The following is a 288,358-nucleotide window of genomic DNA, read 5'->3' on the forward strand; positions in this document are numbered from 1 at the left end:
GAGGGAGAGCACTAGCAATGCTTTACTATAGAGTACACATAGACATGAGCAGGGGGAGGAGAGGGGAGGGGTAACAGGGGTGACATCACTGTCTCTCTCCATGTGAGCAGCCTCTTTTACATAATAAAGAAAAGATGATTTTATAAAAATTAATGAATTAATTGACTGGATAAAGGCTGAGAAGGAATTCTGTGAGCTGCTCTAACAGGTAGTGGTGGCAGAAAAAGTGACAGAGACCTGATGACAAAATGGGACACCTTGGAAAACTGGTGCATCACTACCCAGATGACAGTAACTAACAGTCCAGCCGGTTTGAGACGAGAGGCTTTGTTGATGGCACAGGAGGAGCAGGATCCCATAAACTCCCGAACATCTTTGACCAGGTCTGGCCAGTAGTAGTGGGAGATAAGGGCCATGGAACGTTGCACCCCTGGGTGGCCAGCCACACGTGAAGAATTTCCCCAAGACAGAATACTCCAATTCCAGAGAGCTGGTCTAACATATGTCTTGCCGGGAGGTAGCTGCCGAAGATCTACCAGAGCTGCAACAACAAGCTCGTCAGGAGAGATGATAGGCAGAGGAGCTGGTTCTTCACCAACAACATCCGAAGCACGGAACAGAGCATCAACCTTGACATTCTAGTCTGCAGGACGGAAATGAATCAGCAGGTTGAAGCGAGAGAAAAACAGTGACCAACGGTTTTGCCTATGATTCAGGCGCTGGGCTGTCTGGAGGTACAGTAAATTCTTGTGGTCAGTGTACACACAAACGGGATGGAGAGCACCCTCCAGTAGATACCGCCATTCTTCCAGAGCAAGTTTGATGGCTAACAGTTCTCTGTCACCGATCGAATAATTTCTCTCTGCAGGAGAAAAAGTCTTGGAAAAGAATCCACATGGAGCTCCTATGGAGGATGCATCCACCTCGAGATGAAAGGGTTTGTCTGTGTCTGGCCTAGTGGGCACAGGAGACGAGGCAAAAGTGGACTTCAACCTGGAGAAGGCCTCTTCAGCTGCAGGAGGCCAGGCACGTGGATAGGCACCATTCTTGGTGAGTGCCACGATGGAAGACACCAAAGTGGAGATATGCGGAATAAACTGCCGATAATAGTTCGCAAAGCCCAGGAACCTCTGTATGGTATGTAGCCGAGAATGGAAGGCTGCATTGGTGAAACTTTTTTCCAACTTGTTGTATAGACGGTTGGCACAGAGTTGGCCAAGAACTTGACGTACGTGTGCCTGGTGGGACTCCAGGTCTGGGGAAAACACCAAGATGTCATCTAGGTAAACCACGACTTACATATAGAGACGGTCCCGGAAAACGTCATTCACATACTCCTGAAAGACAGAAGGGGCATTACACAGTTCAAAAGGCATCACCAAATATTCAAAGTGGCCATCATGGGTGTTAAACGCCGGATCCAAAGGAGATTATAAGCAACATGGAGATCGAGCTTGGAACCGCCCAAGTGATCAAAGAGTTGTGTAATCAACGGCAGGGGATAGCGGTTTTTAACTGTGACCTTGTTCAGCCCGCTATAGTCAGGGAGCCATCCTTCTTGGTGACAGCTGGAGAGGTGGACTTGCGTATGAAACCCCTTTGCAGGTTCTCCTTGATGTACTTGGACATGGAAGCCATCTCGGGGACAGAAAGAGTATAGACACGGCCTCTGGGAGGAGAGGCACTTGGTAGGAGATCCACAGGGCAATCATGGAACAATGTGATGGCAAAGTCTCTGCTTGTTTTTTGGAAAAAACATCCGCAAATTCCCGGTTACAACCTGGCAGACCCTCCAGAGATTTGGGAGACACAGAGTAAGTCAGAACAGGTAGTGGTGCCACCATGCAACCTGAGTGGCATTCAGGGCCCCAAAGCAGGATCTCGCCAGTTTTCCAGTTAAGGACCGGGGCATGGAGTTGCAGCCATGGAAGACCATGGCAGGACATAGAAGACCAGTCTTTCTTTGTGTAGGGCTCCAATTTGAAGATGGATAGTCTTAGTGCGCTACCGGACTGAATCGGAGAGAAGCTGTCCGCTGACTGAAGAGATAACAAGGGGTTGCTTGAGGGGAACTACTGAAATGTGATACTGGGAGACCAGAGTGGCATCTACAAAGTTCCCTGTGGAACCAGAGTTCTAGAATGCTGAGACTTGCTGTGGAGCGCTGGAATAGTCAGGCGTGGAAAAGCTGAATTCACACCTAGGGATGTTTCTCCCAGATGCCCTAGGTGCTGGCTTTTCTTGGATGTTGAGGACGGACTGGACAATGAGGTGTCTGGGACTGGCAAAGAACAGGCAGAGGTTTTCTAGACAACATCTGGAACGTTCCCTAGCCGTGAGTCGGGCTCTGTCAACCTGCCCTTGCTCCACTGCAGACTGTGCGGCCGGACGCTGGAGGGCTTTTGGAAAACCGGAGCCAAGCCAGGCAAACGTGGAAGCCGAACTTGAGGTTGCTTGTGATGCAACTCTTCAGCATGCTCTATGAACCGCACATCTATCCAAGTGGCAAGGGTGATGAGACCACTCAGAGTAGCCATCAGGTCACGGGCGGCCAGTGCATCTTATGGGAATACAGTCCCTTTTTGAAGGTTGCTGACAAGGCCGTGCCATTCCGGGAGAGCTCGGAAGCAAGAGTGCGGAACTTGACAGCATATTCCCCCATAGATGAGTCTCCTTGGCGCAGGTTCGGCAGCACCGTTTCAGCGGAATTCAGCCAGAAAAGTAGTATGGGTAGCCGTGATGGATCGTTACTGTCCCATAAAGGGGTAGCCCTGGCCAGGGCTTTCCTGGAGAGAAGGCTGAGGATGAATGCCACCTTGGAGTGTTCGGTGACAAACTGAGATGGCATCAGCTCTATGTGCAGTGTGCACTGTGTAATGAATCCCCTGCACAGTTTGGGTTCACCATCATATTTATCAGGCATAGAAAGTCTGAGCCTTGGTTCTGCTGCCGGTGGACAAGCCGGGATGACTGGAGGAGTCGCAGGGTTAGTCGCTGGAACCTGGAAGGAGTAGACAAAAGAACCTGATGCTGGTGCTGGGAGTCAAGCAGCTGTTGAAGTGCAGCAGCGATTTGGCCTAGTAGTTCTCCTTGAGGAGCAATCTGTTGAGACTGCTGGGTGACAATGCTGGAAAGATCAACCAGTAATGGACGTGACACCTTGGCAGGGTCCATGGCCAGATCTTACTGTCAGGGTTCAAGTTTTGTGGACCCTCTGGACCACCAAGGGGAGATGGTACTAGCCGACACTTGGGACCGGAGTCTCAGTGGCACCTGGTCTTCTCCAGAGCCCGCCACAAAGTGGGATGGTCTTGCTGTGGAGGGGTGCCACCAGGTCGTTCCACAGGTGCGACTAGCCCGCGGTGGCAGCCAAGGTATATATGCAGGACACAGTCCGAGCCCAGGGTGACATCTGGAGAACAGCGCAGGAACACTGGAACTCACAGCAGAAACACGAGGAACATCAGGAACACGGAACAGGAACGCAGGAACAGACAGGAGCATGGGAACAGGAACGCGGGAACAGACTGGATCATGGGAACTGGATCACGGGAACACAGGAGCAGGAACTGGAACACAGGAACACTGGAAACACAGAGGGGCTTTCACTTCACAGGATATGGCTTGCAGATCCAGCGAAAGATACCAGGAAGTGGTCAATCACCTTTAAATCTCCAAGTGCCCAAGCACGCACCCTAGGGGCGGGGAGGCGCAGGGGCTAGGCATAATTAGTAATTACTTTTTTCATTCAGATTTGGCCTGGTAAATATATTAGACATGGCATAGCTGAAGGTTTGAGTTAAGGGGCTGCACTTAACAAGACTCTTAAGGGGCAGTACAACCAATAACCAATAGTACTTTCATATACTTACTCACCATCACAATGTTTTGAGGAGAACTGTGAGTGATGCAGTGTTATAGGGGACATATGTGGATATTGCAATGTTAGAGGAAGATCAATGAATAACGAACTGTTATTGGGGAACTCGCGGTAATGCATTGTTTTGGAAGCATCCATAGATAATGCAGTGTTACGGAGGATCTGTGAATATTCCACTCTCCTGGTGAAATCTGCAGGTAATGAACTGTCACAGGGGATCTGCCCCCAGATCTCTGCTTGCTAGATAATTGAACTGCAATTATTGGAACAAAGTTCTTTAACATACTAGACAACAGTGGGTGGTGAACCTCAGAATGCTCAAGTCTCCATTTTTGTGAAGTTCTCTTTTGAATGGTCCATGGTCTATCCTGCTCAATGTGCAATTTGGATTGAGATAGAGTGGTGTTCATTGACTCCCTGGTAGAGGCTAGTGAATGGCTGCATATGAATCTCATAACTGAACAAAGTTCTTCAACATACAAGATAACAGTGGGAAGTGAAGCTCAAAATGCTCAAGTCTCCATTTTCGTGAATTTCTCCAGACTTTTACAGTGGGTATGTGAGGTAACAATGTGTTATACTTAGACATATTTTTCTTTTTCATGGTATATGAAGGACCCATTTGTTACATCTCTGCCTGCACTATTCTTTGTCTGTAGAGTACGAATGACGATGCGCTGATAGTGTCAGTTTGTTTCATTTTGCGTTTGCCTAGTCTCACCACTGGTGTTTTCAATCTCGTGGCAACCACGATTGATATGCACCAAACCTGTCTGTTTACTGAAGACTCTGCTCCGGTTCATTAATACTTAACCTGCTGTGATTGACAGAATCTCTCCCCACCCCCATAGCCCATCCTGTCGGACTATGGATTCTCATATATGGTCTTGTGGATCAGTATTATTTACATGCTATAGTCTTGTATTTGGCTAGCTGTGTTATTCTGTCATTCTATAATCTGGCATCTTTGACCCTTTGCTTATATGCTTTACTTAGCTTTTGCCTGGTTATTTTCTACAGCTTTGTCCTCGGCCCTAGGTTTTGACCCGTATTTGGTGACTATCTCTCTATTTGTATTGTCGTGTCTCTGTGTTTTCACCTTGGAGCATGTAGGGAACATTGACTAGTTGTCTACCTACTGCCTAGGATAGGCAAGGCAAGTACGGAGTGATAGTTGGAAAAGGGCCTACTGTCTCTGTCTGTGTCTCCAGTCCATTCCCTGACCCTGCATAATACCACCACTGACTTGCATCCTAACATCTGAATATACTTGTTTACATTTTGGAGATCCTTTTGTTCTATTTTAATGTGTATGCTGCCAAATACCCTATTTTTCAGTGTATCCATCTTGGATCTTCTTTTGTGTGAACAATTTTTTATGTATATCTAATGAATGTTTATATTTTAAATATCGACGATTGGCAATGTCACACAGTTTTTTCCTTTTTTGGTACATACCTGAACAGCTCTCTGTTTCTTTTCAGGCTCACTGTAATAGTCATATTTTGGGAATTCAAACAGAGGTCCTAAAATCATATCTCCACGGTTGCCATATGCCATATGGAGGTTTATGCAGAAGGCTATGCTTCTTTGTATGACACTTTGGAACTGAACTGCATGTGGCAGGAGCTGTATACAACTATATACGTCACACATGACACATCAGGTACACCTGGTTAGCTTCTGTAATAGAGTGACACTCAAACATGTGGCTCCTTTTTTGCTTTTACAATCTCTGTGTAGCATACTCCACCAAATTTGTCTAGGAGTTGCTGTCTGTATCTATTTTACAACTGCCAACAATGCTGTTCAGATTCCTGTCTGCAGTTCGGGAACTGTAACCCATAGTTCCTTGCTTTACTTGGTCTTGGTCTCCTCTTTATACTTGTTTCATAAAAATGTACATCTTCCTTAATTCTGCCCCCCCACTTCATACTTTACAGTAGGATAACACTTTTGCATGCTGATATTTTGTGGCCTGTTTTGTACCAGCAGCCACACCTACACGATCCCCCTTGGGCAACTCTAGTCTCTGTTCGAAATGGCCCTCTCTTCATTAAGGTAACACTGGCTACCCGGACCCTGTCTCTCCACTGGTCCTGCCAAAACTGTTGGCTGCTGGCCACCCTTTTTAGCCTTACTACTGAACTGGGGTGCATTTACTTCTACCAATTTACGCTGGATTCATAGCCGGGCAGGCATACATCTAGCACCATGGTGAGGAGGAGGGGTGACCACTCCCCTCTCCATAGCGACCCATAGTGGCCAGCGCCATAACAAAAGGAAAGATAGGACATGTCCTTTCTTTTTCCCATCTACGGAGCGGTACGGTGCCGCATGTGTGTCCCTATTGCTGGCCAATAGGGACGTATGTACAGCTGCAAGCTTGCGGCTTTACATACATCCTCCCATGGTCATGTGAGGATACTGCCAGTTGTTAAACTGTCACTTTATCACAATCTCTGAGAAACCTCCCAAAGACCTTGAAGACCTTTTACCTCATTAAATAGTAGTAGACCATAGCTCATTTTCAAAATGTATATAATTAAGCATTTGAAAGCCTTACCTCTATTTTACAGAACCAGATGCTATGCCTGGAGCCAATACCTGACAGAGTGAGCGCAGCATGCATCAGTGCACAGTGAGGCTTCCATCCTCAGAGCTTGGGGCAGGTTCAGGGGGAGACTTTCTGTTCATTTGTGTTTTACTTGTGAGTTTCCAATTCATTTGTTGCTTAATTTGCAGTTAAAACTGTTCTCCAGAATTTGAAAAGCACAGTTTTTGTCCACAGGTTGTGTTTGGCATTTCACCTACCCACTCACTTCAATACAATAATATTAACATAGTCTGTGGAGAAAATCGTGCAGATCTGCAGACTTTCTGCACTTCAAATTCATGCTTAGAACTTATAACACTTCCCTCCGGCTCGCCAAACAGGTCTATTTCACTGATCTAGTATCCTCTCTCTCTAACAATCCAAAAAGGCTCGTCGATACTCTTCGTTCCTTATTAACACCAAAAGGTTAGGCCACCTGTTACAAACCTTGGGGCTGAAGATCTGGCTACCTACTTAATAGATAAAATTGACTGCATTCGCCAGTAAATAATATCCCAATCCACTAACTCCATGAGTCTCCTTCCCTCTGATACTTCCCCCTGTTCGCTCTCTTGCTTTGAGTAAGTCAGAGAGGATGAAGTGTCCAGACTCCTCTCCTCTGCTCGCCCCACTACCTGCGCTAATGACCCATCCCCTCACATCTTGTACAGTCTCTCTCCCCAGGGGTCAGTTCTCACCTCACTAAAATTTTCAACCTCTCTCCTCTGGTGTTTATCCCTCTTCCTTCAAGCTTAGTTCTGTGGTCATCCCATTACTAAAGAAAGCTATCCTGGACCCATCCAGTACTGCTAACTACCAACCAGTCTCAAATCTCCCTTTCATCTCCAAACTCCTAGAACGACTGGTCTATTGTCAAATAACCCGTTATGTCTGAGCTAACTCCCTTCTTGTTTCCCTACAATCTGGTTTCCCCTCTATGTATTCCACTGAAACTGCTATTTCTAAAGTCTCCAATGATCTCCTCACTGGTAAATCCAAAGGGCACAATTCTCTGCTCGTTCTTATGGATCTCTCTGCAGTGTTTGATACTGTGGACCACCAGCTCCTCCTAAGGAGGCTTCACTCCATTGAAATGAAGGACAATGCACTCTTCTGGTTTTCTTCCTATCTCTCTAATAGCAACTTTAGTGTCTCCTTCTCTGGATCTGTCTCTTCTCCTCTTCCTCTCACTGCTGGGGTTCCTCAGGGCTCAGTCCTAGGTCCTCTTCTCTTTTCCCTGCCCCCATTGAACAAACCATCATCATATTTGGTTTCTAGTATCATCTTTATGCTGATGATACCGAGCTATATAAATCTGCACGTAATAACACCCCTGCCTTACTGCAGATCACCACCAGTAACTGTCACTCTACTGTCTCTAAAATCATATCCTCTCTCTTCTTGAAACTTAATGCTGCCAAAATGGAACTTCTTGTCATTCCACCATCTACTAACCGACCTAAACCTGATCTCTCCATTTCTGTCTGAGATATCATCTTAACCCTGAGGGAGCTGGCCTGCTGTCATAGGGTTGTGTTAGAACGCACTTTAGTTGGATTTTGGAAATTTTGGGGATTTGCGCAGCTGTGACAGCTATTTAGAAGGGGATTGTGTTGCACGCGATCGGATTTTTGCACAATCGGCTTTCATGCGACAGAAATTGGAGGGTGGGCCGTCGGACGATCCGACTGATTGAATGGCAGCTGTGTATTTGGGTTTAGGTAGCTGAACCAAACTTCGGTTGACATGTTTGGCTAAACCCATCTGGGTCCATTCATCTTTCCTTTTATGTTCATAAAATTAAAATATTCCAAATGCAACCTCCATTTTGTTTTCAGTTCTGTGAAAGAGGACCTTTCATCATCTCCTATAATTGCTGAGATATTATTCCCGGTATATGACCATTTTAATCCTCTTCAATTTCAGAGAGGAGGTGCTGGAGTGGAATAGTGGACATGTGTTTTTCTAATCTGACACTGAAAGTCCATGCCTGAACGTCGCTCTATCCGCAGTTGGCAGAATACATGGCGTTTATTTGTGTGTGAACTGTGGCTTAATTCTTATGTTTGGATCAACTGAGCCACACCCTGATCCTTGCATTTCTGTCCTTCCCAGCAAGGGTTACTGTCTGATGAACAGTTCCCCAGTGTATTGGAGGCATGTCCGGGATCGGCCTTATATACCTGCCTACTCCCATCAGACCTTGCTGGTTAGTTTGAGTCTTGTCTTCCCTGTGTTTCTAGTTCAGTTTTACCTGTCTCCGTTTGTCTGCCTGTATCTGTACCTGACCTGTGTATAATCTGCCTGATCTTGATTTTGACCTGACCTGTGTAAATCCCGCCTGTACCTGTATCTTGACCTGACCTGTGTATATCTGCCTGAAGACCTGTCTATATCTGTTGTTTTTTTTTTTCCTGTCTCAGTCCTGTGTTTGTATTCTGTGCACCAGTGTGAACACTGGTCTATTCCTGTATTCCAGTTACCTGTTCAGTCTTGTCACAGGGTGAGTTCGTCAACCACTTACCTAGTCTGACAGCTAGCACCAAGCCTGGTTGTGGTTGTGCATTTGCTGGACAGGTGCTGACAGACACTGCCTGTCATCTCTGAATGGACAGTGTCAGAGAAGCTGCTGTGCACTTGCACAGTATGATCTCTTTATGCATATCCAGAGATCACACAGTCTGCTGCTACCTGGAAAGCATGCTGAAGAAGAGCAAGAGATAGATGCAGATGATGAGGTAATAAAGGAGCCATGTATAGGCAAGGAAATCTCTCTACTATATAACATGGTAGTTGCCAAGGTGGCTACCACTATACAGGGTTAGGAAAAAGGTTGTCACTGTGAAAAATCCCACAAAATACACATTTGAGTGAATAAAAAATAAAAATGTGTGTCAAATATTTTTCAAAAATCTATCCGAAGTTACCAAACCTGGCCAGATTTGGATTCCCTAGGAAAAATTTAATTGATTTGACCTATTGTATATATACAATCGAGTATAAGCCGACCCAAATACAAGCCAAAGCCCTTAATTTTACCACAAAATAATTGGGAAAATGTACTGACTTGAGTGTAAGCCGAGGGTGGGAAATGCAGCTGTTATTCAATAATAAAATAGAAACCAAATAACAAAAGGCAGGGGAATGCCAACACTTGTAAAGATAAAAATGTACACTTTTTTAGTAAATATACAGAAGACATAAAATACATCTATCCAATAAAATCAGAAAGTGGAAAAATGACTACTGCATGTGATTTCATGTGATTACTGATCACATGCAGTAGTCATTTTTCCATTTTCTGATTTTATTGGATAGATGTATATATATATCTTCCGTATATTTACTAATAACTTTTACATTTTTATCTTTACAAGTGTTGGCATTCCCCTGCCTTTTGTTATTTGGTTAATAGTCTCATTAGGGATATCAGCACAATTAGTGCATTAGACTAGTGCATTGGTTATATGTTGTTGTAATTCTTTCTTTTTACTCTCTAATACAATGTCCAGTAGTCTCCCCTCATGAATGAAATGTCCACAGCAGCCTCTACAATTAATAAAATGTCCAGCAGAGTGCCCCATTAACCGGTTGAGGACCGGGCCCTTTCCTGTTTTTTCATGTCCATTTTTCACTCCCCATCTTCAAAAATCTATAACTTTTTTATTTTTACATGTACAGAGCTGTGTGACATCTTGTTTTCTGCGTAACAAATTGCACTTCATAGTGATGGTATTAAATATTCCATGCCATGTACTCGGAAGCAGGAAAAAAATTCCAAATGCAGTGAAAATGGTGAAAAAACGCATTTGCACGATTTTCTTCTGGGCTTGGTTGGATATTACGGCTTTCAATGAGCGCCCCAAATGACATGTCTACTTTATTCTTTGGGTTGGTACGATTACGGGGATACCAAATTTGTATAGGTTTTATAATGTTTTCATACATTTACAAAAATGAAAACCTCCTGTACAAATTTTTTTAATTTTGCCATCTTCTGGCGCTAATAACTTTTTTATACTTTGGTGTAAGGAGCTGTGGGTGGTGTCATTTTTTGCGACATTTGATAATATTTTCAACTATATCATTTTTAGGACTGTATGATCACTTTTTATAGATTTTTTAAAATATTTTTCAAAATGGCAAAAAAGTGCCATTTTCGACTTTGGTCGCTATTTTCCGTTACGGGGTTAAACGCATTGAAAAACCGTTAATATATTTTGATAGATCGGGGGTTTTCGGACGCGTCGACACCTAATGTGTTTATGATTTTTACTGTTTATTTACACTCACCGGCCACTTTATTAGGTACACCTGTCCAACTGCTCGTTTACACTTAATTTCTAATCAGCCAATCACATGGCGGCAACTCAGTGCATTTAGGCATGTAGACATGGTCAAGACAATCTCCTGCAGTTCAAACCGAGCATCAGTATGGGGAAGAAAGGTGATTTGAGTGCCTTTGAACGTGGCATGGTTGTTGGTGCCAGAAGGGCTGGTCTGAGTATTTCAGAAACTGCTGAATCTACTGGGATTTTCACGCACAACCATCTCTAGGGTTTACAGAGAATGGTCCGAAAAAGAAAAACATCCAGTGAGCGGCAGTTCTGTGGGCGGAAATGCTTTGTTGATGCCAGAGGTCAGAGGAGAATGGGCAGACTGGTTCGAGCTGATAGAAAGGCAACAGTGACTCAAATCACCACCCGCTACAACCAAGGTAGGCAGAAGAGCATCTCTGAACGCACAGTGCGTCGAACTTTGAGGCAGATGGGCTACAGCAGCAGAAGACCACACCGGGTGCCACTCCTTTCAGCTAAGAACAGGAAACTGAGGCTACAATTTGCACAAGCTCATCGAAATTGGACAGTAGAAGATTGGAAAAACGTTGCCTGGTCTGATGAGTCTCGATTTCTGCTGCGACATTCGGATGGTAGGATCAGAATTTGGCGTCAACAACATGAAAGCATGGATCCATCCTGCCTTGTATCAACGGTTCAGGCTGGTGGTGGTGGTGTCATGGTGTGGGGAATATTTTCTTGGCACTCTTTGGGCCCCTTGGTACTAATTGAGCATCGTTGCAATGCCACAGCCTACCTGAGTATTGTTGCTGACCATGTCCATCCCTTTATGACCACAATGTACCCAACATCTGATGGCTACTTTCAGCAGGATAATGCGCCATGTCATAAAGCTGGAATAATCTCAGACTGGTTTTTTGAACATAACAATGAGTTCACTGTACTCAAATGGCCTCCACAGTCACCAGATCTCAATCCAATAGAGCATCTTTGGGATGTGGTGGAACGGGAGATTCGCATCGTGGATGTGCAGCCGACAAATCTGCGGCAACTGTGTGATGCCATCATGTCAATATGGACCAAAATCTCTGAGGAATGCTTCCAGCATCTTGTTGAATCTATGCCACGAAGAATTGGGGCAGTTCTGAAGGCAAAAGGGGGCCCAACTAACATGGTGTAGCTAATAAAGTGGCCGGTGAGTGTATATTTATGTCAGTTCTAGGGAAAGGGGGGTGATTTGAATTTTTAGGTTCTTTTATTACAATTTTTTTTTTTTACTTTTTTTTATTTTTATTTTCACTATTTTTCAGACTCCCTCGGGTACTTTAACGCTAGGTTGTCTGATCGATCCTATCATATACTGCCATACTACAGTATGGCAGTATATGGGGATTTTCCTCCTGATTCATTACAATGTGCTATCAGCGCATTGTAATGAAGGGGTTAAAACGAAATAGCCTACCATGGAGATGGATCGACCCTCCCCGATGACCTCATGGGGAGCAACGATCCAAGGCAAGATGGCGGGGCCCATGCGTCGCCATCTTTTTGAGGCTGCCGGCAGCGTTCGCTGTGACAACAATATGCTGTGACAAAAATATGCAGCAAAGACTTACCGGCTATAGAGAGGGCTCAGCCCGTGAGCCCTCTCCATGCAGCGGGACACGACCACCTCCGTGAATACACGGCGGGCGGTCGTGAATCAGTTAATTAAATGTCCAGCAGAGAGCCCCCATTAATATAATGTCCCACAGAGCGCCCCCATTAATATGTCCCACAGAGCGCCCCCATTAATATAATGTCCCACAGAGCGCCCCCATTAATATAATATCCAGCAGAGTGCCCCAATTAATATAATGTGCAATCGGCCACCACGCAAACTATAATGTAAGCAGACGGCGACACTGCCGCGTCATGGTTTCTGTGCTGGCAGATCTCATAGATGCGCATCTAGAGAACACCGGGGGTCAGCACTGGCGTTGACCCTGAATGGCCATTCCTAGAGAACATGCTATAGAAATGCACGTTACTAGATGGCTACTGCTATAGAACATGCAGGTTGCCAAAGTGGATACTTCTATAGAACATGCTTGTTGCCTATGTGGCTACTTGTACATAACATGCTTATTATTGTTATATAACATGTTCATTACCTCAGTGGTTACCACTATAGAACATGCTCTTTGTCTAGGTGGCTCTTGCTATATATCATGCCTGTTGCAGTCAGTGAGTTTAACCCCTTAAGGACGCAGCCATTTTACAGCTTAAGGCTCAGTCCCATTTTTTGGATTCTGACATGCGTCTCTTTATATGGTTATAACTTTTGAACACTTTTACTTATCAAAGCGATTCTGAGACTGTTTTTTCCCCACATGTTGTACTTCATTTTAGTGGTAAATTTTGGCTGATAAGTTTTGCGTTTATTTACAAAAAAAGGGAAAAAATGATGAATTTTTAGAAAAATTTGCCATTTTCGAAATTCAAAATCACCGCGTTTTCAGGCAGATCGATTTACCACCTAAATAACTTTCCGAATAACATTTCCAATTTGTCTACTTTACATTTTCATAATTTTTGAAATGTTTGGATAATTTATTTTGACGTCACCCGGCCTACAAATCGAATAGCGATTTTCCGTATTTTCAGAATTGACTATTTTGGGGATAAATACTGTTTGAAATAAAATTTTACATATTTAGCATCAAAAACCCCCTATATAACCAACCCATTTTCAAATCTGCATCCCACAAACTATCAGAAACAGCATTTACAAAGATTGTTAACCCCTTGAAATCTTCATAGTAATTGAATCAAAATGGCGGTGAAATTTAGAATGGTCAAATTTTGTCGGTTATACGTTCATTTAGCCCTAAAATTTACACATTTCCAAAAGATAAAAGGAGAAAACCAACCATAAAATTTGTTCTACAATTTCTCCTGAGTGCAGCGACCCCCCCACATGTTGCCGTTACTTGTGTTATGGGGGCGCAGCGAGGCGCAGAAGGGAAGGAGCAACCTGCAGCTGCCAGGATTTTAGTTTTCTCATTGCCCCCTTTTGAAGGCTATAAAATTTTCGCTTTTCCGTTATTTGGGTCATGTGACAGCATTTTTTTGGCGCAATGAGATGCTTTTTCCAGTGTTACCATTTTGGGGTTGGTATCACCTATTGTTGAAAATTTAGGAACTTTTTTTGAGGTCATGAGTAGAAAAGCATCAATTCTGTACCGGATTTTTTACTTTCTTTTTTTTTCGTGTTCACCGTATATCCTAATAATCTTGTTATCTTTATTCTATGGGTCGATACGATTACGGGGATACCAGGCATGAATATTTTTTCTTATGTTTTACTAAATTTGCCAAATAAAACCCTAATGTGGGGAAAAATCTATCATTTTTGCATCGCCGTCTTCCAAGTGGCATAACATTGTTACGTTTTTGGCTACGGAGCTGGTTGATGGCTTGTTTTTTGCGGGACATGTTGTTCTTTGCAGCAGTATCATTCTGGAGTACATATGTTTTGTTGATCACTTTTTATAGCATTTTTAGTGGGATATAATAGGTAAAAATCATAATTTTTGGCGGGTTTTTAACGTTTTTTTTACGGCGTTCATCATATGGGTTCAATAGTTATTTAGTTTTATTCTATGGATTGTTACGGACGCGGTGATACTATATATGTGGGGTTTGTCTTATGATTTAGTCTTTTTTGAGCGTTATATGTCTCTTTATATGTTTTGGGGCTTATGGGCATTTTTTGTGATTTATAAAGTTATTTTTTATTGAAAAACATTTTTTTTTTTACATTTTTTACTTGATCCACCATGGGATATGAACAAGCAATCATCTGATTGCTTGTTCATCATAATACTCAGCAATACTGATGTATTGCAGGGTATTAGCAGTGGCAGCCTATGCAGATGCACAGGCTGACACTTTGCCTTTAAGATGACGTCACAGACGCCATCTTAAAGGCACTGCCTTCAGGCTTCTCTGGGGTCCCGATCGGACCCCAGAGGTGCCATAGCAGCGATCATCCCCCCCGAAAACGGCACGGGGGGGGGGGGGCGATCGTGGGGTAAAGACCCCCGGAAGGCATGTTAAATGCCGCGGTCGCGTTGACCGCGGCATTTGACCGGTTAAACGCCCGCGATCGGAGCCCACTCCGACCGCGGGTGTTAGCCGGGGATGTCAACGGTAGATTACCGTTGAAACCCCGCGGCTAACGATGCCGATTCGACTGCTATGCAGCGCTGAACCGGCATCGTCTCTGCGCAGTAGCTGTACTGCGCTGAGCGCTATTTGCGGGACTCAGCACAGTACAGCTACGGCGCAGAGCACTAAGGGGTTAAGAGACAAAAAGTGGGCACATAGGGCATAAGTTATGCCATCGAGTCTAAGTTATGCCATCGAGGGTAGAGAATAGAGGGAGGAGCAGGTATGAGGGTGATGGGCTTTTAGAATTTTTTTAACCTGAAATGCCACAAGGATGCGGGACACAGGACCAATGAGATATACTGAAACTTTAATATAAATTTTCTTTTTATCTTAAACCGTTTGGGAATGTGCTTAGCATTGGCTATGAGGGCATGAGGGAGACTAAAGCCAAACCCCTGGTAACAGGTTCCCTTTAAATCAGCACCTCGAAGAGAACAGAAAACTACTACAGTCCATGTGTTACACTGAAGTAGTTTTTACATTAAAAATGTGATCTCCCACCCCCTGGGGTGAGAAAAAATACAGGGTCAACTTTAGTATCATTGGATAGATTTTTAAGAAATATTTGTCACATTTATTGTGTTTTTCGATCTGATGTGTATTTCTCGAGATATCCTTATCTTGGAACAATTTTTTACTCATTTACATTTTAAGCGATTAGGGAGACCTCTATCAATGAAAATGACTTGAATCATAGATCAACAATAACATTTTTCTTTAGAAACTCAAATTTGCTATAAAAAATGGTGTTTCTCATTTAAGATTTTAAAGTTGACCCCTGCCCAACCTCCAGAGGGTTTCAAAAATATTTGACACGCATATTTTTAGTTTTTCGATCCAATGTATTTCATAAGATATTCCACTGTCTCAACCTTTTTGTTACAGCCCACAGCTGCTATATAACATGCTGTTTTCCTAGGTGGCTACATCTACTTAACATGCATGTTGCCTAGGTGGATACTGCTATAGGACATACAATTTGCCTAGATGGCTCCAGCTAGAGAACATGCTTAGTGGCTACTGCTATAGATCATGCAAGTTGCGAAGGTAGAGAACATGCTCATTGCCTAGGTGGCTATTGCTACAGAACATGCAGGTTGGCTAGGTGATTACAGCTATAGAACATGTTATTGGCTTAAATGGCTACTCCTAGAGAACATGCTTGATGCCTTGGTGGCTACTACTAAAGAACATGAAGGTTGCCTAAGGTTGCTATAGAAATGCAGGTTACTAGATGGCTACTTCTATAGATCATGCAGGTTGCCTAAGTGGCAACTGCTATATATAACATGCTTGATGACCAGGGGCTACTGATATAGAACATAATCATTGCCCGGGTTGCTACTGCTATAGAGCATGCAGGTTGCCTAGGTGACTATTGCTATATAACATGCTCATTGCCTCAGTGGCTGCCACTATAGAACACGCTATTGCCGAGGTAGCTGTTGCTACCTGTATATATCATGCTCCTTGTCTAAGTGGCTACTGCTTTAGAACATGCTCATTGCTTAAATGGCTACTGCTATATAACATGCTTGTTGCCTAGGAGGCTACTGCTACAGAACATTCTCATTGCCTAGGTGGCGCTTGCTATATATCATTCTTAGGCCCCTTCCACACTAGCGAGTGTGATGCGATGAACTCGCATCACACTCGCAACGCAAGCTGCCGGGAACGCACGGCCCGAACGCTGCACCGCGGGAGTGAACTCAGCATGTCAGTTCACTCCCGCGGTGCAGCGTTCGGGCCGTGCGTTCCCGGCAGCTTGCGTTGCGAGTGTGATGCGAGTTCATCGCATCACACTCGCTAGTGTGGAAGGGGCCTTATTGTCTATGGTTAATAAATATGTCCCCCAATGATTGCTGTGAATAATTTGCTTGTTACATAGGGAGTTCTATGTTTACCACTACTCCTTCTCTTCTCTTCGCGTGCGCTACTGCAAGATCTGTTCTGTATGCGGAGCGATGCTGACAGGAGCAGGGAATGCGCAGCAGCAGCAAACAGAGTGATAGATAAGAATTATATGGTGCACTTACACAGCAGCTTCTCTGCCACTGCTTGACAGTGTCAGAGAAGAATAGTATAACACACACCCTCCACTCCAGAACCTCCTCTCTAACAGTGTAGAGGATTACAGTCATCATATACTGGAACTGATATCTCAGCAACCGTAAGAGTTAAGGAACATTCACGCGGCCGTCTGGGGGAATGTTTATGTGTGCGCAAATTCACGGGCCAAATATACATCCCCACAGACGGCAATGGCGGCCTGGCGTCAGTACGCATGCTCTATCTTTCCCCGTATGTGCGGGCATGCGCCGCTGTTCTCTATGGGGGGGAGGAGTCACCTCCTCCTCTCCATCGCACAGCGGTATGCCCACCCGGCTGCGGCTGGGCGAGCATAGGGCTGTGTGAATGTACCCTTAGAGAGAAAATTCAAAGTGTTCTTGCAGAATGGTATTTCCAGCATGTGAGGTGGTAAACCTTTTGCCGAAACCACAATGTAATTGTAAAATGTGGTGTGATTAAGGCTATATAGAAAGGGCTCATAGGCTGTGCTCTCTACTTACAGGGCAGGTATCTGCTGTATAGAACAAATAACCACTATTATCTGCCATGATGCTGGTGTTTTTCATGTCAGTCAAGAGCTTCTCTGAGATTTCAAGACCTGTCATTTGGTGATATCTATTACAACCAGAGTAGAAGAAACATATATTACATGATTTTACTGCAATTCTCATTTTCTTGCATCTTCTCAGGAGAATAGAGCTGTATGGTAAATGAAGTGTTTGAAGGTTAATAGTCTGCTATGAAATTGGTAGGGTGCAGCAGAAAGTACAATAACCTTTGCAGAGCAATTGCCACAGATTTGGGATACTTGTGTTGATGGTTTGTGTTATTGCAGTAGCTTTTTCTATATTATAACAACATGAATAAGGCAAAGAATATCAACCCCGACAGAGACAAAGACACATTACACTTTAATCTTGCTATTTATCCTCTTTAATAGTATACATGTGAGGTGAAGGTTTTGCTGGCGCAGGAACAGAAAGACGTGAGGACACAGCAGAAGATGTGAGGTTACAAGGTGGGTTATGAAGGGCCCGGTTCTAGTGCCCCCTTCCCCCCGGTTCATAAGAAAGGTTAAAAAGTGCACCATATATTGCCCATATTATATAAGTGTGCAGAGATGTCAACATGACACCTGTTAACTCAGTTGTTCACATTACTTTCGCTCTTTATGCATAAAAACCCTTCTGTTCTGTTATTTCTTCCATTCAAACATCTCACTCATTCACCTATTCAAGAAATATGTATATATACGTATATATATTTAACATTTTCTGGTATTCAGTTAGTCTACGTTTACTAGCCAGAATGTCTCTATAACTACCTTTTACTATTCACTGTCCTTTTTCATCTTCAGATCGGCTCCTTCTTTCCTTTTTTTGGCACATATGGTAGCACAGTCTGGGTGCTCTTGTCACACACAGTCTGCGTGCTACAGCTCCTTGTTCCCCTCTTGACTCCAGCCATTCCTCCTTTACTGCTTCGTATAACATTACAAGGGACAGGAGGCCTAGGAGGTTCTCGAGGAGTGTCTTGGCCATAGGGGGGATCTTCACTGTCATCACAGCATAATGCATGGTATAGAACTTTATCACTAAATCTTACTCGGTCTCTGGAGCCAGGGGTCCTTGTTGGTAGGGGCTTCTGCGGTGGGACAGGAGCTTCTTCACTTGAGGAGTCTGGACCATTAGGGGTAGCCCCACCATTTAGTAACCTAAAGTCAGGAGGGCGGTCTGAGCCATCTCCAGAGTCAGAAGGGGTGGAGGCTTCTAGAAAAGAACAGAATTCCCAGCTGTCTGAACTCAGGAAATCTAGGGGTCCCAGATCACAGAGAGGACCCCCTTTTTCACTGCTTGATGTGCTACTAACAGTTCCTGGGGTCCAGTCATCAGCATCCAGCTCAAACTCAAAGTCTGAAGTAAGTCTGTCTATCTGCTCCACCACCTAAAACAGATAAGTATTATATTACATAGTTGTTTATAAAGTAATAGCGTTACAATAAAGCTTCCCACTCGACATCTTAGGAATGACATTTAGCATGGACTAAATTATTGCATAATAATTGGTCAACTATAGCTAACAGCTAATTTGTTAGGAGTTGAACAGTAGTAAGCTGGTATCTCTTTTGCTAAGTAACAGGAGTTTTGTATATTTTAGTTGTGTCCCTTTTATAACAAGGAGAAATATTAACATTCTTGCACACATTTCCTATCATTCAGGTTCCAGACTTATAGGTTCCTACAATGTGGAACTATGTGTAAAGTTTTATATTCTAAAATTGTTCAGCATGAATGAATGAATGTATTCTTTATAGCTCATCTGCGTGTGCATACTTAGCAGTCAAGCTCGTATCTTCTGCTGATCTTAAAATATAAGAAGTGTCATTTCCATGGAAACCATCCATATATATGGGCCAAGTCAAATGCTAGTCTTCCTGTCACTGAAAGTAAACAATTGCGTTTTCAAACCAATATGTTGCAGCAGAAGGAAGAGTGAGAATATGATGGCTATTATTAGTCCTGACATCATACTAGTTCATGCAATTCAGTAAAATGTCAGGTTTACAAGTACAATTATACACGTGTGCATGTTCTGTTTCATAAGTCATTTTGTGTCTGGAGAGCTGCTGTTAACTTGCACAATCAAAAAGGATATCCAATCCCCCTCTCTTTTAATCTTTACTGATGAGAAAGTTTCCTCCATGCTGTGAAGCTCACATCTCACCCAATTCAGTTATATCTTATCCCCAACCTCACCACTGTGCTCATCCCAGCTCTAACTCTAACAGATCTACTGGCAATGTTCCATCTTTCTTTAAACATGCAACTGACGCACCCATCCTAAACAAGCCATCTCTAGACCCAACTACTTTGCTGAATTATCTCCCTATTTCACTTCTCCCATTTGCTTCAAAACTCCTGGAGCAGCATGTCCACCTAGAACTATCTTCCTACCTTTCATACAACTTGCTCCATGACAAACTACAATTTGGTTTTTGACCCAATCACTCCACTAAGACTGCCCTCACAAAAGTCTCCAATGACCTACTGTCAGCCAAGGCAAAACATCACTTTTCTCTCCTCCTTCTTCACTTTGCTTTTGACACCGTTGACCATTCTCTCCTGCTACAGATGCTATGTTCTCTTGGCATCACCAACCTGGCCCTCTCCTGGATCTCCTCATACCTCTCCAACCAGACATCCAGTGTCTACCACTCTCACACCATCTCTTCACCTCGCCCCCCACTCTGTTCGCGTCCCTTAAGGTTCTGTCCTGACACCCCTACTCTTCACCCTCTACACTTCTGGCCTGGGACACCTAATTAAAGAGGACATTTCACCACCTCACACATGGGGAGATGAGCGAACCATTATGTAGGGGCTGCTACACAGATTCAGGGACACTTTGAGTTTTCTTTCAGCCCCCACAGTTGCAGAGATATCAGTCCCGGTATCAGACCATTATAATCTGTGTTTGGTCAGAGAGGAGGTGCTGGAGAAGAAGAGGGTGTATGTGTTATGCTAGCCTTCTCTCTTACTGTCCAATCAGTGGCAGGCAATGTCAGACAAAACTTCTATGCACAGTAGTGAGCTGTGATTTTCTTTCTATGCTCATCTAAAGGCTATGCTCACACACATAACAATCTGTTGACAATACATTTATACTGTGTTCACATAGTCCCAATGGGGCTCATTTACTAAGGGTCCGTGGACCGCACAAACGTCGTATATTCCAACGATTTTGGATTTGCACCGCATTTAAAAGGGTATTGTGTCACATGCGATCGGATTTTGGCGCAATCGCGCCGGCTTTCATGAGAAACAAATAGGTGGGCAGATTCTGACAAACCACGAGATTTAACTTAAAAATTGTGTCGCAAGCCTTTGAAACGTCAATTTGAAAATAGATGCAAACTCACATGCGATGTTACCGTAAAAGCAATGTAAACACAAAACGTTATGTAAAAGTGTTTACAGTAGATTTACACAAACATGACGTTTACATGGCTTTTGCATCGCATTTACGTAGCATTTTCGTTTTACGTTGCGATTACATAGTGTTGATGCACCATTTAGCTTACACAGCATTTGTGGTGTGTTTTTTTCATGTTTACCCGTACCCTTATGTTGCATTTGCATCATGTTTATGTTTATGTGGTGTTTGCGTTGTGCTTGAGTTCGGATTATGCTTACGCTTAAGTGGTGTTTGCTTCGCACTTAAGCAGAATTTGCATTTATGTTGCATTGCATTGTGTTTACACTTGCGCGTCCCTGTTTTGTGTTTACGTACTTTTTGCATTTATGTCGCATTTGCGTTTATGTTATGTTTACACTTACAAACACTTACGTGTTTGTGTTTATGTTGCGGTTGCAACGCATTTACACTTATATTTACATTCCCTTTGCGGTTATGTCGTGTTTGTAATGCATTTACAACACATTGGGGGTCATTTACTAAGGACCCAAATCGCGTTTTTACGGCGGGTTACCCGAATTTTTCAGTTTTGAGCTGATTTTCCCTGAATTGCCCCAGGTTTTTGGCGCACGCGATCGGATTGTGGCGCATCGGCGCCGGCGTGCACGTGATGGAAATGGGGGGGCGTGACCGAACGAAAACCCGACGGATTCGGAGAAACCGCCGCATTTAAAAAAAAAAAGAAAAGTGTCGCTGAACACGCGCTTACCTGTACCCAGGACCGGGTAAGTAAATCTGCCCCATTCTCTAATTCATTGTGCAGATGATAACAGTAAACTTTGTAATATACTTTATTAAAGAAATATGTTTTTGTGTCCTTCTTTTCCCTTTGTCTTTCTCCCTTATTTAAGCAGTTTATGTAAATCAGCTTTCTGTCCTGTATATCACTGACAGCTGAAAGATAAAGGAACCTGATATTGTCCCCAATGGCATAAACTTGCAGAAAGTCTTTGAATACTTTAAAGGGAGATTGGGTGGTAGGTGGATCAATGGGACGTGAGGATAGCCCTTTTAAGGGCTAATCCTCACGTCCCCACACTTTTTGATAACTTTTATTACACATATATTCAAATTTACTTATGCGGCTACTGGGGCATGGAGTAGCCTCATCTGAGGTTACACGAGGTGGCTACTCCACGCCCCGGTAGCCACTTTACCCCTCCTACTCACCCATCTTCGGCGCGCAGCTCCGCGCCCTCGTCCGGCGATCCTGCCGCCTGCGCATGCGCAGAAGAGCAGGCCCGCGCCTGCGCGGTCACTGCTCCGAAACAGGCGCGGGCCTGCTCTTCTGCGCATGCGTAGCTGCGCGCCGAAGATGGGTGAGTAGGAGGGGTAAAGTGGCTAGCGGGGCGTGGAGTAGCCGCCTCGTGTAACCTCAGATGCGGCTACACCACGCCCCAGTAGCCGCATAAGTAAATTTGAATATATGTGTAATAAAAGTTATCAAAAAGTGTGGGGACGTGAGGATTAGCCCTTAAAAGGGCTATCCTCACGTCCCATTGATCCACCTACCACCCAATCTACCTTTATAGGTAGATTTGTGGTGGTAGGTTTCCTTTAAAGGAAATCTACCATCAAAGTCCAGCATGATAATCTAGGGGCACTGACTCATAGAGGAACCTTGACTGTGATAATCTTATATTTGTTGTCCATGACCTTCTTTCTTCTAAAACCAACTTTTAAAATTATGGAAATAAACCTGAAAGGCTACTGGGAAGGTTCAGCAGTCAAAGGCTGTTAAACTGTCTTATCTTCCCTCTCCACTCTGCACTACCCACCCTCTGCCTGATGCAATTTCACTGAAACAGCACACTGTAAAAACCTGTGAATATGCAGCAGCGTCGGACTGGCCCAGCGGAGTACCGGAGAAACCTCCGGTGGGCCCCGAGTCCCGACACTGAAACAAAGTCTTTGATCAGGCGCTGGCGGACACTGTTTCCGCCAGCACCAGGTCACAGCGTACTGCCGATGCGCACTGCCGGCATCTGTGAGCACGCAAGGCAGTCTGCAGGTCGCGGTGTACTGCCGCACGCGGTCATCCTCAGCGACAGCATCAGTGTGTACGCGCTGTCGGCATAAGCGTCCACGTCATCAGTATGCGCGCCGCTGTTGTCAATGTGTGCGACAGCGCATCATTGTGCTCCCAGCCGGCATCGTTCTGCGCGATGCACAACTGCTGAAAGTGCGTAGGTGGCAGACTGGACTAACGGAGAGGGACAGTCAGCAGCCTTTGATGAGGAGGTAGGTGTAAGGAGCCCTGTAATATAAGCTGCAGGGGGCGGGGGCCCTGTATTTGATGCTGCGGGGGGGCCAGGTTCCTGTATTGGATGCTGTGGAGGGAGGGGAGCCCTGTATTGGATGCTGTGGGGGGGAGGAGGGCCCTGTATTGGATGCTGTGGGGGGAGGAGGGCCCTGTATTGGATGCTGTGGGGGGGGGGGGAGGGCCCTGTATTGGATGCTGTGGGGGTAGGGAGGCCCTGTATTGGATGCTGTGGGCTACAGGCACAGTACACAGCCATACATGGAGCTACAGCTGCAGTACACAGCCATACATGGAGCTACAGCCGCATTACACAGCCATACATGGAGCTACAGCCGCAGTACACAGCCATACATGGAGCTACAGCCGCAGTACACAGCCATACATGGAGCTACATCCGCAGTACACAGCCATACATGGAGCTACATCTGCAGTACACAGCCATACATGGAGCTACATCCGCAGTACACAGCCATACATGGAGCTACAGCCGCAGTACACAGCCATACATGGAGCTACAGCCGCAGTACACAGCCATACATGGAGCTACAGCCACAGTACACAGCTATACATGGAGCTACAGCCGCAGTACACAGCCATACATGGAGCTACAGCCGCAGTACACAGCCATACATGGAGCTACAGCCGCAGTACACAGCCATACATGGAGCTACAGCCGCAGTACACAGCCATACAGCCGCAGTACACAGCCATACACAGAGCTACAGCCATAGTACACAGCCATACATGGAGCTACAGATGCAGTACACAGCCATACAGCCGCAGTACACAGCCATACATGGAGCTACAGCCACAGTGCACAGCCATACATGGAGCTACAGCCACAGTGCACAGCCATACATGGAGCTACAGCAGCAGTACACAGCCATACATGGAGCTACAGGAGCAGTACACAGCCATACATGGAGCGACAGCCGCAGTACACAGCCGTACATGGAGCTACAGGAGCAGTACACAGCCATACATGGAGCTACAGGAGCAGTACACAGCCATACATGGAGCGACAGCCACCGTACACAGCCATACATGGAGCTACAGTAGCAGTACACAGCATGGAGCACCATTCAAGCTTGAGAGTTGCAGCTGTCACTCTAAAGTTATGTAGCACTACATAAAGTCTCATTAAAGGAAATCTACCACCAAGATAAAGGATTGTGAACCAAGCACACTGACATACTGGTGTGTGCCCCCTCTGGCAGAAGCTTCTATTTTTGTATCTTCGTATGCCTTTGTTTTTAAGAAAAAGAGGTTTTAAAAATTATGCAGATGAGCCTTCAGGGCTCCAAGCTCCATTGACATTTATATAGTCTAGAGCCCCTGAGGCTCATTTGCATAATTTGGGAAACCTTTTTATTGTTAAAACAAGGTCCTAAGAAGCTAAAAGAATTGGCGATCCTGCCTTTTGCTTTGTGCAGCGCTGTGTAATCTGTAGGCGCTATATAAATAAAGAATTATTTATTATTACTACAACATATTTATAATCCAGATTCCTACATCGTGAGCCTGGATGATACCTGGTGCAGTATAAATCTGCTCATCTTCGTTTACGCTGTCTAATGTTAAATGCTGCTGATAAATCTGCCCCAACGTGTTTTCGGTTCTTTCTATTTACATGAAAGGTGGGCCCCAAAAAAGATTTTCTCTGGTGGGCCCAAGGTACTCCAGTCCGACACTGATATGCAGCATGGAGGGGTTCTTGTAACCCAAGTCATCATTCTGTTTTATTAGCATAATTTTAAAAGTTGATTTTAGAAGGAAGGAGGCTATAGATGACAAATGCAAGAAGATTACCACATAGCCTGGATCTATGAGTAAGTGCCCCTGGTTTATCATGCTTGACTTTGATGGTAGATTTCTTTTAATTCTTATGAAAGATGACACCATTAAGGGAAATATAATCTAGGTATGAAAATAGTTAATCAGAGACTTTTGGATGCACTGCTCACTGCAGGAGAGATAACAGAAACAAGGCACCAAGAAGTTGCCTTCCTCTAAGAAATATATTACAAAATTTACTTGCTATATTAATTTCTTCAATAAAAAAAATAGCTTTGAGGTTCAACCAGAAGGTTGTGGAAGCTGTAACCAACCTTCTAGAGTTTTTCTGGCATGGAGTGGCGCTTCATCACTCAAAAAGTTGCCTCTTTCCTAGAGCCCAAACTTGGCCTGGGGGAAGTAATGAGCCTCAACGGTAGTTCCTGTAGTTCCTGGAGGAAGGGCCCAGTCAACCCAGGCCAAATCAGGGCTGCAGAAGCAAAGCTACTTTTCGAGAGACTCGGTCTTGGCAGACAAGGTGTCAAGTCAGATAAGGCTTCCAAGTCAGATAAGGCTTCCTAAGTCACCCCTAAGTCACCATTGTTATTATAATATATCTGGCATTGTATGTGTATCTGGCATTATGTTCATACATGTTCAACACAAAAATAATGAATAAAGAACTGATATGATGAATTCCTGACATAACAATATTTTACCATCCACTTACCTCTCTCAGTTCTTTGGCCACTTCCTTGAGATCCCGTAAGATTCCTTCTAGCTGACCAATTACTGCCCGGACTCTCCCTCGAATTCTCTCTCTCTCCCCAGCTCTGCAGCTGCGTCCCCCTTGCTCCGTGGTCTTCCCCACCCCCCGAGAGCACATGATTCAGAGAGAGGCCTCCAGCCTCCTCTACAGCTTCTCTCCTTTGGGGGGAGCTCTGCATCTTAACGTCTAACCCCCCTCTTGCCCTGCACCCCCTCCCTTTACCCAGCCAAGCACACTACTCCCCAGCCTCCTTCTCAGGAGGGCTAAAATATGTCAGATGAAATGTTATGGCATTGGTAGATTAGGTTCACTCTGATAAGAGAAAAGCGAGGACAGGCAAAAATTGGAATATTTCAGTGCAGGTTTTGAAGATTCAAGGAGGCAGGGTTGTGCAGGTCATGGATATCTGAAGGGCTGCTACCTGTAAATATAAAATATAAGGTAAGAGTTACATTTTTATTGCAATGTATAGATTAATTAAAATGACAGCATTGCAACTGACACAAAATAGAAAGAACTAAAAATAAATTAATTGTGAAACATTGTGTGAACCCCTTACGGAAACATCCACAGGAACAAAACGCTGCCTACAGCATATAATAGGGACTACAATATAAGTATCCAATAAACAATTCCTAGAAGGGTGTATATACCTCTTGTGTTATTACTTAAAGAACAGTGGAGCAGAGGATTAGCTCTAAAAACAAGGAAAACTTGAGCTCAGATCTCAGCAAAAATATAATATTAATTTTTGTGTTAATCTTTGCAGATGAAAATGGATGTTTCATAAAGAAAAACAGATTCCATATTCTCTTTATTTATAGATATTATTATTTATGGATATATATTTATAAACAAGATCAAAGATGCTAATAAAAAAGAGCTGATCCTGTGCAAGAAGACTTGGCCAGTCCATATATTATTATGTTATACTTGGTGCTTTCATTGCAAGCCATAACCTATTTGAGAAGTATTAGTCTTCTCTGGCAGCACTGGCAATTACCCAAACCTAGGAGCACTGAATACACATCCCTCAGGCAAGGGACATGAAACCAGCCAGCCTGTGACGTAGGCATAAGGAGCAAGCGAAAACACAGAGGGGGCGTTTATTCACTGCTCCATGGATGGAGCACTTGAGATTAATTTGTATATATTTGAAAGTGTTTTTTACAAAAAGGAGAGAAATTAGAAAAGATTCTGCATTGGGGTGGCCTGAAAAATCTATAGGTGGGAGCTACTTTAGCAAGTACGATCAAGACAGTAGATTTTCTTTAATGTCCTCGATTTTTGTATTTCTAATAATAAAATATGTACCATGTAAAATCTGTATTTTTAAGCAAAAATAAGCAATACAGCATATTCATTCACATCTGCCAGATGTACAATACTAATAATTTAAAACAGCATTGGCTTAGGCTGATTTTTTAACTATGAATATAACCTTTGTCACATTAGTTGGCCTTGAATAAATGTTTATTTCTGTTTGGTTTAACTGAAAGAAAGATGATTTATCAAGGACCCAGTAAACAGCTTCTATTTATTTTGATATGTAGGAAGACAATTTACTACATTAAAAAAATCATTTTGCATATTAAAGGGGTTACGCCACCATAGCACAAGGACATACTTCATCTAAGTGCATTGTAAACAATAATTTCAGCAGTTACATTTACTTCAAGGGGTATTCCCACATAGACAAGTTTCTTAAATATACTCAGGAAAACAAAATAACACATTCTCTAATTCACTGTTATTAACAAATGCTTTTCTGTCTCATGGTGCATGAGCTGAGGTCCTCTCTCCCTCTAACCCCTCCCCCTTCATTCCAGGATGGAACTCACAAACACTCATTTCCTGCCAGCAAATAACACATCCTGAGGAGAGAGAAGCAACAAGCTTCTATCCGGGAGGGAGGCACAGTAGATCTCATAGTGTGAGAACAGATATGTAGCAGCGCTGACAGTGTGTAATAGGCATCTCATGGATCTCATCATCTCATCTCTGATCTGTGTTATCTCTCTTTCTATGTGTCAGATACTAGTGCAATGTTCAGAAGCTAAATGAAACTGTATATAAACCTGTACCCTGATAATTTAACCACATTTTCAGCTCACATAACTAGATGGATCATAAAGTGTCTGCTTAGAGAGTCCCCTCCCACACCCTGGAATTTTGCACTGACCAACCTAGGGAGCGATAGGAAGTAATACAGCAATAAAACTGAGTTAAATTGTAAAGTAAGGGGTAAAAATGATATTTATTGAAGTAAATATCACTTAGGGATTGAGATTTGAGAATTGTCTTTTGTGGGAAAACCCCTTCAAAAATATGCAGCCTTCGTGAGTGAACTTGTTTTGAATTGATTCCTGACTCCCCATGCTAGTAGCTTCGTCATCCTGTGTTCCTTATTATCTGGCGGAATCTGCGCAGAAAGATTCAGTTTCTGCTTGTCAGTATACTGCTACTCCTGGAGATTCCTCTGCTATCCCATAGACCAGTGGTGGCGAACCTATGGCACTGGTGCCAGAGGCGGCACTCGGAGCCCTCTCTGTGGGCACCCAGGCCATCGCCCCAGCATGAAGTTCACCAGACAGGACTCAAAGAATCTGCCTGCAGAAGCTTCCTACAATTATAGATGAATTTTCCCTCCTCTTTTCACTTGTGTTGGTGTCTTTAGGAGTCTGAACGATTGAAAGTTCAGAGAGAACAAGGAGAAATAAATTACTGCTTCAGTTGCTGTGCTGGCACTTTGCAGTAAATAAGTGGCTTTTGGTTGAAATTTGGGCACTCAGGCTATAAAAGGTTCGCCATCACTGCCATAGACCCTTCGAACACTGAAGGAGGACAGCTGACACATTGCAGCCAACAGGAGTGAGAGAGAGGGAGGGGCAGAATTATTAGCTTTGTAACAAAGTGCAGGCTGTGAACTGCATTGCAAGTGCTAACACCAGGCTTCAGGAAAGTATCCACAGGTCAGCAACATGTGAGTGTCTACCTAGCTAATTATCTCTTACTATTTTTTTCCATATCTATTAAATATCTATCTTTTTACCCATTATCAATCTGACTCATATCTATCTATCGATCTATCTAAAATAAAGAAAACGGCAGAACTTCATTCAAGTGAAAAAAAAAAAGTGTTTATTCCATCCTATGCAACGTTTCAGCTGTATCACAGCTGAAACGTTACAAAGGTTGGAATAAACAGCGGGTTTTTTTTTTCACTTGAATGGAGTGCTACCGTTTTCTTTATTTTACTTTTGGACTCTTTTGATGAGAGCACCCTAATCTTCACTTTTTTTCATAAAAGGTTGTGCTGCTGTTTTTTTTAATTTTTTTTGCTATCTCATTTCTTTCTGTTTCATATCTTTCTATCTATCTGTCATGTACCCCACGCACCGGAGTCTGAACACGGGGTGCACCTACTCTATGGAGTCCCAGAATTTAGCCCTTAAGCTCTGCCCACTTCCACAAAATGGCGTCCTAATGCTAAATTTAGTGAATAGAGTCCTCAGAACTGAATAAGGCCATGTGACTGTTTCACTAATTTAAAGCCGGTGGGTTTTTGACCCCCACACATGGCTGTCATGTCACTGTAAGGGGGAGTTTCTCATATCCCCATTCCCTTCAGAGAGGTACTGGCTGAGCCTGGGGTTTTATTAAAACCCCATCACTTTTTATTGGAAGATGGCACAACCCATCATCCCATACCAAACTTAGGGTGTCCAGGCCTAAACTTAGGGGTGTTCTGCAATTGGCTGGGTTCCCCTGTAGGTAGGTTTTTGATACTTGGGCCATGAAGCTATGTAGGTCCTATAACTCTCCCCATTAACTGGGAACCCATAATTATGAATTATGCCCCAGTTATGGACAGCTATGGTAGTTCTTTGTTTGGTTCCAAAGATTTCGGAGGGAAAGTAACACACAGTCTGCTATTCCTTTGATCTCTCCTTCTCCTTGATGAGCTAACTGAGGTGTGAATTTTTACACTTGGGGTTGAGAAGCTTTCACCTAATGAGCTTCCTCCCTGTGAGAGTTCTGCGAGAGAAATCATTTAGAACCATTTTTTAAACACAATTTTATTAGGCTTTGTTTGCCAGAAAGTTAACATTTTTAAGGGGTGGCCTTGGATTTTGCCTTCAATCATATAAGGAACACACTGGTGCAAAAATGTCGTTTTCATTCTCTACAATCACAGCATACAGTTAAAGCACATTTAACAGTTTGTGCACAGTTTCTCCATATAATAAGATCCTTTGTTCTTGGGCATAGCAGGTGGAAGTAAACAAACCCAAATGATCAGCTGAACGTTGGTGACGAACCTGTGTTATCTTAGGGTACTGCCCCTTCTTCAGACATGACCAGTGATCCCACCACCTCCATACAATACAATATGTTATAATCTATAAAATATATATAATATTTAAAAACAATTCATAGTGGAATACATAAGATCTGGTTAGGAGGAGATGTGCGGCTGCTTACATATTTTATTTATATACAGGGTGTAGGAAAAATGGTCAGAATATCTTGTGAAATACATATGGGATCGAAAAACGAAAAATATATGTGTCAAATATTTTTCAAATGTCTATCCAATGATGCCAAATTCAGCCCCCTACCCTCACCCCCGGGGGCGGGGTTAACTTTAAAATCTTTAAAGGGAACTCCCTTTTTTTATTGCAGATTCGGATTCCCTGGGAAAAAGTGCATTGATTCAATCCACAGTTCAAGTCAATTTCATTGTCAGATAGTGCTGTAATCGTCGAGAATTTTTTAAAATATATAATAATGTTCAAAATTGGGGATAACTCGAAAAATACACATCAGGGTGAAAAACAAAAGAGGAGAAGGGGTGTAGAAAGGGCGATGCCCCATTTCTCATCTGTCAGTGAGTCTAGCTCAGCCTCTCAGCAAGACAGATGCGGGTAGACAATAACTCACAGTAAAAACGTGAGATAAGGGCTCTGCCAGGGACTTCTAAAAGGAGGGGGCATGGGAAAGGGGTTATTCATCAACCATTCTCATGGGAACTGGGTATTTATGACATGGCGGAGTTGGAAATATGATAGGTGGAAGGAGTTAGGCAAGTCTAAGGACTCGTTCAACTGTTGGAATGAATAATAATAATTCCTTTATTTATATAGCGCACACAGATTACCCACAGATTACTCTGCATGCTGTCCTCGCAGATGTTTCCCATACAAAAACAGCCCCCTGGTCCTCCAACTAGACACACTGAGGAAGCCTCAGAGAGATGAGGTGTTCCACAGGGGAGTGAACCTGTTAAAGCCCGTAGTGTCGTGAAGAGAGTATATTCTTGTTCACAACAGGAGGAGCTGGCGTAACAGGAGGGATGTTCCTCTAATTCTCCTGTCACACCAAATAGAAAGTGCGAGGTGAAGAGGGGGTCAATAAGGAGTGCCGTGGTAAGCGTCTTTTCAAGGTGAAACATCCAGTAGAAATAGGCTGTGAGCAGCCCAATAATACAATCAGGAAGCCCAAACCCTCTCTCCTCCAAGGGAGCAAATGGGTGGTCACCCTAGCCCTCTTACCTCCCCAGAAAAAAAAACATTCCTATGCAGCTGTTGGAAGAAATTACACAAGACATAGATAGGGGAATGTAATAGGACATAAAGGATTTTTGGTAGGAGGATCATCTAAATCAGGTTCACAGGGGCAGGGAAAGAGAGGTGCAGTGTTGACCGTGCTCCAGTACAAACAGACTGCATGACCCACACCAAATAGGTGATCTTTGAGGTGACTTGGATGGGCAAAGCAACGGCTTCTGAAGTGGGGGCAAAAAGGACCAACCCTGAATGGAGCCAAACTCTGTAATTACCCTGAGTACTGAACTCAGCAAGGTCCTGAGTCCTCCAGGAAGAGTAGGGTGTGTACATGCTAACTGTCTCCACCACCCCCAATGTCAATCCCTGATCCCCAGATGAATGTTGGAGTTTCTCAGCAAGCGAAAGGAAGAGAGAGAAGGTACCCCTTGTACCTTTTATCAAAGAGAATTGTAAGGAGGAGAACTCCATAACCATGACAGGGGCCATAGGAGAGTTATATAATAGGGGGCGCAAGTTATGAATTCCCCAGGAACCCCAAATTTCTCCAACCCCAACCACAAATGGGGCCACCCCACGAAAGCCTTGGCTGTGTCCATTGAAACCAAGACCCTTGATCCAACATTGTCGTGGACAGCTTGGAGATTTTGGAAGAGTCTGCGCAAGTTACGGGAAATGGACTTCCTGGTTTGTAGCTATTTAGGTCTGGATTAATTATTGGATTACATATGGATTTAAAAGCCATATGTCATGAGAAATATATAAAATTTGTCAAAAATAGGACTCCAAATAGTTTTGTTGCTACCAGACCTATTACATTTAAAAGAGTATATAAATAATTTTATAAATGCATCATGCATAGTTTTAACTTCATAAACAGGCGGCGAATCCCATGAACACATTATCCATAGATCACATGGTAAAAGGACTAGTGTGTGCGAACTGGCAGCGTACATAGAGGTGTCTCTGGCCGTCTGCAAGGAGCTGCGGGCAGAAGAAAAACCTGGAGCCACGGGGAGAAGAGGAGCATCGGAGGTGAGTATATAGTTTTTTTTATTATTATGGGGGCTGAGCTGAGCAGGAGACATAATTATGGGGGCTGGGCTGTGCAAGGCACATAACTATGGGGCCTGGGCTGGGCAAGGCACATGACTATGGGGGCTGGGCTGGGCACAGCTCATCACTATGGGGGCTTGGCTGGGCAAGGCACATGACTATGGGGGCTGGGCAAGGAACATCACTATGGGGGCTGGGCAAGGCACATGACTACGGGGCAGGGCACATCACTATGGGGTCTGGGCATGTCACTATGGGGGCTGGGCAAGGCACATCAATATGGGGGCTGGTCACAATAATGGTGGCTTGGGACATCACTATGTGGTGAGTGTTTTTGAGGGGGCTCTGCTGTGGACATTTTTTAATGAGGGAGGCTGCTGGAAATTTCATTAAGCAGCTGCATTTCCCAAGTCAATATATATACTCAAGTCAATAAGATTACCGGTTTATTTTGTGGTAAAATTAGGTGCCTTGGATTATACTCAGGTTGACTCATACTCAGGTATATGTGGGATAAAAAGGGTGCTACAGAAAAAGGAGCACTATGAGGGGGGGGGGGGGCTACAAAAAAGGGAAAATGTTAATGGAAAGAGCTAAATAAAAAAGAGCACTTCTTTTTTCTCTCCCCATGTCGGTTTAGTCTATTCTATCCCTTAATTTATTTTGTTTTTTGTCTGGTACCAGCACTCCACCCCATTTGACCCAGATGTTTTTAAATTGGCAGGAGACTGCATATAGTGGCCGCCTACTTCCTCTTAGCCAGTATCCGAGACCACATGGAACTGTGAGTATTCACCAACTGGATCTTGGTCCCTGCTTGTGCTGTTCTGCGGCGGCGGTGGATGCCATGTGATGCAGCACACAATAGCCCAGGGACACACTAAAACGGGGTCACCTTAAAGTGGTTAGTGGGCTTATATTGATTCCGACTTTCTATAGCTATAAGCTTGTATATACAGTCTGTAGTGCAAACAATTTCTATTGAGAAAATATAATAAGCTGGAACTCACCAATTCTTCTTTTATGTATAAAATGTTTTATTTAATTACATTCCTTTAAAATACGATACAGGAGAGAGGGAGCAGAGCTGGATCACATTTCAGGGACAATTTGTTTTGCACTATACAACGCGCTTCTTTATGCCTATATCACTCGGTATCCTTTATTATAATGAGTTCACAGAGTGGTATTGCTAAGCAACAAAGGTATACAACAATTTAAAAACATATTATTGGTTAAAAGCAGAAGAGAGGGTGGAGCCCTCTCCATGGCCGAGCCCTCTCCATAGCCGGTAAGTCTTTGCTGCATATTGCAGCAAAGGCTTACCAGTAACACCCGCCAATCGGTGCCAGCACCGATCACGGGTGTCCTCTTGCTGATCGCCGTTTTAACCCTTTCATTACAATGTGCTATCAGAACATTGTAATGAATGAGGAGTAAAATCCCCATATGCTGCCATACTGTAGTATGGCAATATATGGTAGGATCGATCAGACAACCTAGGGTTAAAGTACCCAAGGGAGTCTGAAAAATAGTAAAAATACAAAAAAGTAAAAAAAAAATTATAATAAAAAAACCCTAAATATTCAAATCACTCCCTTTCCCTAGAACTGATATAAATATAAATAAACTGTAAAAATCATAAACACATTAGGTATCGCCGCGGCCAAAAATGCCCGATCAAAATATAATAACGGTTTTTCACTGCGTTTAACCCCGTAATGGAAAATCGCGCCCAAAGTAAAAAATGGCACTTTTTTGTCATTTAAAAAAAAAAGAAAAAATTATATAAAAAGTGATCAAAAGGTCATACAGTCCTAAAAATAAAATAATTGAAAACAACATCAAAAGTCGCAAAACATGACACCACCCACAGCTCCGTACAACGAAGTATGAAAAAGTTATTAGCGCCAGAAGATGGCAAAATAAAAAAAAAAATTGTACATGAGGTTTTAATTTTTGTAAATGTATGAAAACATTATAAAACCTATACAAATTTGTTATCCCCGTGATCACACCAACCCAAAGAATAAAGTAAACCATGTAATTTGGGTCGTGAAGTGAAAGCCGTAAAATCCAAGCCCACAAGAAAACGGTGCAAATGCGTTTTTTCACCATTTTCACTGCATTTGGAATTTTTTTCCCGCTTCCCAGTACACGGCAGGGAATATTCAATGTCACCACTATGAAGTGCAATTTGTTACGCAGAAAACAAGCCGTCACACAGCTTTTTACGTTTAAAAATAAAAAAGTTATAGATTTTTGAAGGTGGGGAGTGAAAAATGGAAATTAAAAAACAGGAAATGGCATGGTCCTGAACCGGTTAAAAGAAGAATTGCTGAGTGCCAGCTCATTCTATTTTCTCTATATAAATTATATGTCTGCTTCTGTCTCCATTTTCTTTACGCTCTTACCTATAATGCATCTCTGGGGATTTGCCCCACCTTTTCCCCTATCCGTCTGATAATTTCCCCAGACTTGCCTTCTTCCACAAATTTGTTCACAAATTTTTTATCTAGTTTTTCTCCTATTCTTCATTTGTACTATGTGCCCTAATTAATTGCTCTTCCTTTTCAACAAATTGGGGCTTATTTACTAAGGATCCACGGATCGCATTTCCGTCGGGTTTTCCGAGGTTTTTTGGGATCGCGCTGCTGGGACAGGTATTAAGTAGGCGATTGTGTCACACACAATAGGATTAGGTCGCAATTGCGCTGGCTTTCATGCGACACAAATCGGGGGACGGGCTGTCAGACGATCCGCCGGATTCGGACAAACCGCAGGATTTAACTTAAAAATTGTGTCGCAAGCCATGCACTTACATACACTGGGAGGAAGATGGTGAACTCCAGCGGACCTGATCAGGGAAGCAACAAATTCAGCAAATCAGGAGCACGATCTTCTTGAATCGCGGCACAGTGCATTGTCGTCGGACAATGCACTTTCGGGAAATCCTCTGGACCGGGTAAGTAAATGTGCCCCATTATGTTGATCATTTGGTTTAGAGAACAAGGTTTTGACGACTGTTCCATTTTCTCATTTGTTTACTCCAATGAGCTTATCACACTAATTCAGGAACTGTACCCATTCTTAAAATCCATCTTCAGATCTCCATATCTAGCCTAAGATTTGACAAGATGACTGTGTCTATGGCTGGAAAGGGTGCAAATCTTCAAAAAAAAGCCATGTATAACTTTGCAAAACTTGGTGCTACAGGAGACGCCATATAAGTCCCCTGTAACCAGGGGCATTGCCATGTCAAGAGATCTAGGTCATGGACCCTAGGTTTATTGGCCGAGGCCCTGACCTATTGGATGTCCCCTGCCAGCGGTTAATTCATCCTGTTGTACAGATTGCTTACCCCATTCTCACCTCTATCTGTTTTGGAGCACCGTGCCATCAGCGCAATACTCCACTGCAGAGCAGAGGCAGCAGTATACCACGGCTGAGTATAGCAGGAGACATCATTCTTCCTGCTTCAAGCAGCTCATTACATCAGAAGTTCTGCATTGTAATATCTGTGGTAGTAGTGTGTTCCTTGTATGATTGAGAGACCCCTTTCCCATACTATTCAAGATTCACAACGTCAGATCCATGTTATCCATATGCATTTTGCCTTGCCCTTCAAACCATACATCCCAACCCTCACCATCTGCTGTCATGTTCAACTCAAACCCATTTTCTGAATCCACTCTTACATTAATCTTAAGTGATCCAAATATGATTGTACATGACCTCATCATTCACATGTCTTCAGCATTTCTGGCTTTACTGACTAAATAAATTGAAGTCCTCGATGGGAGACCATTAAGTAAAATGTTTTAAAGACATTAAAGACTGTCCACGACCTGTCACCTCCATACTTCTCTGTTCTTATCTCCTCATATTTATTGTCATGTTATTTAGGCTCCTTTCAAGATTTTCTTCGTTGTCTGAGTTTCAAAAAGCTGTGTGACATGACAAGGTATATAAGCCAAAGCAGTAAACCTCTTCCCTTGTGCTGACAGCTGTTTTGGAGCAAAGAGTAATGGTTGGCTATGTGTATACAGATTCTTAGCAAGTGGACAGTCAGTTCTAGAGGTCTATGTTGGAAGAGAGTAGAATGGACAAACTTAAGGATCTGACTGACTTTGACAAAGGCCAAATGGAAATAACGGCTAGATAACTGCGTCCACACTTCTTGTGTGGAGTTTACAGGATGTACCCACCAAAAGTGGTCCAATGAAGGATACAGAATACAGTAGTTTTAATCCACCAAAGCTATGGAGGCTCATATGCCATGATTGTGCTACTTGTTTTTTGAATGGAAAAAAGGAAAACCAATAGCATCTTATTGGCAATCATGTTCACTAATACAAAAGAGGAGAAAAGGCTAGGATCTGGTCAAATCCCACAAATGATAGAGAGGTTTCTAGCACATGTCTAACACACCATCACTCATTTCCACTGCAAAAAGCACCTAATTAGGCATATGAGCATCAGAATTGGACACTGGAGCAATGAAAATAGCGACTTGGTCTGGTGAATCATGTTTTGCTTTACAAAATGTGAATGCCTCATGCATGTGTGCCTTCGAAGAGAAAGCACCAAGGTGCACTATAGAACAAAGTCAAGTCACCTGTATGAGTATGATCCACTGGGATGTTCTCATGCAATCTCTATCCCGTTTACCACAGTATGCCTTTATTGGTCTTGTTGAGTCAATGCCCTTGTGGCATAAGTGGGAACTACACAATATTGGGCAGATACAAAAGATAAAAAGGGCTTTCGCCACTCCAAAAGAATCCATGGGAATGTGATTCTTTATTGACTTCTACATATGCATCAGAGATGGATAAACAAGAAAAAGATTGATGCTTTTCGATGCTACTGTGTCTTAGTCATGATCTAAGACCCCCTAGTGTTAAAACGCGTTGATCTTTTTCATGTTTTATTCATCTATAATGCAAATGTAGAAGTCAACAAAGAATCACTTTTTAATGGATTCCCTTGGATTCTTTTGGAGTGCCCTTTTTTTTGCTTTTGTTTGGTTGTTTGGTGGAGGATTTAGCTGTGTGCAGCACCACACAGAACAATATCCTGGAGGATTACAAGAGTGATGGGTGAGTGGACTGTCTATCCTTTTTACAATATTGGGAAGATGGTTTTTAATGTTTCTAGCAGTGTGACCATGCCAATGAGAGTGATGACACTTTTCTGTTGGTTCAAAACTCTGATGTTTTTGTAAGTTATAATATATACTACTAACATTAAGCAATATATATTATTATTTCAGTCCAATGACATTTTAGAAGATCCACAGTAGAATTAAAGGAGTAGTGCACTGACATTTGGCTGGAATAACATCTTAGCCCTTTTAAAGTGAATGATATAGAGTCGATGTACCAAACAGTCCTTGTAGAGTCTAGAATGCAGGTAAATCGATTTTATAGTTTTTAGCAAAAACAAGAAACAGAAATATGTATTCAAAGAAATGGACACATAAAAGATACATACAATAGCAGAAGAGAAAATGGGGTTCAGTAGACTATAGCAGGGAACTAGCGCAGTAAGGACACGGCTTCAGTGGCTAAAATAGATATTTAGATTAATATTAAGACTAGAAACCTAAGTATTAATCAATGTCACTGTAATTGTGCCATTATCGCTATGCATGTGCTTACAACTTATGCAGGTCTTTGAACAAGTGGGTACCTTTCGGCTGTCACAGTATAAAACTCATGCAGTATAACAGTACACACAGACATACAGTAGTAGGAAAATAACAAGGTTTATATGGTAATCTTTGACCTAATATTCTCCAACAACAGCTACTTTTCCAGTAGAGAGATCTGACACCCACTAATAGGGCGGTATATATTCAACAATAAAGTATTGTTACGCCTGACTCCTTCACATTCATGGCCTTATGTTCTCCTGTAATTCAGATTACAAGCAAAAGTGTCTATTATTGTAGAATAAAAATAACACCTTTCACCCCCTACAAGTTGTAAGACTAAATCCAAATAGAAATTTGTCATTCCTGCTCCATTAGGCCTGTAGCTGTTCAGGGTGACACAGTAGCAGAAAAGTACTAACACTGGAAACCATTAAAAAATGGTTGGGAGGTATTCCTGATCGAACCCCATCAGTGTTCCAATTTGGTTGCAATCTAAGGAATACAGTTTCTCTTTAAGATCACAAAACATTCAATCAAAAACTCTATTTTTCTTTATCACATTGCTTGTGTATATCCCTCACCACTAGCAAATGCATTGGGATGTTATCCAACAACTCTCAGGTAAGTTTGGCTTGAACCCATTCAGACTCGAAAAAACCATGGCATGCCTGTGAACAGATTGCTTATGTCCTTAGGCAAGTGCAGCCAGCAATGGAAGTTGTATAAAAAATAGTGAGCAATGCTGGCTTTAATTCATATAGGTTAATTTACTATATATTCTATTATAAATTGAAATTTTTTTAAAATTGTTGCAAAACCCTTTTATGTAACAAGTAAGGGCGCATCTATGAGCTAGATGAAATAAAATAAGGCTCCTATGATGTAAAATAAATAACTAGAGATTGATAAGAAGAAACAATTTTTCAATATCTACATAAGAAATACTAAATGCTAGCAAATACAGAATATGTTGCCCCAAAATTATTTGTCCTGGTGTATGTCCAATCCTAATTTGACTTTATACAGGGCGAGTGTTGTATTTCTATGGAGAGATTATTAATAGAAATAGGAGGACCTACTGGAGAGAGGTTAAGTTGAGCATGCATGACCTCATAACAATTACAGGGGGCATGCCAAATTATTGTCAGAATATTGCAATTATTATCATTCATCTGGATCTTTATAGTCTCTTCCCCTTTATTGACTTGTTTGTTCTATGATTTCCTTTCTGTCTTCACCCATACTGTACTCTTTGCTTTTTCCTCTACTCCTCCCCCAGTCCTCCATCTCCTTCTCTCCTTCACATTTTTCCAGAAGTACGCGAAGCAGATCGAAGCATCGACTTACCTGGTCATTGAGATGGGTTATAGGACTATGCTTGTCGAATACAAAAGACAAAGACTCTCCCGTGTTTTATTGTTCAGTTCTGATGATTGAATAACGACATCCAGGAAACCCCAGTGTTCCACACAATCCAGAGCAGGGAGCTCTCCCTCCCAATGATCCTCAAAGGCCACCAGATGAAGAAATGTTTCCAAATCCTGATCCCATATATAACAGTAGGGATTATTTACAGGGGCTCTGATGAGTGAAGAGCAGCTCTTTTAACCTATATCGATAGATATAATATTAGTGATATCATATGCATTTCCTTCTCCCCCATCATTTCTCTATATCTTAGTGTCTTACCCTTGCCTGGGAAATAGTTTAATCTGTGTATGCTCTTTATACCCTTTATCTATCTATTACCACATTTTTCCTTTGGGTTTTCTCCTTTCCTGCTTATCACAGTCATGTATATTTTGGCTGCAATAGCTTTACTGTATGTATGTTCTCATTTCCTCTTCCTCTGCGTCCCTACCCTCTCCATATTAATTCCATCTTTCCGGGAGTCCTACCTTCCAGTCTCCAATTTAATATCTTCCTCACCGTGTGGTTTTGGAAGGCTCAGTGATCCCTCTATTCAGCATTTGCCTTGGTAGACGGCAGCAGACACACGGCTCAGGCCTCATCTCTCCCTTTCTGGTCCTGATGCTGTAACACAGCTGATCCAGTGCTGGATGCTTCAGTCCTCTGCGACATTCCTTCTTCTTTACCCTTCTCCTCTTCACAATTTTCTTTGCTGGCCTGTGGGAGGGGACACTCTCACTCTCCTCTTTCTATCATGGGGGATGCACAGCTATCATTTGCTGTGTATCTGGATTCCCCCTTGTCAAGCACAGTGGCCAGAGCGTGCGCCCCAGCTCTGCCTGAGAAAAAGAGGAGGGGGGTGGGAGGAAGTGATGGAGGAGGGAAAGATGCTAAACATTGTTTGGTGGGGACCAGCAGAATATTGCTTCAGTACCAAAATTCTCATAGTTTTCCACACTGCACTCTAAAGCATTCCCTTAACTATTGCCTTGCTAGCAATGTGCTATGTCCTTCTCCCAGAACTGTTGTGTAGGGCACTACTGCATTAACCCCTCCCATGCCAGAGAACTGCAGTATATTTATATTCCTTTTCACATCAATAGTCAAGCCATGTAGCCTTACGTTGTATTTGGTTACCCCTTTCCCTACCACTGCAGATCATTACAATTTAACACAATAAAAACATATCTGGTCCTTAACAGTTTGTAATAACGTGAAACCTACATTAGCGGAACACTATAAGGGACTTGTGTGTAGTTGTATATACTCATCTCTCTCTTTCTCTCTCTCTATATACTTATCAACTTTGAAATTGCTACACCATGTCTTGTGATATTATTGTGTGATGCCTCCTATTTATCACACATAACTTAGAGACATTAGTGTATCCATACAGTAGATCACAATGTACATAGACCAAGATGTTCAATAATGCATGTCCCAGTGTTTGGGAGAGCAAAGCAAACTGGAATGACAGCAAAAGGTGCAGAGAAAAACCTCTGCATGGAAGGATCTTAGATTAGGAGAATGGAGGGATTCGGGTTTCTCTTTTCTCAGTTCTTAGGGGTTTATTTTGTTTCTCCCACTCCAGTCCTTTATACATCACAGGAGTAACTTACAACCTTCACAGATACTTATATATATATATATATATATATATATATAAAAGACTTTACTAATGACATATGTGATAAAGAACAAAAAATACAAGAAAATAGAAAACACAATCACACACATAGGCCTCCTATCTTGCCCCATCCTGGATCCCCAGTAATGTGTGTGTGTATATAAAATTTATGTTCCAACTCTATACCAGCTCCTGGATGTAACCTGATAGCAGGAGTCACATCCAGTACCTGACCATATACATGTACATATAGAGACTCCTCCAATAAACATGCAAGGCACAGTTTCACATGTAAATGGGAAATATAGTTACACTAATATATACGCACTTACTGGAGACAGTGGGGCTCATTTACTAAGGGCTCCGTGGCCACACTTTCGTCGGGTTTCCCAACTTTTACCGTTTTGCTGAGAATTTCGCCAGGATTTTGGTGCTCGCAATCGGATTGTGTCACATCGGCGCCGGCTTTCACGCGACAGAAATCGGGGGCCGTGGCTGTTGGAAAACCCGACGGATTCGGAAAAACCACGGAATTTAAAAAACTAATTGTGTCGCAAAATCAATCACTCACATGCACCAGGAACAGGTTGGTGAACTCCGGCGGACCTCGGCGCAGCAGAGACACCTGGTGGACATCGGATGCACGACCTTAGTGAATCACCGGAAGACCCTAATCCTCGTCGGAGAATGCGCCGCTGGATCGCGACAGGACCGGGTAAGTAAATGACCCCCATTGTTCCAGATATGTTATTGTGTTTGCACCAGTTTTTTGCACATGTATTTATTATGTGTTTGCGCCACAATTTTATCACGGTTGCATTTTGTCTGACACATTAGAATCTGTGCACTTTAAGGGCGTGGTAGTGTGTGTTCCTATGTGTGTGTCTATAATCTGACAAAATTGTGTTCCATGCTGTAAATTGAAAGTGCACCAATAAAAAAAGGTGTGCAACTGTGTGCACATACTGGGGCTTATTTACTCAGGGTCGCAGATCGCACTTTCATCAGACTCTTCACGGTTTTCGTGATTTGCGCAGCGTTGACAGGTATTTAACAGAGGTTTGCACAGGGATTGTGTCGCACATGATCGGATTTTGGCGCAGCTGCGCTGGCCTAAAGCAACAGAAATCGGGGGTGTGAACTCCAGAAAGCCTGAGCAGGGAAGTGACACATGCAGGATATCGGGCGCACGATCTTAGTAAATTGCAGCAGAGTGCATTATCAGTGGACAATGCACTTTGGGTGAACTCCGTTGGACATGTAAGTAAATGTGCCCCACTGTGTGCACATACTGAATACAGAGCAGATTTACTTAAATTGTGTAACACCATTAAATAATGTGGCGCAAAGTGCATATTATTGAGGCAAAGTGAGGTTGCACCAGTTTTCATATATTTGGCCCATTTAGTAATGTATATATAGTAAAACACATAACAACTGGAATATCTATATGTAGCAGCATAAATCTTACTGTAATAAAATTACTCTTATATAGTTATATACATACACAGAAAGCACATACATTTTAACCTGGTTCCCTTGGGTAAGTGCTGTTCATCCAGTGGGGTCATTAAGAAGAGAAAGCGCTTCCCAGCTTCACCTAAATATCCATGTGGAAAGCCCCTGCTTATTCCCACAACTCCAACCTGAGACCCTATTGCATGCAGGGAGAGAATCTTACATCTGGCTTATGATGGCTTCTTCCTGAACTTCCCGAACATTAGAATGCTAATGACCAAATGATCTCTGTACACACTGACATCTCACTTAAGAATTTTTAACAAAATGCTATCACTATATACTACATCCATTTGCCCTGCATTTTATATGTAATCATAAAGCAGAGTGTTCAATAGGAGAACAATGTTCTCCTATAACAGTGATACATTCTGTATTGCAAGTGAAAATAGATGTCACATACCAATCATCAAACAGTGTGCACAATTTTAGTTGCCCCTAGACAAAACCCTGTAACTTCTGACTTAAGGTCGGTGAAGCCATTTTGGATTTCTGTGTTATGGCCTTGGAGTTGAGTTTTTTTCTCTCTGTTCCTGCACTTTAGCCCCCCCCCCTCCCTGCAGTCCAGGACGGAGCTCACACTCCCCCTGCCGGCAGCAGCATGAGGAGAACTACAAGCTACAGGAAGATAAGTTCTCTATATCTGGGAAGGTACAGCAGGAAGGCCCAACATATCTAGTGTGTTGTGGAATAGCAAAGATGTAGGAGAGCTGACTTTCATTGTGTGCAATAGACATCTCATGGATCTCATTATCTCTGATCTGTCTCATCTTTTTCTGTCAGATATTAATACAATGTTCAGAAACCAGTTGAAAGTGTATATAAACCATGCACCCTGATATTCTAACTACATTGTCAGCTCACAGAACTAGATGGATCATACTGGGGCAGATTTTTTTTACCCGGTCCTGTCGTGATCCCGCGGTGCGTTGTTCGACGAGGATTTGGGTTTGCCGTGATTCACTAATATCGTGCGCCCGAGCTCCTGCATCCGTTGCTTCCACGCCGAGTTAACTTTTTTTTTTCCCGGTGCTTGTAAGTGCTTGTCTTGTGACACAATTCTAAATGTTAAATCCTGCGCGTTGTCCGAATCCGTCGGGTTGTCTGATGGCTCGCCCCCCCCCCCCATTTCTGTTGTGTGCAAGCCGCCGCCAAAGCGCCAAAATCCGATCGCGTGCGCCAAAATCCTGGGGCAATTTGGCGCAAAACAGAAATCGTCAGGAAACCCGACGAAAAGGTACAATAGCAGCTTGGCCTTAAATTAATTTGGTTTTGATACTCATGATACAGCCCATTCTACAAAATGCCAGGCCACATGTTAGGAAGTAAGTACTCTTCTTATGGAGACATTGCCAATTAAGGCCGCCTTGTAGCCGTGTGGAGACTTATAGCCATTGATGTTCCACTAGGGGATTTTCGGAAACATGGAAATATCTCAGCAAGCCCCCTGTAATATATAGCCAGCCCCCTGTAGTATATAGCCAGCCATTTGCCTGTAGTATATAGCCAGCCATCCCCGTTACGCGACAGGGCTGCTGGAGCAATCACATGATTGTGTAAGGCCTAACTGTGTAAAAAACATGAAGAAATGCCCCTAATATAAAGACAGATACCTGCAATCTTTCATAAGCAGGAATTATTATATCAGGCCATGCATCTTTTATTTATGGTTTTAACGATACTATTTGGTTTTCATTCTTACTATTAACCCCTAATGACTGCTGTATCAGGTTTTTACAGTGGTCATTAAGGTCACTGCATCAGAAGAAGTTTGCAGGACATCAGGTGTCAGCATTGGGCTGTGTTATCACAGCCCAGCCCCTGCACTAACACCCAGGAACGAAAAAGTTTTAATTCCGGGGATTTAACCTTTAGACACTAAGCTAGTGCAAATTAAGGGTTAATATCAGGTTTACAAGGGTATTAATAGATTTTCCCTTGGGGCCTGACCCTAGAGAAAATTGCTGTGAAAATCCACAGCATTCTGTACAAACTTGCACACAATAGGGAATGACTGGTGTGATTATCCTGCTGTAAGATCTTAGCCATTGAGCAAGCATCAGAAGGCGTCATATGATGGAGCAATAGTCTGGTTTCTTTTGCGTTTTTGTACCACACTTTTGCTGTGGCATGGGAATGGAGACTTTGCTTTGCAAGATCTGCTTCAAAAAAGTGACATGCGGAAGATCACCAATATACAGCAAAAGTCGCTTACCTTACATGGATACATTGGTGATACACATCGGGGCAAATTTACTTACCCGGTCCATTCGCGTTCCAGCGGCGGCTTCTCCGCTCTGGATTCGGGTCCGGCCGGGATTTAATAAGGTAGTTCTTCCGCCGTCCACCAGGTGGCGCTGCTGCGCTGAAAGTAAACTCATCGCGCCGGAATGCACCGAGCTGGACCAGGTGAAGGTAAGCGGTCCTTATGCGACACATTTTCGGATTTTAAATGCGGCGGTTTTTCCGAATACGTCGGGTTTTCGTTCGGCCACGCCCCCCGATTTCCGTCGCGCGCATGCCAGCGCCGATGCGCCACAATCCGATCGCGTGCGCCAAAATCCCGGGGCAATTTAAGTACAAGCGGCGCAAAACGGAAATATTCGGGTAACACGTCGGGAAAACGCGAATCGGGCCCTTAATAAATGACCCCCATCATGTCTAGAAGACACCTAAGCTACTGGATTCCCTGGGTCAAAAAGTCCAGGAGATTGACTGAATGTAGATAGAACTGAGTAGTACAGTGGAGAGCAGAAACATCAGTTCCTTGTTTCACTACAAAGGGCAGGAGACACAGTGACCTCACTACATCCCATCTCCTGCTTCAAGCAGCTCAGCACAAGAGCCATAATAAGCCCCAAAGAGGCTAGCGAAGGGGCGGAGGACTGTGGGGGAGATGTGTCACGTCCGTACCCTCCTATGTGGCGCGGTGTCCCCCTTTCGTACTCACCTTTTCAGGCTCCTGGCTCTGCTCGGGCCGCATGGCTCGTTCCTTCCAGGCCGCACGCTCCCGCCCATGGGGGGACTCTTTCCTTCTGCTCCCAGGACCAGAGCGGTGAGAAGTCTGAGACGCCCCTTCCATGCTCTGCACCTAGCCATCAAGGTGGCATCCCTGGCGGATCAGGTTTTTGAGAGAGTAGCCACAGAAGGTTCAGGTTGGCTGTGCACCCTCCTGCAGCGCTGGGCTGCAGGGTCGGTTCCCCCACAAGAAATCCATCCACTACCTCCCACAGCTCCTGTGCCAGTTGCCACCCCTGCAGCCGGCCCGCCACCCTGTCTCTGCCTGCTACCCAGTGCTCCTCACCTTTGCTAAGTTCCCCTCGTCCTGCTAGGCTGCGCAGCATTTCCGGTGCTGGGCCCAGGGAGCAACTGGCACTGAGGATGACCCATGGGAAAGATCCGGCCGCCCGACCACCTGAGCCCTGGATTGCTGGCTCCATGCAGGAAATGCGCACGGCCCAGAAGTTGCCCATACCACGTGGGCCTTCTTCTCACCACCAGTGTCCAGAACAGCAAGGGGACCATCCCTGTCGCTACCCACGGTAAGCGACACTCCCCTGGGTGAAGCTTCTGCCTCCCCTCCACCCCACCCCCCGGCTCATCATCGTCGCAAGCACCAGTCACTTGGCTCCTGCAGCCCCAGGACTATTCCCGTCCCCCCTCCCCCAACACCATGTCAGGCACCGGCCACAGAAAATCCAGTCCCATCCCATCCTCCTTCCCACCCCCCATCCATGCTTTCCAGCCCAGGCCAGCTTACAGCCCCATGTCATTAGGCAGGTCCCCTTTCCTTCTCCTCTCCTACTCATCTGAAGCCACTCTCCATACTATGGATGTGGCAGAAACCAAGTTGCCTGCTGAGGCCCGCAGGCACCGGAGTCGTAGATCCCCCTTCTGGCACAAGCAGAATGGACTCTTAGAGGTCATACCACAGGTGGGCTGCAGATACTGGTACTGAGCTCTCTTCACCAGGTTGCAGCTGCAAACATTGCAGGCGCTACACCAGCCCCTTTTGATCTAGTTCAAGTGGCGCACTTGCACAGCCGCTCCCACCACCAAGATTTCCCTCAAAGCCACCGCGATTCCCCACATCGTCTGTCCAAACAATCCAGATGGGCTTCAGCTCACTGACCAACCTAGCACGGACCCTCGCACAGCAGTTTGGACAGAAGGTGGTCTTCACATAGTCAAGCAACATCCTTCCAGAGGTCATCCTCTCAAGTCGCCCAAGAACAACGTCAAGCTTCACGTCGCAGATCCAATGCTAAGGACCAGCTGCAATCCCTTCATCACAGTGTGGCTGCCACCGTTCATACCCAATCTCCACGCTGCAGACTAGCTGAACAAGACAAGCCGCAGTCTTCAAATCATGACCTGTCAGCCCCACTAGCGAAGACGTCAGTGGGTGAATTCAGTGGCCTCCCCTCAGGGTTGGCCATTACCTCCTCACACAACACCTCAGATGTCATCACTTCTGTCACGGTTACACCCACGATCCTCGGTACGGATTGAGGGTGTACCCGTGCCTGCTGCCGCGGTCCCCGCTTCCCCAGCTCTCACTTACCTCTCCTGGCTCTGGCCTGCACTCTTGCTCCCAGCGTGTAGGCCGCATGCTGTTTCCATGCAGTCGCGTGCTCCTGCCACTAGAGGGGGCAAGCGCAGACTTCTCCCAGCCTTAAAGGGCCAGCGTCCTCCTTATTGGCTCTGGCATTCCAGGCTCGGCTATATAGCCTGGCGACTCCCAGCATCCCCTGCCGGATCTTCAGCTCATTCTTCTGAGGAGAAAGCCTTCTTGAGCGTTTCCATACACCTCTGAGTTCCCGTGTTCCCGGTTTCCTGTGTTCCGTGTTGTTCCCCTGTTCTGTGGTTCCTGTGGCGGTCCTGGCATCCTGTGGCGGTCCTGGTATCCTGTGGCACTCCGGTACTCCTGCCTGCCTTCCTGTGGTCCAGCCTGCCTGCCTTCCCGTGGTCCTGCCTGCCTTCCCGTGGTCCTGCCTGCCTGCCTTCCCATGGTCCTGCCTGCCTTCCCGTGGTCCTGCCTGCCTTCCCGTGGTCCTGCCTGCCTGCCCGTGGTCCTGCCTGCCTGCCTGTGGTCCTGCCTGCCTGTGGTCCTGCCTGCCTTCCCGTGGTCCTGCCTGCCTGCCTTCCCGTGGTCCTGCCTGCCTGCCCGTGGTCCTGCCTACCCGTGGTCCTGCCTGCCATCCGTGGTCCCCTTGTCCCTACCTTGGCTGCCACCGTGGGCCTAGTCGCACCCGTGGAGCGACCTGGTGACTCCCCGCCGCAGCAAGTCCATCCCGCTTTGCGGCGGGCTCTGGCGAAGACCAGGAGTTCACTTAGACTCCGCTCCCGGGTGTGGCTAAGGTTGTTATCTCCCGCGGTGGTCCAGGGAGTCCACTTACTTAGTCCTAAGGAACTAATCCCCATAGACTGTGACAGTAAGATCCGGCCATGGACTCCGCCAAGGTCATGATCTCTGCCAAAGCCATGGACAGTGTCAAGGATCCATACCTACTTCTGGGTGACCTTCCCAGCACTATTGCCCAGCAGGCCCAAGAGATTGCTACGCAAAAAAACCCTTGGATAAACTCGCTGCCACCCTGCGGTTTATTACCTCCCAGCAGCAGGCTCATATGACTCCTCCTGTTGTTTCTGTCCCACAGCCATGTTTTTTGGCAGCGAACTCTGGATCAGATTTTTTGATGCCAAACAAATTTGATGGCAACCCCAATTTTTGCAGGAGTTTTGTCGTCCAGTGCTCGTTATACATCAAGCTGACGTCCTCCCAGTCCACCCCCGAACGCACTAAGTTGGCATGTGTTTTTTCTTTGCTCACTGGAGAGGCGCTGGACTGGGCTACTCCTCAATGGGATAGTGGTGACCTGGACATGGTTACTCATACCAAGTTCCTGGCAAAAATCCAGTCCAGATTTGAACCACCTCAAGTTCGATCACCTCATCTGTCCTGCATGGTTCCAGGGTCTCCAGTGTCTCCGCAGCTTCCCAGAGCTGCTCCAGCGGCGCCCAAGCCTCCGCAGCTTCCCAGAGCTGCACCAGCAGCGCCCAAGCCTCCGCAGCTTCCCAGAACTGCTCCCATGGCTCCGCAGCTTCCCAGAGCTGCTCCAGTGGCTCCGCAGCTTCCCGTAGCTGCTCCAGTGGCTCCGCAGCTTCCCGTAGCTGCTCCCGTGGCTCCGCAGCTTCCCAGAGCTGCTCCCGTGGCTCCGCAGCTTCCCAGAGCTGCTCCCGTGGCTCCGCAGCTTCGCGTAGCTGCTCCCGTGACTCCGCAGCTTCCCGTAGCTGCTCCAGTGGCGCCCCACTCCAGTGGAGCTTGCCACGGCTGCTCCAGTGGCGCCCCAGACTCCGCAGCTTGCCACGGCTGCTCCAGTGGCGCCCCAGACTCCGCAGCTTTCCACGGCTGCTCCAGTGGCGACCCAGACTCCACAGCTTGCCACGGCTGCTCCAGTGGCGCCCCAGACTCCACAGCTTGCCACGGCTGCTCCAGTGGCGCCCCAGACTCCGCAGCTTGCCACGGCTGCTCCAGTGGCGCCCCAGACTCCGCAGCTTGCCACGGCTGCTCCAGTGGCGTCCCAGACTCCGCAGCTTGCCACGGCTGCTCCAGAGACTCTGCAGCTTGCCAGTGCTGCCCAAGTGGCGCCCCAGACTCCGCAGCTTGCCACGGCTGCTCCAGAGACTCCGCAGCTTGCCACGGCTGCTCTGGCCTCCCCTGAGGCTGCTCCGGTGTGCCTAGAGCTGACCCAGCCTGCTTCCCAAGTCTTCCTGGTGCCTTCTCTCCTCCTAAGGTGTCTCATCACCAAGAAGAATTGGAGGAGGCGAAGGAAGAAGAACAGCGGGCTGAAGAAGAAGAGAAGAGGGGCCCTAGAGGGGGCGCGCACAGACTTCTCCCAGCCTTAAGGGCCAGCGTCCTCCTTATTGGCTCTGGCATTCCAGGCTCGGCTATATAGCCTGGCGACTCCCAGCATCCCCTGCCGGATCTTCAGCTCATTCTTCTGAGGAGAAAGCCTTCTTGAGCGTTTCCATACGCCTCTGAGTTCCCGTGTTCCCGGTTTCCTGTGTTCCGTGTTGTTCCCCTGTTCTGTGGTTCCTGTGGCGGTCCTGGCATCCTGTGGCGGTCCTGGTATCCTGTGGCACTCCGGTACTCCTGCCTGCCTTCCTGTGGTCCTGCCTGTCTGCCTTCCCGTGGTCCTGCCTGCGATTCCAGGTTGCTTGCATTCTTTGTTTGCTTAGCATAATATTCTGCTAAGTATAATAATATTCTGAGAAGTATGAAACTGCAGTTTGACATTGCAGTTAGACAGGGCAGGAGACAGGTAAGATGGCAGAGAAAAATGAACAATTATGTTTGTCTAAAAATGTTTTCCATTTTCTCCCTGTTTGCCATGGTCGTTTTACTTGCCTACCGTCCATCTATTCCACCAGTAACAACTATCCATATCAATGCCTCCCTTCTTCACTCTCCTTTCTTTACCACTCACACACTCTATACGTTATGTAACCAGACTAACTTATCACAGTCTTCTGCTGTGAAGCAAGAAATAACTTCTTATAAATCTCTGCAGCATCTTTTGTCTCTTTTCTTTCTCCTTCTGCTTGCTGCAGGGGACATCTCGCCTAACCCAGGTCCACCTTCTGCTTATTTTAACCCTTCACACAGAAACCCTGCTAACCTTATAAAGATTCAGTGTATCCCCTCTTCTCCTCCTCCACCCGTAACCCCTTTTAAATGTGCCCTATGGAACGCCCGCTCTGTGTGTAATAAACTAGAATCATTTCATGACCTCTTTCTTTCTAAGTCTTTTGACATGCTTGCCATTACGGAAACATGGATCCAGCAGGATGACTCCGCCTCCGTTGCAGCATTGTCTTATGGCGGTTTACACTTTTCGCACTGTTCCAGACCTGAGAATAGGCAGGGAGGTGGGGTAGGCATACTCCTCTCTCCACAATGCACTTTCCAGGTCATTCCTCCTGTACCTTCCCTTACTTTCCCATCTTTTGAGGTCCACACCCTCAGACTTTTCCGCCCATTCTCTCTTCGTGTGGCTGTAGTATACCGTCCTCCTGGCTCACCCTATCAGTTTCTTGACCACTTTGCCTCTTGGCTCTCTCACTTTTTATCCTGTGACATTCCAACCATCATCATGGGAGACTTCAACATCCCTGTTAACACTCCCATTTCCCCTCCTGCCTCTCAGCTCTTAGCACTAACTACTTCTCTAGGTCTTTCACAACTCTGCGATTCCCCCACTCATAGTGAGGGAAACATCCTCGATTTGGTCTTCTCTCGACCATCTTCAATATCTGATTTTACCAATTCCTCCTTTCCACTTTCAGACCATAATCTCCTTTCTTTTACTCTCAATAATCCTTCTCATTCTCAGAATCCTTCCACCCATCACTCATACCGGAACCCACGTGCAATAGATACTCATAAACTCACAGAAAACTTACAGTCTGCACTGTCCCCCATCTCCTCTTTCACCTGTCCAAACCTGGCTACTAACCACTATAATCACACTGTCAGAAGCGCCCTAGATGAGATGGCACCACTCACTATCCGAAATTTTCAACACACACGCAGGCAACCTTGGCACACTGAACAAACTCGTTTCCTTCGGCAGTGCTCCAGGATTGCTGAACGTCTGTGGAGAAAATCGCGCCCTTCACCTTGCTAAACAGGTCTATTTTACTAATCTCATATCTTCTCTCTCTAACAACCCCAAAAGGCTCTTTGATACCCTTCACTCCTTACTAACACCAAAGGTGCAGCCACCTGTCACAGACCTTGGGGCTGAAGATCTGGCCGCCTATTTTAAGGATAAAATTGATTGTATCCGCCAGGAAATAATTGCTCAATCCACTCACCCCTCCAATCCCCTTCCCTCCCATACCTTATCTTGTTCACTCTCTTCCTTTGAGCCAGTCACAGAGGAAGAAGTGTCCCGGCTCCTTTCCTCTGCTCGCCCCACTACCTGCATCAGTGACCCCATCCCCTCACATCTGGTACAGTCTCTCTCCCCAGCAGTCACTTCTCACCTAACTAAAATTTTCAATCTCTCTCTCTCTTCTGGTGTCGTCCCCTCTTCTTTCAAGCATGCTATTGTTAACCCTTTACTAAAGAAACCTTCACTGGACCCATCCAATGCTACTAACTACCGACCAGTTTCTAACCTCCCTTTCATCTCCAAACTTCTGGAACGCTTGGTCTATTCTCGAGTAACCCGCTATCTCTCAGCTAACTCCCTCCTTGACCCCCTACAATCTGGTTTCCGCTCTATGTATTCCACTGAAACTGCTCTTTCTAAAGTCTCCAATGATCTCCTCACTGCAAAATCCAAAGGTGACTATTCTCTCCTCATTCTCCTGGATCTATCGGCAGCATTCGATACTGTGGACCACCAGCTCCTCCTTAGGATGCTTCACTCTCTTGGTTTTCTTCCTATCTCTCTGACCGCACTTTCAGTGTCTCCTTTTCTGGATCTTTCTCTTCTCATCTTCCTCTCAGTCTCGGGGTTCCTCAGGGATCAGTCCTAGGTCCTCTTCTCTTCTCTCTCTATACTGCCCCCATTGGACAAACCATCAGCAGATTTGGTTTCCAGTATCATCTTTATGCTGATGACACCCAGCTATATACTTCTGCACGTAACATCACCCCTGCCTTAATCCAGAACACTAGTGACTGTCTCTCTGCTGTCTCTAACATCATGTCCTCTCTCTTCTTGAAACTTAATCTTTCTAAGACTGAACTTCTTGTCTTTCCACCATCTACTAACCTAACCACCCCTGATCTCTCCATCTCGGTCTGTGGGATCACTATAGCACCGAGGCAGCAGGCCCGCTGTCTTGGGGTTGTGCTGGACTCTGACCTCTCCTTTTTACCATATATTCAATCTCTTGCTCGCTCTTGCCGGATGCATCTCAGAAACATCTCCAGAATCCGTCCGTTTCTGACATTTGAAACTTCTAAAATGCTAATTGTTGCACTTATTCACTCTCGACTAGACTACTGTAACTCCCTACTAATTGGTCTTCCACTCTCTAAACTCTCTCCTCTTCAATCTATTCTTAATGCAGCAGCCAGGCTCGTCTTTCAGGCCAAACGCTACACAGATGCCTCCAGTTTGTGCCAATCACTGCACTGGCTGCCCGTCTCCTTCCGTATTCACTTTAAAATAATAACCCTCATCCACAAATCTCTGAATAATGCTGCACCTCCCTATCTCTCTTCTCTCATCTCAGTCTATCGCCCTTCCCGTGCTCTTCGATCTGCCAGTGACATTAGATTAATCTCTACCTTAATTCGAACCTCCCATGCACGTCTCCAGGACTTCTCCCGAGTTGCACCAATTCTCTGGAATGCCCTTCCCCAGACTCTGAGACTAATACCCACCCTCCAAAGCTTCAAACGTGCTCTTAAAACCCATCTCTTTAGGCAAGCCTATCACACTCGCTAACTGCATGAAATGTCAACTCTCCCTTTACTAATCCATCCTATGTACTATCCTATCTGTTATCGGGCAAACAGCAGATATATACCAAGCTCCAGGCTTCTCTGCAGTCTTTTTCACCTAGGACCCTGTAAATAAGATGGCGGCTGATGGCTGGTTCAAGCAGCAACATCGTTGTTTAGTAAATTATTCATTAAATTATTTTATATTGTTCCCTTATAAAGAATGGCTGGACCATTATACAACCTCTTGTGTCACCCCCTTATCCTCATAGTCTGTAAGCTCTTGTGAGCAGGGCCATCACTCCTATTGTTCCATATGACTGTTTGTTCTTTGTAGTGTAATATAGTTGTATATGTCCCCTATGATTTGTAAAGCGCTACGTAATTTGATGGCGCTATATAAATAAAGATTATTATTATTATTATTATTCCCGTGGTCCTGCCTGCCTGCCTTCCTGTGGTCCTGCCTGCCTTCCCGTGGTCCTGCCTGCCTTCCCGTGGTCCTGCCTGCCTTCCCGTGGTCCTGCCTGCCTTCCCGTGGTCCTGCCTGCCTGCCTTCCCGTGGTCCTGCCTGCCTTCCCGTGGTCCTGCCTGCCTGCCTTCCCGTGGTCCTGCCTGCCTGCCTTCCCGTGGTCCTGCCTGCCTTCCCATGGTCCTGCCTGCCTGCCTTCCCATGGTCCTGCCTGCCTGCCTTCCCGTGGTCCTGCCTGCCATCCGTGGTCCCCTTGTCCCTACCTTGGCTGCCACCGTGGGCCTTGTCGCACCCGTGCAGCGACCTGGTGACTCCCCGCCGCAGCAAGTCCATCCCGCTTTGCGGCGGGCTCTGGCGAAGACCAGGAGTTCACTTAGACTCCGCTCCCGGGTGTGGCTAAGGTTGTTATCTCCCGCGGTGGTTCAGGGAGTCCACTTACTTAGTCCTAAGGGACTAATCCCCATAGACTGTGACAACTTCCACACAATTAGAAGGTAGTCAGGATATTTCTGGGGGGGTTAATGAACCTATCTAGTACAGGTCAAGGTACCACGTTTACGGATTCCATGTTTTGTGGCATGGCACCCCTAGGTACATATGTCGCAGAGGATACAAAGGAAAAAATTAGGGAGGGTGAGTATGTAGACATATGGCTATGACTAAGGACTGTGAACAGTCCAAAAGACGTCAGAAAGGGTCTGAGAAGAAGGCTAAAGTTTCCAAAACATTTAAAATTTGGCTGCAGGCGTTTGCGGTTATGGGTTCAATTATAACGCAAAAGTCTCCAGCCTCTGCCCCAGACCTCTTTGTATACAAGGACACTATGTTAAATGTGGAGGTATGACGAAGAGTTTTGTCGGCACCTTCAACTCAACCCACACATCCGTTGGGTTCAAAAGCTACTGATGTGGATCCAGTTAATCCTTGCACAGCGCTCCCAAAGCTCTTTTCCTGTGTCTACCGCAGGGTCGGCTCAACAGCGGGCCTCTGCGGTGCACAAACCCACCAGAGCATGTTGGCTGTATAATGAGGGCCACTGTAGATTTTTTGCTTTGTGCAAATTTAGGCACGAGTGATCCATCTGCGGTGGCAACCATTCTGCCCTCAGATGCTTCAAACGCAACAAACAGGGCCCTAACCCCCCCCCCCCCCCAATCCAAGAACACCAGTGAAAGCCAACATGCGAAGTCGCTGTCTAGGGCTATACCAAAAGAATCGGGAGGCAAACCTTCTTGAAGATGGTTTTTGTTTCGGTTTTTACATCCACTATCAACCCTCCCCGGTCATGTTAAAATGTAGCAACCTTATTTCGGTCAAGGAAAACCCATCATTGGTGCTCGAGAAAGTTAAAAAAGAAGTTTCATTGGGCAGTATGGCCGGCCCCTTTCAGGAACCTCCTTTTCCCAATCTCTGGATTTCCCCTCTAGACTTATTTCCCAAAAAAGAACCCGGAAAATTTTGATTAATACACATTTATCATTTCCGAAAGGTTCATCCGTTAACGATGCCATATCAAAGGAGGACGCGGCTGTTATGTATGTCCTTTGACAGGGCAGTTGACTTGGTTCAACAATCCAGCCCAGGCACCTGGTTAGCTAAATCGGACATTGAAGCCACGTTTAGGTTGCTTCCTGTACACCCAAATTACTTCCATCTTCTAGGCTGTTCTTGAGAGGGTAGCTATTTCTATAACATGTGCCTCCCCATGGGTTGCTCCATCTTGTGCTATTACTTTGAAGTTTTCAGTATGTTTTTGGAGTGACTTGTGGGGTACAAGACAGGTATTTATTCTATGACACACTGCCTGGATGACGTTTTGTTTGTCGGTCAGGGGGACTCTGTGTTCCTATCTTCTCCAGTCTTTCACCTCCCTGATGGGGTTTATTGGAGTGCCTGGACCGTCGGTCCAGTTAAAAAATTGTCCTTTCTGGGGATTGAGTTAGATACCAGGAAATTGGTTGGTTTTTGAGCAAAAAGAAAGCCACTTCGCAACAGTTTCAGGTCCTACTGGGCCTGTTAAACTTTTCGTGTGGCTAATCCCCACGGGGCGGGCTTTTTCCCGCCGCCTCTCCTTGGCTACTAAAGGCACCACACACCCTACTCATTTCATTAGGATAACCAAACCCCTGAAGGAGGACTTTGGCAAGTATTCCATCAGGAATTTAATGGCTCAGGCATCCTACAGGAGCCAGAGACCTACAATCATTCCTTGTCCCTAACTGTTTCAGCCAGGGATGGCTTTTCTACCATCTACGTCTCAAGCTGGTGTAGTGATTCTTAGCCCTCCTCTTGGCTCCATTCCGGTTTCATAAACAACCCCACCCTGTTGAAGCTCCTCCCATTAGTTGCAGTGGTCGAACTATGGGGCCCCTCCTTAGCAGATAACAGAATACGTTCATGGGTGGATGACATCTCTGTAGTACGGGGGGTTAATAGTCTTTCATCTTTATATCCTATACTGGCGGTTATTCGGCACCTGGTACTTTGCTGTCTGCAGTATAACATCTGGTTATGTCCCTGAATCTTTGTACAACATGGCTAACGCCCAGTCTTGTTCCTGGTATCAGATTTTCAGAGATCTACACGGCTCAGCAGACGAACCCGGGATAGGATGCTCCCAGTATTTATGGAATGTGGCCGTGAACAGCTAGTGGGTCTGATAAGGAATTCAATCTCCGCTTCGACATGGCGGAAATATGCTCCCTCTTGGGAACAATGGTTGGCTTTCTCTGGCGGTTCCATACTTCGGATAAATCAGTGATTCTACTTCATTCTTTAGATTGGTTAGCACAATTAAAATGCCAAGGGGCTTCATTCCACGAAGCTAAGTCTAATTTAGCTGCCCTATCCTTTATGTTAAAGCTACATGACCTCCCGGATATCACCAAAACATTCCTCATTAAACAGTCATTAAACGTGGTTGGAAACGTGAGAACTCTTCACATGATTCGCGTAAGCTGGTTTTCTTCCTCTTGTTTAACCGCATTATCCCTATTTTGGACATAGTATGTAGGGACGCCTTTGAGGCGTCACTATTTAAAGCAAACTTTTCCATCGCCTTTTTCGCTGCCCTGCCCTAAACACCGCGGCTTGTCACCATCAGATGTCCTTACTAAACCTTCCGTTATTAACCTAAGGGTGCGTCGTTCCAAAACAGACGTGTTCTGTAGAGGCACCTGGTTAACCATTCATCCCTCAGGTGTCTTTGATCTTTAATTAATCCCTCTCAACTCTGTCTGGTGGTAATAATTTACTTTTACACGAATCAGGGATCCCACTCACCCGTTATCAATTCAACTCCGTTTTCAAAAAATCCCTACTCTACCTGGGCCTTAAGGAGTTTGGTACCCACAACGGCACACTCTTGCGGGATCAGTGATGATGCCATAAAAAAGGTAGGCAGATGGAAGTCGGACTGTTTTAATCCTATATTCACCCAGATCTTGACCCTCTGGTATAATGTTCACTGTTCTTGTTCTTAGTTTCCCTTCAGTTACATTTGTTAATTTGCAACTCGAAGCTCAGGTCCACTGGCGCGGTGTAAGCAGATAAGCAGAAGCCAACAAGACCGGGCAGTGATAATTGTACACGCAGGGGGTAAAGGCCTGGGTCGCATTAAAGTCAGTGAGCTAATCTCCCTTTTACCACGTTTTTTAAGTCAGTGTCCCTGGCGAGGTCGGAGATCATTCCTCGTTGGCATTGGAGAGGGGCGAGGGAGCACAGTGTAATAGAGAGAGCTTGGAAAATCCTCATAATCAGGATTTCCAAGCATGTGGTGTCCCTGGGAGGAGCAGTCTTTGGTTACTGGCGAGTATTGACGTTGAGGCTCTGTACTCATCAATACCGCATGATGAAGGTATCAGGGCTGTGACTGACTTCCTAAGATCAAGAGGCCGCCCTTAGGGCATCCCTTAGGGACAGTACATGCGCCTGCGGTGGAACTGTTCGTCTGAGTCTTTATGCAAGGCTCAGGCGAATGACTTACTGGCGCACTTTAGAAGCAAAGGGTACCCTGACCATAACCAGCGCTCAGCCTATCAGTATGCTTTGAGCCAGGATCGTAATCAATTATTTACCCCACAAGCTAAAGAGGAGCCACCCCATGAACCTCTCAGGGCCATTATGACATTCATTAAGGGTACTGAGGAAGTGTCAGCACCAGACCAGCAACAGCGCAACCACAACCAGGCTTGGCACTAGCTGTCAGACTAGATAAGTGGTGGCAAACTCACCCTGCGACGTCCCTACGGGCTAAGGCCCTGCCTAAAGCAGATAAACCGTCCTGGTAAGGGCGAACTCATTGGGGGTCATTTATTAAGGGCCCGATTCGCGTTTTCCCGACGTGTTACCCGAATATTTCCGTTTTGCGCCGCTTGTACTTAAATTGCCCCGGGATTTTGGCGCACGCGATCGGATTGTGGCGCATCGGCGCTGGCATGCGCGCGACGGAAATCGGGGGGCGTGGCCGAACGAAAACCCGACGTATTCGGAAAAACCGCCGCATTTAAAAACCGAAAATGTGTCGCATAAGGACCGCTTACCTTCACCTGGTCCAGCTCGGTGCATTCCGGCGCGATGAGTTTACTTTCAGCGCAGCAGCGCCACCTGGTGGACGGCGGAAGAACTACCTTATTAAATCCCGGCCGGACCCGAATCCAGAGCGGAGAAGCCGCCGCTGGAACGCGAATGGACCGGGTAAGTAAATTTGCCCCATTGTAAGGGAACCTAACTGAGGGTCCATGAGCAACCCTACAAGATGACAGGGAAATCTTACTTCGTCTGGCAGCTTCTGGATGGTGGAGCGGACAGGTAACTGGAATACAGGAATAGACCAGTGTTCACACTGGTGCACAGAATACTAACACAGGACTGAGACAGGGAAAGTGGGATAACACTAGGAGATAAACGATACTAAGGGACAAACAACAGATACAGGAAGACAGGCGGATTATATAGAGGTCAGGTCAAGATCAAGCAGGATATATACAGGTCAGGTCCAGATCAAGCAGGTTATATACAGGTCAGTTACATAAACCAAAAACAATATGTCATACATAAATAAATACTGTAGACTATCTAATAATTTGAATAATCACATAAAATACCAAAAGAAGAAGCAAAAGAGGAAAAGAAACACAAGGCTACAAAATGAGTAATGGAAAAGTGATAATCTTTATTACATATCAAAAAACATAAAAACTATATAAAAATAAAAGATAAATGCATCACAGGACGAGATACATAATGCACACCAGGTAATAGGTCCTGATAAAGTAAAGTATCAAAAGAGTAGTACAGATAATAAGTAATATAAAGTCACAAAAGCACATATAATATAGCCAGAGGTGATAGACCATAGACACTAGTATACGTATACATGTTTACAAAAAGCAATAAGGTGAGAGGTGTACCATGGCTACCAACAGGCGTACGTCCAACGTGACAAGAGACATAACATGATCAGTGATAGGTAAGTAAAAAAAAGTGGCGAAAATAACGTTGGAGAGACAATGACAGGACAGACTCAGACTATTACCTGGCGTGCAACCCCATTGCGCGTTTCAAACGCAGCAGGTCTTTGTCAAGCCCAACAGACGAGTTGGGGAACATTTGAGCAATATTAGACACTACAAGGATACCCCTCGACGGCAGTCGGCAGAATGCTGTAAGGTTCATGGGGATTGACCTAGTGGTCACGCATCAAAGAGGAGGTGACTGGGACATAACGATCCTCAAGAGAGAGGAAAAGTGGATTTTTGACCTTCATACAGTTACACCTATAAATGATGCAATTGTCAATAGTTGTTTTATATAGTGCTATTCTCATTCTCGCCAGCATTATACTTGTACATATGGTTTGATTTTGAATCTCTAAATTCCTCTTCTTTCCTGTCTCTTTTGTCCTTACTGATTAGTTTTTGACTCCTTTCAAACACCTGTCTAAATTGACTGTCCCTTGTGTCTACACGCAACCTAGTGGTCATTTTGGAATCCATGTTTGGGACTGTGTCCTTTCTTTATAATTTACATGTGGCATCTTACGTCTCCACTTAGAGTGGCACTTATTGCAGCATCATCCGCTGACTTACACATATTGTCAGTGGAGATGCTCTCAGGATACTTACCTAGGGCAGCTAAGAATTAGAGATACACCCCTGTATCATCATCTTATGTCACGGAACAACATTTCTAGGCCCACTTCCAGTCTGACGCCATTTGCATTCTAAGTGTTGGAATCCAGATGGATTGCAGGTGACGCGAACCGGAAGTGAGTTTGTATCAAAATGTATTCCCCTCCTACAGAAGGAGGTGGTCTCAATGCTTGACAGGAGTGTTCCTAATTACCCACCAATGGCTGCTCGGTGGGCGGATCACTCCATCAGGCATGGCACACTATTTAACATGGCCACTCATCCTACACGGTACTGCCTTGCGATCGGTAAACCATACACCACTGTGTTGATGCCCTGGGATAGTCAGACCACTGTCTTAGTCCTAGTTCACAGCAGGCAGTCAGATCACAGATTAAGGAATCCCCTGATGATGGAGGCAAGGCCCTGCCTCTAGAAACGTGTTGGGATTATACCTGGATTTAGAGAGGGACCTTAGTGTTCCTGCTCTTTTAGTGACCGGGTCAGTAGTGCACCTAACAGGGTGAGTACTGGGACTGTCCTTGTCAGGACAGGAGTTATTGGGGTGATAGGGCACAGCTCTGCAGTAAAGGGCGTACTAGGCCTTCTGATCATGCGTCCTTGTGCTCCTATTCCGAGAGGACCCCTGCTACCTGTTCATTCCGTGTAAACATCATTATTACTTATCTATTAAGTTATGTTTTACATTTGTTTCCACACCCAATTTTGAAATGTGTACAAGATTTTTGGTTTTGGTGGTCGCAGCCCTTTAGTCCTAGATCAGTATCTGTTGGACTGAACATTGGGACGTGTTCACATAAATTGTCTCAGAGCTACAATGCCAGCACATACCATGGTCAGGTATGGCACTGTTTTTGGAATGCAGCCATGTTTTTCAACCTCCAGACAACCCCTTTAATGCATCGATCAGAGACATCTGCAGTGTGAGGACACAATCTTGGAATCTAATTACTTATCTATATTAGAAACAACCAATTACCAAACAGGATGCATAGAAGGTGAACTTACATTACAGTCCATGAAGGCAAATTTATTTTAACTTGCAAAGTATAAAACCTACTTTAGCATGTTGCATTTATTAAATATGAGATTTCTTGACAACCCCTTTGTTCATTGGTAAATTACTGGTATTTTATACTTCAAGCTCAAGATTTGTACTCTCATTATATTCACAAAGATGTATTGCCATCCTCCTATTCTGAAAGGTTGGAAAACATCATCCTAAATATATTCTCCTAGAAGTACTGAGAAATAAAATATAAAATACAATGTTATTTCACTGGAGCACTATCATTTATTTTGTCAGATATTTTTCAAGCTGAAATACTATAGAAAGCAAATCATATATGTGTCTTATAATGTGAACTTATGCAACCTTATGCTGTCATTCTCACTGAAGTGATAGAAACTGTGATAAAAAGTGGCATATCCTGGATCATCTCTGGATCTGCAAGCACAAAGAGAAGTATTTGTTTTGTTTTGTGAAATACACTCACCGGCCACTTTATTAGGTACACCATGTTAGTAACGGGTTGGACCCCCTTTTGCCTTCAGAACTGCCTCAATTCTTCGTGGCATAGATTCAACAAGGTGCTGGAAGCATTCCTCAGAGATTTTGGTCCATATTGACATGATGGCATCACACAGTTGCCTCAGATTTGTCGGCTGCACATCCATGATGCGAATCTCCCGTTCCACCACATCCCAAAGATGCTCTATTGGATTGAGATCTGGTGACTGTGGATGCCATTTGAATACAGTGAACTCATTGTCATGTTCAAGAAACCAGTCTGAGATGATTCCAGCTTTATGACATGGCGCATTATCCTGCTGGAAGTAGCCATCAGATGTTGGGTACATTGTGGTCATAAAGGGATGGACATGGTCAGCAACAATACTCAGGTAGGCTGTGGCGTTGCAACGATGCTCAATTGGTACCAAGGGGCCCAAAGAGTGCCAAGAAAATATTCCCCACACCATGACACCACCACCACCAGCCTGAACCGTTGATACAAGGCAGGATGGATCCATGCTTTCATGTTGTTGACGCCAAATTCTGACCCTACCATCCGAATGTCGCAGCAGAAATCGAGACTCATCAGACCAGGCAACGTTTTTCCAATCTTCTACTTTCCAATTTCGATGAGCTTGTGCATATTGTAGCCTCAGTTTCCTGTTCTTAGCTGAAAGGAGTGGCACCCGGTGTGGTCTTCTGCTGCTGTAGCCCATCTGCCTCAAAGTTCGACGTACTGTGCGTTCAGAGAGGCTCTTCTGCCTACTTTGGTTGTAACGGGTGGCGATTTGAGTCACTGTTGCCTTTCTATCAGCTCAAACCAGTCTGCCCATTCTCCTCTGACCTCTGGCATCAACAAGGCATTTCCGCCCACAGAACTGCCGCTCACTGGATGTTTTTTCTTTTTCAGACCATTCTCTGTAAACCCTAGAGATGGTTGTGCGTGAAAATCCCAGTAGATCAGCAGTTTCTGAAATACTCAGACTAGCCCTTCTGGCACCAACAACCATGCCAAGTTCAAAGGCACTCAAATCACCTTTCTTCCACATACTGATGCTCGGTTTGAACTGCAGGAGATTGTCTTGACCATGTCTACATGCCTAAATGCACTGAGTTGCCGCCATATGATTGGCTGATTAGAAATTAAGTGTTAACGAGCAGTTGGACAGGTGGACCTAATAAAGTGGCCGGTGAGTGTATATGCCATAGTTACTATGTATGTGAATGTTTTGCTGTAAGCAATATTGCCCTCTTATTCTCCATCATGTTAGTGCTAAAAAACATCAAGTCATGTGTTGAAATAGTCCAACACATTTCCATAAGCAGTATTAGGGCATTAAGAAATTGGTAGATTAAGGGTGTCGCTGACTTGAGACGCCCTTTTTAAAGAGAACCTTTCACTACCTCACTTATATGCTGAGAATATCTGACATTATAATCTGTGTTTGGTCAGAGAGGAGGAGCTGGGGCAGGAGCTGGGGGCGTGTGTTATGCTACTCTTCTCACACTGTCAGCTGTGAGATGTAATTTCTCTATATGCGTCTAAAGGCTATGTTCACACACATTCTAATATTCTGTTGAGATTGCGTTTACACAGTGTTTACAAAAATGAATTGTTATACGCATTGGTAAACACGCATGCAATGTAAACGGAAACACTATGGGGGTCATTTACTAAGGGCCCGAATCGCGTTTTCCCGACGTGTTACCCGAATATTTCCGATTTGCGCCGATTGTACCTGAATTGCCCCGGGATTGTGTCGCACGCGATCGGATTGTGGCGCATCGGCGCCGGCATGCGCGCGACGGAAATCGGGGGGCGTGGCCGAACGAAAACCCGACGTATTCGGAAAAACCGCCGCATTTAAAACCCGAAAAAGTGTCGCTTGGTGACCGCTTACCTTCACCTGGTCCGAGGTGGTGCATTCCGGCGCGTGGAGATGATTTTCAGCGCAGCAGCGCCACCTGGTGGACGGCGGAGGAACTACCTTCATGAATCCCGGCCGGACCCGAATCCAGAGCAGAGAACGCGCCGCTGGATCGCGAATGGGCCGGGTAAGTAAATTTGCCCCTATGTAAACATAAGTGCAAGCGAGATATCAACGCATAGACCACATAAGCATAAACGCGATGCAAACAAGACAAATGAAAATGGCATGTAAAAGTAAGTGTAAATGCAAAAGTGATGGCACGGAAATGTAAATGGGCCGTAAACACAAGCTCCATTTACATAAGAAAAAACACATGTCAAACTCGACATAAACGCAAATGCTATGTAAGCATAAACGTGACGCAAAGGGAAAAACCACATAAGCTTAAACATGACGCAAATTCAAAATAAACAGAAAATCTGCATATGCGTAAACCCGCCACAAATGGTGCGTGTGCATGAACCCAAACATAAATATGAGACAAACGGCACATAGGCGGAAGTGAGCCACAAATGCAGTGAAATGCAAACACTGTGTAAATGTAACGCAAATGCAGCATAAGCGTAAAACGTGACATAATTGCAGCGGAAACATGATGCAAACACCTTGTTAGCGTAAACGTGATGCAAACACTGCGTAAGCATAAATGTGACGCTAAAGTCTCATACACATAAATGTGTCACAAGCACTGCATAAGCGTTAAAGTGGAGCAAACTCCACATAAGCGCAAACATGAAGCAAACGGCACGTAAACGTGAGCCAGACACCTTGTAAGCATAAATGTGAGAAACGCAAATGTGCAAAGTGTAAACATGACGCAAACACTGTGTGAGCATAAATGTGACGCAAAAGCCTCGTAAGCATGAACGTGTTGCAAACGCTGCATAAGCATAAACACGACGCAAATGCTGTGTAAGCATTAAATGTGGTGCAAATGCTGCGTAAGCATAAACGTGATGCAAACGCTGCGCAAGCGGTAAAGTGGCGCAAATGCCTCGTAATCGTAAACGTGATGGGCAGGCAGTGCACACGGAGATGTCGCGGTCCTGGCGCCGGTCTGAAGAAAGAAGAGGCACTGCAGACGGAGCTGTCACGGATCTGCTTCAAACAAGAAGATGGAAGCGGAACTGCCAGGGCCGTCGTAATGGTGAGTACTGAGTTTATTTTTTTAACGGGCTGGCAGGCTATATACTTCTGGGAGCTGGCTGTATACTACAGAGGTCTGGCAGGCTATATACTACTGGGGGCTGGCTGTATACTACAGGGAACTGGCTGTATACTATATGGGGGTAGGCAGGCTATATACTACTCGGGGCTGGCTATATACTACTGTGGGGCTGGCTGGCTATATACTACTGGGGGCTGGCAGGCTATATACTACTGGTGGATGGCTATATACAACAGGGGGCTGGCTGGCTATATACTACAGGGGGCTGACAGGCTGTATACTACTGGGAGCTGGCTATATACTACTGGGCAGTGACGGGCAGGCAGTGCACACAGAGATGTCGCAGTCCTGGCGCAGGTCTGAAGAAAGAAGAGGCACTGCAGACGGAGCTGTCACGGAACTGCTTCAAACAAGAAGATGGAAGCGGAACTGCCAGGGCCGTCGTAATGGTGAGTACTGAGTTTATTTTTTTTTACGGGCTGGCAGGCTATATACTACTGGGAGCTGGCTGTATACTACAGAGGTCTGGCAGGCTATATACTACTGGGGGGTGGTTGTATACTACAGATGGCTGGCTGTATACTACAGGGAACTGGCTGTATACTATATGGGGGTATGCGGGCTATATACTACTGGGGGCTGGGAGGATATATACTACTGGGGACTGGCTATATACTACTGTGGGGCTGGCTGGCCATATACTACTGGGGGCTGGCAGGCTATATACTACTGGGGGATGGCTATATACAACAGGGGGCTGGTTGGCTATATACTACAGGGGGCTGACAGGCTGTATACTACTGGGGGCTGGCTATATACTACTGGGGGCTACCTGGCTAAATACTACTGGGGGCTTTCTGGCTATATACTGGGGAGGCTGTGACCAATGCATTTCCCACCCTCGGGTTATACTCGAGTCAATAGGTTTTTCCAGTTTTTTGTGTTAAAATTAGGGCTTTCGGCTTATTCTCGGGTTGGCTTATACTCGAGTATATATGGTAAACCTTCTGTAGTAGCCTGTAATCCCACTGACCTGCTTCTTGTTTACAGGCTGTGGCCACCTTTTTATGGCTTCAATTTTATTTACCTGAGGTTTAACAAGATCACAATCAATTACATAACTGGGTACTTGGCCTTTTCCAGACCTTCTGGGCTTTGCTGTGAAGCCTGCCGCACACAGTGAATAAATAACGGCTTGTACTCTAAATAGATGTGACTCCCAGTCTGGATTTTGGATGATTATGTCATCCAGATATGCCACCGCAAATTGCCTGTGGAGTCTTAACATTTTATCCATTACTCTTTGGAAAATTCCTTGTGCAACATCCGCAAAGAGTTTGTATGTTCAATCTGTGTTTGTGTGGGTTTCCTCCACAAACCGTGGCAAGCACTGTGTAATCTGTGAGTGCTATATAAATAAAGGAATTGTTATTATATAACGGGCATTTCCAAGTCTGTCAATATGTTCGCCCACCTGTGGCATGGGGTATGCATCAAACTTAGACTTGTATGCATCACTACAAAACCTCCAACTGGCATCTGGTTTTGGGATCAACACTATGGGGCTTGACCATTGGCTATGGGACTTTTCGATTACCCCAAGCTCTAGCATTTTCATCACCTCCTCAAAAATAACCCCTCTTCTTGCTTCCGGTATTTTGTAGGGCTTCAGCTTAACCTTTTCAGCAGATTCAGTAATGATGTCATGTTTAGTGTGGTGTGACCTGGGATATCAGAGAAGAAATCCCTATTGTGGGAAAGAAGCCCCTTCACTTCTAGTGCATAGCTTTTGTGGTGGACAGGCTAGTGTCAGTCGATCCTGCCAAGGCTTAATAAAATTGACATGGTAAACTTGCTCAGGCTTCCTCCTACCTGGCTGGCAGATATTATACTTCACCTCATTTATATTTTCTTTCACCTAAAATGAACCTCGCCATTTTGACCAGAACTCGAACACATGGTACGAAAATACATACTCGGGCACTGTGGTTATATACCCTTTGTTGTGCCTCCTGCGCCTGGGCCATATGTTCTTTTACAATAAGCATTACAGGTGAGATTCAGTTCTGCATATGGGCTGCATGTTCAATGACACTTCTATATGGGGTAGCTGCCCTTTCCCAGGTTTCTTTCATTATCTTTTAATTGATCTGCAGCAAACTGATCTTTCCTTATTTTAAAATCAGGCAAACGTCACTATGGGAGTCTCCTTTCTCTGGACTTTTCTGATTCTCTTCTAATACATCACTATGGTCAGTGTCCTTAGCGTTCCCAGCCAGAAAAAGGAAACATTACTGCAGTATCAGCAGCCTCCCTTATCAGCATGTACCTTTCAGTATCAGGCTTTAGGTCATCACCTGCAGGCTTGGCATTAGAAAGTTTGTGTAACCATAACTGCCAGAAATGTGGGAAATCCCATCCAATGATGACATCATACATTAACTAGAGCACAAAAACCAACCAGAACTCTTACTGCCCAAACCTAGTATTTTTGCAGACCTCAGCAGTGTGATGTTTAGGGATGTCACCATGTATACAGGTTACATAAACGGTTTTTGCCTGACATTTTCTAGAATTAACAAAGTCAGTTCTTACTAGGGTGATCAGACTGCCTGAGTCTAACAATGCAGGTCCCGTTAGTCATACCAGATAGTCCTGGAAATCTCCGCTGTGGGGAGAGGGTGCAGTTTCTTGAGCTCCCCATCTTGTCAGCATTTTTGTGATCTCCATGGCTCACCCATTGTCTCACAGAAATGTTAAGGGAGTATTGGTCCACATCTGAGGGCCTTTACGATCACCAGCTACAACCACTTCTTAGGTTAGGTGAATGAGGTTGTACATATGTAAACGTGAATGTTTGTCCATGTTACAGTCCCAGTTCTGCACATGTTGTGCCCAGACAGAGACAGTAACCCCGAGAAGAGTTAGGATCTCCTTTCGGAGCTTATCATAGTCCATAGCATCTTGATTGTCCAGACCAAAATAGGCTTTATGGGGTTCACCTGTAAGGAAAGGTGCCAAATGTCCTGCCCACTGTTCCTTTGGCCATCCCTCTCGTTCAGCAGTTCTTTCAAATGTGATCAGGTTGGCTTCCACGTCATCTGCCACTGTCATCTTCTGGAGCAAAATGGCTAGCCCTTGTGGAGGTGTGACTAGCCTCAGCATTAAATGGGAACCGTCCAGCAACCCTGGTGAGTTTCTGCATAATGTCTTTTAGGGTCTCCCGGTCTTTTCTTTTCTCCTCCTGGGTAGCCTGCAGTTGGGCCTTCAGTCTTCGCCTTTTTTTCCACCAGCACTGTTTGCTGCACTCTGGCCGCCTCCTGCTGCACTCTGGTAGCCTCCTGTTGAGCAGCAACAGCTTGCAACATAGCCTTGACCACGTCCTCCATTTTTAAGCATGCAGAAAGTCAGTCTTTGGTGTCCTGCAAACAACAGGATGCTTAGCTGTCTCGTGCCCAAATTTGTGCCTAAAGCTTCCTTCACCAATTGTAAGGGGACTAGGTAGTGTTGAAGTTGTCTTCTGGGGTAGCCTCTTGATGTATTGGGCTGCACAAAAGAATCGACGGGGCTATCATACGCTGGTGCACGAGCGCCGGCGTATGATAAATAGCCCCAATAAGTCTGTGTGACACAAAAAAATAACAGTCTACACACTATTCTTCCACCCAAAAAGAAGCTAATAATATTTCAGGATTCAGGGGCTCCACTTTTAATTTTGCCCCAAAACACTTGTTGCTTAAAACTGGTCATCACTCTCTAAATGCACGAGTTACCTACTGTAAATGTTCATATCAGATTAAGTTGCATGTTGGCATTTGTCCTGCGGAAGATGTCCTTGACCGGCTTGAGTCTGACATATCTGCATATTCAGGATGGTTCTGTGTTCTGTAACCTTGCTTAGAGAGATGAATCATTCTAGATGTATAATGTGATATAACTGTACATTGTAATGCACTAATTAATCATATTGTCATTTAACGCTTTGGAGGAAGGTGAACTATTGAACTATTGTACAGAAAGATACAGGGAGATATTCGACATTCATTCCTAAGGTTTGTCTTAGCTTCTGAAACATGAGGAGCATTTCTTATGTCTTATTTCAGATTTAGCAAAATTATTCTTACTATATAATTGTCCTTTCAGTTTATGGCAAGGGGTCACAGGTGTCTGATGCTCATCGATCAGATATTGATCACTGAGGGTGTGGTAAATGAGGGAGTTTAAATGCAATACAAATGCCACATGTGACTGTACCCTTATCCTTATCCATGGCAATAAATTTTTTTTGAAGAACTCCTTTGAGGCTTCTATAAACATAAGATGACAAAGTCCTCATTGGATTTTGCGCAATTTACCTAACCATATAATGTCCATGGGGTCTCTAGACTCTCCTCTATTAGTATTTATTGTTTTATTGCAATGAACAAAGTCTTGTCCTCTTTCCCCTTGTTTTGTGGGGTACAATTTGGAATATTAGTATTAATTGGGGTAAACTGGATTTTATCAGCCTAATTAATTTGTTCTTGGTATGTAAGCCACTGTCAGGGGAGTCTGGCAGTAGCTCTATCTATTCAGTACACATCCATTTTTCGATAAACATACCTGTTAGGCTGCATTCACATGCAGTGGCCCCTCCTCCCTACATAGGAAACAGCGGCGCACGGCCATACACCAGGGAAAAGATAGAGCATGTTCTATCTTTTCCTGGTGTGCGGTGCGAAACGGTGCCACACATGTGTGCCACCGTACCGCCGCTGTGTCGCCATTGCCGTCTATGGGGACGTATATGCAGCCGCAGATTTGTGGCCGCATGTACGTCCCCGCAGATGGCAGTGTGAACGAACCCTTAGACAAACAATCATAACTTCCTGCCTTTATACTGAGTCATACATGATACATAACGCTATAGAGATAAAGGCATGCAGAGTCTGTATTAACCCCTTAACGCTGAAGCCACTTTTCACCTTCCTGACACGGCCCTGTGTCACTATAAGTGGTTATAACTTTGGAACGCTTTGACATATCCAAGTGATTTTGAAATTGTTTTCTCGTGACACATCGTACTTCATGTTAGTTACACAATTTTGGTGGTATGTTTTGCATTTATTTATGAGAAAATCAGATATTTGGTGAAAATTTGGAAAAATTCTCAATTTTCGAAATTCAAAATGTTCTACTTTTTCCAGACATGAGTCATAACACCAGAAAATGTAATAACTAACATTCACCAAATGTCTACTTTATACCTCCGTGGATTTTTATACAAACCATCATTTTTGTAAGCTGTTATGGGGCTTTGAACGTTAGGTGCGATTTTTCACATTTTCATAAAAAAGCAAGATCCTGCTATTGAGGGACCCTCTCAGGTTTGAAGTCACTTTGAGAGGTCTAAATAAAAGTAAAACCCCATAAATTACCCCATTATAGAAACTACACCCCTCAATGTACGTAAAACAACTTTTATAAAGTTTGTTAACCCTTTAATTGGTTTACAGGGGTTAAAACAAAATCGGATGCAATTTTGAAATTTTTTTTTTTTTACTAAATTAACCGGTTAAGGACCGGGCCCTTTCCCGTTTTTTCATTTCCATTTTTCACCTTCAAAAATCTATAACTTTTTTATTTTTACACGTAAAAAGCTATGTGATGGCTCGTTTTTTGCGTAACAAATTGCACTTCATAGTGATGGTATTAAATATTCCATGCCATGTATTGGGAAGCGGGAAAAAAATTCCAAATGCAGTGAAAATGGTGAAAAAACGCATTTGTGTCGTATTCTTGTGGGCTTGGATATTACGTCTTTCACTTCACGCCACAAATGACGCATCTAATTTATTCTTTGGGTCAGTACGATTACAGGGATACCAAATTTGTATAGGTTTTATAATGTTTTCATACATTTACAAAAATTAAAACCTCATGAACAAAATTTTTTTTTTATTTTGCCGTCTTCTTGTGCTTATAACTTCTAGGACTGTACAACCTTTTGATCACTTTTTATAGAATTTTAAATTTTAAAATGGCAAAAAAGTGCCAGTTTTGACTTTGGACGCGATTTTCCGTTACGGGGTTAAACGCAGTGAAAAACTGTTATTATATTTTGATAGATCAGGCATTTTCGGACGCGGCGATACCTAATGTGTTTATGATTTTTACTATTTATTTATATTTATATCAGTTCTAGGGAAAGGGGGGTGATTTGAATTTTTAGGTTTTTTTATTATAATTTTTTTTTTTTACCTTTTTTTTCATTTTTATTTTTACTATTTTTCAGACTCCCTAGGGTACTTTAACCCTAGGTTGTCTGATCGATCCTACCATATACTGCCATACTACAGTATGGCAGTATATGGGGATTTTACTCCTCATACATTACAATGTGCTGATAGCACATTGTAATGAATGGGTTAACCCGAAGTAGCTTCGGGTCTTCGTGAGACCCGAAGCTACCATGGCAACGGATCGCCGCTCCCCGATGACGTCACGGGGAGCGGCGATCCTCGGAAAGATGGCGGCGCCCATGCGCCGCCATCAGTTTGAAGCCGCCGGCAGCTTTGCCGGCGGCGTTCTGCAAGAAAGCACCCGCGATCGGTGCCGGCACCGATCGCGGGTGTTACCGGTAAGCCTTTGCTGCAATATGCAGCAGAGACTTACCGGCTGTGGAGAGGGCTCGGCCCGCGAGCCCTCTCCATGCATCGGAACGCGACCGCCGCCGTGAATACACGGCGGGCGGTCGCGAACCGTTTAATGTGTTTTTCATAAAATGTAGAAATTCTCAGTGGATAAAATACCAAAACGCTCCACAAAATTTGATACCCAATCTCTCGTGTATAATAATACCCCATATGTGGTGGTAACCTGCTGTATGGGCACACGCCAGGGCATCGAAGGGAAGCTGCGCCATTCAGAGCAGATTATGCATTGTCACTTTTTATTGGCTATACAATCTTTATTTTTTTGGCAATTTGGACACATAAAGGCTTATTTTTTGCGACATGAGATGCACTTTACAAATACTTCATTTTAGTGGGCCTGTAGCTTTTTGATGAGATTTTATTAACTCTTTAATGTATGGAGGAAAAGAAAATTGTCAATTTTGGGGGGGTTTTTTGTATATTTTGGGGGTCGTACACCGTACACTAAAAATACAATAATATTTTTATTCTGTTCCAACAAGAAAGATCAGAAAAAGGGGGGAATAGGGAACCAGGAATGATCAATAATGCATGATATTGGATCCCTTTAATCATGGCCAAAGTGGCCCCCCTCGTGTGGTCTACGCATGAGGCTAGAGTCCTCAAACATAATATACATGAATGGTATCCCTCAAAGCAAAGACCATGAGGGAAAGGAGGAACACATTACTACAGGAGGTAAGGATGTATAAAAGTTTTTTTATTACAATCAATGATAAAATTGAAAATAAACAAAGAAAACACATAGACAGAGTACATACGGTGCGGTAAGTCACAGGGAAGAACGGGATGACTGCCTGCCCCAGTCATCCCAGCCAGAAGAACATCCTATATCCATCTACAATCGGTAAGGACTAGTGTTATTTTAGGGCAGACCCACACACTGGTGTTACATGGCTCGATATGCTAAATTTGTGTAGCTTAAGATTTCAGTGGTTTCCCCATTACACACGGTCCTCCTAGGTTCTGTACAACATTGTACAGTTTTATGTTCTAATACTGCCTTGGGCTCTGTATGCCGTTCTTCCCTGTGACTTACCGCACCGTATGTACTCTGTCTATGTGTTTTCTTTGTTTATTTTCAATTTTATCATTGATTGTAAATAAAAAAACTTTTATACATCCTTACCTCCTGTAGTAATGTGTTCCTCCTTTCCCTCATGGTCTTTGCTTTGAGGGATACCATTCATGAATATTTTTATTCTCTAGATCACTACGATTACGGTGATACCTCATTTATATATATTTTACAGGAAAAAAACTAATATAAAGAAAATCTCATTTGTTTTTGCATCGCCATCTTTTCGGAGATATAACTTTAATATTTTTTGGTTGACAGTGCTAGTTTAGGGCTTATTTTTTACGTGTTGAGTTGTCCTTTTCAGTGGTATCATTTTGGTGGCCATAACTTTTTTTTGATCACTTTTTGGAACATTTTTGTGAAGGTATTTTATGAAAATTTACATTTTGGTGAGTTTTTCGCATTTTGTTTTTACGGTGTTCACCGTACGGGTCCAATAATGTTTCTGACTTATTGTACAGATTGTTACGGACGCGGCGATACCAAATATGTGGGGTATTTTGGTGATTTTCAGGTTTTATCACTTTATTAGATGTGTATAGGGAATGTTTGTGTTTAGGGGACTTTAACTTTAATTAATTCTTTTAATTCAAAAGTGTGTTTATTTAGTGTTTTTTACTCTTTTTCTTTACTTTTACAGGTTAGCTTGAACAAGTGATCCACTGATCACTTGTTCAAGCTATTCTTCACCTAATACAGTGTAATACAGATGCTGCGCATGCTCCGTGTGTCACAGCCGGGTCCTGCCAGAAGGCAGGACCCTGCTCCTGGAAGGAGGAACGCGCAGCCCCGGGCACTGTTCAGGAGCTGGCGCCAGAAGCTTGACGTACTATTACTGCATTTTGTGGGAACGCACCTCTCGCCATGCAGTAATAGTACGTCAAATGTCGGGAAGGGGTTAAATTAGATCTTACTCCATAACATGCCAAATTGTGGAGTAAATTCTTTTCAGAACACACAGAAATAAAGAGGCATTCCCATTTCAGCAAATAAATTTTATTGTTTGCATTAAGGAAAGTTATATAATTTTCCAATAAACCTTCTGTATCAATTTCTCATTGTTTTCTAGATCTCTGATTGCTGTCATTCTTTAGAAAGCTTCTATGTTTACTTCTAGTGGCCAGGATTCTGACCATGGTCACACAAGTGCACGGCTCGTTATATTGAATAAGATTATTCTCATTTAGCTCTAAAATGGACACAAAAATCATTCTGTGTGTTGTCTGCACATCGATGTAACACATGAGCATTATACAGTGCCATCTGCATGATGTGCACAGCCAGCTTCTTGTACCACACCATCGACTTCCACATGGCGTTATATGGCTGAAACACCTGGTCCAACAAGTCCACCCCTCCCATGTACCTATTGTAATCTAATATACAGCAAAGCTTGGGGGTTTCTGTACTGGTACCTCATACTGGGACAGGGGTGGTGGTGTGCTCATGTATTGTGGTTAATACAAGGACCTCTCTCTTGTCCCTGTACTTAACACACAATACTGATTTGCTGCATAGTGCCCGACATTCGTGCCTTCTAAGCTTTTCCCCTAGCAGCAGCTTTGAGAGACCTCTCTGATTCCTTCCAACAGTGCCGCAGTTTGTCTGGAAGCGAGGCACTTGAACAGCGAAGTGCTGGTATAAAAATTGTCCAGGTAAAGGTGGTAGCCCTGGTCCAGTAGTCGGTGCACCAAATTCCACACTATCTTCCCTGTAACACCCAGGGAGGTGTGGCATTCTGGGGGCACTAATTTGGAGTCCTTACCTTCATATATCCTGAACTTATAAGTATTCCCTGAGGCACTCCCACACAGCTTATACATCTTCACAACATACCTTGCCCTCTTATTGGGCAGGTACTGGTGGAAGTGAAGTTTCCCTTTGAAATGTACCAGGGACTCGTCTATCAATAGATGCCTCTCTGGAATATACACTTCCATAAATCGGGCATTTAGTCTAACATGGGCCGGACCTTATACAATCTATCATAACTGAGGTCATCTCTGGGTGGGCACTGTGAATTGTCGGCAAAATGCATAAACTTCTCGGGGTTTCCTCAGAGTCGTTTTTGAGGATGTGGTGGACAAATAAAATGGACACTCGTCCCCACTAGCAGTCTCTGTAACGGAGGTCATATAATCATATACCTCCAAGTCAGTGTATGTCTTCTGGGACATGATGGGGGGTGACAGTACACAACCGACACAGAACAGCACCTACTGTTCCTCACAATGCCTACCCCTCTACACAACTCCTACTCCTCCACACAATGCCTACTCCTCCACAGAACTCCTACTCCTCCAAAGAACTCCTACTCCTCCACGCTACTACTCCTCCTCCACAAAACACCTACTCCTCCACAGAATGCCTACCCCTCCACACTACTCCTCCTCCTCCACAGAACGCCTTATTACTTCATGCTACAACTACTCCACCACGCTACAACTCCTCCTCCACGCTACTACTACTACTCTTAAAGAGTAGTAATTAAAATAGTGGTTGTGGGGGGATAGGGAAAACGGACAATGGGGCTTATTAAGAATTTCACAAGAAAAACATTGGTCTGCTTGGGTTTAACATAACTTTATTCTTTCATGAGTTATGTACAAGTTTATGACCACTTATAAAATGTGTTTGAAGTGCTGGATTGTCAATTCGACCCTCTTCTCCCACTCTTCACTCACTGATAGCACAGGCTTCCAGTATCCGTTGTTTCAGATCTCGTATCTTCACAGTATAGACAATTACCTTCAGATAAAATTAATGGGGTCAGATCGAGAGACCTTGGTAGCCATTCAACTGGCCCACGATGGTCAATACACTTTTCAGGGAACTGTTCATGTGGGAATTCTTGGACCTTTGGGGTCATCTGAAGTCAGTTGTCTATGCTGTGAAGATACAAGATGTGCAGTATCTGAAACAACCGATACTGGAAGCCTGTGCTAGCATTTCTACAGTGTTGCAGAAGCACATCATTGTTTTTTGTCAAATTCTTAATAAGTTTGATGTGTTACATGACCCACTTCCCATTGGAAAAAAAGAAGTTGGATCCATAATGGCTAACTTTAAAATGGCCAACATATAGGCATGGGGGTAGTTGCGAATAGGGTCCTCTACCTCTCAGGATCCATCTGGTGAGCCTGTGCAACTCACCCAAGGGATAATGCAGGGAGATCTCAGGTAATCTGCAGCTGTAGCCTCTGCCTAGAAAGGCAATAGTTAAATGGGTGTAAGATGTTATCCAATCAGTTGGCTGTATTGTAAATTGGAGTGTGATTGGAGAGGTGCTACCACGTGACCAGGGGGAGTATAAAACCCCTGTGCGGTGGGAGCACAGGCCTCTTACCACAGGGTCTCTTAGCACATGTACAGAGTGAAGAGAGATAAGAGTGTGGAGAACACCTTCAGTGCTACCACAGAAACCAATCCCAGGAACTGAGGTAGGAGACTCTAATCCAGAGCTACAACTTTCACAGTGTGGACACAGCTCTATCTCCATTATCCCAGCCTGCATCTACTACCAGGCTGGTGCTTTATTACTGAGGACCACTCTCCACGACCACTCCAGTACCAGAATCTGCTGTTGACCGTTTAGGCCTGTTGCCTTCTACCTGTTGTTCAATAAAGAACCGTGAGTTGATTTGCACAATGTTGCCTCTGTCTGATCCCTGGATACGGCTGTCTACCACCAGGGGCTTCCCCATCCATTAACCAGGGACCTATCTTGCAGACACTCAGGGGTTGCCCCAGGGAGAACCAGTATATCAGCCTCTCCCTCCATATTTCTTACACACACCACCTGCTGGAGACCTGCCAGGCTGTAGGACAGCCCTCTGGTCCCCATACCAAGCACCATGACACTAGCGTGCCTAGGCCGCAACCGCCAGCCACTCCGATATTCTGGGCCCCGGCTGCCTCCAGGCCACAAGAAAAGGCTAGGCCCTGGTGGAGGATATCACAGCTGCCATGGTCAACACCCACCTTGAAATATTTCCCCCCTCCATACACTAATGTGCTACAAATAGGAAGCTGATTTCACCAACCATTCCCATTTTATTTAGGTGTATCCATATAAATGGCCCACCCTGCATTTTACAAAAATTAAAATAACTTGCTAATGGTTATCTTTCACAAGTTAACGGCGCCCTCCAAAGCATCCAACCCAAAATGATGGTAAGCAACAATTAACGGTAAATACCAAGAGTTAGAGGCAGCTCTTAAAACTCCTGTTGTGAGACCCTTGAAGTTAAAATACAACTGATCTCAGTTAAGGTGAATTGATCAGTAAGCGGGTACATTAACCAAGAGAATATCACGAATGTAGAGAAGAAAAATGCAAGGACAATCACAGATGACGACAAAACGTCTTTATTCAGGCCAGCAAGATACAGAGATGAGGCGGTATGTATCTGGCTAAATTACTTTCAGAGACAAAGATATATAAGTGTCACAATGCAGTCCAATTGTAGCCATAATGCAGACAAATACTTTTTCACAAAAATTGATTTTTATATAAATATTAAGTGTCTGATAACCAGACATGAGGATTCTCCATGAGGAAAAACCATTGTTAGTACAATATTATTCTGCATTCAGACTAACATATGGAGGTTGCAGGTCCGGCCACAAGTTTGCAGCCATATATACATCCCCCATAGATGGCAATGGTTGCACAGAGCGATACAGTGCTGCACACATGTGGCTCCATACCACTCCGTACATGGGGAAAAGATAGGACATGTCCTATGTTTCCCTGTGTGCATGGGCCGTTTGCCGCATGGGCATACATTTGTCTAAATGCAGCCTTATACTGTATGGAAATCAGGTTTACAGGTCGCTGTGCTCAGAAAAGCCACTTGGTGGCAGTGGTGCTAAAGAAGCAATAGTATAATCAGGACTGGAACGACCAGGTAATTACCAAGAAAGGCGCAATGAAATGACATGGCAATATTGTCAGGATTAGCCAAGGATTACAAGTACCGTATATACTCGAGTATAACCAGACCCGAGTACAAGCCGAGACCCCTAATTTTACCACCAAAAAGTGGGAAAACCTATTGACTCAAGTATAAGCCGAGGGTGGGAAATGCATTGGTCACAGTCTCCCAGTATATAGCCAGCCCCCTGTAGTGTATAGCCAGCCAGCCCCCATTAGTATATAGCCACTCAGCCCCCTGTAGCATACAGCCAGCCTGCTCCCAGTAGTATACAGCCAGCCAGCCCCCTGAAGTATACAGCCAGCCTGCCCCCTGTAGTATACAGCCAGCCCAGCCTGTCCCCAGTAGTATACAGCCAGCCAGCCCCCTGAAGTATACAGCCAGCCAGCCCCCAGTAGTATACAGCCAGCCCCCAGTAGTATACAGCCAGCACCAGTAGTATACAGCAAGCCCACCCAGCACATAAAAAAACCCAAAAATTTTTGCCCGTTCTAACCAAAATATAATAACGGTATTTCATTGCATTTAACCCCATAACAGAAAATTGCACCCAAAGTTGAAAATGGCACTTTTTTGCTTTAATTTTTCATGGCATGGAATAATAAATACCACCACTATGAAGTGCAATGTGTTACACAGGAAAAAAAAGCCATCACACAGCTCTGTACGTGTAAAAATAAAAAAGTTATCGATTTTTGATTGGGGGGAGTGAAAAATGAAAAAGCAAAAAAGGGTGAGGTCCTGAAAGGGTTAACTGCAATGTGTGACCGCACCCTCAATGTGAATATTTCAGACATTTTAGCTATACAAAACAGCAGATGTGCAACGTGTGACTGCACCCTAAGACCCCAATATTAAATGTAGTCTACTAGCAGTTTTGACTATAAAAAGCTGCAAACAGTGTTAGTTAGCAGCTCTGAAGGCCTCTGTAACCATATATTTGAGTGTGTTGTTTGATTTATATTTCAGGATTGTAGCTAGTCTTGGAGCCATTCCCTCCATCTGATGTGGTGCATTGCATTGCTATCCAGAAGTCTGCTACTGCTCTTACTCAGAGCAGAGGAAAGGGGCTTTGTTGTGTTCAGTAAAGAGATGTTACACAGCAATGCACCACAGCAGAGGGAGGGGATTATTAGGGATTATCAGAGATGAGCGAGCACTAAAATGCTTGGGTGCTCGTTATTCGAGGCAAACTTTTCCCGATGCTCGAGTGCTCGTCTCGAATAACGAACCCCAGTGAAGTCAATGGGAGACTCGAGCATTTTTCAAGGGGACCAAGGGTCTGCACAGGGAAGCTTGGCCAAACACCTGGAAACCTCAGAAAATGATGGAAACACCACGGAAATGGACAGGAAACAGCAAGGGCAGCATGCATGGATGCCTCTGAGGCTGCTTAATCGCACAATTATGCCAAAATTATTGGCAACAGCATGGCGATGACAGAGTGACCGAATGAGGCTAGATGGCATCTAAAACATCCAATAATTGACCCTGACACTATAGAAGACAGCATGCAGAGGCAGCGGCAGCAGCGGCAGAGAGTGGCATGGCGACATACCCCAAATGGACTCAGGCTTCAAACCAATGGGTGGCAGAGAGGAACCAAAGGAGGTGAGCAAGAAGCGCTGAAATGATTTCCTATGTGAACAAAAGGCTGACGGTATATTTAGTCGATAACACAACATGGTGGCGACATAGTGACCAAGTTCCATAACGTATCAGGAGAAACACCCGAAAAATGAGCCTGACACAGCTCGTTTGATAAGGGGACGACATGTGGAGGCAGCCATGGAGATGACTTCCATGATTAAGAGTGACAGTATGGGGCATCCATGTTTGCGCTGCTATGATTGCAACTTCAGGTCTCCAGCATGGCGGCGACAGATGCGCCGAGTTCCATTATGTATCTGGTGAAACACCCGAAAATTCTGCCTGACATAGCTCGTTTGATAAGGGGACGATGTATGGAGAAAGTAAAGTAGTAGTAGATTAAAGGTGCTGAAGTTAAAACTATGTTAGTTGGATCTTGGGATGGAGCTGGCGGTCCCCTGCCAGGCGAGCTTTCTCCAGTCCAAGCCCCTGCCTCTCGGCTCCTCCCCACCCAAAATGGGCCTGGGGGCCAGAAGCGTTTACTTAGAAAAAATTATAATTTTCAAAGCAGGCGGGGGCTACAAATAGCACTTCTAAGAACCTTTTGTATAAGATCAAGTGTAGTGCTGTTCTTATAAGTAATTGGCTTGGTTATGGCGGGTAAGGGGAATGTAAACAGATGCGCAAGAAGCGCTGAAATAATATCAGTAAATGATAAAAGTTTGCCAGTATATTTTGTGGATAACACAGCAGGGTGACGACAAAGTTAACAAGTTTGATGTGGAAGCCACGAAAACAACCCAAAATTCTGCCTGACAAAGCTCGTTTGCTAAGGGGACGATGTATGGAGGCAGCTATATGGACGACTTTGGGAGGCAGCTATGGAGATGATGTGTGGAGGTAGCAATGGAGACAACGTGTGGAGGCAGCTATAAAGACGACGTGTGGAGGCTGCTATGGAGACAATTAAATTTGGATAGTGCCTGTATGTGGCAGTACAAAAAAGTTTTCAAACCAGAGGAGCGGGTAGGTGGTCCTCCAGAAAAATTAAATAGATTGAGTGCCTGTATGTGGCAGTCCAAAAAAGTTTTCAAACCAGAGGACCGGGTAGGTGGCCCTCCAGAAAAATTAAATACATAGAGTACTATAGCTAGAGCCAGTTGGCCCTGGCAAAAAATAGCCAGTTTCCTCTGCTTTAGTGTAGAAAGAGGAGGAGAAGGAGGAAAATGAGGAGGAGGAGTGCATACATTATTCAGGTTGAGCTTCTTTCACCTGGTGGAGAATGGAAATCCTGAGAAATCCAGGCTTTATTCATCTTGATAAGCATCAGCCTGTCAGTCGACAGGCGTGTACGCTTATCGCTGATGATGCCACCAGCGGCACTGAAAACCCGCTCAGACAACATGTTAGCGGCAGGGCAGGCAAGAACCTCCAAGGCGTACAGCGCCAGTTTGTGCCACATGTCCAGCTTAGAAATCCAGTAGTTGTAGGGAGCTGTGTGATCATTTAGGACGATGGTATGGTCATTTACGTACTCCCTCACCATCTTTCTGTAAAGATCAGCATTACTCTGCCGAGACTGGGGACAGGTGACAGTGTCTTGCTGGGGTGACATAAAACTGGCAAAGGCCTTGTAAAGCGTACCCCTGCCAGTGCTGGACAAGCTGCCTGCTCGCCTACTCTCCCTCGCTACTTGTCCAGCAGAAGTACGCCCTCTGCCGCTAGCGCTGTCAGAAGGGAAATACTGTTTCAGCTTGTGCACCAGGGCCTGCTGGTATTCATGTATTCTCACACTCCAGGGATGAGAGTGGAAAGATTTCACTTGTACCGTGGGTCCAGGAGAGTGAATACCCAGTAATCGGTGCTGGAATAAATTCTTTGAATGCGAGGGTCACGGGATAGGCAGCCTAGCATGAAATCTGCCATATGCGCCAGAGTCCTAACTCACAAGAATTCACTCCCCTCACTGGCTTGACTGTCCATTTCCTCCTCCTCCAACACCTCTTCTTCTGTCCATACACGCTGAACAGTGAAGGACTGAGCAATGCTCCCCTCTTCTCTCTCGCCAACATTCTCCTCCTCTTCCTCCTCCGATATGCGCTGAGAAACAGACCTGAGGGTGCTTTGGCTATCAACAAGGGAATCTTCTTCCCCCGTCTCTTGTGATGAGCGCAAAGCTTCTGACTTCATGCTGACCAGAGAGTTTTTCAACAGGCCAAGCAGCGGGATGGTGAGGCTGATGATGGCGGCATCGCCACTGACCATCTGTGTTGACTCCTCAAAGTTACTCAGCACCTGACAGATATCAGACATCCACGTCCACTCCTCATTGTAGACTTTAGGAAGCTGACTGAACTGACTACCAGTTCTGGTGGAAGTTGACATCTGGCAGTCTACAATCGCTCTGCGCTGCTGGTAAACTCTGGATAACATGGTCAGTGTTGAATTCCACCTCGTGGGCACGTCGCACAACAGTCGGTGAGCGGGCAGTTGGAGGCGGCGCTGCGCTGCCCTGAGAGTGGCAGCATCTGTGCTGGACTTCCTGAAATGCGCACAGATGCGGCGCACCTTCGTGAGCAAATCAGACAGATTGGGGTATGTCTTGAGGAAACGCTGAACTATCAGATTTAACACATGGGCCAGGCATGGCACATGTGTCAGTCTGTCGAGTTGCAGAGCCGCCACCAGGTTACGGCCGTTGTCACACACAACCATGCCTGGCTTCAGGTTCAGCGGTGCCAGCCACAGATCAGTCTGCGCCGTGATGCCCTGTAATTGCTCTTGGGTGGTGTGCCTTTTATCGCCTAGGCTCAGCAGTTTGAGCACCGCCTGCTGTCACTTAGCGACGGCACTGCTGCTGTGCCAAGAGCTACCGACTGATGGCGCCATGCCCACGGATGGTAATTCGGAGGAGGAGGTGGAGGAGGGGTGAGAGGAGGAGGAGGCATAGTTGGCCTGAGAGACCTGGACCAAGGTAGGCCCCGCAATCCTCGGCGTCGGCAATATATGAGCAGCCCCAGGGTCAGACTCGGTCCCAGCCTCCACCAAGTAGACCCAATGTGCCGTCAGCGATATATATAGTGGCCAGTTGCAGAAAGGAAGGTGCGGCACTCTCCAGTACAGTACATCAGTTGCTTTATTTGGTGCAGGTGCAGGTACAGGACGCCGACATGCGGCAAGGCAACGGGCCGTTTCGCGCTACCAAGCGCTTTCTCAAGCCTCTGACGTCACTTCCTCGGGGCGTGCTAAATTTATGCATAGCCCGGGGGAAGTTGCCATAGTAATTGACAACAAAGTTACAATATGTGAGATAGTGTGTCTGGATATACAACAAAGCCGTAAGAGTATCCAGACTAGAAGTGACATTTTTAAAATAAGATACTAATACAAGCGAGGGGAAGCTTATAGAGTAATACATAAAGACAAAAAGGAACATGAAAAGCAGTAACGAAACCAATTGATTAATTATCACAAAAGACACAGGCTTAAGAAGTTACAGAAACACACTAAGATCATTGCGATCGTTTAATCCTAATGCGCCCAATGCGTTACATTTAAGGATCCATCTGGCTTCGCGCCGTAAAAGATCTTTCTGGCGGTCTCCCCCTCTGGGATTCACCCGTACCCTTTCAATACCGGAGAAACGCAAGGGGGAGGGATCGTTCGCATGATACTTCCTAATGTGTTCAATAAGTCTTGGGCATCCATTCCCTGATGATATAGAGTTTAAATGTTCTCTGACTCTAATAAAAAGACTTCTAATTGTTTTACCAATGTAAAATCTGTTACATGAGCAAAATAGAACATAGACCACGAAAGAGGTTCTGCATGTAATAAAGTCTTTGACGTCTATATGGATGCCCCCCAGTTGCAAGGTCTTGGCTTGAATATTAATTTTACAGAAGTTACAGTGTCCGCATTTGAAGTTTCCTTTTGGGATTCCTTCACTGAGCCAATTATGTCTAGAGACGGAGTATCTACTCCGGACAAGCTCAGTTTTTAGAGTGGGACAGCGTCTGAATGTGACCAAAGGTCTAGAGGACACAAGCTCTGCCAATTTTGTTTCCTGACGCAATATGTTCCAGTGTCTATTGATGGCTCCGCGGATAATGTTTTCGTTGGAGCTAAAATCAAAGGAGAAGGCAAACCTTCTATCATTCTTTAACTTTTTAGTTTTGACACTCGGGAAGAGATTGCGCTGGGGAACCTTTACGGCCTTCTCTAGTGCCTTTTGTACGGTCTCTCTTGGGTACCCCCGTTCAATGAATCGTGTAGCCAACTCATCCGCCTGGCGGTGAAAGTTCGAGATCTCACTGTTTAGCCTTCTAAGGCAGAGGAATTGGCTATACGGAACGCTGGACTTAGTGTGTGCCGGGTGAAAGCTTTTAAAGTGCAGAAGCGAGTTCGTCGCTGTGGGTTTTCTGTACCCTTCTGTGGCTAAATAGCCATTTTTCGCTGTCACCCGAACATCTAAAAAGTCCAGTGACTCACCCCCAAAGTTAGCTGTGAACTTCATATTCATGTCGTTGGAAGTATTTAAATAGTGGACAAACCCGGAGAACTCCTCCTCCGAGCCGTCCCATATCATGAAGACATCATCCACATAACGCAAGAATAGACGGATATGCTTGGCGAAGGGGTTGCAGAGAGAGTAGATAAAGCGGGACTCAAATACGGCCAAAAAAATGTTGGCCAAAGTGCAGGCGACAGGAGTGCCCATCGCCGTACCCACTCTCTGCGCAAACCACCTATCGCCGAACATAAAGGCGTTGTGGGATAAAATAAACTCTAAAGCTTCGCAGACAAAGGAGATGTAGCCTGCATCCTTACCCGCACCCTCCAGGACCCGGCGGACGGCGTCTACCCCAAGGTCCTGGGGGATGCGGGTGTACAGGCTTTCTACATCAATAGATGTGAGGCTGAAAGTATCTTGCCACAAAAAATCTCCTATCGCAGTCAAAAAGGAGGTCGTGTCTTTCAAGTAAGACGGGATGTCGGGTAAGAGGGGTCGTAGTAGCCAGTCCACATACTGAGATATGGGTTCAGTCACTGATCCGATACCGGCCACGATCGGACGGCCAAGACCTTGCAACTGGGGGGCATCCATATAGACGTCAAAGACTTTATTACATGCAGAACCTCTTTCGTGGTCTATGTTCTATTTTGCTCATGTAACAGATTTTACATTGGTAAAACAATTAGAAGTCTTTTTATTAGAGTCAGAGAACATTTAAACTCTATATCATCAGGGAATGGATGCCCAAGACTTATTGAACACATTAGGAAGTATCATGCGAACGATCCCTCCCCCTTGCGTTTCTCCGGTATTGAAAGGGTACGGGTGAATCCCAGAGGGGGAGACCGCCAGAAAGATCTTTTACGGCGCGAAGCCAGATGGATCCTTAAATGTAACGCATTGGGCGCATTAGGATTAAACGATCGCAATGATCTTAGTGTGTTTCTGTAACTTCTTAAGCCTGTGTCTTTTGTGATAATTAATCAATTGGTTTCGTTACTGCTTTTCATGTTCCTTTTTGTCTTTATGTATTACTCTATAAGCTTCCCCTCGCTTGTATTAGTATCTTATTTTAAAAATGTCACTTCTAGTCTGGATACTCTTACGGCTTTGTTGTATATCCAGACACACTATCTCACATATTGTAACTTTGTTGTCAATTACTATGGCAACTTCCCCCGGGCTATGCATAAATTTAGCACGCCCCGAGGAAGTGACGTCAGAGGCTTGAGAAAGCGCTTGGTAGCGCGAAACGGCCCGTTGCCTTGCCGCATGTCGGCGTCCTGTACCTGCACCTGCACCAAATAAAGCAACTGATGTACTGTACTGGAGAGTGCCGCACCTTCCTTTCTGCAACTGCTCGCATAGTGACCCGGATCTACGCTCGTGCTGAGCACCCCAGAGGTACCAACACACACCACTGATGTTTTTTGCCTAAAACCATCCTGCTGTTCTGACATAAGAGGGGGTAGTGCCGGTCTTTACTTTTTTCTCTCTCTTAGCCACATTTGATATATATAGTGGCCCTGCCACGTGTCCGTGGTCAGATGGACCTTGTCAGAAACGGCGTTGGTCAGGGCACGGATGATGTTGTCTGACACGTGCTGGTGCAGGGCTGGGACGGCACATCGGCGGCTGGGGACCGAATACCGAGGGGCGGCGGCCGCCATGAGGTTGTGAAAGGCCTCGGTTTCTACCAGCCTATAGGGCAGCATCTCCAGGCTAAGTAATTTGGAGATGTGGACATTGAGGGCTTGGGCGTGTGAGTGGGTTGCACTGTACTTCCTCTTGCGCTCCAGCGTCTGGGGTATGGCGAGCTGAACGCTGTGCATGGACATTGGTGGATGCTGTGGAGGATCGTGGAGGCGAAGGTGTGGTTTTCGCACGGGAGGTGTTTGGGCCGCGGGGTGACTAGCAGAGGCAGCAGATGACACAGGGGAAGGAGCAGTGATGTGCCCGGCCGGAGGTGAACGGCCTTGGTTCCATTGAGTGAGGTGTTTAGCATTCATATGCCTGCGCATACTGGTGGTGGTTAAGCTGGTAGTGGTGGAACCCCTGCTGATCCTGGTGTGGCACAGGTTGCACACCACAGTCCGTCGGTCATCCGGTGTCTCTTTAAAGAACCTCCAGACTTCCGAAAATCTAGCCCTCGCCACAGGAGCTTCACTACGTGAAACATTTGGCGCTGATGCACCAGCTCTGGCCCTGCCTCTCCGTTTGGCCCCACCACTGCCTTTTACAATCTGTTCTCGTCGAGGACTCGCCTCCGTCTCAGAAGCACTGTGTTCACCCGGCCTATCAACCCAGCTTGGGTCTGTCACCTCATCATCCTCCGATCCCTCAGTCTGCTCCCCCCTCGGACTTCCTGCCCTGACAACAACTTCACCACTGTCTGACAACCGTGTCTCCTCATCGTCGGACACCTCTTTACACACTTCTTCCACTACGTCAACAATGTCATCATCACCCACAGAATGCAACCGGTGGAAAACCTGGCATCGGAAAAGAGCTCAGCAGCAACCGGACAGGTGGTTTGTGACTCTGGGAAGGGTCCAGAAAACAGTTCCTCAGAGTATGCCGGTTCAAATGCCAAATTTTCCTGGGAGGGGGCAGACTGGGGGGAAGGAGGCTGAGGTGGAGGAGCTGGAGGAGTGCTGATTTCGGTGACATAGGTGGACTGCGTGGAAGACTGACTGGTGGAAAAATGGCTAGAAGCATTGTCCGCAATCCACGACATCACCTGTTCGCACTGTTCTGGCCTCAACAGTTCTCTACCACGAGTCCTAGTAACTTGAGACATGAACCTAGGGAGTGTAGCTCTGCGGCGTTCCCCTGCTTCTTCATCAGCAGGTGGTGTCTCACCCCGCCCAGGACCACAGCCTCTGACCCCTGCAGTAGTTGGACGCCCACGCCCTCGTCCTCTACCCCTAGCCCTCGGGTTCAACATTTTCAAAACTGTAAAATTTTCTTTGTGGTTTTTTTGTGTTTTTGTTTTTTTAACAAAACAATGCTATCCTATTGCTATGGCTAGTTTCTAACCTACACTGACAGCACACAACAGCATTTTGTGCTGTGCCTGATGACTTTTAGTTTTGAAAAAAAAAAAGAAAAGAAAAAGCAGACTGTGCTTAATTTAATCAAACCCCTAATAAATTGTCCCACTTAGGTGTTTGAGATGGATGTGTGTCACTAAGAGCTAAACAGAATGTTTGCAAGTCTCCCTGCAAATTCATCACAATATGGTACTAGCTGCACTACTAGTGCCAGCAAGGCCAGCCACAAGCAAATCAACCAAAAATAAAATATATAACGCTATTGTAGCCCTAAGAAAGCCAGTTGGGTTCTTGTATGCCTAGTTTCTAACCTACACTGACAGCACACAACTGGATTTTGTGGTGTGCCTGTCACTTTAAGTTTTCAAAAAAAAAAAAAAAAAATCGGCAGACTGTGCCTAATTTCATCAAACCCCTAATAAATTGTCCCACTTAGGTGTTTGAGATGGATATGCATGTCACTAAGAGCTAAATACAACGTTCCCAAGTCTCCCTGCAAATTCGTCACAATATGGTACTAGCTGCACTACTAGTGCCAGCAAGCCCAGCCACAAGCAAAAAAAAAAAAAAAATAACGCTATTCTAACCCTAACAAGGGCTGTTCTTGTAGACTCACTCCTGCCTAACAGTAAGCTAATATAACACCCTAACGCTATCCCGGCAGCAGCAGCAGATCTCTCCCTAACGGCATCCAGACAGAGAATAATGCGAGCAACGCAGGCACCGGCTAGTCTATTCCAGGGTCACCTGATCAGGCCAGCCAACCACTGCTATCGACGTGTAAGGGTACCACATCATGCCGGTTGGAGTGCAGAGTCTCCTGGCTTGTGATTGGCTGTTTCTGGCCGCCAAAAATCAAAACGGCGGGAAATGCCATTTTCTCGAGCTGGCGAAGTATTCGTCCAAGCAACGAGCAGTTACGAGTACGCTAACCTACACTGACAGCACACAACAGCATCAAGCTCGGACGAGTGTGTTCGCTCATCTCTAGTGATTATTATAATTATTTAAATGTAAAGATTATAGAACACCACCGTTTGATGAAATTCCCCCAGTCCAGCTACAATTCTGTAAATTAAATGCATTTAGCACAGGCCTGCTGATACCAACAACACACACACGAAGGTATGGTTATACAGTTCTCTAGGACTGCCGTCAGCAGTTATGTTCTGACAAGACTACTGGTAAACCTCTTTTAAGGGGTTAATGATACATTGTTCTATTGTGTTTGGTTAAGATTTAACAATTTCGAAACTCTTCATCCTTTCATGAATTGTTATAGGTATCATTAAGGAATAGAAATATGACTTTAGGTTCAGAACACATGCCCTCATCTATGCTGTGTTCTGGATGTGAGTAATCTTAAGGAAACATGTGAAGAAAGTAAACTGCATAGTAGACATTTCTGCACAGTATAACTATAGTTCTATAATATAATCTCAAGTCTTGCTGTAAATCTGTTACAGTATAACAGCTCTTTACCTCTCCTCTCTCTTCTCAGTTTATTGCTTAACCCCTGCCAGTGATCTTAGATTATTCTGTCACCAGGGACCTCATTTTCACTAAAGACGGGTTGCAGAAGCATCTGCAGTGCAAATCTGCCTTTCTGCCTTTTCTAAGCATTTGCATTACAATATAATTGTGTGTTATTACTTACTCTTGCACCCTGACAAAATCCTGGGGTAGTCACAAGGGCTGGAATTTGGTTTGGATGCATTTCAAAAAACATGTTTCAAACTTGCTCTTAAAAACCATCTCTTTAGGCAAGCCTATCACACTCACTAACTGCATGAAGTTTTAACTCTCTTTACTAACCCATCCTGTGTATTATTCCTGTGTGTTATCCAGCAACACATTGACCTTGGATTTTGTATATAAGATGATGGCTGATGGCTGGTTCAAGCAACAGCATCTTTATTTATTAAATTATTTTACTCTGTTCCCTTACAAAGAATGGTTAGACCACTATTCAAGCTTATACCTCCTGTGTCACCCCCTCATCCTCATAGACTGTAAGTTCTTGTGAGCAGGGCCCTTACTCCTATTGATCCATATGACTGTTTGTACTCTGTAATGTAGTATTTCATTTGTATACGTCCCCTGTGAGACATAAAGCGCTACAGAATATGATGGTCTATATAAATAAAGATTATTATTATTATAATCATTTAATGCTAGGTAGTAGCCTTCAAGTTCCTTTATCATGGTATTAGTGATGTGACAATAAGTAGCAGAGCAGGCTAACAACCCAGAACAAGGGCAATATCTGAAGCACCATGGCCAGAGGGTAACCACAGACTGCCAGGTGAATTTGACAGTGGAGAAAGTTTCTTTATTAATCACTCTCAGCTTCAACTGGCAGCTGCCAAATAACTGTACAGTTATAGACAGGATAAACTCACTTGTGATTTTTAGTTGGAGATAGGTTTTGATGGCTTATACTATGCGGATTTTAAAAATGCCATTTTCAGCATTCTGAATCGTTTAAGTGGTTTATATAAGTTTAATTCACATTACCTGGCTCCCTGCCAGCAGTGTGGTGAGTCCTGAGTAGAGAGGTGGGGGTGGGAGGTTGTCGGGCAGCAGCAGCTCCCTCCCCACTTCCTGTCATGTGTATTGAGCAGGCAGGGAAGGGGGAAGTGTGTGTGTGGAGGAGAGGAAGACTGCAGCTGCCCCACCGCATGCTGCTGGCAGGGAGCCAGGCAATGTAAATCAAACTATTATTAAGTACTGAAATGATTCAGAATGCTGACAAATGCATTTTTAAAATGAGCTAGCATAGGCTATTGCAGTGATGGCGAACCTACGGCACGGGTGCCAGAGGTGGCACTCGGAGCCCTCTTTTTGGGCACCCAAGCCATCAACATAGAACTCAAAGAATCATCCTGCAGTCCCAGGAGACTCAAGAAATGATGCTCTCAGTGCTATTTTAAAGAAACACATTCTTGATTACTTGGGACTGCAGGAAGAGGAAGACGATGTGGAAAAGGGAGGATTATCTTTCGAGTTCCTCTAGGCCCCACATTTCTTCCTGCACAGGGGGACCATAGCGAGATGCTACAACATCAAAATTTGCCCTTATTCTTTCAACTGTTTTGTTGGCCAATAAGATTGAACAGTTAGCAATAAATTACTACTTAAATTTCCGTGCTGACACTTTGCAATAAATAAGTGTGTTTTGGTTGTAGTTTGGGCACCCGGTCTCTAAAAGGTTCGCCATCACTGGGCTATTGGAACCTGTCAGCTAAAAAACACATTCCTGGTGACAGGTTTCCTTTCAATCAGCTCCAGCTACAAAAACAAAACAAATTGCTGTAGCACAGAATAACCATGAAACTGATTTATTGCAGGGCATTGTGACAAAGATTATGGGAGTATTGTGACAGGTTCATATAGAGGACACTTGGCTGGAGATATTTTGTGGACACATTGGCTGGTTAGGATCATTCTGCTAAAAGAAATTTTGAACAACATTGTTATTTACCTTTAGCAACCCCTGACAATATTTCACTAAAAGTATAAGAAATTGCTCTACCTTCTTAGTAGTAAATGATAACGGAGATACCTTTGCCTATTAGGACTGCCTGCTGAATATTCATCCACACCATCTCCCATAAATCAGAATGATCCTCAAAGTGGAACTACTTGCATGTTATATGACATCAGTGATGACTAATCAATGACTTCCAGAGCATTCATAGTATGCATATGGAATTTCACAAGTACAACCAGAGAGAGTCCCTACGCAAGAACAAAAGAGGGTCTTCAGCTGCTAATCTCTTGACACATGCAGTATGTCATATCTGTTGACTTTACTCATAACTCATCCTCATCCTATTGACAGCCCAGCGTGTCATAGTATATAGGAGGGGAGATTGTGTCACACGCAATCGTGTGATGGAAATCGGGGGGGCGTGCTGTCAGACGATCCAATTGATTCATACTGAGCGTGGGATTTAAAGGGAACGTGTCACCAGGAGACCCATTTTTAGCACTCCCCCAGTCCCCACAGAGCATAGTACATACACTGCCAAAGTGTTTTTGTATAAAAAAATAGGTTTTACAGAAAAAAGATATGTTATATTGTACCTTTCATTAGCATCTGCTGTGTGACTAGGCAGTTGCCAAATGGGAGGATCTGGAAAGGAGCAGTTCCCCCCCACCCTTGGGGAACAGCTACTCCCTGTGACCTTTTCAAATATATGAAAACACCCATCACTTGTCTTAGCGACGTCCCCTGCTCCTCTACAGCCAATCCCGAGTGTGGGGAGTTATTCATATATTTGAAAAGGCCCAAGGGTGGGGGGGAAACTGCTCCTTTCCAGCCCCTCCCATTGGGCAACTGCCTAGTCACACAGCAGATGCTAATGAAAGGTACAATATTACATATCTTTTTTTCTGTAAAACCAATTTTTTATACAAAAACACTTTGGCAGTGTATGTACTATGCTCTGTGGGACTGGGGGAGTGCTAAAAATGGGTCTCCAGGTGACAGGTTCCCTTTAAGATTCAAATTGTTTCGCAAGACAATGCACTTACATGCACCAGGAAGAAGATTGTGAGCTCCGGCAGACCTGAACACATGCAGGATATCGGGCGTACGATCTTAGTGAATCGCGCCGGAGCGCATGATCGTCGGACACTCGGTACCTGGTGAACTCCATCGACCGAGTAAGTAAATGTGCCCCTTGTAGAGATGAGCGAGCACTAAAATGCTCGGGTGCTCGTTATTCGAGATGAACTTTTCCCGATGCTCGAGTGCTCGTCTCGAATAACGAACCCCGTTGAAGTCAATGGGAGACTCGAGCATTTTCCACACCTGGAAACCTCAGAAAATGATGGAAACACCACGGAAATGGACAGGAAACAGCAGGGGCAGCATGCATGGATGCCTCTGAGGCTGCTTAATCGCACCATTATGCCAAAATTATGGGCAACAGCATGGCGATGACAGAGTGACTGAATGAGGCTAGATAGCATCTAAAACATCCAATAATTGACCCTGACACTATAGAAGACGGCATGCAGAGGCAGCGGCAGCAGGCTAGAGAGGGGCATGGCGACATACCCCAAATGGACGCAGGCTTCAAACCAATTAAAAAAATTCCTTTTGGCGAGGATAACGTGTAGCACTGTATGTATCAGTATTTTGCCTGGTTAAGGCGGCAGAGAGGAACCAAAGAAGGTTAGCAAGAAACGCTGAAATTATTTCCTATGTGAACAAAAGGTTGATGGTATATTTAGTCGATAACACAGCATGGTGGCGACATAGTGACCAAGTTCCATAACGTATCTTGCTGAAACACCCGAAAAATTAGCCTGACACAGCTCGTTTGATAAGGGGACGACATGTGGAGGCAGCCATGGAGACGACTTCCATGATTAAGAGCGATAGTATGGGTCATCCATATTGCGCTGCTATGATTGCAACTTCAGGTCTCCAGCATGGCGGCGTCAGATGCGCCAAGTTCCATTATGTATCTGGTGAAACATCTGAAAATTCTGCCTGACACAGCTCGTTTGATGAGGGGATGATGTTCTGTATTCCCTCTCGCGCTCCAGCGTCTGGGGTATAGACAGTTGAAAGTTGCGCATGGAGACATTGGTGGACGCTGTGGAGGATCGTGGAGGCGAAATGAACAAGAAACAGCAGGGGCAGTATGCATGGATGCCTCTGAGGCTGCCTAATCTTGGGATGGAGCTGGCGGTCCACTGCCAGGCGAGCTTTCGCCTGTCCAAGCCCCTGCCTCTGGGCTCCTCCCCACCCCAAATTGGCCTGGGGCCCAGAAGCGTTTACTTTGAAAAAATTATAATTTTCAAAGCAGGCGGGGGCTACAAACAGCACTTCTAAGAACCTTTTGTATAAGACCAAGTGTAGTACTGTTCTTATAAGTAATTGGCCTGGTTATGGCGGGGGAGGGGAATGTAAACAGATGCACAAGAAGCGCTGAAATAATATCGGTCAATGATAAAAGATTGGCAGTATATTTTTTGGAAAAACACAGCAGGGTGGCGACAAAGTTAACAAGTTTGATGTGGAAGCCATGAAAACAACCCAAAATTCTGCCTGACACAGCTCGTTTGCTAAGGGGACGATGTATGGAGGCAGCTATATGGAGGACTTTGGGAGGCAGCTATGGAGATGATGTGTGGAGGTAGCAATGGATACAACGTGTGGAGGCAGCTATAAAGACGACGTGTGGAGGCTGCTATGAAGACAATTAAATTTGGATAGTGCATGTATGTGGCAGTCCAAAAAAGTTTTCAAACCAGAGGACCGGGTAGGTGGCCCTCCAGAAAAATTAAATACATAGAGTACTATAGCTAGAGCCAGTTGGCCCTGGCAAAAAATAACCAGTTTCCTCTGCTTTAGTGTACAAAGAGGAGGAGAAGGAGGAAAATGAGGAGGAGGTGTGCATACATTATTCAGGTTAAGCTTCTTTCACCTGGTGGAGAATGGGAATCCTGAGAAATCCAGGCTTTATTCATCTTGATAAGCGTCAGCCTGTCAGTCGACAGGTGTGTACGCTTAACGGTGATGATGCCACCAGCTGCACTGTAAACCCGCTCAGCCAACACGCTAGCGGCAGGGCAGGCAAGAACCTCCAAGGCGTACAGCGCCTGTTCGTGCCACATGTCCAGCTTTGAAACCCAGTAGTTGTAGGGAGCTGTGTGATCATTAAGGACGATGGTATGGTCAGCTACGTACTCCCTCACCATCTTTCTGTAAAGATCGGCCCTACTCTGCCGAGACAGGTGACAGTGTCTTGCTGGGGTGACATAAAACTGGCAAAGGACTTGTAAAGCGTACCCCTGCCAGTGCTGGACAAGCTGCCTGCTCGCCTACTCTCCCTCGCTACATGTCCCGCAGAAGTACACCCTCTGCCGCTAGCGCTGTCAGAAGGGAAATACTGTTTCAGCTTGTGCACCAGGGCCTGCTGGTATTCATGCATTCTCACACTCCTTTCCTCTCCAGGGATGAGAGTGGAAAGGTTTTGCTTGTACCGTGGGTCCAGGAGAGTGAATACCCAGTAATCGGTGCTGGAATAAATTCTTTGAACGCGAGGGTCACGGGATAGGCAGTCTAGCATGAAATCTGCCATATGCGCCAGAGTCCCAACGCGCAAGAATTCACTCCCCTCACAGGCCTGACTGTCCATTTCCTCCTCCTCCAACTCCTCTTCTGTTGCCCATACATGCTGAACAGTTAAGGACTGAGCAATGCTCCCCTCTTCTGTCTCGCCAACATTCTCCTCCTCTTCCTCCTCATCCTCCTCCACCTCCTCCGATATGCGCTGAGAAACAGACCTGAGGGTGCTTTGGTTATCAACAAGGGAATCTTCTTCCCCGTCTCTTGTGACGAGCGCAAAGCTTCCGACTTCATGCTGACCAGAGAGTTTTTCAACAGGCCAAGCAGCGGGATGGTGAGGCTGATGATGGCGGCATCGCCACTGACCATCTGTATTGACTCCTCAAAGTTACTCAGCACCTGACAGATATCAGACATCCACGTCCACTCCTCATTGTAGACTTGAGGAAGCTGACTAACCTGACTACCAGTTCTGGTGGAAGTTGACATCTGGCAGTATACAATCGCTCTGCGCTGCTTGTAAACTCTGAATAACATGGTTAATGTTGAATTCCACCTTGTGGGCACGTAGCACAACAGTCGGTGAGCGGGTAGTTGGAGGCGGCGCTGCGCTGCCCTGAGAGTGGCAGCATCTGTGCTGGACTTCCTGAAATGCGCACAGATGCGGCGCACCTTCGTGAGCAAATCACACAGATTGCCGTATGTCTTGTGGAACTGCTGAACTATGAGATTTAACACATGGGCCAGGCATGGCACATGTGTCAGTTTGCCGAGTTGCAGAGCTGCCACCAGGTTACGGCCGTTGTCACACACAACCATGCCACAGGTTCAGCGGTGCCAGCCACAGATCAGTCTGCACCATGATGCCCTGTAATAGCTCTTGGGCGGTGTGCCTTTTATCGCCTAGGCTCAGCAGTTTGAGCACCACCTCGCCTAGCGACGGCACTGCTGCTGTGCCTAGCGCTACCGACTGATGGCACCATGCCCACGGATGGTAATTCGGAGGAGGAGGTGGAGGAGGGGTGGGAGGAGGAGGAGGCATAGTAGGCCTGAGAGACCTGGACCGAGGTAGGCCCTGCAATCCTCGGCGTCGGCAGTATATGACCAGCCCCAGGGTCAGACTCGGTCCCAGCCTCCACCAAGTTAACCCAATGTGCCGTCAGCGATATATAGTGGCCCTGCCCGGCAGCACTCGTCCACGTGTCCGTGGTCAGGTGGACCTTGTCAGAAGCGGCATTAGTCAGGGCACGGATGATGTTGTCTGACATAAGCTGGTGCAGGGCTGGGACGGCACATCGGGAAAAGAAGTGGCGGCTGGGGACTGAATATCAAGGGCCGCCAACGCCATGAGGTTGCGAAAGGCCTCGGTCTCTACCAGACTATAGGGCAGCATCTCCAGACTGAGTAATTTGGACATGTGGACATTGAGGGCTTGGGAGTGTGGGTGGGTTGCACTGTATTTCCTCTTGCGCTCCAGCGTCTGGGGTATAGATAGCTGGACGCTGCACATGGAGACATTGGTGGATGCTGTGGAGGATCGTGGAGGCGAAGGTGTGGTTTGGGCCGGGGTCCTGGGCAGGGGGCTGACTAGCAGAGGCAGCAGATGACACAGGGGAAGGAGCAGTGGTGTGCCCGGCCGGAGGTTAACGGCCTCGGTTCCATTGAGTGGGGTGTTTAGCATTCATATGCCTGCGCATACTGGTGGTGGTTAAGCTGGTTAAGTGGAACCCCTGCTGATCCTGGTGTGGCACAGGTTGCACACCACAGTCCGTCGGTCATCTGGTGTTTCTTTAAAGAACCTCCAGACTTCCGAAAATCTAGCCCTCACCACGGGAGCTTCACTATGTGAAACATTTGGCGCTGATGCACCAGCTCTGGCCCTGCCTCTCCGTCTGGCCCCACCACTGCCTCTTCCAACCTGTTCTCGTCGAGGACTCGCCTTCGTCTCAGAAGCACTGTGTTCACCCGGCCTATCAACCCAGCTTGGGTCTGTCACCTCATCATCCTCCGATCCCTCAGTCTGCTCCCCCCTCGGACTTCCTGCCCTGACAACAACTTCACCACTGTCTGACAACCGTGTCTCCTCATCGTCCGACACCTCTGTACACACTTCTTCCACTACGTCAACAATGTCATCATCACCCACAGACTGCGACCGGTGGAAAACCTGGGCAACGGGAAAGAGCTCAGCAGCAACCGGACAAGTGGTTTGTGACTCTGGGAAGGGTCCAGAAAACAGTTCCTCAGAGTATGCCGGCTCAGAGTGCTTGGTAGCTTTTGCGATTATTTGCCCCGATCCGCCACCTTCACGCCATTGGGGCGTGAAGGGGCGTGAAGGGGGGGGGGGGCGGCGCAGCCGGCCGAGAGGAGGGCGCGGCCGGACGGGAGTGGGACGGCGCGGGGCGTTACTGTCCCTGCGCCTGCGCACTTGCTGCTACCGGCGCGAGTGTTCAGGCATGGAAACAGTAACGCCCTGTGCCGACCAACTCCTGGCTGGTCCGCTTGGCAGTCCAGAAAAACCAATGATAAATAATACCCTATGTCTGTTTTTGAAGCTCTTCTGCCATTGAGATTGATTAAAGTGGCTTTGGCCCCTTAATAAATGTTTGTTTGCTCTAATTGCTGCATGGGATTTTTTTTCAAAAAGTCCCAAAAAATTCTCAAAATGCATAAAAATTCCCAGCACATACACCAGCAAGGGACTGGGGTATTTATGAGTTTTTTTATTGGACTTTTTGCAAAACTCCCTAGTCATGAATATGTTTTTGCATGGTGTTGCAAATAGCCTTGTGAGACTTTTTAGTAGCGAGTTGTCTCAAAAAACCTTAATGCGACTTTTTTGAGACTTTTTTTACACCAAAAAATCCTGGAAATACCGCCTTTGTTTGGGGTTTTGCAAATTCTGTGCATCACAGTTCTAGTTATCAATATCCTATGCAGTAGAATCCTCAGCAGTATAAGGACATATCTGACTCCTACAGTTGTAATGGCTGTAAGGGCTGAATGCATTGTTCTCCCAGGGGATCGAATTCCAGGCACAAGTTAAGAAAAATAATTAAAGAGAGATTTTGCTGGCCGGGAATGCTTGAAATGCTTTTGTTGGTTTACGTTGGCCCAAACTTGGATTTATATAATTTTTTTTAAATAGTTGTCATAACATAATGAGATGCATGCTATCAATTATGAGATAATAGCATTGTTAAACATGTCCCTTCTTAATGACACTCAGCTATTTGATCTGTGGCAATGACTGGATGGAAATGGCATTGAAAGAGTTATCCTGGTAACATTCCTCACATTACCTCATTCCAGCTGTTTCCAGACCCCAGGGCAAAGCTCAGGAAAGCAAGAGAGGAGGGGCAGACTGTATGTGAGGGGTCCCTTTGCCAGCCTGCTAACCACTCCTTGTTCTGTTAACCTATTGATAGACACAAGTTGTTCAGATGTAGTGAAATGCTGCAGGTTCTGATAACTGGAGATATGTAATATAAAGTACTATCCTTGATGGAAGCCATTTTTGTGAATTATTATCATCATTCCCATTTGTCTGACAACAGATCAAAATATACAAATTAGTTATAATTTATTATCTCTAAAATACAGAAAAAATATCTGGACAACTTTTGGGTTGTAAGAATGGTGTCTACCAAGCTGTCCAAGAATGGACGCCTGGTGAACTTGATAGCCCTCTTTGTTCATAGTTACTAATAGATGGATATTTCATGAAAAAGTAAATGAATTCTATGATGTAAATGATAGAATTAGTTGTAGTAGTACATCCCTTCCTCATTACCACCTTATGCCTTTCTGCCCCACCTGTTGGTTGCCTAGACAGACAAGAAAAATTGCGCCCCTCACACCCCCATACACGGCCAAATTAGGGCCGCTCCTAACGGGGAAAAATGAAATCTAAGTGGTGAATTGCTATGGAATCGTTTTCAATAAGGCCTCCCAGCTTATGGCTTAAAATAGGAAAATATGTCCCTCCAGTGAAAATACCTGCAACCACAATGACTAGGATGCACATATAAATATTTACCGGCAATGAATAAACAGCACATAATAATATCCTGCACTTATGTCGCGAAACGCGGGCACATCCGGACTTACCTCTCCACGAGCCTGCTTCCCGACTAGGTCCCATCTGCCAAGGCCAAGCACTCCTGCTCCTTGGGCCTGCGCGCGCTCTCTCTCCCAGCCTTAAAGGGCCGGCTTCCTCCTGATTGGCGCTGGCTAATCCGGCTCACCCTTTATAATCCGGCACCTTTCCTTCCTGGCCATATCTTCAGCATTCCAAGGAACTTCCAAGGTTTCCACACCTCGCTTCCCACAGCAGTTCCTGTTGAAGTGATTGCCCACCAGCCTTTCTAGAAGCTGCTTCCAGACACCCGGCCCTGAAAGACATTATAACATTTGTGTGCCTCCCAACAGGACCCTCACTGCCCATGACACACCTGATTATAAGAGGGAGCCTCCTGTCTAATGGCATACATTTTAGTAGGGTTAGAGTATACTTGCTTAAACAACTGTCCTTAGCTGCCAAATCACCAATACTGTACACATGTAACTAATAAGGACACCTGAAACAATTTTGTTTATTTGCATTTGGTAATGTACGTATATTACAACACACAAAGCTACATTTTCTCACACAGTAAACATAAATTAAATAATTAAGATTGAGTGTATCTGAGAAAGAGGAATTACAAGAGGGAGTGGCAGGGTGTAACTACAGGGGTAGCAGCCATAGAAGCTGCTAAGGAGCCCACAGTGTCAGGGGGCCCGGCATCTGGGTTATTTTATATGAATATGCTCTATGTGTGTATTAGTGATATGTATATGCTCTAAATGTGTATACATATGTGATGTGTATATGATGCATGGGTGTATATGGTACTGTATGTATGTGTGTATATGCCATATGTATGTTTATATGGTATGTATACACTGTATATTTTTTAAGGGGTAAGTTCACTATGGGGCCCTGCCTCTCCTAGTTATTTTAATGTGGCATAACAAGAATACAAAGGACCCCAACACGAATTTCCGATTGGGGCCCCATAAACGTAAACCCTTGCTGCCGCACTTCATCCCACACATTATACTTCAGAATAGGCATATGCCAAATATACGCTCCACGCATACACTATCTATGCATTACCCAAATATATAAACACAGCACTATATATACTCTACATACATACACCATATATATGAAACACACACTATGGGGCTCATCTACTAAGGGTCCAAGGAGTGCATTTTGCGACGAATTTCCCTGGGATTTTGGCGTATGCGAACGTATTTTGGCGCATTGACGCCGGCTTGCATGCAACAGTAATCGGGGGGCGGGCCATCGGACAACCGGACGGATTCGGACAACACGCGGGATCTAACATTTAGAAATGTGTCGCAAGACACGCACTTACAAGCACCAGGAAGAATCAGGTGAACTCAGGCTGACCTCAGCGCAGAAGCGATGGATGCAGGAACTCGGGCGCACGATCTTGTGAATATACATCACATAGATAAATATGAGCAATTAATACATCACACACATAAATATATACCAGTTGGGATTATACTGCACATTACTATATAGTAGCAAATATAGTGCTGCCATCAGTAAGAATTAGATATCACTTACTGTATGAATCAGTCACAGTTATTCCCTTCTACCTCTGTGCTTGCCTGATCCATCCTGGTCTTCATCCCGGTGGACAATTCTTCACTCGGTTAGAGAACTACAGGACACTGTGTCCCCTCACCCAATATATAGGTAGCCAGCAGACTGCATCCCGCCACAATATATAGGTAGCTAGCACTGCAGCCTCCCTCCCCCCACACTATACAGGTAGCCAGCACACTGCAGCCCCTCCCTCCACAGTATATGGGTAGCCAGCACACTGCAGCCTCCCTCCCCTCCAGTATATAGGTAGCCAGCAAACTGCAGCCCCCTTCCCACTCCTGTATATAGGTAGCCAGCACACTGCAGCCCTCCTTCCCTATACAATATATAGGTAGCCAGCACACTGCACCCCCTCTACCCTCACAGTATATAGGTAGCTGGCACACTGCAGCCCTCCCTACAGTATATAGGTAGCCATCACACTGTAACCTCTCTCCCTCAACAGTATAGGTAGCCAGCACGCTTTAACCACTCCTTCCCATTATACAGGTAGCTAGAACACTTCAGCCCACTCCTCCCCCCCCCCCCACAGTACATAGGTAGCCAACACACTGGAGAAACCCACCCCCCACAGTATATAGGTAGCCAGCATACTGCAGCACCCTCTCCCCACTATATAGGTAGCTAGCACACGGCAGCCCCCCTCCAGTATAGAGGTAGATGGCAAACTGCAGCCCTCCTTCCCCCACAGTATATAGGTAGCCAACACAGTGCTCCCTCCACCCAGTATATAGGTAGCCAGCACACTGCACCCCCAACAGTATATAGGTAGCTTTCACACTGCCCCAGCACATAAATAAACTCAGTACACACCTTCCTGGTGCTCCACACACTGGTAGCCAGAACACTGCAGCTCCCCCTCCTAACCATAGTATATAGGTAGCCAGCACATTGCAGAACCACTCCCCCTACAGTATATAGGTAGCCTGCACACAGTGCAGCCCCTCTACCACAGTACATAGGTAGCCAGCACACTGCAGCAACAGCTCCCCAGTATATAGGTAGCCAGCACACTGCAGCCCACCTCCAGTATATAGATAGCCAGAACACTGCAGCTCCCACTACAGTATTTAGGTAGCCAGCACACTGCAGCCACCCTCCCACCACAGTATATAGGTAGCCAGCAATCTGCAGCTCCCCCCTACAGTATATAAGTAGCCAGCACAGTGCAGCTCTCCCTCCCCTCCACAGTATAAAAGTAGCCAACACACTGCAACCCTCCCCACAGTATATAGGTAGCCAGCATACTGCAGCCCCCTCCCCCCACAGCATATAGGTAGCCAGCCGACTTCAGCCCCCCTACCCAAAGTATATAAGTAGCCAGTACACTGCAGCCCCCCTGACCTAGTATATAGGTAGCCAACACACTGAACCCCCTATAGCATATAGGTAGCCAGCACAATGCAACCCCCTTAAGTATATAAGTAGCTATTACACTGCCCTAGCACATTAATAAATAAACTCAGTACTCATCTTCCAGGCGCTCTACATGGCTCCTCTTTTATCTTCAGCAGTAGCAAGACCCAGCTCTATGCACTCGGCCTGGCGTGCACATTATGACAGAAATTCACCTAATAAACCACTATAAGTTGTTTTACAGTAGTATAGCAGTATAAAAGAACCTCTACCCCTACAGTATATAGGTAGCCAGCACACTGCAGCCCCCACCCAGTATATAGCTAGCCAGCACACTTAATTTGATAAAAGTCGCCTGTAGAGAGTCGCCTGCACTACAATAGAAAAGCGTGGGCTTATCCATGCATCTTTAAACATACATGAGATCTGGATAAAGTGTGTAGATACTTGGAAATCCAAAGGATTTAGAACCCCTCATGGCTTCCTGTGAACAGTAACATTGATCTACCAGTTGTATATCCCAGGGCAAATAATGGGTGATCCCAGGTCCCTAAGGGGAAATCTAAACTATGAAAAGGAGTTTTCAAAGCTTGTTTTCATTGGTACACATTAATGGATTCATCCATCAATCAAGACATTACCATCTTTGTCTATATGGGGTAGTCTTTACTTCGCATATGGTTTAGTTGATTTTACGAGTTTTCCCCTAACTAATTTTTTCTCTCATGTTTGTTGTTTGAGCGTCTGGTGTTTTTTTATTTCTATGCTCAATACAGTTTTTTTTTTATTGAGTTGATAATTGAATTTGGTCCAAGTACTTTTATAACAAAACGTTATTTATCAATAAGTGAATAGATGTTGTACTATAGGACGTCTCATTGGATACATAGCCGGCTACTGTACAAATTGAGCAATAAAGTATAAGGGGAAAGAGGTGGTTTAGGGGCACACAGGGGGGAAACCCAGAAAGCAACATTTTTATGACAACATTGCTTTAAATGTAGTGTGTGAGGAGGGTATTAATGGTTGCGGATGCACCTGAGCCATGAAATCACTTTGGTCCAAGGACTTTTGTAGCTATACAGGCTGTATTAGATCTTATTATATTGTACAATGCAGTCTGTAAGTGGGCATAAGGCAATTTTAGTAGCTATTTTTTCTATTTTAATTGGGCAAGTTGCAGTAATTAAAGGGGTATTCCTATCTGTGCATGGACATTTAATTTAATTCATCTTTCAAATACATACATTTCTTCAACTGGATGTTATTAAAAAAATTACCTCTGTGTAGATAATTTCTCATAAATGTAGCCATGTTGTCCCTTGGAAACAAGATAGCTTCCTTGGATACAACCAACCCCACACCCTGGAATATTGAGCCCTGCCTGACCACCTCGATTTAGCATTCGTTATTATGAGGGCTGTGAGACATGCAGTAACTCCTTGACATTTCATATGAAAAACTATTTTGTGCAATCCCTACTGCAGATGTGGTCGTATCCAAGGACAACAATCTAATTTCTAAGGTACAACATGAATGCTTTAATGCGAAATTATATTCACATAGGAACATTTTTTTTAATAACATCCAAATGAAGAAATGTATGTACATAAATCCTTGCCTGGCTTAGGTGTCACAGTAGGGTTCAATTCCAAATAACTGAAGACATTTTTCTTTAGCTTTGTATTCAGGTTCAGGTTATAAAAGTAGATATAGCAATGACAGATGGTTATTTTTGTTTTTTTCATTTCACTCCTCCAACCCGCATGCCACTTTGGGTGTGTTGGGGAGCAGACCGGAGCCTCTTAGTAAATATGGGCTCTAGGGAGAATTAAAATGCCAGTTTTAATAAATTCCCCAAACCTTATTATTCTATGGTTTACTTATAAAGGCAAAATGTTTTTTCCATGATCAAGATTTTTCCCCTTTTCACTGCAGTCTGTTTGGCTTTCAGTATGGCTCTCAGGTCAAACTAATGCTGCAGGTGTGCAAAATGGGGCAGCTAAGGGGGACTTGCAATACCCTGCTCTGGTATGGGTGACCCACTAAGATCTGATTTTTGTTGGCTACCTCTATAAGGCACTGCTATATTACATTCTGCTTTTATCATATTATCTTCTTCTAGCAAAACTAAATTCACGGTTTGTACATTTTAACTTATGTACATTGTTATATTGGCCAGCAACTTGAGTTGTGTTACCTGTTGCTCACAAAGGTCCCTGGAAATGAAATGTCTTGATTTAACCATTCTTTAACCCAATCTACACTTAACCTGCAAATCATCCTTCACCATACAGTCTGAAATCTGATAGCATAAGCTGCTGTGTCATTTCATTGAAGCTGAGAGCATCAAACCACTTTTTTCTAATGTATCTTTTAGTCTGTTGTGATGGTATACTGTCCTCTTACACGTTAGCACAGTGTGTAATCTGACATGTAGCTAAACCTCCATGTCCTCTTAAAGAGAACCCGTCATGCAAAATAACCCCCCTAAACGAAATATATTATCATAAACTGCCATTAGAGAGCATTGCCTCTATCCCTTCATTGTCCCTCTACATGCCTGTAAACCTAAGCAATGAGGTCCTAAAGCTGTATGCAAATGACCTGTGAAATGTCCAATGAAGCATTAGCATATTGAAGCTGTCCACTCTATTCATGAGTGGGAGGCACAGCCACACCCCCAGTGCTTGACTGACAGCCTGTATAATGATGTGAGCCTGTATAATGATGTGCTTCCTGGTGCTGGTGGCCACACCCCCTGCAGCCTGTGTGCGCATGTGTGTGTGTGTAGGAGAGATACAGCAGCTCCAGGCAGCCATGTTACAGCAGAACATGTCAGATTCATGTGTAGCTGATGTCAGTGTCTCTCACCTGTATATTAGGAGGATGCAGCATGTCAGCAGATGCAGCACACACACTAGCAATGCTTTACTATACATTACACACAGACATGAGCAGGGGGAGGAGAGGGGAGGGGTAACAGGGGTGACATCACTGCCTCTGACCATGTGACCAGCCTCCTTTACTTGATAAAGAATAGATGATTTTACAATGATTAATGTATGAAATAACTAGATAAAGGCTGGGATGGATCCTTGTGAGCTGCTCCAACAGGTAGAGGTGACAGGACAAGTGACACAGACCTTTAAGACAGGTCTGGTGACAGGTCAGGTGACAGGTGTCCTTTAAGAAAAGACTGTAGAAAAACTGTAAATCTTCTCTTCATTGATGGTAGACAGGAAAAGGTGAAACTATAGGATGAATAACAGTGGTATACAAAATCTGTCATTCACAACAACATGAGGTAATACATCACTCATACTAAAGCTACAGACGTGTCAGCATATACATAGATAATTTGCTCACCAACTATGCTGGAACAGGCTGTTTGTAATGAACTTGCGGTACAAACAAGTCATATGAAGTGGCACCTCACACTGACAGACACGTGGAAAGATGGCTGCTGTTATTACAGTAATAAGAAATACCCACAATGCCTCAGGACATTTCCCATAAAGCTTAGAGGATTTCCCATAGTCCATTGAAAAACTACAAGCTAGGAAATGCACTAAACCACCAGTAGATGGTGCTGTTACCAACATTACACTGCAGACGGAAACCTAAGCAGCTGGATTTCTGCAGAGGACAGAACAGATGGTGTCAAAATTATGACACATGACATCATCTATTTCAATTGTAAGGTATCTGATTGTTATTAACAGCCGCGTTCATTTTACACAAAACTGTCCAACCTAATCTCAGAACTCCAGCAACTAGACTCTTGTCTCTCAGAAGACCCACTTTGTAAATTTGAGCGTACATTCTCATGATAATGGTGTCACATGGTAAAGTTAGTAGAGGTAGGCTGCACACTTGCTTCCTTCAGATCTCTACAATGAGACTAATTCACTGTCACTAGAAGCTGAGCTGCACATTCTCCTCCTACACTGTGATCAATTCACTGTAGAGGGAGGAGGAATGTAATGGGTTACAGGAGGTAGCCTTTACACTCTTCTTCTTTGGATCTCTAAACTTGGACCAGTTCTGTGTATAGTGAGGGAGAATGGATTAGGTTGCAAGGGTCAGGCCGTCCACTCGCCTCCCTAATATATACCAGAACCTCTGAACCAGTCATGGAGATTTGATTGGGCTACAGCAGGTAGTCTGCACACTCTCATCCTTCAGCTCTCAGGACCAGTTTGGGACTAGCACTCTGTAAAGTCAGGGGGAATGGATTGGGTTGGAGAATTTAATTACAACTCAATCAAAAGAGAACAGCCTATATTACTGGCCAAAGACAAAGCACCTCCTTTAACCCTCTCCATTGTAGTCTCTACATTGTGTGCAGTACAGTAAAGTCTGGATAATAGGGGGAGAGCTGCACTTCACAGTACTGATGAGGGAAAGTTAGGGAAGGGGGCAGTGAGGAAGGAAAGGAGGGCGGAGAGAGGGGAAAGTGAGGGAGAGGGGGATAAACAGGAAGTTATAGGAGAAATGGATACAGAGAAAGGATGGAATGACGGAGGAGACAGATAAGGAGAAGGACAGGAGGACCTGGACAGGCAGCAAGGATCAGCAAGTCACTGCAGACATGAACATTATAACGGAACCTGGAGAACAAAGAATGTGACTATTAACCCCTCCTATGCTGGAGAGCTTTGGCAGCGCCTTGCTGGGACCTGCACAGTTTCCCCTGACTGCACCATCCTTTTGCTGACCTGCTGATCAGTCACTAGTCTGCATGACAAGAACCTGCAGCTTAGCATCACTAATTTCTTCTGCTTTATTTCTCATCTGATTCCTCAGATTTTTTCAGAACATTTTTTTTCAATTCACCGTCTTTCCAGCCAGAAACTCCTGTGACCGGTGTGTGCGCTTTCCAACATGTGTGTATTCATGTGAACGTTGACGAAAAACTGTTCTCATTTCACCTGTCTGGCTTGGCACCATACTATCACATTCCTCAGTCTATCACTGAAGAGAGGACACTAACATGGCTTTGCTAGCTCAACTATGTATATGTCTGTCAGGTCTGTCCTTGTGCCTGGGTCAAGATGGGGCAGGCTGGGGACAAATGATTCAGTGGGAAGAAAGTGGAAGACGCTATCGGCTGCTGAATTCAGGGTCTGAATACCAAGCTGCCGGAGAAGGCACAGGAGGAACTAGAGTTGTTCTGGATGGAGGTCGAAGTGGCGTGGATCTCCGCCGACAGGCACCCACCTTACCACGCACTGGATCCCAAACAGTCAGGGGCAATACACGACACCCATTTGGGTTTGGACAAGTGCCAGATAATTGGCAAGGGGGTGGTGAAACAGCCAGCTCAAGTCGCTTTATTCCTTCCGCAGGGGCTGGTGTTGCAAGAGGAAGCAGTAGTAGAGTCCGCCAATCATCTTCCCAGAATTCTGTAGGGCAATCCTTTGTCCCAAGACCGCAGCCTCCATTTGTACCTCAACCTGAATTTTACCCTCAGACATATGAAGAAAGCTATGGCTATTCAAGAGGTGGAGGTGGCTATGCTGCACAACCTCCTTGGGGTGGAGGTTATGAAGATTTCTATGAGGAGCCTTCTCCACCTTTTGCACAACCACCATATTTTGCTCCCCCTGTTTTGCCCCCTCGACAGACAGCTCCAGCTCCAGCTAATCCAGCTGCACCACAGGATGGACTTGACAGGCGCTTTGCCCACAGTCTTTTTAGGGGAAGTGATATCCCTGTAGAAAGTGATCCAGTACAATCATCTGTACCAGTTGGAGGTGGTGATGCAAGGCAACCCCCATATGGTGGAGGAAGTCAGGGAGAGGCCTTCTATGGGGCACAAAGACCTGATTATTTCCAGCCACAAAGCCGTGTGGCTAGTGCTCCTAGCAATGGAGGCGAAACACAGACTGGGCAACAAGGAAGAGCCACTGTTGGGAGTGTTTTTCGTGGTGCGCAGAGTGGTAGAGGTGAGTTCAACTTAACTCTATTAGCCCAGTACTAGACCAAATCTTGTCTAAGAATGGACATAATGTATAAGTAGGCTTGGTTATGAAGGTGTTTTATATAACCCAGGGAAATAGATGTCTCATTGACATTTTCTGCATAATGGCCATTTAAAGCGGATGTTGGTTTAAACACATCGCATTTTTATGGGAACTGTTTAATACACCATATCCCTTGTGGCAGCACCTTTAGGGGTATTGAACATTTATTGCATAATTCCCAGATTTTAGCTGAACAGTGTGATGAAAAAAGTGAGATACCATATGATCTGTGTATTGTTTTCTGACCCTTCAAGTGCTTCATTTCCTTTGATAATGACACTTGGAAATTCTATTTTCTGTTCTAGGGCTTCCTGATTTGGTTCCGGATCCAAACTATATTCAGGCTGCGACCTATGTCCAACGAGCTCATCTATACTCCCTTCGCTGTGCAGCAGAAGAACAATGCCTCTCTAGGTTTGCACCATCAACAATACATATATCTTTCCTATATACATGAAGTGGTTGTGGTTCTTAGAAAAGACTTGATTACAAAAAACTAAGGAAACTAGCAGGAAGGCCTGCTTCTGTAACATTGTTCTTGTGCTGCCCGTTAATGATAAGCCACATCTAATTAGTTCACCCCTCCCCCCCAGCAACACATCCATAGAAAAGATTTATAGTAAAAAAGAGCTTGTGCTGATTTCTTAAAATTATAGAGATACAATGATTTATCAATCTGTTTATAACAGAATTCTGTTGTAATTTGTGGCAAGAGTGTGGTAATGTTATGTACATTCTCGCATAACCCTCTGCCGGCGCTGTATACCTTAAGGGGGACTGGCAGGTCTTGCATAGAATTATGTTACTCATGAGCTGGGCCTGGGAGTCCCTGTCCAGCCCTGCTCCATACCCTGTAATTCCCACTTGGCATGGAGATGGCAGTGGGGTGGGGGGTTGATCCCTAAGAATTTTCTTCATGTCTTGTATGCTAGAGATCTAGTGTACAATGCATGATAAATGTCCCCCACAGACTGTAGTAGATGGGATATTACTAGGTTTATTGCTTAGTAAGATTCTCCCAGACAAAGTATCTACAGGAATGGCCAATAGGTGTTCTCCAGCCATATTTAAGGGGTTGCCTTGTAAAAAAATACTAACTGGATTCTAACTGCTCCCCACTCTTTTGCTGCTCTATTACCAATCGTATTGGTCATTGGCTGAACCTTTCCCTGCATTTTCTGTGGCGCCATAAGAGTTGATGGTAATTGAGTGGTGGATGAGCTGGAAGCGGCTAAAAACAATCCATTATTTAAGTGACCCCTGTAAAGCTTCTTTATGTAGAGCTTATTTTACTGAACAAATTGGTGACCTCAGTGGTGTTGAAAGATCTCCAATTCAGCCAGTGATTGTTTGCAGCTGTTGTGTCAATACAATAATGTGGAGCTGGGTAAAAAGAGACCAGCAGGGGCATTGGAAAGCACTAACTGTTCCCATAAACCTTGCAGCTTTACTATCCACAGCAATGTGCATGTTGTAGAAAGTGTGATAAAGAGTCAGATTTAACATGAAAAAGTAGAGAACTTACTTCAAGCATCAGATCATCCATTTCATAATACACATTTTGGTTACAGTCATTACCTTGAACTTTTAGCAAAATCTAGAAAAGTGATGCAAATGCTGTAGAAAATACAGATAAGAGAATGACATGCCCTTTGCACATTTAAGGACTTCATGTTGCAATGGCCATGACCCTGTAGTTACTAAATGGTATTTACTCTTTATTATGTGTGTATAATGCCTGTTGCCAAAATCCACTTTACATGTTTGATCTGTAAGGTCAGTGCTTTCCCCTAAGGAAACAGACTTTGGGAACAAAAATGGTATTGGAATTATATAAGGGATAAAGGGATTGACCAGGAATAGTAAAAACCCCTTTTGTGTAGCATTCATTCTATTTATATGCCTGTAACACATATACCGTAAATTCCATTTTAAAGATCATCTGTGAACATTTAACAAGTTGCAGTTTCCTTACAATATATCCTATTTATTTCAGTTGCATTGACCCATTGAGCTGTTTGTCGGGACATTTTTATTAGGTGGTAAAGAATGTTGCTTAGGGGTAGCTGTCACTTAATCTACAATGCTTAAAGTCCATCAGCATTCTGATTTTCATAGTTACAATTGTCGCAGTGTGTAAAGTCTCAGTGTGACTAAGTTAGTCAAGTATTCTGTAGTGATATGTCTTTATATAGTATGATCAGCCACTTAAGTGTTTCTTATATGTTAGAATCCTGTCAAGACCTTTGGTAGCTGATATAAAGATTTGTATTAGGAATTGTTCCTTACAAATGTTTAATTCCATGACATTTTGTAGCAACTGCACCCCCTCCATTTCTCTAATTAACGATGGCCTCAGCTGCCAGAGCCATCATATTCAAACTTTTATAATGTGTTTATTAAGATAAACACTTTTAAGGTAACCATATTATTCAGATGAATGTTGGCTAAGTGTGTTGGATTTTCACGAGCTCGATTTTTTTGCTCTCATTAGAGATTAGCCAAGTGGTGGCTGGCAGCAGCCTACTCTAGTTTTCTCTAAAGAGAGCAGACTTTGTATGGGTTTGTAGGAATAAATATTTGCTGAATGAGAGTTTAAGGCGCACCATCAATAAATGCCTGCTAAAATGTCTAGGTTCATATATAAGGCGCACATGACATGAATACCCTTTACATATCAATGCACCATTCCAACTGTAAGGTTACATTCACACTGCCGTATGGGGAAATGTACTGTATATACGTCCCCCATAGATGGCAATGGGCGTACTGCACCGTACCATTCCGTAGCTGGGAGAAAGATAGGACATGTCCTATTTTTCCCCATAGCACGGCGCAATGCACCATACATCGCTATGGAGAGGGGCAGGGGTGAGCAGCGCTCAATGCCTCCTCCTCTCCCCAGCACCGACTTGTGCGTGTTGCCTAAAGATGTAACTTCTCAGATGACAAATCAACCTTGTTTTAAGATTTTAGCTCTAAAGCCTGCAAAAGTGTGACTGTAGCCCTAGACTAGTCACATCAGCTCTAATTCAGTAATACTATAAGAAAACCATTGTGATTATCTACAAAGTAATGTTTTATGCAGAATATCTGTAAATAAAACTGTAAAATATTCATAGTTACATTTAGTATTGCTGAACTATGTAGTTAAACTGTGATTTTAGTAAAAAAAAATGGCTCATAATTGTAACCCTAAAATCAGTATTTTTTTAGGATGTTCGTATTGGATGCATTCAAGATTTTCTGTCCAGATTTGCATAATAAAAATCCACAATGCTTAAGCCGGTCACATGTGCATGTTCTGTGAAATAGAGTATGTACCATGTGTTGGACATATTTTTCATACTGAATATTGTGGAATGACCTAAACTATGTGATTCTAGTCCCTATTTTTTATTACAAGACAGTAGTCTTTCAGGGAGACTATGATGCTGGGAGTCTGGCTCCCTGCACAATGTTAAAGGACACCTGTCATAGTAATGCATTGATAGTGTCTGTGCTTTATCTGCTGACATGTTCTCCCTCCTAATACACATGTGTGAGACACAGACATCAGCTACACAAGTACCTGAAATGTTCTGCTATAACATGGCTGCCCGGAGCTGTTGTATCTCTCCTATGCAGGGGGCGCCAGAACCAGGAAGCACATGGAGGAGCCATAACACCATTATACGTCACACCATTATACAGGCTGTCAGTCATGTGTATAGGAGTATCTCCTACACAAACAGGCTGCAGGGGGCATGGCCGCCAGGACCTGGAAGCACATGGAGGAGCCATTACACATCACACAATTATACAGGATGTCAGTCAAGCACTGGGGGGTGTGGCTGTGCCTCCCACTCATGAATAACCTGGACAGATTTAATATGATAATGACTCATTGGACATCTCACAGTTCATTTGCATACAGCTTTAGGACCTCATTGCTTAAGTTAACAGGCATGTAGAGGGACAATGAAGGGATAGAGGCAATGCTAATGGCAGTTTATGAAAATATATTTAGATTAGGGGGTTAATTTGCCTGACGGGCTCTCTTTAAGTCTGTGAAATACAGTTGACATGCAATTTGTAAATTAAACTTACAGTACAATGTACATAAAGTTTTAACAAATGTTATGCTCATGTTGTGACAAAAAATTGCATGTCAAGTCTTCCTGTGGATTTTCACAGTGGATATCATTATTTGCAATATATAGTGAAATATGTGTCTAAACTCATGAAAAAACTATCTACATGTAATGCATAGGGGGTTGAACACATATTTGTTTACTAGGATATGGACTTTTGTTTAGCATTTGGCTTGCAATTAACACATGTACTTGCTTAGTTACATTTTTCCTTTTTAGGTAAAGGAATTGGACTAGAAAATGCTAGGAGAAATTATAAAAAGCCTATGGGAATATTTGTGTGTCATTTCAGACTACATGGCTGAGGCAGCTCACAAAAGTTGGGTTTCTAACAAAATTCAATACAGATACGGAGAGTTTACACCACATTCTTTTAGGTCTAAATAACAATTCCAAATGCTTTTTTGCTCTTTCACTTGCCAAGGGACCCTGTAATTTTTACATGCTTAGCTCACTGAAACGAATACCAAATGTAATGAAAGTTTATGGTTTATATTGTGTGCTAATGTATTATAACCATTATTGAAAGTAGGTTGGCTCTTTGTGTAGACACTATTAACTAATCTATGGTGGATCAATGGCAATACTGTACACTGAACTTAAAGGGGTTGTAAAACTTGGTTGCTTTCTTCCAAAAACGCTTCCTCTCCTGACTATGAGCAGTGTTTGGTATTTCATCAAAAACTCCATCCAAAACTTGATCGGCACAAACCATGGGTAGGTGTGGTGCTGTTATTGGAAGAGATCATCCACTTTCTTTGACCTCTGTGCAACCCATTTAGTGTGGGAATATTGGGGGAGGATTACCAAGCCAAATATGAAATAATTCCCTGGCACATGTGCTTCACATCACTTTTAAACACACTCAAAAAAGGGGAATGAGAGGCGTGGCAACTATGTAGAACAAAGGTTTGATAGTAAAATTGTATAAACTTAGGCAAAAGTTTTTTAAAAAAATGTATTAAATATACAATCCATCATCAACCACCTTGATGTTTTTGGTAGACTTTCTGGTTGTTTGATCTAAGTTTTGCTGTCCAAATATGAGACTGGATTATTATTCTGTGTGAAAGCTATCGATGCCATTGACAGCTTAGGCTGTTCTCAGAGAATGTCCCGGACTGCTCTGTTCTGTGCAGTGGTCACATGAGGTTATTGCAGATCAGCTTCCAGTTAATTGAATATGCATAGTTTGTGCATAGTCTTTCAACAAGTTGCGCTCATTTAGGTAAACAGAACATTTAAAAAGTACATAAAAACTTTAGATTATAATCATTTTTGCTGTTCATAACTCCTATTTTCTTTATCCTCTCTTCTTAGCTCTGCGTATGCAGCAGATGCTTCAGATTATGATGTTAGAGTTCTGCTTCGCTTCCCACAAAGAGTGAAGAACCAAGGAACTGCAGATTTCTTGCCTACACGACCTCGCCAGGCATGGGAGTGGCACAGCTGTCATCAGTGAGTACTCATAGATTGGTAGCTTCTGGGGGGTCACATATGGTGCTTGTATTGCGCTTACAAACACAGTTACAGCTTTCCCCAGTGCTCACGCACCTGCTAGCCCCTGCCCTTATATGCCGAAAATGGGAGGAAAATGCTGCAAACTTCTGGTGATGGGGAGATTTATGTTCCTTTCTGCCAGCAAATGGGAGAAGAAATGATTGATCTCTCCCAATGAATGTAAAAGACAAAGATGTCAAAACATGGACAACAATGGATCTCGAGAGAACTTCATTGACTATAACTGGTCTGTTGTCCATTATGGTCACCTTTATTTTTCTATAAATAAAAGTTTTGTATGCATCCTAATAGAACCTCCGACCCAGGTGTGAGGATAGCCTCACATGTCAAGCAGATTATATCCTGTTTAACTATAGGACAAAAATTACCGGTAATCACTGATATTTTAAATGATCTAAAAGACCAGAAAAAAATGATTAAGTAATATGCAGTATGTTACATTAATGAAAAATATCACAGTGTAAATGAAACATTAAACCAGTGGTTGGATAGGAACCATAGCTGTTCAATGGTGCCATTGTATCGGGAATTATAGGGTTATCCAGCTGCTTGAAATTTTTAAGCAAGAGATCAATATTGTTTAAAATATCAAACAGGGTGTAACAGTCATATGAAATGCCATTGCTGGAAGTAGGGATTAGAGCTCAGTAAGGGGAATGACTCTCAAGGGACTAGAAAGCATCTTTAAAGGGAACCTGTCATCATAAATTGGCCTGTTCAATTTGCAGTGGAACAGCTTCTAGATGATGTTTCTTTCATGGCCCAGCTTGGTGGCTTCATCCAGAAAATCAACTTCGAAATAGGATGTAAGTTAGATAAAGTCAGGGAGGAGGAGAGTTTAACACTGACGTCAAATTCTCATTTTCTCTGAACACTTCCTCCCATGCAATTGACATTAGGAGATCTGATCATTGATGTCCCTGGGTGCAGGACCATCAATTACAGTGAAGGGGGTGTTCCAAGGCATGGAGAGCTTGACTTCAGTGTTAAAATCTCAGCCTCCTTGACTTCATAAAACCAATTTACATCTCACTTCAAAGTTGATTTTCTGGATGATGCCACTGCATCAGGCCATGAAAGAAACATCATCTAGAAGCTACTCAGATACTTTACAACATACTGGTAGTGGTTTGTTAGGCCAATTTCTGATGACAGGTTCCCTTTAAAGTCCCATAGTAAAACTGGGTAGGCGATGCTAATTATGGCTACTCTTTGTGATTGGAGTTATTAAATTATAAACAAGAATATTAATTTCATTAATCTTTGAAATAATTTTGAGTTTTGTTGTGTATTATAAGACATCTTTTGAACAATGCAGTTTGTAGGTAAGGTCTTTATAATTGAGTGATTTTCAGTATATAGTATTAGAGTTAAAGAGTACGGGTTTTTATAAATACTTATCCTCCATTCACTGTACTGCAGGAACACCTTTACTTAAAATGGGCTTTATGTAGAATTGATGTCATTCTTAATAGAAAGGCATGAATACAGTGACAGTTAGGTGTCTGTACACAATACGTCCCTGTCACATCAATGTGGTCTGTCCCTCTCTGTGAGGTTACACTCTACTGAGGTAGGAAATGGTGACTCACAGTTGTTGATGTCTTCATACATTTCTAGATGGAATATTAGAGGAATACAGGCAGTCCCCGGGTTACATACAAGATAGGGTCTGTAGGTTTGTTCTTAAGTTGAATTTGTATGTAAGTCGGAACTGTATATTTTATCATGGTAATCCCAGACAGAACTTTTTTGGTCTCTGTGACAATTGGATTTTAAAAATGTTGGATTGTCATAAGAATCAATATTAACACTAAAGCTTCATTACAGACACCTCTGATAACTGTTACAGCTGTTTATTGTAGCCTAGGACTAAAGTACAATAAATTACCAATATCCAGTGGTCCGTTTGTAACAAGGGGTCGTATGTAAGTCGAGTGTTCTTAAGTAGGGGACCACCTGTAATACAAGGGTAACTAAAAGACAAGTGTTCTACATGACTTACTTTATGAGAAGTATTGGGAGAGCTGACTCTCCTTCTTCAGTCATAATATAACATAACGTTAATTAGTTTAACAGAAGAAGACTGACCTTTGAATTCTCCCTTCCAGACACTATCATAGTATGGATGAATTCAGTCATTATGATTTGTTGGATGCCACCACAGGACGGAAAGTGGCAGAGGGACACAAGGCCAGTTTCTGTTTAGAGGATACCACATGTGACTTCGGTAACCTCAAAAGATATGCATGCACCTCTCATACTCAGGTGAGACACTATGGGGGGTGGGGGGGGGGGCATTCATTAATAGTGTTGCAGGGTCCGTTATTGTGCTGGGATGTTAGCTTTTGGTGCAAGGGCTTAATGAATTTGCCAACCCAAAACGCTCTATACTGACTACACATTCATGAATGTGAAATAGAACTTGGTAGACTAGCTTTTAGCTTGTCTAATTGTGTGCCAAAAATTGCACCAAAAAAAAGGGTCAGGAACTGAGAAGCGCAGGAAAAATGTTGGGATTTCCAAGCTGCGCCAAAATTGAGTGACCAAAAAAAAAGTTGTGTCAGAAAAGGAGCAAAATTGTGGTGCTGACACTTCATAAGTCTGGCGCACAAGACGCAGCAAAGCGCTGCTGAAAAACAGTTGCAAAGCCAGCAATACATGTCCCCCTCTGTAATGCGTTTCTAGGTTCTAAATATAGTAAATATCACAGAAAATAAGACTAAATATAAGGCAGATACAAAGGCAAGCACAATGTTAAATAATGGATGTGACACATATGTAAAATATAGTCAATGACACCTACCATCCACCTACACCTACTCTCATGGCGTTCATTTCTGTCTGACGTTACAAAAGCAATAACTTTTTTATTTTTCAGTTTGCAGAGATGCATGAAGGCTTGTTTTCTCTGGAACAAATTGTTATTTTTAGTGGCGCCATTTAATATTCCATACAATATTCTGAAAAGCTGGAAAAAATTACAAGATATTTGCTGCATTTTCTTGTGGGCTCTGATTTTACTGCTTTCACTGTGCGCTCCAAATGACACCTCCCCTTTATTCTTTGGGTTGGTGCGATCATAGGGAAACCAAATTTAGGTTTGTAAGGTTTTCTTATGTTTTAGTAGATTTAAAAAAACTTAAAATCTTTTGTACAAAAAAAATTATTTTGCCAAATTCTGAGGCCAATACATTTTTGGTATAGTGCATATATGGAACTATGTAAGGTGTCCCTTACACCTTAATTTTACTGTTGATCTTTAATAGCCATCCACAGGATATTAGAGATCAGTATCCATGACAGGCCTACAAGTCTCTATGAGACAACAGATAGACCGGTGCCTTTCGATGATGTCACAAGGGGAAAGGGGCGACGTTTGGGTTTATCCCTGGCACTTAACAGGTTGCTAGAAGCTACAGGTGGGTGTCAGCTGTGTTTTACAAATGACAGTCGCTGTGTATGGAGAGCGCTAAGCCTGAGAGCTCTCTCTCCATGCATCCCCCACAGCACCACATTATAGTGTGTTGTGGTTCGCAAAAAACTTAAAGGGTTTGAAAAATATGGCTTCTTTACCTGACCATGGATAGTGCGTGGTGTTGAAACTAAGTTCTATTAAAGGGGTATTATGGGAATATGAATATCTGATTACCAGAGAATTTCTTTTCATTTTATAAATGATAGAATTGACAGTAAGGTAACAATTTGCTCTTTCTTTTAGGGTCTAAGTCCTGGCTGTTATGACACATACAATGCAGACATTGACTGTCAATGGATTGATATAACAGAAGTAAAACCAGGAAACTATATACTCAAGGTAGGTTGTGTTGCTGTAGGTTCCCAAAGTGTCTATTCTCACAGAGTGTGCAGTTTTTGCAGATTTTGCATTGTGGCCAAGCAGCTTCAAATAATGTAACATATGATACTCAATATGCTCTTGTCTCATACTGTAGGTAGTAGTCAATCCCAAATACCTTGTTTTGGAATCTGATTTCACCAATAATGTGGTGCGGTGTAACATCCACTATACTGGAAGATACGCATCAGCAACTAACTGCCGAATCACACAGTAAGAAGCCCCTACAGTGTTATTTCTACTCTACCTCTTTTACAGCCAAATTCATTTTATCTATGTCTTTGTATTCCAATATCTACATCTACAACAGTCATTCACTCACCCCCTGTGTATCTGCATCTTTATGTCATTTCATTTCTTTTCTGCTTATGTGAAACTTATTTTACAGGAAACTGTCAGGTTGTATGTACAGTGCTATCTGCTATCAGTAGATTATAGGAAGAGTGGAGAAAAATTATATACAGTTTTGAATATTATTAATTGAAATATTTGCTTACAAAATTAATGCCACAAAATGATAAACCTTTTTGGGGGTTTTTTGCCATTCTTTTCATGGGGGAGAATGGTTTGCTTTAGCAGCCAACCTGCAGTAATGCCTAGGACTAGACAAACATTGATTCTGAGCATCAACCCCTAAGAAGCCATGCTTATGTCAGGAAACTAGAATTTTAGAAGAATTCTCAGGAAACAAAAGCTGCGACCAAATTGAGTTATAACAGTCTTTTTTGTTATTACTTTCTATAAGGCATTAATAGTTTGTAATGATTGATGTATAACTATCCCAATATGATGCCATTACACACTATGACAAGTGTCCAAAAGTGTACAAAAACCAGGCCTGTAACAGCTACATTGATAAAAGACTAGGGCTCTTGTGATGATGGGGGTAAAGCAGACTGGTCATGACGTGGTTAAGCAAACCATGATTAAATAACAGAAACATTGTATTCTTACATCCTTACAACGCATAATAAAAAGTATTCTGTCTAGACACAATATGACAGTGTTAGTCATTGAGAAATATGTTCATAAGGTGAACATACATATTAGAATAGGAAAACTCGCTTATTTTGGCAGCAAAAGCCGTCCATCTATTACATTTGGAGATATCCCAACCAGAGATTTTGGAAGAAACAACAGGCAGCTGAATTTCTACAGGCCTGTTCATTTCAGATTCAGACCTCATTCTCCTCTCCCTAAGAACACAAGCACACTTGGCCAAAGGGAGGGTGCATGTCTATTGGTGGGTGGTAGATCCTTGAAAACTATCTAAAGTGTATGGTCCCCTTGAAAACTAGAAATGCCTTTCATTTTGCATGTGTTTTATCAGTAAATTAACTCATTTACTCAATGAACTCATCATAGTTATTATATAGGATTCTTAATGTGCTTCTACTATTGAGTGTGGTTGTAACCCTTCTGTTTTCTGTCACTTTGTACTGTCTTTTCCTCTGCCTTCTGTCACTATTTACATGTATCTTATAGTAATTATTTTTTTTCTATTTAAGGTTCTGAGAAAAATTCTCAAGGAACGGGCAACTCTCCCACCTTTCCCTGTCTTGATAAGCACACTAGCAATTGTATTATTACTTGTGTGAAATCCTCTCACTTTATACCCATTAAATAAATTTTATTATTGCCCTCTACACCATTCTTTGAGTAGAAATGTGTTTCTTCACGTCATAAATTGTACAAAGCATTTGAGGCTGGTTTTCTATTGTGTTATTTTGTGTTATAAAGTGTCCTCTATCACACTGTTCCACTGGGTTCATAAAGGAAGGAGTATGCTCAAATTTTAGAGTACTGTGCAGAAGTAATGTGCTTATGTTCACTAAGACCAGATGTTGTCTACAAGTATTGTCACTGTGTGTCCCAGTGTTTTTTCATAACTTCATATACCTGGCATGTGTTATAAAAATGCACAACACCAGGACATTAGTCCAGATACACTTTGGTTTACAAATTTATTTCCGTTTGAATGAGACTCAAACTATGTCCAGATGTGTAAAGAATGGAGGTAACCCTCTTCATCCTAGCTCTGGAGGTAGGATTGGTTTACTGCATAGATATGATTTAAATATCAATGATGGGAATATGCTCTATAACTTATCATCACCTAGAAATCAACAGATATGGATGATACAAAACTCTTACCTGGTATAGCCCTGGAGTGGGCTTTCCCTCAGAGTTATGCAATTATGGATTTATTCCTATTATTTATTTCTTACAAAGTTCTATTTTGTATGAATGCATACAGCAAATATCAACATTTTCAATAATGTGAATTTAGAATAATTTTATTCCTTTATGGAGAAATTATAAATTGTAAGTATTATTCTTTATAGGGTATCCTAATATCCTCTTTAGCATAAAATCTCATACTATACCGCCATGCACCACTTTTCTTATTGTATAGATGCATTGCATATTTAGGTTACTGTCCATATTGTAAGTGGGCCACTACAGATAGCAGAGACAGTATAGTTGTAGCCCCTGCCATGTATCGTATAGTTCCAGTTTAATAGATATGCAGTATGCGACTAGTGAGGCATAAACTTATTGACTATAGTATATTATTCTATACACTACAATTTCAGTTGATTCCATTATCGTATGTTTAAGATTTTGTTATTTTTAAAGTGTAGCCTAGCTCTCTTTGTGAGTGCCAAGACCTGTTAGAAGATGTCACAAGTTAATTTTCAAATAGATTTTTCATTTAGTACTTTTAGTAATTTTACTTGAACTTATCAAATGCAGCTTTGCTGAGAGGATTATTTATTCCATAAGTACAAACACACCCAAACCGTGTGATCTGGTTATTTAATACAGGATTGTTGGCTGGCAGCATCACAAGCAGCGGATTGCTGTTTTACATCTAATATTAATTGACACACATGTTAAATATTATACATGGAATATATATTGAAGATTTAGCTGTGTGATGCATAGTAAAGAGCAGAGGAGTTTTACTCAATTGTCAAGCTTATATTTCTGTACCTGGAAGTTGGTCCTTATTGAGGTAAGATCTGACCAGGTGAGCTGAAAATAGGATGAGTGCAAGATAATGTTATTTTATGACTTGATATCTTTAGCCAGTGTGAACATTAGATGTAAGTATTCTACATTATATTACATTGTCTGTTGTAGGAAATTATTAAGGGTACATACACACAATGTATGTTTGCACTGGCCATAGCCCCAGCGATCACACAGCTGCACACTGGAGAGAAGGAGGGATAAGTGCTGCTCACCCCTCCCTGTCCTATACATATCCTATATTTCGTTATGCACGGTCACGGTGCAGTGTGACGTGTGCTCACTTCCCAGTTACCAGGCGCCAAAGACATCAATGGGGACCAACATGTCGCCGCAAATAGTGCGGTACCCCATATGTTTGTGTATATGAGCCCTAATGATGAAGGACATTAAAATTTGGACACAAGTACATATTAATCAGTCACAACATTTACAGAGTAAGAAATCAGAGTCAGGTGTCAGTCTTGGATATAAAATACACAATTATATGATCTTTGACTTCTGAACATGTTCTTAAAATGACACTATATACACTACTGTACTTAACTAAAATGATGTGATAATGTGACTTGTGATACCAAAAGCAGTTCTGACTGGTCAGAGCATTGATTGACTTTGGAACTTGTCTTAGAGTATCTGGCTTCTATACATTAGCAGAAAATTCATATAAGTCTATAGACTTTGGATAACAGGGTATACACAGGCTGTGCAATATAAACATTGCTAACCAGCAAGTCGTAGATGCTGAACAGCTAAACCATACTGATATAAAGTATGAGATCCACAACTATAGGAAAGTTGTAACAATGGTCACAACTTCAGACTAAAGTGCTCAGGCATGTGACATTTGTGACACTTGGATAAGAAGAAAGAAGTAAAACTGGCACTCACCGATTAAAAATCCAAAACTTTATTTCAACACGGTTAAAACAACATCGTTGCAGAAGGGCATGATTAAGCGCTTCTGAAGCGCGAAACGGACCGTCGCCTTCTGTGGGCTCCTGCAGCTTTTTACTTCCCTCCTGCAACGATGTTGTTTTAACCGTGTTGGAATAAAGTTTTGGATTTTTAATCGGTGAGTGTCAGCTTTACTTCTTTCTTCTCATTTGAGTGTTTACCTGCACTCCTATTGACATTTTAAGTTAGAGCACCGCCCCATCACCCAACAAGTTGGCACCCCAATGAAGTTTTGCGCAATGTGTATTATTGCTATTAGTGGTTAAAGGTCGCCAAAGTGTAGTGCCCTCCATCTGTTCTTCTTTTTTGCAAGTTGTGACACTTGGATCTGTTTAATACTATGTAATCTTCCATACTAGGATATGGGATAATGTATTTTTTGAGACTAGTTTAATTCACAAAGTAAGAAATCAGAGTCAGGTGTCAGTCTTGGATATAAAATACACAATTATATGATCTTTGACTTCTGAACATGTTCTTAAAATGACACTATATACACTACAGGCGGTCCCCTACTTAAGAACACTTAACTTACATACGACCCCTAGTTACAAACGGACCTCTGGATATTGGTAATTTATTGTACTTTAGTCCTAGGCTACAATGATCAGCTGTAACAGTTATCAAATGTGTCTGTAATGAAGCTTTATTGTTAATATTGATTCTTATGACAACCCAACATTTTTTAAATCCAATTGTCACAGAGACCAAAAAAGTTCTGGCTGGGATTACAATGATAAAATATACAGTTCTGACTTACATACAAATTCAACTTAAGAACAAACCTACAGACCCTGTCTTGTATGTAACCCGGGGACTGCCTGTACTTAACTAAAATGATGTGATAATGTGACTTGTGATACCAAAAGCAGTTCTGACTGGTCAGAGCATTGATTGACTTTGGAACTTGTCTTAGAGTATCTGGCTTCTATACATTAGCAGAAAATTCATATAAGTCTATAGACTTTGGATAACAGGGTATACACAGGCTGTGCAATATAAACATTGCTAACCAGCAAGTCGTAGATGCTGAACAGCTAAACCATACTGATATAAAGTATGAGATCCACAACTATAGGAAAGTTGTAACAATGGTCACAACTTCAGACTAAAGTGCTCAGGCATGTGACATTTGTGACACTTGGATGAGAAGAAAGAAGTAAAGCTGGCACTCACCGATTAAAAATCCAAAACTTTATTTCAACACGGTTAAAACAACATTGTTGCAGAAGGGCATGATTAAGCGCTTCTGAAGCGCGAAACGGACCGTCGCCTTCTGTGGGCTCCTGCAGCTTTTTACTTCCCTCCTGCAACGATGTTGTTTTAACCGTGTTGGAATAAAGTTTTGGATTTTTAATCGGTGAGTGCCAGCTTTACTTCTTTCTTCTCATTTGAGTGTTTACCTGCACTCCTATGGACATTTTAAGTTAGAGCACCGCCCCATCACCCAACAAGTTGGCACCCCAATGATGTTTTGCGCAATGTGTATTATTGCTATTAGTGGTTACAGGTCGCCAAAGTGTAGTGCCCTCCATCTGTTCTTCTTTTTTGCAAGTTGTGACACTTGGATCTGTTTAATACTATGTAATCTTCCATACTAGGATATGGGATAATGTATTTTTTGAGACTAGTTTAATTCACAAACTAGTAAATAGACCACCTTAGCATTTAAGTTCTCATAGGCAAGTCTGAAATGGTGTGCAGGCCTGCTAAAGCAGTGGCAGAGCATCTGAACACCAGGACTGGAATGAAGAGGTGGTTTTATTGGTTTTATTACATGACAAATACATCTGTGCTGTCTGTGTAGGACACTGGCATACACCTTTATTTATATCCATTCCACTCTCTGGAATCTGTGGATGCCTGTGTTTCCATGATGTTTCCCCCATATATGTCAGGCGACTGTTGGATCCACCTTTCATTCAGTATCCCTGACATGTTCTTTAATGCACCTCTGGAATTCGATCATTTTTTTGCCTGTGTATTACATCCGGCAGACTCATATCACTGGGTACACTATGCCCACATTGTTCAGCATTTTGTCTGTTTTTTGTACTAGTTTTAAGACTTTTTTGTCTCAGTGAAGACAAAAAAAGTCTTAAAAAGTAGTACAAGAAACCAGACACAGTGGTGATAAAGCACCCCAAGTCCTTTTTACGTTGTGTTCCTGTTTTTACTCCCCTCATCCAAAAAGCCATAACTTTTTTATTTTTCAGTTTACAAAGATGTGTGAAATCTTGTTATCTGTGGGACAAATTGTACTTTTAAGTGGCGCCATTTAATTTGTCATGCAATGTACCGTAAAGTTGGAAGAAATTCCAAGTGTAGTGAAATTGACAAAAAAACACATTTTCTTGTAGGCCCTGTTTTTTTGTTTGCTCCAAATGACGCATTCCATTTTGGGAAGGAATGGTTATAGGGATATCTAATTTATGTAGGTTTTATTAAGTTTTGGTAGAGTTAAAAACAATTAAAACCCTTTAAATTTTTCCAAATTTTGAGGCAAATAACTATTTCACATTTTGATGTACAAACCTATGTAAGGTGTAATTTTTTCCCATGCTGGCATTTTAATGTATATAATTTTGGGACCTATATGACCATTTGATGATTCAAATATTTATGGATGGAAAAATGGGGGAAAAGTGTTGAATCGGACACTGGGGCGGTATTTTACGTTATCGTGTTCATGGCTGTGGCAACACCTAGCATGTGCACGATTGTTACTGTTTATTTACTTTTAGATGTGTTCTAAAGAAAGGGGGAGGGGTGATTTAAACTTTTCCTTTTTTTAATATATTTTTTGATGTTATTTCAGACCTAAGGTACTTTAGTGGGTCCTGGTTATAGCAGGCTATTAGAGATCAGTATCCATGGCAGGCCTGTGAGTCTCTGAGACTTAGGCTGCCATGGCAAATGATCTGGGTACATTGTGGTCATAAAGGGATGGACATGGTCAGCAACAATACTCAGGTAGGCTGTGGCGTTGCAACGATGCTCAATTGGTACCAAGGGGCCCAAAGAGTGCCAAGAAAATATTCCCCACACCATGACACCACCACCACCAGCCCTAACCGTTGATACAAGGCAGGATGGATCCATGCTTTCATGTTGTTGACGCCAATTCCGACCCTACCATCTAAATGTCGCAGCAGAAATCGAGACTCATCAGACCAGGCAACGTTTTTTCCAATCTTCTACTGTCCAATTTCGATGAGCTTGTGCAAATTGTAGCCTCAGTTTCCTGTTCTTAGCTGAAAGGAGTGTCACCCGGTGTGGTCTTCTGCTGCTGAAGCCCATCTGCCTCAAAGTTCGACGTACTGTGCATTCAGAGATGCTCTTCTGCCTACCTTGGTTGTAACGGGTGGCGATTTGAGTCACTGTTGCCTTTCTATCAGCTCAAACCAGTCTGCCCATTCTCTGGCATCAACAAGGCATTTCCGTGTACAGAACTGCCGCTCACTGGATGTTTTTTCTTTTTCGGACCATTCTCTGTAAACCCTAGAGATGGTTGTGCGTGAAAATCCCAGTAGATCAGCAGTTTCTGAAATACTCAGACCAGCCCTTCTAGCACCAACAACCATGCCACGTTCAAAGGCACTCAAATCACCTTTCTTCCCCATACTGATGCTCGGTTTGAACTGCAGGAGATTGTCTTGACCATGTCTACATGCCTAAATGCACTGAGTTGCCGCCATGTGATTGGCTGATTAGAAGTTAAGTGTTAACGAGCAGTTGGACAGGTGTACCTAATAAAGTGGCCGGTGAGTGTATTTATATAGCTCCTAAGATGTATTGCACCTTTATCGTTGAACATGTTGCATGACAGAACTTTATTCCACAGTACAGCCTGTATTATTTTTTTAAGCCGTATTCACGCATAAACATCTGTGGTGAAGTGAAAGATAGAAGTTATTGGGAACTAAGAGCAGCAATTCATTAACCCAACAGGTCATGGAGAACTAACCATCATATATAGAGCCTGCAGAAGTATACAGGCAGTCCCCAGGTTATGTACACAATGGGGGTCATTTACTAAGGGCCTGATTCGCGTTTTCCCGACGTGTTACCCGAATATTTCCGATTTGCGCCGACTTTCCCTGTATTGCCCCGGGATTTTGGCGCACCCGATCGGATTTTGCCGCATCGGCGCTGGCATGCACGTGACGGAAATCGGGGGGCGTGGCTGAGCGAAAACCTGACGGATTCGGAAATACAGCCGCATTTAAAACAAAAAAAGTGTTGCTTGGGACGCGCTTACCTTCACTTGGTCCGGCCCAGTGAATTCCAGTGCGAAATGATGCTTTTCAGCGCAGCAGCACCACCTGGTGGACGGCGGAGGAACTGGAACTACCTTAGTGAATCCCGGCCTGACCCGAATCCACCGCAGAGAATGCGCCGCTGGATCGCGAACGGACCGGGTAAGTAAATCTGCCCCAATAGGTTCATTAGGTTAATTCTTAAGTTGAATTTGTATGGAAGTTGGAACTATATATTTTAGAATTGTATATCCAGACATTTATTTGTGTCCCAGTGACAATTGGATTTTCAAAATATTTTGTTATAATGGGATCATGGATTGTCAATAAATCTTTATTAGAGACACCTTACAGCTGATCAGTGCAGCCTGGGACTAAAGTAAACTATTTAGAGAGGTTCACTAAAAATTTCGGGTGTCCTTAAGTAGTGGATCCCCTGTTGTGTAGATTTTTAAATGTCAGAGCAACCCAAGCTTGGATCAATACAGAATTTGCTATTTAGTGTTGTTTTAACCCAGAACAAATTCACAGTGCTTAACATAAGCAGTAGGAATTGTTTTTTTTAACTGAAGTAGTGCCTGTGAGCACAGCGTGCTTAAAGTCCTATATTTTTTCAGGCTTTTAACATTATTCCATTAATATAAGAATATAGGATGACAGATGTCTATCTACTCACATAATACCTACAATAGATAGATATGAGACTGGCAGGATTTTACAGGGTGTTGCAAAATTTAGGGTTAACTTTCACCATGCATTAAGGTGTACTTTAAGCATGATTGAAGGTAGAAAAGGACACACTTTGTTAAGGACAGGCATATACCTGCTTCTGCAGTTAGGGGCAAGTATTCAAAATCATGGCCCAAGCACCAATAAAACCACTTATAAAACCATACAGTGATAATACTGAGATTGGATGACAATTCTACAGAGACACGCCACAAAATTCATTCATGAATGTTTCTACTCCTGGAAATGTATGGCTAAATATTTACTATGCATACATTTGGAAGGGGAAAAGCGGTGTATAGGTTGGTGTAAGAGTAAGGAAGGTGCTGGTCTCAATATAGAAGCTTGGAGGATATGAACAAAATGAAGGAGCAATTGATTGGGATGATGAGAAGGGTTCATTCATTTTTAATATCGGCTGTCCTTACAGTAATATTTCAATACCCTGTACTAATGGAAAAATCACTGAAACAGATTGACAACAGGAAAATGTTAATTGCTGTTTTGGGTTAAGTTGCCTTAGCAAATACGATGTGGTATAATAGAAGCAAAGATTTCATCTATGGCTCATAGGGGTAGGATATTATTAAAGGGTTTCCATTGAGTTAAGATTCCCTTTATCTTCCTCTCTTATTGTAGTGATGCATCTATCCATCCCATCTTGTCTGAAAGAATGAATTGGAAAGAGAGGGATTCAAAGTTATCCAGTCTTGGAGGATTTAGTTGGATTTTTATGCCACCAGTGATATGTAAAAAATAATTATGGTAGCAGCTCTTGGTAGTGTTTTATGGGTATATGGTAGTCTAAAGACGGTCAATCCTGTATTGCTTACACCTGTGGGTTCAATTGGCTCCTAATGGTTCTAGTTATATTAGCCTAAACAATTAGTTTCAATGGGCAGCCACCGAAACAGGTATAGAAGTGTTAGAGCTGCTGGCGAATCAGAACAGTTGGGTCATGCAACCAAAAAAGAGTCACCTCTACAATAGCTTAGTCAAGGAGAGATATGTGCCCTGAGTATGGTATCAATTGTCATGTCTGCATAAAACAATGATGATATTCAATGAGTTCTCTAAAACCTTTGGTCATGGATTTTGGAACAGAGGACAACCACTTAAGCCAGCCAGTGCTTTGGTTGCATTCACATGGTCTCGATAAATGATGCAGCATTCATAGCCAAAAGCAGGTGTGTATCTTAATGGGTGAGAACAAATAATTGAGAGGTGCTCCTCCTCCTTTTTTTCACTCTACTCCTGGTTTGGACATTAAAAACTGAATCTGAAAACCTTAACATGTGGATGCACCCTTATGGCAATGCACCCTTATCTAATCTAAAGTACAACACAAGAATCCATGGAGGACTATTTTCTCAAATAAAATAGACAATGCTTTGGCAAAGTAAGTTTAAGCTTTAATGTGTGACAGGTCCACTACTATGCGAAATGAGCTTACGTTATATATAGACAGATGTTTAGAGAGTCTAATCGACTTTCAACTTCAGCTGTGAGAGTACCTGTAATGCCAGCTTTGTACTACATATGCACAGTGAAGCCGAGATACTGTCCCGGCTTCACTTCTCGCAACACAAAAGCAGACGCCAATGCAGTCAATTTTGGACCATAAATCACGTGTAGGTGGTCTAGGGTCCCAAATTGACATGACAGGTATACTTTAACATACTCAACACTTAAAAACATCTTTATTTATAGAATGCCAATAATAATAATAAATTAGCCATCAGGTAAAACAGTTGGAATGAAGTCCCTGCTCACAAAAGCTTACAAATCCATGAGGTAAAAGTTCTTGTACAATGATCCAGCCATTATTTATTGACATAATAAATGCTGCATCAACCAGCCACCATTCTGTATCTATATTAACAGAATTCAAAGTATATTAGAATGCAGTGTAGCCTGTATAAGGCCATTAGATCTGAAGGGAAAGCACAGAGAGGAGGGTTAAACTGAGAAAATGTATGCTATATTTGTAAAGAGATGTTTTTTTAAGGCAAACTTTGGAAGTTGTGTATACCGGTAAGTCTAATTTATACAATGCTATTGTATGGCTGGCTCTTCTTTAGTGGTGTGTTCCTATTTATTTCTTCAGACAATGATTTTTGTTTTTAAGAAGAGGTGAATAGATGAAACACTACAATAAGAGAAGAAGATAAAGGGATTATTAATTTGATGGAAACCCTTCATTAATATCCTACCTCTATGAACCAGAAATTAAATTATTGCTTCTAATATACCAATATAATATACTACATACTATACATTCTAATCTACCAGCCAATCAACATTTTCTGCCTCAATCTGTTTTAATGATTTTCCCATTAGGACAGGTCATTGAAATATTATTGTATGGAGAACCAACTGCTCCCTCATTTTGTTCATGTCCTCCAAGCTACTATAGTAGCGTGCAAATGAGAGTTGGGAGGCAAAAGCAAAACGCCAAGACAGTTGGTCTGCTGCCTCAGTGTAATGGTGAGATCCAGAATGAAATTGGGATGTCAGATTTGGGTGAGTTAGTAGATGACTGAATGACCAAAGTTCTGCTTTGGAAAGATTAAGCCTCAGACAGACAGAAGACAAACAGTAATTTTAGAGACAGTGGGAAGAACGCTAGTTTTAGTAACATGGGAATAATATTACATGAAGAAGCTTATAGTTGAGTATCATTAGCATAAAGATGGTGCTGAAATCCAAACTTACTGATGGTTTGTCCAATGGTGGCAGGTTGTGTTTCTAGGAGTGGAAAAATCAATAGTAAAGGAGAGAAGTTAAATTTTTGGCTAAAAGTAGGAAAGATAAATAAAGTAAAATTTGATACTGAAAAGTGTTGGATAAAGACCAAATCAAAAATGCTTCCCTCATTGTGAGTGGGTGGATAAAAATGTTGTGAAAATCCATAAGAGGTGGTTAGTGATAGAAACTGAGAGACCGAATTGAAGATGAGTGTGTTAATAGTGATACTAAAGTTACCCATAATCGTCTGAATCTCAAAGGATAGAAAATGGGGGGGGGGCTAAGAAGCAAAGTGGTCCAGAAACAGATTGGTTGAGCCAAGAAGACAGTAGACAACAAACACCTGCAAGAAGAATGGATGGATAGGTCTGATGTGGTTTGGAGTTCAAAGGAAGAAAGGTACTGGGGGACTGCCTATCCCTTCCAGTTATATTTTGGCTTAATGTAGAAGGAGAGGGATTGTAAAAATTACAGTAACTTAGGGAACCATTTCCAATCGGTTAGCCCTACAAGGGAAGATGGTGAACCGTCCCAACATTGTAATGTGTCTGTATTGTGTGGAGCTATGTTTTAATTAGCTCCTTTAAGGGTGGTGTCCTTCCAAATTATACATGTGATTCAATAGCCTTGGGAGAGATCATTTCAAAATTCCTCTATATTTGATTTAGTAAATGCTGGCTTTTTCCATGAGCTATGTTGTTTCACTGGCAATACAAGTATTTACTAAAACAGACTTGTCAGGTACGGTTGTAGCTCTTATAAATCCAATGACTCCCATGTGACATTTTATTTTTCAACTCGGTGTGGCCAGACTACCACATAGGGGCTCAGTTACTAAGGGTCGCGTGCAGACTTTTGTCGGACTGTGCAACGTTTTTGGGGCTTAAATGGCTTGCACAGGTTTTCAAGAAGTGTGTGCCCTGGGATTATGGCGCATGCAACCCTTTTTGTGCGGCAGCCGGGCTGGCCTCTGTGCGACACAAACTAGGGGAGGTGCCATCAGATGGTCCGACTGATTTAGACGCGCGATTTAACAAGCTCAAGCCCAAGCACTTAGATGCACCAAGCACAAAAGATGGTGAACTCTGTTGGACCTGAACGGGGAAGCGACAAATTCATGATATCTGGTGCACGATCTTAGTGAATCGCCGCACGGTGCATTATAGTCGGACAATGCACTTTCTGTGAACTCCAGTGATCCTGTAAGTTAATGTGCCCCAATGGCTTCTCCTAGAATTTGCGGATTTTCTTGGTAGCTTTATTTTTGCAGCCATCCCTAACCTCTACAGAAACACATGAAATTTTAGACTCCATCTCTTAAATGATAGTTTACTGATATTTTGCGACTATTGTGTATTAGAAATGACAATATTGATATTTATAGTCAGTGAGAAGAAACATTTTTTCAAGAATAAAATGTCAAAATATAATCCAAAGTGATCCACTGCTTCATAACAATGTGTGTATTGTATTGAAAAGTAAATCTTTATATTGTATTTGTGGATGATAGTATAGTATTCTTACACAGTGGTCTTATACTGTGGTCACAGCCTCAAAACCAACTCTCTTATTGTAAATTAACCAACAATGTACAATATGGGCAAATTGTAAAATATACAATGAAATGGATATTTGGCCTGGATCCATCTACAGTATATAAACTGAAAATTGAGTCACCTCTGAATACATGTTCCATACAAATAAATAGTTATATTTACAGCATTCATATGCAAAATCTAACTGAAGACATAGTCAGCCTCCCCCTACCCCTTTTTGCTTTTGTACACCATCATGAGGACAGTTAATCAGATAGCACCAAGGACAGAGGTACATTGAGATGCTTATATATCAAGTTATTAGGAGGAACCTTGAACCAACATGTCATAATTCATAACTGATTGCATAAAGCGGACTTCATAAAGATAAGTCCTAGAGAAATTTTTCATTTTACATGTAAGTTTGGTCAGTAAATCTAATGATAGGTAGAGAAGGGAGGTGACATGCCTTGTTCACATTATTCTGTTTACTCCTCATGTACTCATTTTACATGATTTTCTTATCTGCTCTTTCGACGCACATGTAGACAGCGACCTTGTTTCTCAAGCTTTTGTGTAAGAAAGAGTTTAGGAAAGGATTAGGAAAGAGAGATGTGCTGTAGGAGGTCATACACAGAAAGGAATTTCAATAATGTGTTTAATTGAAGCTACAGAGCCAAGAGGAGGAGCAAAGCAGGGTCACAGATAGTCAGTTTCAGGGCTGAGGTACCAGGGGAAAGATATTCTGGCAACTGCATGTGAAATAGTTCCAATTTTCATGTATATGTGAAGATGTAAAACGCAATTCATTAATGGCTTCCCAGTTGATAGAATACATTTGCATGTTACTTAATCCCTTAACCCAGTGGTCTGCAAAATTCCTAAGTTTTTAGTGAATGAAAGTTACTATGAACACTTAACATAGTACACATTTCCCCATTTACAGATTAAAATCTGTGATTATTATTATTAAAAAAGTTTCTTCTTGATCAATAGATGGAAAGCATCTTTTTAAGATATAGATATGCCCAGTGGATCTCAAGGGTCCTTCTCAGGCTACACAATACACTGCTACAGTATGTACAGTTCCCGGGTTTATATACAAGATAGGTTCTTTAGGTGTATTCTTAAGTTGAATTTTTATGTAAGTCAGAACAGGTAGACTTTATCATTATTGCTCCAGCCAAAGTTTTCTTTTGTCGCTGTGACAAATGAATTTTTCAGAATGTTGTGTTTTCTTGGGGACAAGGATTATCAATAAAACACAGACACCTTAAAGCTGATCATTGCAGATAGCTTCACCGGAGGTCACAGTGGGCAGAGTGGTCCATCTTTAAATAGGGGTCATTAGTAAGTCGGGGACCACCTGTATTTTTGTTAATAACATTAAATTAGAGAATGTGTCAATTTGACAACCTGAGGATATTTAAGCATTTTGTTTTTATCAAATAGTCTTGTTAGAAGAAACCTACAAAAATCTTGTATGCAACCTGGGGACTGCTTGTTTATGATTTTGGGAAAATATGCAAAGTTTTCCAGGATGGGATAAGGATCACCACACCTCTTTTAGCCACCTCCAGCTCCTGAGGTGCATTCCACCAATGTCTATGAGGTGAAAGAGGTACTGGGTATGAAGTCAGTCAGAGGGAAGCCGTTATTTCTTGTTGACTGGAAGGGGTTCAGGGCGGAGGAGAGGTCAGAGCCCGAGGACAACATCCTGGATCATGCTTTTCTACAAAGGTTCCTCCAGTCTAAAAAGAGAGGGAGGCCGAAGGGGTGGGTTACTGTCATGGGTGCCCCTGCAACCTATATTCCGGGTCAAAGGTGCACCCGTGTATCTCCGTGTGCTCCTGAATGTCACTCACCTGTCCCAGCTCCAGCGACGGTCCCCACGATGCCCGCACCCATGTCGCATTCCCATGTCCTAGGGTGTGCGCGCACCGGCTCTGTAAAATTAAAAGGGCCAGCCCGCCAATAATTGTTGCTGGTCAGCTGTCTGCCCTGAGAAATTCCAGACCCTTCCTGTGTCCACTGTCGGATCTTTGTGGTTCCATGCCTGAGAGAAAGTTGTATTCCAAGCCTCTGCGATTATCCTGATTTCACGTTGTGACCTCGATACTGTTCCTGACTCCGATCCTGTGCTGCCTGTCCTGACCTACCACTACGTTCCCGACTCTGATCCTGTGCTGCCTGTCTCGACCTTCTGCCTGTCCCCGAACCACGGGTTTGTCTTAAGTGTTTGGACTACGCCTTGGCCGCCACTGTGGACAAAGTCATGCCTGTGGAATGACCTGGCAGTACCACGTTGCAACAAGTCCAACCTGCTGTGTGGCGAGCTCTGGTGAAAACCGGGTACCACTTAGACTCCCAGGTGTTGGTTTACGTCATCGTCCGCAGTGGTACATAGGGTCCACTACCACCATCCTGACAGTCTTTTTAGTTTATGTGACAATAGGACAGAATAGGATAGGATAGATAGAAGCTCCTTGTGATCAGTTGGAACCACTATTGTACAGCCATAACTTTTCCTCGCTGTGAAGAACCATGTTATACATAACAGATGTTAACAGATCTTTACTGGCTGAGTTTGGGCATTGGAAAGGTCGCCTCGGAATGATGGCCCCTATAAATAAATAGTAAAATAGTACAGTTGAAACATGAAAATATGCTATGGTTTATGGAAGATGAGAAAATCTTCAAATGAACTTGTCAAATAAAATGTTCCTTTATGTTTATCTGTTTAGGCTTGCCACCCATCTCCTAGTTTATGCAATGTTAATGTTACTTTCACCTTGTCCAGTACAGCTACTTACTCTCTGTCGGTTTTAAAGAAAACTGGATCCATGAAGTGGGCTCTTCCCACTATTCTTTAATAAAGCTTTCATACTGGGTTCAACATGTGTTTCATAGTTACAGTTTCTATAATATACATTTTATGGAATTCCATTAAGCCAAGTTAATTTCTAGGGTCTACATCTGGATGCAATTCCAGAGACATTCGCTTAATGTATGTTGCAATGGTTAACAGTCCCACACCCCTGTACCATGACATAATCACTGGATATGATCACAGTACAATGGTATTTTATATACTCAAACATTTAACAAAATAGGAACAGATACTAACACTTAAGTTCTGTGTATGTGGGAAATTCTTAAGATGAAATACTTCCAAGGCAAATATTTAAGACATGAAACTATGCCTGTTTCTGGGAATGACTCAATGGCACTAAAATATATGGCTTGCAGATTAAATTCTAACATTAATAGGCCACATATACAGGCTGTTAATAAAACGGTATTCAGCTTAATCATTGTACTATGTAAAAAAGATAGGTCATCAGTATTAGTACTGGTCACTCAGGCACTCACCATTAAGTTGATTCCATAATTAAAGGGAACCAGTCCCAGGCAAATCGCTATTTAACCACAAAAGTACCTTATATGGCCAGTTGTCTGTGTGCTGGACATGTCTTTATAAAGTGCCAATGCTGCCTGCACCCAGTAAAATAAGCTTATATCCACGGTCCGCTTCTAGTCAGGGGGGTGGGGTTCCGGGCACAGAGTCAAGCAAGTACCGGCCCTCACGAGCCTTCTAATCTCCCTGTAATCTCCGCCTCATCTTAATTCTCACACAGACGTGAGAATGTAGATGAGACTGCAGCAGGACAGGGAGTTGACAGGAAGCCAGGAGGCAGGGCCTGCTGCAGCTACAAGAATATAAGGAGGCGCTGTTATGTAAAGATGCGTCAGTGAGGGTCAGCGCCTGCTTGACTGCTGTGTCCCACCCCCTTGACTAGAAGCGGACCGTGGATATAATTTAATTTTTCTGGCTGCAGGCAGCATTGGCACTTTACAAAGACATGTCCAGCACATAGGCAAGTGGCCTTATACGGTACTTTTTGTGGTTTTACAGTGATTCGCCCGGTGACAGGTTCCCTTCAAGGTGATCTGTACTTATATCTTCCCGAAACACATCAGCTGAATACTTGATGGTAGCATTTATGCCTTTTAAATGAACCTATAAAAATTAAGTTTTAAGCCACAGTGCTGGGATAATTTATATGAGAGTGGAATAAGCTAAGAATTGAAAGAGAGTGGAGCTGCAGCTCCTGAGAATGACTAGTATACAGAGAAGATTATCTGACTGCCAGGGGCTGCCTGAATCAGTTGAATCAGTTGTGAAGGTCCAGAGTGTGATTCCGAATGAATAGGCAATCAAACCCCTTAACGACCATGCCCTTTTTCATTTTTTAGTTTTTATTTTTCACTCCCCACTATCAAAAATCAATAACTTTTTCATTTTTCCATGTAAAGAGCTGTGTGTTTGGCTTGTTTTCTGCGTAACAAATTGCACTTCATAGTGACATTATTTAATATTCCATGCCGTGTACTGGGAAGCGGGAAAGAAAATTCCAAATGCAGTAAAATTGGTAAAAAAAATTCATTTTCACCATTTTCTTGTGGGCTTGGATTTTAGGTTGCTGAGAGTTTGTGGGCCTAAATCCTCATTCCATTTATGTGAGTAAGTCCTGTATGAAAGCGACTGAATAGTACATTTAGGCTGCATTCTGGTGTATATCAACCCTGGCTGGACTTTAGGGGGACAAGAATTCCTGCTCTTTCATGGGAGATCAGTGCCCCCACCCATGAAGGATGTATTAAGGAAACGGTAGTTTTTTTTCCATAATAAGAAATCACTTTTTTTAGCAAAAAACTCATAATACACATACTCTATTATAAATAAAATCTAGAGCCACCTGTGCATATACTTTCAACCCGATATGCATCTCCCTTCTAGCATCTTTACCTTGTATTTTTTATGTTTTCTACAGCTCACATCCCCTATGACTGACAGACAACATGTTGCTATCTCGAAGGCTTCTTATTCTTCCTGCTTCCTCTGGGCTGCTGAACTATCACTCAGTGGCGAGTGAAGGCTCTGCAGTGGCCACTTACCAGACGTCAGCTACTCCTTTGCCTTATGACCAACTTCCTGGTGACTGGAAGAAAAGATGGAGGGGCTTGTACCACTTCTGGAGGAAGGATGGATTTCATAACATTCACCATCTCATGGTGGAAAATTACAAACGCTTTGGACCTATATACAGGTATGAGAAATAGATACAAGCTATAGGCATTTCACTATAAACAGGTTAATAGAATATAACCATATACTGGGGTGTATTACTGATACTTTTATACAGAATATAACAGCGGCAGAAATTTTGTCACCATAAAAAAAATTCTGAAGTTTAAATAATTTTAGTTTTTATGATTTGAAAATAAATAAATGTACACAAATATTAGGTATTGATGTGTCTGTAAGAACCCCCAACTTGTAAATTATAGGTCACCAAACCAAGTAAATGCTGTAAAAAATACATGCATATATGTATACAGTGGATAAAATAAGTATTTGGCACACTGCCGATTTTGCCAGATTTCCCAACTACAAAGAATGGAGAGATCTCTAATAAATATCATAGGTACATTTAAAGTGTGATAGAGAGAATTTAAAAAAAAATCCAGAAAATCATATTATATTATTTCTAGTTTTTCTACATTGTTCATTAGACATCTACTACCAGATTACTGGTGTTAGGGTACATTCACATGCACGTCTGCAGGGATGTATGTGTGGCCGCAAACTTGCAGCCCCATATACATCCCCATAGATGCTAATGGCGGCCCAGCGGCGGTATGGTGCCACACATGGGGAACGCGGTGCCGTACATGGGGAAAAGATAGAGCTTGCAGCGCTGTTTTGTATGGAGAGTGGAGGGGTCACCCCTCCTCCTCTGCAGAGTGCTGCTGCATGCATGCATGTGTGTGAATACACCCTGTCCTCTTATGCATGCTTGTTACCCGTAGGAGATGATGCTAAGAAAATGACTTTAAAAAATATGTAAATGAGCCTGAGGAGCTCAGGTTCACATCACCAGAGTGCCTCATGGCTCTGTCGCTCTACAATTATGCACGCCTCCCGGCTGCTTAGTATTCACCCTTTCATCCCGGTGACCGAAAGTTATAGTTTGTAAAAGGCATCGATGAAAAAATAGTTTGGGAATTAATGTGGAAAATAGGTGCGAAGATAAAGGCTTAAGAAGCTCCTCCTACTCTGGAATATGTTACCTGTATAAAAGACATAGGTTGGGTATAATATGTCAAATGCTTGTGTTCTTACACAGGGAGACTCTGGGAACATATGACAGTGTTTACATTCAGCATCCAGAAGACGCTGCTGCATTATTTCAGGTGGAAGGAATTCATCCTGAACGCCTTCGAGTTCAGCCATGGTACGAGTATCATGATTATCGTAATAAAAGATATGGAGTGCTACTAAAGTAAGTTCTTATAAGACTTTTTCTTCATGACTATATTCCGTGCACCACTAGTACATAATATATTACATAATATAATTATTAGCGGTAGAAACATTAAAATTTCTTGTGAAATCTTATGTTAGCATGTGAGTCATCAAATTTATGTCAATCACCTACCTAAAAATTTACTCCATATGCCACCATTGTGTATTTACTTTGATGACAAATTTGGAGGTTATTTCACAACTACCCAAGATCTGGCAAGTAAACTATATTAAAGGGGTATTCTGGGAATATGAACATCTGCTACAAAATCCCATAATGCTGTTAATAAGTGAATACAACAAAGCTTTCGCAATGCCCAATAGTCAGAAAATGGAGCTTAACCCTAGAATGCATGACCATCAAAATCTACACTTTTACATACCTGGGGCCTTTTAGGCCCGTGTGCAAATGACATGGAATAACTCAAATAAAAATACTTTTTAAAGTTTATTTGAAAAATGCAAAGTAAGGATGCATTCCTACTAGCACTGGTGTCTGCCGGGAGGGGATCTGTACTGGATCTGACCACCTGGTGTCCCCAGCTAAGGCTGGTAGAATCCGGGCATTCCAGCAGCCTTAACTGGAGTTACCAAGAGATCATATCCATAATGGATCACCTCCTGGCAGACACCAGCACTAGTGAAAATGCATCCTAAGAATAATTCAAAACATTTTGTGCAAAAAATAACAATAAAGCAACTGAACGGGCTTAAAACGCCCAATATACTCATTCGATATAACTCTTTATAATAACGTTTTTTTGTCTGAGGGCGCGTTCACACGTTGCGTTTTGACTTGCGTTTTCATTGCGTTTGAAACGCATATACAACAGCTGAGGAGGGGTGATTTGCCTAATTACATCACTGTTAACATTCCCGTTTACAAAGCGCATTGTAAACGCGATGTAAACACATGTGTTAACAACGCGTTAACGCATGTGTTTTATTAACACATGCGTTAACATTGCATTTACAAACATAAACGGTAATGTAATTGGGCAAATCACCTCTCATCAGCTGTTGTATATTCGTTTAAAATGCAATGAAAAGGCAACCAAAACGCAACGTGTGAACGCGCACCAAAAAGGAGATATATATATATATATATATATATATATATAATAACATTTGCAGTAAACATGCTTAAAACATGCACTAAACATGATGCTACTAATGACCGCAACATCTTTCACATGTTATCTGTAATTCAACATCTGGAAGATGAAATTGTAGTATTTTACACAGGACTGTCTATCAAAAATGATTGCTTTGATTTCTTGGTCAGTCAAACCCCTGGATGTAGACTGTGCCATTGTAACCTTAGAAGTCAGTAAAGTATAATGAAAAAAATGATTACAATAAGGGTTGTAGACTCTTTGTTAGTGTCTGTGCAGCCCCCTCCTCTCACCTTCAGCAGGTCACCACTTTCTTTTAGGCGAAGTGGAAATCTTTGGATTTTTGGAGCTCAGAGTTTCTTTTTCAAGAAACAAGAAAGCTGACTCCTTCCTCCTTCCTGTTCAGGAACTATGATGATGTCAGAGACGCATGACATCATGAGGTAGCCTCCTTCCCAAGATCACATGACCATGTAGTCAGGCACAATCCACAACAGCAGAGTCATAAACACTAAGGCTACATTCACACGACCGTATGGGGGAAGTATATACAGCCGATATACGTCCCCCACAGACGGCAATGGGTGCACAGCGCCCTACGTGCGGCACCATACCTCTCCATACCCGGGAAAAAGATAGGACCTGTCCTATCTTTACCCGTAATACGGCGCCGTGCGCCATGTATCCCTATGGAGAGGGGCGGGGGTGAGCTGTGCTCACCTCCTCCTCCTCTCCCCGCACGCTGCTATTGCCCGCTACGGTACGGCGGGCAACGGCAGTGTGAATGCAGCCTAAGTCACAGTTTTCTCCAGCAACAGAAAAGACAAAAAGACTTAGGATCACATGTAAACCTAGTACGGGCCTAAAAGGCCCCAGGTATGTAAATATGGGGTATTCACAAAAAAGAGTTATTATACCGAAATGCCTGTAATATAAAAATATATGAACAACTGGAAATGACTAACAACTATATAACTGAGGAATACCTAGATTTTCAGAATTCTAACTAAAGTAATCTTGCAGTAAAAAGAAAAAAACTAACAGAGCGGGCCTGCGAGGCCCCAGGTATGCATTCTAGGGTTAAATACTTTACTTTTATGAGTCACAAAATGTTATGGGATTTCTAAATCAGCCCCCTGTAGTATATAGCCATCCTGACCCCCTGTAGTATATAGCCAGCCCCATGTAGTATATAGCCATCCTGCCCCCATGTAGTATATAGCCATCCTGCCCCCTGTAGTATATAGCCAGCCAGCCCCATGTGGTATGTACATATCCTGCCCCCATGGGGACACTTACCACAGTCATGGTTCCTGGACCTATGAGTAAGTGCCCCTGGTTTATTTATGCTTGATTTTGAAGGAAGATTTTCTTTAAAGGACATCTACCACCGGGATGACAGATTGTAAAACAAGCAGACTTACATGCTGGTGTGTGCTTCATCTAGCAGGTTCTGCTTTTTTAGCTTCTCAAGGAATTTTTTTTACAAAAAAAAAAGGTTTTAAAAACTATGCAAACGAACATGAGGGGCTCAAGACTCCATCAACGTCTATGGAGCCCAGAGCCCTTTAGGCTCATCTGAAATATTTACTCTTGTAATGCAATATAGGAATGTACACCATAGGAACAGATTTGAAGAATAACATATTTATTTAATAGCTATTTCTCAACTTCAAGTAAACGTGACAATCAGTTTATTTATAAAGAACAATATAAAAATATGTAGCTTCAATCCCAAGAGGATCCTCTGGATACAGAACTAATTAATAGAACCACAGGACAAGATAAGGCAATCATTATAATGATTATGTGAGACACTGAAGGGGTTAACTGTGGATGGGCGGTATGTTTCCCCTAGGTTTTGCTACTATGCAAGGCCTTAGTGCTGAGGTTGGGTGTCCAGCACCTTGGACACAGGTGATGGGAGCAGCCCAATCAGTCTTTTTTTTAAACCGCTCAGCAGAGCTGGAAGTGTGGTCTCTCTCTCTGGAAGGAGGCTGGAGAGCACGCAGCCCTGACCTCTGTGCCTGGAGCAGCCAAGTGATTTTGTATAGTGGTGAGTTAGTGAACAGCTGTATAGTTAGCACCCTGACGGGTAGGATTTTTTGTTTATTTAATGCCTGAATGTAAAGGCTGTTTTATTTTGCTGCTACAATAAACGCAGGCGAGACCTGTTTTGGACTGTACCTTGGTGTCACTGTCTTGAACTGCATCACAGCACCCCGCTACCACGGTCTCTACTGGGCCAAATCTCCCACATATGGTGGAGGATGCGGGCAGTTCAAAAGACACACACCTGAAAGGCTCGCTACATCCTGCAACATTGCATGGCCTGGGTGAAAGCAGCAGGCAAATTGCAGGATAAAGCCAAGATGGAGGACTTTATTAAAGCCATGCTCCAGCAGCAGGAGGAGAGGTCCCGCCAGCAGCAGGAAGAATCCCAGGCTAATCGACAGCTGCAGCAAGCCATGTTCCAGCAGCAGGAGGAGAGGTCCCGCCAGCAGCAGGAAGAGTCCCAGGCTAATCGACAGCTGCAGCAAGCCATGCTCCAGCAGCAGGAGGAGAGGTCCCGCCAACAGCAAGCCATGCTCCAGCAGCAGGAGGAGAGCTCCCGACAGCAGCAAGCCATGCTCCAGCAACAGCAGGCAGAGTCCCGAGCCATGCTACAGCAACAGCAGAAAGAGTCCTGAGCCATGTTCCAGCTGATGATGGAAAAGTTTTCTGGCGTTATGGCAGCACCGCAAGCGACGACTACTGAGGGGTCCCATACTGGTTTGCAAGGGTACCCGGTTGTCCAGCATTCCGCACGGGCTGCAGTGCAGAAGGCTTTACAAAAGATGATGGCGACCGACGACGTGGAGGCTTATCTCACTGTGTTCAAGCGAGTAGCTGAGCGAGAGGAGTTACCAGCTGAGCAGTGGGCAGATGTCCTGGCGCCGTTCCTGACAGGCGAATCGCAGAAGGCCTACTACGACCTGAGTGAAACAGAGGCCCGTGAGTACCCCCAGCTAAAGGCGGAGATTCTGGCTCGTCTTGGGGTCACCGTTCAAGTTCGTTCCAGCCGGGTCCACCAGTGGGCGGCATACTCTGAAAAACTACCCCCGCGCTCCCAAATGCATGACCTGATCCATCTTGTCCGGAAGTGGCTACAACCCGATGACTGCACCCCAGCACAGATGGTCGAGAGAGTGGTTCTTGACAAGTTCACCCGTTCTCTGCCCTCTCGACTCCAGCGGTGGGTTGGACAGGCCGGTCCCACAAATGCTGAGGAACTCGTGTTCCTAGTAGAGAGATATCGGGCTACGGAGGATCTTCTACTTATCCCTCCCACACGAAGCAGTGCCAGTGACAGGGTCACCAAACCATCTGGTAGGACTGCTACTGCAGGAAAAGGGAAACAGGTCAGGTTGGGAGGGGGTACACTGGGGGGCTTGGATACACAGAAACCCAGTGAGGCTCGTGACAGAGGTCATAGCCGTATCCAGTGCTGGCGATGCCATGAAATGGGCCATATTGCTGCCAACTGTCCCCTGTCAGTGGAGCCAATGGACTGCAACCAGACCCGGCGAATGTCACTGTTTGCCCGGCCGGTTCTGGCTGCCGAGTCAGTCACGGATGCAGAACCCCAAGTGTGTATGGTCACTATCGGTGGTCACACGGTGGAAGCCTTGCTAGACTCAGGGAGTCTGGTTACCCTGGTGCGGGAAACTTTGGTTGATCCTGGACTGTACAGTGGGCGTAAAGTGGGCGTGTTGTGTATACATGGGGACACTCGCGAATATCCCACTGCTGTCATCAACCTACATACACCTTGTGGTACTATTACCCATGAAGTGGGGGTGGTGGGGACCCTGTTTCATGAGGCTATTATCGGCAGAGACTTACTGGTGTTTTGGGACCTCTGGAGACGAAGACCCACCTCAGGTGCTGTTGCAGATAATGGACGTCAGGTATGTCCGGCCTTGGCCCCTGAACCCTTTGAGGCCGATGTACCCACACCAGCAGTAGGGGTAACCCCATGTGATGAATTCTCTCCCCTAGAGGTCCTAGCTGGTGAGGTCGAGGGCCACGAGGAGGTGGCCGACATGCCGGACCTTGAGTTTTCCCGTGAGAATTTTGGGGCTGCACAGCTACAGGACCCTACCTTGTTTAAAGCACGGGAGAATGTTAAGGTGATAAATGGGGTACTCCAAATACCAGGGGCTGACAAAATATACCCCCGAATAGTGATTGTTGGGGAGCTGTTGTACAGGGTCGACCAGATACGGGGTGAGGAGGTTGAGCAACTTGTAGTACCCCAATCTCACCGTAGGCTGGTGCTAGAGTTGGCACACAAACATGTGCTGGGAGGGCACTTAGGTGCTGAGAAGACCCGGGAGAGGATCCTGCAGAGATTTTTCTGGCCCGGGGTGTGGGAGGAGGTAAACCGGTATTGTAGCTCCTGCCCTGAGTGTCAACTTACTGCCCCGGTGTCCCACTTCAGGAGTCCTTTGGTCCCGCTACCAATCATAGAGGTGCCATTTGAACGGATTGCAATGGATCTGGTTGGCCCCATAGTCAAATCCTCAAGGGGGCACCAATACATCCTGGTTATCCTGGACTACGCTACGCGGTATCCCGAGGCGATTCCATTAAGGAACACCTCCTCCAAAAATATTGCTAGGGAGCTGTTCCAGGTATTCTCACGCACAGGCCTCCCCAAGGAAATCTTGACTGACCAGGGTACCCCATTCATGTCTAGGGTAATGAAGGAGATGTGTAAGTTACTGCAGGTTAAACAGCTCCGCACCTCTGTGTATCATCCTCAGACAGATGGCCTAGTCGAGAGGTTTAACAAGACCTTGAAGGGGATGTTAAAGAGGGTGGTCAGCAAGGATGGGAAGGACTGGGATTGTTTGTTGCCCTATTTGATGTTTGCCATACGTGAAGTTCCCCAGTCCTCCACGGGTTTCTCACCCTTTGAGCTGTTATATGGCCGTTCCCCACGTGGGCTTTTGGATATAGCCAAGGAGACCTGGGAACAGGAGAGGACCCCCCACCGTAGTGTGATAGAACACGTCTCCCTTATGCAGGACCGCATAGCGGCGGTAATGCCCCTTGTAAAGGAGCACATGACAAGGGCACAAGAGGCCCAGTCTAGGGTCTACAATAGGTCAGCCAGACTCAGGACCTTTAATCCAGGAGACAGAGTGCTAGTTCTGGTGCCCACCGTTGAGAGCAAGTTCTTGGCAAAATGGCAAGGACCATATGAGGTCATGGAGAAAGTAGGGGAGGTTACCTACAAGGTATCTCAGCCGGGGAGGAGGAAACCCGAACAGATATACCACGTGAACCTCCTAAAGCCATGGAGGGAAAGAGAGTCCCTGATGGCCGTGGGAGTAGAAAAAGCGTCTGTCCCCAAGAAGGGGACACCGGAGGTAGGTGTACCCGATGCCAAGGTGCCTGAAGTACGGATCTCGGAGTCCCTCTCCAGGGCCCAGATTCAGGAAGCAAAGGAGTTTGTGCTCCGAAATGTGGATGTGTTCTCTAAGTTACCGGGACGTACTTCAGTCATCAAGCATGATATCATAACCGAACCCCACATCCGGGTACACCAAAAACCCTACCGGGTCCCTGAAGCGCGCCGGCTTGCCATATCCGAAGAAGTCAGGCAGATGTTAGACCTGGGGGTTATCGAGGAGTCTAAAAGTGACTGGTCGAGTCCTATTGTGTTGATTCCCAAACCTGATGGTTCCCTACGGTTCTGCAATGACTTTAGGAAGTTGAACGAGGTGTCCAAATTTGATTCTTATCCCATGCCCAGGGTTGACGAGTTGATAGAACGACTTGGACAGGCTAGATTCTTCTCCACCCTTGACCTGACGAAAGGGTATTGGCAGGTACCCCTTACTGACAGGGCCAAAGAGAAGACCGCTTTTGTTACTCCTGATGGGCTTTTTCAGTACGTGGTACTCCCCTTTGGGCTACATGGGGCTCCCGCCACATTCCAGAGGTTAATGGATCTCGTCCTAAAACCTCACCGGAGATATGCCTCGGCCTACCTGGATGACATCATAGTTTATAGTAACGATTGGGAGAGTCACCTGGCCAAGGTGCTAGCAGTGGTAGACTCCCTGAGGGCAGCAGGGTTGACAGCGAACCCCCAAAAATGTGCACTGGGTCTGGAAGAGGCCCGTTACCTGGAGTACCGTATTGGGCGAGGTGTCATCAAACCCCAAGTAAATAAAGTGGAGGCGATCCAGCAGTGGCCACGACCTATGAGCAAGAAGCAAGTGAGGGCTTTCCTAGGCATAGTGGGCTATTATTGCCGATTTATCCCCGATTTTGCTACCATAGCGGCACCCCTGACTGACCTGACCAAGGGTAGCAGGGCGGTGATGGTAAAGTGGAGTGAAGAGGCTGAGGGGGCGTTTCAGCGACTTAAGACGGTTTTGTGCGAGGGACCGGTACTGATCACCCCTAACTTCACCAAGACTTTTATTGTGCAGACTGACGCTTCTGACGTGGGCTTAGGGGCTGTCTTGTCCCAAGTAGTGGAGGGTGAGGAACATCCTGTGACATTCCTGAGCCGCAAGCTCACACCCCCTGAGAAGAACTATAGCATAGTTGAGAGGGAGTGCTTGGCGATAAAATGGGCTCTGGAATCCTTGAGGTATTACTTGATAGGGCGACAGTTTACACTGGTGACCGATCACTCTCCCCTCACCTGGATGAGTCAGGCCAAAGAGAGGAACGCCAGGGTCACAAGGTGGTTCCTAATGTTGCAGAATTTCAAATTCACGGTAGAACATCGAGCAGGAAAGCTGCATGGGAATGCCGATGCCCTGTCTCGTACCCATTGTCTGATGGCCAAAAGTGTTCGCCCCCACAGGGTCAAACAGAGGGGGAGGGTATGTGAGACACTGAAGGGGTTAACTGTGGATGGGCGGTATGTTTCCCCTAGGTTTTGCTACTATGCAAGGCCTTAGTGCTCAGGTTGGGTGTCCAGCACCTTGGACACAGGTGATGGGAGCAGCCCAATCAGTCTTTTTTTTAAACCGCTCAGCAGAGCTGGAAGTGTGGTCTCTCTCTCTGGAAGGAGGCTGGAGAGCACGCAGCCCTGACCTCTGTGCCTGGAGCAGCCAAGTGATTTTGTATAGTGGTGAGTTAGTGAACAGCTGTATAGTTAGCACCCTGACGGGTAGGATTTTTTGTTTATTTAATGCCTGAATGTAAAGGCTGTTTTATTTTGCTGCTACAATAAACGCAGGCGAGACCTGTTTTGGACTGTACCTTGGTGTCACTGTCTTGAACTGCATCACAGCACCCCGCTACCACGGTCTCTACTGGGCCAAATCTCCCACAATTAATATTGATTTCTTTGACACCATTAATTCCATGTTGCTGTATATTTGAAAACACTCAACTGTTATTTCAGATGATTTTTGATATTGTAAGTGGGGGGTTGGGGGTGTTGTGAACATTTTCCAATATACTACATTAAATAATTCCGCTTGGCTTCTAAAGCAACAGGCTGCAATGTGCCCCTTAGTAACAATATTACTTCCACAAATCTTTCTACCAGATTGAAAACGGGTCTCTCTCTCCTCTGCTGTTTGTTACACAGCTATGAGTGTTAACCCTTTCTGCTCTCTCGCGGGCTGTAGTATGCTATGAGCATAATTTTCATAGATCAGAAGGGGATTATCTCATCTCAGAGCTGTTTAAACAAACACAGGGAGGTTCGATGTGAGCTCATGCAGACTCCATAGACACACACTATACAGGATGGAATACACATTTTTATGAGAGGGAGTATCTTTTATTTTTTTATGAACTAAGCTGAATTTGTTAAAAATGTTCACCACATTTTCTCACACACAATATAAAAAATGTTCTCAAATGACAGTTACACTTTACACTTATCCGGCTGTTCTCCCCTGATGCCTGGGCTGTGGCTTATTGAAGTGAGAGTAGTATAACCTGACTTTAGTGCACATTTGCTGGCCTCATTGAATCTAGACAAGTTGTATTGTTTTTTGTTTATTTTTAACCAAGCCTTCGGATATCACTAATATGGAACATAAGGACCTTAGGGTAATTAAGTGTCATAAATCAATCTGATGGGTTCCCTTTAACATAAGCATCTTTCACCATTTCCCTCTTTATTTCTTGGTAGTTTAGTAGCATTGAGGGGCGTAACTACAGGAGTAGCAGACATAGCAGATGCTATGGAGCCCACAGTGTCACGGGGCTCTTGCGTATTGGGTGTGTATATGCTGTATGTCTTTATATGGTATGGTATGTATGTGTGCATTTGCTGTATGTGTATATATATATGTGATGTGTATATGCTGTATGTCTGTGTGTATTCTGAGTGGGTATACAGGCAGTCCCCTGGTTACGTACAAGATTCTGTAGGTTTGTTCTTAAGTATAATTTGTGTGTAAGTCTGTCTATGGTACTGTATGTATTTGTGTACATGCTGTATACAGTATATATCTATACTGTATGTATATTTATGCTGTATGTGTTTGTATATACAGGCGGTCCCCTACTTAAGAACACTCGACTTACATACGACCCCTAGTTACAAACGGACCACTGGATATTGGTAATTTACTGTGCTTAAGTCCTAGGCTACAATAAACAGCTGTGACAGTTATCACAGGTGTCTGTTATGAAGCTTTAATGTTAATCCTGGCTCTTATGACAACCCAACATTTTTAAAATCCAATTGTCACAGAGGCCAAAAAAGTTCTGTCTGGGGTTACAATGATAAAATATACAGTTCTGACTTACATACAAATTCAACTTAAGAACAAACCTACAGACCCTATCTTGTATGTAACCCAGGGACTGCCTGTATGAGTATAAATGTGTGTAATTGTAACCCACGTTTGTGAGTGTACAAATATGTATATTCAACATCCCCCACCAGGGCCTAGACTTTTCTTGTGGGCCTGGAGGCAGCCGGGGCCCAGAATACTGGAGGGCTGTCCTAAAGCCTGGCAAGTCTTCAGCAGGTGGTGTGTGCAAGAAATATGGAGGGAGAGGCTGATGTACTGGTTTCTCCCTGGGGCAACCCCTGGAGTATATTGCCATCCTGCCCACCCTGTAGAAAATAGCCAGCCAACCCCATGTAGTATATAGCCATCCTGCCCCTGTAGTATATATCCATCCTGCCCACCCTGTAGCAAATAGCCAGACGCATGTAGTATATAGCCAGCCAGCCCCATGTATATAGGCATCCTGCCCCCATGTGGTATATAGCCAGCCAATCCCATGCAGTATATAGTCATCCTGCCCCATGTAGTATATAGCCATCCTGCCCCATGTAGTATATAGCCATCCTGTCCCCCTGTATTATATATAGCCAGCCTGCCCCTTGTAATTTATATCCATCCTGCCCCTCTGTAGTATATAGCCAGCCCCATATAGTATATAGCCATCCTGCCCCCTGTAGTATATTGTCAGCCCCATGTAGTATATAGCCATTTAGGCCCCATGTAGTATATAGTCAGCCTCCCCCCTGTAGTTTATAGCCATCCTACCCCCCTGTATTATATAGCCAGCCCCATGTAGCATATAGCCATTCAGCCCCCCTGTAGTATATAGCTATCCTGCCCCCCTGTAGTATATAGCCATCCAGCCCCATGTAGTATATAGCCATCCTGACCCCCTGTAGTATATTGCCAGCCCCATGTAGTATATAGCCATACTGCCTCCATGTAGTATATAGCCATCCTGCCCCCCTGTATTATATGGCCAGCCTGCCCCCCTTGTATTATATGGCCAGCCTGTCCCCCATAGTATATAGCAAGCCTGCCCCCTGTAGTTTATAGCCAGCCAGCCCCATGTAGTAAGCACCTATCCTGCCACCATGGGGACGATTACCACAGTCATGGTTCCTGGACCTATGAGTAAGTGCCCCTGGTTTATTCATGCTTGATTTTGAAGGCAGATTTCCTGTAAAGGACATCTACCACCAGGATGACAGATTGTAAACCAAGCAGACTTACATGCTGGTGTGTGCTTCCTCTAGCAGGATCTGTTTTTTTTAGCTTCTCAAGCTTTTTAAAAACTATGCAAACGAGCATGGGGGGCTCCAGGCTCCATGAATGTCTATGGAGCCCAGAGCCCTTCAGGCTCATCTGAAAAACTTTTTAAACCCTTTTTCCATAAAAACAAGATCCTAAGAAGCTAAAAGAAGGGCAGATCCCCAGATATCCTGGTAATAGATGTTATTTACTCTTGTAATGCAATATAGGAACGTACATCATAGCAACAGATTTGAAGAATAACATATTTATTTAATAGCTATTTCTCAACTTCAAGTAAACGTGACAATCAGTTTATTTATAAAGAACAATATAAAAATATGTAGCTTCAATCCCAAGAGGATCCTCTGGATACAGAACTAATTAATAGAACCACAGGACAAGATAAGGCAATCATTATAATGATTAATATTGATTTCTTTGACACCATTAATTCCATGTTGCTGTATATTTGAAAACACTCAACTGTTATTTCAGATGATTTTTGATATTGTAAGTGGGGGGTTGGGGGTGTTGTGAACATTTTCTAATATACTACATTAAATAATTCCGCTTGGCTTCTAAAGCAACAGGCTGCAATGTGCCCCTTAGTAACAATATTACTTCTACAAATCTTTCTACCAGATTGAAAACGGGTCTCTCTCTCCTCTGCTGTTTGTTACACAGCTATGAGTGTTTACCCTTTCTGCTCTCTCGCGGGCTGGAATACAGGATGGAATACACATCTTTATGAGAGGGAGTAGCTTTTATTTTTTTTATGAACTAAGCTGAATTTGTTAAAAATGTTCACCACATTTTCCCACACACAATATAAAAAATTTTCTCAAATGACAGTTACACTTTACACTTATCCAGGGGCCTTCGGATATCACTAATGGACCTGAGGGTGATTAAGTGTCATAAATCAATCTGATGGGTTCCCTTTAACATAAGCATCTTTCACCATTTCCCTCTTTATTTCTTGGTAGTTCAGTAGCATTGAGGGGCGTAACTACAGGAGTAGCAGACATAGCAGATACTATGTGGCCCATAGTGTCACGGGGCCCTTGCATCTGGCGTATTGGTTGTGTATATGCTGTGTGTCTTTATATGGTATGGTATGTATGTGTGCATTTGCTGTATGTGTATATATATGTGATGTGTTTATGCTGTATGTCTGTGTGTATTCTGAGTGGGTATACATGCATTCCCCAGGTTACGTACAAGATTCTGTAGGTTTGTTCTACCACCATTCTGTAGGTTTGTTCTGTAGGGCACCTACCACCACAAATCTACCTATAAAGGTAGATCGGGTGGTAGGTGGATCAATGGGACGTGAGGATAGCCCTTTTAAGGGCTAATCCTCACGTCCCCGCAATTTTTTGGTAACTTTTATCTAACGTTTATGCGCCTGTGCAGCCCCGGCTTCGGAGCACTGACCGCGCAGGTGCGGGCCTGCTGTTCTGCGCATGCGCAGACTGCAGGATCGTCGGATGAGGGTGCGCAGCTACCAGCAGCTGCGCGCCGAAGATGGTAAGTAGGAGGAGAAAAGAGGCTACCGGGGCGTGGAGTAGCCGCCTTGTGTAACCTCAGATGCGGCTACTCCACGCCCCAGTAGCTGCATAATAAAATTAGCATAAACGTTAGATAAAAGTTACCAAAAAATTGCGGGGACGTGAGGATTAGCCCTTAAAAGGGCTATCCTCACGTCCCATTGATCCACCTACCACCCGATCTACCTTTATAGGTAGATTTGTGGTGGTAGGTTCCCTTTAAGTATAATTTGTGTGTAAGTCTGTATATGGTACTGTATGTATTTGTGTACATGCTGTATATATATCTATACTGTATGTATATTTATGCTGTATGTGTTTGTATATATGTGTATAAATGTGTGTAATTGTAACCCACGTTTGTGAGTATACAAATATGCATATTCAACATCCCCCACCAGGGCCTAGCCTTTTCTTGTGGGCCTGGAGGCAGCCGGGGCCCAGAATACTGGAGGGCTGTCCTAAAGCCTGGCAAGTCTTCAGCAGGTGGTGTGTGCAAGAAATATGGAGGGAGAGGCTGATGTACTGGTTTCTCTCTGGTGCAACCCCTGAGTGTCTGCAGGATGAGTCCCTTGGTAATGGATGGTGAAGCCCGTGGTGGTGACCAGTGGCGTAACTAGGAAAGGCAGGGCCCCATAGCAGACTTCTGAACGGGGCCCCCTTCCCCTTAAAGAGGACCTGTCACCCTGTAAAACGGCACTAGGAGCCGTTACTAAAGTAAGCAGCTCCTAGTGCTAAAACAGACGCCGCAGTGTTACCCTGCTAGCGTTATCTGAAACCTCCGATAACGCTAACAACGCCCCACTCACTCCATAGGCCGGTGGTGACTGTCGCATGTCATGGAGTCACCACTGAACACCCACCCACATGACTCAGGCTCCAGAAGTTGTATAGAGATAGATAACTTTTCTAAAAGTGATTTCTCAAAAACAAACCAGCAGATTTCTTTAAATACATGTGTTGTGTATAATGGGACCTACAGCAGCTGCCATTAACCTGATATGTGATATACTACAGACAGGTTACTTTTAAAATACATTTACAGTCACAAAATATTGCAGCCTTTTAGTAGGATAGATTATGTATGAGAGGTGGAAAGGTGCGTGACACCTGGCACCACCGCTGATCAGAGGAGAGCAGCTTCACACAGGTTTACTACACACCGGGCAGCGACAGAAATAAACTGCACTGCCCATTGTGTAGTGGTGGTTAAGGGCAACTGCAGGGGTCACATCCTCGTTACTAATCGATACTACAGAAAGGCTGATAATATTCTGCAACTGGAAAACTCCATTAAACTTTACTTCAAAATGTACCGTATTTTAAGTTTGTGGCAGAGCACGTCGGATATATGCATGATATATTTTTTTATTTATACAGGAACCTTTATATCTTGATACATGTAGATCTGTGAACTCATATACATATATTTATAACCCGCATATATATACAGTTATACACTGTTACAAATACATGTTATACTCATACACACATTTACTCAAATATACCGTATATGCTCATGTATAAGCCGAGTTTTTCAGCACAAAAAATGTGCTGAAAAACGTCCCCTCGGCTTATACATGAGTCAATACATAACATGCATACTTAAAAAATATTCAAAAAATAATAAACATATATACTCACCCTCCGGTGGCCCCGACGTGCAGCGCTGCTCCCCCGATGTCCGCGCGGCTCGTCTTCAGGCTTCCGCGCCCGCCGCCATTGTTTTTCTCCCAGGCGGCGCCTAGTATGACGTCAGCAGCGGCGCGTCATACTAGGCGCCGCCTGGGAGAAAACAATGGCGGCACCCTGCAGAAGAAAGAGGACCCGCGTGGACATCGGAGGAGCAGCGCAGCACATCGGGGCCACCGGAGGGTGAGTATATACGTTTGTTTATTTTTTTTAATGCCGGGCTTGCTGTATATTACTGGGGGCAAGCTGTATACTACTGGGGGCAAGCTGTATACTACTGGGGGCAGTGCTGTATACTACTGCGGGCTGTGCTGTATACTACTGGGGGCAGTGCTGTATATTACTGGGGGCAAGCTGTATACTACTGCGGGCTGTATACTACTGGGGGCAGTGCTGTATATTACTGGGGGCAAGCTGTATACTACTGGGGGCTGTGCTGTATACTACTGCGGGCTGTGCTGTATACTACTGGGGGCAAGCTGTATACTACTGGGGGCAGTGCTGTATACTACTGGGGGCAGTGCTGTATACTACTGGGGGCAGTGCTGTATACTACTGGGGGCAGTGCTGTATACTACTGGGGGCAGTGCTGTATACTACTGGGGGCAGGCTGTATACTACTGGGGGCAGTGTGTATACTACTGGGGGCAGTGTGTATACTACTGGGGGCAGTGTGTATACTACTGGGGGCAAGCTGTATACTACTGGGGGCAAGCGCTGTATACTACTGGGGGCAAGCTGTATACTACTGGGGGCAAGCTGTATACTACTGGGGACTGGCTGTATACTACTGGGGGCAGGCTGGCTATATACTGGGGGCAGGCTGGCTATATACTGGGGGCAGGCTGGCTATATATTGGGGGGGGGTCTGTGACCAATGCATTTCCCACCCTCGGCTTATACTCGAGTCAATAGGTTTTCCCAGTTTTTGATGGTAAAATTAGGGGTCTCGGCTTATACTGGGGTCGGCTTATACTCGAGTATATACGGTATACATGTGTGTATAATATTATACACTATAATATCAGTTGTATACATGTAAACTCATATATACTCATGCAAAAAGTCATTTACAATCACATTATATACATTATAAGCACAGTATATATATATATATATCAGCAAAAAAAGGCAGCACTCCGAGATTTGTGGAAATCAGAAAAACATACTCATTTATTCACACATGTGTCAAGGCATATATATATATTATACACACATTTATACATTAAACACAGTATACACATATATGCATTATACACATAGCATACACTCATATGCATTATACACACAGCATACACTTATATATTGTCACAGTCTATGGGGAATAGTCCCTTAGGACTAAGTGAGTGGACTCCCTGGACCACCGCGGGAGATAACAACCTTAGCCGCACCCGGGAGCGGAGTCTAAGTGAACTCCTGGTCTTCGCCAGAGCCCGCCGCAAAGCAGGATGGTCTTGCTGCGGCGGGAGTCACCAGGTCGCTCCACGGGTGCGACTAGGCCCACGGTGGCAGCCAAGGTAGGGACACGGGGACCACGGGAAGGCAGGCAGGCAGGACCACGGGAAGGCAGGCAGGCAGGACCACGGGAAGGCAGGCAGGCAGGACCACGGGAAGGCAGGCAGGCAGGACCACGGGAAGGCAGGCAGGCAGGACCACGGGAAGGCAGGCAGGCAGGACCACGGGAAGGCAGGCAGGCAGGACCACGGGAAGGCAGGCAGGCAGGACCACGGGAAGGCAGGCAGGCAGGACCACGGGAAGGCAGGCAGGACCACGGGAAGGCAGGCAGCCAGGACCACGGGAAGGCAGGCAGCCAGGACCACGGGAAGGCAGGCAGGCAGGACCACGGGATGCCACAGAACAGGGGAACAACACGGAACACAGGAAACCGGGAATCGCAGAATACACAGAGGCGTCTGGAAACGCTCGGGAACACGGGAACTCAGAGGCGTCTGGAAACGCTCAAGAAGGCTTTCTCCTCAGTAGAATGAGCTGAAGATCCGGCAGGGGATGCTGGGAGTCGCCAGGCTATATAGCCGAGCCTGGAATGCCAGAGCCAATAAGGAGGACACTGGCCCTTTAAGGCTGGGAGAAGTCCGCGCGCGCTCCCTCTAGTGGCAGGAGCATGCGACTGCATGGAAGCAGCATGCGGCCTACACGCTGGGAGCAAGAGTGCAGGCCGGAGCCTGGAGAGGTAAGTGAGAGCTGGGGGAGCGGGGACCGCGGCAGCAGGCACGGGTACACCCTCAATCCGTACCGAGGATCGCGGGTGTAACCGTGACAGTACCCCTCCCCTTAGGGCCCCTCTTCTCTTCTTCAGCCCGCTGTCCTTCTTTCTTCGCCTCCTCCAATTCTTCTTGGTGGTGAGACACCTTAGGAGGAGAGAAGGTACCGGAAAGACTTGGGAAGCAGGCTGGGTCGGCTCTATGCACACCGGAGCAGCCTCAGGGGTGGCCAGAGCAGCCGTGGCAAGCTGCGGAGTCTCTGGAGCAGCCGTGGCAAGCTGCGGAGTCTGGGACGCCACTGAAGCAGCAGTGGCAAGCTGCGGAGTCTGGGGCGCCACTTGGGCAGCACTGGCAAGCTGCAGAGTCTCTGGAGCAGCCGTGGCAAGCTGCAGAGTCTGGGGCGCCACTGGAGCAGCCGTGGCAAGCTGCAGAGTCTGGGGCGCCACTGGAGCAGCCGTGGCAAGCTGCAGAGTCTGGGGCGCCACTGGAGCAGCCGTGGCAAGCTGCAGAGTCTGGGGCGCCACTGGAGCAGCCGTGGCAAGCTGCAGAGTCTGGGGCGCCACTGGAGCAGCCGTGGCAAGCTGCAGAGTCTGGGGCGCCACTGGAGCAGCCGTGGCAAGCTGCAGAGTCTGGGGCGCCACTGGAGCAGCTGCGGGGAGCTGCGGAGCCACTGGTGCAGCTGCGGGGAGCTGCGGAGCCACTGGTGCAGCTGCGGGGAGCTGCGGAGCCACTGGTGCAGCTGCGGGGAGCTGCGGAGCCACTGGTGCAGCTGCGGGGAGCTGCGGAGCCACTGGTGCAGCTGCGGGGAGCTGCGGAGCCACTGGTGCAGCTGCGGGGAGCTGCGGAGCCACTGGTGCAGCTGCGGGGAGCTGCGGAGCCACTGGTGCAGCTGCGGGGAGCTGCGGAGCCACTGGTGCAGCTGCGGGGAGCTGCGGAGCCACTGGTGCAGCTGCGGGGAGCTGCGGAGCCACTGGTGCAGCTGCGGGGAGCTGCGGAGCCACTGGTGCAGCTGCGGGGAGCTGCGGAGCCACTGGTGCAGCTGCGGGGAGCTGCGGAGCCACTGGTGCAGCTGCGGGGAGCTGCGGAGCCACTGGTGCAGCTGCGGGGAGCTGCGGAGCCACTGGTGCAGCTGCGGGGAGCTGCGGAGCCACTGGTGCAGCTGCGGGGAGCTGCGGAGCCACGGGAGCAGCTCTGGGAAGCTGCGGAGCCACGGGAGCAGCTGCGGGGAGCTGCAGAGCCACGGGAGCAGCTCTGGGAAGCTGCGGAGCCACGGGAGCAGCTCTGGGAAGCTGCAGAGCCACGGGAGCAGCTCTGGGAAGCTGCAGAGCCACGGGAGCAGCTGCGGGGAGCTGCGGAGCCACGGGAGCAGCTCTGGGAAGCTGCGGAGCCACGGGAGTAGCTCTCGGAAGCTGCGGAGCCACGGGAGCAGCTATGGGAAGCTGCGGAGCCACCGGAGCAGCTATGGGAAGCTGCGGAGCCACCGGAGCAGCTATGGGAAGCTGCGGAGCCACGGGAGCAGCTCTGGGAAGCTGCGGAGCCACGGGAGCAGCTCTGGGAAGCTGCGGAGCCACGGGAGCAGCTCTGGGAAGCTGCGGAGCCACGGGAGCAGCTATGGGAAGCTGCGGAGCCACCGGAGCAGCTATGGGAAGCTGCGGAGCCACCGGAGCAACTCTGGGAAGCTGCGGAGCCACCGGAGCAGCTATGGGAAGCTGCGGAGACACTGGGGCCACCGGAACCACGCAGGACAGATGAGGTGGTAGAACTTGAGGTGGTTCAAACTTGGACTTGATTTTTGCCAGGAACTTGGTATGGGTAACCATGTCCGGGTGACCACTATCCCATAGAGGAGTAGCCCAGTTCAGCGCCTCACCAGTGAGCAAAGAAAAAACACATGCCAACTTAGTGCGTTCGGGGGTGGACTGGGAGGACGTCAGCTTGATGTACAACGAGCACTGGACGACAAAACTCCTGCAAAAATTGGGGTTGCCATCAAATTTGTTTGGCATCAAAAAATCTGATCCAGAGTTTGCTACTGAAAAACATGGCTGGGGGACAGAAACAACAGGAGGAGTCACAGGAGCCTGCTGCTGGGAGGCAATAATCCGCAGGGTGGCAGCAAGTTTATCCAAGAGTTCTTTTTGCGCAGCAATCTCTTGGGGCTGCTGGGCAATAGTGCTGGGAAAGTCACCCAGAAGCTGGTACGGATCCTTGACACTGTTCATGGCTTTGGCAGAGATCATGACCTTGGCGGAGTCCATGGCCGGATCTTACTGTCACAGTCTATGGGGAATAGTCCCTTAGGACTAAGTGAGTGGACTCCCTGGACCACCGCGGGAGATAACAACCTTAGCCGCACCCGGGAGCGGAGTCTAAGTGAACTCCTGGTCTTCGCCAGAGCCCGCCGCAAAGCAGGATGGTCTTGCTGCGGCGGGAGTCACCAGGTCGCTCCACGGGTGCGACTAGGCCCACGGTGGCAGCCAAGGTAGGGACACGGGGACCACGGGAAGGCAGGCAGGCAGGACCACGGGAAGGCAGGCAGGCAGGACCACGGGAAGGCAGGCAGGCAGGACCACGGGAAGGCAGGCAGGCAGGACCACGGGAAGGCAGGCAGGACCACGGGAAGGCAGGCAGGCAGGACCACGGGAAGGCAGGCAGGCAGGACCACGGGAAGGCAGGCAGGCAGGACCACGGGAAGGCAGGCAGGACGGACCACGGGAAGGCAGGCAGGCAGGACCACGGGAAGGCAGGCAGGACCACGGGAAGGCAGGCAGCCAGGACCACGGGAAGGCAGGCAGCCAGGACCACGGGAAGGCAGGCAGCCAGGACCACGGGAAGGCAGGCAGCCAGGACCACGGGAAGGCAGGCAGCCAGGACCACGGGAAGGCAGGCAGGCAGGACCACGGGATGCCACAGAACAGGGGAACAACACGGAACACAGGAAACCGGGAATCGCAGAATACACAGAGGCGTCTGGAAACGCTCAAGAAGGCTTTCTCCTCAGTAGAATGAGCTGAAGATCCGGCAGGGGATGCTGGGAGTCGCCAGGCTATATAGCCGAGCCTGGAATGCCAGAGCCAATAAGGAGGACACTGGCCCTTTAAGGCTGGGAGAAGTCCGCGCGCGCTCCCTCTAGTGGCAGGAGCATGCGACTGCATGGAAGCAGCATGCGGCCTACACGCTGGGAGCAAGAGTGCAGGCCGGAGCCTGGAGAGGTAAGTGAGAGCTGGGGGAGCGGGGACCGCGGCAGCAGGCACGGGTACACCCTCAATCCGTACCGAGGATCGCGGGTGTAACCGTGACATATATGCACCACACACAGTATACACACAGTATACACTCATATATGCACCACACACAGTATACACATTATACACTCACATATGCACCATACACACATTTTACACATTATACACTCACAGATGCACCATACACACAGTATACACTCACAGATGCACCATACACACAGTATACACTCATATATGCACCATACACACAGTATACACATTATACACTCACAGATGCACCATACACACAGTATACACATTATACACTCACAGATGCACCATACACACAGTATACACATTATACACTCACAGATGCACCATACACACAGTATACACATCATACACTCACAGATGCACCATACACACAGTATACACTCATATATGCACCATACACACAGTATACACTCATATATGCACCATACACACAGTATACACATCATACACTCACAGATGCACCATACACACAGTATACACTCATATATGCACTATACACACAGTATACACTCATATATGCACCATACACACAGTATACACTCATATATGCACCATACACACAGTATACACATTATACACTCATATATGCACCATACACACAGTATACACATTATACACTCACAGATGCACCATACACACAGTATACACTCACAGATGCACCATACACACAGTATACACATTATACACTCACAGATGCACCATACACACAGTATACACTCACAGATGCACCATACACACAGTATACACTCACAGATGCACCATACACACAGTATACACTCACAGATGCACCATACAAACAGTATACACTCACAGATGCACCATACACACAGTATACACTCATATATGCACTATACACACAGTATACACATTATACACTCACAGATGCACCATACACACAGTATACACTCATATATGCACTATACACACAGTATACACTCATATATGCACTATACACACAGTATACACTCATATATGCACCGTACACACAGTATACACTCATATATGCACCATACACACAGTATACACATTATACACTCACAGATGCACCATACACACAGTATACACTCATATATGCACTATACACACAGTATACACATTATACACTCACAGATGCACTATACACACAGTATACACTCATATATGCACTATACACACAGTATACACTCATATATGCACCATACACACAGTATACACATTATACACTCACAGATGCACCATACACACAGTATACACACAGTATACACATTATACACTCACATATGCACCATACACACAGTATACACTCATATATGCACTATACACACAGTATACACACAGTATAAACATTATACACTCACAGATGCACTATACACACAGTATACACTCATATATGCACTATACACACAGTATACACTCATATATGCACCATACACACAGTATACACATTATACACTCACAGATGCACCATACACACAGTATACACACAGTATACACATTATACACTCACAGATGCACTATACACACAGTATACACATTATACACTCACATATGCACCATACACACAGTATACACATTATACACTCACAGATGCACTATACACACAGTATACACTCATATATGCACTATACACACAGTATACACATTATACACTCACATATGCACCATACACACAGTATACACATTATACACTCACATATGCACCATACACACAGTATACACTCATATACGCACCATACACACAAATTATATACTCAGATATACATTAAAGGAAACCTACCACTTAGTATGGCAGGGGTAAGCTGTAAGTACCGAGCACCAGCTCAGGGTGAGCTGGTGCCGGTACTTACTTTCGTTAGTGTTAAAACCGCGGTATCGCGGTTTTAACACTTTTTAAACTTTAGGGCAGAAGACACTTCGGCGCTGCGTGCGCACGATCGTGCGCGCGCCTCCATAGGAAATAGCGGAGATGTTGCGCGCGCACGGTCGCGCGCAGCGCCGAAGCCCCTTCTGCCCTAAAGTTTAAAAAGTGTTAAAACCGCGATACCGCGGTTTTAACACTAACGAAAGTAAGTACCGGCACCAGCTCACCCTGAGCTGGTGCTCGGTACTTACAGCTTACCCCTGCCATACTAAGTGGTAGGTTTCCTTTAAAAAACGAATTACATGCACATTATCCCTTTATTACACTCATATATACACAACCTACACTGATTTATATACACTTCCAGGACAGGGTGAGAAGGCCACAGGGATATAACTGCAGCTGGGTGACACAATGTTATCTGAAGTGTCTTCTCCAGCTGCTGCTCTTCTCTGCCCCTCCCCCCTCCCGGCATTTCTCCTCAGAGCAGCAGCTCACATTATACAGTGCTATACTATGAGAGATGTGCTGTGCAAGCAGGTGTTACTGCACAGCACTTTCTCCATTATATATAGTTTGTGTGGCAGGTCGGATCCGGGCCCCCTAAGAGGCGGGGCCCCGTAGCAGCTGCTACGTCTGCTACCACAGTAGTTACGCCACTGGTGGTGACAACTGTATCCAGGGATCAGATAGAGGCAGCATTGTAGAAAACAACTCACGGTTCTTTATTGAACCTCAAACAGCAGGCACCGGGCCAAACACGTTTAACATTGGATTCTGGTACTGAAGTGGTCATGGAGAGTGATCTGCAGGAATGGTACACCTGCCTATACGTTGACAGGGGTAATGCATATATATTGGGGGGAAGGAGGGCTCCATTCAGAAGTCTGCTATTTGGCCCTGCCATCTCCTGTGGTGATTATTCAATTGTGGAGCAGGAATTTTGAAGTACCTCAACTCTGGGGCAGTACGTCAGTGGGGTTGAAATAAGATGAGCACAGTGGGCTCTGCTGCATGAGCAGCAATACAATCTTGATGTGGAGGATTTGGAAAGAGCACATGTCCTAGAACATTACACACAGATCATGCAGTGAGCTCCCTTATATTAACTCTTTCAGAGCTTACTGCAAGAGACTCAGGTGCAGGCAACCAATCTACGCTTGAGCCTAAGGGTGATGCCACATGTAACGTTTTTGGACCGTTTTAAAGCATGCATTTTCAGTCCGTTTAAAAACGCATGCATTTTTAAACGTTTACCATGCGTTTGGCTGCTTTGAACCTGTTTATCTTCATTTCTAGAAGAATAGGCAACTGTGAAACAGATTAAAACCAGCCAAACACATGGTAAACATTCAAAAACGCATGACCCTTAGCAGGACTCATACAAATTCAAATAAAAAAAAAAATTAACCATGTGTGGCACTTACTCACACACAGTGCACATGATATTCCCACTCAGGCAGCAGGTGGCATCATAGGGCAACAATTAGTAAAATCCACTTGTGGGTCATTAAAAGAGTACACACAGCCTAGCATCCACCCTGACACACGTTTTAGTAAGAAAGATCTTTCTGAGGAGCCGGGCTGGACAGGAATCTCCACATTTTCTTTAGACCAGGATCTAACAATATGCAGATAATGACATTCAAGGCCCTCATGGACATCTAGAGAGGCATTCAACCAAGGCATCTAAAATAACATAAGGTGGTGGGAATGAGAACATATGTACTATATGAGGTATAGGTTATTTGTATTATGTATATTTTTATTTTCCATCAATTCCCTTTCCATGCATCACTGGAGCTGTATGGATGAAGTATTATCAATAAGTATATATTTTTTTAATTGGATAATCTTAGAGAAGCAGAATAGAATATTTAATTGCCTTGAAAAAATATCTAATAGTATATCTGAATTTTTCAAAATCTCACTTCACACCACTGAGTGTCACTGTTTCTTTCAGTATTTCTTCATGCTCTCCGTTTCCAACCAGAATACCTTCATGGTAAATCAAAAGTTAGGAAACCGAACATCCTTAACGCATTGAAATCAGCCCAAACACAAACTGATAACACCGTGGGTCCAAAGCTTGCTGTTTGTTACCTTCTGTCTGAAGAAACACTAACCTTCTGTCTAAAGAAACACTATTCATTAACAATTGTACGCAAGATACCTACTTTATAATGTTTGCAATTTGTGTCTCTGTTCAGGGTCGGACTGGCCCACCAAAGGGCCGGTGGATCCTTCGGTAGGTCCCTGTTACCCCCACTACCGCAGGGGCCCCCATACCTATCTGGTGCACTCAGAGCCCTTTTTGTGGGCACCCGGGCCATCGCCCCAGCACACCTGACAGGACTCAAAGAATCTTCCTGCAGTTCCAAGCAAATTAAAAGATGCTGCTTTCAGGCATATATTAAAGTGATACTTACTTCGCTAATTTAGGAAGTGGGACAAGGGACGAATTATCTTTGGAGGACCTCCTGCTGGCCCCACGATTCTCTGTGTACACTGAAGGGACACTGGAAAGAAGCTAAAATGATGCAAATTTTCCAGCTTGTCCTCAGGAGGCCAATATGATCGAACATTGTTGAAGACCAGGGAGCAATAAGTTACTGCTTTCATTTTTGGTTGGCACCTCGCGATAAATAAGGGGGTTCTGGGTTGCAGTTTGGACACTCGGCCGCTAAAAGGTTCGCCATCACTGATCTAGACTATTTCTATAATGTCATTGTCTAGTCTTCTTATGTGGTGCAGAGAACATAAGGAGAAGGTGAAGGTTTATAGTTAGTTATTCTTATTGGTAAGTTAGTGCTAAGCACAATGCAGCCATGGTGAACTCCTGGGAAATAATGAATATTTCTAGGCAGCGGTATGGTGGGCCCCCAAAATTAATTTCTCTGGTGGACCCCAGGCACCCCAGTCCGACCCTGTCTCTGCTTGTGTCTCTGTTAATACATGTGCAATTTCCAATCATTTCTGGAAAATAAATCAATGCAACACTACAGCAAATCAAAATGCTGACTATATGCCTAGATTCCTTGAGGAGCTCAGTTTTCCAAATGGTGCACTCTCTAGGAAAGTTACGCTATAATGGCACTGAAGGGGATGTGAAAAAAAGCTTCATAGCATTCAGAAAACTGTTTGCACATACAGAAGTTTATATCAACAATATTTAACATGCTTTTACCCTGGATAGCATGTGTATGTTTCTTAAACACAAACAAGGAAGACCAAAATGACATATTTAAACTTATGTCATCTGCGTAACAATTTCTGGGGAGAACCCCTGGTGTTAAAATGCTTACTAGAAAGCTTTAACATCTTTGATGGGTGTTGCAACACCCTTGCCAATGTGCAGGCAGTGAAGTGTTTGCGAATAAGCCCCCTTGATTGTGTCAATACAAAATCTCTTTACATAATTTAACCCCTTAAGGACTCAGGGTTTTTTCGCTCATTTCTCGCTCCCAACCTTCAAAAATCCATAACTTTTTCATTTTTACGTGTACAGACCTGTGTGAGGGCTTATTTTGTGCGTAACAAATTTTATTTTCCCGTAATGTTATTTATTTTAACATGCCATGTACTGCGAACCTGAAAACAAATTCCAAATGTGGAAAAACTGAAAGAACGTCACGTTCTTGTGGGCTCAGTTTTTTCGACTTTGTGCACTCAAAATAACACCTCAGCTTTATTCTTTGGTTCGGTGCGATCGCGGTGATACCAAATTTATACAGGTTTTATTGTGTTTTAATACATTTTCAAAAATGAAAAAAATGTTTTGCCATCTTCTGACGCTAATAACTTTTTCATACTTTGGGGTACGGAGCTGTGTGAGGTGTCATTTTTTGCGAAATGAGCCAACGTTTTCATTGCTACCATTTTGAGGTCTGTGCGACATTTTGATAAATTTTTATTCCATTCTATTTTACATTATGATGTAAAAAGGTGTAAAAGTCGCATTTCGGACATTTGGGCCCCATTTCCCGTCCCCGAGGTCACCACCGGCCGTAACCGTTTTTATATTTTGATAGATCGGGCATTTTGGGACGCGTCTGTGATTTTTACTGTTTATTATGCCGTCTTTTAAATGCCGCCGGCCACTTTGCCGGCGGCAATGAAAGGGTTAATAGCCGCGGTTATTAGCGGTGGGGGTTTGCTGCAATATGCAACAACCCCCACCCTTGTATGAAAAGGACTCAGCCCGTGAGCCCTCTTCATACATTCCCTGTACCTCTGCGCCGTAGAGCTATGGCGCAGAGCGTTAAGGGGTTTAAGGAAAGGAAAGACACATTATAAAAAAACATGATTATACATCACTTTACATAATTTCCTCAAGCACTATTCTATAATCATAATACATTTAAACCCTTTATCCTTTATCATAATGCAATATGTGCATATTATCTTGGACTTATTGTCATATTGACTTATATTATTTTAACCCTTTATGTTCCATTTCCCCCGCTACTTCCTCCCTTCTCCAATGTAGCCATTGTGTAAGAGAGGGATTAGAGTCACCCATCCATCTTAGGGCAATAGCTTTCCTAGCTAAGAATAGTGTTTCTCGCAAAAAAACTTTCTCATGATGTGTCCAGAGTTCATCATCTACAACACCAAAAAGACATACCAGTGGGGTTTTTGGAACAGGTTTATTCGCAACTTGGGATAATACACTCACTACCGAGGTCCAAAAGGTTTCTATACATGGACAAGCCCAGTACATATGCCAAAAATCAGCGGGGGTGTGTGAGCATCTTAAGCATTGAGGAGATGCAAGTCTTCCCATTTTAAACAATCTCAGGGGGGTTAGATAGCTCTGGTGTATTATGTACAACTGGGTGAGTTTATTATTAACAGCTGGAGAAACATATAGATGGGATTCCAAAACCTCTTTAAGTAACTCGTCATCTAATTCTGGAATAAGACTCTTCCATTTTTGGATCACTGGAAGTTGCGTCTTAGTGGCTTTGCTATCAATAAGGTGAGAATATATGGTAGAAATTATTCCTCCTGGGCCTTGAGATCTTACGACTCCAATAAGTGGGTATGAGGAAATAGTAACAAGGGGACTGGGGAACTGCGTCTGTACTGCGTGTCAAATGCAGATATTCATAAAAATGTGTCCTCTGTAGCTGAAATTTATCTCTCAGTTGGTCAAAAGAGATGAAAACATTATTCTCATAGAGCGTTCCTAAAGTACAGACTCCTATGGAGCTCCACCATTCTTTGTCAGGAAGTTGTTGTAGCTGTGGTAAGCCATCATTATGCCAGAGAGGAGTTTCCGATGGTGTACTAGTACTAGGGCAAATCAGGGTGGTTTCCTTCCATACAATTCTGGCCACTTTGTGTATAGGTAAAAGTTTCTTCGCAGGATTTCCCTCTGCTAAGAGCGACCACAGGCTTAGTAGATTTAAACAATCTGTCAGCTTTTTCTCTGGGTATGAAAGCGGTGTGTGAGATAGCCATGGTCCCAAAAATCTAAGTTGTCCTGCAAGATAGTATAGAAAAATATTAGGAAGAGCCATCCCTGCTTGGTCCTTGGGTCTTGTAGTTTCGCTAGCTGCAGCTTTGATCTGGAGGAGCCCCAGATAAAGGTAATTATCATGGAATCTAAGGTTCTAAAAAAGTGTTTAGGAATAGGGTAGAAAATGTGTTCAAGTACATAGAGACACTTTGGTAGCACTACCATTTTGACAAGGTTTATTCTGCCTCACAAGGGAAGGGATGCCCAGGTTTTAAATTTATCTCTAAAATAGCCTAGCAAAGGAAAAACGTTGGCATCTAGGGATGTTTTTGGGTGTTTGGGCAATATGATACCAAGATATTTGAATTTGTCTGCGACTATGAGGTCTGATATCATTACTGAGGAGTCATTATTCCTGTCTGGGGATAGGTACATTAAGCACGATTTGCTCCAGTTGATCTGGAGGCCGGAGAAGGTCCCAAATTCATTTATGAGATCCATGGCTCTGGGGAGGGATCTATCAGGGTGTGTCATGAAGAGGATCTTCATGCGGTATCCCTGTGTATATTGTATCTAGACGGATTTTAATGGCTAGCGGCTCCATAGCTAGAGCAAAGAGGAGCGGGGAAAGGGGGCACCCCTGTCTAGTTCCCCATTCAAGGGAAAATGGTGTAGATAGCAAACCATTTACTGGCACTGAGACTTGTGGCTTTCGATAAATAATGGATACCCATTTCCTAAACACTGGGCCAAACTTGAATTTCTGAAGTACTGCCTGCAAATAACTCCATTCATCCGAATCGAAGGCCTTGGCCGCATCTAGTGAGGCCAGGGCCCAGTCTTCTTTCTGCTCTGCGCCTACTTGAAGAATTATCTGTGACCTGTGTAGGTTATCTGATGTTGATCTGCCCGACATAAATCCGGCCTGGTCCGTATGTATCAGGGCAGTGATGACTTTATTCAATCTACAGGCCATTATCTTGGTTAGGATTTTATAGTCAATATTCAACAAAGAAATGGGCCTATAAGAGCCACATTCCTTCGGATTCTTATCCGGTTTAAGGATAACCACTATATTAGCCCTATAAAAAGACTCAGGAAGGATATCTTTCTTGAATGAGGTTTGGAGCATTTGCAGCATTGGGGGTAACAGTAACTCTTGGTATTGGATCCACATTTCTAACGGGAGACCGTCAGGTCCCGAAGCCTTACCCCTAGCCATTAATTTTAAAGCCTCTTGTAGTTCTTCAATTGTGAAAGGGGCCTCAAGCAAATCCCTTTGCTCCTGGCTGAGACCTGGACAGTCAATAGTGTCTAGGTAGGCGTCAATCTCAGACAAAGAGGAATTTATCTGTTTAGAGTAGAGTGTGCTATAGAATTCTGCAAAAGCCGCTAGAATCTCATCATTAGAGGTAATAGCATCTCCAGAGGGAGAAGCTAGTTGTAGGACAGTGGGTGAAGCTGTGTTCTGGTGTATTAGCTGAGCTAGCAGACTACTAGACTGATTTCCTAATTCAAAATATTTCTGGTGTGCAAAAAAGGTTCTCCTTTTATCCTTTTCATATAGGCATTGTAAATATTGTCTGCCAGTGGTGAGCCATCTTTCTTTGTTAGATTCAGTGGGATTTTCAGTATTTGGGATTTTCGAGCCAGGGGGGTCTGAGAATCTAAAGGTTCCTGCATGGGGTCATTTCTATGCTTGTCTAGGAAGATATCATGCAGAGCGTTAAAATCGCCCATGCATATCAAGGTAGCATGTGGGAACTGAGATGCAAAACAGGCTGCTTCATGCAGCACGGTTAGGGGGGAGGAGGGAGGATTGTATATACCAAGGATGACATGTTGACCGCAGTTTACCCAAGCTTGAAGAAATAAGTATCTGCCTTCGGGGTCCCTTTTCACTAGACCTGGTTCCCATCGGACTGATCGGTGAACTAGAATCGAGACTCCTCCAGAGTGGGACGTATGTGTTGAATGTTGAGCCCATTGTACCCAGGGTTTCTGGAGTAGTCTCACGTTCTCTTGGGTTAGATGGGTCTCTTGGAGACATATGATAGAAGGTAAGTGACTCTGAATATATGACATTACAATGTTTCGCTTACGATTGTCTCCCAGTCCTCTCACATTCCATGATATTAATTTGAGAGCCATAGTACCAAAGCCTTATGATAACCGTAAATACAAAAGCTGAAATCCCAATCTAATACTCTTGCTTATAACTTGCTCAACAGGAGCAACTCTGTAACGCTCTATCAGAGCAACCAACAACAGTTGATCTAAACCGCAGACCAACTGCTCAGAAATAGTACGGGGTAGCCTGCGCTTAAGATGAAATCAAATAGCGCAAGCTAACACTCCCGGGCAGAGCTTCATCTTATGATACTTATAAAGCATAGACCATAGAAAATTTTAAATATAACATATCAATTTCTCTCCGGGGTCGGAGGGCACCAGACATAAGTATTGGTTTTATACATTTCACTCCCGTGTGGGAGACACTTATATAAGTGGAACATATATATATATATATATATATATATATATATATATATTAGTTTAGGTCCAAATGTGAACCCTTTGGCCGCATTATATTGTCCACCTAGGAGCGAACCACGCCATTTTGGTTAGTGAAGAAACATATAATAACGGACAACACGCCTCCTGGTGTTCAACCAGTTGTCTGCCTCTGTTGGCGAGTTGAAAAACATGACACGGTCTTCATGCACTACACGTAGGCGAGCCGGGAAAGCCATAGAATAAGGGATTTGTAGCTCACGGAGTCTTTTCTTCACTCCTAAAAACGTGGCTCGTGATTTTTGAAGGGCTGCAGAAAAGTCAGGGTACATAGCCACATTGCTGCTCTGATATGAAATGGTACCTGCATGCCTGGCAGCTCCCAAGATGGCGTCTCTGTCCTTGCTACACAGTATGCGCACCAGCATAGGGCGCGGAGGAGCTCCAGGTGGAGGAGGTCTGGCAGGGACTTGGTGCGCCCTTTCAACGGCGTATAACGATGAAACAGATAATTGTGGTAGCACCTCTTTAATCCACTTCTCCATGAATGTGATGGGGTCCGCTCCCTCTGGTAAGCCCAGTATTCTGATGTTATTTCGCCGTAGGCGATTTTCCAAGTTGTCCGACTTCTGGGCCCACATTTCAGCCGCTTTCTCTAGTGATACAAGTTGGGCTTGCACTGGAACGTTGTCGTCCTCTATTTGTGATATGCGCTCTTCCGTATCTTTCACCCGGTCTCTTAGCTTTTGCATGTCTTGTCTGAGAAGACCATCATCCACTCGTATCTCTTCGATTTTGGTGGTCAACGATACCGTGGAGTGTTGTATAGCAGCTAGAAGTTGAGCAGAAACTTCTTTAAGCGTAGGTTCTGGCGTGTCGTCCTGAGCAGCTGCATCATCAGACTCTGATGTTGTTTGTTCTAGCTGCGCATATGGTGGTGCCATTGTGGGGCCCTGATCTTGCAAACCCCTTGAGCCTCTCAGCAGCGGCGGAATTTCGGGCTTTGCTCATGGCACTCGACCTGCGACCAGAGGAACGTCTGACCCGGGAGTAAGGTATGTTTGCGGTCTATATTTCAGCAGGATTATATTGATAAAGCTCTCTCGGTGGCGCAGCTCTCCTCAGATGCGTCCGCTCATTCTGGAAGTCAAGCCACGCCCCCCAATACCACATGTTCTTATACTTATCATAACCCCTATTACTACCCTTCATATTTACCAATCCCTCAGCCAAAATTGTTCTATTGACTGTCCTCTTCCACATCATAACTGAAGGGCCCTCTTTTGGCATCTACTTTTTGATTATGAAAAAGCTTGCTAATGATTATGAATTTCTTTATAATGAAGCCCTGATTGTTATATATGTATGATCACTTTCCAGTAACCCCAAAATACAGCCTAAAAAGTACACAATAGGCCTATATCCAAGTACTTAGATATCTCAGCAATAACCTACCCAAAACCATATGGATATCATTGGCTTTCTCCAATCCACACTTATAGCAACTGTAGACCTTTGTACTGAATCTAGATAACAATTTAGGTGAATAATAAATTCTATGTAATGTGAATAATTGACACAACCTTTGGGCTGGTATCTTAATTACCTTATTCACATCCCTAATTATGTCTGTCCACTGGGAGTCATTCAACACCCCTACCACATCCATCCATTTACTCATAATTCTAGTTTTGTTGTTTCTAATCTCACATACTGGCCAAGACCGGAGCAAGAATTTATTTTTGAACCTAGTTCCCATCGTGGCTTTCAGAGCCACTAGAAGCGGAGGAAGGGAACGGATAACCCTATTCAATTCTTCTATTGTTTGCCACCAGTGGGAAAGCTACACATAAGCAGACCAAATTTCTCCTGTAGTCCGCAGAAAGATTTAAATGACCCATTATCCAGGAGCTGGTGGACATATTTAATCTCTTTCCCTATCCATTTTGAGTATTTAATTTCTGGGACTCACCATCTCCTATTTCCCCATACTGGAGTAATCAAATTAAGTTATCCTCTGTAATTCTCTCCAAATTTCTGACATTAATTTTAGTGTTGGAGTGTCTGACCCCATTTTAGTAGACCTCCATCATGTGTGTTGGAATCAGCACACAAGTAGGAGAAAAAATGCTACAGAGAGCCTTTAGCTTTACAAGACAATAATTATCTTTTTACAAAGAAATACATTTACTATACCAAAAAAAAACCTAGTGGTGGGGTCAAAATGAATAAAAACCCTATTGGAACCTGACTTCTAAGCATGTTATTCCCTATCTTGTAGATAGAGAATTATGTTAGATCTTGGCGCTTTAGAGTTACAAACGTTGTCCGAAGAGCTTTACATTTAATAATAGCTTTTTAGAAAACCCAGTTGCTATACAGTCATGGTCATGAGAATGACACAAATATTATATTTTCACACGATCTGTTTTGTATGTGTGTTTGTCAGATGTTTTTATCACATACAGAAATACAAGTGCAATCATATTATTAGTAACAAAAGCTTTTATTGGCAGTTAGAATGAGTTACTGCAGCAAGTCAATATTTGCAGTGTTGCCCCTTCTTCTTCAGGACCTCTGCAATTCTCCCTGGCAGCTCTCAATCAACTTCTGGACCAAATCCTGACTGATAGCAGTCCATTCCTGCACAATCAATGCTTGCGTTTTGTCATAATTTGTTGGTTTTTGTTTGTCCAACCGTCTCTTGATGATTGACCACAAGTTCTCAAGGGGATTAAGATCCGGGGAGTTTCCAGGCCATGGACCCAAAATCTCTATGTTTTGTGCCCTGAGCCATTTAGTTATCACCTTTGCTTTATGGCAAGGTGCTCCATCATGCTGGAAAAGGCATTGTTCATCACCAAACTGCTCTTGGAAGGTTGGGAGAAGTTGCTCTTGGAGGACATTCTGGTACCATTCTCTATTCATGGATGTGTTTTTAGGCAAGACTGTGAGAGAGCCGATTCCCTTGGCTGTTTTAATGGAGCAATCACTTAAATGATGTTAGCAGGCCTTCAATGAAGTTGAAATGTGTTTTGGGGAAAAAGTTCATTTTCTAGGCAAATATTGACTTTGCAATTAATTGCTGTTAAGCTGTTCACTCTTTATAACATTCTGGAGTATATGCAAATTGCCATTATAAAACCTGATGCAGTAGACTTTGTAAAAATTAACATTTGTATCATTCTCAAAACTTATGGACATGACTGTACACATGGAGGATATACTTATTATTATTGTTTTTTAGGAGTGGAGAAGAATGGCGCTGCCAAAGACTATTACTGAATCGGGAAGTCTTCTCTGTGGCAGGAATGAATCGTTTCCTGCCCCTACTGGACAGTGTTGTACAAGACTTTGTTTGTAGAGTTTACACTCAAGTGGAAAGAAGTGGTCAAGGAAAGTGGACAACTGACCTGACCAATGAGCTCTTCCGATTTGCTTTGGAGTGTAAGTTTCGATTTGTCCTGTACTCATGCCAATCATTTATTAAAGATATTGGGTACATTATAGACTATATTCAATGGTCACAATACCTAGATCTTTAGAGGTTTAACAAATGAGGAGTAAGGATAGCCATACATATAAGAGAGCTCTGTGCAGAAACATGATATCAAGTACATCTGACAATAGATTATCTCATAACAAAAGGATTGTGTAATCCGAAATCCATCAGCCCAATCTCTCTCTGTCCCAACACTTGCCTCTATACACATTAGATGGTTGTCCAGTACCACCGCAATTGGCAGGCTGGGACGAAACTAGTCTTATTTGTATTGTAAGCTTTAGATTAGCATAAGGAAAAGGATCCTGGCTCTTACTAATTCTTTAGAGTTTTTATTTTATTCTGTAACATATATGATATCATACAGTTGGTCAGTCCAAAGACTTTTTCAACTGCTGGAAAAAGGGCCAAAAAAACATAGCATAAGTGCAAAGTGGTGGTATCTTTACCATATCACTTGATATCTTTCCCCTACACATGCATCACCCTAAACAGCCATCAGGATTCTGTGGTTTCCTAAGTCTGAATTAATAGTAATGTGGGAGGTCAAAGGTCCAGGCATCTATGTTACACTAAAATGAAACCAGTTAGTATCACTAAAACTACTATTCCAAAAATATTACAACATTTTGAAGACTTGCTACTGCCTGTCAACATTGGAAGTAAATTAGGAAGACTTGTGGTTTACTTTGTATTATAGTAAATATAGTACATTCAGCTGGTCAGAGCATTGATAGTAATCCCAGAGAAGCAAAGAATTTCTAGGGCCTTGTCTCACAGTCTGGCTGAGACCCTGAATGCCTCATTGATCCCTTCTATGTCATGATGGCTGTTAAATCTGTCTATCTCTGTCTGAGATCTATTGCCATACATGCAGAAAAGATTGTGCTGTACTAGTCTCCAGCAAATCTGCATGTTTAAAGATGAAAACCGCAGATGATATCCCTGGTAATCATTCCCAGCATATTACAAATAGTCATATGAAACAGATGTTGTGAAACTAAAGTGTTCCGGGCCTTAAAGGGGCAGTATCAGCATAAGAAAGTTCTGCAGGCTTTCTTCCTGAAATAACGTTGAACCTGTCCGTGAGTTGTGTCTGGTATTTCAGTTCAGTTCTAACTACATCAGATACAGAAAAATCCTCTTCCTTAGGGTGCGCTGGAGTGGAGGTGACCCCTCCCCCTACCATAGAGAAAAGCGACGCACGGCCCGCACATACGAGGAAAGATAGAGCATGCTCGATCTTTTCCCCGTGTGAGGCGCGGATCAGTGCCACACATCCCCACAGAAGGCCATCTGAATGTACCCTTAGTATTATTATTAAATGTCCGTTACTGTTTTTGCAGCAGTTTTTTTGCTCTAAAAGGAAGGGTCTTGAAATAAAAACTTTCCATTTATTTAAATATTCTAAAATGAGACAAATGTAGCAATGGATTTCAAAGACCCACTCGTTTCACTATGTTGTGTTAACCATGGTCTGTGAGAGAGAATGTGAAATCAAAGGTGTTAGTGGTAGGCAGGGGTGCAGCAGCCATTAGGCTACTTGAGATTCTTGCCTCAGGCAGCGCCATCTGGAGCAAGAATGGGGCAGCATCAGGAGAGCAGTCACCTGCTACAAACTAGAACTCGACACATAAAAAAGCGCTTCTTCACAGCTGTCCGCATGGGTGTGAGACACTGCATGAAGAACCCATGTGCTAAAAAAAACGTATATAATACTACTGGTGGCAGTGGTAGGGGGGGTGTAATCTATAGCTCGCCCCAGGCAGCAGAGCATTAAGGTTCACCCCTGGTGGTAGGCATAATGTAGCAGACACCCATTTGTATGGAGAGGGCTCAGCCCGATACAGTGGTATAATATTTTGTTGCGCTCATTAAATTATAAACATGGTATAAGTAACAAAGTTCATCGAGTAAGTTGTAAAGGTACAACTGCAAGGCCAGGGTTTTATAGCAGTAAATGTAAATGTCTGTCACAGTGACACGTTTGTTGTTATTTGGTGGTAGCACATTCAAAGAGAAATATTTGAATAATAATCTGCAGTGTTTCATGTAAATTTGTTTTTCCTACAGCTGTTTGCTATGTGCTTTATGGGCAACGCCTTGGTCTCCTGCAAGATTACATAAACCCTGAATCTCAAAAATGTATAGACTCTGTTACTGTCATGTTCCACACTACCATCCCCATGATTTACATCCCCCCAAGCCTCCTGAGGTTAGTCAACTCCTCCATTTGGAAAGATCATGTGAAAGCCTGGGATGCTATCTTTAACCATGGTAAGTTAATGTAATATAGCCAATTATGTTTTCTGTGCCCTTAATATATCCACACAATCTCAAATATTTGTAGTTTGAGTAATCTCATCAAGATAAAATGTTTCTTTCAGTACAAACACTTTTCCATGACCTGTGGATATGGGATGAACCCTCACTTTATTTTAAAACAACTTAGACAAGAGAAAAACAGGGTGTCTGGAAAAAATACATAACCACAAAACTTAATGGGTCAAAATGGCCACAGCTTTATTTGAATCACTGGAATAAAACAATCAGAGGAGGAGTCAGGTGACATGCTAGGGGTGGGATTAACCAATACTCCAATCCACAGCTGCCTGACAGCACCGAGCCAGACAGCAATAAAGAGGGGGGGCACGCTCTGGCTTGCCATTCTAGCAGAGCCGGTACACTTTAAGGCAGTGATGGCAAATCTTTTAGACACCCAGTGCCCAAACTACAACCAAAACCCACACATTTTTCACAAAGTGGCAATGCGACTAGTAAGCGACCGCCCGCCGTGTATTCTCGGCGGCGGCCGGGTTCCGCTGCATGGAGAGGGCTCACGGGCTGAGCCCTCTCCATAGCCGGTAAGTCCTTGCTGCATATTGCAGCAAAGACTTACCGGTAACACCCGCAATCAGTGCTAGTGTTATCGCGGGTGCAATCGCGGGTGTTATAAAAATATAGAAAAATCTATAAAAAAGTGATCAAAAGGTCGTACAGTCCTAAAAATGATATCATTGAAAATATTATCAAATGTTGCAAAAAAATGACACCACCCACAGCTCCGTACAACAAAGTATAAAAAAGTTATTAGCGCCATAAATTTGGTATCCCCGTAATCGTACCAACCCAAAGAATAAAGTAGGCATGTCATTTGGGGCGCTCAGTGAAAGCTGTAATATCCAAACCCACAAGAAAATGGCGCAAATGCGTTTTTTCACCATTTTCACTGCCTTTGGAATTTTTTCCCCGCTTCCCAGTACACTGCATGAAATATTCAATACCATCACTATGAAGTGCAATTTGTTACGTAGAAAACAAGCCATCACACGGCTCTTTACGTGTAAAAATAAAAAAGTTATAGATTTTTGAAAGTGGAGAGTGAAAAATGGAAATGAAAAAACAGGAAACCGGCCCTTTAACCAGTTAAAATGTATAGGCACCTGAGGACACCAATACAGTAGAAAGAAGGAGAAGTAGTTTGGATTATCATTGTAGCTTCCTTCTACAATGGCAGCCTGGGACTGCAGGGGGTGTGAGTCCTGTCTGGCAAACTCTGCCCTGGGTTGATGGCAAGCGTGCCCATTTAGAGGGCTCTGAGTGCCACCTCTGGCACCCGTGCCATAGGTTCGCCACCACTGCTTTAAGGGCACCAATAACCCTAGTGAAGATTATCCCTTGTGTGCTTTACCACTGTGCCCGCCCCTGGCTGCTTTTACCATTAACAAACCCTTGAGGCTGGCCACTTCCAAAGCTCAGGCTGTTCACCACCATGAGGTTTTACATCCTCTATAAGTTAAATAATTCCACCAATAACTTGCCTGCACCTTTCACCTGACTCCTCCACCGCCAAATAAATATATGCATATATATATATATATATATATATATATATATATATATATATATATATATATATATTTTTCCCCCTCATTTTTATTTCTTTATTTTTTTCTGTTTAGATATTTTTTAAATAAAAAATTTTAATTAAAAAAAGCCAGGAACATAACATTGAGAAATTTTAATCTCCAAGCAGAAATGTTAAATATGGGCAACCTCTGACTCACAAAGCGCTCAGGAGAGCGCTCAGGAGAGGTAAAAACCCCTGTGGAGGAAACCTCTAGGGAACCACAGCTGAAGAATTGCCCTACCGTTGGGCTTAGGAGGATATCCCAACTTCATCTCATCAACTGTCAATTAAGAAATTTACATGAGTCAAAGTTCAACAAATAACAGACAATCATTTTCATAGCATTATACATGTAATTGGTAAATAACCAGTTGTAAATTACTGATCGAACAGGGTGGGTGGGAGGGACATGTTTCTTTCTGCTCTTCTAGGGAGAGAAAAAGATACAGGTTAGGAAGTGACATCTACTCCTGAGTCCCTCCCTCCTCACATTACTACACTATACAGTACCTACTCTGTTTTTTTTAAAGTGGACCATCATCTTACATCAATACTATCACATAAAATTCAGGTGTTATAGGTCCCCCCTTACCACCGGGGGCGTAACTTGGGGGGTGCAGAGGGTGCGGTCGCTCCCGGGCCCAAGAGGCTTAGGGGGTCCATAAGGTTTCACTTTCCCATATGAGAAGACTAGTACTATAAACCATTCATTAAAGTTGGGGACCTGGCACAGACTTTGCACTTGGGCCCATCAGCTTGAAGTTACGCCACTGCTTACCACCGTCATGTTCCCCCTTCGCCTATGGCTCCGGAGTATGATAATGACACTAAACAATCTGACATTCATACATGCATTTTTCATTGTCTGATTCTTCTTTACAGAAGCTTGTTTTGAACACAGAAAGAAATGGTTCTCTCTCTATATAAAATACTTACATAGAAGATACAAAATACAACAGGTAAAATAGGTAGAATATCACTAAACTAATTACCATAATAAAACAATGTTAAGCATTACATTTATTACACCTATTTATCACATCTATTACTAAAGGTTTCTGTGCTATCCTACTTTACTCTTAAAAACGAAATTCTGACCCTTTATTTTACTGGCACACAGTACTAGCCGATGGAGATGTAGAAGAAGGAATAGATGGAAAGCAACATGTATGTGTTTTCCCCTTCTAAGGTACAGGTATATATAGCTATATCGCCATATACCTGTATACTGCGCATGTAAAGAAAACATTATTATGAGGGTATTAGGCTCATAAAATCACTCTCTCTAGTAAAAGGTAAGCTTGTGGCTGACTCCACTGTATTGCTCCCTTTGATACCAGGATTCCCGATTTTAAATCTGAAACATTATGGCCCACATTTATCAAAGTGTCTGCGCCAGTTTTGTGTCGCGGCTGTGTCCGACAAGACAGAAAAAATGTGCACCAAAAGTGGCGTGTTAGTACTTAGTTTATGCTGCAGAATTAAGTACTAAGTGCACCAAGAAAAAAAATGCTGCATTCTGTCTGAGGAGTTCAGGGGGTGCCAGATTCATGAGGAACATTCACAACAATACATGAATCTGCTAGAAAAGTGGGGTAACAGTATGGAATAATAAATTCGTCACACATCTAAAGAATACTAATGTTTTGAAAATAAGAAAAGAGATGTGTATGGGTGACACGAAATAAGCTTTATTGGTATAACATTTAAAACACACTTAAAAACCCAAAAATTGGGTGCATATCATAAAAACTCCCCAAAATAACCACATAGACAAAATAGATGACAGAGTAAGCCACAACAGATAGTATTAAAGTAATTAGTGGTCTTAGAAGATGCACAGAAATACCTAGGACCAAGGGTCAAAGAGGTTTTTTCACACAGAGGGTAAATATTATAAACATGAGGTCCAATGCAAATAGAGTATAAACAAATAAGGTGCAACACTACATTACCATGTGAATAGATCTGGTCTGGGGAGGAATAGATGCCCCACGCGTATCGCCCGGCTCGCGGGCTTCGTCAGGGGAAGTATTTGTTTATACTCTATTCATCTATTTTGTCTATGTGGTTATTTTGGGGAGTTTTTGTGATATGCACCCAATGTTAGGGTTTTTAAGTGTGTTTTAAATGTTATACCAATAAAGCTTATTTCGTGTCATCCATACTTATCTCTTTTCTTATTTTCAATACATTAATACATGAATCTGGAGCTCTCTGCACAGTTTACACTGTTTGTATTTCATGTGGACCATTGGCTGATGCAGTGTGAGAGTACTGAGAGGAGAATCTGTCCCACACAGAAGGGAGGGGGAGAAATGCCTCCAGTGTTAGAGAAAAGCTTACTGTAGGAACAAGAAACTTAAGAATGATGTTGAAATGTTTAATGGAATGTTTAGGAAACAGATTACATTGAAAACAGATATAATTTACAAACAAATTTTGTTGCCAGGCAAAATTTCACCAATCTTTTCCTAAAACACATATAAAAAAATAAATAAAACATAAAACACAGGCATTCCAAAGTCAAAAAATGCTAAATTGCTTCTTTAACCAATGATTGACATCTCTCAAAGAAATAAAATGTAGAAAAAAATGGGAGCACTAGTACACATAGCCATATCCTAAGTGTACTGAGAATCGTAATTGTATAAAGATCTCAATAGATTTTTCTCTATAATGACACATTGCATGGAAACCGCAAATGTCTGGAAATCTTCCAAATGCCTTAATGCTTCTTTAACTGGGGTGATTTCATTTACATATTCACCTATTGTACCCCCAGTGGTTTCACATAAACATGTCACTGGTATTTTTCATAAATGAAATGCCCCCTCATTTGTTATCATATTTACAGTGCCCTCCTAATTAATTTATATACATACACAGCCCTACTGAGTCGCTCTTGTAAGTGCCCCATAGCAAACTTCTGAATAGGGCCCCTTAAAAAAATGTCATTAAAAATACACCATATATGCATACAGCATGTACACACATACATACCCATAAACACCCATGAATCATACACACATATGCATATACATTTAGAGCATATACACATCACAAATACACACCTACAGCATATTTACATCCAATATCCCAGATGCTGGGGTACACCTCTGATCATCACCCACTTTTGTAAAACAACACTGTTGTGCTTTGACCTATTGTAAGGCATTTTCCTACACCGTATTTTTCGGACTATAAGGCGCACCGGATTGTGAGGCGCACCATCAATAAATCCCTGCTAAAACATCTAGGTTCATATATAAGGTACATCGGATTATAAGGATGAATGACCAGCAGGTGGCAGACCTGTGCACTGTTCAAGGCAGCTGTCTGTAAGTACGGTTCATATATAAGGCGCCCTTAAAGCGAAAAATATGGTAATAATAATAATAAATAATAATAATAATTTCTTTATTTATATAGCGCACACAGAGTATGCAGCACTACACAGAGCTTGTCAAATCAGTCCCCGTCCCCAATGGGGTTCACAATCTAATAAACCTACCAGTATGTTTTGGAGTGGTGGAGGAAACCGGAGCAGCCGGAGGAGACCCACACAAACACTATGTTTTTCAAACAATAAAACCTTGTTGAAATTAAAACAGCCCTGTGTGTCATTTCTAAAAATCTAATATTAATGCCAAGTCCACTTATGCACAATTGAAAATGTTGTCTCTCACAGCTGATCGCTGCATACAAGGTATCCTGAGATCCTCAAGGCATCATTCAGACGATACATTTTCAGGAGTCCTTTCCAGTCTTCTTTTTCAGAATCAGCTTCCACTTGAGGACATTAAAGCTAGCGTTACAGAACTGATGGTAGGAGGCGTGGACACGGTGAGAAATTGAATGAAAACTGATTGTTTTCTATAAAATAATAATGTTTCTGTTATGGAATGTGGATGATGACTTATTCCCTTTTTATTGTCTCATTGATAACCCCAATGACAGATGCATCAATAAACTGTTGCACTGTTACCCTGACAAAAGAAATAAAATGATCTGATTGTATTTTATATCATACACATTGATCCGTTAGTGTCCATTCAATGAGGTGGTCCACTTTCTGCAAATAATTGACATTGTTTGTGTAAGTAAAAGTTATACAATTTTCCAATATTCATCACGGTTTTCTAGATCTCTGCTTGCTGTCTTGCTATAGGAAGCTTCTTTGTTTAGTTTCAGTGGTTAGAAATCTGTCCGTGGTCATGTGATGTCACACAGGTGCACGGCTGGTTATAACACACAGCTCTGATTACTCTCTGTGATACTAATGACCCGTGCACCTGTGTGACATCACATGACCATGGACAGATTTCTATCCACTGGAGGTAAACATGAAGCTGAACTGAAGCTCTCTATCTAGAAAATTGTGGCGAATTGATAGAGAAAGTATATAGGAAGTATAACTTCTTACTACACAAACCATATCAATTATTTGTGGACAACCCCTTTAATGCTATTAAATATGAATAGAATGTTTATTTCATATATTCACATTACTGAATATGTGTTTCTCCAATCCATTGCCTTTTACATTTCTGCAAGTTTTTTTTACCAAGTTTCCAAAAAGGCACTTAAAGGGATATTCCCATTTCAGCAAATAAATATTATTGTTTGTATAATGAAAGGATCTAAAAAAACACCCCAAGGAATTGATGCAGAAAGTATTTTGGAAAATTGCATAACTGGATAACTTTACCTTACACAAATCACTTGCTGAACGTGGACAACCCCTTTAATATTTCATGCTGTGTACTGGGAAACTGGAAAAAAAATCCACACACTGTAAAATTGATGAAAAAATGTACTTGTTCCATATTCTAGCAGGCTTTGTTTTTAGGCCTTTCCCTGCATGCTCCAAATGACAGTTTTCCTTTATTCTTTGGCATTGGTACCTTTTCTATGGAAGAAAAGAATATTAGATATAGCATATTCTGACATCATTGTTTTGAGGCCCCCTAGAGTACTTGAACCCTAAGGGGTCTGATCACTTGTACAATATACTGCAATACTACCATTGCCAATGGTATACTCTTTAACAGATCTTGCTATGACAGCCACAGGAACCTTACTGAGGGTCACGGCTGTCATAGCTACTGTTCGGTTACCTCTGAAGACGTCACAGGGCGCTGACCAAATCCAAGATGGTTACGCCCCTGTGTCATTGTCATTTAAGTGCTGCCATTGCATTTGATGGGAGCGCTTAAAAGGTTAACAAGATCAATGCCTTCACCAATTGTAGATGTTAGCCATGGGTGTTAGTTACATTACGCAGCTCAATGTTGTCTGTTAAGGGGTATTGAGCTGTTGTAGGGGTATGTTGTTAAAGAGGTATTCCCACAAACACAAGATTCTTGAATATGCTCAGGATAACAAAATAACACATTCTCTATTTCACTGTTGTCCTACCCCCACTTCACGTACCCCCGGGGTCTATGCGGAGCTTGACAGGCAGTTAAATGCCTTCCTACAGTTCAACAAATGAGACTGGGAGAAAGTCCGTAGCTTTAATAAACTGATGTAGGATTAAGGTGAAACTGAAGAAAAACAGGGATATACAGTACAAGCTATTAGAATAGTACAATAATATAACAAGAGCATGTTACATACATAACATTAGCATATAACAGGAAACAAGCTGATACATATACAGTCTGGGACCAAACATGGCCGACCATGAGGTTGGGCCTATCTGTGCAATTACAGTGCAATTACAGATCTATACATTACACTTCATATAAGAGACTTTATACAGAGTGGTCCTATAACTGCTAGTAGCTATAGATTCTTATAGACAGTCTTCTTACGGGCTATACTACAACAAGGGTTAAGATGGTTGAACATACGTCTCCTTTCTGTGTAGACATGAAGGGAACTGCCTTTCTCCTACCCACAATCCTTTGTATCTGCTAGTGGGTGGGGAAAACAGAATGTAAAGTAGTTATTAACTTTGGCCATTAGATGGCGCCTGCAAACAAACATATGTTACATAATGGACAAATTTATGAACATCATTTAACCTGCATAACATTTGCCAGTGGGCAGTACAACTGTCATTATCAAAATTACAACATTTCACATGTATAATTCCAACCCATCTTTATCAGTTCTGGTTCAATTTTTGGGCCAATTTTTGGTTGCCACGGGACGAGACCATAAACTTTCTGGCTTACGGTTGGGCAGGGCGGATTCTCATGAAAATCTTCTCCTTTCTGCTTGATGTAGTCTCTTTGCACTCAAGCCCCTCCCATCTGCATTCCAAGACCAGCTCACACACAGACACTTCCTGCCGGCAAGCAGCAGTGTGAGGAAACTAAATCTACAAGCTACAGGCAAGATAAGATCTTTATAGCAGGGGAAGGCGGTATAGCAGAGCTTACTGTGTATTTTATAGCTTAGATGTAACAGAGCTCCATAAGTGTGTCATTGTGTGTTATATCCATCCCATTGATCTCATCATCTCTCAACTCTGATCTGTCTCATTTTTCTTTTTTCTATATGTCAGATAATAGTACAATGTTCCTAAGCTAAAAGAAAGTGAAGACACCGCATCTCACAGCACTAGAGGGATCATGAAGTGTCTGCTTAGAGAGGTCCCGTCCCCCACACTGGGATCTTAAACTGACCATCACTGAGTTATAGGAGCTAAAACAGCAATAAAACTGTGTGTAAAGTAAGGGGGTAAAAATTATCTTTATCATGTAAACATCACTAGGGGATTGAAATTTTAAAACTTTCTTTCATGGGAAAACCACGTTAAGGTGTTAAAAATGTTTTCTATCTGCAGGGTAGAGGATAATATGTTAATTGGGGGGTCTGGGTGGTACTACCACATGAATCACAACAGGGGTCCAAACTATGTTGAGATGTCACTGGAAGTCCCATAGACAATGAATGAAGTGGCAGTGTGCATGCTTGACCTGTCACTTTAATGATTTAGGGAAAAGAACATTTTCTTGATTAGTGAGGAACCCAGCAGCTCACCATCCTGTGAATAGGGGGGAACTTAATGTGATAGAATAAAAAGTAAATTTAATTCACTGCCATGGCTTCTGCCATCCGTCTGTTAGGCGAAATACATTAAATCCATTAAAAAATTCAAATTTTTCATCTAATTTGAGGGCTGTGGGTGAGTTTGTTGACGGAAGTCATGTGATCCACTCTCTTTCACTTTCTGTGCTTCCTTGAACCCATATGCCCAAGGGTTGTTTGTAAAAACCATACCTAATTGACCTTGCGTACCCCTAGGGTGTGTGGCACGTCACATACCCCAAGTGTATTACTAATGTGGCTTCCTTTTTTTTTGTTTCTCGGATTTTCAACTCGGATTTAATATTATAACTAAATCCAGTGTATGAATTAAAATGGGGGAATCTTTTAAGAATTATTTATGAAAATTAAACAATACATTGATCTTGTGAACAATAAAAGTATTTATTTACTTGCCCGGTCCTGTCACGATCCAGTGGCACGTTCTCCGACGAGGATTCGGGTCTTTCGGCAATTCACTAAGGTCGTGCGCCCGATGTCCACCAGGTGTCGCCGCTGCACTGAGGTCCGCCGAGGTCCGCCGGAGTTCACCAACCTATTTCTGGTGTATGCGAGTGATTGATTTTGCGACACAATTCGTTTTTTAAATTCTGTGGTTTTCCCGAATCCGTTGGGTTTACCGACGGCCACGCACCCCGATTTCTGTCGTGTGAAAGCCATCGCAAAGCGGAAAAAGTCGGGAAACTCGACGAAAGTGTGGCCGCGGAGCCCATAGTAAACGAGCCCCATTGTGTCTAATCCAAGTTAGTACGGAAGCAGTTTATGGAACACAGGGAATAATCTGCCTATTTTCCTGCATTATTACAGCTAGTTGTGAGCAGGTTATTCTGCATACTGAGATAAATGTGTCTATGACGTACTATTCGTACTATATCGAATTAACTTGTATTCCACCATTGTATTCCACCATTATTCCTATGCTACGTTTGCAGACATCTATGACCCTTCAATGGACCATGTATGAGCTGGCACGAGCCCCAAGTGTCCAAGAGAAGCTGAGGTCTGAAATTCTAGCTGCCAGGGCAGTCTCTGGAAATGACTTGACAGAAATACTAAAGAAGATCCCACTGGTCAAAGCAGCTTTAAAAGAAACTCTCAGGTAAGGGCGGGAATAAACACTGGTGCATCTACAATACATTTCTACACACATACCTTGCTGATTGTCCCTTGTTTATTTTAGGATGCACCCTGTTGCTATTACATTACAGAGATATACCCAGAGGGATACAGTTATCCGCAACTACATGATACCAAAGGGGGTAAGCACCATCACACGAAAGGGATATATAGAAGGGATTGCCAACCAGGAGAGCTTTTTGAGGATCTGCAATGAAAATGTATTCTTGCCTGTCATGTAACCTGAATGCAGGGAAAACAAAGCTTTACAGAGATAACAAGAATCTATCCCGTAATCTGGAACTCTCTACCAAAACATGACAGACTGTCTTCCAACAAACCTTCAAAAAAAACCTGAAAACCCATCTGGTTACGATTGCCTACTACACGTAGTGACCCCGTTGCTATGCTCCTTCACCTTGTGTCTCAATCTCCCCTATGAGCCCTCACAGGCAGGGTCCTCCTTACAATTGTTTCCTAATCTCTGTAGTTTTTGTCTATTTTGAATGTAAAGCACCACAGAATTGGTGCTCTATAAATAAATAGTAATAACATGTTAATTGTTCACATGACCACTCAGTAAAACACATTTGTAGTTACATTAATAGCATTCCCCCACATAAATGGGAGCAGAGAAGCACAGGAACGGATGCTGTTCTAATTTTTGACCATATGGCAAATAACCTGGGAGTGGTTATTGGCAGTGGGGCCATTACTGCAATTCCTAGAACCTAGATGATTAATATGCTGCCGATTTTGTATTAGTTTGGTTACTAGCACTACATCTCCAAACGAATATAGCCATATTATTACTACTTACCGTATTTTATGTTTACTTAATATATCTTTCTCTTCTTGTAGACTTTGGTGCAGGTTGGACTGTATGCAATGGGTCGGAATCCAGATACCTTCCCCTCTCCTGAAAGATTTTCTCCTGAACGCTGGTTAGGCGAAGGATCAACTCATTTTAGAGGTCTTTTCTTTGGCTTTGGTCCTCGACAGTGTCTTGGCAGAAGAGTGGCAGAAATGGAAATGCAACTTTTCCTTATCCATGTATGTAAAATTATGTTAAATGCAAATAACAACAATGCATTCACTAATTTCATGAAGCTGTCAAGCAAGATAAAAAGTTGCAGGCCCTGAGCTACCTAAAACCCAGCCTTAGAAGCCATAGGGCCCACATAATATTTCAATGTATTGAATAGATTATTTAACCACTTGCTGCATCATGATGTTCCACATCGTCATGGTTGGCAGCAGGTGTATGAAGAAAGTAGAAATACAGAATATGATAGGATCAATCAGACCCCCTAGGGATCAAGTACCCTTGAGAGTCTAAAAATATGGTAAAAAAAGGAAAAAATTACAAACATTTTAATAAAAACCTAATAGGTCTATTCACCCCCTTTACTGAAGAACTGATCTAAAAATAAACATATAAAATCAGAAACATGTTAGACATCATCACCCCCCGAAATACCACATCTATCAAAATATAAAAATGGTTATTTCCAGTGTTGAACCCCGCAGTGGAAATTAGCACCCAAATGTCTGAAACTCCATTTTTGCCATTTTGAGACACGTAAAAATTTTAACAAAAAGTGATCAAACAGTCATACATCTACCAAAATGTTAGCAATGAAAACATCATCTTATTCCACAAAAAAAGCCTTATACAGCTCTGTACGCTGAAATAAAATCTTTTTTGTACAAAATATTTTCATTTTTTAATGTTCTCAAAGACAAAAGCCCCCCCCAAAAATGGGACTTTTTCTCATATATTCTGAAAAAGTCCTGTGAAAAACACATACCTTATGGGAAAAAGCATAAGAGGTGATTTTACCATCAACATGGACAAAGGTTTTTTACTGTAAGAGCAGTGAGACTATGGAACTCTCTGCCGCAGGAGGTTGTTATGGCGGACTCTATGTACATGTTCAAGAGGGGCCTGGATGTGGGATAAAACATTCATTTAATTCTTAAAGGTTGGACTTGATGGACTTGTGTCTTTTTCCAGCCTTATATACTATGATACTATGCTACTATGAAATCTACTAAAACATAATAAAACCTTTATAAATTTGGTATCTCTGTGATCGTACCAATCCAATCCAAAATAAAGGGCAGATGTCATTTGCACACAGTGAATGCTGTAAAAACAGGGTCCAAGTGAAAAAGGCACAAATGTTTTTTTTTTTAGCTTTCCAGTACACGGCATGCAATATTACATACCATCACTAAGATGTACAATTTGTTACGCAGAAAACAAGCCCATATACAGCTCTGTATACTGAAAAATAAAAAAAAGTTATGGATTTTTTAAATTGGGGAATGAAAAATGGAAATGCAAAAACTAAAAAGGGCTTGAGGGTGAACCTACAAAATTTCTTCACCAGATTACATGTGATCATACACTAGTAAGTAGCTATTCTTGAGAATACATTAACCATTAATAAAGATTAAATAAGAGTTTCCAATATTTTTTTTAGATACTGGAGAATTTCAAGATAGAGACCAACAAAACGGATGATGTGGGAACAACCTTCAATTTAATTCTCGTACCTTCCAGGGTCATTCAATTAACCTTGTCCCCTCTTTCACAAAATGGTCAAGAAATGCTGAAGTCTTCTTAGCTCATACACATGGTGATATAACTAATGCAGAATGTATATATTGTAAGAGGCTTTCATTTGGAGAACCTTGTCAAGAAAAGTTCATCTGTCATTTCAATAACAGACAATAAAATTTTGAGAAATACAGAGTTATCATCTGACATAATATTTATTTCCATCTGCTAAAACTGGTAGTCCCCAGGTAACGTACAAGATTTTGTAGGAAGGTAGGTTTGTTGTTAAAGGGAACCTGTCTTCAAGAAAATAAACTTTACTCACTCCCTCACTGTGCCTGAAAAGTGCCCCAGCTTTAATCTGCTGCCTCCCACCAGAAAACTGTTCTCCAAACTTTTTCTGCCTATGCTTGTGTTGGCCCCACCCACTAGTGTGTTAGCCCACCCATAACCACTTGGCCCCGCCAATCATGGGGTGCGTGAAATGGTGATAAGATTTTCAGTGTCCCATACAGCACTCACTGTTTAATAAACCATACAGAGAGAGGGCCCGCATTCTGGTAAGGACATGGAGAGGACTGGGGTTCAATGGCAGCCTGGAGAAAACATGACTCTTCTCTTCAGAAATTGACTAATTTATACTCATTTGCAAATCAGAAAAAAATCGTTGTAATTAAGGTACAGTGTCTCTGTAGCAGATAATATTAGGTGATAAGGGGGAAACTAGGAATTGCAGTTCAATACAAATTCAATGCAATTTAAAAATATCTTAAATGCCATAAGCCACTTTTAACCAGTGTTCTGTATTGTTGCCACAGCACAAACCACTGGACAATGTGCTTCTCTCAATAACTCTTGGCTAGTCCCGTGCTCGATAAAGTCCTTGAAATTGTGGATTAGTTTTGACATCTCAATGCAAGTTGGTTTCCCCTGTACAGACATGCCCAGTGTCTCATTTTGCAAGGGGCCTATATTCAATTTTCTTGCCCCCAGCCAATCATTCTGGTGACCACGGTCATGGATGCATGCTGTTCTCAGTTCTGTTTAGCCTTTGTCTTATAAACCTAGCCAACCCACAATCTTTCAACGACCTAGGACAGCATGCCGGCCCACCTGGAGATCATAAGCTAGCACACACACTAAATTTTGGCCGATAACTGTACCATCAAAATCAAGAATGATAAACCAGGGGCACTTGCTTATAGATCCATTCACCTTGACTGTGGTAATCTTATATTTGTTATCCATGGCCACCTTCCTTCTTAAATCTAATTTTAATATTATTCTAAGAGCTCTTGAGAGCGGAGGAGCCCCTCCGTGCTGCAGATTCACAGACTGTTACAGTGTTCAAGTGTACACCCCCCCCCCCCCCCACAGTGTGTTGAAACTTTTCTGAGATTACATCAGGCAGAAGGAAGGGGAAGTGCTGAGCAGTAGCAGGGGGTGGCGGAGAAAGTGAAGCAGCCTGTGCAGTCAGAGCATGGAGGGGCTCTAGTATCCCCCCCATAGTCCTTCTGGCTCATGAGAATATTTTAAGAATAAAACTAAGTATAGATCTCAGAGAAACAAGATGAGTTTCTTACAATATATATTTGACAGAACAGTTTTACACACTTTTATAACCTTCAAAAAGGACATGGTTTTGTAGCAAGGCGCATGATTAAATGGAAATACATGCTTAATTCTGGTCGTGTTACTTCACAAGTCTTCCAGTCCGATCCTTTAAATCCTACAGCCCGTGCCCCAGATCTTTTGACCTGTGGTCCGAATGTCCAGATGTCAAGGCAAATTTCTTCAGCACTGTAGTGGTGAACAGAGCTGACGGCTCCACTGCAGAGAGCATGAGGCGCAATCACACAGGGGGTCATTTACTAAGGGCCGAGCATTTCCGATTTGCGACGATTTTTCCTGAATTGCCCCAGGGTTTTTGGCGCACATGATTGGATTGTGGCGCATCGGCACCGGCATGCACGCAATGGAAATTGGGGGGGGGGGCGGCCGAACGAAAACCCAACGCATTCGGAAAAACCGCCGCATTTAAAAACAAAAAAGTGTCGCTGGACACGCACTTCCCTTCACCAGGAATAGGATCGTGAACTCCGGCGGACCTCGGCGGACTTCAGCGCAGCAGCGACACCTGCTGGAAGTCGGAGGATCTGCCTTAGCGAATCGCCGGAAGACCCCAATCCACCACAGAGAATATGCCGCTGGATCGCGAATGGACTGGGTAAGTAAATCTGTCCCACAGTGTCTCCTGCTTCAAGCAACTCACTACAGCTGCCAGGAGCAGGAGACACTGTGTGATGACGTCACCGCGCCACAGTGCTAGAGTGAATGGAGAGAAGACAGAGTGAAGACATGGGTGAGTATGTTTTTTTTTTTTGTAATTATGTAGTGTTTGGGGTGCCACATTGAAGAGACTGTGGGGACCATTACAGGGGGCTAAAAGGACATGGGGTACGGGGGCTGTGGGGGACATTACGGCATTACTGGGGCCTATGAGGACATAGGGAGGAAGCTGTGGGGGAAATTACTAGTGGCTGGAGACATTAAAAGGGGGGGGGGGGTATGAGGACATGGGGGGGAGGCTGCGGAGGTCATTACTTGTGGCTGGGGGGAACTTTTTAGAGGGGGCTGTTGAGGACCTTACAGGGGACATTACAGGGGGATGAGAGAAGCATTACAAGAGGCTGCACGGAATATTGCAGGGGGCTGTGTGGAACATTACAGGGGGCTGTGTGGAACATTGCAAGTGGCTGCAGGAAACATTGCAGGGGTCTGCGGGGGACATAACAGGGTGCTGAAGGGGGCATTACAGGGTGCTAGAGAGGACATTACAGGGGGCTATTAGGACATGGGGGCTGTGAGGGACCTCATTTGCGGCAGGGGCGTTACTTGTGGCTAGAGGGGAAGTGTTTAGTTAGGGCTGTGGAGGACATTGGGGGGGCTGCAGGGGACCTTACAGGGGTCTGCGGGGGACATTACTGCTGCAGGGGGCATTACAGGGTGCTGAAGAGGACATTACAGGGGGCTATTAGGACATGGGGGCTGTGAGGGACCTCATTTGCAGTCGGGGGCATTACTTGCAGCTGGAGAACATTGGGGAGGGGGGGTCCGTGGGGGACCTTACAGGGGTCTGCGTAGACCTTACAGGGGACTACGGGGGAAATCTCGGGGCTAGGGCGACCTTACATCGGGCTGCGGGGGAAATTAGAGGGGGCAATGAAGAAATTATAGGGGGCTGTGGGGGGCATTACAGGTTGCTGAAGAGGACATTACGGGGGGGGGGGCTGTTAGAACATGGAGGTTGTGGGGGAACTCACTTGTGGCTGGGGGGAACCTTTTAGTTGGGGCTGTGGAGGACAGTACAGGGGGTTATGAGAAAATTGGGAGGGGGGCTGTGGGAGACATTATAGGGGGCTGAGGGGGATATTACTGGTGGCATAAGGCTGCCATAGGAGTGTCCGGTATGATGAGCACACTTTTGTGTCACCGTGCCGTCGCTGAGAGAAAGTGTTAGGGGTAGCAGCAGGATAACACTGTAGGGGACCAACATGTAGGGACAATAAAGAACATAAGATGTCTGTGTGGTGAACTCCACACGGAGGACACGTGTCTGAGGAGATGTGGTGATGCCGGGCCTAATGGAGAAGATGGAGAGCAACTTCATGTCACAGGACACGTTACCTTGTGGTAGATGAATAGGTATGGATTTCTCCTGTGTTTTCTGTAGATGTATATGTTAGGTCTTCTGCGAATTTGGATCACCCCTGGGCATGGGTGCAATAGACCTTTAAATCTCTCCAGCCCTTGCCTCAGTACCCAAAAGCCAGTATCAGGTTGAGGCAGAAGAAGGAAAAGCTGCCAGTTGGGGGAGCAGAAGCAGGCACATGCACAAGGCAGAAGGACTCTGGGGGTCAGTGTCGGACTGGGGTATGATGGGTTTAGCAGAGCTGTTGATCATGAGGCTCCCCTCCAAATTCATAAAACATATTTTATGTGCTGTTTAGCTACTTCCTTTTCACCTTCAAAAGCAAAGAGAACACTAAGCAAAAGTGGAAAATATGGCATCCAAAAATGTGACTGATGACAGTAAGTAGGTTTTTTGACAGTATCTTTTTAATGTTATGTTAGCAAAGATTTGGAGAATGAGATAAGCCAATACGTTTTCAGTGAATATCAGAAAACAGGGCAGCAAAAAAGTTTATAATGGACTATAGGCACAATTTCTTTTACATAAAGTGTAACAAAACTTTTTTCAGGAGCGAATAGTGCAGATATTGTTATATACTTTACTAAAGAAAAATGTTGCCTTTTATATTTTGGCTCCACTACTTATCTGCATTATTTCTGAAAGCCTTTTCAACTAACCCCTCAGACAATATACATATTTGTATGCTCACACATTTATATACTTTTACACACATACGCACATTTATACACTTATGTACACACTTTTATGCACTGATATATACATTTATACATTTACACAGGTCTGTTCCAGTAACTACTGACCACATAACCAGCAAAAAGGAAATAAGTCAGCTCACCTGGATGAATCAGGACAAATGCAGACGTGGCATCCCGTGAGCATGGACACTTTGGCTCCGAGTACAGGAAGATTGAAGAGAAAAAATTCCAGCTACAAACGGTGTCCACGTGCGGTTAAAACACTGTTGTCTTTATTCAAAAAGTGTAAAAGCAAAAAATATATTTAAGGCAAACAGCCTATAGGCATGGTAAACACTGGCATCGGGTAGTGAGGGGACGGGTAGCAGCCTACGCGTTTCAGAGAAACATCTCATTAGCCATGACTAAGGAGATGTTTCTCTGAAACGCGTAGGCTGCTACCCGTCCCCTCACTACCCGATGCCAGTGTTTACCATGCCTATAGGCTGTTTGCCTTAAATATATTTTTTGCTTTTACACTTTTTGAATAAAGACAACAGTGTTTTAACCGCACGTGGACACCGTTTGTAGCTGGAATTTTTTCTCTTCAATCTACTGACCACATAGTCCTGTTGCTTGGCTGTCCCCTCCCAATATTTCTTAACTAACCTACCGATTCATGCTATGTACTGTGGAAGACGAGCACTGTTATAGACATATTATGCTGTACAATGTGCAGCATAATATGTATAGAGCGGTGCAGAGCCTCCGTGCTTTAGCGTGTCATGTCGGATGCCGGGGCCCTTGACACTGCGGGCCCAATGACAGCTGCTATGGCTGCTACAACTGTAGTTGCTACCCTGGCTACATCATAATTCGATACATACCTATGTACAAAGAAAAGGACAGAAACATACAATGAGACAATAAAGCAAGTGACGTCATTGGAGGAGGGATTTCTATGAGAGGATTTCCAATGAGAGAATTTTATGGCTGTCCAGCAACTACCATTTAACAGCCTGTATAGCAACAAATGCAAATATGCTCTGAAGCAGTATAGTAGCAGTACACTGCAATTCAATTGTATTGCAGTATGTTGAATGAATGATCAGCCCCGAGGATGATTCTGGCCTTTTTGCTACCTGAGGCGAAAATTGAAAATGCGCGTCTGTGCTGGACCTCCCTGCCTGTCAAATAAAGACACAGATGTAATAGATTTTTCAGGGTTCCGGGATCAGCCACCTGAGGTGAAAACTTAATCCCACCTAATGGTAGATGTGATACAAATCAGACCTCCCAGGGTTCACTCACTGTAGAGAGCCCAAAATATAGTACTATGGAGCAGCATGGAATTTGATGGCGCTATATAAATAAAGATTATTATTAAAAAGTGATTAAAAAGTATTATTATTATTAAAAAGTGTAAAATTAGCAAAGTGGCTCAGTGGTTAGCACTACAGCCTTGCAGCACTGGGGTTGTGGGTTCAAGTCCCATCCATTTGATTCTGAAAAAGAAGACTGAAAAAGAAGACTGGAAAGGACTCCTGAAAACTCGTCTGAATGATGCCTTGAGGATCTCAGGATACCTTGCATGCAGCGATCAGCTGTGAGAGACAACATTTACAATTGTGCATAAGTGGACATGGCATTAATATTAGATTTTTAAAAATGGCACACAGGGCTGTTTTAGTTTTGTTAAGGTTTTATTGTTTGAAAAACATAGGGGCTCATTTACTAAGGGTCCACGGCGTGCATTTCCGTCAAGTTTCCTGACAATTTCTGAGTTGTGCCGCATTTAACAGGGGATTTTGGCACATTGGCGCCAGCTTTCACACGACACAAATCGGGGGGGGCGATCCTTTGGACGATCCGTTGGACGATCTGATGGATTCAGAAAACGTGCAGGATTTAACATTGGGAAGAAGAAGGTGAACTCCAGCAGACCTCGCCATGGAAGCGACGGATGCAGCAAATCGGGCGAATGAGCTACTTGAATCACGCCGGAATTCATCTTTGTCGGACTGTCCTGATCGGGGAATCACGATCCGGAGATTGAGAAAAAATTGCAGCATGCACTATTTTTTTCTCACATGCAGATCACAGACCTCCATAAAAGTTAATCGATCTGCAAAAAGATGGATGGCACACGGATGACACCCATATGCGGTGCACTTTTTCTTTCTGCCCAGCTAGGCAACCAGCTGGGCAGGGAAATAAATAGATTAGAAACCTATCCGTTTTTATGCAGATGTGAAGGAAATGGATGACATATGGATGTGAAAAAAAACCGGATGCAAATATAATACGGAATGAACAGGGACATCACACATCTGCATCTTTTGCGGATGTGCAGCTGAAACGCTCATCTGAAGGGGTCCTAATAGTGATCCCTTCTATCAGTTATGTATAGTATACTGGTTGCATTCTTTATCATATCTTTTTCATTAATCAAATTTATAGATAACTATGGTATAAACCCAGTACTGTCTGGTAATAGTGTACATTACTAGCTGTTTTAAAACTTTGAAATACGTTAAAAAATGTGTTGTGTTTTATGCTAATTATTACTTTTTCCAGCATAAAGATATCATACACATTCTTCTTTAGATAAAACTCTCCCCTTCTCTGCGTACAGCTGTAACCCTGAAATCTCGATCTGTTCAGGGCCATATCCCTTATTCTCCTCCTTGTGTCCTTCATGTTTTCTACAGCTCTATAAGAGAAGCCCCCATGCCCTATGACTGACAGACAACATGTTGCTATCTCGAAGGCTTCTTATTCTTCCTGCTTCCTCTGGGCTGCTGAACTATCACTCAGTGGCGAGTGAAGGCTCTGCAGTGGCCACTTACCAAACGTCAGCTACTCCTTTGCCTTATGACCAACTTCCTGGTGACTGGAAGAAAGGATGGAGGGGCTTGTACCACTTCTGGAGGAAGGATGGATTTCATAACATTCATCATCTCATGGTGGAAAATTACAAGCACTTTGGGCCTATATACAGGTTTGTTAGATAGATATAAGTTAAAAGTATTTCACCATAAATGTAATAACATAGCCTGACATGTGGATTGTACATAACAGGAAAGAAAAAGAAAAAAAGCTATGTTTATTTTAATTTGCTATTTGTATGTATTATATTATATATTATAATTCCATATTGAACCCTATATAAACTTTAAATATTGAACAATTGGATGTTGTTGAACTTTATGAGAAGCACTTGGATGATGAAGAATTATAACTGCTGTCTTAGGAGGTTATTAGAAATGCCGTATTTTAACAAAGTACATAGAGAACAGTCACATAAAAAGAAATGACTTTACATGAGATAATCATTGATGTTTAATAAATGCCGATTAACAAAGTAACAATATTGAATATCGCTTGTTTACCACCATTTATTTCGAGCATTACGTACAGGGGGGATGTGCTGCCAACCAGTCATGCTCAGAAGACCAATTAATATACATTAGAATGTCCTCATCATATGAATATACATATGATTATGCAGATTTTTCTAATTGGCCTTCTGCAGTCTTAAGTTAAAACAGAAAGCATCATATTTCCACAATATTCCTGTAGCCAAATGAATCTACTTGACAAACTCAGAATCACTTTTAATAGTCACTGCCTTTTTGACTGATGTTACTCTTCATGATAGATTCACTACTAAAACTATGGAAGTGTTTTAAATAAAGTGATACTACCCTATCCATCCATCTAAATCTATCTATCTATCTATCTATCTATCTATCTATCTATCTATCTATCTATCTATCTATCTATCTATCTATCTATCTATCTATCTATTTATCCATCTATCTCCAGAAAATCCCACTGTAACTTGTGTTGCTCTGGACCTTTTTTTATGTATCTATCTATCTTGATATCTATCGAAAAAAAAAGAAGGAAAGTCCAGAGCAGCACAAGTTATAATGGGTGCAGGAGCCATACATCCCTTGGCAAGGGTCCCAACATAAATCCAGAAAATAGGCAGCAGTCGTGGTACATGGAAAAGAGTGTCTTTATTCCACCAGTGTTCCACTGATGGAATAAAGACTCACCCCTTTCCCACGTACCAAGGAGCGCTGCCTATTTTCTGGATCTATCTATCTATCTATCTATCTATAGTGATTATGTTAGCATTATGTCATCAAGGCACATCTGTAAGTAATGTATACATTATGACAACTGCTTGTGTTCTTACACAGGGAGACTCTGGGAACATATGACAGTGTTTACATTCAGCACCCAGAAGACGCTGCTGCATTATTTCAGGTGGAAGGAATTCATCCTGAACGCCTTCGAGTTCAGCCATGGTATGAGTATCGTGATTATCGTAATAAAAGATATGGAGTGCTACTAAAGTAAGTTCTTATAAGACTTTTTGACTATATTAAGGGCTACATTATTACATAATTACAATTATAGTAAGGTTAACATATCCTATCAAATCTTATCTAAGCATCTGTGTGAAGAAGCGCATTGAGCTCCATCTAAAACACCATGTGCCATATTTCTGCTCTCAGTTTGAAGACAAGTTTGTAAGTTATTTCATTGCATTAAGATTAATATTATTTTCATTACATTAACATTAAGAGTCTGTTCTGCTTTGCAGTATTTAGTTTAGAAAATTAACATCTTGAAACATGGCACCCCTCAGCAATGCATCACCTGACCTAAAAAGTTCTCAATATATCACCAAAGGTTTCTTATGTGTACACAACCTGTAACACAGGTAATAAAGACAATGGAACTAACTACGTACAGCGCAATCACATACTCATAGACGAAGGTTAGAAGAAGGTTCATAAGTGGTCAATAACACATGAAATCATTTTCTGGTGAACCATTCACGACTTGCGTTTCAGAGATGCAACCATATGCACCATATTGTCCATATTGGCTATTAAAAGAAGTTTTTGGTGGGGCAAAACTATTTTATGCCTTATCCACAGGATAGGTTATCAATAGTTGTTTAGGGCATAAACAACTGCGACCACCAGCACCAGGAAGTATAGGGAGGAGCCAGCACTATGCTCATTATACAGGCTGTCAGTCAAGCACTGGGGGTGTGGCTGTGCCTCCCACTAATGAATAAGCTGGACAGCATGAATATGATAATGATTCATTGGACTTCTCTACGGTCATTTGCATACAGCTTTAGGACCTGATTGCTTAAAGAGGACCTGTGAGCTAAAAAGAAAGCAGATCTTAGTGCTACCTGAGTAAATGTTAAACTGCTAGCTTTATCGAAACCTTCTGATAAAGCTAGCGAACCCTGCAGTGCCATACCTTTATTGGAAAGTTTCAATAAAGCTAGCAGTTTAAAGCCCCTTCCACACTTGCGAGTGCGATGCACAAAACTTGCATCAAACTCACAGCAAGTGCTGCCTGCGAGTTCAGCGCATCACACTCGCAAGTGTGGAAGGGGCTTAACAGTGCTACATCTGAAGTAGTGCTAGGAGCTGCTTATAAGCAAGAGAGTTTTTTAGGGTGACAGGTATTAAGTTTACAGGCATGTAGGGCGACAATGAAGGGATGGGGTCAAAGCTTTGTAATGGCAGTTTCTGAAAATATATTTCGTTTTGGGGGTTAATTTGCCTGACAGGTTCTCTTTAAATTTGTTCATTGAAGCTCGGTAATGGATAGCTTAACTTTGTGCAAGATACTTATAACAAAAGATTGTGTACAGCAGCTGACCTCTGCTCCAGTTGAATGTATGGGCCACAGTTCCACTTCATTCTAGACACATATCCCATAAATTATTCTGCTAATCTCTTTATCATACAAAAAGCAATAACTATTACAACTAGTATACCGGATAAGGCAATTCTTTCTAGCTCAATAACATTACAGATGGTCATGTGCTGTACTTAAAAGAGTATCTACTGCCATCATATTATACACAATGGGGCACATTTCCTTACCCAGTCCCTGCGATCCGGACTGTCCGACGAGGATGAACTCTGCTGTGATTCATGAAGATCATGTGCCCGATATCCTGCATGTGTCGCTTCCTTATCAGGTCTGCCGTAGTTCACCATCTTCCTCCCAGTGTATGTAAGTGCATTGCCCCCCCGATTTGTGTCAAGTGAAAGCTGGAATGATTGCGAAACAATCCGATCGAGTGCGACACAATCCCAGGCGCGATCCCCGAAAAGTCGGAAAACCTGTCGAAAATGCGGCCTCGGGACCCTTAGTAAATAAGCCCCATTGTATATATTGCATAATGTATTCCAAAGAATGTTGGATCCTAGATTTTTTAAGATCTCATTTCTCACCACTATGTGTCACTGTTTCCTTTAGTATTTCTTTATGTTCTTCTTTTCAGAGGCATGTTTCTATCATGCATACCTTTAGGTCAGTGGTGGCGAACCTATGGCACTGGTGCCAGAGGCGGCACTCCGGGCTCTTTCTGTGGGCACCCGGGCCATCACACAGGCACACCAGACAGGACTCAAAAGATTCTTCCTGCAGTTCCAAGCAACTTAATAGATGCTGCTTTCAGTCATATTTTGATACTTCACTACTTGGGTCTGTAGGAAGAGGTTGAATTATTTTTGGAGGACCTTCTGCTGTCCTCATGATTCTCTGTGTACAGAGGGACACTGGAAATAAGCTAAAATGAAGAAACTTTTCCATCTTTCTACTGTGTTGGTGTCCTCAGGAGGCCAATATGATTGAAAGTTGTTGAACAAGGAGCAATAAGTTACTGCTTTAATATTTGGTTGGCACCTCGCGATAAATAAGGGGAGTTTTGGATGCAGTTTGGGCACTCGGCCGCTAAAAGGTTCGCCATCACTGCTTTAGGGTGACTTAAGAAGGCAGAGTATAAATGTTGTGTAGCAATGTTTAGTTGTAACGTTACAAATAGGGATGAGCAAGTCGGTTTCCGGTTCAGCAAGTACGGCCGAATCTTCAAGAAGAACCCACCGCTCACACTGTCCAACATTTAAAGGGTGACACTTAAACTCAGCAGCAATTAAAGGGTAAACACCGACTGGCACCCATTGAGGGTGTTAGCGGTGGGTGTGAAAGCTGTCAGTAGTATCCAAGAGAAAACAAAGATGCTCTCACCTGATTTAGTTATTCTGTGAGCATAAGTGTAGTCCACTTTGGAATGTCCTGTGGCTGTTGGATCTTCCCCCCATTCCTTACTCCAAAATTTAGGAGCGGTCATCTTGGATATCTATATGCAGAGAAAAAATATAGGTCTGTTGTAGACGCGCTACAGAAGATGTACTCATATTGGGGGCACACAATAAAAGACATTGGCAATAGTCCTGACACCCATAGCCTCTTTTATAGTACGGACAGTACACACCCCATATTATTTTTCTGCCTATAGATATGTTTGTCAACATAATCTATGCACAACATGAATAAGTCATTGTCAAACTGGCTTACTTTTAAACCTTTTTATATTTCTAGAAAAAAAGATAATGACTACATGTAGGCTGTTCCTAAATTCCATAGTACAACATAATGAGGCACATTTACTTACCTGGTCACTGGATTTCACCGAAAGTGCATTGTGTGCCCGATATCCTGCATGTGTCGCTTCCCTTTTCAGGACTAACAGAGTTCACCATCTTTTTAGTGGTGCATTAAAGTGCATTGTCTTGTGACACAATTTGAAAGTTAGCTCGCTCAGTTCGAAACAGTGGGATCAAACGACACCCCGCCACCTAATTTGTGTTGCATGGAAGCCAGCGTAGCTGCGCCAAAAAACAATTGCATTGTGTAATCCCCAAAAAAGGTGAAAAGTCAGACGAAAGTGAGCAGTGCAACCCTAAGTAAATGAGCCCCAATAGCTAGAGAGATGACTTTTCACAGGGGAATGTTCTTGGGTACAACATACATTGGGCACTGACATCGCATATTTGTTTAAGAATAGCAATTCTCACTTTGTAGCAGCTGTTCCACATTGACTTTTTGAAATTACCTGTGGGGCAAAATGCTAACTATAACCTTTGGTAAATTCATAAAGGGTGGGTTTCCATAAAGGGGTCAATTGAAGGGGATTTATTTTTTTTACTTTAGTACAGAGCTACTGCAGTTGTTAGCCAATGCTCTGCTAGTCAACTAGTTGGCATTTAGTACCAGAACAAGCTGGATAACACATGCTAGACACTAAATGGGCATATTCATGTGATTTTTACTGGGTATTTATTTAGCCATTGCACTTTTTGGAAAATACTTGTGGCATCAAAAAGTACCCATACTCTTCGATAAATAAAAGGGTGCAGTTACACTTCAGGTGTTTCCACTGTTCTGGCATCTCAGGTGCACTGGAAATGTTATAAACCACGTGAAATTTATTTCTGCAAAATCTGCCCTCCAAAAACCAATTCCCACTCCTTCTTTTTTTAGCCCTGTTGTACATTCCTAAAGCCGTTTATGACCATGTGTGGGGTATTTACATAAAATGGAAGCAGTCTTTAGGGGTTTCTTTTGCACTGCATATGCCAAATAGCACCTGAAATATATTTCAGCAAAATTAGCCCTTCAAAAGACAGGTGGCAATCCTTCCCTTTCAATCCAAATTAGCTGGATCCTTAAAGGAAACCTACCACTACGGATCTACCTATTAAGGTAGATCCGGTGGTAGGTGCATCTAACGTATGTGAGGATAGCCCTTTAACTCCACTCTATCTTTGCTAATCTTTAATCAGGGTAATATGCAAATTTTCTAAAGAGGCTGCTGGGGCGTGGAGTAGCCCAGGTAGATCCGTAGTGGTAGGTTTCCTGTAAGGGATAAAAGATTAACTTTTATGAGTTTAACAAAACGCAAAATTCTGGCCATTTTTTCCATAGCTCCATCTTTCACAGGTTATCAGTGACAATATTTCTGTCTCTCAACGGTCACAATAATCTGGAACAGTAGGAAATTTCAACTATACCTGAATTCGTGGAGCAAGGTGGAGTAAAGGAGTTTATAAAGGTAAAGAAAGGTCCTCTGTAATTGAACATAAATAATTCCTTGCACACATAAGTAAAAGTGCAAAATACTAAATCATTTTTACTATTTTCTGATACCACCCCTTTCCCCCCAAAGCATAATTTTAAAAATATGTGTGTATAGCTTTATTTATATCTATACACAGGGCCGGTGCCAGCACTGGGCATACCTGGGCAGATGTTTGGGCCCAGAGCTGCTGGACATAAGAAATCCATAGGTATGAGGGGGGCTGTATCTAATGAATCCATATGGTGTGAGGGGGGCTTATATAAAATAATCATGAGGGGGGTGTTTGGGATAATAAACTTGGTGAATATTTTAGGGAACAGGAGACTGTTTTAGTTTCTGAATATTTAATTCTGCCATGAGAGTTCAATGCAAAGGGGCCTCTTGAAACCTGGAGCCCACCCTGTCTTTACATCCCTGACAGGCTTACAAGTCAGAATAACAAAATGTGTGTACAGTACACTGAAGGATATTTGTGTTTTGAAACTATTTTGTCTTTGCGTTGATTAAAGACACGGTTAACTGTTTTGTACGTAAAGAGTATATTTCCAGTATGACTTGTGAAATAAATCACTGGAATAAGTCATTTTACTTGGGCAGGATCCAAGGTCCATCCTCATGATAAAAATTACTTATTACATGGTAAATGTCATGTTGCCACAGATGGTCCTTCAATTTACGCAAGGGCATCACAGAACATGACGTTATACAGTTGTAGCACAGCACAGACTATTCTTTCTGCAGCCAATACATGAAATCCCCATGTGCCTTATTGTGGTATTTTATGTATGAGTCTGTTGTTCTTTCTGTTTCTGTTTCTCTATATATACCATTGGGTTGTTTGCTTAGCAGCAGTTTTAATCTACAACCTGTGAGATGCCTTCTATATAAGATTCATCATAGACGTCAGCACTTCTTCTATTTAGAAAATTGCATAGACCATGCCATAGAGGACCATAACACTACTAATAATCATTAGACAGCTCACAGCTCAGTCTATATACTTTTGGTATCTCAACTTAGGAGAATAAAAGATGGGGAGTATAATCACTGCACACTTCCAGATAGAAATAGTTTTGGCTACTCTAGTGATGTTGCGCTGAAGCAAACCATAGAAGGAGAAATGTAATCTTTTTTAAAGAGGGAAGAGTTAGTAGTAGTAAAGTAAAGTTGATTTGATCAACAGATTTTATGCTATGTTTAATCCTAACCATACCAATCCAAAATGAATGTGAAATTTCTGGTTCCTTCTTGAAAAGTGTCTGAAGTTTATAATGACTAATGTTTCCTCTTCGGAAGTCAGAGGTGTGAGCGCCACCATACTGGTTCCAATTGCAACAACTGGTATTTGGTTGCTATGAAAGCCAGCAGCCAAATTCTATTATACCCTGCCAGGTGCAGATCATGTAAGCTACCCGGAGAATTGTGTTGACATACCTTTGTATCTGTTGTCAGTAGCAATATAAAAAAAATTGATTTATAATCCAGAATTGCAGCATGATTTGTAGCAAAAGGGGAGGTGTCCCAAAACTGTGGTGTTCAAAGCTGCTCCCAAACCCCTCTCATGGCCTGTAATACCTAACCAGAAGCCTTCTACTGGTCGTATTCAGAGATGTGTTCAGTAAAGAGATCTGACATCAGTGTACCTCAGTGAACAAAGTGCAATTGATCCAATTTTCACAGGTCCACTGCTACTAACAACACAAGCAAAGGTACGGTTACATGGATACCTAGGACTACTATCTGACACTTTCTGCAGCTTTGTACAGTCAGACCTGCTGGTAGACTCCTTTAAGTAAGGAGGGGGTGGCATATTATTCTTTGTAATGAAATTAACATTAATAAAATCATTTGGGGTTCCCTACACAACATTAGTGATGGTCACATCTGTCAAGTTAAGCAATGCTTAAGTATTGGAGTAGTCTTATACAAGGCTGTAGTAATAACAACAAAAATGCTGATTCTTTTCCGCCCTCCCGCATCGCATCCATGTATTTATCAGTCTCTTTCTGAGAGGAACAGCATTCTTCCACCTCCTTGTGGTCTGAAAAGGTTGCCTCACCTTTGGCTACCTACCCTCTCTCAGCTTACTGACTTGCCCATCAGCTCAATGCCACAAGTATACATTGTCTAGCAAGCAGAATTCACCATGAGCCACTCTCTCTGGCTTGTCTTTCCCTGCTAGTGGGTTAAGTTGTGCTTTACCCAGGGCCGGATCAAGGTAATCATTATATACAGTGCCCAGTATTCACTATATACAGCCCCAGACATTTCTGTATACAGCTCCCCCAGCATTCACTATACACAGCTCCTCCAGTAATTACTATATAAAGCTCCCAGAGCAATCACTATATACAGCTCCCCCAGTAATCACTATATACAGCTCCCCAGCAACCACTATATACAGCTCCCCCAGTAATCACTGTATACAGCTCCCCAGCAACCACTGTATACAGTTCCCCAGCAACCACTGTATACAGCTCCCCCAGCAATCACTAAATACAGCTCCACCAGCAATCACTATATACAGCTCCCCCAGCAATCACTATATACAGCTCCCCAGCAATCACTATATACAGCTCCCCCAGCAACCGCTATATATACAGCTCCCCCAGCAATCACTATATACAGCTACCCAGCCATCACTATATACAGCTCCCCCAGTAATCACTGTATACAGCTCCCCAGCAACCACTGTATACAGCTCCCCAGCAACCACTGTATACAGCTCCCCCAGCAATCACTAAATACAGCTCCCCCAGCAATCCCTATATACAGCTCCCCCAGCAATCACTATATACAGCTCCCCCAGCAATCACTGTATACAGCTCCCCAGCAATCACTGTATACAGCTCCCCAACAATCACTGTATACTGCCCCCCAGCAATCACTATATACAGCTCCCCAGCAATCGCTGTATACAGCTCCCCCAGCAACTGCTATATACAGCTCCCCCCGCAATCGCTATATACAGTTCCCAGTAATCACTATATACAGCTTCCCAGTAATCACTGTATACAGCTTCCCAGTAATCACTGTATACATCTCCCCATTAATATCTATATACAGCTTCCCAGCAATCACTATATACAGCTCCCCCAGCAATCACTATATACAATCCCCCTATAATAACTAAACACCCCCTATAATAACTGTATACAGTCCCCCTATAATAACTATACACCCCCTATAATAACTATATACAGTCCCTCTATAATAACTATACACCCCCTATAATAACTATATACAGCCTCCCTATAAATATATACACCCCCTATAACTATACACCCCCTATAATAACTAACTATACATAATCCCCCTATAACAACTATATACACCCCCATAATAAATATATACAGTCAATCCCCCTATAATAACTATATACACCCCCTATAACTATATACAGTCCCCCTATAATAACTATATACAATTCCCTATAATAACTATACACCCCCTATAATAACTGTATAGAGTCTCCCTATAATAACTATACACAGTCTCCCTATAATAACTATATTCCCCTATAACTATATACAGTCCCCCTATAATAACTATATACAGTCCCCCTATAATAACTATACACACCCTATAATAACGATAAACCCCCTATAACTATACACCTCCTATAACGATACACCCTCTATAATAACTATATACAGTCATTTTATAATAACTATACACCCCCTATAATAACTATATACAGTCCCCCTATAATAACTATACACCCCCTATGATAACTATATACAGTCACCATATAATAACTAAATACATTCCCCTTATAATTATATACAACCCCCTATAACTATATACAGTCCCCCTATAATAACTATACACCCCCTATAATAACTGTATACAGTCCCCCTATAATAACTATACACCCCCTATAACTATATACAGTCCCCCTATAACAGTGGTGGCGAACCAATGGCACTGGTGCCAGAGGTGGCTCACAGAGCCCTTTCTATGGGCACTCAGGCCATCACCCCAGGACAGAGTTCACCAAACACTGAATCCTGCAGTCCCAGGCAAATAAAGAGATGCTGCTCTCAGTGCTATTCAACACTTTGTTGGCTGTTTGGAACTGTGGGAAAAGTGAGAAGGTTTTGACAGAACTGAATTATCTTTGGAGGTCATCATGCTGGATCCGACCATTCTTCCTCTAATGAGAGACCCTGGAGAGAAGCTACAATGATAATCTGAATTTGTCCTCCTTCTTTGAACTGGTGGCCTCAGGCGGCCGATACAATTGAAAGATATGAAAGAACAGGTAGCAATAAGTTACTGTTTAAAATTTCACGTTGGCACTCGGTTGTAGTTTGGGCACTCGGTCTCTAAAAGGTTTGCCATCACTGCCCTATAACAACTATACACCCCTTATAATAACTATATACAGTCCCCCTATAACAACTATACACCCCTTATAATAACTATATACAGTCCCTCTATAACAACTATACACAACTTATAATAACTATATACAGTCCCCCTATAGTAATTATACACCCCCTTTAATAACTATATACAGTCCCCCTATAATAACTATACACCCCCTTTAATAACTATATACAGCCTCCCTATAATAACTATACACAGTCCCCCTATAATAACTATATACAGTCCCCCTATAATAACTATACACCCCCTTTAATAACTATATACAGCCTCCCTATAATAACTATACACAGTCCCCCTATAATAACATAGGGCCCCCCCCTATGATCCGGCCCTGGATTTACCAGGCCTACATCTCTTCTGAATACTCTGTGCAACCTATACTGTGGGTTACACTGCTTTTTCCCACTTTACTTGTCAGCATCTACAAAACACACTTTTCTCCTCCACCTCATGAGCAAAACTACTAAGCCTCTCCTTATCAAAGGACCATATACCAAATGCTATCCCTAGCATGAGCCGACAGAAGTAAATGGAGAGGTGTGTAAGCACACAACCCAAAACAATCATAATGTTCATGCAGCCTAACACATAGAGGTTATAACAGCCAATATGCTCTTTTAGGAGTGGAGAAGAATGGCGCTGCCAAAGACTAATACTGAATCGGGAGGTCCTTTCTGTGGAAGGGATGAATCGTTTCCTGCCACTTTTGGACAGTGTCGGACAAGACTTTGTTCGTAGAGTTTACACTCAAGTGGAAGCAAGTGGTCGTGGAAAATGGACGGCTGACCTAACCAATGAGCTCTTCCGCTTTGCATTGGAGTGTAAGTACAGAGCAATATTGTTCACTTATCTATTAAATACTAATTCGTCTTTACAATCCTCTAGATATATTTACAGGGTGTACTTGTACAGATAAGTAAGAAAAGTATAGATTCTTCTCAGGCAACTTTATTACAACCAAAATAAGTGTGCATTATAGACTATGGATAATGGTCATTACACCTAGACTTCTAGTAGCTTAACCCCTTAAGGACGTGGGGTTTTTTCCGCACATTTCTCGCACTCCACCTGCAGAAATCCATAACTTTAGCATTTTTCCATGTACAGACCTGTGTGAGAGCTTATTTTGTGCGTAACAAATTATACTTTCCCGTGATGTTATTTACTATTCCATGCTGTGTACTGGGAAGCAGGAAAAAAATTAAAAATGTGTCAAAATTTTTAAAAACTGCATGTGCGTCACTTGTGGGCTCAGTTTTTACGACTTTCACTCTTCGTTCCAAATAACACCTCTACTTTATTCTTTGGTTCGGTACAATCGTGGTGATACCAAATTTATACAGGTTTTATTGCGTGTTAATACATTTTCAAAAATTAAACGAATGTGTACGAAAAAGGAAAAAAAAAATTTGCCATCTTCTGACGCTAATAATTTTTTCATACTTTGGAGTACGGAGCTGTGTGATGTATCACTTTTTGCAAAATGAGCCGACGTTTTCATGACTACCATTTTGAGGACTGTGCGACATTTTGATCACTTTTCATTACATTTTTTATGTCATGGAAAAGGTGTAAAAGTCGCATTTCGGACATTTGGGCGCCATGTCCCCTCTCGGAGGTCACCTCCGGTTAACCCCTTCACGCTCCGTGGCGGATATATCCGCCATCGAGCGCAGTGAGTTAGCGCTCGATGGCGGATATATCCGCCAGCGGCGCGACATGTCAAAAGATCGTGCGGGATCGCGAGGGGACATCCCCCCTCTGACATCACAGGACCTGTCATGTCGGTCCTGTGATGTCGCTCGCTGCGATTGGCCCGTCTTTACAGACGGCTAATTGCAGCGATCGGAGGCTGCAGGCTGGCGGCTCCGGGGTTAATGACGTCATCCCGTCGCGAGACGGGATGACATACCCCCGGAGCATGCTGGGATCGAGAGGGGACGTCCCCCTCTGACATCACAGGACCGATCTGATTGGTCCTGTGATGTAGATCGCTGTGATTGGCCTGTCTGTACAGACTGGCCAATCACAGCGATCAGTGATTGTGGAGGGCAGACCCAAGACCCTCCATGCTCTCCAACGCCGCCATTCTGCGTTTGGTAGTGTTGGAGAGCAGAGGGTTTTAGGATCTGTCCTGTGAAAGTTAAAAAATACCTACTACACCCATCCTCCATCCCCTCCCAGTGTAATCCCACTTCCCTGTACAATCCCCCCCATCATCTGTATTCCCTTTCCCCCCAAACCGCACTTTTAAGTGCGAAGCGTGTGGAGTAGGATTTTAGTGGAGGAGAAGGCGTGTGGTGGAGAAGGCGTTTAGTGGAGGAGAAGGCGTGTGTGGTGGAGAAGGCGTGTGTGGTGGAGAAGGCGTTTAGTGGAGGAGAAGGCGTTTAGTGGTGGAGAAGGCGTGTGTGGTGGAGAAGGCGTTTAGTGGAGGAGAAGGCGTGTGTGGAGGAGAAGGCGTTTAGTGGTGGAGAAGGCGTTTAGTGGAGGAGAAGGCGTTTAGTGGAGGAGAAGGCGTGTGTGGTGGAGAAGGCGTGTGTGGTGGAGAAGGCGTTTAGTGGAGGAGAAGGCGTTTAGTGGAGGAGAAGGCGTGTGTGGTGGAGAAGGCGTGTGTGGTGGAGAAGGCGTTTAGTGGAGGAGAAGGCGTTTAGTGGTGAAGAAGGCGTGTGTGGTGGAGAAGGCGTTTAGTGGAGGAGAAGGCGTGTGTGGAGGAGAAGGCGTTTAGTGGTGGAGAAGGCGTTTAGTGGAGGAGAAGGCGTTTAGTGGAGGAGAAGGCGTGTGTGGTGGAGAAGGCGTGTTTAGTGGAGGAGAAGGCGTTTAGTGGAGGAGAAGGCGTGTGTGGTGGAGAAGGCGTTTAGTGGAGGAGAAGGCGTTTAGTGGAGGAGAAGGCATGTGTGGTGGAGAAGGCGTGTGTGGTGGAGAAGGCGTTTAGTGGAGGAGAAGGCGTTTAGTGGAGGAGAGGGCGTGTGTGGTGGAGAAGGCGTTTAGTGGAGGAGAAGGCGTTTAGTGGAGGAGAAGGCGTGTGTGGTGGAGAAGGCGTTTAGTGGAGGAGAAGGCGTTTAGTGGAGGAGAAGGCGTGTGTGGTGGAGAAGGCGTGTGTGGTGGAGAAGGCGTTTAGTGGAGGAGAAGGCGTTTAGTGGAGGAGAAGGCGTGTGTGGTGGAGAAGGCGTGTGTGGTGGAGAAGGCGTTTAGTGGAGGAGAAGGCGTGTGTGGTGGAGAAGGCGTGTGTGGTGGAGAAGGCGTTTAGTGGAGGAGAAGGCGTTTAGTGGAGGAGAAGGCGTGTGTGGAGGAGAAGGCGTGTGTGGTGGAGAAGGCGTTTAGTGGAGGAGAAGGCGTTTAGTGGAGGAGAAGGCGTTGTGAGGAGGAGAAGGCGTTTAGTGGAGGAGAAGGCGTTGTGAGGAGGAGAAGGCGTTTAGTGGAGGAGAAGGCGTTTAGTGGTGGAGAAGGCGTGTGTGGAGGAGAAGGCGTTGTGAGAAGGAGAAGGCGTTGTGAGGAGGAGAAGGCGTTGTGAGGAGGAGAAGGCGGTGTAGTAGTGGAGTGGAGTAGTTGTAGTGTAGGTTGCATACTATCCCCCCCATCATGTCCCAGAAGACGTATACGGATTTGGAGGTCTATAGTTTTATGGCCTCCGATACGGAGTCAGCTAGTGGGGACGAGTTTTATTTGTCTTCCTCGTCCTCACAAAGCGACTCAGAGGAACCCCCGAGAAGGCGCTTACGCAGTAGTGCTGGAGTGCCCAGGACTTCTGCTGGAGTGCCCGGGACTTCTGCTGGAGTGCCCGGGACTTCTGCTGGAGTGCCCGGGACTTCTGCTGGAGTGCCCGGGACTTCTCCTGGAATGCCCGAGACTTCTCACCCCACATGGGTGACCCCCAGTAGTTATGCCCCTCAGGTCCCTGATTTTACGGCCAGCCCTGGGATACACAGAGACACGGCAGGGCTCGGACCAGTGGACTACTTTAAGTTTTTATTTTACTGAGGAGCTTATTAGTTTGATGGTGTCCCAGACTAATCTCTACGCTGCACAATGCATTGGCCCAGAAACCCACTTCTTTTTATGCGCAACCCCACAGGTGGACCCCTGTTAGTGCAGCAGAGATGGAGAAGTATTGGGGCATAGTACTTCTTATGGGACTCGTCAAAAAGCCCTCTATTAGGGATTATTGGAGCACAGACATTCTGTACCACACCCCGATATTCCGCATGGCAATGAATAAGATGCGCTTTGAAGCCATCCATAGGTTTCTGCATTTTGCTGACAATTCTCAGTGCCCACCCAGAGATGACCCCAGTTATGATAGGCTATATAAGGTCCGACCCATATTAGACTACCTGAGTGCCCAATTTATGGATGTGTATACTCCAAAGAGGCACATATCAGTGGACGAGTCCCTGGTACATTTCAAAGGGAGACTTCAGTTCCGCCAGTACCTGCCCAATAAGAGGGCACGGTATGGCGTGAAGATGTATAAGCTGTGTGAGAGTGCATCAGGGTACACTTTTAGGTTCAGGGTATATGAAGGGAAGGACTCTAGGATAGTGCCCCCTGAATGCCCCCCCTTCCTGGGAATAGCTGGAAAGATAGTATGGGATTTGGTGCACCCACTATTGGACCAGGGCTACCACCTCTACCTGGATAAGTGCCTCGGCATGTGGAACTTGACAAACTGCGGCATGTGGCACTGTTAGGAAAAATCAGAGAGGTCTCCCTAAGTCGCTGCTAGGGGAAAAGCTCAGAAGGCATGAGAGCCGAGCACTAAGCAGCGACTCAGTATTGTGTGTTAGGTACAAGGACAAGAGGGATGTCCTTGTACTAACAACAATACATGGGCACAGCATCACCCCTGCCCATGTATGAGGTACCAGTGCAGAAGCCCCCAAGCCGGACTGTATTTTAGATTATAACAAATACATGGGAGGGGTGGACTTGTCTGACCAGGTGCTTCAGCCGTACAATGCCATGCGGAAGTCTAGGGTGTGGTACAAGAAGCTGGCCGTGCACATCATGCAGATGGCATTGTAGAGGGGAACTTTCCTGGAATTTCAAGAGGTGGTAGTCAAGAAGCTGATTTTTAGAGACCAGGAAGGGGAGAGTGCTAGCACGTCTGGAAGCGAGGCCACATCACGGATTGTACCAGGGCAGCACTTTCCAGGAGAAGTTCCCCAAACAGCCAGCAAGGGAAGGAACCAAAAAAGGTGCAGGGTGTGCTCCAAAAGGGGTATAAGAAGGGAAACCATATATCAGTGTGACACATGCCCCGAAAAACCAGGGTTATGCATGAAGGAGTGTTTTAGGATATATCACACGTCCCTGGATGTATAATTGTACCCTGATGCACACAGATCACACAGCTTATACATCATGCCGCATGCCGCACCTTCCCTGCTGAGCTCTTCCGTGTGCCCAGCCTGTAGATTATTGCCACATATGGGGTATTGCCGTACCCGGGAGAACCCACATCATGATTTTTGGGGTGTTTGTCTCCCGTGGCAGGAGCTGGGCACAAGATGACATAATGGATAATTTGTACTATGCACTATCCCTTATGCATCGTCCTTGGGGTCCACCTGTGGGGTTAAAACGCTCACTACACCCCTAGATTTATTCATGGAGGGGTGTAGTTGGTAAATAGGGTCAGCTTTTAGGGGTATCTACTGTACTGATCCCTAAGGGCATCTACAAATGTTTTTTGATGTAATAAAAAAATTAAATGTCTGTGCTCCAAATATCATTCTATTCCGAGCCCTGCCGTGTCTCCACCTTGTAGCCTATTGCTATACATGGGGTATTGCCATACCCGTACTCGGGGGATTCTATTGCACTGGTACCGCAGGGGCACCCCAATAACATTCTAGTGAAAAGGGTACTCCAAAAGCTAAATATTGCTCGTCTCTTCTCAGCCCGGCCGTGTCCCCAGCCTGTAGACTATTGCCACACATGGGGTATTGCCATACCCGTAATCACCCGCAGAAAGATTTTTGGGGTGTTTATCCACAGTGGCATGAGTTGGGCTGTTTTCATTTGTCACTACAATGGCACATTTGAGAAAACAATGCTATTTCTACACTGAACCATTCACTTTGTATTACATTTGGGCCAGCATCTCAGGGGTTAAAATGCTCATACAACCCTAGATCAATTCTTTGAGGTGTGCCCTTTCCATAAACGGGGTCAATACTCGGGGGATTCTATTGCACTGGTACCTCAGGGGCACCCCAATAACATTCTAGTGAAAAGGGTGCTCCAAAAGCTAAATATTGCTTGTCTCTTCTCAGCCCGGCCGTGTCCCCAGCCTGTAGACTATTGCCACACATGGGGTATTGCCATACCCGTAATCACCCGCAGAAAGATTTTTGGGGTGTTTATCCACAGTGGCATGAGTTGGGCTGTTTTCATTTGTCACTACAATGGCACATTTGAGAAAACAATGCTATTTCTACATTGACCCATTCACTTTGTATGACATTTGGGCCAGCATTTCAGGGGTTAAAATGCTCATACAACACCAGATAAATTCTTTGAGGTGTGCCCTTTCCATAAACGGGGTCAATACTCGGGGGATTCTATTGCACTGGTACCTCAGGGGCACCCCAATAACATTCTAGTGAAAAGGGTGCTCCAAAAGCTAAATATTGCTTGTCTCTTCTCAGCCCGGCCGTGTCCCCAGCCTGTAGACTATTGCCACACATGGGGTAATTTTTAATATGGACCATTTACTGTGCATTCAATTTTGACCTGCATGTTGGGGGTTAAAATTCTCACCACAACCCCAGATGAATTCTTTGAGGGGTCTAGTTTCCAAAATGGTATAAATTATCGGGGGTTTCTATTGCACTGGTACCTCACGGGTCCTGCCAACATGACATGGCACTCCGAATCCAAACGTGTGAAAAAGGAGGCGAAAAATCAAAATTTCACTCCTCTCCTTCTCAGGCCTACTGTATGCCCAGCCTGTCAATTATTGGCACATGTGTGATATTCCCGTACTCGGGACAACCTGCAGAATGATTTTTGGGGTGTTTGTCTAAATTGCTATGGGTTGGGCACAATATATCAGGCACTAAAATGACATTTTTGAGATAAAAACACAATTTTTACTATGCACCATTTACTTTGCATTCAATTTTGACCTGCATGTTGGGGGTTAAAATTCTCACCACAACCACCGATAAATTCTTTGAGGGGTCTAGTTTCCAAAATGGTATAAATTATCGGGGGTTTCTATTGCACTGGTACCTCACGGGCCCTGCCAACATGACATGGCACTCCGAATCCAAACGTGTGAAAAAGGAGCTGGAAAAGCTAAATTTCACTCCTTTCCGTCTCAGGCCTACCGTGTGCCCAACCTGTCAATTATTGGCACATGTGTGATATTGCCGTACTCGGGACAACCCACAGAATGATTTTTGGGGTGTTTGTCTAAATTGCCATGGGTTGGGCACAATATATTAGGCACTAAACTGACATTTTTGCAATAAAAACGCAATTTTTACTATGCACCATTTACTGTGCATTCAATTTTGACCTGCTTGTTGGGGGTTAAAATTCTCACCACAACCCCAGATGAATTCTTTGGGGGGTCTAGTTTCTAAAATGGTATAATTTCTCGGGGGTTTCTATTGCACTGGTACCTCACGGGCCCTGCAAACATGACATGGCACTCCGAATCCAAACGTGTGAAACAGGAGCTGGAAAAGCTAAATTTCACTCCTTCCCTTCTCAGGCCTGCCGTTTGCCCAGCCTGTCAATTATTGGCACATGTGTGGTATTGCCGTACTCGGGACAACCCGCAGAATGATTTTTGGGGTGATTGTCTAAAGTGGCATGGGTTGGGCACAGTATATGAGGAACTAAAATGACATTTTTGAGATAAAAACGCATTTTTTACTATGCACCATTTACTTTGCATTAGATTTTGACCAGCGTGTTGGGAGTTAAAATGCTCACCACAACCTCAGATAAATTCTTTGAGGGGTCTAGTTTCCAAAGCGGTGACATCTTTGGGGGTTTTCTATTGTACTGTTACTTCAGGGGCTCTTCAAGTACACTGTGGCAACACAAAACATTTGCAGCCAAATTGGCCTTCCAAAAACGCAATAGTACGAACTCTGTTCTGGACATCGCTGTGCGACAAAGGAGCACTTGACATCCACATGTCTGGTATTGCCGTACTCGGAGGAAGCAGGGCAATAATTTTGGGATGTATATTTACCTCAAATTTCTAATGAATGTGTCCATTTTAGGGCTAAATGATAAAAATCGTAATCAAAAATTAAAATTTCAGAATTTCAAATCCATTTTTGTTTGCTTCTGGAAAAATAATAAAAGGGTTAACAGACTTCCTAAATGCTGATTTGAATAGGTTGAGATGTTAGGTTCATAAAATGGTGTTACTTGTGGGGGTATATAGTACAAAAGCCTTTATAGAGCACTTCCAAACTGCATTGATCACCACAAATTTTACATTTTTCAAATTTTAAAAAAATCGGAGAATTTGCTACTAACACTTGAAACCTTCTCACATCCATAAAAAAAATGGAAACGTAAAACAAATAATGGAAATAAAAAGAAGACCAATGGCAAAAGGTTTCTACCCCAAAAAAATTGTGGTGTGACTTTTTGTCTAAAAAGTATAACATTTGAAACTTTGAAAATTGTAATTTTTTTCACATTTTTCCTAAATTTGTGAATTTTTACCCCCCAAAAAAGGAACGGATCACCGAAATGACACTACTAACATAAACTACAATGTCTCACGAGAAAAAAATCTCAAAATCACAAGGCTATCTTAAAGCGTTGAAAAGTTACTACCACAGGAAGAGACACTGGTCAAATTTCTGAAAAAAGGGCCGAGCCTTAACCTACAAACAGGCTGCGTCCTTTTATATTTTGATAGATCGGGCATTTTGGGAAGCGGCAATACCTAATGTGTTTTTTATTTTTACAGTTTATTATATTTTATATCAGTTCTAGGGAAAGAGGGGGTGATTTGAACTTTTAATATTCTATTAATTTTTTACATTTTTTTAAACTTTTTTTTTCACTATTTCTTAGACCTTCTAGGGTACATTAACCCTAGATGGTCAGATTGTTCCTACCATATACTGCAATACAACTGTGAGGGGCATATAGGGGGTGCACACTATACATTACAATGCTTTCAGTGCCGCCGGTGACTTTGCAAGCACCGACCGCGGGTGTTAGCAATGGGCTTTGCTGCGATATGCAGCAAAGCCCATCTCTGTATGAAGAGGGCTCAGCCCGTGAGCCCTCTTCATACACCCTTCATAGCTCTGTGGCGGATATATCCGTCATAGAGCGTGAAGGGGTTAATGAAACAGGACAAATGCCGACCAAAACATTACACAGCTGTGGGCTGAATGCTTCATCAGCTGTATCCTATCATTCCCTCTCCGCATTTTAACCCTGTGAAACATTAACATGCTGAGGTTTTCTCGAAAAGGACAGTACATTTGGCTTAAGATACATAGGGGCACATTTACTTACCCGTCCATTGCGCGATCCCCGCTGTGCATTGTCTCATGATCATGGACTCCAGTGTGATTCACTAAGATTGTGCGCCTGATTTCCTTCTTGTGTTGCTTTTCCGCTCAGGTCCGCTGGAGTTCACCATCTTCTTCCCAGTGCATGTAAGTTCATGGCTTGCGACACAAATTCAAATGTTTAATTCCGCGCTCAGTACCAATCTGTCGGACCCCCCCCCCCCCCGATATGTGTTGCATGAATATCCGACATTTGTGCCGTCCACGGACCCTTAGTAAATGAGCCCCATTGTGATACCTGAGTAGCAAATTGATGATTACTGATATATATAAATTCACCCTAAATCGCAGCCAGTGCTAAAAATGACAAAGAAATAAGGTAGATACACTTAATTCATTTTTACTTTTTATACATTAGCAAAACAAACTTGAGGTTCTTAGTTACATTTTGATTAAATTGCTTAAGCCCACTAACCACTTTCTTGGTGACCTTGATTTAGTGGGTCCCTATACTAGTGGGTGCAGCATCATATGCTGCCCACTGTCCACTGCAACACAGCGCCAGAAGGGACCAAGACCCATCAGCCCCCCCAGTACTTATACTGGTAGGCTAAGCCCTTATGGCTCTGGGCCCTGGGTCCCCTCCAGCAATGCACCTTAGAAACAGAGAACGACATGCAGTAATACACTGTGTGAAAAGGTTTTGAATGATCACCAATCCATATTATCTCAGAAACTGAGTACGGGTCGGTAGGTGGCGCTTTATGCAATCTCCTGTAAAAAACAGGGCCAAACGGGGAGGAGTGCTTGTGTCAGTAAATATACTAAATGAGAGGACAGAATATAAACTATACCAACATTTGTAGAAGGAAAGATCTGGACTGCACATGCCAACATTATACAATGAGCTATTGTTACAAGGCTACATGTTACAAGGGTTACAGTGACTCTGATGTAGTGGGTCTAGTGACCAATAGAGCTACACATTATTATATGCAGTGTAACAATGCTTGCACTGCTATTGGGCCCAGCAAACAGGGAGTTCTTCCATCAAAGTGTGCAGTCCATGGAATTTGACCAATATACAAGTCCGTTTCCACGGGCAGAATACGGTTGTGTGCAGCCATCCTAGGCTGTAGAAGACATTCCACAGATTCCCATGTTGTAAAATTGAGTCACTGATGGCTTCTTTTTGCCATGTCCATAAGTTTGCACACATTCTCCCAAACATTCTACTTTTATTAACTTGCAACGTAAATAATTGTAAGCTGCCTGTTTTTTATTGAGTCTGTAGATGGCATTTGTAGATATTGCTGATACTAGTGATAGGAAGTCCGGCTCTTCTTAGTGAGCTGGATCATTAGGCTCCGCTCACTGAGAAGAGATGGATCTTCTGGCTCCTGAACGGCTCCCTATTAAATATTTAATAAGAAGCCTAAGTCCAGCCAGTGACCCCACACCATACCACTTTTAACCTGATTTTATTGGGTTAAAGGGGGTGTGGTGAGCTATTGGCTCACTGAAGGAAGCCAGCTCTCATTGTTTATGCGAAAGAGCCGGCTCTTCGTGCTGGTTTATTCGTGAACGACCCATCACTGGCTGATACTGTACATCACTAAAATTTGGTGTGTTTTTCATACCTTGGTACTTCATCCTCATAGTCTGTAAGCTCTTGTGAACAGGGCCCTCATTCCTATTGTTTCATATGAGTTATTACTCTGTAACGTTTTATTTTATTTGTATATGTCCCCTATGATTTGTAAAGCGCTACAGAATTTGAAGGCGCTATATAAATAAAGATTATTATTATCATTATTACCATTTTCATGACACAAAGAAAATGAACATCATTCTAATTAAAATGATACAAAAAAGTCATAGTCCAGTTTGTTCTTATAGGCCAGTACATAACGTGCTGTGAAAAGTATTTACCATTTTATGTAATTGAAAATTACCTGTTATTACATATAATTGCAGATTTGTCCGCCTGAAATGTTTTTAATTTTCAACAAAATGTAATATAATGCAAAGGAAACACAATGGGGCACATTTACTTACCTGGTCCGTTCGCGATCCAGCGGCGCGTTCTCTGCGCTGGATTCGGGTCCGGCCGGGATTCATCAATGCAGTTCCTCCGCCGTCCACCAGGTGGCGCTGCTGCGCTGAAGTCCGCTGGAATGCCTCGAAATACACCGGCCTACCCAGGATGAAGGTGAGTGAAATTTTCGCGACACAATTTTTTTTTTAAATGCGGCGGTTTTTCCGAATACGTCGGGTTTTCGTTCGGCCACGCATGCCGGCGCCGATGCGCCAAATTCCGATCGCGTGCGCCAAAAACCCGGGGCAATTCAGGTACAATCGGCGCAAAACGGAAATATTCGGGTAACACGTCGGGAAAACGCGAATCGGGCCCTTAGTAAATGACCCCCAATGCCTGAAGTATTTGTGCATTCATTTAAAGAACAGAAATAGCCAACACCCATATCACCACTGTACAAGCTGTAATAACTGGTTACACCCACACTAAACTTCAATAATTGCAAACAAATGCTTTCATCAGTAAATTTCTTATTGTTTTCAATAAAGGATAACAGAGTGAATCTAGTGAGCGCAACTGTACTGTACCTCTAAGTGTTTTATGGCATCCCATTGATAAGAGTATAAAGGGCCGATGATGGTGACACATTCATTGTTAGTTGTGGTACAAACACAATTGGACAGTGGAGAAATATTAGTACAATAATCTGCAGTATTTCATGTAAACATATTTTTCCTACAGCTGTTTGCTATGTGCTTTATGGGCAACGTCTTGGTCTCCTGCAAGATTACATAAACCCTGAATCTCAAGAATTTATTGACTCTGTTACTGTCATGTTCCACACTACCAGCCCCATGCTTTACATCCCCCCAAGCCTCCTGAGGTTAGTCAACTCCTCCATTTGGAAAGATCATGTGAAAGCCTGGGATGCTATCTTTAACCATGGTAAGTGGAGATAATGTAGACAATAATGCATTATGCATTTCTATATCACATATTAGCAGGTCAAATAATATTTAGCAACATCCTCATACATATAGATGGATGGCATCAGCAATCTGTATATTTTTAGCATAAGCAATGCACTTTATGAACATTATTTATAGGTGTCATTTTGATACAGTTTTACCCTTATCTTGATCTAAGAAAGTTATTATGACAGTCTATGTTTCTATATTTAAAAACATTGCCAATTATACTTGTTTTCCTACCCACTCATGACTCAACTACCACTGACCAAGGCATCTGAGGGGTTAAAGTTTAGGGCAAGGGTTCTCTCCAATCCTGATGTCAGGCAGGGTTAGCTGTATTCCAGCTGATGCTATATATGGAGTAAGTTAAGCTTTTGAGCAATGTTGTGCTTCCACACATAGCTATATGTGTATATAATACACATAAGGAGTAATTGCAACTAATCTGGGGGAATATTTAAGAATTTTGCAAACTGCATAGATCAAAATACTGGGGATGTCTTACACCTGATGGGGCTGTTGTACTTACTTTACAAATTCACTGCAGAATGGTTGAATAATCAGAATCCTTTTTGAAGGGTTTCTTGGCTGGCAAAACCATTTAATATTGAGCATGATCATTGATCAAAAATACATCAGCCTAACCGATCTTCTTCAACGAAAAGTCATGTTATAAGCTTTTAAACCCATGGTGTCTGGAAATATACCTTAACTAGTTTTGGGGTGGTTAGAAGCTTTATGCATCCAGGCAATAATCAGACTGGATCAGAACTGATCAGGGTGGAACATGTCAATCACATCCTGATTTATTGTAGAATCTTGAAATTTGTCCATGAGATGTTTTCTTTACAGATACTCAAAGACTATATAGGCATCAGTGAAAACCATGAAAATGTAAAAGGATTTAATATCAGAGGGGATTTATCATGGCTGCTTGTATGCCATTTTCTTTCTTTTTACCCCCTACACCAATGGTCCCCAAAACTGAGCCATGGAACACCCGGTCCCAGGCCACTGCAAAAACTTAAACCAGGGGAAAAAACGGTACTTGCCTCCGGCGGTCCTCTTCACCCCGCTGCTCCTACTTCATCTCTCCTCAGGTTCCCGTTGTGGGGAAGCACTGCTGGAGACATTTAATTGGGAGGGGAGAGCCCTGCTGGGGACATTGCATTTGGGAGAGCACTGCTGGGGATATTTCAATGAAAAGCCAAAGACAAGGGGACATTATAGGTTTGTGGGAGATGCTATAGAAAGAAGGGAATTATAATGTCCCTTTTTCTGTAGCCGTCTTCTTATCAAGACATCAAAAGAGGGCTACAAAAATAGGGGCACTATAGAGGGGGGGGGGCTGCAGGAAAGGGGGCATGTTAGACATGTAGCTGAAAGAAATGGGACATTATATGAGTTGGGGTTAGATATGGAGTATTTGTAGGGCGCACAATTTTTTTTTTAATGACCATGGTAAGAGGGTTACCGGCCCTGGTCCCTAGAAAATATGTTTAGGTGCAGCCGCTCCACAGATACAAAAAGGTTTGGGAACACTGCCCTACACAACAAGTGTGCATGGAAGGGGTGTGAAGGGCTGGGGAGTGGGCTATGCCAGGCACGGTGGTTTCTTTGATGTAATATAAATGCCAAAACCAAACAGTAATGAAACTTCACCAGAAATAAGTTCTGCCTAAAACCACATTGCACACATTGTAAGTTTAGGAGTCCTTCCACAATTCAACTTTTATCTACAGATTTTTGAGCCCATTTATGCACAATTGTGAATGTTGTCTCTCACAGCTGATCGCTGTATACAGGGTATCTACAGCTCACTAAAGCACCGTCCAGACAATATATATTCAGGAGTCCTTTCTAGTCTCCTTCTTCAGGATCAGCTTCCACTTGAAGACATTAAAGCTAGCGTTACTGAACTGATGGCAGGAGGCGTGGACACGGTGAGACATTGCCAAAAAATGTTGTTCCTACAAAATAATGTTATATTATTTTACCACCCCCTCTAACTCCAGCTCTCTGGATACTTAAATATTTGTAACTACACTGATTCCGACACAGCTTGTGGCTTCCACCATTCCCGAATAACCAGAGCTATCTGTTGTGGCACCAAATATGCCTATAATGTTATGCACTGTCAGGTAGGTGGAGCGTTGCTGACTGCTTCATACCAGGAACATTGAGCTGACATTATAAATTCTAATTACTGTCAATACATCCAGTTAAGCATAGCTTTTGGCGTTTCTGCAAACTTTGTATAAATAATTTGTATAAACTAGTTTAGGAAACTTTTGTAACATATTTTATCATAGAAAAATATTTTTTTCTGCAATCGCCCATTTTCTTTTACACCTGCCCAACTCATTTCTGGTTTGATTACAAAGCAGAGGATGAGAGAGTAGGAAAAAGTCAGGTAGAGAGAGAGTCAGCTGTGCTACAACATACAGTCCACTAAGGGAGTTTAGGATCACCCTGCCAGGCCCTCTATAATGAAGCTGAAGTTGCACATTAACTTATCTGGTCCTGTACGTTCCCTGATCTGGAGTGTCTGCCGTGATTCACTTACATCGGGCGCCCGATATCCTGCATGTGTCGCTCCCCGCTCAGGTCCGCCAGAGTTCACTATCTTCTTCTCGGTGCATGTGAGTGCACAGCTTGCGACACAATTTTAAAGTTATATCCCCCGCTCAGTCTGAATCAGTCTGATCGTCCGATAGCCCCACCCCCACGATTTCTGTTGCATGAAAGCCGGCGCCGATGCGCATTAAAATCCAATCACGTGCGACATAATCCCCTTTTAAATCCCTGTCCCAGACTTGTGATACACGAAAACGCCAGAAGACCCAACGGAAATGCAGCCGCGGGGCCCTTAGTATATAAGCCCCATAGTGCAGCATGCACAATTCATCATGCAGGACTATGGATCGACCACATTAAAGTCAAGGATGTCTGTTGTTATACCACTGCTGTTTGTTATATCACCTGTTTCTGTTATTTTTATTTCTTTTGTTTCTATGTTGGGCACATATCTGAACCAAGCCTTACCTTTGAAAATAAAACTTATTGCTTAATGTGGGAGTATTTTACCACCATTCCTTGTATTTCTAAAAAAAACATCCTGAAAATAAATAATGCATAAATCCAATGTAATAAATGTATTTTTTCATGTACCCTATGTAATGACATTCACACAGCACAATGTGTCTTATTCCAGTTACTATGGAAGCAGCTCAGGGCACATAAGGCATAATCTGCCTCTTTTCCTGCATTATTACAGCTCTTGCTGCTTGTGAACAGGTTATTCTGCATGCTGTGATAAATGTGTCTATGATGTACTTGTACAGTATAGCCAAGAATTAGCCACAGAATTATTGCCTCTGCTTTGTTGTATGTATGTATTCCACCATTATTCTTATGCTACGGTTACAGACATCTATGACCCTTCAATGGGCCATGTATGAGCTGGCACGAGCACCAAGTGTTCAAGAGAAGCTAAGGTCTGAAATTCTAGCTGCCAGGGCAGCCTCTGGAAATGACTTGACAGAAATACTAAAGAAGATCCCACTGGTCAAAGCAGCTTTAAAAGAAACTCTAAGGTAAGGGCAGGAATAAACACTGGTGCATCTACAATACATTTCTACACACATACCTTGCTGATTGTCCCTTGTTTATTATAGGATGCACCCTGTTGCTATTACATTACAGAGATATACCCAGAGGGATACAGTTATCCGCAACTACATGATACCAAAGGGGGTAAGCACCATCACAAGAAAGTATTACAAAGTAGGGCCTTATCATTGTGTAAATCATTCTAAAGCCAAACAAACCATGATGAAAATGCTTTATTGGTCATCTTGAAACCTCATGGCAGTGAAGACAAAGCATTCTGTAGACTGCTCTGATTTTAGAGCAACATGATGTTGCATCCACAGTAATGACCGTGGACAGCAGTGTCAATTGCCACTGTAACATTTTGTTAAAGCAGTAGCAATCCTACAAATCCAGAAACTGGCAAGAAAAATAAGAGTTGTCTACAAAGGAGACATAGCAGTGCTTATATTTATTATAAAGTTATTCCAGTCGACATTCCCTTCCTTACACGGAGACAAAGACGTGACAAAACAAACACTAAAGAAAACAATATAGAAGTCAGAGCCAAGAGGATAAATGCAGTTAAAAATCAGTAGGCAAACAAAAGTCAAATTCATTTAAAAAATTGGTAGGCAAATGGATAGTCATAAAACAGACAAATGATCAAATAATCAAAGATCCTGGAGTCAAGATGAATGTATGGTAGCTCAAAATAAGACCATAGCAAGCCTGAATTAACTACTCAGCAAACGTTTTCAAAAATGAGTCCGGTTCAGAAGATGATTTGATCAGTTCTCTGACATCCAGATAGGACATAAATGTGAGTAGAGAGATTCTGTCCATCACAATAGATTAACTATTTGCAAATCAAAGCAAAATTCACATGAGACAGATAGGTGTGGTGGAAATCAATTGAGGCTGCTAGGAATGGAGTAAACTCTAGGAGTATTCGCTCTAGTAGGGACAGAATGAAACAAAACTACACTTATCAGTGGATCATGGTGCTGAAGTTTGAATGGGCACATACTTTACAGGTTCAAAAATTGCTTCAATTTTACATTATGAACCCAAGTCTTCTGGTTCGCATCAAACCAGTAGTGATGACAAAGGGGTCATGTAATTGCCTCTGGTCGGATATAGTAAAGAATCCACATTTTTCAATCAGTCCCCAAAGGATGTATATAGAGGGGTCACGGAAGAAACCCTATCCATATATTCCAGATGTCAGCTGCATTTTACAGCAAATTGTTAGTTGTCACAGTTAAACCCAACCACGGGACCTACACACCACCAGCACATGAGTGTTTCCCTTAATGTCACTTGAGGGTGCTATGGCAGCTAGGAGTCTGTAATAGGTTCCCATAGCTGTCATTTGTCAGACTTTTTTATGTAAAGTTTTTCAATTATTTTTAAAGGTATTAAGACATAACCAACTATAGAAAATATTCTGACCCAAAGAATAAAGGGGGTGTCTTAAATGGACTGCACAGTGAAAGCCATGCAAATAAAACCCATAAGAATATGGTGCAGCTATGTTTTGTGGCCAATTTCATTATATAGATAACATGTCTGCATTTAGTAAATGGGAAAATTGATATGGCTTTTTACGTAAACAGAAAAACCTGAAAATACCTGGTCCTTGAAGAGTTAACAAATTTGACACAATCCATTGCCAAATTTCAGTCAACAAAGTAAAAGAGCACTCACATTCCCTGGCTGGTCTGGATAATGAAGTCCACAGTAGAAGTGCTTCCACGGCGTCTGGCAGGTAGAGACAATCTGAGAGTATGTAAGGAAGACCGCAGCACTTGAATAAAATCCAACGAAATTTTATTACAAATCCATTCTAAAATTTAGCACAAGTCCTGTGCATTTATCGGTGTAGGTACATGGGCAGACAGACCTACGCGTTTCATTGCCAAATTTCCTTTACTTTATGTATTGTGTAAAGTCTTCAGATACTTTTACTTTTTTTAAAATTTGTCATGTTCAGGCCTTTTGCAAAATCAAAAAATGAGAAGTTTCAAATGAATCAATATCTGCTCAATTCCCTTACAACAATGTGAAAGCTGGACTGTGGAGACTTTTGCAAATTTATTTGTAAGGCTAAGCATACATGTCCCCTATGGCTACCAATTTCTCTTGATCATTTTGTAAATTCAGTTGAATTGATAGTTTTGGGAATATAAATACACACCTGTCACTATAAGGTACAGGTAACCATGATTTAACTAAAGTTTAACTTTATGGCCTCAATTCTAAGCATCATGTCAGGAGAAAACCAGGCATTACTCCACAACCTAGCCAATACATCTCTAGAATGCTCTGGACCTCATTCTGGGATAAACGATCACCTTGTAATATGGCAATGATCCTAAGCAGGGGCGTAACTACAGTGGTAGCAGCCATAGCACCCGCTTTTGGGGCCTCCAGTGCCAGGGGGCCCCGTCATCCAACCTGACACACTCAAGAATGTATACCATTACATACATATTATGCTACACTTGTGTATGTGCTGTGTATATACTGTATGTGTGTATATATGCTGTACGTTTGTACACTGTATGTGTGTATGCGCTATATTTGAGCGCATGTGTGTATAAATGTGTGATTGTAACTCTTATGTGTGAGTATACAAATATGTCTACTTCTACAGAAGTCTGCTATGGGACACTTTCTCTCCTAGTTACGCCCCTGATCCTAAGCATATATTCAAATGACCCAAGTAAGGCTTGGACACAACTCTTTAATTATTTTGGAGCACCCAAGAAAACATCCTTAGAGACCCTGAAAGATCTATAGAGAAGAATGGCTGAAAATCCCTAAATCCAGGTGTGCAAAACTCTTGAAATCATATCATAAAAGACGGGACTACCAAAGTTTCTGCAACTGACTACTGAATGAAGGGTCAAATACCAAAGAAATCTCAAATTCTACTTTCACATTCCTTTATATTGCAACATGACAAAACATGGAAAAGTGGAGGGTCTTAATAATTCCTTATGTGCTGTATAAACCACAAGTCTGAGTACACAGGGGCCAATAAGTGTAAACTAAGTATACAATATTCTAAAAAATTCAAGGTGCATAATATATATTTCCTTCCCAGAAACATGGGAAGGGCCTAGATTATTAACATTCTGCCTCTGTTTTAGAAGGTAGCCACTCTTCATAAAGCATATCTGATTGTATTATTCTCATGCTATAAGCTGATAATCCAGTTACTTCCTTTTACAGCTGATGTTTACGTAATCTCTCTTCTTGTAGACCTTGGTGCAGGTTGGACTGTATGCAATGGGTCAGAATCCTGATATCTTCCACTCTCCTGCAAGATTCTCTCCTGAACGCTGGCTAGGGGAAGGATCAACTCACTTTAGAAGCCTTGGTTTTGGCTTTGGTCCTCGACAGTGTCTTGGCAGAAGAATAGCAGAAATGGAAATGCAACTTTTCCTTATCCATGTATGTAAAGTTTTGAATTCGTGAAATTGGAACTATTGAGGTTAATAACCATATATTCTGGCATTCATTAATCTTATGTAGCATTCTTTTACCATATGTGCAAGGGTATTCAACAATTATGATAAAATAATCCCTGCAGGGGAGAGTTTTTCACAATAACAAGCTAACCCTTTAAAGGAAACCTACCATTTCAGATCGTGGGTGTAAGCTGTAAACACCGAGCACCAGCTCAGGGTGAGCTGGTGCCGGTGCTTAGTTTCGTTAGTGTTATAAACCGCGGTATCGCGGTTTTAACACTTTTTAAACTTTATAGCAGAAGCTGCTTCGGCGCTGCGCGCGACCGTGCGTGCGCAACGCCTGCGGCATTTCCTATGGAGGCGCGCGCACGATCGTGCGCGCGCAGCGCCGAAGCAGTTTCTGCTATAAAGTTTAAAAAGTGTTAAAACCGCGATACCGCGGTTTATAACACTAACGAAACTAAGCACCGGCACCAGCTCACCCTGAGCTGGTGCTCGGTGTTTACAGCTTACACCGACGATCTGAAATGGTAGGTTTCCTTTAAATGTCCCCCATGTACAGTGCAGAGGTCAAATACTTATCCTCATAAATTCATATCTGCCTAACATTCCATGCGTCATCTCTCATCACAGAAACAGTGGTAAAAGAAAACTACCAGCTTTCTTTTAATGAATTAAAGTGAATATGCAATTATAAAAATACAGTCTACAGGCAGTATCTTATAGAGCAGTAAATACTGAGCAGATTGATTAATATTTGTGTAAGAAAAATTAGAGTAAAAACCTGTAATAAACCTAATGGTGACCCTCAACTGTCTTTTGACATCGGACAGTGCATATCCTAAGGGTTTGTGCACACGAACGTGTGCTTGCCTGGGCTGTAACCCGAGTAAGTACACGGACTGGAGGAGGAGGCGGGAGGTGGGGTGAGCGCTCCTCACATATCATCTCTCCATAGACATGTCCTATACTTTGCTTGGCAGCTGTTCGGCTTAGTCAAGGTGCAGTGAGACACAGGGGCAGATTTATCAGAATATTTCTAGTTGCCCATGGCAACCAATCCCAGCTCCCCTTTGTTTTTGGATTGTGTCACACACGATCGGATTTTGGCGCAATCGCGCCGGCTTTCATGCGATAGAAACCGGGGGTGGGCCATCAGGCGATCCGACGGATTCGGACTGAGCACGCGATTTAACTTTAAAATTGTGTCGCAAGACAATGCACTTACATGCACCAGGAAGAAGAAGGTGAACTCCGCCAGATCTGTGCGGGGAAGCGACACATGCAGGAAATTGGACGAACAATCTTTGTGGAATCACGGCAGAGTTCATTATTGTCGAGACATTCAGAGATCCCGCCAGGGACGGGTAAGTAAATGTGCCCCAGTATGTTTACAGGGACATCCAATTTATAAGGTTTTATGAGGCTTTAATAGATTTTAAAAAATGTAGATCTTTTGTACATAATTTTTTTTGCCATTTTGCCAAACTCTGAGACCAATAACTTTTTTTTACACTTTGGTGTAAAAAAGGTGGCATCTTTGGGGGCCAATATGACTGTTTGATCATTTTTTATTAAAAAATTCATGGATGCAAAAATTGCAAAAAAGTGGCGGATCGGACATTTTGGCACCATTTTCTGTTACGGTGTTTGTGGCCGGGAATAATATTTTATATGTTTTGTTATAACGGCCTTTTGGAACATGGCGAAACCTAACATGTTTATGATTTTTACTGTTTATTTATTTCTATATGTGTTCTAAGGAAAGGGGGGAGATGTAAACTTTTACTTTTTAAAATATTTTTAAAAATATATATTTTACTTTTTTTTTACTATTTATTATTTTGACCCTCTACGGTACTTTAAACCTGCATGGTCTGATTGTTCTGATTGTTTATACTATATACAAGCAGTCCCCAGGTTACGTGCAAGATTTTGTAGGTTTGTTCTAAGTTGAATTTGTATGTAAGTCGGAACTGTATGTTTTATAATTGTAACCCCAGACAAATTTTGTTTTCGTCTCTGTAACAAAGGAATTTTAAAATTGTTGGATTGTCATAAGAACCAGAAATAACAATAAAGCTTCATTACAGACACCTGTGATAACTGTTACCGTTGATCATTGTAACCCAAGGCTAAAGTATCGTAAATTACCAACATCCAGAGGTCCGTTTGTAACTAGGGGTCTACCTAGTCTCTATGAGACAGTAGGCTGCCACAGCAATGATATCACGGGGGACAGCAATCTACCATCTAAGATGGTGGCGCCCATAGGCAGCAATGTTAGGTGCCGTACTCAGGTTCGTGGTTTGGTTCGACGATCACGGCTTGGTTTGACGATCTCTCCATATACCCCCTGCAGAGGTTTAACTCTATTTTCAATTCTTAACACAGTACATCCTGGTACACAAAGGGTTTAAGAATTAAAAATAGGAGTTAAACCCCTGCCTCACTGAAGCTCAAAATTTTGCTTTAGTCACCCCATTTAGACAAGAATATATGTTCCCATCATGACTGCAACATAACAAGGAAATAATTATTTTCTATTATTATTTGGTAATAATTTGAATTTAAATGGAAATACAATAAATTGAATTCTTCTTCAGTATTTTTTTTACACTAACCCCATATAGAATTAAAGCGTGACTGTAAAGTTACGAAAAATAGTTTTAGCACACTGAAGAGAGCCTTTGACAACAATTCCAACAATGGTTTCTTCCTATCCTGAGATATAGGGCTAATAGATATATGAGACTATCTTAAAAACCCTCTCAGCTTTTCCTGAAGTAGGTGGGACTTCTTGTTTTTAACATGTGCTATGGGCAATGATACCAATGGCACTCAGGGCATTCACGTGAACATACCCAAACCCGGCCAATCAGGATAGAGAATTATACACACAGTGTAACATCTACAGAGGACCACCTCTCTGAGAGGAACCCCTCCTTATAAGACTTTTTATTCAATCACTGATCTTTTATTTTTTTGCTATTACACTCTATGGCATCTGCCTCATCTGGAGACCACCACTTACCTGTGCAAAAAGATCTGCTCAAAGAGGTTGTACTGTATATACACTGTGATTTGCATGCAGAATCTGATTACTTATTACTGAGAACTGATTGGGAGCCTAATCTATGTCTTTAATTATGCATACAAACTTTCACACTTACACATTTCTACTGTATTCAAACTTTCAAACACAAACAGCTCTGTTACATACCATTCCTGATATGTAAACAGTATGACCTGAAGCATGTGATTAGTCACATGCTTATGACATACCTGAAGGTCCTAGAGCTTTTTACATGTTGCCGGGACTGATATTCTCCTGTACATGCGGTACATGTGCTAGTGCCCCTCCCAACAACATCTATTCACCTATTCATCTATTCATAAAGGGTCTGCATGGGTTGAGTTTTTCAGACAACAGTGTTTGTTCAGTATTTGCATTCAGTATTAGAATTAGAATGTAAAAATAGAAAGTGCATATTCTTCCATGATACTTTCTCTGTTTGTGTCTTACGCCTGGTTTTGGCTTACAAATACTATAGGAAAATACTGATCATACTGTTGTCTGCAACAGGCCTAACTCTTATGTAATAATGCCCTAAGATTATTTTAGCCTACTTTATGATGCACAAACCAAAGCTTATGGAAATCTTTCAGGGAACGGCTACATAAATGTCAGCCTGGGTACACACGATCAGGCAAACAAATCCTGAAACACTAATTTTGTAAGTAGGAACATGTGTTTCACCTGTAAACCATTAATAATAATTATAAGCAATGCAAAACACATGTCCCTACTTACAAAATATTCTGGTAATATATTTATATACAGTGCTTGTTTCTGGTGCTGTAAATATGTATGAACTTTGTTTTGTCGCTGTATTACTGTATGCACTGTTTTTGGTTCTTGTGCTGAATTTATGTATAGAACTTGCTTCTGGACTGTATTTGTGGTATGGTCTTGGTTCTGGTGCTGTATTTATGGAATGATCTTTGGCTCTGGGGCTGTATTTATGTTATCATATTGTTTTTTTCTGTATTTATGATATGATTTTGTTCTGTTGCTGTATTTATGGTATGTTCTTGGCTCTTGTACTGTATTTCACTTTGTTCTGAAGCTGTATTTGTTCTAACTTCTCGATCAATGGATTCAACACAACTTTTTTGTGGTTATAAGTTGTTAAAGGGGCTGTATATGTCTATAACTGAGTGCCTATAGATCTTTAACTATAGTCTGTGCAAGTAGGTATGTGAACAATTTTATTCATAATTAGCTATATTTGTACATTAAATTCTAGGATTTGAGGCTATTACATTTTTAAAAAATTACATTCTTTTCAGATACAAAAAGATTACAACTGTTCATCAGAGTAGGTAGACATAGAGCAGGTATTTTATGTCTTGTGCCGCATTCTACGTCACAATTTTTAGTAGTTTTAATCCCACCCCTGGTCAGCTGTAATGAAACTGGTCGCTCACAGTATAATAAAGACACCATAGCACAGTGCAACAGTAGCACCACAGAGGATGATATTTAAACAAACTTTATCCCGGGTGCCTGTGAACTGCAGTGACCCGTGGAGCACGGTCGAATCATAATGTATGATTCCCGTGCTCCCATGGCACAACAGGGGCCCACCCCATTCCAGACAAAAGGCAGCCACATAGCTTTGTGTCTGCCCCCAAAGCTTACCTTGGCCAGCCCCTTGTATGCCTCTTCAGTCTGCCCCCCGACTGATCCACCGGCCCTGGTCACATGACTGACGTGACTTGACGCACAAAAAGGCGCGGGTGCCGTGTGGAGGAGCCGCGAGTGCCGTCTGGAGATCTCAACTTCTACAGGTAAGTTTATAACCTACATAAATAGCAGGCATTCTGTGTAATCTGTGATGCCTGCTATCTATAGGAGACCAGCGCTGGGAACAGTTGGAGGTGAGTATAATTCATATGTATATGACTGTATCTTTATATGTGATCGTGTGTATATATATTTATCTGTGTGTATATGTGTATATGCAGGGAGGGTGAAGGGTAAAAGGGTAAGTATATAAGTTTATCATTTTTAATGCAGGCCACTGCTGAATATGTTAGTAAGGGGAGGCCGCTGCTGGACATGTTTTAAGCAGGGGGAGGCCGCTGCTGGACATGCTATTAGTGAGGAGAGGCTGCTGCTGGACATGTTATTAGTGAGAAGAGTCCACTGCTGGACTTGTTATTAGTGAGGGAAGGCCGCTGCTGGACATGTTATTAGTGAGGGGAGGCCACTGCTGGACATGTTATTAGTGAGAGAAGGCCACTGCTGGACATGTTATTTGAGAGGGGAGGCCACAGCTGGGACATGTTATTAGTGAGTGGAGGCCAATACTGGAGATGTTATTAGTGAGTGGAGCCTACTGATGAACATGTTATAAGTGAGGGAAGGCTGCTGCTGGGACATGTTATTAGTGAGAGGAGGCTGCTGCTGGGACATGTTATTAGTGAGGAGACCTGGCTAGTTTGTTTTAATAAAATGGTTAACAAGGTTGTGTCAGGGTGTTTTTATTTAACTCAAAACTTGCCTTGGTAATGGCACCTGTTTAGTAGGCTAGTGTTAAGTTAGCTACTTAAAATAATAAAACTCCCTGCCACACTCTTGTCAACCATTTTATTAAAACAAACTATCCAGGTCACTGATGTAGTCCACCAAATCAGGAGAAGTATACAGCTTTCATGGATGCTGGGGGGGGGGGGGCAGACAAAAGTTTGATATGGGGCCCACTCATTTCTAGTTACACCACTGCTTTATCCACATGCTGCAACTAAACCCCACAGCACAATGTTACCTGTAATGGGAGTTTCAACCATTGAGCCGAAAGCATATGGCCAAAAACTATAGGAGACCTGCAGAGATCTCCATGAACAGAACCTGATCATAATATAGATCTAATAAATTATTAAAACGTCTTTACTGACATTAATGAATAATAATCTCACTTGTTTTTCAGATTCTGGAGAATTTCAAGATAGAGACCAACCGAATGGTTGATGTGGGAACAACATTTAATCTCATTCTCTTCCCTTCCAGACCTATTCAGTTAACCCTGTCTCCTCTTTCACATGATGGTCCAGGAACATACCCCTAAAGTCTTGTTTTATGAACATGCTCATGTAACACCTATATTGAGCTTGAATAGGGATGTGATTTGAAGAACAAGGCCAAGAAATGTTTATCTGTTATTATAATAACAGACAATAAAATTAGAAGAAATACAGATTGATCAATATCCGACTTAACATGTATCTCCATCTGCCAATATATCTAAAGTATTCTGCAGCCATGTCTTGTCTGTTTTTAAATATTGTACAATAGACCAAAAGATGGAAAACTCAAGCACAAGCTTAAATGTATTTCCTATTATTTGTTTCTGTGGTTGCTCTGTGAATCACAGACTGATGGAGATGGGACTCGATGCATCATAGTGATATATATGTTGCTTCCTCACTAAACAGCAGCACAAAAGTGTGATCATGATTGCAGCTGCCTAGAATAATGTACTTGTGAACCACAGAAATGATATATAAATGTATATACTTTATTTTTATTACAAATGTACATATCTTTACACTAACATTTTAAAATATATGTTCTTGATTACAAATGTAAAACACCAATTTTAAGAACATTTAGAATTTAGTTGTTAATAAAAACATTAAAAAAAATTAAACTCATGCAATGGGGCACATAGTAAAAAATGAATACATTATTATATTTCTGGCTGATTAACACATGCTATTATAGCATAATTACTGCTCTTTCAAAGTTATATGTGGTCCGTAATCTGGAAATTTCAGAAAATTTTGGGCTCCAGAAACGTCTTGTTTACGCTGCAATGTACTGATGCCAAAAAATTATCTATTTTCTTTTGTACATAAGGAGCAATTATAAATGTGGCCCATTGTCACATATCAGTAAAGCAACTCAGAAAATGTTTGTTTCATTACCTTTATTACATCAACTACGCTTATTTCAGTCTACCAGAATTTTTGTACCAGTGTTCAAGAGGCTTTGGCTACAACCCTGTCAGCATTGAAAGTTATGTTAACATTACTTAAAGGGGTATTCCAGGAATCAGCATAATTCATATACAAATGGGTCCTTAAAATATAAGCTAATATGTAATTAGTTGTTATTTAAAATGTTGCTCCCGTTAGCAGAAAAATGCTGATGACATACAATGTAATGAAGAATTAAAATGCTACTGGCTCTTTAATGAGTCCGTTCAGTCCGTTAATTTTCTCAGCGCGGTCCGTTGCAGAGCATACATAGGACAGAAGATGGCTGCTGGTCACATGTCCACATCACAAGTCTGGGAGCAGAGTATAAGAGGGAGCAGTTACTGAGAACTAAAGGATCTTGGGACTTGTAGTTTCCAGTGGCAGCCATCTTGGTGATAACTTTAGGGTGGCCATAAAATTTTGTGAATCATAAAATCAAACTATTTAATCTCCATTTTGTGACTAATGGCATTAAGTTTTGTTACATTCATTTATTTATAGCATCAGGGGTTTTTGTATCAGACATTCATATTCCCGGAATATCCCTTTAATAAAATCAGGTAATGAATGTGTGGTACATGCAGTAGATAGAAATTAATTCCTTCTGGTGTCCAAACACAGTGGGGTCATGTATAATATTTTTTGTTGTCTATGTGTGGCATTGTTTTGGAGCAGTTTTGCAAATGCTGTTGTGCGACATTCGATTTCGCAGGACAGTGCGGAATCCCTTTGACCCTGCTAACACCAAATTTGTTAGTTGTATTGACTAGTTTTCACAATAGGACTGAATTTATAAATTGCGACTTTCTGTTTAGGAGCAAAATGACTCAAGTCCACACCCTGGTCTATGTGCTTGACTTTTGATATTGCAACAGTCATAAAAAAGTTGTAAACAACCCATATAGGATAAGAACACTGCCAACAGATTTATCATAGGGGAAAGCCCTTTTAATGAATCTGACGACATCTGATGACAGACATGGAACTGTCTCTAGGATTTGGACTAATGATAACCCCCAGTGATATTACCAAATCATTCATAACTTCATTGTGCCCTTTATGGCTAAAAGCCATGCAACAACATAAACACAACCAAAGATTACATGGTAATCTATTATAAAATGATGTTAAGGGTGCCCTAAGGATGTGTAAGTAAAACTGTCATATCAATGGGTCCAGCTTGGTGGGTCTCCTTGTATGAAGCTCTGCTTCTTTCTGCAGGGACAAGAAGCACAAATCAAGTAAACAATGTGTATCTTACTATTTCTAATACAATAGTCATTTCTGTAAATAGTACTATGACCAGTGTACATGCATCGAATGTACCTTCTGGTTTCTGGACTAAAGAGATTGATGAACTGTCCTCAGGATAGGTCATCAATAAAGATCTGCATGGGTCCAACACCCAGAATCCTTGCTGATCACCAGAAACCAGCTGGCTGCAAAAATAATTATTGATAGGCTAAATCCGTCAGCCATTCTGCTACTGTGTGAAAATACCCGAATTTATTCTTTTTTTTCATGGCAAATCATTGTTTTGGTATTGAGTATACTACACAAGTATTTGTATCGAATTCCAAATCAGTGCAGCCCTAGATAGGACACTGCAGTACTGAACATATGATTAGTTATGTTATAGTTTCTGTGTAACAGGTCTTATTATATGCCTGTTTTTATGCACTAAATGTCACATCATTAAAAAACTCTAAAAGGTTGGGAAGGCCACAATATTTGCGATATGGTTTGGGAAACTAAAGTGCTTTGGGGGCCTAACAAAATTTGCCAGTCAGGGTCCCCAAAATTTCTAGCTTTTTTGATGCATTTGCATCAATCAGGCGTAGGAAAAACTTTAGAAGTTGCAGAAGAGTTTGCGTCCACAGACTCAGCAGCCTTATATCAAACTCTAAGATAAATCAAAGAAGTCTAAAACCCAGAATAACCAAAAAAAAGACACACACAAATGCCCTGACTAAAGATAAATTGTCTTACACACTCTTTCTTTTTGGTAATACGGAACAAATCTCATTTCTCTAGGCAAGTAAAGAGCCCTGACGGCAGTAGGCAAAAAAGCAATTCCTGCAAGAAAATAAATTTGTTGTACGTTCTGCTTATCTAGTTCATTTCTTCCTTGATAAGTAAAAAAGAAACAATGCAGAAGCAGAAAATATGGCATCCAAAAGTCTGACAGATGGGAGTATAGGGTTTATGACAGTCTCGATAAAATAATCTGTTGATAAAACTCACTTTGTTACCAAAATGTGTATACAACATAAAGCACAATATGGGGGTCATTTATAATAGTGCACAGCATATGGTAAAGGACCTGACAACCAGCTGCTGAAGAAACATCTTGAGGCTTCAGCCTCTTGATGTATCCGCCATAGCTGATTCACTGCCGAGTCTTGCGTGGAATTGCAGAAAAAGCCTACAACCTCTGATCCCAAAAGTTTGCAGGCTAAGGCTATGGCTCACAGGAGCAGGGCCGGAACTCTCCACGCCGGCCCACTCTGCTACCAGCCAACTCCTCCATACCCATATGGTGTGAAGGTGGCGTAGTTGCCCAAAAAAAACCCAATTTATTGCTTTGCCCAAAATACTGGATTATGTCAGTGCTTCTAAGACACTTTATCACTGATAAATCTCCACTATTGTTTTAACGCAAATAGGAAATCCACTATTTGCTTTCATGCATTATGAACCAAACATACCTGGACAATGCTAGCTGATGCAGAAACATATCTTGTTTAATCCCTGAACTGAGTGGTTTTGCTGAAAAAACAATTACAAAATTATAATAATGAGGTTCTGTTGCTCCTGTGGCTGCCCCACTAATTATTCACTGCTTCAGAGAAGATGTATTCACTATGTTGTCCCTGGCAGGCAGAAGTAATCAATTGCTGCACCATCCCCCAGCTGCTGTGTATAAGTCATCCAGCTCAGGTTGATTAGACCTGTCTGGACAGTTCAGGAAGCTTTGTGTAATGTGTTTATGCACTGCAGCCAGTCTGCACCCAGATTTGCCAAGGTCCTGAATTTTAATTTAATTTAACAGAATTCTAATGGTATTTTCGGTTCACAATGCATCAAAACAAACGGTAGATTTCCTTTAAAGTTTAAAAGCGAAAAAAAAATTTATTACAACAGGCAAAACCAGAGTGTAATCAATAATATTGAATGCAGCACTGTTTGATTTGCAGCATTGATTTTGTTGTCATTTTACTATGCAATATTCAATGGGGGACAAGTCAGGCTTTGTCTGTTTTTTGGGACTTTTCTTGGCTTTTCTGCTGGTCGGAAGTATCTTAGCGTTTTTACCTTATTGATACATGTGGTGCCTGGTCTTTAGTAAATTTGCAACTTTAAAAAAAATAAAGTCACAAAAAATCTCCCAAAGTCGCAATCAATTCCTAGCTAATTCCTATGTCCGGCCAGGGGCAGCCGTAGATTTGTGCAAAAATTAGCCTTTTTTGCTACTTTTTAAAAAAGTTGCAACTTTTACATCTGAATTCCATTGATAACTCAGGGTACCCTACAGAAAACTAGACAATGGTGAACAAAGGAGCAGAAAAGTCGCAAACGAGCACAAGCACCATGAAAAGTTAAATTTAAAGAAAAAGGTAGGCCACATATTTGATACATGTCCCCTAATGATTCAGAAGCCTAAGACTACCAACAGCAAAAATGGATTCCTACTGACTACTAAACTGAAACAATATAAAGCATATATTTGAGAGGACTGATAAGAGTATTAAATGTTAGCAGATCAGAACATGGTCCTTACTGTAGGAAAATGATGAAGAATTGTGGTCTGGGTGCGACTGAACCCCATCTGCTGCTCAGAAAGTTGAGTTAGGAGCTGCTGTTTTTCACGACCCCATCGTCGAGACGCATCCTCTAACTGTTAGAAAGAGATACATGGAATAAGAAGACACAGTGGGGTGGGGGTGGGGATTTATTATTGAACTAGCAGATCTTTTTTTCCCCCCATTGCTTATTCCACCTTATTTATGAAATGTCGGCACTTCAGTATTGATGCTTTTTTGATGCTCACAACTTTTTTTGGGCGCATAATTTTGGCACCCCTTGGGAATCCAAAATTTTCCTGGCACTTCTACTTTACCAACAATTTTGTGCACAAATTTAGAGCAGCAAAAAGCTGGTCTAGGGAGCTCTATTTCCCCTTGAATGGGAAGTTAGGTTAGACCATTTTTGGCCGCGCACCAATTCATTAATACCTCTAAAAATTATAGAACGCATCCTGTGCCACCCTGCACCAGAATTGATGCATGCCTGCTAGTGACTCAGGGGCACTGTACATACAAAATTCAGTCACCTCTCTCTCCAAGCTTTGTACTCTTGCTTGTGATTTCTCCAGCTTACTAAGAAGGGACAATTTCTCACCATCTGTAAATGTTTCATGGATCTGAAAAAAAAAACGATCAACATTTCTAAATTAGAAGGTTCTTAAAAAATAAAACAGAAAAATGTAACCTACGATTCATTTACCAAAAAATAACAAATAATGGATTATTGCATGGTAAGTTTACTTTATTGTAAGCATTTGCCCTCTGTATTTAACACCAGTATGGCCTCATGAAGGTAAACAGTTTGTAGGCTGCAAACAATGGGCCTGTGGACCTGTGGTTTGCGGCTTATCTGTCTTTGGTGTATGAGCGTCACTCACATGCTGATGATAATAGAAAAAGAATTCCCGGGATTTAAATGGGTTGTTCACTTTAAGCACATTCCATCATATGATTGATATTATGGGGCATATTTATTAGGGACTCTGCGCGATGTCAGTGGCGTAGAGGCCCTGAAATAATCGCAAATGTTAGCTTAATCCTAGCACTTGCGATTATTTTGCCCTCTCCACCACCTTCACGCCAGTGGGGGGGGGGGGGGGGCAGCCAGGAGTGGTCCATTGCTGGTCTTTATTGTCCTCACACCTGTGCTGCGCAGCCGTCTTCCCCGATACATCAAGATGCGGAAGCCTCTTGATGTATCACACTGCGAAAATGCACGAGCACTGCCGTATGATAAATATGCCTCTATGTGTGTAATAAAAGTTAGACAATTTTCCAATACACTTTTTTGTATCAATACTTCACTGTTTGCTAGAGCTTTGCTTGATGTAATACAACAAGAAGCTTCATTTTTTACTTGTTGTATTTAAACACGGGTCCATGGTCATGTGATGTCACACGGGGGCACGTCTTGTTATATCACAGAGGGTAATCAGAGCTGTGTGTTATAACAAGCTGTGCACCTGTGAGACATCAAATGACCATGGACCTGTGTTTATCTACAGGAAGTAAACAATGAAGTTTACTGTTGCATGGCAGTAAGCTGAGATCTTGAAAACCGTGAGAAATTTATACAGGAAGTTTGTCAAGGAAATTGTATAACCTTTCATTACACAAACCATATCAAATATTTGCTGGACTATCGTGGACAAAAACCCATAGAAAGAAATGGGGACACGTGCTCACCACTGGCCCAAATCAACAGTCTAGGTCAGTGATGGCGAACCTTTTAGAGACCGAGTGCCCAAACTACAACAAAGACCCGCGTATTTATCGCAAAGTGCCAACACAGAAATTCAATTTGTGATCTATACTCCCTTCTCTGTCACAGATTTCATTGATACCCCCTGAGGACACCAATAAAGCAGAAAATAGTCCCAGGTACAGCTGTCACTTTAAAATAGCTCTGTGCACAGTAAGTCCTGGACTGTCTGGGACTGCAGGAAGATACCTGGAGTCCTCTCTGGTAATGGCCTGGGTGCCCACAGAAAGGGCTCCGAGTGCCATCTCTGGCACCAGTGCCATAGGTTAGCCATCACTGGTCTAGGTCATGAGGCCTTAGTAATATGTCATATACAAGTTTATCATCTTCTACATATATCATCGACATCTCCCATTCAGTATAGCAATAAATAAGATCAATAATAAACAAAATATATACCGTAGTTTATCAGGTGAATTGCACACATGTTCTCTGAATGATAAACCGATCTGTGCTAGATGCGTTCTGGATGTCTCATTAAGTACATTCAAAAAGAATCAATCTAGTTGACTGGCTACTCACAGGAACGTTGGGTGGTAATACTGTTGTAGTCAGCCGAGCCCTCTCCAGTTCTTCTCTTAGTCGTGAATTCTCAGCCAGCAATGTAGCATATACCTCTGCCTGCAGAGTGTCTGTCCGAGCCCCTGTTATATAAAGAAGTAGAGAGTAAAGAACTATCTATGAATCCAAAAAAGTGTCTGTGTTCACATGGAGCTTTGTTGCAACACCATTTTTGTCACATTCCTAGTAATAAATATTTTTTTTTATGTATGGCAGTCTACATAAAAAAGGAAAGTCAACAGCAGCACAATGTCCAAAGTACCGCTACAAGTGGGGTGCAGAGGCCTGAGTGTTCGGGGTGGGAGCCTATGTATGCATAAAATCCAAAAATGAAGCAGCACTCCAGATCCAAGCAGGTAATAGTCAAGAAGAGTTTATTCCAAAACTGGCAACGTTTCGGTGTGTTACCACCTTTTCTCAGCCTGAATTATACTAACTATCACAACAAACGTCACACAACAGGGATAATGCACATCATAATATCAAAGCACAGGAATAATGCATTAAATATAAAAACAAACAAATTAATAAATGAAAACACTGAATTTGCAGTGAAGAGATAACTGATGTAAAGAGCTCCAAAGTAAAAAATTGAAGAGATGTAGCCAGTGATTGGTTGAGCAGGCTCTGTTATTGTCGCAGAGAAAGACATACAGGATGACTACCAAAGTGGGTTAAACACTTTAAATTTAAAGTTTAAAGTCAAAATTTCCTCTGAAATGTCAGATAATTAGGAAATAAGAAATGTTTGTCTGTAAATCTTATAAAACACTTGTGACCTCATTCTCTTTAACTCCTGGATATCCCCTTTGATTATGAGCTGAACTATGAAATTCTCTATTGTTGATTTCAACCAATAGACTAAAATGATAAATGCCTTACGTCTACATTGAGTCAATACAATTCTAATCCTATTCTACTGTATATCATTATTGATCAATTGCAGCTCATGTTGTAATACATCGCACTGCAAAATAAAAGCAGGATAATGCATACAAGGAAAAAAACCCTGTCAGTCAGTGGAACATTTGCAGAGATTTATTGAATGTTTCCCTGCTAAACATTGCACTAATGGTCTCACTTACAGCTGTCACTCCTTACACTCTTATTCATTTGTATTACCCCTTATTATAATGCTATTACTTACACAGATCTATCACTCCTTGGTCTGAGATTAATATCAGCTCTCAACCAGTTATGGAAAGTCATATATCTTATAGCAATTGTGGACAAAACGCAGTCATCAATAAACCAGCAAAAACTTATTCTAAATATACTCTCCATGTCCAGCTTTTTCTTCTGCCTTGGACAGTTCTGAAGTGATATAGATATTTTGTGTTTGTGCTCAGATTGTAGCACCCTATGGGCTATGTTACAGTGGTGATTGTTCAGCCCATCATATTTACTGAACTGAGATGCTTACAGCTGCATATTTTATATAGACAGTATCAGCATCAGGTCCATGTTACTTTACAGATATGTCCTACTGTCACAGAATGCACTTGTATGGACAAGTGTGTAAGGAAAAAGTCTCTTGGGGAACACCTCTGGACCACTGCGGGAGATGATGACGGTACTAGCCGCAATCCGGGATCGGAGTCTAAGTGGCACCTGGTCTTCGCCAGAGCCCCCCGCAAAGCGGCATGGTCTTGCTGCGGCGGGGTGCCACCAGGTTGTTCACTGGTGCAACTAGGCCCGCGGTGGCAGTCAAGGTAGGAAGCAGGAAACAGTAGCGTAGGGACGCTGGAGACACCAGAGGAGAGTAGAAACAATGGAGAAACTGCTGGACTGGAATCCTGGAAGGTACAGCAGGAGCATATGGGAATGCTGGAGAGAGGAACATAGGGCCGTATGGAAATGCTGGAGCGTACGGGAATGCTGGATGGCTTTCTCTTCCACAGGAACGGCTTAGGGAAGCCTGGTATGGGGTGGGGAGTGAAGGGAGGTGCCGGTTTATGAGGGCTGAGCCGGATTAGCCAGCGGCAATCAGGAGGACGCTGGCTCTTTCTGTCTGGAATAATGCTAGTTTTTGGCAACCCAAATGTTACTGGTATTTTGTAACATACAGAAGTAGTGTGGGGGCACTATAGATGGCGTTTGTATATTGCAGAATTGTGACTGGCACATCCTTGTGTATGGCACCATATTTAGACATAAACCACTACAACTTGTAGGGTCTAGAATCTAGATGTTGTCACTGGACCAGGAGATGGGGGATCTTTAATAGGACTGGAAACTGGTAGTGTATCACTTTAAAAATGCTTCTTTTTATATTCAAAAATAATCTGGTTATTGTTTAATATTAAGAATTACCGTATATAATCTAGTATAAGCCGACCCGAGTATAAGCCGAGACCCCTAATTTTACCACCAAAAACTAGGAAAACCTATTGACTCGAGTATAAGCCGAGGGTGTAGTATACAGCCAGCTAGCCCCCTGTAGTATACAACCAGCCAGCCCCTGTAGTATACAGCCTGTCCCAAGTAGTATACAATCAGCCTGCCCCCATGAAGTATACAGCCTGCCCCCATGTATTATACAGCCTGCCCCCATGTATTATAAAGCCTGCCCCAAGAAGTATACAGCCTGCCCTCATGTATTATACAGCCTGCCCCAATGTATTATACAGCCTGCCCCCATGTATTATACAGCCTGCCCCATGTATTATACAGCCTGCCCCAAAAAGTATACAGCCTGCCCCAAAAAGTATACAGCCTGCCCTCAGTATGCCTAGCGAATAATAAAAAAATAAACTTAATACTCACCCTCCGACGATACTCACCTTTGATGCTTAGTGGCGGCTCCCGGTCCTCTGCAGCGGCTTCTCTCTTCTATCTTCACTTGCAGGCAGTCGCGTCTATGCGACCTGCCAACGGGCGCACAGTGCGATGCGGCGGTGTCGCCGCTGATGACGTCATCAGCGGCGACACCGCTACATCATATTGTGCGCCCGCCGGCAGATCGCATAGACGCGACTGCCGGCAAGTGAAGATAGAAGAGAGAAGCCGCCACAGAGGATCGGGAGCTGCTGCCGAGGACCGGGAGCCGCCGCCGAGGACTGGGAGCCCACGCCGCGGTTCCGAGAGCCGGAGGGTGAGTATTAATTTTTTTTTAATTATTATTGACTCGTGTATAAGCCGAGATGAGGTTTTTCAGCACATTTTTTGTGCTGAAAAACTCGGCTTATACACGAGTATATACAGTATTTTAAGCAAGACAGTTTCTTTCACACACTTTCACTCACAATATTCCTCCTGCAATTTTTACCATTATTATTATTTTTGTTACCTCTGTCACCTCTGTCTCCTCTGTCCACACGACTCCGCTTCTCATCTCTCAGTTTACTATCCAATAATTTTTCCATCTTCTCAATTACCTACATGAACACAAACCAAGTTTGAAATGCAACATTGGTTGAGAAGAAGCTGTTTGTGCCCGTGGGCATACATTTTTATGGCATCCCAATAATGGCTACTAGTGATGAGTGGATCTGTAAATGTACAGGTTCAACAAATTTGGCCAAATTTGGTTCAGGCACCCAGACTTCACCTTGCTCTGAGTGTCTACTGTATTATAGGTCTGCTCTATGGGGTAATCTCCATATTATTATCACCTGATTTGTACACATTTGACTGGCCCTCTGACCGATAAAGGTGGTGCACCCCTGCTTTGGAGCATTTAAGTTTTTACCTTAATGCTTCTCTATGCATCCCATAATGCAATTTCCTTGGCGCAAGCTGGACCAAATGCAAAAATGTCATAAGAAGCCTGCATAAGCTGCGGAAAATTATAGACATTCTACAAACCTTCCTTAGCTTTTGCAAAACTAAACTTCTCCTGCTACTGAACTTTTTTATCTAAAGATTTCTGCAAAATATCAAATTACAAACATGAGCTTCAGCAGAACCTTATAATACACACCTCAACTGCTGCAGAACCTCATGATGTATTGTTCAAATCTATAAAGGAGGTTCCATTGCAAATCTAATATGTGAATGGAGTCTAAAAGCAGGGCCGACAATAAGGCTGGACAAAGTGGGCATTTGCCCAGGGCCTGCATTATATATGTGTACTGCATGTTGACATGTGTACTGAATATGTGTACTGTATGTTGAGATGTGTACTGTATACATGTACTGTATGTTGACATGTACACTGTATGTGGAGATGTGTACTGTGTATGGACATGTACTGTATGTAGGAATGTGCACTGCATATTCACATATTTACTGAATATGTGTACTGTATGTTGAACTGCCTACTGTATATGTGTACTATATGTTGACAAATGTACTGTACATGGACATGTGTACTAAATATGCGTACTGTATGTTGACATATGTATTGTATACATGTACTTAATAATAACATGTGTACTGAATATGTGTACTGTATACATGTGTACTGCATGTTGACATGTGCACTGAATATGCGTGCTGTATACATGTGTACTGTATGTTGACAGGGATACTAAATGTGTGTACAGTGTACTGTATGTTGACATGTGTACTATATATGGACATGTGTACTGTACTGTATGTTGACATGTGTACTGTATATGTGTACAGCATACATGTCTACTGTATATGGACATGTGTAATGAATATGTGTAGTGTATATTGACATGTGTACTGTATACATGTGTACTGTATATGTATACTGTATGTTGACATGTGCACTGAATATGCGTGCTGTATACATGTGTACTGTATGTTGACAGGGGTACTAAATGTGTGTACTGTGTACTGTATGTTGACATGTGTACTATATATGGACATGTGTACTGTACTGTATGTTGACATGTGTACTGTATATGTGTACAGCATACATGTCTACTGTATATGGACATGTGTAATGAATATGTGTAGTGTATATTGACATGTGTACTGTATACATGTGTACTGTATGTTGACATGTGTACTGTATATGTATACTGTATGTTGACATGTGCACTGAATATGTGTGCTGTATACATGTGTACTGTATGTTGACAGGGGTGCTAAATGTGTGTACTGTGTACTGTATGTTGAATATGTGTACTATATATGGACATGTGTACTGTACTGTAGTGTACTGTATATGTGCACTGCATACATGTGTACTGTATGTTGACAAGTGTACTGTATATGTCCACTGCATACATGTGTACTGTATGTTGACATGTGTATTGTATATGTGTACTGTATGTAGAGTCATCTTCACATTCGTGTGTAAGGGGCCTAACATGGCACAAAATGGGCGGCAGAAAAATCTGAGACAAGATGCATACATTTTAGGGTGAAAGTTGTAGCAGATTGCCCTGTTACAAGTAGCATGTCCACGTTGTTTAGGTATTTTATGGAGGGTAACAAGGATAGAGCTGCACTTCCCTGGTACATTATTACCCTATAGAACAGTTTGCGGCCACTACCTCAATATTAAATTGTAACGTTAGTGTGGCCCAGGGGCAACGATATTTCAAATGATTTGGGGCACGTGCCCTGGATCTTTTGTCCTAAGCCCCGAATCTGCCCTGACAGTGGGAAAATGGTCCCTCTGTAGGGCATCTTTCCCCATTCTCATTCCTATTTATGTCTTCCAGGGCTCAGTGGGAGATGACGTCCCCACATTGCGTCTCCTGCTTCATTACAGCAGAAGGTGCAATGTAGTGATGTTACTGCACCAGATCCTGCAGACGGAGAAGAATCAGGAGGAGAGAGGTGAGAATATGTGTTTGATTTTTTAATTCTTCAATGTTTTTATAGGAGTCTGGGGCATTCCTAAGGCTATTTTTGAGTGTGGGAAGGGGGCTATTATGGAGTGTGTGTGGTTATTATTAAGCGTGGGGGAGGGGCCTATTACTAAGTGTGGGTGGCTATTACAGAGTGTGGGGGCTATTACTAAGTGTGGGGGGGGCTCTTTCAAAGTGTGTGTGTGTGTGGGGGGCTGTTACTAAGTGTGGGTGGCTCTTACTGAGTGTGTGGGTGATAAAACCCCGGGGGTCTATCACTACGTGTGGGGGGCTATCACTATGTGTGTGGGGCTATTACATGTGAGGGGGCTATTACTACATGTGCGGTAATCACTACCTGTGGGGGGCTATTACTACACGTGGGGGCTAATACAATGTGTGTGGGGGCTATTACTAAGTGTGTGGAGGCGATTACTAGGTTTGTGCTGAGGCTATTACAAAGTGTGTGGAGGCTATTACAAAGTGTGTGGAGGCTATTACAAAGTGTTTGGGGAGGCTATTATTGTGTGGGGCTATTACTAAGTGTGTGGGGAGGCTATTACTGTGAGGAGCTATTACTGTGAGAGAAAACCTCATGCGGCCCAGCCTCACCCAGACTCTACTTCCGGCGGCCCCCAGGTAAATTGAGTTTGAGACCCTTGCTATAATAGAAGTTATCACCATGCATCACCGAGCAATGACCGAGCATCACCATGGATGAGCCCCAATTACCAAGCATCACTAAGCTAAATATTATACTCAGGTTGAAAATAAGGAAACTTTGAGATAATTGACAAAAATGTTTGTTTCATATTGTGGGGAAAATAATTTATGCCAGCTGCAATTGAGATGTATCCTGGAGACAATGGGGTTAATAATTTATGGACAGAATCAACAATGCATCTTATAGATTGGGATAGCCAGGGTTAAGAGAAAAACAACATTCCATAGTAAGAACATCATACGGACAATGTAGCGATGTAATGGGGAGGAAAATAGTTCTTACATAAGCCTAAATTGCCTTAAACTATGCGTGCAAGTATAGATTAAGCTATTCAAGTCTATAGGACTGAGAGATGAACAGATTGTTCACAGACATTCATGTAATATCTGTTTTCCTTCTTTTTTTTCTGAACAATGGCCATGGGTACTGTAAGTGGATATAAAATAGTGTTGGTACAGATGCAAAAGACATAGAACAGAAGCAACATGGGGGGTCCATACTTCACAGATGGATACTTGGTCATAGTTTTATCTATTGAGCCCAAAGGTGATGCAACAAACTATGAAGAGGTTGGTCAATCTTGACTTTAACAATATAGGAATAAAGTAATAATACAGTGATAGTTGATATGATGGATATTTATTGTGGACAATTGTTTACATACTTGTAGTTTGAAGTCTTATCTCACCTTCTCCTGCTTGCGTACAGTGTCTTGCAAGGCCTTGGCCCGGCTCAGTTTCTGGTGGTACTGGCTGAGCACAGTTTGTTGCTGTTGGTGTGCTCTCTGCAGTAAAAGCAGGTCTTTCTCACGGTCATTTCTCTACAAAATCATTAAGAAACCATAACACTAAGAAAGCTTGCAAGTATGGATCAATATCGTATTGAATAACATATGAGTACCATCTCCTTGTAGGGGAATGTGCTGCATTATTTATAATGAGATTGTTATTGACTGGCACTGGCCTAGTAACTGGGTTTAGGCCAAGAAAAAACAATGAAGGAATACTCATAAACTACAGACAGATAAGAACATGTCACCTGCCTCTATTATTGCAGGACTGTTTATAGCTGATAACACTAAGTATGCAGTTTTGTCGTGTCTCCATTGACTCCGAAAATGAACCCCTTTGTGACCCGACACCTTGGACACAGTGTAGTTTATGGCGTTGCTTAATAGAGTTCTTAAATGTGTGGACTATTGTTGTGTATGTTTTCTGCTCATATTATACTTATGAACATTAAAGGACATCTACCACCAGGATCAAGGATTGTAAATAGAGATGAGCGAGCACTAAAATGCTCGAGTGCTTGTTATTCGAGACAAACTTTTCCTGATGCTCGAGTGCTCGTCTCAAATAACGAACCCCAGTGAAGTCAATGGGAGACTCGAGCATTTTTCAAAGGGACCACGGTTCGGGAATAAAATGTTTTATTTAATTGAAAAAGAATGTCTTCTGATAAGTTAGCAGATGTATGCAAACATCTGCAATCTATTCTTCACTGTTCTGCGCGTATATTATCTCCCGACAAGTTAGCAGATGTGAAGAACAGTGAAGAATAGAATAAAAACAGTGAACACAGGATCATTTAAGTGAAAAACGCAGTGAAAAACACAGTGAAGAATAGATTGCAGATGTTCGGTACATCTGCTTACTTGTCGGGATCCGTGCTGCTGCTCCCCGGTGTCTCCGTGCTGCTGCTCCCCAGTGTCTCCGTGCTGCCCCGGTGTCTCCGTTCTGCCCTTGCCCCGATGTCTCCGTGCTGTCCGATGTCTCTGTGCTGCCCCAGTGTCTCCGTTCTGCCCCTGCCCCGATGTCTCCGTGCTGCCGGATGTCTCCGTGCTGCCCCAGAGTCTCCGTTCTGCCCCTGCCCCGATGTCTCCATGCTGCCCCAGTGTCTCCGTTCTGCCCCTGCCACGATGTCTCCGTGCTGCCCCAGTGTCTCTGTGCTGCCCCAGTGTCTCTGTGCTGCTCCAGTGTCTCTGTGCTGCTCCAGTGTCTCTGTTCTGCCCCTGCCCCGATGTCTCCGTGCTGCCCGATGTCTCTGTGCTGCCCGATGTCTCCGTGCTGCCCCAGTGTCTCCGTGCTGCTGCTCCCCGGTGTCTCCGTGCTGCTGCTCCCCCGATGTCTCTGTGCTGCTGTTCCCCCGATGTCTCTGTGCTGCTGCTCCCTGGTGTCTCCATGCTGCTGCACCCCGGTGTCTCCATGCTGCTGCTCCCCGGTGTCTCCGTCCTGCTCACCGTGTTCTTCAATGTGTTCTTCACACATATATATTGTTCTTCACATAGTATTTTGTTCGCACCGTTCCGCGCGTATCTCCCGACAAGTAAGCAGATGTGCCGAACATCTGTAATCTATTCTTCACTGTGTTTTTCACTTAAATGATCCTGTGTTCACTGTTTTTATTCTATTCTTCATTGTTCTTCACTGTGTTTTTTTAATTAAATGCTCAATCTCGAGCAGGGGAAATACTCGTCCGAGCAACGAGCCGTTTCGAGTACCTTAATACTCGAACGAGCATCACGCTCGGACGAGTATACTCGCTCATCTCTAATTGTAAACCAAGCACACTTGCACACTGGCATGTTCTTCTCTTCTTTTAACTTTTTATTCCCTATTTTTTTTAAAGGATGCAAGTATGCCTAGGGCCCCTCAGACTCATTTGCATAATTTTTAAAGCCTTTCTTAAAAACAATGTGTTTGGCTTACAATCCTTCATCCTTGTGGTAGACCTCCTGTCTAGGATTTAAAAAAAGGAAAGCAGTATATAACTGTGTGTGTGTGTGGGGGGGGGGGAGGGGTGCTAAACAAAGAACATCTTATAGTCACCTCCTCTGGTGCTCCTGTTCACTTGTGGTGTCGCCCATCACTAGTGACCTCTGTCTCTGCTTGCCAGCAGTGTCATCCTAAGCACTGGCATACACCTGCTATTGCATTAGTTTCAGTGTGTAGCAGCTGTGTGGCCGTGGTTGGCACTACACACTACCTCTGAAACAGAGTTCTTGCAGTGACGTATGGTACTGTGGGTGAATAGGAGCACTAGAGGAGGTCAGTATTAGATGTTTATTGTTTATATAGTCCCCCAAGCACGATATATAGCTTTTTTTAGTATGTGTCTACACTATCCCATATATGTATTGCAGGGTCGGATTATAGGGAGGGCTCCAGGGGCATGCGCCCTGGGGCCCTCAACATTGTACTCATAAGAGGGGCCCCACTAGAAATGTCCAACAGTCAGCTCGCAGACCCTTACCTTTGTATTGCTAGCACAGGAACAGAGGAGATAGGTATATATTATGAGCCCTGGTGGGCAGAACAATCTAGTTTATCATTTTTATAATTATTTGTTCTAGTCTTCATGCAACATTTTCAAAAGTTTAGAAATGAAAAAATGCTGCATACAACAAAATATTTACTGTCCATCATGTGTCCCCAGCCTAAAGCAGCTTTTTTTTAATTTTACTTGGACAATAACTTCAAGTTTTATTTTTACCTCTTTCAAGAAAAGCTTTGGACCTGTACTATAAATTAGAATTAAACAAGTAGAAGGAGAGCTACTGCTCAAACAAATAGTAATAGTATAAAAATGGTTCAGGTATGTTCATCCATTTAAAGCTGATAGTTTACATATACTATATCAAATATATGTAGATAATAGAAGATAATAGAAAGAACATTTAACCCCTTTTTTTACAGCAATCTGTGGATGTGGTACTTACTCTGACTAGTTCATTCTGCAATTGTTGGATTCGGTCTCTCATACTACGAAGCTCTGCCGTTTCACTTGCCAGTTTTTGCTTAAGTGTCACTAAAGCAGAAGATATGCTGGATTACAATATACTAGTTACATTTGCAGATTAGAATATGCACAGCTTGGGTAGCAGCCAATGGCCCAAGGCTTGTTTGATACTACCTTAAGGAGATTTAAAGGGAGTTTCCTCCAGTCCTGAAATCCTCATGCATGTGTGTTGCCTCTAACCATAACCACACATGTATGCAAGAGTCCCCCCGCCCCCCCTTGGAGACCATGGAAGGTCTTGGGAGACGTTCTAAGGTCTTGGGTCTTGCAGAACTGAAAGCCAACGGAAGAGACCACCCACCTTTCCCACTTTCCCAAGAACATTCGTTCTAGTACTATAAGTAGGCATAAAATGCTTAACAATTTTAAAAAATTAAAACTTGTACGGGCCACAATTGTTTTTGTAATTTTTAGGTAAACTAGGGTCTTAAACCCATGTAAGAAATTTGTATAGATGAGTTTAATATAGATTACTTATGTAAGTTATTCCATAAATTATATATTTGCAATAGTAACAGGGGACTGCATCTATGGATTACACATGTTACAATGATGTGTTTTATTACATTGGATGTTCATTAATATATTTAGCTGGTTGGCTCTATATGTGGGCATATATCGGTGTGTCTGCGCTAGTTTTTTCGCCTAAGTTTACATGAAAAAAGTGTATTTGGTGCTGACACATGTATCATGTTTGTGCACCAATTGTGTCAGTCACATTTTGTCCAACACTTTTTAAAACTGTGCACCTAAAGGGGCATGGTAGTGTGATTTTCTAGATTACGCCACAATTATTACTGAGATGCGCCATAGTTCTGTCACAACAGCATGAAGCAAAAATAAGTGCAACTGTATCACATCCCAAAACTGAGAGTGTGCAACAATCACATAACGTGCTGCAACCTGCACAAAGCAAGTGCAAAGAAAAATAATGCACAGTGCATCAGTTTTTATAAAAAGGATTCAATGGGGCAGATTTATCAAGTGTCTGAAAGTCACAGTATTCCTAGTTGCCCATGGCAACCAATCACAGCTCAGCTTTCATTTTACCTGTGCTCATGATTTTTTTTTAAAGGGGAGGCTTGATTGGTTGCCATGGGCAACTAGAAATATTCTGACTTTCAGACAGCTTGATAAATATGCACCAATGTGTTTCCATATTCTTGGCCTTAGGACTGTTCAGAAACTTTTACATACTTAGCATATAAAGCTGCCTCAGGGAGTACACAAAATGTAATCTTACCAAGTCGATCCGCAAGCTCAGCTTTGGTCATGACATCAATGTCTGTGTCACTTAGAAGACTACGACCTGCATCCTGGTTCAGACTACGCTCACTCCGGAGAGCACTGTTTTCTGCTTCTAGTCCACTCATCTGATGACGTAGAGCAATGATGTCATCTGCCATACGCTGCATGGCGAGACGATAGTTTGCCAGCTCCTATGGAAACAAAACAAATGGGAAGGATTCAACAAAATTGGTGAAGGTGGTTTATTAGGTAGAATTTTCAATATAATATCGACATTTTGCTTACAAAATCTTCCTTTAGACTACAAATAAAGACAAGAGGATGAAAAAAAACCACACGGAAGAGCTGAATCTACTGGTGGGCTACCTGAGGCCTGTTGTTATATGGACATGTGTTCCTGGCTGACAGCTCTATTGGCTGCACTCCATATCTTCAGATGTGGGGGTACTCCAGCAATGTATATATCCAAGAACAAATATTGAGCACACTTTTTAAATTCTTGTGCAAGAAATACACTATTATTGTGTAAATGCATTTGGAATCAGTAGCAGCTGCAGAAGCTTGTGTCTCAGTCTCCTCATGCAATCTTCCTCCATTCCACACTGATCAAACTCCTTCCCCTATTACTGTTATGTGCATTGAGGTGTAGGGAGTGGGAATGGAGTGGAGCAGAGGAAGAATGCAAGGATGAGACTGAGATACAGGCACACAGGCTGCTGCAACTCTTCCCTCTTCCTGTGACTCACTGTGCACTGCTAGAAGGGAACCAGGAAATGTTAAATAAAGTTTTATAAAGTAGTGACAGTATTTAGAATGCTGACAAAGGAATTTTTAAAATCAACATATCACAAGCTACTGGAACCACCCACCAGCAAAGGGCATTTTTGGTAGCAGGTTTGCTTTAAGAGGACCTACAGTCAATGCCAACCAGTAGGCTACAAGGACAGGCTCACAAGGTTAATAACTGTCTGAGACACTGAATAAGCTATGTTTTAAGAATTAGCAAATGAGTGTCAGGTAGTATGTGCATGTAGTTGTACAGTGACAGACCCCAAGAATGGTGGGTCCTAGGAACCCCAGCCATAACAACACTGACAATATGACATTGTCACAAAAAGAAAATAAATGGAAACAAACATGTTCTATTAGAGATATCCTCTCCTAAAAGAAGAGGAAACTGCTAACTTACTAGAAAAATATTATCTTAAAGATACTCTATTAAAAAGTACATATAGAACCTATGGAGTTTTAACCTATGGCATTATGGTATACAAGCAGCGACAGACCTTAGCTGCAGTTACAATTGTGGCCAGTAGAGGGAGACCCCACTTTATTTTTTAGCTATTAGGAGGCATAAAAATCAATTGTATATCTCTACATCCAATTACTATTGTAGATAGAGTGGCTTGTACCAAACAGACCTCTCACATTAACAGTATCTAATAAGTATTTCTTTTAATTGCAGCCTGGATACGTTTGCATGGATTGTGCTATCATAAAGACCTCTAACATTACAGATTAAAAATCAATGCTGTTCTTACCCTGATTAATTCATTAATAGCTATTGATTTCTGCTCTGATGTGGTGTAAAGGACACTGCCAAAGTATATGGAGATCACTGCTTTCAGGAAGGAAATGCAATGTGCTTTACACATTTTACGCAACTTATCAAGCAAAAATAGTCCTTGTATGTAATAAAGCAGAAGGATAAAATTGATGGAGGTTTTGTGTATGAGATGAGGATTTAATTGTTATATGCACACATACACAGCCTCTCTACTTACTTGTTCCTGATGCTCCATCACAGGGTCCGCAGGCGCTTCCGAATTATTGCTAGAAGAAATCAGAAATGTTTGAGCGTAAGTCCCCCCAGGGGTTACGGGTATGAGATTCCATATCTAAGTAAGTATCAGGACTGTTCCTTCACTCATTTCAGCTTCTGGGGTCACGGGTCTTACCTCAGGTATTGGGGAAGGGGGTTTGTTTTGAGCTGTTTTGATAGATCCACCGGATCAAGGGGCTTAGGTTCTGTTGCTGTCCGTTGAGTCCATGGATCTGGAAGGATATCTGCCAGAGCATTGTAGGGGGGTAGAGAAGGGGCATCTTTCTGTAGCTAAAATAAAGAGCAAGGCCATGTCATGAAATAAATACAGAACATATCCAATGATTTACAACAAAACACAGAGCTAACGGTCATACTTACAGAGGACGAGTATGGTCTATAAAAGATATCCATCAATGAGAAATAGGAAGCCCTCTTCAACTATATAATGTGCTGACATATGCAATGTATCAATTACGGTTTGTAAAATAGATGTGTAACTTTGTGAGTTCCTATATATTTTGCTAGTGTAAAGACATGCACTTCAGAATATGCTGTATGTGTTATATTGAATACATTTCTAGTCATACCCAGAGATAGACACCTAACTAATGTGCACCTAGCTCTATACTTACGAGAGGTAACAGCACTTAACTCTGTCCTGTCTCCTAGAGAGATAAGTGTTGCACAGTTACTAACTCCAACCCAAACACACACCCCTCCTGCCTTTACCAAATAGCAACCACAACCTAAGTTCCCTGGTACTACTTACCCTTTGTAAAGCAGCCAGTGTGGAGGGCAGTCAATAGGCCTCGGGCACAGCTGAATTCCCACACCCTGTTCTCTTCTTTGTTTACTTATCTCTCCTATAATTCCTTCTCTTCATACGCACAGTCATGTCTTTTCTGCCTTCCTTTCTCCCTATACGTGTCTATATGGATTTATTCCACATAGATGCTGCTACTTTATACATTTTCCTATACAATTAAATAATACTGCATGTCATAAAAACTGCATTTCCTGAAATGAATCTCCTTACACTTCTATAATGCACACCTCGCTGTGCATGCAGGTTGTCACAACATAAAATCTCCCTGGAAACTGTCACTAGGAGGCAGAGGGCAGGACTTGGACACTCGTCTGTCTGGAGACAATGTAACTAACCCCTGGGCAGCGGATATAGCATAGCTAATGCATCACGCACAATTACATGCAGACACATGATCATTAGGAAGTAGCATGCCATGATAACAATGTGTTCTGTGTAGCTTGTTATTGTTTCTCATGGGCCGGTATTACTTGACAGCAGAAAAACTTGATATACGCAGTTTCTAAATTATAGTTATAATTTCTAAATTGAAGCAAATAGGAAAAGAATTATAACAAAATTAAGAAAATGACAGGCACAAGAACATTTAAAAGCAATACACTGCTTTGGACCCATATATCGATTGTATCTGTGTCTTTTAGACAGCGCAGGGGGGCCTATTTATCTGGGTTTCTGTGTAAGAAAACTGAAGCCCTGAAATAATAGCAAATGCTAGGGTATCTTGGCAAAGGGTGGAGTTTAACCTTGGCATTCCAATTGAAATTCTCATCAAATTTGGCATGTTTTTAAGCAGTAGGTGGATGAAATTTGCATGTGGATTCAGGGCCAGTATGAGGGCTAAGCAAAGGTAGGCTGCCACTCTCACCTCCCACTCAGGGGGGGAGCTGCCCGACCCTCAATAGTAATCAACCTTCAAGATGCACATACAGCTGATTACTGGACAAAGACAGCATGATGTCACTGCTGCCTGCATCCCCTCTGTGACCCAGACAAAGCCTTCGACTAAAACAATGACGCCGTCGGCACCATCTATGTGATAGAGAAGTTGGCGCAAGAACAAGGAGGAAGCTGCAGGAGTACAGATAGATAAGTATAGATTTTTTATTTTCTGTTGTGCTGGGCTACCTATATGTTGAGGGCATGTGCTGGGCTACAAATATACTGGGGGAGTGGGCTGGGCTACATATATACTGGGTGCCTATGCTGGTCTACGTGGATACTTAGAACATTTGCTGGGCTACAAATATGCTGGGTGTATGTGCTAGGCTACCTATATAGTGGGGGTGAAATCAGGCACAATAACCTTTAATATATTCAATAAAAAAGTACTAAAATACTTCAGACCAAAGCTATGGTGACACCATATAGAAGCAGAGAAATTGCAAACATGGGAAGGCATTTGAAGGCAATCCTAAGGACTTATAAGTGTTTAGGGACTCCTTTTGACTGTCCTTGGGGATCAGGGACAGAGTAGTTATAGGGAGACTTGGATGCAGTGCCTTAATCTACTCCTGGTCTGGGCCCCCCTGTGGCAACAGCAGCTCCATGCTCCTGTTCATCTCCTCGGCTCCTGCTGGGTGAGATCTTTCTGGTTTATTACTAAATGCTTTGGAGATCTTCCTTTTGTGCATAGTGCATCTTGTTTGCTTAACGCTTTCTCTCCATCTATATGATGTCACCAGATGGAGTGTGGCTTTGGTCTGAAGTATTTTAGTACTTTTTATTGAATATATTAAAAGTTTTGTTTTATTCGGCCTGATTTCACCCTTCCTATATGTTGTTTGGCTGGTGAATTTATGTTCATCATTCTGATTGATGTAGTGAACTGATATTGGTCACTTTTGCTGTCCTCTCAGTTCTACCTCCTATAACATCATAGACTAGGTTTTGAGACAAAATTTTCAACCAGCACTTCTGCCAGAGATCTGAGGTAGAAATTTTCCAGTTGCCTATGGAAGCCAATCAGAGATCAATTATAAACAGCTGTACAAAAATGAAACTTGAGCTCTGATTGGTTGCCATGGCCAAGTAGAGCAGTTCTGCTCTCAGACAATTCTGATAAATTTCCCCAGACTTGACAGTCAGAGACAGTCACTGAAAGAGATGATCAGAGACAGTCACTGAAAGAGACGATCAGAGACAGTCACTGAAAGAGATGGTCAGAGAATGTCAGAGACAGAGCTGGTCAGAGACAGTCACTGAAAGAGATGGTGAGAAACCGTCACTGAAAGAGACAGTCAGAGAATGTCCGAAACAGAGATGGTCAGAGACAATAACTTAACCGGTACGCGACCGCCCGCCGTGTATTCACGGCGGCGGTCGCGTCGCGCTGCATGGAGAGGGCTCACGGGCTGAGCCCTCTCCATAGCCGGTAAGTCTTTGCTGCATATTGCAGCAAAGGCTTACCGGTAACATCCGCGATCGGTGCTAGCACCGATCGCGGGTGTTTTCACAGCGTGGGCTGCCGGCAAAGCTGCCGGCAGCCTCAAACAGATAGCGGCGCATGGGCGATCCGTCTCCATGGTAGCCTCGGGTCTTCCGAAGACCCGAGGCTATTTCGTTTTAACCCCTTCATTACAATGTGCTGATAGCACATTGTAATGAATGAGGAAGAAAATCCCCATATACTGCCATACTTTAGTATGGCAGTATATGATAGGATCGATCAGACAACCTAGGGTTAAAGTACCCTAGGGAGTCTGAAAAATAGTATAAATAAAAATAAAAAAAAGTTAAAAAAAAAAAATTATAATAAAAAAACCTAAAATTTCAAATCACCCCCCTTTACCTAGAACTGACATAAATATAAATAAACAGTAAAAATCATAAACACATCAGGTATCGACGCGTCCAAAAATGCCCGATCTATCAAAATATGATAACGTTTTTTCAATGCGTTTAATCCCGTAACGGAAAATAGCGCCCAAAGTCGAAAATGGCACTTTTTTGCCATTTTGAAAAATCTAAAAAAATCTATAAAAAGTGATCAAAAGGTCGTACAGTCCTAAAAATGATATCATTGAAAATATTATCAAATTTCGCAAAAAATGACACCACCCACAGCTCCGTACACCAAAGTATAAAAAAGTTATTAGCGCCAGAAGTTGGAAAAATCAAAAAAATTATTTTTGTACAGGAGGTTTTAATTTTTGTAAATGTATGAAAACATTATCAAACCTATACAAATTTGGTATCCCCTTAATCGTACCGATCCAAAGAATAAAGTAGACATGTCATTTGGGGCGCTCAGTGAAAGACGTAACATCCAAGCCCACAAGAAAATGGCGCAAATGCGTTTTTTCTCCATTTTCATTGCATTTGGAATTTTTTTCCTGCTTCCGAGTACATGGCATGGAATATTTAATACAATCATTATGAAGTGCAATTTGTTACGCAGAAAACAAGCCGTCACACAGCTCTTTACGTGTAAAAATAAAAAAGTTATAGATTTTTGAAGGTGGGGAGTGAAAAATGGACATGAAAAAACAGGAAAGGGCACAAAGATGACAAAGATGGTCAGAGACAGAAACTTTCAGTGACAGAAACAGTCAGTGATGCTCAGAGAGACAGAGAGAGAGTCAGAGAGAGAGAGATGTATATAAAATATTTTTTGTTAATGCATTCTATTTTCTTATAGCTAAGAGCAGTTATTTCCTATCCTGGGTAGTGCCGGGATCTACAGCTAGAATACTAACAGGAGCTGAGGAAAGGACCTGGAGGGCTGGGAAAGGAGAAAGAGAAAATGCTTGTTTTTCCTGACATCACAGAAAGATGATAGCCCTAAAATACAGTTATGTGTCAATATAGTGGGACGGTCACAGTACATACAGACATTGCATACTGTGGGCTGTTTCAAAATGGGAAATATGTTTTTCATATAGTTGTCCTGAAATACATAACTGAATATGGCCGTTTCCTAGCCAACAACTTCTTCTGGACCCAAGAGATCCAGGCCTGACTAATTTCACCTCACTCTAATGACTTCCCTACTCTTCCCTTATAAGCATGTAATTATCAGTGCCTTACTTAGTAGCCACAAGAGATTTTCTAATTTAGAAAATACCAATAAGAAAGAAAATGTGAGTAAACCATGAAAATTATTACAGATAGGGAATGACATATTCATGTACTTTCTTTATACACCCCTCTCTACATAGGAGAGATTGATGAGGGGAATGTTTGGAAGTGTTTAATTTTTGGTGTTTTTAAAACTTAACCCCTTTCAACCACCTCCTTCCAAAAGAGTTTTGGTTTCTGTTGTTGGCATAACAATTTTACTTTCAAGTGGCACCATGTAATATTCCATGCAATGTACTGGGAAGCTGGAAAGGAATTTCTGATGCAATGCAGTATATTGTGAGTTTTCTGCTTCTGAATTAGATTGTCTGAGAGGCTCCTGACTACTATAGCAATGCATTACTGTCCCAGATGAGGCTACGGAGGGAGGGATTGGAGGAATGGTGATTATGCTGTGACAGCCTGTCATATTGCCCATGTTGTTATTGGTCTTGTATTGTACATTCAGTCTGCAATGATATGTTCATACTCATGTCATGCATGCTGCTACCTAGTGGTCAAAGTTTTTATTGTTTGATAATTTGCTTGCTGTATCTTTAAGCTAGCTATCCCATCATGCACTGTTACCCAGATTCTCCTCCTCTTTCTGTGGCATCACTTCCTCCTTACTCATGCTGTCCTCCATTTGTGGCTGTAGCAGACATAAGCATCTTCACTGTGCAGTAGCAATGTGTTTTGACCGCATGGCATGTCATTTCTAAGGTAAAGACATTAAACTGAACCTAAAGCACATCCATTGCATCCTCCCTTCATGCAAATGGCAACGCTGTGGAATGAATGTCAGTGATTTCTACTATCTTCCATCCAGTTTATACGGAGACTGCACTCACAACCTATCAGGGTCTGAATAGTGATCCAAGGCAGTATGGCAGCGCCCAAGTGGCATATAAGTGCTGTGGGAGGTATCTATTGCTGGTGATACGTCCCACAGCAATAGATATCTATTGGAGGTACCTATTGCTGGTGTTAGCAGTGGGTGTGTTCTGTGTAATACAGTGGATACCTGCCCTGTATGGAGAGGGCTCAGTGCCTTCTCCATACATACTTAATGACACTATGGTGTACTATTAAATCCTGTGGACATCATAGTTTTTTCAGAGGGGTCAGATATAACTTGTTTATTGAGACTGAAACTTCACAACTGCGTGCAAAGCTACAGAGGATGCTACTTGTAAAGGACATGTGAGAGGAGAAGATTACTGCTACTGCAGGGTATTCACCAGTGTGCACCTTGGCCAGTAACATAGAAATACATGATAAGGACATCAAATCTTCCCATACTACTCTAGCCTCCGATGTGATGATAGGTCCAGCCTAGAAGGTGGCTATTTTCACAGGGCATTCATCACCATTAAAATATTTGGCAGACAGAAGATAAAGAAAATAGGATTCCTGAAACCGTTAAACCAACATGTGCTAGTTCTAGTACAATAACATTATATGTTGAATGAAAAAACAGTTTTGTGGTTATGTAAAAGATGTTACTTATAAAAACACATTTATTATAAGATGTTGGGTTTCTGAAGACATGATTTATACCACTTTATACAGTAAAAGAACTTATAACTGACATTTGTCTTCTCCTTTGGTACTCCACACCCTTGTCTAGAAATATTTAAACATTCCTTTCTTTCTAGAACCATGTCTACTTTCCCATAAGATCATAAAGATAGAGCATTGCTGGTTCAATGCCTAAGACAAATAAGAACCAGGGAGGAGTTTCTAGGTAAACAAACCCAAAAACCTACAAATTACCTAACATCCATCTTTATTTGAAAAAATATAATATATTATTTTTATATAATATAATATAAGTCATAATATTATATATATTGATATAAGACAAAATGTCTGCAACAATTTGGAGGTGTATGAAAACTGGGAACTAGGAGTTCTACTTCATGGACAATACTGAAGATGAAGATTTAAAAAATTATAAAAAAAGCCATTGTGGCAGGGATCTACTCTGTAAAACCTAATCACTTATGTGGCAGTTAAAACAGAGTGCCTCACTTCTATGCTAGAGATAGGTGAAGGTCCAGGGGTGACACATACATCTATAAGAAATTGTTAACAACTGACTAAAGTTATGATTAAAATATAAAAATTTTCCAATTTTTCTGTTGTGACAATATGTGATAAAAGCTTTCATGTTTTGCTAATTTCAACATTTTGGAATGTGGCATCACCAATTATGTTTATAAAATTTGAGGTGGCCGGAAGCTTTTATATGGTACACCCTACTATTATAACAAAATGCTGCCTCCAAGTTTATCAATAGGGAGAAAGGGAGGAAGGAGGGTGGGGAAGAGTTTAAAGATGGAGCCTTTGATCTCAACCATTTTAGAATGTCCAAACTGATACAGAAATGAATAATCCTACCCCTAATTTCTGCTCTTTGGTTAAAATAATAATCCTGAGCAGCTGAATCATCAGATCGTGTCAGTGATCCGGAGTACAGAATGTTCAGGGAGCAATTGATTCGAGGCTTGTCTAATGTAATCAGGGAACCTCAATCCCTGCGTCTCCAATTTAGATGTCAGTTTCAATTGCAAGCACAAAGCGTTTGATGCTAGCAGAATATTACAGGAAGATCTTTGCTATTGTTTCCTACAAATTAAAACATTTTTTATAGTTTGAAGAGCTGTCCATCCATTTTATATGGAAAAATTGAAAGTAGAGCAAGTGCCCAGGGAATGCAATATAGATAGATTATAAACTATAAATTATAGTTTTACATACAGGAAAGAGTATGTACTTCCTTTTTTTCTGATGACTGTATATATCCATAAAATATGTATCCAAAATAAAAATAAAGAAACCCTCCAAACACTGGATACATATACACTGGAGATGAAATTAGAGAACAATGTACAATCACTTGATTTTTTCAGAAATAATATAATCTTCATTGATCAACATTGGATGGATTTTTTGTAAGTGCTGCACCAGGCAACCACAACAGTGTTCTACAAAATTAACAGTGTCTTACTGGGGTGACATAAAACTGGCAAAGGCCTTGTAAAGCGTACCCCTGCCAATGCTGGACAAGCTGCCTGCTCGCCTACTCCCTCGCTGCTTGTCCCGCAGAAGTACGCCCTCTGCCGCTAGCGCTGTCAGAAGGGAAATACTGTTTCAGCTTGTGCACCAGGGCCTGCTGGTATTCATGCATTCTAACACTCCTTTCCTCTACAGGGATGAGAGTGGAAAGATTTTGCTTGGGTCCAGGAGAGTGAATACCCAGTAACTGGTGCTGGAATAAATTCTTTGAACGCGAGGGTCACAGGATAGGCAGCCTAGCATAAAGTAAGCCATATGCGCCAGAGTCTCAACGCACAAGAATTCACTACCCTCACTGGCCTGACTCTCCACGCTGAACAGTTAAGGACTGAGCAATGGTCCCCTCTTCCGTCTCACCAACATTCTCCTCCTCTTCCTCCTCATCCTACTCCACCTCCTCCGATACGTGCTAAGGAACAGACCAGAGGGTGCTTTGGCTATCAACAAGGGAATCTTCTTCCCCCGCCTCTTGTGACGAGCGAAAAGCTTCCAACTTCATGCTGACCAGAGAGTTTTTCAACAGGCGAAGCAGCGGGATGGTGAGGCTGATGATTGCGGCAACACCACTGACCATCTGTTTTGACTCCTCAAAGTTACTCAGCACCTGACAGATATCAGACATCCACGTTCACTCCTCATTGTAGACTTAAGGAAGCTGACTGACCTGACTACCAGTTCTGGTGGAAGTTGACATCTGGCAGTCTAAAATCGCATAGGAGGCCCGAGAGTCCGTGACTGAGGTAGGCCCCGCAATCCTCGGCGTTGGCAGTATATGAGCGGCCCCAGGGTCAGACTCGGTCCCAGCCTCCACCAAGTTAACCCAATGTGCCATCAGCGATATATAGTGGCCCTGCCCGGCAGCACTCATCCACGTGTCCGTGGTTAGGTGGACCTTGTCAGAAATGGCGTTGGTCAGGGTACGGATGATGTTGTCTGACACGTGCTGGTGCAGGGCTGGGACGGCACATCGGGAAAAGTAGTGGCGGCTGGAGACCGAATACCGAGAGGCGGCCGCCACCAAGAGGTTGTGAAAGGCCTCAGTCTCTACCAGCCTATAGGGCAGCATCTCCAGGCTGAGTAATTTGGAGATGTGGACATTGAGGGCTTGGGCGTGTGGGTGGGTAGAACTGTATTTCCTCTTGTGCTCTAGCTTCTGGGGAATAGACAGCTGAACATTGCGCATGGAGACATTGGTGGACGCTGTGGGGGATTGTAGCGACAAAGGTGTGGTTTTCGCACGGGAGGTGTTTGTGCCGGGGTCCTGGGCAGGGGGCTGACTAGCAGAGGCAGCAAATGACACAGGGGAAGGAGCAGTGGTGGACAGGGTCGGAGCTGAACAGCCTTGGTTCCATTGAGTGGGGTGTTTAGCATTCATATGGCTGCGCATACTGGTGGTGGTTAAGCTAGTAGTGGTGGAACCCCTGCTGATCCTGGTGTGGCACAAGTTTCACACCACAGTCCGTCGGTCATCCGGTGTTTTTTTAAAGAACCTCCAGACTTCAGAAAGTCTAGCCCTCGCCACGGCGCTTCACTACCTGAAACATTTGGTGCTGATGCACCAGCTCTGGCCCTGCCTCTCTGTCTGGCCCCACCACTGCCTCTTCCAACCTGTTTTTGTATAGGACTCGCCACCGTCTCACAAGCACTGTGTTCACCCGTCCTATCAACCCAGCTTGGGTCTGTCACCTCATCATCCTCCGATCCCTCAATCTGCTCCCCCCTCGGACTTCCTGTCCTGACAACAACTTCACCACTGACTACCGTGTCTCCTCATCGTCCGACACCTCTTTACAAACTTCTTCCACTACATCAAGAAGGTCATCATGACCCACAGACTGTGACCGGTGGAAAACCTGGGCACCGGGAAAGAGCTCAGCAGCAACCTGACAAGTGGTTTGTGACTCTGGGAAAACAGTTCCTGAGAGTCAAATGCCAAATTTTCCTGGGAGGGGGAAGACTGGGGGGAAGGAGGTTGAGATGGAGGAGCTGGTGCTCACTTCGGTAACATGGGTGGACTGCTTGGAAGACTGACTGGTGGACAAATGGCTATAAGCATTGTCCGCAATCCACAACATCACCTGTTCGCCTGTTCTGGCTCTACCACGAGTCCCAGTAACTTGAGACATGAAGCTAGGGAGTGTAGCTCTGCGGCGTTCCCCTGCTCCCTCATCAGCAGTTGGTGTCTCACCCGCCCAGGACCACGTCCTCTACCCCTAGCCCTCGGGTTCAACATTTTCAAAGTTAAAGTCTATTATATAGACAAAACAGAAAAATAAACTGTAAAAAAATGTTTGTGTTTTTTTTTTGTGTTTTTGTTTTTTTTATAGATTAAAACGTGCAGAAGAAATCAGACAGCAACCACTGAAGATGATTGCTATGACTAGTTTCTAACCTACACTGACAGCACACAAAAGGATTTTGTGCTGTGACTGAGTGTGACTGAGTGTGTCACTTTAACTTTTGAAAAACGCTAGTGTAGCCCTAACAAGGGCTATTGGGTTCTTGGAGAATCACTTCTGCCTAACAGTAAGGTTCTTGTAGAATCACTCCTGCCTAAGGGTACATTCACACGCGGTATGCCCGCCGTGCGGGCATACCGCCGTGTGCTGGAGGTGAGGAGGAGGTGACCCCTCCTCCCTCCATAGGAAATAGCGGCACAGCGCCGCACATCCGCCGAAAGATCTTTTTGCGGTGTGCGGCCCGGATCCATGTGTGGCACCGGATCCCCGCCGTGCCGCTATTGCTGTCTATGGGGACGTACATGCGGCCGCAAATTTGCGGCCGCATGTACGGCCCCGCAGACGGCAGTGTGAATGAGCCCTAACAGTAACGGCATCCAGACAGAGAATGATCCGAGCAGCGCGGGCAGGGGCTAGTCTATTCCAGGGTCACCGGATTAGGCCAGCCAACCACTGCTATCGACATGTAAGTGTGCCACGTGATGCTGGGTGTACTGCAGAGTGTCCTGGCTTGTGATTGGCTCTGTTTCTGGCCGCCAAAAATGTAAACGCCGTGAGATGACATTTTCTTGAGCAGGCGAAATACTTGTCTGAGCTCCGAGCAGTTGTGAGTATGCTAATGCTCGAACGAGTCAGAAGTTACTTAGTCAGAAGTTACTGGGTTGTGTTTAGGGGCAGGATGGGCAGGACTTATATCTGTGAAACGCTGCATTTTTGTTAATAACAGTGAATTAGAGAATGTGTTATTTTGTTATCCTGCGTACATATAAGAAACTTTGCTTTGTGGAAATACTCCTTTAATACCAATAACTTGCAGGTATCTAAAAGTGTTCCCTAATTTTGATCAGTGAACTTTTACAATTATCTACTTTACATTTTATTCTGTGCTTTAGAATATATACAAGTTATGAAATAAGAGTAAAATACTGATATTTTAAACATACTTGGATATATTCACATAAGGGCAACACAATTGACATTTAGGAAATTATATGTTGTTCTCCAATTTTGATCTCCAGTGTGTATGATAAGCAACAACAGAGTTGTATTGTATGCCAATTAAATAATTAAAGATCTATTTAGCTTGTAATGGAGTTGTTTTAAGTGCTTCAACATTATGCTTAATAAAATTATACATGATACATGTCATGTCATGTGACATGAAAGATTGAAACCTGAAGTAATGTAGAAAACCATAACAAAATATTGAAACAATTCAATTAACATTATGAGCATTGCATTGGAGAATGAATTAATATAAACTATATGATGTGTTTAGTAGTGAAATATATAATTTGTAGTTTACACTATAACAGTGGGCAACAATGATATAAAAAAGAACACCATGAAAGGATAAAATAAGTTACATTATGATTGCTACAAATAACAAATATGTATCTGCTGCATCTGATGTCTAATGTGTTATGGGCACCTTCTTTTTGTCTGCAGTAATCTTTGTAAATAGGTTGGGGGGAACATAAATCACTTGCATTTGTTATCGATCACTTAAAAATAATGGTTATAAATTAGAACTATTTAACCCTAACCAGAACTTTATGTCCTAGACAAAGAGGTCAGTTTAGAATTGATTTGGTTTCCACTTTTTCTCTGGTGACCTGGGCACACAGCGTGAACATCACACTGCATAATGGGACCTTATGAGCAAGTATAATGTTTGCTGAGAAGGAGCAGCAGGATGGAAAAATGTATGAATATATTATTTAACACGCAGAGTAATTTAAACTTTGCCTAAGGCTTATCAACTTCATAAAACGTTCCCATTTCTGTAATAAGAGACATGAAAAAGAATCCCTATTATTCAAAGAGGAAGAATTTATATAATAAAAAGCTGTAAAATGTGACAAAAAATTATATAGTTCAAAAACCACACACACAGAATACTTCTTAAAGGCCGTTCATTTTAATAGAAAAAAGCGAAACATATAAACATTAAATACATTAACCTGTAGAAACTATCTGCAATATTCTATGCATAAATAATAATGATGATGTTAATTATGAAAAAACACCTCAATTTGTGCTAAATGTCAAATCATATGTCTCACAGCCCCACCATGAGTCAGCATGGCCAAAAGTTCTATACAATATATAAATAAATAAATATAACCATCCTATTCTGTTTTTTAGTGCTCCTTATTCTTTATTTTCTAGACCAGCATCCCAGCAGTTGTTACTCTCCCCTTGGCTTTACCCTCTACAAAAACCCTATAAATCTTTCTCTTTCATTATTCTCCACTGTGTTTACAAACGAGGAATCAGGCTTTTAATCAGATTCCCCCCAAGGGACCATAAATCTGTACTGGAGACATGCTTGCTATACTCCCCATCCTCATATAAGCATTGTATCCGATTTATGGAAGACCTCTTTACCCTACAGTTTGTATTCTACTTGTATTACTCACTGTTTTATTCTCATATTTTAAGCATACAGACATGCCTGACGATACAATATGGATTTAATCTTTTGTATAAAAATATTATGGAAAGTAGCAATGGAACATTTCCCATGACATATTCATGGTGGAACATACTTTCACGTGTATGTCTTACTGAACTGATTCCTGTTAGACAAAAGAAATGGGATAAATCATGACTCTGAGGTTCTATATTCATACCTTATTTGTTGTAGAATGAAGAATATCCACCACAGTCCTCTTATATCACAAACCAGAAAATACAAAGAAACTAAATGCAAACTGCAGGCAGCAATGGTGTCTAGTAGAGTGACAAAATACACAGAAAGGAAAATTCTAAAGCCCCTTCTACACTGGCGTTTTTCACGCGTGAGTTCTGCGCGTGCATTTGACGCGCAGAACTTGCATTGCACTCTGTCCCATTGTATTCAATGGGTCTTTCTTCATTAGCGTATATATGTGTGAAGAACACATTGCAGATGTATTTAAACATCTACAATTTGTTCTTCACACACATATATATTGTTCTTCACATGCTATTTTGGCCGCACCGTTCCGCGCGTATCTCCCGACAAGTAAGCAGATGTGCCGAACATCTGTAATCTATTCTGCACTGTGTTCTGCACTGTGTTTTTCTCTTAAATGATCCTGTGGTCACTGTTTTCACTGTGTTCACTAGTTTTATTCTATTCTTCACTGTTCTTCACATCTGCTAACTTGTCGGGAGATAATATAGACTGGGAACAGTGAAGAATAGATCGCAGATGTTTGCAACTTATCAGAAGACATTATTTTTCAATTAAATAACACATTTTAATCCCAAACCATGGTCCCTTTGAAAAATGCTCGATTCTCCCATTGACTTGCGCGTGAAAAATGTGCCGAAAACGCAAAAAAAACGCTAACAACACGCGCGTGAAAAACGCAAAAACGCTAATTACTCCAAGGAAAAATGGAACAAAAACGCAGCCAAAAACGTCAGTTTTTCACGCATTGCACCCTGACGTGAAACGCAACGCTAGTGTGGAAGAGGCCTAAGAAGAAGGTCATAAACCTAGCTGGCCACGGCTAAGGTCATGTACTTGACGCCACAATAGAGAAATGATTGGGCAAATAATACTTATCTAATATTTTTGCAAAAGAAAGTACATATTGGCCGCTAACCCATCTACCATGATGATGTATGGATATGAAGCCTATTGTGAAGCTAAAACAACATTCCATACCAAGAGCAGACCAATAATTGAAATTGTGGTGGTAGTAAGGTCAGTAAGGTTGTTTGAAGAAACTTGAGTTCATTAAGCAATAAAGAATATTAAAGGTTCATGCTCCCTTTTGCCAGCAGGGATTAGCAAAAAGTGTGACATAGAATAGTACCCTGGTCAGCAATAAAATGAAAACTATGGTCAACTGTAAGAATCTTAGTGATTTTGACAAGAGCCAAAATATGGTTTGATGACTGGATTAGGGAATTATCAAAATGTCTGGTCTTATAGGTCAGTGATGGCGAACCTATGGCACGGGTGCCAGAGGTGGTACTCGGAGCCCTTTCAGTGGGCAACCAGGCTTTCACCCCAGGGCAGAGTTCACCAGGCAGTCCCAGACATCTTGAGATGCTGCCCTCTTTTTTTAAGGTGACACATCCTTGACTGATTGGAACTGCAGGAAAAGTGAGAAGCTATAAACAGGGCCAGATTCTTCCTGCACAGAGAGAACCTGGAGAAAAACTATAATGAAGTCTAAATTTGCCCTTGTGCTTTAAATTGTATTGGTGTCCTCAGGGGGCCGAAACAATTTAATGGGAGCAATAAGTTACTGTTTAAATTGTCGTGTTGGCACTTGATGTTAAAATAGTGGGTCTTGGTTGTAGTTTGGGCACCTAGTCTCTAAAAGGTTCGCCATCACTGTTATAGGTTGTTCCCAGTCTGCACTGGTTAATACCTACCAAAAGTTGCCCAAGGGAGGCAAGACAGAGAAATGTAATGGGCAATCAATGTTGATTGATACATGGATAAAAATGTGGTGTAGTCATAATAATGTGGATGTGGTGTAGTGACAATAATAATCACAAATTGTTGCAGTGTGAAGAATTTGTGAACTATTGAGGGTTTTTTTCATGCTAGAAACTGGCGTGGAAGCACTGATAAATCTCCCCCATAGTGTATATAGGACTGTATAACTATGGATGTGTTGGACTGCCAACATTGGCCCTTGTTCGCTGTGAAAAGAGTGTACAAAAGGCATGAAAGAACTAGAAGAAGACCCTGGTGGAGCAATGAAGGCTGGTGGTATGGTTTATGTGGATGAATATTTCGATGGATGTTATTTATCTTTTTTTTTCATCCTGCTTTTTCTGTCTTTCTCGAGTCAATTTTTTGGCGCATTACAATTTTTGCGTCTTTTTGGGGACGTTTTGAAATGTCCGCTGGACATTTGTTTTTCTTCAGTAAGACACATTTATCTTATATTTTTTCTAGATGTGCTAAATGTCGCAAATTACATTTATCACTTCAAAATGTCTACAGTTTGCATCATTTTTTGGCGCAAAAAGCTCCAGTTGAAGCCATACGTAAAGTGTAACCATCATTCTGAACAAAATGATGGTTAAATGATGGGGATCATTCCTCAAAATATTTTGCCTCTCAGTCCTCATTTAGTACCTCTTTTGGCCCATAGCAACCAGGGTTTCCAGCTCTCAAAAAACTACAATCAGCAAGATTGTACGGGACGGGACCTATCTCCTGTCACCTCATCACAAGCACCACTGCTAAACAATGACACCAGACCTATCTATCTATCTATCTATCTATCTATCTATCTATCTATCTATCTATTAGAGATGAGCGAACATACTCGTCCGAGCTTGATGCTCGTTCGAGCATTAGCGTACTCGAAACTGCTCGTTGCTCGGACGAATACTTCGCCCGCTCGAGAAAATGGCAGCTCCCGCCGTTTTGCTTTTTGGCGGCCAGAAACAGAGCCAATCACAAGCCAGGAGACTCTGCACTCCACCCAGCATGACGTGGTACCCTTACACGTCGATAGCAGTGGTTGGCTGGCCAGATCAGGTGACCCTGGGATAGACTAGCCGCTGCCCGCGCTGCTCGGATCATTCTGTGTCTGGATGCCGCTAGGGAGAGAGCTGCTGCTGGTCAGGGAAAGCGTTAGGGTGTTCTATTAGAATAGTGTTAGGCAGGAGTGATTCAACAAGAACCCAACAGCCCTTCTTAGGGCTACAATAACGTTATACTTTTTTTTTTTTGTTTGCTTGTGGCTGGGCTTGCTGGCACTAGTAGTGCAGCTAGTACCATATTGTGAGGAATTTGGAGTGAGACTTGCGACCGCTGTGTTTAGCGCTTAGTGACGCACATATCCATCGCAAAGACCAAAGTGGGAAAATTTATTAGGGGTTGGATTTCAATTAGGCACAGTCTGGCAGTTTCTTTTTATTTTACGTTTATTTTTTCATAACTCAGCGTCATCTCATCAGTGTGCTTTCATACTTGGCTAGAAAATAGCCAAAGGAGAATCCAAACGGCTTACTTACGCCTACAATAGCGTTATATATATTTTATTTCTGGTTGATCTGCTGGTGGCTGTCCTTGCTGCAGTGCATCTACTAGCCAATTGTGAGGAATTTGGAGTGAGACTTGTGACCGCTGTGTTTAGCGCTTAGTGACGCACATATCCATCGCAAAGACCGAAGTGGGAAAATTTATTAGGGGTTGGATTTCAATTAGGCACAGTCTGGCAGTTTCTTTTTATTTTACGTTTATTTTTTCATAACTCAGCATCATCTCATCAGTGTGCTTTCATACTTGGCTAGAAAATAGCCAAAGGAGAATCCAAACGGCTTACTTACGCCTACAATAGCGTTATATATATTTTATTTCTGGTTGATCTGCTGGTGGCTGTCCTTGCTGCAGTGCATCTACTAGCCAATTGTGAGGAATTTGGAGTGAGACTTGCGACCGCTGTGTTTAGCGCTTAGTGACGCACATATCCATCGCAAAGACCGAAGTGGGAAAATTTATTAGGGGTTGGATTTCAATTAGGCACAGTCTGGCAGTTTCTTTTTATTTTACGTTTATTTTTTCATAACTCAGCGTCATCTCATCAGTGTGCTTTCATACTTGGCTAGAAAATAGCCAAAGGAGAATCCAAACGGCTTACTTACGCCTACAATAGCGTTATATATATTTTATTTCTGGTTGATCTGCTGGTGGCTGTCCTTGCTGCAGTGCATCTACTAGCCAATTGTGAGGAATTTATAGTGAGACTTGCGACCGCTGTGTTTAGCGCTTAGTGACGCACATATCCATCGCAAAGACCGAAGTGGGAAAATTTATTAGGGGTTGGATTTCAATTAGGCACAGTCTGGCAGTTTCTATTTATTTTACGTTTATTTTTTCATAACTCAGCATCATCTCATCAGTGTGCTTTCATACTTGGCTAGAAAATAGCCAAAGGAGAATCCAAACGGCTTACTTACGCCTACAATAGCGTTATATATATTTTATTTCTGGTTGATCTGCTGGTGGCTGTCCTTGCTGCAGTGCATCTACTAGCCAATTGTGAGGAATTTGGAGTGAGACTTGCGACCGCTGTGTTTAGCGCTTAGTGACGCACATATCCATCGCAAAGACTGAAGTGGGAAAATTTATTAGGGGTTGGATTTCAATTAGGCACAGTCTGGCAGTTTCTTTTTATTTTACGTTTATTTTTTCATAACTCAGCGTCATCTCATCTGGCATAGCAGTGTGCTTTCATACTTGGCTAGAAAATAGCCATAGCAATAGGATAGCATCGTTTGGTTTTAAAAACTAAAAAACAGAAAAAAACACAAAAAAAACTTTTAAAAAAATTAAAGTTATAACTTTCATTTTCAAAATGTTTAACCCGAGGGCTAGGGGTAGAGGACGAGGGCGGGGACGTGGGCGTCCAACTACTGCAGGGGTCAGAGGCCGTGGTCCTGGGCGGGGTGAGACACCACCTGCTGATGAGGGAGCAGGGGAACGCCGCAGAGCTACACTCCCTAGGTTCATGTCTGAAGTTACTGGGACTCGTGGTAGAGCACTGTTGAGGCCAGAACAGTGCGAACAGGTGATGTCGTGGATTGCCGACAATGCTTCGAGCAATTTGTCCACCAGTCAGTCTTCCACGCAGTCCACCCATGTCACCGAAATCGGCACTCCTCCAGCTCCTGCACCTCAGCCTCCTCCCCCCCAGTCTGCCCCCTCCCAGCAAAATTTGCCATTTGAACCGGCATACTCTGAGGAACTGTTTTCTGGACCCTTCCCACAGTCACAAACCACTTGTCCGGTTGCTGCTGAGCAATTTTCCGATGCCCAGGTTTTCCACCAGTCGCAGTCTGTGGGTGATGATGACCTTCTTGACGTAGTGGAAGAAGTGTGTAAAGAGGTGTCCGACGATGAGGAGACACGGTTGTCAGACAGTGGTGAAGTTGTTGTCAGGGCAGGAAGTCCGAGGGGGGAGCAGACTGAGGGATCGGAGGATGATGAGGTGACAGACCCAAGCTGGGTTGAGAGGCCGGGTGAACACAGTGCTTCTGAGACGGAGGAGAGTCCTCGACCAGAACAGGTTGGAAGAGGCAGTGGTGGGGCCAGACGGAGAGGCAGGGCCAGAGCAGGTGCATCAGCGCCAAATGTGTCACGTAGTGAAGCTCCCGTGGCGAGGGCTCCCGCGGCGAGGGCTAGATTTTCAGAAGTCTGGAGGTTCTTTAAGGAAACACCGGATGACCGACGGACTGTGGTGTGCAACCTTTGCCAAACCAGGATCAGCAGGGGTTCCACCACTACTAGCTTAACTACCACCAGTATGCGCAGGCATATGAATGCTAAACACCCCACTCAGTGGCACCAAGCCCGTTCACCTCCGGCCGTGCACACCACTGCTCCTTCCCCTGTTTCAGCTGATAGTCAGCCCCCTGCCCAGGACCCTGGCACAAAAACCCCATCGTCGCCTCCACGATCCTCCACAGCATCCACCAGCGTTCAGCTCTCCATACCCCAGACGCTGGAGCGGAAACGTAAATATAGTGCAACCCACCTGCACGCCCAAGCCCTTAATGTCCACATCTCCAGATTGCTTAGCCTGGAGATGCTGCCCTATAGGCTAGTAGAGACCGAGGCCTTTCGCAACCTCATGGCGGCGGCCACCCCTCGGTATTTGGTCCCCAGCCGCCACTACTTTTCCCGATGTGCCGTCCCAGCCCTGCACCAGCACGTGTCAGACAACATCATCCGTGCCCTGACCAACGCCGTTTCTGACAAGGTCCACCTGACCACGGACACGTGGACGAGTGCTGCCGGGCAGGGCCACTATATATCGCTGACGGCACATTGGGTTAACTTGGTGGAGGCTGGGACCGAGTCTGACCCTGCGGCTGGTCATATACTGCCGACGACGAGGATTGCGGGGCCTACCTCGGTCCAGGTCTTTCAGGCCTACTATGCCTCCTCCTCCTCCCACCCCTCCTCCACCTCCTCCTCCGAACTACCATCCGTGGGCATGGCGCCATCAGTCGGTAGCTCTAGGCACAGCAGCAGTGCCGTCGCTAAGCGACAGCAGGCGGTGCTCAAACTGCTGAGCCTAGGCGATAAAAGGCACACCGCCCAAGAACTATTACAGGGCATCACGGCGCAGACTGATCTGTGGCTGGCACCGCTGAACCTGAAGCCAGGCATGGTTGTGTGTGACAACGGCCGTAACCTGGTGGCGGCTCTGCAACTCGGCAGACTGACACATGTGCCATGCCTGGCCCATGTGTTAAATCTGATAGTTCAGCTTTTCCTCAAGACATACCCCAATCTGTCTGATTTGCTCACGAAGGTGCGCCGCATCTGTGCGCATTTCAGGAAGTCCAGCACAGATGCTGCCACTCTCAGGGCAGCGCAGCGCCGCCTCCAACTGCCCGCTCACCGACTGTTGTGCGACGTGCCCACGAGGTGGAATTCAACATTAACCATGTTATTCAGAGTTTACCAGCAGCGCAGAGCGATTGTAGACTGCCAGATGTCAACTTCCACCAGAACTGGTAGTCAGGTCAGTCAGCTTCCTCAAGTCTACAATGAGGAGTGGACGTGGATGTCTGATATCTGTCAGGTGCTGAGTAACTTTGAGGAGTCAACACAGATGGTCAGTGGCGATGCCGCCATCATCAGCCTCACCATCCCGCTGCTTGGCCTGTTGAAAAACTCTCTGATCAGCATGAAGTCGGAAGCTTTGCGCTCGTCACAAGAGACGGGGGAAGAAGATTCCCTTGTTGATAGCCAAAGCACCCTTAGGTCTGTTTCTCAGCGCATATCGGAGGAGGTGGAGGTGGAGGAGGAAGAGGAGGAGAATGTTGGCGAGACACAAGAGGGGACCATTGTTCAGTCCTTCACTGTTCAGCGTGTATGGGCAGAAAAAGAGGAGTTGGAGGAGTTGGAGGAGGAGGAAATGGACAGTCAGGCCAGTGAGGGGAGTGAATTCTTACGCGTTGGTACTCTGGCGCATATGGCAGATTTCATGCTAGGCTGCCTATCCCGTGACCCTCGCGTTCAAAGAATTTATTCCAGCACCGATTACTGGGTATTCACTCTCCTGGACCCACGGTACAAGCAAAATCTTTCCACTCTCATCCCTGGAGAGGAAAGGAGTGTGAGAATGCATGAATACCAGCAGGCCCTGGTGCACAAGCTGAAACACTATTTCCCTTCTGACAGCACTAGCGGCAGAGTGCGTAGTTCTGCGGGACAAGTAGCGAGGGAGAGTAGGCGAGCAGGCAGCTTGTCCAGCACTGGCAAGGGTACGCTTTACAAGGCTTTTGCCAGCTTTATGTCACCCCAGCAAGACACTGTCACCTGTCCCCAGTCTCGGCAGAGTAGGGCTGATCTTTACAGAAAGATGGTGAGGGAGTACGTAGCTGACCATACCATCGTCCTAAATGATCACACAGCTCCCTACAACTACTGGGTTTCAAAGCTGGACATGTGGCACGAACTGGCGCTGTACGCCTTGGAGGTTCTTGCCTGCCCTGCCGCTAGCGTGTTGTCCGAGCGGGTTTTCAGTGCAGCTGGTGGCATCATCACCGATAAGTGTACACGCCTGTCGACTGACAGCGCTGACAGGCTGACACTTATTAAGATGAATAAAGCCTGGATTTCTCATAATTTCCAATCTCCACCAGGTGAAGGAAGCTCAACCTGAATAATTTATGCACTCCTCCTCCTCCTCATTTTCCTCCTTCTCCTCCTCTTTGTACACTAAAGTAGAGGAAACTGGCTATTTTTTGACAGGGCCCACTGGCTCTAGCTATAGTACTTTATGCATTTAATTTTTCTGGAGGGCCACCTACCCGGTCCTCTGTTTTAAACAATTTTTGGGAGTGCCACATACAGGCACTCAATCTATTCAATTTTTCTGGAGGGCCACCTACCTGCTCCTCTGGTTTGAAAACTTTTTTTTGGACTGCCACATACAGGCACTCAATCTATTTCATTTTTCTGGAGGGCCACCTACCTGCTCCTCTGGTTTGAAAACTTTTTTGGACTGCCACATACAGGCACTCAATCTATTTCATTTTTCTGGAGGGCCACCTACCTGCTCCTCTGGTTTGAAAACTTTTTTGGACTGCCACATACAGGCACTCAATCTATTTCATTTTTCTGGAGGGCCACCTACCTGCTCCTCTGGTTTGAAAACTTTTTTGGACTGCCACATACAGGCACTCAATCTATTTCATTTTTCTGGAGGGCCACCTACCTGCTCCTCTGGTTTGAAAACTTTTTTGGACTGCCACATACAGGCACTATCCAAATTAAATTGTCTCCATAGCAGCCTCCACACGTTGTCTCCATTGCTACCTCCAAAAGTCGTCCATATAGCTGCCTCCATACATCGTCCCCTTATCAAACGAGGTGTGTCAGGCAGAAATTTGGGTTGTTTTCATGGATTCCACATCAAAGTTGTTAACTTTGTCGCCACCCTGCTGTGTTATCCACAAAATATACTGGCAAACTTTTATCATTTACCAATATTATTTCAGCGCTTCTTGCGCATCTGTTTACATTCCCCTCACCCGCCATATCCTAAACTTATAAGAACGCTACTACACTTGATCTTATACAAAAGGTTCTTAGAAGTGCTGTTTGGGGAGTAGCCTAGAGACAGGGGCTTGGATTGGCGAAAGCTCGCCTGGCAGCGGAACGCCAGCTCCATGCGCATCATGCGCTTCTTGCGCATCTGTTTACATTCCCCTCACCCGCCATATCCCAAACTTATAAGAACGCTACTACACTTAACTTGGTGCAGGCTGGGACCGAGTCTGACCCTGGGGCTGGTCATATACTGCCGACGCAGAGGATTGCGGGGCCTACCTCGGTCCAGGTCTCAAAGGCCTAGTATACCTCCTCCTCCTCCCACCCCTCCTCCACCTCCTCCGAATTACCATCCGTGGCCATGGCGCCATCAGTCGGTAGCTCTAGGCACAGCAGCAGTGCCGTCGCTAAGCGACAGCAGGCGGTGCTCAAACTGCTGAGCCTAGGCGATAAAAGGCACACCGCCCAAGAGCTATTACAGGGCATTCCACATCAAACTTGTTAACTTTGTCGCCACCCTGCTGTGTAATCCACAAAATATACTGGCAAACTTTTATCATTTACCGATATTATTTCAGCGCTTCTTGCGCATCTGTTTACATTCCCCTCACCCGCCATATCCCAAACTTATAAGAACGCTACTACACTTGATCTTATACAAAAGGTTCTTAGAAGTGCTGTTTGGGGAGTAGCCTAGAGACAGGGGCTTGGATTGGCGAAAGCTCGCCTGGAAGCGGAGCGCCAGCTCCATCCCAAGATCCAACTAACATAGTTTTAACTGCAGCACCTTTAATCTACTACTAGTTCACTGCCTCCTTAATAATAATAATAATAATCTTTATTTATATAGCGCCATCATATTCCGTAGCGCTTTACAAATCATAGGAAACAAATACAAATGTAATGTAGCAGAGCACAACATTTGTATGGAACAACAGGAGTGAGGTCCCTGCTCGCCAGAGCTTACGGTTTATGAAGATGATGGGGTAACACGAGGTAAAAGAATATTTAATGGTCAAGCCATTCTTCTTAGGGAATAGAACAAAATATAATAAATGGAATTGCTGTCGCTTGAACCACTCAGCCGTCATCTTATATACCAGGTCCAGGGTGAATGGGACTGCAGAGAAGTCTGGTGCCTGTTGGTTGCTGGATAACAGATGGGAGGACGACACAGGACGGGTTAGTAGAAGAGTTAAAACTTCATGCAGTTAATGAGTGTTATAGGCTTGCCTAAAGAAATGGGTTTTAAGAGCACGTTTGAAACTTTGGAGGTTAGGTATTAGTCCGGGGCAGAGCATTCCATAGAATTGGTGCAGCTCTAGAGAAGTCTTGGAGACGCGAGTGGGAGGTCCGCACTAGGGTAGAGGTTAATCTAAGATCACTGGCGGATCTAAGAGCACGGGTTGGGCGATAGACTGAGATAAGAGAGGAGAGGTAGGGGGGTGCAGCATTATACAGAGCTTTATGGATGAGGGTTATTATTTTAAACTGTATTCGAAAGGAGACTGGCAGCCAGTGCAGCGACTGGCATGAACTGTAGGCATACATGGTCCCCTTATCAAACGAGCTGTGTCAGGCAGAATTTTGGGTTGTTTTCATGGCTTCCACAACAAACTTGTTAACTTTGTCGCCACCCTGCTGTGTAATACACAAAATATACTGGCAAACTTTTATCATTTACCAATATTATTTCAGCGCTTCTTGCGCATCTGTTTACATTCCCCTCACCCGCCATATCCTAAACTTATAAGAACGCTACTACACTTGATCTTATACAAAAGGTTCTTAGAAGTGCTGTTTGGGGAGTAGCCTAGAGACAGGGGCTTGGATTGGCGAAAGCTCGCCTGGCAGCGGAGCGCCAGCTCCATGCCAAGATCCAACTAGCATAGTTTTAACTGCAGCACCTTTAATCTACTACTAGTTCACTGCCTCCATACATGGTCCCCTTATCAAACGAGCTGTGTCAGGCAGAATTTTGGGTTGTTTTCATGGCTTCCATGTTAACTTTGTCGCCACCCTGCTGTGTAATCCACAAAATATACTGGCAAACTTTTATCATGTACCGATATTATTTGAGCGCTTCTTGCTCACCTCCTTTGGTTCCTCTCTGCCACCCATTGGTTTGAAGCCTGAGTCCATTTAGGGTATGTCGCCATGCCACTCTCTAGCCTGCCGCTGCTGCCGCTGCCTCTGCATGCCGTCCCCTATAGTGTCAGGGTCAATTATTGGATGTTTTAGATGCTATCTAGCTTCATTCTGTCACTCTGTCATGGCCATGCTGTTGCCCATAATTTTGGCATAATGGTGCGATTAAGCAGCCTCAGAGGCATCCATGCATGCTGCCCCTGCTGTTTCCTGTCCATTTCCATGGTGTTTCCATCCTTTTCTGAGGTTCCCAGGTGTTTGGCCAAGCTTCCCTGTGCAGAGCTTTGGTCCCCTTGAAAAATGCTCGAGTCTCCCATTGACTTCAATGGGGCTCGTTATTCGAGACGAGCACTCGAGCATCGGGAAATGTTCGTCTCGAATAACGAGTACCCGAGCATTTTAGTGCTCTCTCATCTCTACTATCTATCTATCTATCTATCTATCTATCTATCTATCTATCTATGTAACACTCCAGCACAGCACATGAGGACACAGCATGAAGACTTGGAGTGAATCTCCTGCCACTTCCTTGTGTGAGGTGATGGGGGAGGGGGGCTGCAGTTTGTGTCTGTGTGGATTATTTCTTCATACACAAGTGAAGGGGAAGCTGAGGGAGAGAGTTTAGGTTTAGGTGCTTGGTTACTACATTAGTGATGGCTTCTCCCTGCACATGACTACTGCAGCACTGAGCCATGAGGTAATCAGCTGTGAGCAGTGAGACATGAGGTGATCAGCTGTGTGCAGAGAGAGAGATGGGGCGTGTCTCTTCGTCCATAGTCTCACCTTCTTTATGAAGACGGAATGTCCATAGTAACAGACATATGAGAGTATACTGCCATCTAGGGGAAGTCTGCAGAATACAAGAGGAAGGAGCAAGAATCGGGTAACTAATCCCATTGCAAAAGGGCTTAAAATTACCTGCCCTACAACATATAAAAAGTTTTTTGAAATGACGATTACACTTTAAGGAAAATGGAAAGAAGTGACTTGAGAAATTTGTAATAAATGTCTCAAAAAGAGATCTGAAAAAAAAAACATTTAACACATGAAAATGAGAGATTGATAAATTACCAAGGAAGCAGACGTAAAAAAGATTAGCAAAAAAATAGCAAAAAACAAACTGAGATAAGATGAATGAGCCCCCCCCATTTGTAATTGAAGCCGGTGTAGGTAATCTTATGCTCTGGACTGGGATACCTTGGGTTCTTGCATTTATGTCTATATCACCTTTACATATACCACCTAACAAAAAACTATATAGCCCTGTAAGACAATATAACCTGCCCATAATTGTGGTGCATCCATGATTAGGGACGCATTCAGCGCCTGAAACGCATTGGAAATACCTGCGTGTCTGTACATGATTTTAATATGATCTGAATAAAGACAGAGGTTTTTAACCAACTCCTTGGTCCTTGGGATTTAAGCTGGAAAACTACTTTTAGCCTGTAATCTAGTAGTGGGTTCCCCAACCCTGGATTGCATCCCTCCTTGCCTGTTTTTGCCTTCTCATCCAACTCTGTTTCCTCTTCTCCTACCTACTCATCCAGTCATCGTAACATCTGCAACACTCGTACTGTGAGGTGGCACTGTATGATGCAAATACTACTAATACTGATACGGTAACTTAGTACAGTATGAAGCAAATATTATTAACTCTGGTACAGTAATGTAGTACTGTATGATGCAAATAGAACTAAGGCTACATTCACACGGACGTATGAAAACGGCCGTATACGTACGCCACATACATACGGCCACATTCATTTCAATGGACAATACGTCCAACCATTTATATTGCGGTTTTTGACACTGGAGTGTACGTACCGTATACTGGCCGTATAAAAATATAGAGCATGTCCTATTTTCTCCCGTATTTCAGTTCTGTATGCCCTAAAAGTCTATGGGCATGTATAAAATAAGGGTTAAATACGTGCTGCATACGGATGAAAAACGTCACGTATATACGGGCTCATACAGCCCGTAAATACAGGACTGGAGAAATCATACGGTCGTGTGAATGTAGCCTAAGTCTGGCCCACCACTGTTAATTCTGCCCCTATTCACACAACCTCAGGTTCTCTAATTACTAATAAAATCCACAAAGTGAGCTCAAAGAAATCACACCAAGACAAAGTATGGTATAATATCTCAATCTCTGTGGAGCACTGATACCATGCAAGGCATATAAAAACAAAAGCATTTTCATTAAACATATAACAATACTTCACAGCGCTATAGCAGACTATGAATAGCAACATTATGTTCTTCACAGTGCCCTAAAAAGGGCAATTATTTCAGATTATCACCTGTCCCTTATCACAGCAGCCTCCTCTCCCTACCTAACTGCCCTGAAAAGGGCAGTTGTTCCCAGCCATCTCACCCTATCACAATCAGCAGCCTCTCCATTGCTCTGTCTCTTTGGCTTTTATACAGCAGGGTCATATGTCCCATCTAGAAAACCAAATAACCAACAACAACAGGGGTAATCACTGTATTCAAGCAAATTATCCTGCTCACAATCTAGAGGACCCCGCAAAAATGATAAATTATCCATAAAGAACCTCCACTCTTCATAACGAAGTCATAGAAACAATCAAATCTTTATTACATGAAAACAGTCACAAAATGCATCTTATTAATTTATCATATGTATTTTGTGACTAATTTCATGGTATTTCTTTGATTGTTTTTATGACTTTGTTATGAAGTGATAATTCACATGTCCCATCTGGCTGAATTCACCATGTTCATGGGAGCCAAACCCAGCAAGTTCTGTATAGACCCAAACTTTGCAATTTGGGCCCACTCGACACTAATAAAGATGAATTATATACTAATATTTTTTTCGCCCTGATATTTTCTTGGTTCTAATATATAGCCATTCTGATTTATCATTAACACCTATGGAGTCTGGAGCCTCTGCAGGCTCATTTGCATAATTTTGAAAGTCTTTTTTGAAAAAAAAAAAACGGCATAAGAAGCTAAAAGAAGAGAGGATCCTGCCAGTGGCCCCCACTGGCAGGATCCACTATGGAGCCTGGAGCCCCTGTAGGCTCATTTGCATAATTTTGAAAGTCTTTTTTGAAAAAAAAAACGGCATAAGAAGCTAAAAGAAGAGAGGATCCTGCCAGTGGCCTGCCAGTAGCCTGCCAGTAGCTTCTTATGCCCTGTTTTTTTTTTTTAATGATCCAAATGAGCCTGTACATACACCAGTATGTTAGTGTGCTTGATTTACAATCCTTGATCCTGGTGGTAGATGTGCTTTAAGCTGAACGTGGGTAAACCATTAGAAGTGATCTCCTAAAGCTGTCTCCACATGACTGTGCAGAAAAATCCACAGCATAATGCAAAAGCTGGCTAGTGGTTGGTATTCATACAAATCTCATCTACACTCTGCGCAAAAAAACTGCAGAAAAAAAGCCTTTAGAATCAGCAGCATATCAATTTATTTCTACGTATTCTGGGTGTGGAGTTCAACAACTTGTTCTCATGAGATATTACTTTACTTCTGGTTTCATAAATTGGTGTTTTATAGCCCTTATCTTATTTATACTCTCATTCAAGATTTATTAACTTTACTGTGTGTATGAGATCCTAGAAGTGCTGATGACTGGGGTGAACTTGATCTGCTACTATCAGTATTTTGTAACATGTTCTCAAATATACATTCCAACATGGGCGATCATATTTATCACAGTCCATAATTCTGCATAAGACTATATCTGTAGGGAATGATTGCACACAGATGCTGGATTAGAAAATAAAGTAATGCAGCCCTGGAAGAAAAGGCTCAGCGGTTTCCTCCAATGCCCAGGACAAGCTGAGAAGCCGCAGCACACATACAGTTTACGCTCTGGACGCCAGAGATAAGCAAAAAAGCTGCTGTTTGCCTTTCATCGTTCTTTCTTTCATCCTTTTTTTAGTGGAATAATCCATCTATGGAAACACCCCAAGGATGGGAGCAAACCACAAATACTGTCTCCATCTTTTGCAGTTCATCCCTCTACCATGCCTTCTCTCGCCGCGCTACTTTTTAATCCACTGTGATAATTTCCTGTGCACTTTGTCTCTGTCACTGGAAATCTGCGCAGAGTTGGATATCAGCATCTATTTGTTTTGTTTACAAAGATTACTAGATCACTTTTATCACTGGAAAATGCATCTTCTAATAGACACCAATTGTTGCTAAAGAAAACTCTGCTTTTAACAAAGGGGAATGCAACATAATAAAATGTCTTATCATTCAGAACATTAAAGATGCAATAAGGAAATAGCATACATTGAGTAGCCTGGTCTCCTGCATCATCTCATTTTAAGAAAATTATGTGTAGCATGGAAAGGGAAAAAAATGTAATCCCACCAATATATGTGGATCTGTATTATTGCAGTAATACTAGATTTGTCTAACTTTATTTTATGCTTTACCAATTTAACCCCATAATGCCAAGGACCTTTTTTCTTTTTTTGCGTTTCCATTTTTTACTCCCCACCTTCAAAAATCTATAACTTTTTTATTTTTCCATGTAAAGTGCTGTAGGAGGGCTTTTTTCTGCGTAACAAATTGCACTTCATAGCAGTGGTATTTTATATTCCATGCCGTGTACTAGGAAGTTGGAAAAAAAATCCTAATGCAGTGAAAATGGTGAAAAATCGCATTTGCACCATTTTCATGTGGATTTGGATTGTACGGCTTTCACTGTGCTCCCCAAATGACAGGTCTACTTTATTCTTTGGTTGTTGCGATCGTGGGGACAAAAAATTTGTATAGGTTTTATAATGTTTTCATACATTTACAAAAATTAAAACCTCCTGTACAAAAATTTTGCATGTTGTCATCTTCTGTAGCTAATAACTTTTTCATACTTCTGTGTACAGAGCTGTGTGTGGTGTCATTTTTGCAGCTTTTGATGAAGTTTTCAATGCTAGCATATTAAGGACTGTACAGCATTTTGATCATTTTTTAATTGAATTTTTTATATTTTTCAAAATGGCAAAAAGTGGCATTTTGGATTTTGGACGCTAGTTCTACGTTATGGGGTTAAACGCCGGGAATAACCATTAATATTTTTGATAGATTGGACATTTTGGGACATGTCAATACCTAACATGTTTATTCTTTTTACTGTTTATTTATATCCAAATTCAGTACAGTTAACATAAAATAATGTTTGGGTCAGTACAATAAAGGAAATACTTAACTCATAAGGGGAATTTATCGTTGGGTTTTTTGTCTATGTTTGGTGTTGTTTTGGTGTAGTTGTTGTAGAAATGCTGTTTTGCGACTTTCCGTTGCACCAAATTAACGTAGGACAGTCCAAAGCCACTTCAAAATAGACCCAGCTTGCGCCAAATCCATTATTTGCTTAGACTAGTTTTCACAATACTGAACTAAATTTATTTACGATTTGGTGCAAATTTCCATTTAGGCACCTGTTTTAACGCAAAATGACTCCAATCACCCCCTGGAAATAGGACAAAAACCACTTTTAAATTTATCAAGATCAATTACTCCTTAGAGGGACATGTGCGCCAAAAAATGAACATTTAGTGACAAACGCAAAAAACAATGTTATGAGACAAACCAAAAAGAAAAAAAAACAACAATATACATAGACTCACTTGATGAATTCAGATAAAATAAAAATGCATTTGAACAAGTCAAAGACAAATTATAATTATAAATATCCCCCATGGAGTTTTTTGTTATGATTTAATAATGTAAAACAATGTAAAGAAATTCTATATAGCCATAATCCAGCCATCACTTCCTTGCGCTGAGCTGTTTAAGGAGTAATTTTTTCATAACGGGCTGTTGTTTTCATTTATACAATTTAAGGAAATGTCCAACCTTTTTGTTGGTTTTTATACATTTTTTATTGGTGGCAAAACAATGGCAATTTCACCATTGTGACATTTTTATCTGTTGTGGCTTACACTGTATATAAAATTATCCTCCAGTAAAGAACATGACATGTGAGGTTCAAATTAAGAAAAAATTATAAGTCATCTTGTACAGTTCTCTCCATTGCATTTGTCTAGGTTCACTGCTCTCCTGAAAGTGATGACATCAAGTCCATGGCTTATTTGACTACTCAACCGATCACTGGCCTAAATAGTTAGTTTTGCCTTTAGCTGGTGACTTAGAGAACAGGTGTCAGGGTGTTTTGGGATGATAAACAAACTACAGATCCTGCTGTAAAAAAAAACTTTATATTTACCTAGAGATGAGTCCATCGCAGTGATTCAATGAAGTAATGGTAGTACATGGACTGTACCTATGGCACATGTGTAGTGAAGCCGGTTTGTACTACAGCAGCTTCAGTGCATCAATTTGCAAGTGCCGAGAGCCCTTGACTGATGTAAGTATTTAGGTATGGGTTTTTTTTTGTGGGGGCCGGAGGGGAAAGCTACACCATTGGTGGACCATTGGTTTAGTGTCCTAAATCACCCTGACAGGTTCAGTTTGAAAATGAAAAATTGCCAGGGATGTGCTTTTGGATATAATATTATGGGACATTGTGTTTGAACGTCTAAAACACCATGACATGTATATTAATATTTTTACCCTATTTTTTGAATGTTGTAGTTTTCCCCACTAAAGTTAGAGGCAAAAATCTTGGAACAATTATAAAATAAAAATTGAAAATCAATAGTAACTGGCTACTACTACAGAAACTTTTCTCTACAAGCGTATGTCATTTTGTCAAAAGTATTCTTCTAAGAGGAAGCTATCAGAAAACAGTGACAACCATTGAAGGAAATATTAGTGGGCAAATATGTGTTTCTGAAGGGCTAATATGATACATGAGCATTTGGGGATCAGTATATCCATGAATGGGTAAAAAGTATGTGTAGAATAAGTACAGCCGGTAACTCTAATACAGGCGGTCCCCTACTTAAGGACACCCGACTTACAGACAACCCATAGTTACAGACAGACCCCTCTGCCCACTGTGACCTCTGGTGAAGCTTTCTGGATGCTTTACTATAGCCCCAGACTGCAATGATCAGCTGTAAGGTGTCTGTACTGAAGCTTTATTGATAGTCCTAGGTCCAATTACAGAAAAAAATTTGAAACTCCAATTGTCACTGGGACAAAAGAAAAAAAATTGTCCAGAACTTCAATTATAACATATACAGTTTCGGCTTACATACAAATTCAACTTAAGAACAAACCTCCAGACCCTATCTTGTATGTAACCCAGGGACTGTCTGTATTCTATTGGTGCAGCCTGTGCAGCTGTACAAAGGCCCAATAAACAAAATGAACCAATGTTATCCTTGTCCCATTTCCTACTGTCTATTAAATTATATAAAAATGCATTCGGCAATGAATTTCATTAATACTAATACTAATAGATTGTTAGAGAGATATAGACATAGTATAACAAGCACCCAGCATATAGTTGCCTCCCATTGGCCTTATAGTGGCCTTATATTCCATCTGCCTGGAATACCCTTTTACACCTTGTAATCACAAGTGGAAATCACAATTACATATCGACATGGAGGCACTTTACCAGATTATAACAGAACACTTAATTTAACCACCCTAGTAAATTTTTATATTTTATGAAATTTAGATATTCCTTGCCACTTACCTTTTCTTTGTTGGTAGTTTCTTTCTCTCCCTTATTGAGGTTAGTAGACTTATTAGTTTGTGCCTGCCAATGAGTGGATGCCTGAACCTCAGACGGGCTCAAAAAGAACTCTGGGCGCTGAAGAATAAGAAAAATGAATGTGCATATATAGTCTTGGGGGACACAACCACGCTAAAATAGCACTTAATGTACGTTGCATCTGTGCATTTCTGGCTCAATTGCCTAAAACAACACTGTGAAATGACCAGTCAGACCAGTCTTTTGTTACTGTGCACTAGTCTACAAAATGGAAGTATTATCGCATAATGGAAGTTAATGATAGACATCTGGGGTGCATTTGTGTGCAGGCTATAGTGTGAGTCTGCATGAGCTTTACTCATTAGGCTGTGATTAACAGAGGAGCACTCTGCAGACATACAAATCACAGGCCAAAGCGTGAAAAGCCAACGTTTACAGATGTGTTTCTATTTCATCCCTCTTATTCTTTTTCCATCTGCACCTCTTTAATCAGAGGGACCGTATAATAAGATGTTGACACATTTACCTGTCGCCAGCCCTCCTTTTTTTTGTGAGAGTCGCAAAACCCTTACTATTAGAAGCATAAAATGACATTAAGATCCAACACCTTATCATCTCTTACATCTCCTGTCATTTGTATAAATAGCCCAGATGTAAGCACATATCTTCACAGGGTCTCGTTTTATGTGTCCCTTTGGTAGGAATGGGGCTTAAGGGATGAGTCTAGAAATTAATTCAGTGCCTGCCATAGAGGAGGAGGGCGGTTATTTATTGCAGCTGAAGGGTAAGAAACCCCTGAATTATTCAAAAGGTCCCCTCCTCTTTTTTCTGTTCTGTCCCATGGGGGAAATTAAGCAGAAGCATTTCCTTGTCCACCTCCCACTAGCCCTGAGGGGTGATATGAAAAGATATCGACAGCTTGTTAGTTCAGATTATTTATGAGAGTAGAAAGAAAAGCAAAGAAGCATGATCGGGGAAAGTAAGTGATTGACAGACGGTGGTATTCCATGTTGTCTCCAGTTGTTTAAGCACTTCTGAGAAATGTTCTTGTGTTTTTACAAGATCTTCAACCTTAAACTTACCCAGCCATCCAGCAGACAATATATTGTACTGCACAAAGCACTTGTGCGGATGGATATGAGTAACACAAAGAATTGTAGATATACAACAAAATCAGAAGGAAGAAGTAAACAATGACTTGAAAGGAAAGACCATCTTTTACCTCAGTCTTCAGCAGCAGCAGTTGTAGTGACACAGAGGGAGCCTCACCAGAAATAGCCTTCAACTCGGTTCCCTGGAGAAAAAAAGATTTATGAAGGACAACTCTGAAAAGCAAAAGTAGACGTGCCCACCCAGAGGTCCAGCACCCAATTTAGAGGCTACTAAGGGCTATTTCCGAGAGATCAATGGAGGTTGATCCTGGGAATCCCAGTCCAACGCTGCTGACAAGTTCAGCTCCACATACAATGAGCATACTATCATCTTGAACCTACCTGGATTGGTACACCAGTTAAGGTGAGGGCCTTGATACTAGTACTCTGCATGAGCCGATGATAGACTTCCTTATCCAATGGGATCACTGAAAATCCACAATGGTTTGACAAGTGCCACGGGACACGCCTTGAATCTACAAACAAATATTAGTTATATGAGATTGATTGTATATATGTGGTAAGTATGACCTCACATTTGCAAATCTTTGGCTCCTTGCTTCCGTTAACCTTATAACCAGCATCAGATCCATTCAGAGATTGATTTTTTGCTGAATACGAAGGTTATTTACAATTGACCTTTAATTACCCTTTCATCCCATTTGCAGAACTATATAAGTAATAGCTTAAGGAGATTCCTTGAATGTGTGTTTCCTCGCAGTTATCTGTCATTAGCATTCTGGTTGAGGGCAGGATCTCTTAAGGAGAAATTAATATTCAGACATTCACATCAAACATGACATACAGCATATGCAATAAGTATTAGAAAGCAGATTATAATTTGGCTGTTTTGTATGAGAAAAGAGGACAATGTGTGGACACTGAATGTCATGCTGTGGTAAATGCTTTGTAATATTTCATCGGTTTTCAAGTGATTGCAATGTTATTTAACCACTTGAGCAGAGGACACGTTTTTGTCCTCTAATTTTTTTTTTCTCACAGCTGTACCTTGTTTCTCTAAATGTTACAAATATTGAAAACCTCTCTAATTGAAAACCTCATTAATTTAAAGGGGTATTCCAGGAAAAAGCATAATTCATATACAAATGGGTCCTTAAAATATAAGCTAATATGTAATTAGTTGTTATTTAAAATTTTGCTTCCCTTAGCAGAAAATGCCTTTGACATACACTGTAATGAAGAATAAAAATGCTACTGGCCCTTTATTCAGTCCGTTGATTTTCTACATGCAGAGCAGACACAGGACAGAAGATGCCGCTTGTCCCATGTCCACATCATCATCACTGTGATAGTCAGTTGGTTGCAGTGCTTCCAGTATGGCCTCATGATGTCATCATGGCAGTTACACACATCGGGGAGATTTATCACTGCTTGTACACCAGTCTAATAATAGCAAATTCTTGTACAGTGCAAGAATTGGCAATTAAAATTGTGAATACGGCACCTCCATGACATGTGAGGGTAGTGGGGGAGTAGCGGGGCACGTCAGTTGGAGGAGGGGGTGGGCACAGGTGGTCAGGTGGTGATCTCCCCCATCATTACTATGGTAACAGAGAAAGATAGTCTGTTACACCATCATTGAAAGCAGAGCATAAGAGGGAGGAGTCAGGGCCGGCTCCAGGTTTCAGTAGGCCCCTGGGCGACAGTGCCTAAGTGGGCCCCTTTGCACTGCCAGCATTAAAAATTCAAAAACTAAAATGGTCTCCTATTGCCTGAAATATTCCCCATTTTATCATCCCAAACAGTCGTGTCATGGTCAGGGCAGTTTTGAGGTTATTTAACCAACAGGGCGAACCTAAAAATGTGTGCCCCTCCACTCTGCCAAGTAATAAAACTGAAACTGCAACTCGGCTGCTGCAGAACCTCATAATACACACCTCAACTGCAGCAAAACCTCATAATACACACCTCAACACTGCAGAACCTCATAATACACACCTCAGCTGCTGCGGAATCGCATAATACTCATCACTGTTGCTGCAGAACCTCATAATACACACCTCAGCTGCTGCGGAATCTCATAATACACATCACTGCTGCTGCAGAACCTCATAATACACACCTTAGCTGCTGCGGAACCTCATAATACACATCACTGCTGCTGCAGAACCTCATAATACACAGCTTAGCTGCAGCGAAACCTCATAATACACATAACTGCTGCTGCAGAACCTCATAATACACACCTCAGCTGCTGCAGAACCTCATAATACACACCTCAGCCCCTGCAGAACCTTATAATACACACCTCAGCTTCAGCAGAACCTCATAATACACACCTGAGCTCCTGCAGAACCTCATAATACACATCACTGCTGCTGCAGAACCTCATAATACACAGCTTAGCTGCAGCGAAACCTCATAATACACATAACTGCTGCTGCAGAACCTCATAATACACACCTCAGCTGCTGCAGAACCTCATAATACACACCTCAGCTTCTGCAGAACCTTATAATACACACCTCAGCTTCAGCAGAACCTCATAATACACACCTGAGCTGCTGCAGAACCTCATAATACACACCTGAGCTGCTGTGTAACCTTATACTACACATCACTGACACAGAACCCTCTCTGCTTCTCATGTATACTTGGATGATTCATATCATTCACACATCCACACATGTAGCAAGACATATATACAGGCAGAGAGCTACAGATACATGCAGACAGCTACAGATATACATGCAGACAGCTACGGATATACATGCAGACAGCTACAGATATACATGCAGACAGCTACAGATATACATGCAGACAGCTACGGATATACATGCAGACAGCTACAGATATACATGCAGACAGCTACAGATATACATGCAGACAGCTACGGATATACATGCAGACAGCTACGGATATACATGCAGACAGCTACAGATATACATGCAGACAGGTACAGAAAAGCATGGAGGCACACACACACTGACAGACAGATACATGCAGACACACATGCAAGCAAACACATCATCACACATACAATACACTCACTGTATGGATCAGTTATACACATCCATACATGTCACATACCATGGGGTGTCTGCAGCAGCCCTGGGATCACATAGAGGAGTCTTCAGGTTTCTCCTCCTCCTCCTCCTCCTCTTCGTCCCGATCTCTGAGCTGACAGATTTCTGCTTTACTGCAGCTCCGTGTGAAGAGGAGGAGGGGGGATTAACCTGTAATGTGCTGCATCACACAGGTAGCTCTGTAGATCTTTTATTTTATATAAAAGTAAAAAACATAACAATACAAACAAAACATAATATACAATATATACAATCTCTTACCTGCTGGTCCAGCCACATTCACACCTAGTAAAAACAATAACTTAAAATACACTGAAATGAACACCAATTACCACAACCCCCACCCAACCGATTATCACAACCTAAACCAAACCAATAAACAATAAGACAAGCCACACCCACAAATAAAACATAAATGACTATAAATAACTATAAATTTATACATAAACCCACCCCACACCCTCTAATAACAAACCACCCCACACAGATCACATCCCACACCCATTTTTTTTTTTTTTTTCAATATATAATAACAAATACACACTACACTACACTAAACTAGATCCCTCGTCCGCACCCTCCCCTTCCCCCCAGACACTGGTCTAACGTCCAAAGTTTGCGTTAAGTAGTCCAGACCAGTGCCCAGGGTCATAGAGTCCAAGGTCACTTGTTCGTAAATCCCACCACCATCACCCCCCTCCCAACCTAACACTATGTCCCAAACCCCACTATATACACTATATACAATATATACAGTATTTACAACACAACATAAAGAAAACAGTATACAAATAAAATCTCAACATCATCAATCAAAACCACATAAAACCCAGGTTCGGTGCCTGCAAGCCCCATATCACTACATGCCCAGATACAAAACAAAAATCTACAGTGCAGCATCAGCCCAACACCAGGAGCGGAGATGACAGACTAAGGGACACTAAAGGAGAAGCCCCTCCATAGGAGAGAGGCCCTCCCCGTGCCCAGCCTCTCATACTCCAGAGAGCGCACCTTCACCAGGTCACCCAGAATGTTCCTAACCACCTCATCCACCGGGAGGATTTTACGCTGCGTCGATACTAAGCACCGTGCGTTCCACGTGTGGTACCTGACCACTAGGCTGACTAGGAATAACGTGCAGCGGTCCCGGCCACCCAGGCCTCTGAATGCTCCATAGGCCCACTCCGCATAGGAGAGACCGGCTAACCCGGGCCAATGGATGGAAGCGCCCACCCGGCTGTACACCTCTGTGTTAAAGGGGCACTGAAGCAGGAAGTGGTCCATGCTCTCCAGCAGGCCACCGCACTCCTCCCGGGGACAACCCCTTTCCTCAGAGCTCCTACACTTCAGATTGTCCCTCACACACAGCTTTCCATGGAAGCAGCGCCAAGTCACATCCCAAAACTTCAAGGGGATCCTGATGGAATTCAATAAACTCAAACCCACCCCCAGATCCCGACTTGGGCAATCCCTGAGGGCCAGAGGCTTCTGGAAATGGGTCAACAGAACCCTCTTGTCAAGGACTTTCTTCGACATGGTCCTGATCTCCCACATTCCCAGACCCCACCGGCGAATCACCTTCAGAAGCGGGGTAGCGTAAGCCGGAAGATGCCCATGCGGTGTACGAAGATCCTTCACTTGCCCTCCTGTCTCCCATTCCTGGAAGAAAGGCCGAAACCATCCCCTACAGGAGTATACCCACGGAGGAGCCCTCTCTTTCCAGAGGTTTGCAACATTGATTTTAAGAAAGGTATTCACTAGGAACACCACAGGGTTGACCATACACAACCCTCCTTGTCTCCTCGTGCGGTAAGTAACCTCCCTCTTGATTAGGTTCAGCCTATTCCCCCATAACAGCTGGAAGAACAGACTGTAGACCCGAGTCCAGAGGGGTTCTGGCAACATGCACACACTGCCCAGATAAATCATCAACGGGAGCAGGTAGGTTTTGATCAGATTAACCCTTTCTCTGAGGGTCAAAGACCAACCCTTCCACTGGTCCACCCTCTGAGCGGCGATCTTAAGCCTGCCGTCCCAGTTTTGCATGGGGTAATCCCCCTGGCCAAATTCGATGCCTAGAACTTTGGCAGAGTCCTGGGGCCCTGGAAGAGTGTCCGGGAGATCAAAGCCCGGACCTCCCTCTCCCAGCCAGAGACTCTCTCTGTAGTCTCTACCTGTGCTGTGCCTTGTTCCAGAGGGGAGGAACGGTGCAGGACACAGCTTGTCCTCACAGGAAGTGAAGAGTGAACATGTGCACAGCGTGTGTGGGCCCCCGGCAGCTCTCTGGGCCCCGGCACTTGCCCAGGTATGCCGGGTGCTGGAGCCGGGCCTGGGAGGAGTAGTCACTTAGAACTAAAGGGACTTGTAGTTTGCAGTGGCAGCCATCTTGGTGATAACTCAGCCTACTTTAGAGAGGCCATAACATTTTGTGAATCATAATATCAAAACTATTTAAGCTCCATTTTGTGACTAATGACATTTGGGCTCATTTACTAAGGGTCACAAATCGAACTTTGGTCACAAGACAATGCACTTACATGCACCAGGAAGAAGAAGGTGAACTGGGTGCAGGATCTTAGTGAATCGCGGCACAGTGCATTATCGTCAGACTCCAGTGGCCAGGTAAGTAAATGTGCCCCATTGAGTTTTGTTATATTCATTTATTTATAACATTATGGAGCTCATTTACTAAGGGTCCAAATCGTGCATTTTCGTTGTGTATCCCGAATATTTCCAATTTGCGGCGAATTGCCCCGGGATTGTGGCGCATCGGTGCTGGCTTTCATGCGACAGAAATGGGGGGGGGGGGGCGTGGCCGTTGGAAGACCCAAAGGATTTGGAAAAATTCTGAATTTTAAAAAATAAATTGTGTCGCAAGAATAGCACTCACATACATCGAGACGAAGAAGGTGAACTCCGGCGGACTTCAGCGCAGCAGCGACACCTATTGGATATCGGGCCACGACCATAGTGCATCCCGGCAAGCTCCGAATCAACATCGGATAACGCACTGCGGGATCGTGAATGGACCGGGTAAGTAAATGAGCCCCTATGGGTTTTTGTATCAGATGTTCATATTCCCGGAATACCCCTTTAAGCATGTCTTTGGCAATCCCTCATAAGATTGTAGCACATTCTTAAAAGAACTTTAAATCTAGAAATTAATATTAAAACTGAGAGAGACGCATAGTAGACTGTTTCTCAGTCTGTGTCATGTTATGACAATCAGCAAGTCTAAGTCCCCAGACGAAGGCTCAGTGCGACCCAAAACGCACGTCAGGGCAGCAGTCATCCTGGACATTGGAGCCTAATACCCTGTCACCTTGGTAAGGAGTCTTCTTTTATGGTTGGTTATCTCACTGTACACTCACTGCATTACTTTTTTGCTGTACTCAGTACAAATACCTAGTCATCTTTGTGGAGGTTCCCTCCTCAACCATTTATGCTACCAGTCTCCTATATGTCTATCTCCATTTTATGTGAGAAAACAATTTTTTAATTATTGTTTGTCATAATAAAGTTTATTGTTTCTAATTCCATCATAACCTTAGTCCGGGCTTTTTTCCTCTTTGTGAGGTACAATTGGGTACACGTCCCTTACATAAGCCATAATTTATAAATCCTCCCGAGACAGAATATAGGTGTTTTTTCTCTTGCATAAATGCCCCATCTTTTGCGTAAAGACCATCTGAAGGGATGGGGCTTAGTCAAGGGGCAAAACTTAACAATACATTTATTTGCCAAAATGCTGAAATACGGAGAAGACTGCTTCACCATCTGACAGTAGAGTTCCAGAAAAGACAAATATTGATTACTTGCTAACATGGTGCAAGAGAGAAAATTTAATTTTTTTACAAAAATCAGTGGAGCAGCACCTATCAAATCATTAAAAGAATTGGAGTTGATGGTGGTGAAAAGTCTTCTTTAAGTTAAGATAAAATAGAAATAATTAGAGAAGAGCTAGATTTTTTTGTGTATTTCCTGTGTTTAGTGTTCCTCTATAGGCATTTAGCTTGCCAGTTGACCATTTGACATTTATTAGTTGAAAATTTTAAATGTAAACTGACCTTCTGACTTTCCCTAATAGTAATGCCTGATCTTTCTTTTCTGAGTTCTTTTGTTTCCAGGTACCCTCTACCGGAGGTTTCTAAAGATTTTAGGGCACATTTAGTAAGGGCTTTATACCAGTTTTCTATTAAACTTTGCACATCCTTTTAGGTGCAAACTGCTTGCATAGGTATTTAAGAAGTGTCTGCACCATATTTGTGTCGCACACGACCCTTTTGTGGCGCAGCTGCACTCATGCGACACAAATTAGGGGGCATTCCAGAGCTCAGTCTGACCGTGCACCAGATTTAACATGCAAAGTCCGTCAGAAGTTGAATGCCCTATGTTAAAGGTGCACCCCGCATTATACAACGCGAACTGCATTTAGTGCAGTTTTCCCTGTTCTTAGTAAATGTGCGCCATTTTGTTCTTATTGAGAAAATATGCAGTGATTTGTAAAAGTGTAAGAGATTTTTAAGACAAACAAGCATTCAGTCAACAGGTATGTTATATATAGGGCAAACTTATATTTCAAATGTTTTGTATATCTTCATGCCAGCAGATTATTTTCTTTCAGAAAAAAAACAATGCTTAGGCCCACATTTAGCAAAAATAGTACAATAATGTTGTGTGGGACATATTCATTAAAAATGTGTAGCTCGGTCTTCATGAATCTGAATCTGAACCAGTACTCCCCTTTTAGTGCAGAATTTTGCAGAACAAAAACTTTATGTAACCCCTGCTAAGAGCACAACATGTGAACAGGACAATGTAATTGCTGGGCAGCAGGGGTTAAGACCAGCAGCTACCAGCACCTACTCCTCAGGAGTAGACTGGACTACATCTCCCAGCAATCCCTGCTGCTCTGGGCCACTGACACTGATAGGAGGAGTTGCTGGAGAAAGGGAAAAAACAAGGGATTGTGGGGAGGAGAAGGGAGAGAGACCTCATGTGCAGCAGAGAGGACTGACAGCACATGGCAAAGTGTAGAGAGTCCTGCACTGAGAGTGACACAGCAGAAGACTAGAGACAGCCCAGCAGCTCAGCCCCAGAGGAGAAGAGGACCTGCTGGAGAAGCTCCACCTCTGCACCACAGCCTGATCCCCACGAGGTCTCCACATCCACCACACAGGAGGTTCCTGCCTGCCCCTCCATT

At 43.3% G+C, this 288,358-nt stretch overlaps 5 protein-coding genes and 1 long non-coding RNA gene across 11 annotated transcripts in view; 3 read left to right on the forward strand and 3 right to left on the reverse strand.

Annotated features, from left to right (window-relative positions):
• Positions 1-17,975: 17,975 nt before the first annotated feature.
• On the reverse strand, positions 17,976-137,048 carry INSYN1 (inhibitory synaptic factor 1). Of its 3 annotated transcripts, none has more exons than XM_072147840.1 (4): positions 136,966-137,048; positions 134,147-134,288; positions 25,801-26,260; positions 17,976-19,003 (listed from the first exon to the last, which is right to left on the reverse strand). In XM_072147840.1, the coding sequence occupies exons 3-4, from the start codon at positions 25,954-25,956 to the stop codon at positions 18,413-18,415; spliced, it is 747 nt and encodes a 248-aa protein (XP_072003941.1). In that variant the 5' UTR covers positions 25,957-26,260; positions 134,147-134,288; positions 136,966-137,048; the 3' UTR covers positions 17,976-18,412. The 3 variants fall into 3 exon arrangements, with proteins under 3 accessions (XP_072003941.1, XP_072003940.1, XP_072003939.1); XM_072147839.1 differs by lacking the exons at positions 134,147-134,288; positions 136,966-137,048 and adding exons at positions 39,469-39,730; positions 40,051-40,393; XM_072147838.1 differs by lacking the exons at positions 134,147-134,288; positions 136,966-137,048 and adding exons at positions 39,469-39,730; positions 40,020-40,393.
• Positions 96,651-103,819, reverse strand: LOC140125657 (uncharacterized). The gene is made up of 3 exons (XR_011854675.1): positions 103,754-103,819; positions 97,587-97,733; positions 96,651-96,757 (listed from the first exon to the last, which is right to left on the reverse strand). It is a non-coding gene; the product is annotated as an uncharacterized lncRNA (long non-coding RNA).
• LOXL1 (lysyl oxidase like 1) lies at positions 104,834-117,574 on the forward strand. Its single transcript, XM_072147835.1, has 7 exons — positions 104,834-106,335; positions 106,719-106,827; positions 111,867-112,004; positions 114,179-114,335; positions 115,789-115,884; positions 116,021-116,136; positions 117,432-117,574. The coding sequence occupies exons 1-7, from the start codon at positions 105,381-105,383 to the stop codon at positions 117,436-117,438; spliced, it is 1,578 nt and encodes a 525-aa protein (XP_072003936.1). The 5' UTR covers positions 104,834-105,380; the 3' UTR covers positions 117,439-117,574.
• On the forward strand, positions 134,027-183,666 carry LOC140127303 (cholesterol side-chain cleavage enzyme, mitochondrial-like). The gene is made up of 9 exons (XM_072147836.1): positions 134,027-134,298; positions 135,379-135,534; positions 168,502-168,701; positions 170,830-171,033; positions 176,358-176,512; positions 180,661-180,827; positions 180,909-180,987; positions 181,706-181,897; positions 183,334-183,666. Exons 1-9 carry the CDS (start codon positions 134,051-134,053, stop codon positions 183,475-183,477), a joined length of 1,545 nt encoding a protein of 514 aa, XP_072003937.1. The 5' UTR covers positions 134,027-134,050; the 3' UTR covers positions 183,478-183,666.
• Positions 183,667-190,552: 6,886 nt separating this feature from the next.
• On the forward strand, positions 190,553-227,630 carry LOC140127307 (cholesterol side-chain cleavage enzyme, mitochondrial-like). Its single transcript, XM_072147845.1, has 9 exons — positions 190,553-190,800; positions 192,011-192,166; positions 201,787-201,986; positions 213,448-213,651; positions 215,466-215,620; positions 217,107-217,273; positions 217,355-217,433; positions 220,539-220,730; positions 226,744-227,630. The coding sequence occupies exons 1-9, from the start codon at positions 190,553-190,555 to the stop codon at positions 226,879-226,881; spliced, it is 1,539 nt and encodes a 512-aa protein (XP_072003946.1). The 3' UTR covers positions 226,882-227,630.
• Positions 227,631-228,056: 426 nt separating this feature from the next.
• Positions 228,057-288,358, reverse strand: part of CCDC33 (coiled-coil domain containing 33) — an 86,656-nt gene continuing 26,354 nt past the window's right edge. The window contains exons 11-23 of one of the 4 annotated variants that reach the window (XM_072147841.1): positions 280,451-280,584; positions 280,180-280,251; positions 278,940-279,056; positions 247,363-247,517; positions 247,189-247,237; positions 245,400-245,595; positions 244,077-244,165; positions 241,047-241,178; positions 237,213-237,300; positions 233,885-234,006; positions 232,128-232,217; positions 231,576-231,692; positions 228,057-229,009 (exon numbers count right to left, since the gene is read on the reverse strand). In XM_072147841.1, the coding sequence (XP_072003942.1) occupies positions 228,956-229,009; positions 231,576-231,692; positions 232,128-232,217; positions 233,885-234,006; positions 237,213-237,300; positions 241,047-241,178; positions 244,077-244,165; positions 245,400-245,595; positions 247,189-247,237; positions 247,363-247,517; positions 278,940-279,056; positions 280,180-280,251; positions 280,451-280,584 (1,415 nt within the window). In that variant the 3' untranslated portion in view covers positions 228,057-228,955. Of the gene's footprint in view, positions 229,010-229,036; positions 229,871-229,917; positions 230,564-231,575; positions 231,693-232,127; positions 232,218-233,884; positions 234,007-237,212; positions 237,415-241,046; positions 241,179-244,076; positions 244,166-245,399; positions 245,596-247,188; positions 247,238-247,362; positions 247,518-278,939; positions 279,057-280,179; positions 280,252-280,450; positions 280,585-288,358 lie in introns of those variants that run through there. The other 3 variants (XM_072147842.1, XM_072147843.1, XM_072147844.1) reach the window with 3 other exon arrangements.

Source organism: Engystomops pustulosus, chromosome 4, assembly GCF_040894005.1.
Source record: "Engystomops pustulosus chromosome 4, aEngPut4.maternal, whole genome shotgun sequence".
NCBI classification, from domain to species: domain Eukaryota; kingdom Metazoa; phylum Chordata; class Amphibia; order Anura; family Leptodactylidae; genus Engystomops; species Engystomops pustulosus.

Coding starts and splice junctions, on each gene's coding strand:
- LOC140127303 (XM_072147836.1), top strand. CDS start 134,051: ATGTTGCTATCTCGAAGGCTTCTTATTCTTCCTGCTTCCTCTGGGCTG. Junction 168,702..170,829: donor CTTCCGATTTGCTTTGGAGT/GTAAGTTTCGAT, acceptor TTTTTCCTACAG/CTGTTTGCTATGTGCTTTAT. Junction 180,828..180,908: donor GCTTTAAAAGAAACTCTCAG/GTAAGGGCGGGA, acceptor TGTTTATTTTAG/GATGCACCCTGTTGCTATTA.
- LOC140127307 (XM_072147845.1), top strand. CDS start 190,553: ATGTTGCTATCTCGAAGGCTTCTTATTCTTCCTGCTTCCTCTGGGCTG. Junction 215,621..217,106: donor TGGCAGGAGGCGTGGACACG/GTGAGACATTGC, acceptor CTACGGTTACAG/ACATCTATGACCCTTCAATG. Junction 217,434..220,538: donor ACTACATGATACCAAAGGGG/GTAAGCACCATC, acceptor CTCTTCTTGTAG/ACCTTGGTGCAGGTTGGACT.
- INSYN1 (XM_072147840.1), bottom strand. CDS start 25,956: ATGTGCTCTCGGGGGGTGGGGAAGACCACGGAGCAAGGGGGACGCAGC. Junction 19,004..25,800: donor TGGCCAAAGAACTGAGAGAG/GTAAGTGGATGG, acceptor TATCTGTTTTAG/GTGGTGGAGCAGATAGACAG.
- LOXL1 (XM_072147835.1), top strand. CDS start 105,381: ATGGCTTTGCTAGCTCAACTATGTATATGTCTGTCAGGTCTGTCCTTG. Junction 114,336..115,788: donor CATGCACCTCTCATACTCAG/GTGAGACACTAT, acceptor TCTTTCTTTTAG/GGTCTAAGTCCTGGCTGTTA. Junction 115,885..116,020: donor CAGGAAACTATATACTCAAG/GTAGGTTGTGTT, acceptor CTCATACTGTAG/GTAGTAGTCAATCCCAAATA.